Source organism: Vulpes vulpes, chromosome 13 (genome assembly GCF_048418805.1).
Source record: "Vulpes vulpes isolate BD-2025 chromosome 13, VulVul3, whole genome shotgun sequence".
NCBI lineage: Eukaryota > Metazoa > Chordata > Mammalia > Carnivora > Canidae > Vulpes > Vulpes vulpes.
This window is the reverse complement of record NC_132792.1, coordinates 69,878,526-70,166,883: the sequence shown is the minus strand read 5'-3', so window position 1 is coordinate 70,166,883 and position 288,358 is coordinate 69,878,526. Positions and strand designations below refer to the sequence as shown.

Below are 288,358 nucleotides of genomic sequence, written 5' to 3'. Positions count from 1 at the left end.
CAAACAGTGTATGCTCTCATTCATTTGGGGAATATAAATAATAGTGAAAGGGAATATAAAGGAAGGAAAAAGAAATGTTGGGAAATATCAGGAAGGGAGACAGAACATAAAGACTCCTAACTCTGGGAAACGAACTAGGGGTGGTGGAAGGAGAGGAGGGCGGGTGTTGGAGGGGAATGGGTGATGGGCACTGAGGCGGACACTTGACGGGAAGAGCACTGGGTGTTTTTCTGTATGTTGGTAAATTGAACACCAATAAAAATTAATTAAAAAAAAAAAAAGAATGACTGGCACAATGGGGTAGAATAGGGACTGTCCTACCAGATGTAAAGAGTTCTCATACAGCTGTAGTAACTATGAGATTACAATATTGGTGGTAGGATAAAAAACACAGAAGGAGCAGAACAGAAAGTCCCCAAAAGTGACACACAAGAGCCAAATTTAAATGTTATTTAAACTGAATAAAGATGGAGTCCACAACAAAGACCTGATGATGATTAGGACTCCCTATTTGCTAGATAACATAGCTTTAATATTAATAAAACTGAAAGAAAGCATGAAAAACAGGCAAAAACACAGTGGGAATTATTCAATTCCACTCATTTCATTTTTATCAGATATGTAAATCAAAGACGTATAAGACTTTAACATAATCCTGTAGATCATACATGTGTATGTTAAATGAAAGGAATTATAATTTCAGCATATATTATATACTGAAAAGAACTATTTTATATATTGAAAAGAGAATTTTCACTCATTTTAAGTACACATGATAATACAATAAAATCAAAGACAATTACAAAACCAGAAAACTAAACTCTACAACCCGGAAAGGATCATTTTCTGGGAAAAGATAATTTACTAAAATTGATCTCAGAATACAGCAAAAATACAAGCTCAATATTTTTCATCGAAGAATAAAGGAAATTGTCAAAGGATTCCTCCCCATCGAAAAGCATCAGGTCCAGATGTGTTCACAGGGGAATTCTACAAAACCATGTAGGTAATTCCAATGTGAGTTTAAACTGTTCCTGCATATAAAGAACAGCTACAAAGGGGACTTTCCCAATTATTATATGGAAAATATTTTGCTTAAATCTCAGTACCCAAACTCATAAGAGACAGTACTGGAAAAGAAATCTAGAGATCAATCTCACTTAAAATATTTATGAATGGGGCACCTGCGTGGCTTAGTGAAGTGTCTGCCCTTGGCCTAGGTCATGATCCCAGGCTCAGGGAATGGAGCCCCACATTGAGCCCCACTTTGGGATCCCTGTTGAGCGGAGAGTCTGCTTCACTCTCTCCGTCTGTCCCTCATGCCCTGCCTACCCCGAGGCTTGTGCTCTCTTGCATAGTCTCTCTTACAGATAAATAAATAAAATCTTTAAAAATATATGTTTATGAAAAATACTAATAAAATATGTTTTACCAAAAGAATCCATGAATACTATAAAATAATATTGCATCCGATTAAGCAGGGTTTATCCTAGTAATACAAAGTTGGTTTAATATTAGGAATCACCTCAAGAGTTGCTGCCTGTGAAAACATTTTCTAAAAATTAGCATCCATTTTGAATATTTTTTAAATCTTAAAGTAAGTGTATATTTACTTAAAACGAATAAATGACTTTTTTTTGACACACACACACATCACAAAAGACTTAGTGGAGAATAGTAGATACATTTCTATTACACTATTATTTAACAGGGCTAGTAGACACTAGCTAAAGCAATCAAAAAGAAAACAAATAAGATATATAAAACTGGAAAAGAATGAATAAAATTGTCATGATTTGTAGATAATTTGGTTGTGAAACTGAAAAATACTTGAGAATAATTTTTAAGTAATTATAAAAACAAAGTTTAGTAAGGTGTCAGGGTACAAAACTAGTACCCTGGAAATTGGTACAACCTCTGTACATAGAAGAAATTTGACAATAGCTTCTGAAATTTCAAATGTTGACCTTGGATCTAGAAATTTTACCTGTGGAAATTTGTCCCTTACATAGACGGGGCATGTATAAGATTATTCAATGACCCATCATTTATGATAGCAAAAGGTTGACAATAACAAACATTCGATAATATGGGCTATTGAAACAATCTTTGCATGGCTATAAAACACACTACTTTAACTGCTCAAAGGAGTGAAATAGCTTTATTTATATATTTTCGTAATGCAACAATCCTCAAGATACGTTGTTAAGTGAAAAAGCAAATACAAACCATTCATGTAAAGTTAAAAGAATACACTTGTACATGCTTGTATAAGCACTGATTATCTCTGAGTGATATGAAAGAAGTTGATAATCATGAATGTATCTAGAGAGGGGTCCTGGTGGTTGGCCTTATGAGAAAGACTTTCTACGGTATGAATTTTTAATGTCTGTCCTATGAACATGTTGATAAATGTGTTGGTGAAATAAAGGACCGCTTATCTCAGTGGTAATAACCACAGTTGTTATGGTAACTACTCTTGGTTCATCCAACTGGAAAACAGCAGAAAAAAAAAATCACTTAAACTGTGGTAGATAAAAAAAAAAAAAAAAACTGTGGTAGATAAAATTAAACTTCCCATGGGACTAATTTTATGCAAATTTATACTGTTTTATTTTTTTGAATATACTTTTTGAATTCTCTCACCAAACAAAAATATATTAAGAAAATATAAATCTTATCCAGAATAAATGTTAATGTGATGTTTATTTAGTGATAAATAGTTAATTTAATAAGAAGGATTTTTTTTAAGGAACTATATCCAATATCCAATACTTCAATATCCAATAAAATTAAGTACTGCTAGTAGGTACTTACCCGTGGCCTAAAGGCTTTATTTCCCAATCATACAGAAAAGTAGCATATCTCTCCAAGTAAAAACACAATCATGAAGAGATCACACAAACGAAGACTTTGGGCTTTGATACAGTCAAGTAAATATTCCCAGGTGTCTTATTAATCAATTTGAAATGGACAATCTATTTGTCTCTATGGCCAAATAAACCTAATGAAACTGTTGTATTACAACAGACTTTTACTAAGACTTCACATCGTACCATCTTATGCCCAGTTTATGAAACTTGTAGTGACTTATGCTAGGTAAACACTTATCTCCAAAACTTGGAGCCTCAGAGATAGAAAAGTGGGACAGAAAAAAAAAAAAGTTAACTTTTTTTGTCTTCATGAGCAAGAAATGGATCACAAATAATAATGTTCAGTTACAAAACTCAAGCTTTGTGTAAACTACTTCTTCCTCTGAGTCATCCCTCATTGGTGGTCTACTAATAACACATCATTCACAGCTAGATGTTGGTGTTTTTCCTTTGAACATAAACAACTTCACAGAACATTGACATCAGAGAAGGTCATTCTGTGACCATGATAAAGTAGTAAAAAAAAAAAAATACTTCATAATTTTATCTCAGAACAGATAAAAACAAGGCCATTATGCAAACCACAAAACTACCACCCTCTCCTAATATAAGTGAATGCCACTTCTTTCCTATTTAGAGCTTTGATCTTACTCTAGTCATCCTGCTCTGTTGATGTTTTATTAAGAAAATCAATCAGCATTGTCTCTGCTTCCAGACAGCTTCCAATCCAGGGCAAATATCCAGTTACTTAGACCTTCCCCAAATTACCAAACACTTTGCTGAAATGTCTACCATTCTCCATAGTGTGTGGTCTCCCTCACTGCAATGGGCAACAAACCCACCTTGCTCAACTACAATATATTCTTGGTGGCCTCTGGCTGGAGAAGCAAAAGAGTTGCCTATACCCAATGACACATTCTTCTTCAATTCTCTCTTAAGCACACACCAATCAGACTTTCAATCATACCAAGCCACTGAAACGGCTCTGCAGTGTCATCAGTGACTTCTAGGAGATTGATTCCAATGGTCAATCCCCAGTGCTCTTGTTACTTGACAAACAGTAGCATTTGCAGAGTACTGGTCATGTTCACTTGGCACCTACTACACTTGATTTTCCTCCTCCTTGGCCTGCCATTCTTCATTGCCTCCTTTCCAGATCCTGCCTCAACTCCTTAATTCCTAAGCATGGTATACCCAAGGGCTTAGGTCTCTGACTTCTATCTGTACTTACTCCCTTCACAACCTCCAGTCCCATACTTGTAAACATTTATGCTGATGACTTGTGTGTGTATGTTCCTTCACTCCATCCTAAAATATGTATATCTTGATATAAAGAAGTCTGACTAAACTGGAATAAATATGTATTCATTGCATATTCATCCCATTCAACTCCATTTACTCTGATCTCCACATAATGGCTGTTTGTATTCAGCATTTAAAAACATATGGCAGATATCTCAAACCCTGCAGTGGCTTACATCTCACTAGTACTAAAAGCCAGTCTATGCAAAATCTACATGATCCACTCCCCTCACACTCATACACAAACCTACCTCTGAAACACTGTTCAAGTTCTTCAAGGCAGAATTCAATTATTCAAATGCATTCAAAAGATTGGAACTCAAACACAAAGTTTTAGGACAAAAAAAATTGAATTCAAATCAATGAGCATGATGTGGGATTTTTTATTTAGATGTTTTTATAACAGACTAAGATGAATGAATGACTGCCGGATATACTGGTAACCTTGAAATGTGTCAGAGCTCTTGGGATAGTGGGTCCTTCCCACCCCAGATATTTGATGAATCATCTTCTCCCAGGATCCTGAGAGCCTCCCACAACCCACTCAGTCCCCCTCTTTTTCTTTTTAGCTACTCAGGGGTCATTCCATATACCTCTGCCACACCTTCCCAGAAACAGATCAGCAAACCCTATTAATGTCTAACCGCTGCTTTGCACCAAGACTTAATCTAGCAAACCTGAAATAGAATATGCCAAGCACAGCATTATCTTTATTCAACAAAAAATATGTTAGTTAAAGCAGCAAGAATAATAAAGGATCACAAAATGTTAGATTTACATTAGCTCTTAGATATGATCTAGCCCAGGGGTTTTGTCTGTAAAGGGCCAGATAATAAATATTTTAGGTTTTGTGGGTCATGCAGCCTCTGCTGTACTGACTCAGCACTGCTAGTGTAGAGCAAAAGCAGTCACAGAAAACATGTAAACAAACGGCTGTGGCTGTGTTCCAATAAAACTTTATTTACACAACTATGCCTCAGGCTGAATTTGGCCTATGGGATATACTTTGCGGACTCCTGATTTAAACCTACTCACACATTTCATAAATGTAAACAAAGTAATTTGACACAAAGAATAAGGGTGACCCCATGCTCCTATTGACCAGGATAATCTCAATATGTGCCTGTTTTCTCTATATAATTACTAATTATCCCCTTATTAACTTTCTCAAAAGCATCCTAGTTTGGATAACAAATTATACGGTCACCTTTTATAATGCCATGTCCTTCAACTTATGTAAATCCCCATATTTCTGATGTAGTAACAATACCCAAAAATAATTTAAAGCTGAGTAAACATGTAGCACAGATAACAGTAATGTTTAAAAACTACCAAAGTTAGTTGAAGAGGTCTATAAAATTGTTCAAAGTTTTAATAGACTGATGGTAAGCTATTTTCTAAAAATCAATAAGTAATGTTGGATAATGGAATAAAAGATTCAATATTTGTTATATGTTATTTAAAGATAATGTGATTATAACTATTCAAGAAAAACATTAGTTTTCTTGGAAATGTACAATCTTTCAAAACACTAATAGCATTAAATATTTAGAAAACTATAGGCCCAACATTTGCCAAGTTATCTTAAGTTACAACTTCAAATTCTACCCTTTGACATATTCTATGAGTTTACTTCTTCCAGTTGGATACTCTTCCTTGATGTTCTAACATGGCCTTAGGGTCAGGCATGGCCATGGTTGAAGCACTTTCTAGCTCTGAATGCTACAGCAAAGCAATCAGCTCTGAGGATTAAAGAGAAGAAGAGATTTCATGAGTTTGCATTTCTTTCCTGTGCCTCTGAGTCTTCCATCAGCTTGGTTCTGACTTTTAGATTGGGTCCAGAGTCTCAAAAACTCAACATAAGATGTGGTTAAAACACAATTATAGACTGAATGTTTGTATCTCCCCACCCCAAATTCATATGTTGAATCCTTAACCTCAAATGTGATCGTATGTGAAAATGGGGCCTTTGGGTAGTACTTTGTTCTAGAGAAGGTCATGAAGGTGGGTCCTCATGATGGGATTAGAGCCTTTTTTTTTTTTTAATTTTTTTTAAATTTATTTATGATAGGCACACAGTGAGAGAGAGAGAGAGAGAGGCAGAGACACAGGAAGAGGGAGAAGCAGGCTCCATGCACCGGGAGCCTGACGTGGGATTGGATCCCAGGTCTCCAGGATCGCGCCCTGGGCCAAAGGCAGGCGCTAAACCGCTGCGCCACCCAGGGATCCCGGATTAGAGCCTTTATAAGGAAATGCCAGCGAACTCTTTCTCTCCCCACTCCCGCTCTTCCTCCTTTCCATATGAAGATACAGCAAAAAGGAAGCCATCTACAAGCCAGAAGGAGGATTCTCACCAGAAACAGAATCTGCTGGCACTTTGATCCTGGACTTCCTAGCCTCCCAAACTGTAGGAATTAAATGTCTTCCAAGTCCCAAGTCTACAGTATTGTTATAGCAGCCTAAGCTAAAACATCCAGCTTCCCACAACAGCATCTGTGAATGAGCTTACCACAACGCATTCTCCAGCAGAAATAGAATTGGTCCTTACTGATACAGCATGAGGTTTGATTTGGGACATTCAGTGATAACATGCCCATAGGTATTTTTTAATGTCTTAGAGGAATTATAGTTTTAAATAGCTTTGAAAAGCATGCTATTAGATTTATGTTTTTAGAAGAAGTTGCATTTTAGAAAGTAATTTTACTCCTGGATAAAATATTTTATTTTCGTTACAAAGTTATATGGATTAAGCTTGGGGTATCATTCCAGATAAAAATGATAAAAGTTTATTTCACAGTTTAAGATATTGTCAACATTTTTAGCCTATCCTACTAAACTTGGGCCTGAGGCTTGCACATCATTCAGCTGTCATCTGCCCAAAATAAAATCTTATCTTTTGAGACATCTGTGTAAGTGGCTAAAATGCTGAAAGACATGTAGTTATTCATTGCTATTGTTTTCAAGTTTAAATACGAAAGTAGGAGAAAAATAGCCTCCTTTAAGATCATCAGGTAGGGGCAGATTGTGTACCGTGTAATTTATAAATCAGGCTGTTTTTTCACATTTTCCATAAACCACTCACTTAAATTTTGATGCTAACCTACTTGAGAGCAAGGATCATATTTTGGATTAAAAGTTTGTCAGTAGGGGCATGTGGGTGGCTCAGTTGGTTAAGCATCCGGTTCTTGGTTTTGGCTCATGTCATGATCTTGCTTTGTGAGATCGAGCCCCATATGGGGCTTTGTGCTCAGTGTGTAGTCTGCTTCAGATTCTTTCTCTCTCTCCCTCTGCCCTTCCCCTTTCGTGTGCGCTCTCTCTCTCTCTCTCTCTCAAATAAATAAATAAAATCTTTTTAAAAAAATTAAAGTAATAAAATAAGTAAAAATTTGTCAGTAACTCTCTAGTTATGCCAAGGATCCTAGTTGGAAAAAAAAAAAAAAAAAGAATCCTGGTTGACCATGACAACTCTTGGAAATTCTTAACTACCAAAGGCTTTATCTAAATTATCTATCAGTGAATCTTTTGGAGTGCATTGAAAGGTCAATGCACACTTCTCAGCTCCTTCAGGAATTTTGATACGTAACAATATGCCACAGCCTAATTGTGGGGGAATTGACTTTAGGCACTGGACAGGTCTCGACCATGTTCATGTGGGTTAAGGGGAAGAAAAACAAGAAAGGACTAGCAGGCCTATCAAATACAACCTTCACTTACTAACTCTAGAATGAAATAGGGCCATGATGTAGCAACAGCATCCTCTGGTTTACATCATCCACAACCTGGAAGCAGTATGGAAATTACCTAAGGTTCAAAGGGAGTAAAAGCAATCCTTTGTTTCTTCTCACTACATTTCTACTCTTGTATTTACTAAAGGGAAAATCAGAAGAATTAATCAATGCTTAGGAAGAAGGACAGTATCCAAGTTAGTGTTATGGAGTCAGTTGAGTGTCCACCAAAATCTGTCTTGCTTTGAGCACATTGCCAGGCTATATTATACAGTCTTCTTCTCAGTTATGTGTGTGACCATGTGACTAGGTTCTCAATGATTCAACTTGAAAAAGTGAGATATGCTATTTTTATAAAGTATGAACCTTATTTCTTTTCTCCTTTGTGAAAACTGGAACCTACTAGAAGAATTAGTGTAAGTATATTGGTAATCAACCCCCAACCCGGCCTGTAGACTTGGGACTTCTGCTTCTTCATGAGGTATTATAAAGGAAACATCCATTCTCTCTCTACTTCTCACAAGTTTTTTCCAAACAGAAGGGGATTGATTTATCTGGCTGGTGAAACTGAGCACAAGATTCACTCTTCCATGTCTGTCCTGGTCTCATGTCTCATCTTCTTCCTATTCTCAAAGTGTTCCTTTTCTTTTTAGTCCCTTCTGTTCCTAGCTAATAAATATACTTGGGAGGCTCCTTGGGAGGACCTAGAAGCCCATCTTTTTGGCTTTTTCTTTCATAGACTTAACAAGTACACTATAGGCTAGAATTTTCAGGGAAACTATCTGGATAAGTGCCCTTATAAGCCACATTCTTTAGATACAACCCTTTCCAATTGCAAGCCTCCAGTCCAGATCAGGAAAAGGGGAGATCATTGAAAGCTCCTTTTTTTTCTTCAGACCCAAGCATAGTCTCTGTTCAACCCAAGGTATTTACTATATTATGTTTGCCAACTGGATTTCTGGATGCATTTCTCAATTTGTTTCAGAATCTTCAGAGAAAAAAGGATGGAATTGTTTTGCACCTTTATACCTCAAATGAGAGGGCAGCACCTCAAAGAAATATTACAAGGCCCAATAATTATTTACTTCATTATATTGCCTCTGCTTTGAGAAATATGAATTTTGACTTATTAGGTATATGGACACAACCATTCTGGATGATTTTTTAGCATGACTATCAATAGTTTTAAAAATATGCTATGGCTAAGATAGCTACAGGTCCACCACAGATTTCTGTATCCCTTCACCTAGGGTGGAATGACTAAGTTAGGCAGGGTCATTTCCCATGCCATGTAAGTGATGCTATGTGACTCACTCTTACCAGGGGAACATAAATGGATGTGAGGAGCATCATGTATGTGCCACACAACATAAGGGGTATACTTTTGCCATCCTTTATTTCTCCCTCCACTGGCTGAAGCACACTTGTGTGATAGTCCTGGAGACCTTATTCAGAAGATGGTGGAACTCAGTACCACCAGAGAGAGAACCAGTAACACCTACTTTGAATTCCAAGTAATAAATAAACTGTATTTGAGCCATTACACATTTTTTAGTGTACCTGCTACCCCAGGCAGCCTACCATAATAATAGCCACCCAATAATAACCTTGGTCCAATGGCTACCTACAGCCATTGGACCAAAGAAATAATCACAGATAACACAAAAAAGTCATGTCCAACAATGCTGTTACGGCATTTTATGACAGCGAAGCCACTTGGAGGCAACCATAAGGTCAAACAAAAGTCAGTGACGTAAGTAAATTTATTTATGATAAGATATTCTTAAGCATTTAATGTATATTTTAATTTAGATCAAAGGATATAATAATAATTTTTAAAACAGCTAATTAATACCTACGGAAGTCTTTGCCACATTTCAGACACTGTTCTGAAATTTAATCTTTACAATAACCGTGCTATATGCTTTTTATGGATAAGAATGCCAAGGTGCAGAGGTAGAATAACTTACCTCAGGTCACACAGCCAATAAATGGGGGGGCTAAGAAATGCACATAAAATAATATGTGAAAATGCCTAATAGATAAGAAGACTAAGAAGCAGAGAACATAATAGATGTACATTCTTGTCTCTATTATTTCAAATGAGTGGATCAGGTCAGTTGGGGGTCATTCATGCATTCATCCATTTATTCATTCATCCATCCATTCAAAAATATTTCTTGAGTGCTTGCTACTTGTCAGGCACTGCTCATGAGCAGAACATGACATTGACTTCACAAGCCTTTCATTCAAGTAGGAGAAACATAAGAAACAAATTAATATGTAATAAAATGTTGGCTTGAGAATTGCTGTGAAGTGAAGCCAGGAAAGGGCAAACAGGACACTCGCTTAAGGAAGGATCATCAGAAAAGGTCTGAGAGAGAAGGAAGGAGGCCATTCAGAATCCCGAAGGACAATTTTGTTATTGGCAGAGGGAAATGCAAAAACCATAAGGAAGGAACAAACCTGCAGTGTCTGATGAAAACCAAGGTGACTGTAATGGAATGCATGGAGAGGACAGAGGGAGAGTGGAGTCAGGCAAGTCCAGTCTGCACATGGCTTTGCCAGGAAGGAATTTGGATCCATTTTGGGTGAAGTGAGAAGTGTGGCAGGTTGAGTTCCCTGAGACAGACTCCAAGGTGGAAATGCATGGGCAGGATGCTTCCGGGAAGGGATCTTAGGCCTCTATATCTACAGAAGAGTGAAAGAAGCAGGATTAGCGAGGGAGAAGTTGGACCATGATGTAGCCTGTCCCATCAGGGGCTCTGAAGCCAAAATGGCTAATACAATGCAGGCTCAATATTACTGTATCAACCATCAGTGGATGAAGGCAGTCTTGAGGGAGACCTTGATGAGGCAACATTCTTCAGCAGAGCAATTCCTAAAGAAACCCAGCTGAGGGCTGTCAGCTACCACCTATCCAGCATCTGAGGAAATTAGTGCTTTAGTCCTGGGGAGAGGTATCAAAAACATCCACTCCCAAAAGCCACTGGGAGGTTTTGAGCAAGGGACTGACATGATTGGAATCATCTTTCTAAGGGCCATTCAGGCTGCTGTGAGAAATTATTGTGGGAACAAGAGCAGAAGCATGGAGACCAGATAAAAGATGAGTGACCACTTTGGGTTTCTGGTCTTACATGTTCTAAAAAGTAAACCAGGAAGCAGCATGAAGCCTAATAGGCATCCGAAGACATTTATTTTCTTTTTTTTCAAAGAGCTAAAAAAAATTATTTCTTTATGAGAGAGAGAAAAAGCACACATACGCAAGCATAGGGAGAGGGCAGAAGGAGGGGGTGAGAAAGAATCCTCAAGCAAACTCCTTGCTAAGATGGAGAATGTGGGGCTCCATCCCAGGACACCCAAGATCCTGACCTGAGCTGAAGCCAAGAGTCAGCCCCTCAACTGACTGGGCCACCCAGGTGCCTGAGCAATCTCTTGATTAGTCATATCAGAGAATCAGAGCATCCTTTGGAGAATTCCACTTACACTTTTGAAATGAGCAACAAAGTCTGAAGAAAGTTACATCTATTAGAAGGCATCATCAGTCCCACTTCAAAGAGAGGCAATGCCATAATCACTTTCTACAAATGTAATAATAAATTGGTTCAGAAAATTGATATCATAAAAATAAAGATCTGAACCATAAGGGTGACTTTGCTAATATGCCATTAAGAAAGTTGTGACTGCAAACTGAAATTGCCAATATAGACAAAACAGGAAATGCAGATTTTCCTACCCTCTGGAGGAACCATCTTTTGTCCAAGCTACAGAAAACTTTACTGCAATAAACACAGAAATAGGTATGTATGTGCACAATTTTAGACCAAAAATCTATGCTAAATTATCTGCTATGTGAACTTAGCAGATCATAGATTTAACTAGTCAATATTTTTTCCAGTTTGGATCCTAAAATATCTCTCCTCAAGAAAGTGGTTCTGACTAGCCAATAGGATCCAACAGTACATTAAAAGGATCCCACCATGACCAAGTGGGATTTATTCCTGGGCTGCAATAGTGGTTCAACATCCACAAATCAATCAATGTTATACACTACATTAATAAAAGAATGGACAAGGACCATATAATCCTCTGAATAGGTGCAGACAAACCATTTAACCAAGTACAGCATCCTTTCTTGATTAAAACTCTTCACAGTGTAGGGATGGAGGGAACATAGCTCGATATCATAAAAGCCAGCTTCGAAAAGCTCACAGCAAAAATCATTCCCAATGGGAAAAATCTCAGGTGTCCACTATACAACATAGTACTAGAAGTCCTAGCCTCCATAATCAGACACCAAAAAGAAATAAAAGGCATCCAAATCAGCAAAGTCAAACTCTCACTCTGTGCAGATGACATGATATTCTTTATGGGAAACCCAGAAAGACTCAACCCCCAAATTGCTAGATTTCATACAGGAATTCAGCAAAGTGGCAGGATATAAAATCAATGCCCAGAAGTCAGTGGCATTTCTATACACTAACAATGAGACAGAAGAAAGAGAAATTAAGGAATCAATCCCATTGGCAACTGTACTTAAAACCATAAGATACCTAGGAAAAAACCTAACCGAAGAGGCAAAAGATCAGCACTCAGAAAACTATAGAACACTCATGAAAGAAATTGAATTCAGTTAAGTGGCAGAATATTGTTAAAATATCTGTGCTACCTAGAGCAGTCTATCCATTCCATGCAGTCCCTACCAAAATATCATCAACTTATCGCACGGAGTTGGAACAAATAACCCTAAAATTTGTGTGGAGCCAGAAGAGACCCTGAATAGCCAAAGGATTGCTGAAAAAGAAAAACCAAAATTGGTAGCATTACAGTTTTGGGCTTCAAGCTCTATTACAAAGCTGTGATCATCAAGACAGTGTGGTACTGGGACAAACACAGACACATAGATCAATGGAACAGAATAGAGAATCCAGAAGTGGACCCTCAACTCCATGGTCAACTAATATTCAACAAAACAGGAAAGACTATCCACTGGAAAAAAGACAGTCTCTTCAACAAATGGTGCTGGGAAAATTGGACAGCCACATGCAGAAGAATGAAACTAGACCATTTCCTCGCACTATACCAAAAAAATTTTAAGAACCCTAAAATGGATGAAAGGCCTAACTGTGAGATAGGAATCCATCAAAATCCTAGAGGAGAACACAGGCAGCAACCTCTTTGACCTCGGCTGCAGCAATCTCTTGCTAGACACATCTCCAAAGGCAAGGGAAACAAAGGCAAAACTGAACTATTGGGACTTTATTAAGGTAAAAATCTTTTGCACAGCAAAAAATCGACAAAACCAAAAGACACCCTACAGAATAGGAGAAGATATTTGCAAATAACATATCAGATAAAAGGCTAGTATTCAAGATCTATAAAGAACTTATCAAACTCAACACCCAAAGAACAAATAATCCAATCAAAAAATGGGCAGAAGATATGAACAGACATTTCTCCAGAGAAGACATACACATGGGCAAGAGACACATGAAAAGATGCTCAACATCTCTTGGCATCAGGGAAATACAAATCAAAAGCACAATTGAGATATCACCTCGCACCAGTCAGAATGGCTAAAATTAAGAAGTCAGGAAATGACAGATGTCGGCCAGGATGCAGAGAAAGGGGAATCCTCTTACACTATTGATGGGAATGCAAGCTGGCGCAGCCACTCTGAAAACCAGTGCAGGGGTTCCTCAAAAAGATGAAAATAGAGCTACCCTATGACCCAGCAATTGCACTACTGGGTTTTTACCCCAAAGATATACATTTAGTGATCCAAAGGGGCACCTGCATCCCAATGTTTATAGCAGCAAGTTCCACATTAGCTAAACTATAGAAAGAACCCAGATGTAAAATTGACAGATAAATGGATAAAGAAAATGTGGTGTATATATATATACAATGGACTACTTCTCAGCCACCAAAAAAAAAAAAAAAATGAAATCTTGCCATTTGCAATGATGTGGATGAAACTAGAGGGTATTATGCTAAGTGAATTAAGTCAATCGAAGTCAATCGAATTATCATATCATCTCACTCATATGTGGAATTTAAGAAACAAACCAGAGGATCATAGGGGAAGAGAGGGAAAAATAAAACAAGACGAAATCAGAGAGGGCGATAAACCATAAGACACTCTTAATCATAGGAAACAAACTGAGGCTTGCTGGAGAGGACAGGGTGTGGTGGGAGGATGGGGCATTAAGGAGGGCATGGGATGTAATGGGTACTGGGTGTTATATAAGACTGATGAATTACTGACCTCTACCTCTGAAACCAATAATGCAAATGTTAATTAATTGAATTTAAATAAAATTCAAAACAAACAACAGAGAAAGTGGTTCAGAAACATTGCTGTGCATGAGAGCCACCTCAGATGCTTGTTTAAAATGCAAGTCCCAGGCTCCAACCCTAAGATTTGATACAGGTCTAGGTGTGGCTCAAACACCCAGAATAATTCTGATAGAGGTGGTTGATGGGTAGTCTTCCAGAAACTAAGGGAACATTCCCGGGAAACAGAGGGCAACTAACTTTCTAATGTGGTCAGGTTATCTTGGTAAGTAGAGCAATGATATGCAATTGTGAATGGATTTATGGTCATTACCACCATAAATATACTCTGGCCAAATCAGTGGTATGTCACTCTTCAACATGCCTGAGTTTAAAATACCCTCAGCCACAAAATCCTGTAAAGCCAAGTTCATAATATTAGTGCCAGCAAAGAGCTCAGCTGAAAGCCATTAGCCAAAGGAAGTGCCACAGACAAAATCACAGGAAGACAGGTAATCACTTGTACTTATCACCACATCTACTACATTGCATAAGAAAGTTTTGGTTTCACACCCAAAGTGAAAGGAAAACTTAAAATCCCATAAATAATACATTGAAGAGAGCAAAGTTGTTTTAATGCAGTATCTGAAGAGGCCCTGCGAAGATAAAAGGCTCTTTTCAGTATTTATCTTGCTGGAAGAGAACAAGGCAGGCAGTGAGGCAGACTTGTAATTGACCCAAAAGTGTATATGAGAAATGAACCAAGGACAGTGTGGATTTAAAAGCTTCATAATAGAAAGAGCACAATAAGGTAAAAGTCCAGCAAATCTGCAATTCAAGTGATATGAAAACATGTTTGATTCCATATAGTGATGTACTGAATTTATATGAAATTCAACCTTTTGTTCTAGGGTATTTGGCAAGGTAAAAAATAAATTTGAGGTTATAGTTGTAGCATCCTCTCTCTCAGACATGCTAAAGGACAAAATTAATGAGGACAGCTAGTTACAAGCTTTATTGGACCTGCTAGGAAGCCAGTACATTCCACTGCTAAGCCTAGAAACCGAAATCTACATAAATATTGGATATGTAAGTCAAGGTGCTCGTTAATTCTGACCAATGAAGTCTTCTGATAAGAGCATACAGTTAGTGTTAGAGCATCTATTTGATGATTCTTATATGAACAGATATTTAAAACTGTCTTATGACCAAAGTTCTATTATTAAACATAAAGAGATCGTTATTTGATAAAAAGCCAGACACAGAAAACTACATTTGGAATAAAATAGTAGGGAAGCCTGGGTGGCTCAGTGGCTGAGTGTCTGCCTTTGGCTCAGGGTGTAATCCTGGAGTCTCAGGATCAAGTCCCACATCTGCTCCCTGCATGGAGCCTGCTTCTCCCTCTGCCTCTCTCTCTCTCTGTGTCTCTCATGAATAAATAAATAAAAACTTCAAAAAATAGAATAAAATAGTAAATTCTTAATTATCTATGAGAATCAAGAAATAAAGCAGAGCAAAAAGAGTTAACGCTTGACTTTAATATTTATAATATTTTACAGAGTTATTTTATCAACTGTTTTCTCTTAGAAAAAATAATTCATTTAAGATATGTTTTACTCTTATATCCTGAACACATTCACAATGAATAGGGATTGGCAAGGGAAGAAGGCATCAGGATAAATCATGCTGAGATTTAAAGCTTGATAATCTAGAATCAGAATACAAAAGTTAAATATAGAACTTGCACTTCCATCTTTGATAGAGTAACTAGGAGATTTGCCCTCCCACAAAAACAACCATAAAACTAGACAAAATATATGAGGCAGTTGCTTTTGGGCATGAAAAATAAGCAGCACAGAACTATGATCCTTGAGAGAAGGAAAACATACAAAATAAGCTCCCCAATAACCCAATTTTCTGCCTGGAGCAAATTCCTTTTGTGGTAGGGAGGTGGAACCCAGGCCAAGCAGCAGTCTCAATGAGCTGAGATGAGCAGAACAGACTAGACAGCTGAGGCAGCTGGAATATGCAGGGCCTGTTATTAGAGAAATGGGATAACCCCAGAGAGTCACTCCATACACCTGCATAAACCTGAGTCCTTGGCCAAGGGCTGTGCTATGCATACGCAGGGTATACCTATGAAGCAAGGCTCACCTGCCTTAGGGCTGAGACCTGTATGGTGACATCAGAGGTTCGGGGTACTGAGAAACACTGGGACTCCAGTCCAATCAGAGTACAGTTTGCTCACTAAACAGCCACACACTTAGGTAAGACATGTGCCTTAGAACAAAGTTTTTAAAAAAAGAGATTCTCCTAGTAAAAAATATAAAGAAGACACATAGGACAATAAGGACTTGCCTTAATTCAACTGGCTACCAAAACAAAATCCAATACCCTTTAAAAGAAAATAAGGTAATCCAGATGCTATAGAACATATCACCCACCCCATACAATATGCAATAAAAATTATAATAATAAAATAATAATAAATGCAATGGGCATTTGAATAAGAAGGACTGCAGAGCTCATAAGAAAAGGAAAAAAGAAACTCATAGTCAGTCATGATCCAGATGTAGAGAAAGATGAATGAATGTACAGATGGTGAAAACTAAAAAAATCAAATGGATAGACAGAAATGAGCTATAAAGGGTTGTATATCTCCTCTTGTGACACACTAGTGGGGGATGTGGCAAAGGCCAGAGGTTCAAGCCTCAATTTTCCATCCGAGGTATCTTCCCATGGCTCTTTTTCTCTTCCTAAAGCTGAGAAATGTCCCTCCTAAATCTTCCTTTAGAACACAGTCTACATTGAATTAGACTTGAGCAAACTAAAAAATGGTTACTTCCCCAAATTTTTTACCCCATTCTTGGAAGTCCAATTCCTCTCATTTTCCCCAGGGTCAGAGATTGACACCCCCCCCCCGCCCCCGCCCCAGAAATAATGACTAAGAATCAGGAGCAAAGTGAAGGGAAGAAACATAATTGATAGGATCTTTCAGGAGGGAAGCAACCACAGCTATTTACTCTGAGGCTTTTCATCCTTCAAAAGAATAAGTAAAGGCCTCATACTTTAATATCCACACTTTTATTTGCCATTAAATTATTATGATCCAATTATAAATCGTATTTTCTAAATTTAAGTCTTATTCAGAACAAATGTTAAAATTAATACTTATATACATCAAATGTTGTTGGAATGTAGGAATTTTATTGTTTTATTGATGACATAAAGGGTAACTGGTTGCTCATTTTGTCATTCACCTTTATAATTTCCCATCTGAAGCTCTTCAACCAGGCACAAGTTACGACAGAGTGGGAGGTCAAATGCAAGGCCACGTGCACACAAACACACACACAATCAAATGGAAATTATAAAATTGAAAAAATACAGGGCACCTGGGTGGCTCAGTGGTTGAGCATCTGCCTTTGGCTCAGGTCATGATCTCAGGCCCCAGGATCAAGTCCCACATCGGGGTGTCTGTGAGGAGCCTACTTCCCCCTCTGCCTATGTCTCTATCTCTCTCATGAATAAATAAATAAATAAATAAATAAATAAATAAATAAATAAATAAATAAAATCTTTAAAAAGTAATAGTAATGCAGTGGGATATATAACATTAGTATTGTAATGTATGACAAAAATAACAAAAAGCATACAATGGTAAAAAATATATAATCCATTCTAATGTATGACATTGTACGTGGCATGATATACTAAAAAAAGCTAGATGGTAATAAGTTAATGATATTTATTGTAAACCTTAGAGCAATGACTTAAAAATTAAAACAGAGAGGGGTGCCTGGGTGGCTCAGTCAGTTAAGCGTCCAACTCTTGACTTCAGCTCAGGTCATGTTCTTGGAGTCCTGACATCAAGTCTACTGTCAGGCTCTCTGCTCAACAGGGAGACTTCTAGCCTCTCTCACCCTCTGCCAATCCTCTCATTCACACATGTGCGTGTGTATTCTCTTTCTCTCTCTCAAATAAAAAAATCTATAAATAAATAAGTCAGAGATATATGGCTAATATGCCAATAGAGGAAATAAAATTCATTACTACAAACATTGAACCAATCCAAAAAAAAGATGAAACTAGAGAGAAAATTTCAAAGAACAAATGAGACAAATAGAAAATAAAATAGCAAAATAATAGACATAAGTCTATCCACATTAATAATTAAAAGAGTTTAACACTCCAGTAACAAGGCAGATTGTTAGATTTTCCTTACACCTCAAAAAAGGAAATTTGTCTATGTGGAAAAATAATATAATATAATTAGCCATATATATATATGGCTGAGGAAAGTGTTCTGCTAGTGCTTAATTATAATTTAGAAGGGCTGGAATCCTCACCTTCTCTTCAGGCTGTTAATCTATTTCATCATCACCAAAAGTGTGCTGTTAGACAGGTTTAGTCTTCTGATGTTATCATTAGTGCACTTGTTGATATAGTCATAAGACAGACAACTACTAATCCAACATTACCAATGAAGAAATTGGAACTTAAGAAAAATTTTGTACATTCCCAGTGACAGTTCTCAAAGTATCCACTCCAATTATTATATACATACAGCTAGCACATTAATCAAATTCCCAAAATTTGAGATGCAGTATCATGTAGGCATATCTTAAATAAAGTTAAGTAGAATGTCCTGCTCAATGCTTTAGTATATCAATTCTTTATCACTGTTCTTATGATTTTAAAGTTTGGTGAAGGAGATACTTGGCCTGAAAAAACTGTCATCATGGATTTAAAATATGAAAAAAAAATTAATCCTAATAACAGGTAACATTTACTGACCATTTACTATCTAGTAGGCCCTATGCTAAGCATTCTGCATATAATATCTTCTTTGTACTAAAAGATTTTTAAAAAAGTAACCAATCTCCATTTTAAAGATGAGTCTTAGAGAGATTTGTTGACTTGCCCATGATCACATGAGGTGATCACCAGAAGTGGAGCTTGAGTAGTTTTCCATGAAGAATATCTGACATGAGAGCTTGTGTGGTTTATAGCTTTATCTTCATTCTTACCTTTCCTCATGTGTCTTGTCCATCTTTGGAAAGGGTTCCTATGATTATGACCTGCCAAAATAAGCAGATTGTGAAACTAATCAGTTAAGTTTCAGCCAAAAGGGAAGACTGTCACTTGGAGATTGAAATCAAACTAAAAATTCGACTATGGAAGCACTCTGTGTCATTCTAATGAGGCCTCTCCTGCAAATTAAACCACAAGTGACCAGTCAAAACACCTTGGGAAGACATGAATCAGAGACACAGAAGTATAATTTGCTAGATTACTGAATATCAGTTTTGGCAACTCAATCTCTAATGTGAACTCTGTGAATCAAAGAAGTGAATTCACTGTGACAGAAGTATTTTCTGCACAGGCTGGCCAAGAAGAGTCCATCAACCCTGTATGCCAAACAGAATGCCTCTGACAAGGTCAACAACAAAGTCACCCTTAAGTGACTGAGCTCAGTTGATTATTACATAAGCACTCATGGCTGACTGTGGAAATGTTGAAGGCTGGTGTACACTAAACAATCTTAGAGACTAGAATTTCATGCTTATAAAGACAAAATAGTACCACATTTGTCCTTTTGAGCAATCATTTTATAGCTAAGGGGTATGGTTTATCACCAGCAGAATACAAAATATGCTTGGAAAAGACAACAATTGCATAATTTCTTGCTACTGACTAGACTTTGATGATTCCATCTCAAGGACCCAAACTAATGATCACACGACTGTCCTCTGAACTGATACAGGTACAAAATCATCACGTTTCCTTTAGAGTTACACAATTGCTGTGCAGGCAAGTGAGGCACAGATACCTGATGTAATTAATTTGTAAACAAATGTGATTCAAGTTGGAGAACAATTATTTGCTCATCATAAGAGAATTTGAGGTCTTTAGGCAAAAATAATCATTTGCATTATATCATTCACATATCACAAGTTGGAGAGATATGATGACACAGTGATTCCTCACAAGCACAAACTAGACTGTCCCTGGAAAAGAGGGGCATTTGATAGCCTTACCTTTAGGTCATCCTGTACCCTGCTCCACTATAGATTTCAGTGTTGAAGTGCCCTATGATTCAGTGCTTGGACCTCTCTTTTTTTTTTTTTTTTTTGACTCTTACATATTCCCTACAGCAGCACTGTCCAGTGGAATTATCTGCAGGGCTGGAAATGTTCTGTATCCGTGCTGTCCAATACAATAGCCACTAGTTAAGTGTAGCGGCTTGAAATGTATCTTGTGTAACTAAGGAGATACAATTTAAATTTTTATTTATTTATTTATTTATTTATTTATTTATTTATTTATTTATTTATTTATGAGAGAGAGAGAGAAAGAGAGAGAAAGAGAGTACAAGCAGGGGGAGGGGCAGAGGAAGAGGGAGAAGCAGACCCTCCGCTGAGCAGGGAGCCCGACATGGGGCTTCATCCCAGGACTCTGGGATCATGACCTGAGCTGAAAGCAGATGCTTAACAGACTGAGCCACCAAGGTGCCCCTACATTTTATTTAATTTTAATTAATTTAAATTTAAATGGCCACTGATGGCTAGGGGCTACTATATTGGACAGTGCAGACCTAGATGATTTTGCCAATCTCCCTAAGGTTCTGACTCCCAAATTTGTCCAAGTGCCCCAACCTTTCCACTAATATCCAGACCCATATATCCGAGTTGATGCATTTCCTTGCCTGTCTAATTAGGCATTTCAAACTTAACATAGACAAACCTAACCTTTCTGATAACAATATGGTACCACTTTTTTTTTAATTATTTATTTTTGATAGTCATACAGAGAGAGAGAGAGAGGCAGAGACACAGACAGAGGGAGAAGCAGGCTCAATGCACTGGGAGCCCGACGTGGGATTCGATCCCGGGTCTCCAGGATCGCGCCCTGGGCCAAAGGCAGGCGCCAAACCGCTGCGCCACCCAGGGATCCCAATATGGTACCACTTTGAACCCATTAGTGTGGCTATTAAAAAACAAACAGTGGGGATCCCTGGGTGGCTCAGCGATGTAGAGCCTGCCTTTGGCCCAGGGCGTGATCCTGGAGTCCCGGGATCAAGTCCCACATCGGGCTTCCTGCATGTGGCCTGCTTCTCCCTCTTCCTGTGTCTCTGCCTCTCTGTGTGTGTGTCTCTTGTGAATAAATAGAAATAAAATCTTCAAAAAAAACAAACAGAAAGTAGCAGGTGTTGGCAATGAGGTGGAGAAATTGGAACCCCATACACCTGCTATGGGAATGTAAAATGGTCCAGCTGCTGTGGAAAATGATAGGGCAGTTCTTCAAAAACTTAAACAGGATTACCATATAACTAAGGGATTCTACTCTCAGGTATTTATCCCAAAGAACTGAAAGTGGGGACTCAGAGAGACATTTGGACACCCATGTTCTTAGCGTATCATTCACGATGGTTGAGAGGTGACAGCAGCCCAAGTGTCCATCAACAGGTGAATGGATAAACAAGAGATGGCCCATGCATACATGGAATATTATTCAGCATTAAAAAAGAGAAGATTTTGACATGCTACCATGTGGATCAACCTTGAAGTTCCTCCATTATGCTAAGTGGAATAAGCCAGTTACAAAAGAACGAATGTTGTGAGCTTCCACTTATGTGAGGTTCCTAGAGTAGTCACGCCCTGGAGGCAGAGTAGGATGGTGATTGCCAGGAGCTGGGGGACAGCATCATGTTCAAGGAGCATGAGCTGGAGAAGATATTAAAGTTCCGCAGATAGATGGTGGTCATGATCTCAAGGTTGTGAGATTGAACTATATATTGGGGTCTGCACTGGGCATGAAGCCTGCTTAAGATTCTCTCTCCCTTTCCTGTTGTCCCTCACCTCCAACTCACGCTCTCTCTCTCTCTCTCTCTCTCTCTCTTAAAATCAATCAATACATACATACATACATACACACATACATACACACATACATACATATCAGTATACAAATCTTCTTAGCAAAATTTTTTGTAAATAGTCAAAAAATGAACACAAACAAAATGTCCTTTCACAGGTTATTGGTAGATACATACATTGAATACTACTAAGCAATAAAAATAAAAGAAAAATTCAGCAAAAAAAAAATGGAAAGGCTATTGATGCACTCAACAACTTAGACGAACCTCCAGAGAATAATGCCAACTAAAAAATCCAGTTTCAAAATGTCATATATATCATTTCACTTACATAGCATTTTTGAAATGACAAAATTATAGAAATGGAGAAGAGACTAGTCATTACCATAGGTCAAGAAGAGAAGTGTGTGGGACTGTAAAGGAAGCAAGAGGAATTTTTGTGGTGATGGAAATGTTCTCTATTTTAACTATATTAATGTTAGTATCCTGGTTATGATATTATACTATAGTTTTGCAAGATGTTATCATTGGGGAAACTGAGTAAAGAATACGTCAGATCTCACTACATTATGCATTACAACTACATGTGAAGCTACAATGATCGCAAAGTAAAAATGTTTAATTATAAAATATTAATGATTATTTCTAGAGTCTGAATTCTGCTTTATTGATTTACATATTTATCTTTATGTAAATTCCACACACTTTCGATTCTGTGACTCTATAATAAAATTTTAAATTTCCAGTGTACATGGTCTGTGTTCTTATTTTTCAAAAATGTCTTGGCAATTCAAGTTCCTTTGCATTTCCATGTAAATTTTAGTATCATATCATCAATTTCTCTTAGAAATCTGTTGATATTTTGATAAATATTCTATTGAATCTTAGATCAACTTGGGGAGAATTGACATCTTAACTATTTTTTCCAATCTATGAACATGCTATATCTCTCTATTTATATCTTTTTAGATTTATCCCAATAATATTTTGTAAACTTCAGTGTGCAGATCTTTTTTCTTTTTGTTCAATTTATGACTAAATATTTATTTTATTATGAATTAAATTGCTTTGATTTCATTTCTGGATTGTTTGCTGCTGATATTTTAAAATAGATTTTGGTATATTGATCTTGTATTCTGTATCCTTGCTAAGCTCATTTATTAGTTTTAGTAATTTTTGTTGATTGCTTAGGATTATCTACATACAAGATAATGTCACCTAACAACAAAAAAAATAAAACTATTTTTACTCTTCCTTTCAAACCTGGTTGACTTTCCTTCCAATCTTCCCTCTCGCTCTCTTCTCATCCCCTGTCCTGTTCTCCTGTCCTCCTTTTTTTCTCTGTTCCCTTTCTTCTTTCTTTCCGCTTTTTTTAATAATAAATTTATTTTTTATTGGTGTTCAATTTGCCAACATACAGAATAACACCCAGTGCTCATCCCGTCAAGTGTTCCCCTATCTTTCCGCTTTTTTATTATTACATGTTGAGTACAAAAGTCATAGTTAACGTCCTGTTTCTGATCTTAGACAAAAACATTCAGTCTTTCATGATGAAATATAATGTTAGCTATATGTCTTTCATAGATATCATTTATAGAATTAATCAAGTTCGTATGTCTCTTCATTTTCTGTTGAACTCTTGGATATTTGTCAACATATTTAGGATGTTTTAGCCATATTTCTTCAAATATTCTTTCTGCTTCTTTGTTTTCTCTCTCTCAGACTCCCATTATACATATGCTGGTAAACTTGATGTTGTCCTACTTACCTCTGAGGGTCTGTTATTTTTTTTTCTCTTTTCTTTGTCTTTAAATTGGATAAATTTAGTTGGTCTATCTGCGAGAGCAGTGATCTTTTGTTCTGCCATACTAATTTTGCTGTTGAATCTGTTTAGCGAATTTTTTTCATTTCAATTAATATCTTTTAACTTTAGTATTTTCATTTGTTTCTTTTTATTTATTTTTATTTTTTTGTTTTGTTTCTTTTTAAAAGTTTGTTGAGTCATTGTCAGATTTTCCTTTAATTCTTTAAACATAGTGTCCTTTAGTTCTTAGAACATATTTATAATAGCTGCTTTGATGTGTTGGTCTGCTAAATACAACATCTAGCCTACTATAAGCATTATAACTTTTAATGTTGACTTTCTTCTCTGAGTGTGGGGTCACACTTTCCTGCTTCTCTGCATGACTGCATAATATTTTGTTAAATACTAAGCATTTAGGTAATATATAGTAATAGGCCTAGAATCTGATTGTGTGTGTGTGTGTGTGTGTGTGTGTGTGTGTGTGTAAGAGAGTTGTTGCTAGAATTTTTTTAATCTGGTTTTGTTTTGGTTTTAGTAATTTTCTCTGGACTAAATCTGCCATATCTGTATCCCTCATGATGTACAGGCACTGATGTCTCTGATTATTTTTTATAGTCTTATTTTTACTTCCTAGCCTGACTTTCAAGAGTTGGCATATGTGTCTGCTTGGCTTAGTAATCAGCTGATGATTAGTTAAGACTGTGCTCAAACATCTTAGGACAATTAGGTTCAAACCTATGCAGATGGATCCATGCATGGTTTGGAAGCACATTTGAAGTTCAGATATTTTCAAGTCTGATGGCTTCCACTTTCTGCCAGGCCCTCTCACATCTTCCCTAACCAGGCATGTAGCCTTCCAATCAGTGTATGGAAGCTTGTACTCTCTTGGTCACTCTTTCACATGATGCAGCCTCCCAATCAGTCAGGAGGTAAGGAGAGCTTATCTAACTTCTTTGACTTTGTGAGTTTTAAGATTTCCTTTAAATTTCTGGACAGTCTATTAGTCTGCCACTCTCCCAACCAAGATTCCAAACTCAGGTCTGCCCTGTTCACATCTTTACGAGATTGCTACTTTTACTGGCAATGCCTCTGAGTGTGGATTTTTTCCCCTCCATTCTAAATCAGATCAGCCCCCACAGTAGAGCTGCTGGTTTTCATCCATGTAGAACTACTACACCTAACAAGGTGGGGGGAAGGCAACCTTCCTGGACAAGAACACCACAGACTTTTACTATTCAAACCTAAAATTCAGAAGTTTATCTATCAGTAAATGTGTCTCAATTTATTATTTGCTTTTGGTCAATTTTTAAAGCCAGAAATGTTTTTGACGGTTCTGTTCAATTTTATCATCAGTTTTGTAGAAAGAATTTGCCAACCTCTTCAGTCACATCTCTCACAAAAAATTTATTCTTTATTCTCTACTTTATTATCTCATTATACCTGCCCTTATCAACCTTCCTATTTCTCAGATTTTGTTTTCTTAGTCTCTTCTAGACTCTCAGTATCTATTTTCAACTTTTTACTGCATTCCACTGGAAAGACTGGAATGAAGAGAAGAGCATCATCTATGGATATTATACTATAATTATGATGATTTAAAATGCATATTAAGGTAGAAAGAGATGCACAAGATTGTGAGATTGTGGGTGATTTCTTCCTAATTTTATTAATGTCATTATATTACCATTCTTTATATATTGTGGCTACTGGGATACTATTTTCCTCCAAGAACTTGGAAATAAGGAGCATCAGGCCACCACTCAGGAATTAAGTTTATAATCAATGTGTAATGAATTAGAGCAAATATATGTAAAGGTAGCACAAATGAAAGGATGATTCTTAGGCCACCTAGTTTGATGGTAACTGAATGGATGTGCTAATGTCTCCAGGAGCAGTTCATAAGGTACCAGCCATGGAGGCACAGAAAGATAGTGCTAGCAGTATCAATCCAAGCTCTATTCCACAGAAGGTGTTCTGGTGCAAGGACATGATATATCTAGTCTGAGTGATACATTTATCTTTCTTGTGGAAGCCAATGTATCCTGCTTACTTCTCTTGATATCATTAGATAGCTCAATTCTATAATTAATTCCTCTGCCCTGATGCCATATACACCAATCATCCTTCTGATTACAATTTGGCTCCCCATATAGCTTGCCTTTAAGAAGCAAATGAGCTAGCCACAGCAGGAGTATCCCCTTGACAGATAGTTTTCTCCTTTTAAATTAGAATGTTGGCATCCTGGTGAAATGGAGCATTAGGACAGTATGGGACAAATTTAAGTCTCTGGAGAAGGTCTGAAATTAGGCAGACAGCTATGGCAGCAGTTGTGATATAAAGTAAAAAGGACCTTAGCAGAGACAATTTCAGTCAAATAGAAAGGAAGAAAGAAATACACAAGACACTATGCACACAGAATTGGCAGGAGAGTGTCCAGTTGATCATGAGATGGAAAAAAAGAATCAAGAGTAACTCTGAGATTTGAAGCCCTGCTAAATGAGAAGATGATAGGCATGAATAGAAACCAGAGACCCAAGAGGAGAAGCCAATCTGAGGATGAAGTAATTGATTAATTCATTTGGACATGTTGAACTTGAGTGATGGTGAATATGGAAGAAATATCCACTGGGTTGATGAAAAAGCAGAAGTGAGGTCTGAGGAATACAATAATTAGAAAGATTCAGGTTCTGGATATAGACCAGAGATTGGATCAAGAAGCAGGGACCTTATTATCTGGGTGGTTTTCAGGTGTTCTCTCCAGAAGAGAGAGGGAAAGAAGAGTAAAGAAAAGCTGGGAGGGGGATCCCTGGGTGGCGCAGCGGTTTGGCGCCTGCCTTTGGCCCAGGGCGCGATCCTGGAGACCCGGGATCGAATCCCACATCAGGCTCCCAGCGCATGGAGCCTGCTTCTCCCTCTGCCTGTGTCTCTGCCTCTCTCTTTCTCTCTGTATGACTATCATAAATAAATAAAATTTAAAAAAAAATTAAAAAAAAAAAAAAGAAAAGCTGGGAGGGGGTAATGTAAGGAGTATCTACATTAGGTAAAGGAGACAAATGGCAAAATATCAGGGTTGCAAGCCATGTACCCCAGTGTGACCTAACTTGCCTGATGTTCAGTGTCATCTATGTGGTTTATTAGAATTAGAGACTCCCTGGCCCCACTCAGACATTTTGTACCAGAAACCTCCAATGATGGGCTCAGGAATCGACACTGCAGCAGGTTCCCTTTTTTATTTTTTTTGAGCAGCCAAGCTTCATCAAAAAGTATCTAGCACTGGATCAGGCAAGTTTCTGAAAACCACAGAGAATGGAGTGAGGAGAGAGGAAGGAATGGAGTGAAGGAGATTGGAAGTGAAGGAAAGAAGAGGAAGAGAAATCAGGGCATCAGAAATAAATCAAAATAAACTTTTTAAAATTTAAATAGGAAAACATTTAAAGAAGAAGAGAAAGACTTAAAAAGGAAATAGAAATGGCAATGCTGGGCATAGGGGTGGGTGAATTTGGGAGAGTAATGTGCCAAGCAAAACTAGAAGCTCCATGTGAGCAGGACCAACCTGACTTGTTCACATTGGTCCCCAGCTCTATGGCAAATGCATAGAATATGCTGTAGGCTCTTTATAAATAACTAATGCAAAGATGATTCAGGCATGGGAGCCTGTTAACAGTCAGAAGGGTTAACCGCACCCAGGAAGATGATTTTGTCACTTTTATGCTACAGGAAAGGAAAAAGAGACACATACACATAGTTTAAGGGACAGGAACAAAACAAAGCTGATCTTTAATGGGAAAAATTTTACCAGTTAACTAAAAAGAGGGCCGTGCATTGAGAAAGACCTGGGGAAAACATGATAATACAACTGTAGAGAAATGTATACACACTTGTATTCCTTTTAAATGCTGCTTTCTCTTCTGCACCATTTATATTTCTTTTCTGGTGGTCTAAGTGGTCCCTATTTACAAACAAAAACATTGTCTAATCAGCAACAGATTTTAAAATCACAAATCAAAGATCAAGATATTTTAAACTCTGGTTCTCCTGAGAGACGGAAGAAGTAACAGTAACTTGGCTCAAAGCAATGGCATAGCTAAGTGCCATGGAAACAGTATCAAATTGTGGCAGGGATTAGGGGGAAGATATTATGGAGTTAGATCAGATTCTCCACATTCCTTTTTCTAACTAAAAAGAAAACCTAAGGGAAGTTGTCCTGGGTTTTGCCAGTTGTGGTATGAACAGAAGGCAGGACAGATAAGACTGCTACCTAATGGTGGGTTCATGCTGGCACTTACTTCAAGATACGATGCCCACAGGGAGCAGGAGCAGTGTGGTGTTTCATGAAAGATTGAGCAAACTTAGAAGGACAGTAAGCTGAGCAACTCAGGCTTCCAGAACACTGAGTTAAAACAGCCAGATGATCCCTGCTGACAAAGCTGCAGATGAAACTATGGCAGATGTGGACTCTGGGTACACATCCAAAAGCAGCCAGCAGCTCAGATCCTAGAGTACCACCTCAGCCTGACTACATCACAAGGGTGTTTGGACCTGGGAGATGACAGATGGAAAAAAAATACTAACATATAGGGATGGAAGTATATCAGAAGCTTAGCCTCATGGGTAAATGGGTTGCAATTTGAGATTACATACTTGTTACCAGTCCAAATGGGCAATCAATGGTTATATTATATGGTTATATTTAACATCAGATCTTTTTACTTGCTCATGACAGCAAAGTACCATTCATGAAAAGAGAAGCCAGTTGCAGTTGACTCATCTTCTGAGGAAACAAGGACATCAAGGCTTCCTTAAAACTGAAACAACTCAAAAGACAAACAGTAAAGTATATTCTAAATATGTCACTCATAAGCACTTTCAGATAATCTCAGATTATGTTACATTTAGGTATATTGTAATTAAGGATATTATGGGGGAATGAATGCCCATTAACACCCCAAACAATAGTGAACCTGTCTTGCAAGAGTATAATAAAAGAAGCATGTTGGATTAAAAAAAAAGTAGATCAGTACAAACTTTTTCACCACTGCTCTCTAAAACCCAAAGAATATGCCATCTTGTTTAGAGATCATTTTTTTAGCCCAAAAGACCATTTACATTTATTATCATTAATCATCCCCAAACTCTCTAAACTACTGGATATAATCTTCTACTTCATCCCAGAATTTTCCATTTTAGATGAGAGAAGAGAAAATGCATTTATTCTACAATTAATAAATAGCCAAGCATTCTGTTTAATGTAATACAGATTTAACCACACTATATATGTTAAGGTAGACACCATTCAACACTCAACCCAAATAATGCTGCTGTGGCTGCTGCTGATGACGATAATGATTTTTGAAGGATATGATAATGGAAGTGTACTATTTCCCACAGTGTATTGCTGAAAAGTTTTGTGTAAGTTAAATTCTTGTTAATCAAATTATGTTTAAATTGCATGATAAATTGGTACACTTATGATAAATTCTTTTATAAGTGAAAAATGCTTTTAAAGAAGAATAATTGTCTCATCTGTCTTTTATAAATTTGTAAATTGTATAGACATTGTCTTTATATCAGGGAAACATACACTTTGGCTTATATGATTTTATTTCCTGAAGCCTTATCCAGCACTAGCCCCCCACAGCCTCTCCCATAGGAGAGTGGTTTTCCTTGGCACTGATGAGGTGCTGAAATAAGAGGGCAAGTGTGAGACACAGTCAGATGGAAGGTAAGGACTTCAAGCATCAGGAATAAGAACAAGTACAAGGAGGAAAAAGGCAAAGATTTGGGATGGAAGGAGTCTTGAGGTGTTTGGGAATGAAAGTATAGATAAGACAAGCAAACAATTCTACATATGCAGTATCATCTACTGAGAGGTGTGTGTGTGTGTGTGTGTGTGCGTGTGTGTGTGCATGTGTCTGTCCATGTATGCATGCATATATGGTGGCCATTATGAAGAAAATAGTGTATATTTAAGTCAGGTATAAACTATAGGCCATAGGAGCAGAGTGGTTTATAACACACAAGCCTGAAACAGAGGCTGAACATTCTGATATGTTCCTGGGGGTTGAAAATGATCATTATAGACAGGTTTGACAGGTGTCTCATACCAAACACCCATGCCAGTGCTACACATCAGAGCCTGGTGTACTAAAGCATGAAAACCAAAAGTCTAGCACAACCCTAAAATATTTGATAGGAACATTACGATTATTTCCAGCCTATAGTTAGGGTGACTTTATCACCAATAAAAATTATGTCCATATAAAAATCTTGGAACACAGGGGAAATAAAAGTAACTTTCTAACTAGATAGAGCATGTTTGAAATAAAACCGAGAGCTGGAAAATTACAAAGCATCTCTGAACAAGGGAAGAGGATTTTAGTGAGATATGTGCTGTGGGACACAGGTACAGGAGCCCTAAATGGGGAGGAACAGTTTGGGAACAAGGTCTAGGGTTCTTGCAGGCTCCCTCCCAAGATGATGAAAGAATCTTGGAACACCCTTATCCTCCCCAAGAAAGCTGACACTGTGCACTGATGTGACTCTGCATCTACCCAGGACCAACTCACCCACTGGAGCCAAAAGGAATTACTTCTAATTTGGGGAAAATACATGGCAAGCATCTTTGGATTTGACCCCATCTTTGTCCCCACTCCATCACCTAACATATTTCCCTTTTTAATTATCTGTACTCCTAACCGAAAATATGGATCTGTTTTATAGGTTTATTACTTACATTCCAGTAGATGGTCTTTGTTTTGGAATGTCTTCACCATCTATACATTTAACATTTTCTCATAGTATTTACTTCAGATGCTGTTTCTGGGGGGCTCCCCACTTAATGAGAAGTCCTGTGAGGGTAGGGCTTTAGGACTTGTTCACTCCTGAAATCCTCAGCCTGGCATTTACTTGGTGCTCAACAAATATCCGACAGATGAATGGATTCTATCAGCATTTGACCGGGTTTCTCATAGTAGGATTCTATTTTTCTATGCCTTCTTTGAAAAGTTCAAAAGACTTTTTGTTTGTTTTGTTATTTTTTTCAAATAAAAGGAAAAGATCAAATAGAACAAGAATAAAAGCACTCTATTCTAGCAGAGTTAGAGGATGACATAATAGGAAATGATCAATAGTCATTTATTTTAGTAGGACCTATTACACTGTTGACTTCTTGTTTGAACAAAAGACTCAACAGTAGACAGACAAGTTCAGGGTCAGAAGAGATGTTTGAAGTGATACGATAGAGCAAAGGATTTGAAATTTCCTTGCATCTTGATAGAAAATGGGCTAAACTTTGAAACTTTATCCCACAAGTACAATATCCAAACTTCTTAAGCCATTCCATGCTTTCTAAAGCAAAATGGGGAGCTCTAGACAAAGCAAGTGGAGGAAACACAAATCAGTCACTGAGCAGAGCTCACTAGCCAGCTAGGTTCAACTTTTGAAAAACATGTTGCACATCCATTGACATCTGTCCTTCTCCCAAACCCACATATAAGGATAAGAAACTGTTAAATGTATATTGTATATAAGCTAGCATGATATTTTTCCTACAAAATACTTATTTGGGGGACACCTGGGTGGCTCAGTGGTTGAGTGTCTACTTTTGGCTCAAGTCATGATCCCAGGGTTCTGGGATCGAGTCTCCCATCAGGTTCCCCACAGGGAGCCTGCTTCTCCCTCTTCCTATATCTCTGCCTCTGTGTGTGTGTGTCTCTTATGTATAAATAAATAAAATCTTTTAAAAGGCTGACTTATTTGGTTATTTTATTATGGTCACATCATTGCTGAAATTGAGAAATGAAACTCATAGTTTACTGATTTGTGTTTCAACCCTGCCTCCAAATTAAAATCAACTCAGTTCTTTTTTTTTTTTTGATTGAAGTATAGTCGACATGCAATATTATATTAGTTTCAGGTGTAAAATTACTGAGTGATTCAGTAATTACATGCATTACAAAAACAATCGAGTCTTTTTCAGAATTGTACATCCCATGGCTCCACTTCAGAGATTCTAATTGTTCTGGGGTGGGGGTCAGCAACTGTGTTGTCAAGACTGAGACCCACTGCTCTCCACCATTACTAATTCCATCTAGGACACAGAAATTCTTCTGTCTCTGCTTGAACATCACTAACAATAGCAAGCTTACATGTTGCATTTATTCTATTTTTCAGACAACTTGTTCTTAGGAAACAGTCTTCTACAGAACCACAGTTGTCCTGCCTATGTGTGTACATTGGTTGGTCCAGTCCCACCTTTTGTTGTACACCCCTATTCTCCACATGAGGCAACAATTTATGCTTTGCTGACTCTGCAGAGCCTTTGTCCTTCCTGGGTATTTTTGCAATGATGAAGTTAATCAGGCCTTTCTCTGCTTCAGCACTTGTGCCCAATTCCTTGGAGTTCTCAGGCTTCAACACACTTTGCTTTCTAGCCTCATGGCCTGTAGTCACCTTCCTTCTTCCTAAATTCTCTTTTCTCTCCAGGCCTCTCAAGGATCACTGTCCTTTGTTTTGAAATATTTTTCTCCCACTGGCAAATTCCTACATATCCTTAAAGGACAATTAAAGGAAGGACAATTTCTCCCTCCCCCTCCTTCTCATTCTGGAGCTGACCTCCCCGGTCTGAGCACCACAGTACCATCTTCATATGTTTCAGAAGCAGTTACCAGGCTCATGTTCATTCTTATGTATCTGTCACTGCCTCCTCACTAGAATTTGACATCCTCACAGTAAAACATGTATCTTACTCACCATTCCATCTTGGACTCATGCCCAGAGCCCAGCTTATGTTAGAAACTTAAGAAATTCTGTAATTAAGAGATTATAGAGGGGCACTTGGGTGACTCAGTCAGTTAAGCATCTGACTCTTTGTTTCAGCTGAGGTTGTGATCTCAGAGTCCTGAGAGAAAGCCCTGCATCAGGCTCTGTGCTCAGCATGGAGTCTACTTGAGATTCTCTCTCTCCCTTTCCCTCTGTCTCTACCCTCACTTGTGCTCTCTCTCTCTCTAAAAAAATAAATCTTCAAAAAATGCTTGTAAAGTGAATGAAGAATGAATGAATGCTGTATATTTTCCAAAACAATCACATAACTTCCCAAGCTTCCATTTTCTAACCTAAACAGTATTTGTTCTTCAACTCTTCCCAAAGTGTCACAGTTTCCAGGCCATTAACCAATCTTCATTGCTCTTTTCTTAAAACTAAAACTAAACAATAAAAACAAACTAACAAACCAAAAAAAAAAAAAAAATCCCGCTGCTGAAATCCTTCTTAAAGTATAACATTCCAAACTGAACATAATAAACAATACATGATTTCATGACGTAGGACACAGAAGAAATAGTCCCTCTATTGCTGTCTAGAATTAGCCTACAAAGGAGACCTTATGTACTGGTGCCTTGTTTCTGGCAATCTAATCACCATCATATTGAGCCTACAGTCACCTGAAGAGTAAATCTCACATGTGCTGGTGCCTAGTTAACCACTGTGATGAATTTAGTTTGTTTTAATGGTTAAAGGAATGTTTTATTATGATAAAATATACATAATATAAAATTTACCATCTTAGCTATTTTTAAGTCTTCAGGTTAGTGTCATTAGGCATATTCATATGGTACTACTATCACCATCATCTTTCTCCAGAATCTGTTCATCTTTCCCAACTGAAACTCTGTACCCTTTAATAACTCCCCACTACCTGTTCCCAAAAGCCCCTTAAAAACACCATTCTACCTTCTGTGTATGAATTTGACTACTCTAAGTACTTCATATAAGTAGAATCATACAATATTTGTCCTTTTGTGATGGTCTTATTTCTCTTAACATAATGCCCTCATGGTTGATCCATGCTGTAAAATGCATTTGAATTTCCTTAATTTTTAAGGCTGAATAGTAGTCCAATGTATGTATACACCACATTTTGTTTACCCGTTCATCCACTGATGGACACTTGGGTTGCTTCCAATAACTTTTATTATATCAGGCCATTTATTTTACCCCCTAGATGTACATCTAAATCCTGACTCTACCCCAAAAATGTTGGTATCCCTGTGGCTTCCATTCACCTAGGAGGTGTACTCAACCCCTTTATCAAGTCACAGTGCTTCTCCTAGAGGACTCTGCAAGCCCTCAGCACACCACTTCCTTCCTGGCCTTGAATGTTGACCATGGCTTTGGTTACAGCAGTCTTTCTCACATTTAAGGATCCTATTCAAACATCAGCTTCTTGCTGAAACTCTCTCTCTTCCCAAGACTATCCTGAGGCTCCAGAAGCCCTTTCAGCTCTGCAACAGCCCCAGTTGTGATAAATTGCAAGTATTTTAATTATGTGTGCTTCTTCCTCTCATAGGCTCACATTAAATATATCTTTAAACCCCCAGGGCTTAGTTCAGTAGATGGTACATACTTGGTACTCGGTAAATGGGTTTTTCTTTTTTTAATGAATGAATAAAAACATGAATCCTCACTACTTTCCAAAATTGAAAACGTGAATTGAAAACCATATATTGTGTGAGTAATCTTCATCCTCTATCCTTGAAAATGGCCTGGTGTTATTGTTTTTATTTTTTTCCTCCTTTACAGTACAAAGCTGTCAGTTAACATGATACAGAATTCCAAGTAAAGATTAGATTACTTAACAAAAGACAGATTTGAAAGAGTTGTAAAAGGAGAAATAATGATGACAGTGACATAGCAACATTGTCCTCTCATAACACTATCTGCTTTCTTCTGTCATTTTACCAGGCACCTGGGTACAAGGCTTCAGCTTAGAGAACCTGTAATGATTAGATCTTTACGCATAGCTGGTCCGCCCTGAGAGTGTGTAGCTTACTTTGTTGACTTCCAACTCCCAGTGGCTTCAGATACAAATAAGATGGAGCTGACATGATAACACAGAGGAGCAGCCCATCAAGAAATGACTCTGTCAAGCAGCAAGTGAGTGCTGCACTTTCAACTGCATAAAAATCCAACAATTTTGGGGAGAGGCTACGGTAGTAACACATAATGAAGATTAAATAAACCTTCCAGCCTGTCTGTTACTGTAGATATTCCTTCGAAGTTTCTGCTACTATTTTAAAATATTGCCAATGTGGACACAATTTGCCGTAATTGGCAAGAACCTAACCATAGAAATGTTTAAATTACAAAAGAGATGCGCTAACACAAATGTATAGAGAAAGCACGTACACTGCCAGCTTTGCTATGCCTAGTTTTCAGGCAATGATTTTCATTTTCCTAAGTGACCAAATTTACTCAGATATTGAAAAAAAAAACTTTATCCATTAACCCTAAATTTCAAAATGTCCTTAAATATATGCATTAATATCTGTTACTATTAAAATTAAGACTACAGCTTATATGTGATTATGTGAGTTACATATAAGTGTCTTGGTTGCCACTAGCTGTGGGAGGAGAGGGTATGAGAGATTCCAACTTGTCAAAACTGACCCAGTATAGCAAGTCAGTTTTAGTTGCTCCACGCATTGCTTATCCACAAAAAAAGAGTCTATGACTTCAAAAAACCTGAAAATGGCTACACTAAAAACAAACAAACAAACAATAATCTAAGGCAGTAGAATCTTATGAAAAGGACCCAGGTTCAGATCTAGGAGAGCTTGGATCCAGCCCAAGCTGAGCACTAATCAGACCAATGCTAATTGGACAAACCATAAAAACCGGCTGGATCTCGATTTCCTCATCTGAAAACTGATGCAATGAATAAGAATCTATAGTCCATTTCAGCTCAAAGATTCTGAAATGCAAATGAAAATTTTTGAATGATATTAATGATCACTTGTGGGTAGGTAAACACAATCTCTGTCTCAGATGTTTTATTTTTTTTTCAGATGTTTTAAAAGAAATTTTATTTTTTAATGCAGTGACATTCCGTATAATAAATGTAACGTGTGGGAGTCATCTGTCTTTAGATGGTGTTTCTCATAATTGGTGCTTAATCTCAATGCTTCCTTAGAATTCTATCCCTGTTGTTTTTGGTTGCCTGATTGAAAACTGCAACCATATGAGCCAGGCCTCCTATTCAATTTGCTCACCTTATTAATTATTTAAATTATGTGGTTCAATTAAACCAAAATGAAGATCCCTAGCACCCCAATGTGATTAAGAGAATATGAGACTAATCCATAATTCAAAAATTATAAAGATATGATTGAGCTCAGGAGCTCAAGGCTGTTCCATATGTCACAGCAAGTATTTCTCTATGTTGCTAATAAAATCTTGAATATACTGCTAAGTAATAATATATTTGACCTCCTTGGGTATATCACCTAAGATAAGCAAGCATTAAAAACCATACACACACACATATGTATCCACAGATGTATACATATACATATGCCTGCAGGATTTTCAGGCATCTTATCTCTTTTAATTTTCACAACTCTATGAAATTGTATGTGCACACGCACATGCATGTGTGTGTGTGTGTGTGTGTGTGTGTGATTAAGAAATTACCAAAGAAATTAATTACACTGCCCATGGTCAAATCTAGTAGGGATCAGAGATCCAGAATTAAACATAGGTTTGGAGATCCCATTCATTGTTCTATGCACTTCATCATCATCTTGACAATTGAATTTTCTAGGGTAGTGGCAACTTTGAAGCATCTAGTAAGTGCAGTGCAAGGACATCATGGGAGATGTCCTTTCCCGTGGAGCTCTTGCCATCAGTTAACAGGCAAAGCACAGAAGAAGCACCATATGACAAAGGCAGCATTATTGAAATGCCCAATGAGCAGTATGATCCCATGGGGCTGTGAGAAGGGAAAGACAAATTATGGGCTGTGGTGAAGAAAAGCTTTATGTAGGAAGTAGGACCTGACCAAAGTTTTGAAGGGTAAAGTTCTGAGTACAGGAGGCATTCCAGGCAGGGACAGAGAACATGAGCAAAAAAGAGAATGAAAAAGCATCCCGTCACATCATAGGCAAACACAGTGGTAATGCCCTGACCCAAAGTTGGAGAAGAGGAGAAGAATCGTAGTGTTCATTTTATTTGCTATGCTTTGAAACATCCATACATATGCTATATATATTCTTTTGCAAACAATTGTTACACAATAAAACTTGAGCAGATTTAGCAAAGTATATTCAGGGAACAATTAATAGAACCTTCTGGGGGTACAGGGTGTATAATTTGAGGAGAGGAAAAGGAGATTTGACAGATGAATTGAGGTTAAAATGAGAACAGACTTGAATACAACAAGGAAACAATTAACAGTTAAGGACAATGAATTCCATTGGGAAGAATTAAAAGTTCCATGTAATGAAGTTATTATAATATCTTTGCAAATATGAAAAACTCTTTTGTTCACTGATTGCAGAAAATCACATTTAATTAATAATTTGGGATAATCTTATATATTTCCCTGGTTCTTGCCAGTGGTTGTTGGCAATGTCCATTAAATGGTGCTTCAAGTGGACACTCTGCTCATGTGCTGGGACATATTTATGTGCCATCAATCTTCTTATCTCCAGCATGCCAGTTACCTAAACCTTGTAGACACATAACCAATAAAAGTGATTTATGGGGTGCCTGCATGGCTCAGTCAGTTAAACATCCAACTCTTGGTTTCAGCTCAGGTCATGATCTTGGGGTCCTGAGACCAAGGCTCTGTTGGGCCCCCTGCTCAATGTGGAGTCTGCTTCAGATACTTTCTTTCTCTCCCTCCCCCTTAGGCCCTCCCCACTCTTTCTTTCTCAAATAAATAATTAAAATCTTTTTTTAAGTGATTTAAAGTAGTTGGTGTTCTAAAAGCCAGAGCTGTTTATCTACTTCACTATTATATCCCTAGAGCCTCAGAGTTGAACTCCTATAGTCTCTCACTTAATACTTATTGAATACACAGATGAAAAAGAGAAAAAGGAAGGGAAGGAAGGAAAGACCATTTACCCTCCATTTCCTTTTCCCAAGTACATATTTTCATTTTTCATTCAATTAGTGATTATTGAGTGCCTAGTATGTGCTAGTCACTGTTCTATGTGCTGGGGATATAGCAATGATCAAAATGAACAAAAACTGCTTGCCCTCAGGGAATGTTTTCTAATATTCAAACTCAAAAATAAGCTATTTTTCAACCCTGCAGAATGTGATTTCCTGTAATGAGGTTTTTTTAATTAAACAGTGAGTATGTGTGCACACGTGTAGCAGAGGATTTTACTAGTTTTCAGTTAAGAGATACAAAAACATTTTTTAGAGTTAATCAGATCTTCCTCAACTTTTGCGATTAAAAGCTGCCACAATAGATAATATTGCTCTGTTGTTAGAATGGTGTGTCAAAGGAAAGGAATAAATAAATTCATTTTGTTTTAATGGTTATTTTCACATTTTCTAAGGGTCTAGTACAGAAATGACAACATAACTCTTTTTAACAATTGGAAAGGAACTAAAATAGTTTCAACCTAACAAGGTCATATGAAAGCTAAGCTGCATTTCTGGATGTGGTACATCGCGCGGACCTCTGGTTTCTTTTCAGCAGAAATCAACTGTGAGGAAGCTACTGGAGATATACACAGTAGTGTGACTCAGATTTCCAGCAATCACAGGCAAACTTTCTTGTTTTATTGGTTTAAAAAAAAGATATTCTTGGATAGAGTGATTCATAGTTACATGCTAAGGTGAGCTGGACTCCCAAAGTATTGCTCATGAATATACCAAATGCTATTAAGAACTCTGGTTACAGATATATTTTACTTAACTCTAGTGCCAAGATATCCTCCTTAATCTTACTTCCCTCTCCACTCTAAGGGATCACTGTGCTGTGATGGAGGAAATCCCCATGCAAGATAAGCCTACCAAGCAGCGTAAATAACATTAGCATCCTATAACTTCCAAGCATCTCTTTATCCCACTAGAGCACACCTGGACACATATGCTTCACCTTTGGAGCCCCATAGCTTAAAACTAGGCCTTTTTAGTGAAATTGCTTTCTTTTCAATCATAACTGGATTTTCATTTCTGGCTTTGCTTTCCTTTTGCAAAATTACAAAGAAGAAAGCAATTTGCTACCATACTTGTCTTAATTCCTAAAATAACTTTATTAATAATATAATACATGATTTTCAGTTCAAACAAAAAGCACCCAAATAGGATCCCCATATGACTGCAAGATATTGACTTGTACTTAGAATTCCCACTGCCCGTATTAGAGATTTCTTCCTAGAGCCACAAAGGATGAATGTTTAAAAGCTCATTATCTGCTAGTCAAAATAAATCCTTAAAAAATGTATTTTAATCATATGGAAGGTCTAAATGCCTTTCGAACCAAAAATATCTTGAACTCCCCTCTCGTATTATTAATCACACATTAAAGTCTGTATATGGCCCGACGCCACTCCAGGAAGCTATGAATTCTATGACGGCAGGCAACATGCCTATGCTATCGCCATGCCCCCAAAGTTAGCCGTATAGTAGCTGCTGGATAAATTTATGCTCCAAGATTAACATTTTCCTAATGAATATTGAAAGCATAATTCTGAGTAAGGGATATATGAATACATAAATATAAATATATAGGCTACTTTATATATAAATGTAAATTTACACATATATTATGGAAGACAGAATGGCTGTAATTGTTCTGCTAAGAAATGCAAATGGCAATCTCAGACTTTTTGAAATATTTCACTGTTTGACAAGGTTGTGGAAGTTTCTTAGGCATCCAAAAAGGACAGATTATTTCATTAAAGGTAGAATGATTAGCAGAGAGAAATTCTGACATATCAGAGCAGGGAAGGAGCACAGAGCAGGCAAAAGCCAATGTTTTCTGGAATTCAGTTGGCACAAGAACTTTCTACATCAAAGGATGAAGAAGAAGACACAGATGGTTTTGTCCTTCCTACCATCTTTCATCAGGAGACTACAGGGATTTCTCTCGCAAGCCTCTTTATTTTGCCAATTAAGCATGCTACTGTTATTGTTGATGCTGTGAGAGGGGTACATCCCTAACTTAAGATACCCAGATTTGGCAAATAACAGTAGGAGATGCCTGAATAAATTTGAATTTCAAGGGATAATTTCAAAGTAAATGTCCCAACTGTTCTATTTGAGAGTCCTGTATTTTCTCCAGCAATCCTACCCCAATAGCAGATACATTTGAATTTTAGATAAACAAGGAATAGTTTTGAAATATATGTCCCAGCTGTTCCATTTAGGAATCTAGCAAGCCTACCTCAATCTTACCATGCTTCCCAAGAAGGAAATTTCAAATTGATTGTAGGCCTCCAAGAATTCCATTTCTTTCTTTTTTATGCTATACCTGTCACATTTTTCCTCTCTAAGGACTGAATGATTAACTACATTGGAGATTTTTAAAATTTTTCTCAGGATATTGTATTTTTATGTCATGATGACTTTCCAGTTTTTCCAGGCAGACTCCACTCACCAACCAGCATCCTGTTCCTGTGCACTCCCTATAGCAGTGTCAACTTCCCAAATATTGGCATAAAGGGAAACTCTGTTGACACATTTTTCAGACTTGATCAAACAGACTTCCTCTCCTAAAAGACGTCTACATACCTTTGTTGCCTTTTGACAGAGAGTAGCAAGAAGAAAGGCAGCTAGTCTTCAGGAAATATGGACTTCATTTCTGGCTCTTGCAGAGACTTTCCGTTAGCCATCAGGCAAGTCATCTCAAGATCATTTGGGGGCTACCTGAAAAAAGGATTACAAGACTAATATGAAAATTCTTTGAAGAAAGTGAAATTTTGTGGGGAAAATGTAACATCACCTGTTGAGAAAATGCCTACTTCTTGGAAGGTCTCGGGATGGCATAAAATATTTTAAAATATGACCTCTCTTTTAAAATAAAATGATGTCTCATTTCCCTGGCTTTTTCAGAGAGTGCTCCATAGTAAGCAAAGATTTTAGAAAAATATTTCTAAATCTTGCATCTGTGAGCATACTGGAAAAAATTTGCATTTTCTTGATGATTCTAGGGCAACATTAGAAACATTGGTAATTGTGCTGTGCTATGTGAAACAAGTAAGCAAGAAACAGACACATAAATAGATTTTGTACTTTTGAGAGTTTCCAGAGTCGTTATGCCATGGAGGATCTTTCGCCCTTGTGCTAAATAGCTCCGGCTGCTGGGTTTTACAGTGCTGTCTCCCAGCTGCTGTCATTTCTCATGGCTGTCACGGGCCATCATTGCTTCTCCCTTATTTTGCATGCAGTTTTATTGTAAGAGGCACACATCCTATAACGAAGCACGTGGGATTTGCCACTTGGAGGCATTTTTACTTACTCCTGTTTTGCTGCCTATAGTCCAAGTGGTTGAGATTGGCTGTTTCTGGAGGACTCTGTTATATATCTTCATGTCACCCCCAGGTCCCATGTACATACAAGATATTTAACAATCACTGATCTTTATCTCAAATGTAGAGTGGTTAACATACCTCCAGATTCGTTAACAACTACTGAATTGTTTTTTTGAAATCAACCTTTATCAAAAAGTAATGAAATTTTATGCCTGACAGCTGCTAAACCTGTCAGCTGAATTACCATATTCCTTCATTTTGAACATGCCTGAATAAACATTTTACTATTTCTTAAATTGAGATAAGTCTTAAAATTGACGTGTGTATTTAATCTGATAATGCCCCTTTGATTCCAGGAAAGCTGCTATTAAGAATGATACAGTTTCAACTAACGAAATTGTAGTTGAAGGAAATAGGAACATTTTGGTGGGGAGGGGAGGGGGTAATTGGGTGATGGACATTAAGGAGGGCACATGATGTGATGAGCACTAGGTGTTATATGCAACTGATAAATTATTTAACACCACATCTGTAACTAATGATGTATTATATGTTCAATAATTGAAGTGTTAAAAGTGGGAAAGAAAGAAAAAGAAAGAAAGAAAGAAAGAAAGAAAGAAAGAAAGAAAGAAAGAAAGAAGAAAGAAAGAAAGAAAGAAAGAAAGAAAGAAAGAAAGAAAGAAAGAAAGAAAAAGAATCTTTTTAGTGTTTTTCCACACAAAGTTCAGAGGCAAGTAAATACCATGAGAAAAGAAGTAATATTACAGATATTACTAGTACAGCTTTTAATCATCACATCTTATCCCTATACCATTATTTCCCCCCACAGCCCAAAGGCATGTATAATTTTGAAATCTAGGCTTCCATTACATTTTTTTATATGTATGTAGCCTCTCATTCCATATACAATTTAAAATATCTACTCTTACTGTAGGTGTTTTATATTATTCCCGAATGATATAATAACATTGTTGTGTAATTTGTTTGTATCATTCCACATTATGTTTTGAGAACTAATCAACATGCATACAGTTCTATAGGAATATATGCAGAAATAGTTCATCATTTTTAACTGAAGCATAGCCTTCATGTAACTTATCATGCTTTATAATCTCATCCTTCCATTGATTGATATTTAGTTAGCTTTATGTTTTTAGCACTACGATGAATCTTCAGGAAACATGCTTGCTCCTGTCTCTTGTGCTCTTGTGCCAGAATGTCTCACAGTGTGGAGGCAGACCCAGCTCAGGTAACCCATGAGAGCCAGAGACAGTGCACATCTCTTCCCCGTTCTGCCTGCAGTGACGTTACATTGGTAGCTTGAATATGACCATGGTGAGAGCATTTACACCATGAAAAACGGCAAACCTACAAACCAAACTCTCCAACTCCCAATCAGAAAGCCAGTTAAACATTTACCGGCAAACCACTGACAATTTTCCAGCCCAGCACTAGATGTATATTCTCTGAAACAGAATTGCTAAATATTAAACTTGTTTGCATTTTTTCCAGATGCAACCAAGTGTTTTCCACATTGCTCTCCCACCAGTGTATGAAAGTACTAGCTTTGACATATCTTTACAAAGGCCTGTTGTTGCAAGATTAATTTATGCCTACAAGATAGGTAGGAATTGGCATCCCATTACAGGCTGCATTTACAGTTTCCCACTAACCGATGAAATCAAGCATATTTTCACATGCATGGTAGATATTTGCATTTCCTTGACTTTAAATTGCTTTGCCCATCTTTAAATTGGCTAATCCTTTTCTTACTGAATTATCATTCTTTACATACCCTGGAAAATTAATCTTTTTCTGTTACACAACTTACAAATATCTTTTGCCATGTTTGTTGCTTGTCTTTAAACCTTGCTTATGTGCTTATTGGGTACTAGCTATGTGACTTTTAGAAAGTTACTTATAAGACTGATGAATCACTGACCTCTACCTCTGAAACTAATACAATATATGTTAATTAATTGAATTTATATTTAAAAATATGTAAAACAAACAAATCTATATATCTCATATTTTTCACCTATTTTCATAGGAAGCAATCATTGAACCCACCTTGTTGGTTGTGTGGATACATGTATTAGGTATATCATTGCCTAGTAATTCTTGTTACTGTTATTATATTGCTCTTTGGAAGTTCTTGATTTTGATGTAGGGTTTATTTTTTTATGGTTGTTTGTTGAAGGAGTATTTCCCAAATCCGAAAGGTGGGGAAATAGACAACTCTACTTTTTTTTTGTAGTTTTAGAATTTTTCACATTTAGACCGCTTATACCTTTGACTCTGCTTTTTTCTTCCCTTTATTCTGATTACCTAGCCAGAAGTCCTAGAGCCTGTAGGCACTCAATAAATGTTTACAGAAGGAAGCAATGAAGGGAGGGAAAGAAGAATTAGCATTAATTTTTATAAGTGGTCCTACTTAGAAACCCAAAGGGGGAAAGAGACGAAGGAAGAGCTGGCAGCATGAGTTACTGTTAACCATACTTAGAACCTATTACATGGAAATCCCTTATTCCTCATCATATTTATGTCAAATCTTCTAGAAGCTTTAAAAATTGATAACTTTTAAGACAACCAAAGACACTTGGCATTCTTGCCTTGAGATGTTTATCCTGTAGGTAATAAGTTCTTCCTTTATTCCCTCCCTAGATAATATCTAATTCTTGCACCCTAAACTATCTCTCCCTGAATCATAGTTTTCTGTATGTATTTGTGGGATTTGGGGGGAATCTAATTTAAATTTACAGTCAAAAAAAATTTACAGTCAAAAAGTAGGATGGAAGAATATGCTAACTGCCAGACCTCTCTTCCCCCATTGAGGCCCGACCCAAGGAGCCACAATCCGTGTGGATGAGCCATAGTACTAGTACGCAAAACCCTCAATTCTACTATATCTTGTACCAACTAGTATTTGTAGACTGAAAAGTTGAGGATATCATCATTAGCAGCTGGGAAGTCCTCATACTCAACACTTTGGGAACCACCAACTAAATGATAAGTACCAGGAAAGCTGGATTTTCAAATGCTTGCCTAGATTGGAAAATTTTAAATTCAAGCCGAATGGGAAATTCACAAAGTTCACTGTCAGGTGATTCTAGCTTATTGACACTTTATGCATGCACACCTACTTTTATCCTATCAACCAATTAAGTTACTCAAATGTCAAAATCTTTGGGATTGGGGATTTTATTATTTTTAAAATAACTCTCCCCATTCCCGTGAGTTAGGTACATTTCTAATGTCCAGCTTACCATGTTGTACCAAACTAAAATGATGTGGTTTATAGGTGGCCCTTGACTTAAAATTACTAGCCTTTCTTACAACAAGAATTTTTGTGATCAAACATTATTGCATCTAGGGCACTTTTTTGGCAGCAATGGGACTTTTCATACATTAGTTCCTAAATGTATATGTAATTCACAGTGCAGTGCATAGTGTCTCAGGCAGTATATGCACTTTTGCACGATTGCCACCTTTATCAATCAGCAGTGTGGGATGCAATTGCTAGAATCTCGCATTAAGGTTTACCAAAATAGGTGAAAGTGGAAAAAATGAGAGTGTTGATACTAAGGCAAAGATCACTGTGACAAGAGTGAAATTGCCATCATGCTAAAATTAAAATGTATAAGACTTCAATCAGATGCTCCTTTGTCTTTAAGAGGCCATTTACACATTCAGTTCTGAATGGAAAGACTAATACGAATGTGTAGAAAATGCTAGAAATACACATAGGGGAGGTGTCTAAGGAATGATCTGGAATTATAGATTTGAAAAAAGTATTGTGTATACAAATGGGAGATGTTGTTCTGACGACATTTGTCCCCTTAGGAGAAGAAGTCGGTTTAATTGGTCTTCAACCCCAGCACCAAGCACAGCACTATCTCTTGATAGGCACTTAAGAGAGCTGTGTTGGCTCAATTTGTTTAATTGCATACAAGCCTCTTTTTCTATTCACCCCAGATATCCAGGACCACTCTCATGAAATAAAAAAATTTTCTTTTTTTTTTTTAAGATTTTATTTATTTATTTGAGAGAGAGAATGAGAGGGCACAAATAGGGGGGAGGGGCCAAGGGGGAGGAAGAAGCAGGCTCCCCACTGAGCAGGGAGCCCCACACAGGGCTCTATCCCAGGACCCTGGGACCTGTGACCCCAGCCAAAGGCAGAGGCCTAACCAACTGAGCCACCCAGGCACCCCTCATTATATACAAATTTAAAATACTTCTTAGTGCCTAGATTTTTCTTTTGTTTCTGTTTACCCACAAGAAAGCATTTCCCTCTCGGCTCCATGGATAACTTATCCTCCCCAAGATTACGCTGCTCACAGAGTCTAAACAGACGCTGACTCCTAGGTAAGTGCCAAAATTCAGCTTCACAGGATTCCTACTTCTTATATCTCTACTATTTCACTCACCGGCCATCCTAGTGACAAAATTAATGGAAGCAATTTTTACATATGTACAAAACGACTCCATTTAAATGAATCCCAGTCCTTCTGCTTCTTTTGTGCAAGCTTTTCACTGGTGCCAGTGAGAGCTTGGCTAGAGAAAGCCTGAAGGGATTGGTCTGTTATTGGAGAAGGGAGAGGAAGGAGTGTTTTATGAAAGTAGGATCATTATAATGCTTCCCATTAAAACATTTTTAGTGCTCGCATTTCAAGCTTAACACAGTCGACCCTGTAAATTGGCAATAGCCCAGACCCAAGAACCAATAAGCTCCTCCGTGCTTCCTGAGGCTTCTTAAGCAGTGAAGCAGGCAGCTCTTTCTCTTTTCTGATCACCATCAAAAGAATAAATTACTAAACAATAGACAATCCTGCTTCATTTAAAACATATGAAGCACTTCACAGTAGTATTGCCATCTCTTTTTTTCTTTCTTTCTTTTTTTTTTTTTTTTGGTGTTGGGGGGGGTAAATGAAACAGCTGTTTTAAAGCCATAGCATTAGACCTTAAAAATTATTAATCCAATTTAGAATGATTTAATCCATTAAAATAACACTTCACACTAAGTGCAGGCTGTCAATTTCAATGAAGTTATAAAATTGCCGGACAAAAGTGGTCTTGGAAAACTCTATTTTTTTGAGATGTTGTGATAAGATCTTCCTTTCAGAGTGTCAAAGACCTTACTAAATAATTAGATTTTTTTTTTTAAGCAAACAGATCTTTACTTTTTAAATAACAATGGATAGAGACTCCTTATAAACATAACCCCGCTCTGGATGTTTATGGCCTTGGTTTGACCTGCAAAGTTTTTCTCTGCTGTGAAGTCATGAATTCAGTCATTGCCTTGATTAACCATCTTTATTACCTATGTATTTTGCTGCTATCATGGTGTTGCACAATTTCTGTCAGCGTAACATCAGCCAAATTGATCTTTTGTTCCTGAAGTTTCATTTATTCTGCAACCCCAAAAGACAAATGACAAATTTAGCTTTCCTCTTATGAGTAAGCGAGTGGTTAGCAATTTCTAACAACTTAAAAAGAGGTTGGAACCAATGGTTTCAAATTCAGATTAATATATGGCTGTTTAAACCGCAAAGGAAATAACGACAGCTCATCATGATATTCTCAAAGTCAGTAAAGCTGCCTGCTTCCAATCAGTAACCCTGGACGCCAAGACATTTTCTGAGAAGGATGTGTATAGACGTATTTTTGAACTTCCTGCGTGTCTTGCTATGAGAAGAAAAACATCCCTAAGTGTATAATCCTGCAAAACAGAAGAAAAGGCAAGAGGACTGACAGCCGATACATGCTATTCATGACCCTCTGAGACGTCCTTTTAGGTGGCAGTTAGCAATATTGTGTCACATGTTATCTAGCAAAATAGTCACAACATCTAATGTAGCAGCAAGGATGTCTGACAAGAAAACAAAAACAATTATGTGTGTGTATGTGTGTGTGTGCGAACATAATAAAAGAAAGTACAGTTTATTGATATTAATAAACTTTATATTAAGAAATTCTACTGTCAAAAGCTATTGACTAGGGGCACCTGGGTGACCAGTGATTGAGTATCTGCCTTTGATTCAGGGAGTGATCCTGAGGTCCTGGGATCAGGACCTGCATCAGGCTCTGGGCAGGGAGTCTGCTTCACCCTCTGCCTCTGTCTCTACCTCTCTCTCCATATCTCTCATGAATAAATAAATAAAATCTTTTTAAAAAGCTATTGACTAAATTTCAAACAATCCATATTTTTGAGCACCCTCTTCATGTGAAGAATTGGTCTAGGCACCATAAGACATGCAAGAGAAGACACTTAGAAGGGACCTACTTTCAAGATGCTTATCCCTTAGTTGGGCCCAAAAGACCAAGACCAACAGAAAGATGGTAACTCTAAGATGCAGAAGGTTAATAGCCAAGAAGTAACAGAGACAGTAAATGCTATGCATTGAGGGATTCCTTTGGGCCAGGGGGATCAGTAAATATTTCCCCCAAAAAGAGAGATAGAAGTAAACCAAGCCTTGTCAGTCAGAAGCTAATCCTTTACATTCTAGTATTTACCCTTTGGTGAATTCTTCGATCATGAATATATTTCTTTAAAAATCAATGAATACGTACTCAGATGACTTCAGTGCCCACCTTTTGCAAGGGCCAAGTGAGAACCTCATTCAAAAGAATACACTGTTGAAATAATCCTCATCATGCCTATTCTAGGCTACATCTAACAAAAAATATAATAAAAGTAAAAAATTTGAATTGAACAAAAAAACAAAACAAGATCTCATTAAAATGTTTGCCTCCCAGAGGTAAAGAGCAAAAGCTCAGAAAGTGAGTAAAGAAAGATACCCTTGTTGGTAGCGTGGTGCTTAAGATCTATTAGCATAACCAAGTTGACTTTCAGCTAAATTATAAGCTAGTGATGCCACATCTTGGTGTCAATGAGAGAGAGATTGAGAGAGGAAAATGGGCCAATCAACCACCAAATAATAGAAATACAAGAGAAATGAAACTAGCAATACTAAAATCATATTCAAAGAAATAAAGCGCAACTGGGTAGAAGGAGAATCCCAGTGTAGCAACCATAGAAGAACCACCAATTTTTACAATAGTTCAGGCCTTGAGAAAACAGATGACTTCAACAATTAGCAGCACATAATTCCAAAAACAAACAAATAAAGCAAGGCCAATGAGGAAAAAAGATTACTAGCAATGAAATGTCTAGAATATTTGATGCAAATGTGGCATCATAAACCATATTACATTCTAAATTAGTTAAAGTGTAAAACACACATTGAAAACTACTTGTGAGTCAGGAAAAAAATTTAAAAACACATTTATAAAATGACATGAATAAATATTTTAACAAGAAGGCAATGAAATTCCCAAACTGACAACATAATTTAGAAGTTTCATATTCTGACTAATAAAGAACTGATACAAATAACATCAATGGAGATAGGAAAGAAATATAAAATAAATTCCAGTAGCCATTACCTATCTATGAAACCAACCATAATAAACACAAATGATAGGAGTCAACATGAAAGACAAAAGCTGCAAGAAAACAAGGGTGCCTGGGTGGCTCAGTCAGTTAAGCATGTGACTCTTAGTTTCAGCTCAGGTTGTGATCTGAGGGTGGTAGATCGAACCTCCCCACGCTCAGTGGGGAGTCTGCTTGAGAATTTCTCTCCCTCTCTCTCTGCCCTCCCATTCTGCTCACATTCTCTCTCTCTCTCAAATAAATAAATCTTTAAAAAATTATTTTTAAAGCTGCAGGAAAGGAAAAGTATCCCCAGTGAACTGACACCATCAAACAATATTTACAAAGTCTATGACAACATGGTGTATCTACTGATATTGTCATGGGAGAATGTGCTGGGCCATTGTGAGGGGGTCAGAAAAAGCTTAGTGGTTGCAGTACTTCACTTCTAAAGTTTGTAACTAAAGACAAAGCAACTTAAATATTAAAACTAATAATAATATGGACTTAATTACTTGGTTATGCTAATAGAAACACAAAAAAAGTTGAAAGCCGTGGTTCTAGAGGCCAGACTTGTGAAATAGAAATAGTGAAGCAGAAGACTACTGTTTGTAGTAAGCCTTGGAATATTAGTCAGTTTTGTGATAATGTTTGCTCTGAATTTCTTTCCAGCATAATTAATTAATGTATTACTTTGAGAACAATTTGAGAATAATGCAAATTTTCCATTTCTTTATGTGCAAATGTGTCTGCACGAAACACTAGTAATATTGCACCCAGCTGGAACTCCTGGGAATACACAACACACACACACACACACACACACACACACACCCCAGATATGTACCAGCTGCCTCGATGCACCACGTGTATGAACCATCCACAGCTCCTATTATGCATCTGTATTACTCATAAAGATGAGCAGCAATAAACATGACTGTTTCTTTTTAGTCACACCAGCATTGATGATTTTTTTTTTTGCTAAATTTTGCAGTTAACCAAAGAATTTTTTAAGTATTATTTATTTTCTGATCACTTATGTGTCAGGTCATTTTATGTCATTGATGAAATGTTGGAGTGCCTTGCCCCTAACTCCGTTTTTGCCCTGTGGTCTCTGTTTTTTTGTTGTTTGGTTTATTTTGTTTAATTAATAGATTTTATTTTTTAGAGCAGTTTTAGGTTTACAGAAAAATTGAATGGGAAGCACAGAAGTTCCCAAAACATATCATTAACATCTTATATTAGTGCACTACACTTGCTACAATTGATGAGACATTATCATTTCTAAAGTCCATAGGTCAGTCTTTGTGTTCTACATTCCATGGGTTCTGACAAATGTATAATAAATAACATGTACCCAGCATGATAGCTTCCTATGCAATAACTTCCCTGTTCTTTTTTTAAATTTATTTATTTACTTATTTATTTATTCATGAGAGATACACAGAGAGAGAGAGGCAGAGACACAGGCAGAGGGAGAAGCAGGTTCCATGCAGGGAGCCCGATGTGGTACTTGATCCTGGGACTCCAGGACCATGCCCTAGGCCAAAGGCAGGCACCAAACTGCTGAGCCACCCAGGGATCCCCGTAATTTCCCTGTTCTAAAAATCCCTGTGTTTCACCTACTCATTCTTCCCACCCCACTAACACCTGGTAACTGCTAGTCTTTTTACTCTCCATGAGTTGCCTTTTACTGAATATCATATGATTGCAATCATACAGTATTTAGCTTTTTCACATTCATTTCTGTCATTTAGTAATAGGTATTTAAGACTCTAGCTCGTGTCTTTGTGGCTTGGTAGCTCATTTCGTTTTATTGCTGAATAATAATCCTTGTATGGATGTACCATAGTTTATTTATCCATTCATCTTCTGAAAGACACAGTGGTGGCTTCCAATTTTTGGCAATTATGAATAAAGTTACTAGAAATATTTGTGTGCAGTTTCTTGTGTGGAGATAAGTTTTCAAGTCATTTAAGGGCAATTAAGTTTTTAATTCTAGGAGCACAGTTGCTGGATTGTTATGGTAAGAATATGTTTAATTTTGTAAAAAGAAAAAAAAAACTACTCTCTTCCAAAGTGGCTGTAATAGTTTGCATTCCCTCCAGCAGTAAATGAGAACTCCGATTGCTCCACATCCTTGCCTGCATTGGATGTTGCAAGTGTTTTGGATTTGGGACATGGTAATAGGTGTGTAGTAGTTGTGGGGGTGGGGGGTTATTGTTGTTGTTGTTTTTGCAATTCCTTAATGACATATGATGTTGAGCATCTTTTCACATGCTTATTTTCCATCTGTATATTTTGTTTGGAAAGGTATCTCTTCAGATTGTTGCCCATTTTTTTTTGCCTTTTGTTTAATTGGGCTGTTTCTTCCCTTACTATTGAATTTTAAGAATTCCTTGTATATTTTGGATACCAATTCTTTATCAAATATGTGTTTCACAAAGATTTTCTCAAAATCTGGCTTGTCTTTCATTTTCTAAACAGAGCAGAAGTTTTTAATGTCAGTGAGGTCTAGCTTTATCATTTTTTCTTTTGTGGGTCAAGTTTTTTTATTGCACAATTTTGCACTACTCAGTGATTTTTAGGAATTTGTAGAGTATGTAATAGCCACTGACCACATTTATCCTTTTTCAACCATTCATTTCTTTGACCAAATAATTCCATTTTGAATGAAGTCCCCAGAACAATTGGTGGAGAGGTACAGCGTAGGACAACTTATGGCAAAAAATTGGAAACTTAATGTCAAACAGATGAGAATGACACATAATAATAGAGAATATTAAAATAAAATACTAGGGGTGCCTGGGTGGCTCAGTTGGCTAAGCAGCTGACTACTAATTTCAGCTCAGATCGTGATCTCAGGGTCATGGAATCACAAGCCTGGCATCGGGCTCTGTGCTGGCATGAAGCCTGCTTAGGATTCTCTCTCTCCCTCTCCCTCTGCATCTGCCCCCCCACACACTATCTTACTCATGCTTGCTCACTCTCTCAAAATAAATAAATAGATAAATAAATAAAAAGTAAAAAGTAAAATACTAATATGCCGTTAAAGATTGTTAGCATGTCAACATTCTTTGCATACAAATACATAAGTTCATGGAAATGTTAAGTGAAGAAGGTAGCACATAAAATACTACTTATACATAACTTCAACTAAGAATAAATGTAATTTGACAAATAGAAATTAAAATCCAGGATCATGTATTAGTTAGAATGAGTAGCACTAGTTGCTGTAAAGCAAATTCCAAAGTTTCATATTAAAAGTTTAAGTTTTATTCACGCAAAGCTAAGCAACCATTTCAGGTAAGCATCAGCTAAGGGACCCAGGCTCCTTCCATCCGTGGCTCTGCCATCCCCTGGGCTATGGAGCCCTTGGCCATTCCTTCTCCTGCATGTGGCTGGGAGATGGAGGAAGAGTTTGAGGGAACCACACAGGAGGTTTTTATGGGTTTGGTTTAGAAGAGTGAACTCACTTGAACAAATGTGGCAAAACCTACCTTGAAGACAGGCTGGTCTAGCTGTGTGCCCTAGAGACAGAGGAATGCTTTTGTGCCTACATAACACTACATTTGACAAAATTGACTGCTGATTTTCTTTGGTTCCTTTCTTTTTTCAATTTGCTTAACTCTATAGTAGTATATAAGTATCTCTTATTATCTTATTTAGTTCCCGAGTCCAGAGAATGAGGGTTGAGATACCACTTATGCCACTTATCCAAGTCTACTCTGCTCCTAAGTTCAAATAGGAAGAGTTTTGATAGTTAAGATGTATTCATTCTTTCCTTAAAAAAAGAAAATTGAAGTTTGCAGTCTCTCTGAATTCATCTCCTAGCCATCATTTCAGACAATCAACTAAATCAACTCAGATTATTGTCTGTCCTATTTAAAAATTTTACAGCAGATTATATGTCTTGCCAAGGGAGCAATATGTAAAAATCTTTTCTGTGATTCTTTATTCCTAACCTATATTTTTTTGTTTTTTAAGATAAAGCAAAATTGCTTTGATTTTCTTCTCTGCATATTAAGAAGTAGTGTTTGGTTATGCATCTTTGATAACATTCATCAGAGTCAATTCTTATTGAAATGTTTCATGTTAATGTAGATTTTTATATGATAAAAAGACCTGTAAACATGCTGTATTTGGGGAGTAGAAAATCTTTGTATAATAATCTGTTTCTAAAATTATTTTCTATTTCCATGATCACCTTCAACATTGTTCTCCATTATCTTTCAATTTTAACAAAAGTTTTTCAAAATGTCTGAAAATTATATAGAGTAAGTTGATATTATTAGTATCTTTAAAAATTATATGTACTTACTTCCTGGTTTTTGCAGATTTTTTTAAAAAGATTTATTTATTTATTTATTCATGAGAGATACAGAGAGAGAGGCAGAGACACAGGCAGAGGGAGAAACAGGCTCCCTGAAGGGAGCCAGATGCGGGAATGGATCCCAGAACCCCGGGATCACAACCTGAGCCAAAGGCAGACTTTCAACTGTTAAGCCACCCATGTGCCCTGGTTTTGCAGATTTTTACTATTAGCTTGCCAACTTGTGTAAAATGTTCCATACAGGCTCTTAACACATATTTACATTTTATCTATGTTTACTTTAAATAGTATTTTCACGTGCAGTGTATTTAATTCTGTAATTATGAATATCTTCTTTTATTTTTCCTACCAAAGTTTTCTTATATTCTGTGAATATATTTTATGTTCCAAGATAAATCACTATCACCTATGCAAGGCTTTTGCTAAGTTAGTACATTTATTTTTTATTTTATTTTCTAATTACATGTAATTAATATAAGTGTGCAATTGATTTTTTGAAGTTACACTAAAATCTTTCCATTTTGTGAACTAATCTTTTGGTTGATATACTTGATTTTTGATATAATTAATTATACAATTAGCAGAAGTTGACTTTCTCACTAGATATTCAGAGACATTATTTGAGGCTTTCCTCTACCTTTTTATGCAGTATTTTTAAAGTTCCTTTTTTTCTTAAGATTTTATTTATTTATTTATTTATCTATATATTTATTAGGAGGAAGGGGCAGAGGGAGAGACAAAGAATCTCAAATAGGCTCTGTGCTTAGCCCAGAGCCCAACAGGGGGCTCAATTCCATGACCCTGAGATCATGGCCCGACTCAAAGAGTCAGATGCTTAACTGAGACACCCAGGCACCCCCAAAGTTTCTTTAAGATATACAAAGCTTGGAGCACCTGGGTGGCTCAGTGGTTGAGCATCTGCCTTGGGCTCAGGCTGTGTACTCAGGGTCCTGGGATTGAGTCTTGCATCAGGCTCCCTACAGGGAGTCTGCTTCTCCCTCTGCCTGTGTCTCTGCCTCTCTCTCTCTCTCTCTCTCTCTTTCTCTCTCTCTCTGTCTCTAATAAATAAATAAAATCTTAAAAAAATAAAAGATATATAAAGCTCAATCTGTATCCACTCTTAGTCTTCTAATTAAGTAAATCTGTTAATTGAAACCAAAATATTTACAAAATTAACAGAATTAAAGAAATTGTGACAGATTGGAAATCACATCATCTGAAGTAATTGGATTTGGAATTCTATTTCTATACAGGAACAAATTAACAATTCATTGATATCCTAAGTGAATATATTAAGCATAACAAAAATTTTACACAAGCAATTTTTGTATAACATTGTGTAACATAATACATTTTATAAATGCACTTTTTGTGTAAAATCAGAATTCTACTACAATGACGAAGAATATTTCTGAAATGAATTCTGAGGCAATGGTAGTCAGTTATTAGATCAGTAACTGTTTTGAGTGTTGTGATATCACCACCTACTGGATAATTAGAATTGGAACATTTTCATTTTGGAAATCCTCGTCAAATGGCAATATTTATTGAATTTAGATCTTTCTAGATTTTCTTTTTTTATTTTTATTTTTTATAGATTTTATTTATTTATGAGAAAGAGAGAGAGAGAGGCAGAGACAGAGGCAGAGGGAGAATCAGGGTCCCTGCGGGGAGCCTGATGCAGGACTTGATCCCAGGACCCCCCAGATCACCCCTGAGCTGAAGGCAGATGCTCAACCATTGAGCCACCCAGGTGCCCCGACCTTTATAGATTTTCATAACATTTGTTAAGATACTGAGATCTTAGTCCCTTACTTTACACACATGTGAAAATAGACATGGAAGGGCTAAACATTCAATGATTTGCCTAAAATCACTACTAATTATGTGTAGTTGATCATATAAGATGAATTACATATAAGACTCTACTCCATTTCTACCAGTCCTCAGCCCCATTATCTGTGTTCTATAACTTGCCTGCTAATGCAACAGTTACCATGTTTGTTGTCAGTATCCATTATAATGAAGGCTAAAACCACTCTTGAAGTGAAAGCAAAGTTGGTTTTCTTACCAAAATTGTTTATCATCATTTCCCATTTTTATTTTACTGCCTCAGAATAATCAAGGGCTAAATTTTTACTAAATTCTTAGGTTTTCTCCCACAGATGACTACTGATCAAATTATTTAGGAGGAGCATCCAGGGATCCCTGGGTGGCGCAGCAGTTTGGCGCCTACCTTTGGCCCAGGGCGCGATCCTGGAGACCCAGGATCGAATCCCACATCGGGCTCCCGGTGCATGGAGCCTGCTTCTCCCTCTGCCTGTGTCTCTGCCTCTCTCTCTCTCTGTGACTATCATAAATAAAAATTAAAAAAAAAATTTAAAAAAAAAAAAGGAGGAGCATCCAGTTTCTCATTATCCTCCTTTTATTTTCTCACCCATAATTAGAGAAAAAAGGAAGATGGCACTTTCCAACTCTGACTACAAATTAAAAGACTGTTGGAAACTATGGGAAAACAGGCTCCCTCTCAAACTTAGAAAGAATAAATTGGTGTTCAAGTTTGTTAGTAAATTCACACTATCAAAAGTTTAAAAATCATGTCGCCTTTGACACCACAATTCCACTTCTAGAAATTTATTCCACAGATATTTTTGCCCAAACATCACAGTAATATCGCTGATAGCAAGAACAAAACAAATCTGGAAACAACCTAAATGTTCTAAAAGGATACTGATAAATTATAGAACATTGCTACAGCCATACTATATGGAGTAGTGTTCAGCCTGGGGGAAAAAATGGCATAGTTCTGTGCATACTTATAAGAAAAGAAGACTAAACTTTATATGTAAAGAGAAAGAGACAGTTTTTGCATTATATGTATATTATCATTCCACCTGGATAAAAATATAGAATTGTAGAGGCACCTGGGTGGCTCAGTCAGTTAAGGGTCTGAATCTTGATTTTGGCTCAGGTCACGATCTCAGGGTCCTGGGATAAAGCACCACATTGGGCTCTGCACTCAGCAGGGAGTCTGCTTGTCCCTTTCCCTCTGCCCCTTTCCCCACTCATGCACTGTCTTTCTTTTTCTCTCCCTCTCTCAAATAAATAAATAAAATATATTTTAAAAAAGCAAAACTTCCAGTATTGGGAAAAATATTAAATACTAAATTTAAGCTTCAAATATTATTTTCAGATGTTTCATGTACTTTTAAGTTTGCTATCATGAATATAACTTCTAATATATGATTTTTATGTTTGAGATGGCTACACCCAATTTTTGATCAAGACTTTTAACATATAATGTCGTCTAACTCTTGGCCACCTTGGATGAAAAATAATTATTTGCACTAGAAATAGAAAAAAATTATTTTGCAACCATGTGAAAATTTTCAAATAGCTGAGAGTCTATATGTTACGAGGAATGTCATCTCCTTTTCCTTCATCGATAAATGTAATGTTAAAATTTCTTTGGGGATGTGACTGGGTTTTCAAGTTAACCAAACATTACACAATCTAAATAATCTCTCATTTTCAAAAAGGCATGAGCCTTGTTAGAGCAGTCACCCTCAAAGTGGTTTAGATGGCCCTAAAAGGATGTGTCAGCCCCAAGTAGACAGAATTGTATGATATACATAGTGTACTGGGTTGAATAGTGCCCCCCACCACCACCAAAATTCATGTCCATTCAGAACCTCAGAATATGACTTGGTTTGAAATAAATGTCTTTGCACATGTAATCAAGGTAAGGTTCAAGATAGGATCATGGATCATGGTGGGCTCAAAATCCAGTGGGACTATCTTTAAAAGAGAAAAGGAAGACTCAAGGACTAGAGAAGAATGTGACATGAATATAGAGGGAGGGGGTTGAAGTGATGCATCCTCAAACCAAGGAATGCCAAGGACTGAATTCTATCACCAGAAGCTGGAAGAGAGAGTCAGGGAAGGGATCTCCCTCAGAGCTGCTGGAAGAAACCAACTCTGGTGACACCCTGACTTCAGACTTCTGGAATCCAGAACCATGAGAGAATGTATTTATGTTATTATAAAGTCACCAAGTTTGTGGTACTTTGTCATGGCAGTCCCCAGAAACTAATATTCATGGCTGACCTCTTGAGGTCCCGCCCTTGGGGTGCCTGGCATAAGGCCAGGGGCCTACGGGGTGGCCATGGAGTCTAGTAGAGCTCTCTCTCCAGGAGGTCAACCAAGCTTTCACTTTCAAGACAGAAAATCCAGCAGACTCAGCACTCCACAGCCTGCACCAATCCACCTCCCCCACGTACAAACCGTTCAAGGAAAACCCCGTGAGGGCGACACTTAGAGAACGACTCCGGAAAATCAGATGGTCATCTAATTCCTGTTACAGTGTGGTAGAATGTCATAAAGCAGAGGATGAAGGAAATGATCAGACCTCTCCAGAGAAAGCAGTATCTCCAACCAAAGAAAATGGTTGGAATATCAAGAAAATTTTAAACACATGAACAGTGAATCTGATGACAGGATGTAGTTGAAAAACACCTTCAAGCATATCAACGCACGTGAATCTCTGTCACTGGATACTAGGTGACGCAGTGGCCCCCCAAATGATATCACAAAGGAGAAGCTTCTCAAACAAGGATTCAATGAAGAAAAAAGGAAAATTAGTGAAGCCCATTCAGGAAAAAGAGGATCTTCTTCAGAGGTTAAAACTAGTCAAAATGTAGGACTCAGGCCATGACTGGGTTACAGCTGTTAAAGAAGTGGAGAAGGGGTGCCTGGGTGGCTCAGTGGGTTAAACGTCTGCCTTCAGCTGAAGTCATGATCTCAGGGGTCCTGGGATCGAGCCCCACACTGGGCTCCCTCCTCAGGGAGGAGTCTGCATCTCCCTCTCCCTCTTCCTCTGCTCATGCTCTCTCTCTCTCTCTCTCTCTCAAATAAATAAAGTCTTTAAAAATAGAAATAAAAAATAAATAAAAAGTAAATAGGGATGGAGAAGCTTTAGCCTGCTGTTGCTTTATGACATGCAGTCAGCTGTGTGTGAGAACAAGAAAGGCAGCCTTGCTCGGCTGACAGGCCACTGTAGGTTAGGTGGTAGGTGCCACACTATAACAGAAATGAAGAAGAAGGTATAGGTGTTTCATTCATAATTTTTTCTCCAGAATGTCTTCAAGAATGACAATTTAATTAAAAGATACTTATACATTTGGAAAGGAAGATACCAAACCAGTAGGGCATAGAGAAAGGTATCCTGGTGAACATAGTTTATTAAATATAAACCAAGCTCTAAAATGAAAATTTGGTATGTGGGGTAAATCTTGCAAAGAAAATTGGACCTCTTGGGTGCCTGGATGGCTCAGTCATTTAGGTGTCCGCCTTCGGCTCATGTCATGATCCTGGATCCTGGGATCAAGCCCCACATCAAGCTCCCTGCTCAGTGAGTCTGCTTCTCCCTCTCCTTCTGCCCCCCACCCCTCACTCATGTGTGCGCACTATCTCCCAGATAAATAAATAAAAATCTTTAAAAAAAAAAAAAAAGAAGAAGGAAAATTTGGCAGCTAAAGTAATGTGAAAAAAAATTAGATTGTGTTTAAAAAAATAATTTGGACAATTCCTGAAGCCAGTTTTAATATATAATTTGCTTACTGTAAAAAGTTTTATGTTGACTTTAAAAAAAAAAAAAAAAGTCCAATCTGGTGAATGTCTAAACCTAAGCTGGTCTAAAAATGCTTGCCTCTCTCCTAAGTTTGTGATCTTCATTTCTATCCATTTACTACACATTTCTGCCTCGATGGTCTAGCTGGTAATGAAGCTCCTATGTCCGAAATTTTAAAATAATTATAATATTATAATGGAGACAAAAATTGGGGGTCACTGCACAAGCTAGAAGCCTTTCTGTGTCCTGCAGCAGGTGCTTTGGGCATCTGGAATGGCAACTCCAGCAGAGCTCCCCCTCTGTGCCCAGCAGGGATTTCGTGGCCAACCTACAGGGACAGCCGGACAGCAGAGCCTCCACCACGCTGCCCCTCCTGCGGCCTCAGCAAGCTGGCCCGGGACCGCTTTGCTGGGCCTGCGTGAGGCCCCACCTTGATCAGGCCCCCTTGGAAAAGTGAGTTTGGAGAGCCCCGGGAGCCCCTCAGGCCGAGGGAGTAGTCCCCGCAGGCACATCTGTGACTCTTCTGGGCAGCTCAGAAGTTACCTCGGGGATGTGTGCTTGGGATGTCCCATATGGGGACGGAGAGTTCTCACATTTGCATTATACACTTCTATGCTCATTGAGTCATTTGAACCATCACTAAGCATTTTACAGTTTTTAAAACTAGCTTATATGTAGGGACACCTGGGTGGCTCTGTGGTTGAGCATCTGCCTTCGGCTCAGGGCATGATCCCTAAGTCCCGGGATCGAGTCCCCACATAGGGCTGCTCACAGGGAGCCCGCCTCTCCCTCTGCCTGCGTCTCTGCCTCCCTCTGTGTGTCTCTCATGAATAAATAAATAAGATCTTTAAAAAAATAACTAGCTTATATGGAAATGAAAACAATAGATGGCTCAAATAGGAGAGCATTTCGCCACCCTTCCTCTGTGTTCTCCCATCCCCCAGGCCCTGGCCGCCCTTCCTGGCCACATGTCCTGCCCCTCACCTGTCCTGCTCCTGGTCTCCTCTCCCGTCCACTCAGAGCCTGGCTGCGCTGCAGGGAAGCCAGCTCATCCTGACGAGGGCAGGCCGTGCCCTGTGGACGTGGTAGCACTACGTGGGCCTAGTGTCAGGGCCGGTGGACTCCTGCTCAGACTTGTCTCTTCCACATAACCGGCCGGGCAAACGTGGCCACATATTCCACCCACTCTGAGCACGTCCCTAGTGGGTGCCACCTCACAAGGGGCGGCGAGGATGATAATGTCCCCCTCGTAAGGCTGTGAGAACCTGATAGTGTGATAAATGCAGAAGTCCTGACGGGAAGCAGGGCAGTGACCAGCCAGTCAGAGGAGCAGGCAGTGACAGGTGACAGAAAGCCAGAAGGGGCTCCCACATCACCTCTGCTTCTCTGGGGAAGTTTGCTTTTTCCCTTGATTTCTCTCTGCCCAGCCATTCCTCCTGACTCCTTATCCCTCTCCTCTGTTAGAAAATCGCTGCCCCATGCTTCGTGCGTTTTGATTCCAGCCTATGGGGCGGTCTAACCTATAAACCAGAATCCAATTCCATATTCCAGGAAAGAGAACCAGATGGGCCATGCTTGGGTGACGACTGTCAATCCACTGACCAGTGTTCTGGGGTCAAAGTCAATACCTACCGTTCCTTGAATAACATTCAATCCATTCTGTGAGTAAAGTTGGTCTCCTTCTGGTCTCCTTCTAGAAGACAAACAAACTGGAGTACATTTGGTTAAGGATCCCAACTTTCTTGGGCATAGGATATGGCAGATAACGTATCCCCCAAGTCTGCAGTGTTTTGATGGCCAGGGCTGTGTCAATCAACCTAATATCCATGATGTATTCATGCAGGCTTAGAACAGAGCTAGATATATGGTTTAAAAGGAATATAATATTTATACTATAAAATATTTACACAGTATCACTGCTTTAGCTGCACCTAAATTCATTAAAAAGTGCATAAAGTTTTAGAAATGTAATTATATATAAAGATTCTATAAAGCGTTTTTATTTGTAAGACCCACAGAAAATACCCTTTTGGAAAGTGAAAGAACCTCCTGAAACAAGAGTAGTTGTTTCCATATTCTTCTCTTTAGTTTATAAGGTAGTCAGGTATCCTTAAGGTGAAGAGCTCTTAGAATTTGTTTTCTGACATGAATTTTTGTTTCTAAAGCTTCATTGAGATGTATTTGACAAAAAAAAAAAATTGTGAGATATTTAAAGCATACATGATGTATACAGTGAAAGGATACCACAATCAAGGTAACACACCCATCACCTCCCATATTTACATTTTAGGGGGACAGGAAGACACTTAAGACCTACTCTCTTAGCAAATTTCCGTTATACAGTGGAGTATTATCAGGCAGAGTTACCATGCAATGTGTTAGAGCCTCAGACCTTGTGCACCTAGCAACTCAAAGTCTGTACCTTTTTACAGCTCTACCTATTTCCTTTACTCCAGCACCTGGCATCTACTCTGTTCCTATGAGTCTGGCCTTTTTTTTTTTTTTTTTAAGATTCCATATATAAATGATACCATGCAGTATGTGTCTTTCTCTGGATTATTTTACTTAGCATAATGGCCTGATGTAATTATAAACCTCTGAGCTCCTTAGTGATGAAGAAGAAGGAATGACTGACCTATGGGGTTCTATGCAATGCATAGTCAACCACCAGGCTCACTCTTCTGTAACCAGGGAGGGACCCCTGGTGTCATAGGAATTTAGGGTGGAATTTTATTTATTGCATTCTTGTCCTTCACATTTACTGCCCAAACTCTGGTTCTTAATGCTGATAGTGGTGAGTTGGCATGTTTGTCTTGGGGCCAAGGAAGAGAGGTGAAGTGCAGGAGCTGGGAAGAGCTTGGGACCATGGGGAAGACAACCGTCAGATATGTGTTATATCTCTAGAGTACTTTCCACAAAAAGATGAAGGTTTAAGAAATAGCTTGGCCAAAGTTTACAATAAAATCAATTAAGAAAATTTGGTTACCCTAGATCCTTTAAATCATTTTTTCATTTTTTTTAGTTTGAGTATAATCGACACACTAGTTTCAAGTGTACAACATAGTGATTCAACTTCTCTACGTTATGCTATGCTCACAAGTGTAGCCACCATCTGTCACCACATGACACTATTACGGTATCATTTACTACATTCCCTATGCTGTGCCTTTTATTACCAGGACTTCTTCATTCCATAACTGGAAGGCTGTATCTCCCTCTCTCCTTCACTCATTTTGCCACTCCTACCCCCTCTGACAACCACTGGTCTGTTATTTGTATTTATGGGTCTTATTCTGCTTTTCATTTGTTGTTTATTCATTTGGTTTGTTTTTTAGATTCCACATATCAGTGGAGTCACATGGTATTTGTTTTTCTCTGATTTAATTCACTTAGGATAATACTATCTAGGTCCACCCATGTTGTCACAAATGTCAAAATCTCATCTTTCTAAAGAAAAAAGGGACCTCATCCTTTCTTGTGGCTGAGTAATATATATATATTATTATAATATATATTATCTTATATATAATAATATAATATTATATATATATAATATATATATTATCCCCATATCTTGGCTACTGTAAATAACACTGTAATAAATATAGGAATACATATCTTTTTAAAATTTGTGTTTTCATTTTCTTTGGGTAAATACCCAGTAGTAGAATTACTGGATCATATGGTATTTATTTAATTTTTTGAGGAATCTTCTAAATAATCTTTCTAACTTTCTTCCCCAAGCTATTTTGCAATGAATGGAAACAACCACTACAAATTTCACATCACCAGTTCAACCTCTCTCTCTCTTCCAAATTCAGCTTTACATTTCTACAGAATAACAATCACAGTAATATAATCTTCTCTTAATGTATATTTCATATAACACTGCCTCTCTGAGAATTTCACCTTCTCCATTCAGTCCAGATTACGAGGAACCAAACTGAAGTTAGTCTCAAATTACAGGCAAACCTGCAGGCTGGCGTTCCCTCTCGTGGACATTTTTTGCATTGCACATGCTTTTTCTGGGTTTGTTTTTTTTTTTTTTTTTTTTTTTTTTTTGTCCTTTTAAAGCAGGAGCACTTCTTCATAGGCCAAGAAACATCTCCTAAAGCCAAGAATAATCAGAGGATAATCTCAAAAGATCCCTGCTTGATCAAAAATGCATGAATCTAACAAGATTAAGTTGATTGTATTCGCCAGAATTTTCAGGGAACTTTTTAAGAAGTAATAGCTTTGTAAAACCTTGGAATGGCAGATAAAACCCCAAGAGAATGCTCATTAATAATTATTTTTCAAATGTTTGTTCTGATTGATAAAGGATGGGGAGTTTACATTTGGGAATAGGAAAGAAAGACATTTCATCCTCACCCTGAGGATGGTGTAGCTCAGTAAAGTAGGGACCACAGAAAATACATGCTAAGTGAAGTGTTCATTTGGAGCAATCTGAGATGCTGAACCCTTCCCTGGAGAGCTGATTTGTAGATCCTACTGCAGAAAATGGTGAAGTAGCTGAATTCTATGTGCTGGGTGATTTGAGGTTCCAAAGGTGACTGGCTGAAACCCAGACCAGAGTCTGAAGAGCTGAATGGAGGAGCCCAGCATTACCACCATGGTCCCTTGTTGCAGAGCTGCATAAATTCATCATGCTCGAAAGTCTCTGAGTCAATACTATTGAAGTGGTTAAAGGAGTCAAAAGCAATGCTGTAAGTCAGTGTTTCCCAGCACAGGAAATGTCAACATATATGTAGCTTGCTGACAGAGGTGACTGTCCAGGGCCTGTTCGGGATGACCTCAGACCCTGTGTTGCTTTCCAAGATGCAGGGGCACCAGCACTTTAGCACAATTGTAGCCTACTGAAGACAACTCCTTTAGCAGGTAGACTGCACACGAGGTGCTGAAATGTCAGGAGCTTGGTCAATAGGACTGACAGTAGACCTCTAGACAAGGCCAAGATCTGAGACCTGCGCTTGTCTTACACAACTCTAACACTGATCTCTCTGGGTCATCTTGTCATATTAGAATGGATTCCTTTATTAAATGCTACCTGCCTAATCAGGCATTTAAGTTCTTTGTGCATTTACTCAATAGCTCTATTTTTAGTCTCAAGTGGATAGAAATATGCTGCTACAATATTGGTGGCTGCTCCTCTTCCTTTCTCTTTATGCTTGCTCTATCTGGTCATTTTTCCCTGTAAACACTTTACTAACAAAGACAGTAACACATTACACAACTGAGAACAAGGAAGTAAGCAAAAAGGGGAGAAAACACCTCTGAATGGACAAAATAGATATTGCAAAGCCTATGTGTAAGACTGATGTCATGTTTGCATAATCCTGAAACCACTATCTGAGAACAGTTCTAACATCTCTTATGCTGTGATGAGGGAAAACCTCAGGGCTTTTCGAGGTAAAAGTGAACAGCTATCTGGGAAACTTGGAGTGATGATTTCCTCAATTTACTAAGTATCTTTTTCTTAGTTACACTTCCTAATCAACTCTTGCTGAGGAAGGTCATCAAAAAGACATGACCACTGGAAGATATTTGCAAATGATCCATCTGATAAAGGATTAGTATCCAAAATATATAAAGAACTTATACAACTCAACACACACAAACACAAAAATAATCCAATTAAAAAATGGGCAGAAGACATGAACAGATATTTCTCCAAAGAAGTCATCCAGATATCCAGCAGACCCATGAAAAGGTGTTTAACATCACTCATCATCAGGGAAACGCAAATCAAAACCATAATGAGATATCATCTCATACCTGTCAGAATGGCTAAAACCAAAAACACAAGAAACAACAAGTGTAGGACAGGATGTGGAGAAAAAAGAACCCTCTTGCACTGTTGGTGGGAATGCAAACTGGTGCAGCCACTCTGGGAAACAGTATGGGAGCTCATCAAAAAATTAAAAATAAACCACCCTAGGATTCAGCGATTGCACTACTGGGTATTTACCCAAAGAACACAGAAACATTAATTTAAAGGGAAACATGTACTCCTATATTTATTGCAGCCTTATTTACAATAGCCAAATTGTGGGGTGTCTGGGTGGCTCTGTTGACTAAGTGTCTACCTTCAGCTCAGGTCATGATCCCGGGGTCCTGGGATAGAGCACCACACTGGGCTCCCTACTCATCAGGGAGCCTGATTCTCCCTCTCCCTCTTCTCCTCCACCCCCGCTTGTGCTCTCTCTCTCTCAAATAAATAAATAAATAAATATCTCTACAATAGCCAAATTATGGAAGGAATCTGTGTCCATCAATAGATGAATAGAGATGTCCTAAATATAAGTGGCCATGTCCACAACAGTCAAACTATGGGAGGAGCCAAGATGTCCACTGATAGATGAATGGATAAAGATGTGGGGTGTGTGTGTGTGTGTGTGTGTGTGTGTGTGTGTGTATCTCCAATGGAATATTACTCAGCCATCAGAAAAGAAGGAATACTTACCATTTATATTGACATGGATGGAACTGGAGGGTATTGTGCTGAGTGAAATAAGTCAGAGAAAGATAATTACCATACGGTTTCATCCATACGTGTAATATAAAAAACAGCACAGAGGATCACAGGGGAGAGAGGGAAAACTGAATGGAAAGTAATCAGAGAGGGAGACAAACCATGAGAGACTCTTAACTACAGGAAACTAAAGGTTGCTGGAGGGGGAGTGGCTGGGGGGATGGAGTCAATGGGTGATGGGCATTTAGGAAGGTAGGTGATGGGGTGAGCACTGGGTGTTATACATAGCTGATGAATGATCGAACTTTACATCTGAAACCAATAGCGTACTATATATTGTCTGATTGAATGTAAACAGTCAGTCTACTCACTGAGATTTCCAGTTCTGCTCAGAGTACACCATAGGATTGCGCTCCCCAATTCCCTGAGTGTGGCACAACCATAGGATTTGCTTTGACTAAGGAAATATACCTACTCAAAGAAATAATGGTTCCTTGATGGGGACCTGTATAATACATATATTGGTCAGCAGGATGATGTCCCATAATTCCCTCAAGTTATTTTCATTCTTTTTATTTTTGTTCCCCTCATTGGATGTATTCTACTGCCCTGTCTTGGAGTTCATGGACCTTTCTTCACTCTTAAAAAGGAAGGAAATCCTGCCATTTGCAACAACATGGATGTACCTTGAGGGCATCATGCTAAGTAAAAAAAGTTGGGCAGAGGGATCCCTGGGTGGCTTAGCGGTTTAGCACCAGCCTTTAGCCCAGGATGTGATCCTGGAGTCCTGGGATCAGGTCCCGCATCGGGCTCCCTGCATGGTGCCTGCTTCTCCTTCTACCTGTGTCTCTGCTTCTCTCTCTCTCTCTCTCTCTCTCTCTGTGTCTCTCACGAATAAATAAATAAAATATTTTTTAAAAAGTTGGGCAGAAAAAGACAATATTGCATGCTATCACTTATATGTGGAATCTAAAAACAAAAGTCAAACTTACAGAAACAGACAGTAGACAAGTGGTTGCATGCGGAAGAGGGAGAGAGATTGGTAGAAAGTACAAACTTTCTTTTTTTATATATATATTTTATTTATCTATTTGAGAGAGAGACAGCCAGAGAGAGTACATGAGTAGTACTCATGTACTACTCAGAGGGAGAGGGAGAAGGCAGAGGGAGAAGCAGATGCCCTGCTGAGCAGGGAGCTCCACTTGGGGCTCAATCTCAGGACCCAGAGATCATGACCTGAGCCTAAGGCAGATGCTTCACTGACTGAGCCACCCAGGTGCCCCCAGGTTCAAACATCCAGGCATAAGATAAATAAGGTCTGAGCATCTAATGCATAACTTAGTGAATATTGTTGATAACAATGTATTGTATAATTGAAATTTGCTAAGAGAGTAGAATTTAAGAGGTGCCTGGGGATGGCTTAGTGGGTTAAGCATCTGCCTTCAGCTCAAGTCATGATCCCAGGATTGAGGCCCACATTGGGCTCCCTGTTCAGCAGAGACCCTACTTCTCCCTCTTCCCACTGCTCATGCTCTCACTATCTGTCTCTCTTAAATAAATAAGTAAAATCTTTTTTAAAAAAGTAGAACTTATATGTTCTTGCCATATATATATTTAAATATATGTAAATATGTGAGGAAATGGGTGTGTTAATTAACTCAATGAGGAGAATCTGCTTACAATGTATACATACATCAAATCATTACATTGTACACTTTAAATATCTTACAAGTTTATTTGTCAGTTATACCTCAATAAAAAGAAAAAATGGGAATCATGTCAGTAGAAGTAAGAGTGAAAAGGAGAAGACATGCTCCGGAGATTAAATCAAAAGATCTGGTAAACATGGGTACCATGTTTACCATGTACCAGCAAGATAGAAAAGAGGCCCATGAGGTGCTTATGTGGTGGAACCCGAGTCTGATTATAGCACATTATTGCTTCATTAGTCCTATTTTAAAAAATAATAAATTATTCCCAGGACACCCACCCTGCTAGGTGTTCTTCATACCTCGATGGTTCTGGGCTCCCTTATGGCAGGGGCCACCTGAGTGGCTCAGTGGTCGAGCATCTATCTGCCTTTGGCTCAGGTCATGATCCCGGATCCTAGGATCCAGTCCCACATCGGGCTTCCCACAGGGAGCCTGCTTCTCCCTCTGCCTATGTCTCTGCCTCTCTCTCTGTCTCTCATGAATAAATAAATAAAACCTTTAAAACAAAATCTGGTAAACAATAAATGGTGTGAGTAAAGCAAAGAGAGGAATTAAAACGACTCTGATTTGTAGCTTTTGCTAAATGGTGATGTAGTAAACGCTAAAATAGTAAGGAAGGTTTATAGGAGAAAAAAGGGACTGGTTTGAGACGTAATGTTTCTAAGACATCCAAATGAAAATTACAGTTGACAGCTAGAAATGCAGGTCTGGAGCAATGGAAAGAATAGGTATTGGAAAAATAGATTTCGAAATTTTAAATGCAGTCAACCCTCTATGCACATCTCCATATTTGTAAATTCACCTACTTGATAACATGTATCTGTAACCTCAAATCAATACACATGGGGCTTTTGTGGTCATTGGCAGATGTGCACACAGAAGCAAAATATTTGAATTACCCAATGAGCATGTTCCCAGCTGAGGACAAACAAGGCAGCACTCTACCTTCTCGTTTGAGCTCTTACATTGTAAACAAATATCTTTTGTGTGGCCTATTTCGTGCCACATTTTTTGCATTTTTGTGCATTTCATTGGTGATTTTGCTGTTGAAAAGGGCCCCACATGTAATGCATAACTGCTAATTCCTAAGTCCAAGTTCATAAGTAACAACAGCTTATGCTTATGGAGGAAATACATGAATTAGATGAGCTTCATTCAAGCGTGAGTTATGGTGCTATTGGCTATGAGTTCAGTGTTAAAGAATCAATGATATGTATTAAATAAGAGGTCTTTTAATAGGTTATATATTAATTGGTTGATGAAAATGTAATCAGAAGCTTACCTAACCTCGTATTTCCTCTAGAAGCAATGGTTCAGTATGCACCAATTTCATGTTCTTGGCAACACTAGAGAACATAACTGCTGCAAATAATGAGGATTTTCTCTGTATAATCTTAGGTGGTACAAGATTGTGACATTGAATAGTAAATGCATAGACAGCAAGAAAGTAAAAGCACTGAAGGCAGAACTCTAGGGAACACCAGTATTTAGATGGTGAACAGAAGATAAAACGTTAGAAGAAGCTCAAAAGGGATGATTAGATAGGTAAGCAGAGAGCACCAAGAAGAACCCTGACGAAATTTCAATAAGAGAATAATTCCTGGGATCAAGAGCTGCAAAACGACAAAACAAAACAAAACAAAAAAACAACATAAAACTCCCAGGAGACACACAGATGGTATAAAGGAGAAGCATACATGTTTAAGTCTAATGGACCTGAATTCAAAACTTAGTTCTGCTACCTTCTAGCTAAGTGATATAAAGAAACTCATTTTATTTCTCTGGTCCTTAATTCATTCTGTAGAATGAAAACAAGATGTAACACAGAAGGTCGTGGTAGATTGAAATATTCTACATTCTATAAACATTAAAAAGCCAAGATTAAATGTTTTAAAGAGTTATATACTACAGTGACCTCGGATCTCAGCCTCAGTTATGTTTCAGCATAAGTGAAAATTATACGAGTATACTGCTGCACGTTTCATTTAGGTTGGGAAGTTGTAGTTGGATACAGTATATTAGACCAAGATAGATAGGCCTGCATTTTATTCTGTCTCTCCTAACCATATATGACAATTTCTGTTGATATATCTTGTTATTTCTTGACTTTGCATGAATGGAAAATGGCCTTTGGAGATAGTCACACCTTAGCTATGAATCCCTACCTGCTTCCTCCTTCCTTCCTTCACTCACTTATACACTTTTTAAAGATACATATTGGGCCTCTGGGTGGCTCAATCAGTTAAGCATCTGCCTTTGACTCAGGTCATGATCTCGGGGACCTGGGATCGACTCCTGCATTGGGCTCCCTGCTCAGTGGAGAGCCTACTTCTCCCTCTCCTTCCATCCCTCCCCCTGCTCATTCTCTCTCTCTCTCTCTCTCTCTCTCCTTGTCTCTCTCTCTCCCTCAAATAAATAAAATGTTAACAAAATAAAGATACATACTATGTTACGAGTTCTATATTAAGGCACTAGAGATAAAGAGGCCTGGAGCCTCCATGATCTTCTAGCCTAATGGAAAGAAAAACTAAATATAACAAGGTATAAAATTACGTTTCCAGTTTAAGTACCTCAAGAAACAATACATATTCTATGCAGAAGCAAGTGTGAGACAGAAGCTCCTGGACTTTATACCCTATAGAATAAATGCTGTGATTCTTGAACCTCCTCAACCACTTTGAGAATATAAAATAGAGGATGGAGAGACAGTGAGGTATTTATAACCACATACCTTTGGAGAAGAATGGGAAGAGATATTATAGTTTTTATTACAAACTAAAAGAGAGGTGATTTCAAAGGGACCATGTGAATGTCAGTTGTTATTTTAATTCATGTTAACAAGATATGAGCAAAAACAACACAATCATACGAAGTAACTCAATGACATGCCATGAGCAACTTCTTTTCTGAATCAGCTAATAATTTTCAAATACTGCAATATGTCTTTTCTCTTTTTTTCTTTTTTTTTCTTTTTTCTTTTCATAATATAACAACAGCTTAGACACAGCATACTTTTAAGTCTTAACTAAACTAGGATACTTTCCCCACCACATTTTTTTAAAATTATTTTTATTTTTATTTATTTATGATAGTCACAGAGAGAGAGAGAGAGAGGCAGAGACACAGGCAGAGGGAGAAGCATGCTCCATGCACCGGGAGCCCGACGTGGGATTCGATCCCGGGTCTCCAGGATCGCGCCCTGGGCCAAAGGCAGGCGCTAAACCGCTGCACCACCCAGGGATCCCTCCCCACCACATTTTTAATTCTAGAGTAGACATTGAACAAAATAAATCAAATTTTTATTTGTGGTTGCCAATTTCTGAAGTGTAAATACTGCCATCCTGGCAAATTTTAAGCTACCACATACAGTTGCTGAATGCTTAAGGAGTTAGTTAGGAAGAGGTGTGCAGTAGCGTGTCGTTACATAGTATCTCTACCATATGGATACAAGAGATGTAAATAACCTCAATAGTGTAAGTAATAATAAAATGTATTTTAAAAATTAGGCAGTGATGATTTTTGAGTATTTATTACATTGGTTTTTGATATGATTTCATTGTAGGTTTATGTAATTTACTTTTTTTTTTTAAGATTTTATTTATTTATTCATGAGAGAAACAGAGAGAGAGGCAGAGACACAGGCAGAGGGAGAAGCAGGCTCCATGCAGGGAGCCCAATGTGGGACTCCATCCCAGAACTCTGGGATCACGCCCTGAGCCAAAGGCAGATGCTCAATCACTGAGCCACCCAGGCGTCCCTGTAATTTATATTTTTAAAAAAAGGATTTTTATTTATTTATTTGAGAGAGAGAGAGAGAGTGCCATTAAGAGAGAGCACAAGTCAGGGGAGGGGACAGAGAGAGAAAGCAGGCTCCTTCCCCACTGAGAAGAGAGCCTCACTTGGGGCTCAATCCCAGGACCCTAGGATCATGACCTGAGCCATTTAACTGACTGAGCCGCCCAGGCACCCCTGTAATTTACTTTTAATAATGGCTATGTTTAACAACTGCTTATAAAATTCCCGAAAACTTAACAATAGGCTCTCACAAGCCACTATAAGCCACCTCTTGCACACCACTGACTTTAAGTACATTGAAAATGTAGCCTTCACTGTCCTAGCTGTCACTCTCAAATTACTAAAATATGGGTTGTTCTCTGTGTGAAATTAGTAGTGACCTTTGGTACACTGATCTCCTCTCCCTTTAATCCAGTGGATACGTTCTGGTCCTAATCTTACTTGATTATCTGTAGGAAATGACTCTGTCAGTCCCTTGCTTGAAACTGCCTTGTCACTAGTTTTTTCAGTCTTTTGTCTTCATCCTACCTGTCTGGTGATTTCTTAGGTCTACTTTGAATGCTCTCCTTTCTCCATTGAACCCTTCAACATTAGTGTTTCTGTGTATTGTCAGTCCTTGTATCTTCTCACATTTCACACCGCCGCTGGAAGTCTGATCTACTTGCACTCAACACCGAATCTGTCTATCTCCACACCAAAATTCTCTCCTGATCTCCTAAAGTCCACACCCACATTTGCAATTGGTCTATGATGTATTTTTGCACTAGTGTTTCACATAAATTTCAAATTCAGACTGTCCATAATAGATTTGTTTCTTTCTTTGGAAGTTTATTTCTCCCTGTCAACTCAGTGACTTGTGAGTAGTGCCATTTACCAAACCACCTAACCAAAACCCTGAATGGCATTCTTTATTCCTCCTTTCATGTAGATTCCAGCACCTATTGGGTCTCACCCTAAAATCTCTACCAACTATTGCTTCTCTCTGTACTCACTGCCACTGATAAAACTTGAGTCCCAGTCACCTCTCATTGTTATAACCTTTTAATCTCCTAACAATGATTCATCCTACACACTGATGCCTCTGTGATCTTTCTAAATCACAAATCCTTTAATAACTCCCTGTTGCCTTAGGTCAGTGGTTCTCAACCATGGCTGCACAATAGAATTATCTGGGTAGATCTTTTTCAACCAACTTTATACATGTATAATTTATATATAATAAAGTATATCTATTATAAGTATATAGTTCAGTGTGTTTTAAACAAATGTATATACTCATGTAACTACCATAAAATATAAAACATTTCCATCATCTCAGAAAGATCCCATATGTCCTTTTCCAGACAAACTCCCCAAGCTTATCCTTTCTCAGAGAGACAACCTTAAGCAATCACCAGCTTTATGCCAGTAAAGATTAGTTTTGCCTATTCTAGAATTTCACTTACATTGAATCAAACGACATTTACTCTTTGTATCTGATTTCTTTTACTTAAGATGTCTTTGAGATTCAATCATGGTGTGTGAATCCATAATATCCTCGTTTTTTTCTGTTTTGTGCATTTATCAAAATGTTATCCATTCATTTGTTGATGAACATTCGGATTGTTTCCTATTTGGGGCTATTATGAATGAAGCTTCTATAACCATTTGGTGCAAATACTTTTGTAAACATGTTTTCATTCCTCTTGGACAAATCTTAGGAATGGAAATGCTAAGTCTTATAATAACTGAATATTCAACTTTAGAAGAAACTATCTTCCAAAGGTGGTGTGTCATTCTCCATTCCTACCAGCAGTGTGTGAATGAATGGTCAAGGCAGAAAACCAGAGCAAACACAATCTTGCCTGTTTCCCTTCTGTGGGCTATCACAGACTTGTACTGCCTGTTATTCAATATCCAAAAATAGCTGTTTCATGTACTTTGTCTAGCTTTTTAATTGTTGGGAGTGGGAGGGCAAGTCTAGTACACAGTCATGAGTAGAAGCAAAGTCCACTTGGGGAGCATCTTAAAAAATATGAGTTTGGGGACAGCCCCGGTGGCGCAGCGCTGCCTGCAGCCCAGGGCATGATCCTGGAGACTCTGGATCAAGTCCCACCTCAGGCTCCCTGCATGGAGCCTGCTTATCCCTCTGCCTGTGTCTCTGCCTCTCTCTCTCTCTCTCTCTCTCTCTCTCTGCATCTCTATGAATAAATAAATTTAAAAATCTTTTAAAAATATGAGTTTGAGTCCTACCTCACATGAATTAAATTTGGATATCTGGGATTAGGTAGGGAGGAGAGAGGGTTCTAATGTGGGCCCTAATATGCAGTAATATTTGAGAATCACTGGCTCAGAGGTAATGTTCCATCTCTTCACTAAGACAGGATCTTTCAGAATCTGTCCAAAGCCTGTATCTCCAATCTAGATCTGTATCCCCTAACCCCATTACTATCTTGTCATTTCCTCTATGCTTCAGCTATGTAGGACTTTATCAATGTGAACATGGTATCTCAAACCAATGCCATTCTTTGTGATCCCTTTTGATCCAAAGTCTATTGGAAACACTTATCTTTTAAGATTTCAGCCAAAATACCATTGGCTTTACGGGACATAAAGAAGAGCTGAGGATTTCCAGGCCAAAATGTTGTATTAAAATGAATATTGGGTCAACAAACGCCAGGTTTGGTATCTGATACTGCCATTGACAACAGGTGGATCTAGCTGCTATTTATAATCTGGATTCCTTGGCTATAACACGATAACAATGTTTAACTAACAGAGGTAGCCGAGATGACACACGGAACGCAGCTAGCACGGTGCACACAGCAGGCACCAACAGAATACTCTCCTGCACGCCCCATATCCCACTCACATTTAATGCAAAGCTCTATTGCACATTGCATTTTGTTACCTGCATTGCATTTTATACTATCGCATTTATTATCTCTCTTTTCCCCCCGCTAGATCTTGAATTTTATAATGACCGGGACTACTACTACTTTCTACCTTTGCATCCCAGGGACATATAAAAGTACCTGGAATTAAGACAGGAGCTTAAACAGATCTCAGAGGAATGAAGGGGGTTGAGCCGTCTCCAGCTCTGAGTGCAAAGGGCTTTCGTCCTCAACACCAATTCACGCATCGGGGACGACGTCCCACCCGGTCTTTGGTAGGGGAGATGAGAGAGTTTGATCAAGACTAGAAAGTAAGCTGCAATTTTTACTAGACAAAGCATCCAATCCAGCATCATTGTGCAGTTAGAAGAACCCGCAAGCGTATGCTGCCCTCTAGGGCGGCCTACAGCATCCTCAGGCGTGCTGCACAGACAACACGAGGCTTGCGTAGCCGCGTCCCTGCGGGGAAAGTCTCCGAGCCCGTTGCCTTTAAGAAAAAGCGGGGTGCAGACCCCGAGCCGCGGCGTGGGGGAAGCGAGGGCGTCCAGGCACCGCCCCTCCCGCGGTTGCCAGGCAACCGGCCCCGGAAGGCGCGTCGGCGCGTCGGTGCGTCGGCGCGTCAGCACGTCAGCGCAGGCGCCGGCGAGCCGGTGAAAGATGGCGGAAGGCGGCGGCGCCGACCCGGGCGAGCAGGAGAGGTCTTCTGGGCCGCGGCCCCCGAGCGCGCGGGATCTGCAGGTGCGGCGAGCGGCCGGGGGCGGGGCGCGGCGGCGGGCGACGGCGCGGAGGGGTGCGTGTGGGGGCCCCCGGCCTCCGCCGAGCCCCGGCCAGAGCCCCCCTGGGGGTGAAGTGGAACCCCGGCGGCGCGGCGGGCGGCGGTGTTCGTGGAAACCAGAGCCGGAGCCCAGCGCGGGCGCCCGGGCCTCGCTTCCCCTGCACCCGGCTTGCAGCTTAAGAAGCAGCTGTTCCGTTGGCTGTTCCGTTGGCGCTGCGTGGAGTCGGCCGCGGGGCTCCCTGGTCGGTGCTTCCCTCGCGTTGAACGGTGGAAGCTTTACTGCGGCGGTGGGAAGCCGGGAACTCTGGATAAGTAATAACGTGTGCCGGTTTGGTCTTTTTTTTTTTTTTGTCTAGAATGCCGTTTCTGTCTGGATTATATTTTACATAAAAAGGGTTCCTTTTTTTTTTTTTTAAATCAAATAGCTTTCCCCCTTTAAAAGTGTCAGCTCAAGTATTTCATCCTACGGCTGCACGTCCTAGTCGTAAAAGCCACCATCTGTGAAACATTTGCACATAAACAGCGAGATGCACCCTCATGATGACGTCAGGTAGCTATAGAGGAATGCAGCAAACTGCGCTTTCTCAGATGCTTCACGCTGCTTTGCTCATTTGGGGTTGGTAAGACCATTGATAAAATCAACACGTAATTCAAAGTAGAAGTGACACCCAGTCTACATGCCTTGGTAGAAAAGTTGTGTTACGGTTACACCTTTCAACAAGCGTTGACCACCTGCCATGCCACACATACTGCTACACCCCGCGGAGGGCAGGGATGACGAGGACGTGAAATCCGTGGCTGGTGCTGGACACTGTTGAAGGGGGTAGAAGTGGTAAAGGCTATTTTTTTTTTTTTTTTTGTAGTGGTAGTAGTAGTATTGAACATGACATTTTAAGGTGGAGTGTGATCGAATGCCAGAAAAGCAGTACACAAAATGAAGGATTTGAAGAATGGAGAGCTCAGTGTCCGGTTAGAAGATGAACTGAATATAGAATAATTCCAGTACTCCTAACAGTTCAGTAGTAGTAAATAGAATCAGCGATAGGAAGCTCTCCTCTGCCTCATCTTTTCTATGGTAGAGTACCATCACTAAGGCAACATGGGATGTTGGGAAAAGTGGAGTCTCTGGTTAGACCAATTTCTTTCTTTCTTTCTTTCTTTTTTTTTTTTTAAAGATTTTATTTATTTATTCATGAGAGACATGGAGAGAGAGAGAGATGCAGACACACAGGCAGGCTTTTCTGTTTGCATCTTGGTCCTGTCACTTAGTAGGCTTGTGAATGTAAAAGAAATGTCTTAATCTCTCTGATCCGTAGTGTCTTTATTTGTAAACTAGGGGTGATGGTGGTGGTGTCAAGGGGGAAATGTTTGTAAAGTGCCTGTGCACTCCCATATTATCCTGGATTGGTAAATGTTTGGTTTCTTTTTCTTTAAAGGTGGAAAATACTGTAACTTTAACTGGTTAGTCCATTCTAATGCCATTACAGTTAAAACTATGTAACTTAGTATCCTTTCTCTAATCTCATTGTTTCTTCTTTTCATGTGAAAAGTGTGAACAGCTTAGTTAATGACTGCTTAATACTTGGCAAATTCACACACTTAATCCAGTAGATTAATTTATGAATAATGAAAAAAATAGGAATAATGGTTGGAGATATTTTGGTAAATGTCAGTAATTGAGAGAATGCCTTCCTCTTCATCAGTTAGAGGATAGAGATTTTTTTTTTTAATTGTCTACTTTCTGGTAGGTAGGTTGGTAAGTAGATAACTAATTTTTTATAAATGCAATTTGGATATCAAATACATTAAATATTGATAATGTTTCTTTTAGAATTTAATACGAATCTGAAGAACTTGCCAAAAAACCTGAAAACAACCAAAGTGATGATGTACAAAGAAATAGAGTAGGTTTAAAAGAAATGAATAATGTTCTTCTCCCCAACTAGTTTTTTGAATAGAGATTATTGTTTGATTATCTTGCTGTTTAATCTAGCTGTGCTTAATTGTACTTTTCATACTTTCTAGACAGCTTGCTCTAAGATTATTCATAGTATTATAGAGGAAAAGGATGATGTATTACTAATTGGAACAAGCAAAAGATAGCCCTAAGTATGTATATCTTAACTGCCAGGAAGTGTAGGGTTTGTCAGCATCTAAATCAGGAGAGGTTTCCTCATTTAGCATAGGAGGAAACATGGATGGCTGTCTCCCAGAAAGCCTGCCAACACTGTGAGCCTTGGATTTAAAACTGCAGAAATCTGTGGATATCAAACCAAGAGCAGATCTTAGCTCTCTTCATCACCCCAAATCGGGAAACATTCAGTCGGAAGGTTTAGGATGGGGTTGTTACTGAGAGTCCTCACCCTAAAAACCTCAGTGTTCATTAGTATTTCTGAACATTTTCAGAGACCTTTATCTCTCCTGATTCCCCTCAGTCTGTCTACACACATGGGTTTAATTGTTGGCTAACATATTTAGTTGTATACTTCTGTCTCAGGTTTCCTGCAGAATAATATCAAAAGAAAAAAATTTCTGTTCTTAATTCTGTATTTCCGTATGTTAGAGTTGGAGGGTGATAGAGATCACTTCAGTACTTTATTAGGGTCAAGATGGAGTGGGATAGACCGTGGAGTTCTAACCGTGAGAAATGAGTAAGAATGTCTATGTTACAGTTTCAGCAAGTATCCTAATCCTGTTGGATATAATTATTTCATACTATTGGTTCTCAATTTCAGCGAGTATCAGAATCGTCTGGAAGGCTTGATATAGCACAGATTGCAGGGCCCCATCTGAGTTTTTCATTCATTAAGTCTAGGGTGGGGCTAGAGCATCTGCATTTTCAAAGGTTCCTGGGTGATGTTAATGTTGCTATTCTATATTCTTAAAAATCCGTATACCTTCTGGCAGTTGTCATTCTAAGACTGAGAATTTAATCTTTTGCTCTATACTTGATTTTCTGGTTCTTGATTACTTTGCTTTCAGGTTTCTTTTCATGTGCTTCACATTTCAAATTCCAGAGCAAAGATTATCAGTACTTATGTACTGTACTTTATTCCTTCTGTGTAGTTGAGGTGGCTTCGTGATCTAATTGCTTAGCCTGTGGAACACTCTGTCCTGGTTATTCAGTCTTCATTACTTCAGAGTGCACATATTCTTATCTCTTTATTTGACTGATACTTTGTTGTCATTGTTGTTTTATTTGTTTTGACTAGTGCTTTATTTTGATCAGTTTAAGTAATCACTTCCTTTTCTGGTGTGGTGTCATTTGCTTTGTCAACTAATACAAATTAAATTTCTTTATAATATTTACTAATGAATTTATACCATATGATACCACAGGGACATCATGAATCCCAGCATTAATTCCCTCTAAATATCATTCGTTTTCCTCTAAGTTAATAGTGTACCATTAATAACTAAGACCTTTCACCTAGGTGTACTCCCTGCTCTAATACAATTTACCCCATATTCCTATTTTGTCTATATATTCCACAGAGTCAAAACACATTTGCTTTATTTATTTTACAGAAGAAAATTAGTTGAGTGACAGGGTTTGTTCAAATCTTAAACAAAAGCAAATAAGGTACAAAACTACATAGAAAATGTAATCTGAATTTTAGACTTTATCTATATATATTATCTACATAATTCAAACATAAATTTGTTGGATGACCATGAAGTACTATATTAGAAACAATCTAGGAAACCTCAATTATAGCAGGAGAAATAAAATAGTAAGAAAAGTACACAAGTGATGACAATATGATGTTTAATATAAATGTTAATGGTAGGATAGCATATGCTATGAGTTACGAAAGAAATATCATTAAGGTAAAAGTAGAAATGGCTTTGTGAAGGATGGCTGAAGTAGACCTTTGAGATATAGGTAACATTTCCACTGATGGGATTAAAAATCACATAAAAGTAATTCATAGAGCTGAAATAATATAATTGGCTCAAGAGGAATTCTATAAAGGAATACTGTTTCGAACAGATTTTAGGGAAGTAAAATTCCTGAAAACATTGGACCCAAGGAGTCAGGCAGAGTGTCTGTCTCCATCTCTCTCATTTGTTTTGTTTTGTTTAGTTTCAGAGGGACTAGGGCGGGAAGAGACCATAGGAAATATATAGCTAACACTGAAGAAATAAATCTTGGGGAAAATGAAACACTGATATAATCACAGTTAAACGTTTTTTAATGTCTTGTAGTAATGAAGCACTTGCCTTATGCTTCACATGCATTCTGTGATCCTTAAAATGACTGTCCAAGGTAATTTTCTTTTAATAGACACTTAAAGGTGAGGGAACCATGGCTCAGAGAAGTTGAATAACATGCCCAAGGTCAAATCATGAGTCCAAGTTAGGATTTTAATTCAGTTATTTTAGATTACAAAGCCCTTTCATGATAAGGATTTCTAACAAAATTGCCATGTCAGAAATATGAAAGTTGTTGTAGCTGTATGTAGATGGGGTAGGGAGGAAAAATTGGGAAGGAAAATAAATCCTTTTGTTTTTGTTTTTTGTGTATGTATATATTATATATGTATAATATAATATATATGTATATATAATATATATTTTTTAATGTGTATGTATATTTTAAAATATATATAATTTATATATAAATTATATATATATAATGTCTTAAATCTTTGAAAGTTCATTTTCCTAAACTTGATAAACTTTATGTCAGGCAGACTTTTAAATAGAATAATTTTGAAATTATTTTATATGCTTGGATTTTGCAAACTTGAACAGCTAAATGAAATAACTTTATGAGATTTGATGACAGCAGGCTGATACTGGTGTGAAACATCTTCAAGCATTTTTTTTTTATTATTATAGGAAAATTGTAGGTCCAGATTTGAAAATGATCTATTCCCAGTTTTTGAAACAGTTGAATAGTTAATTGAAAATAATTAAGGGGTACCTGGGTGGCTCAGTCCATTAAGCATCTGCCTTCAGCTCAGGTCATGATCCCAGGGTCCTGGGATGGGTTACCACATCAGGCTCCCTGCTTTGTGTGTAGCCTGCTCTTCCCTCTCCCTCTGCCTGCCACTCCCCCTGCTTATGTGCGTATGCTTACACGCGCACGCTCTTTCTCTCTCTGTCAAATAAATCAGTGGAATCTTTAAAAAAATAATTATACTATTTAAGTAGTTGTGACTTTTATATGTGGCATTTTGATTAGTTTTAATCAAGTGAGAGATACATTGGTTTTACTGTGGAAGGGGGTCATCTGAAACAGCAGCCTTTATTTTTCATTAGAAATTTGTACTGCACAATCACATGTTCTACTCATAATTTCTACTTGTGTAGAAGAATTCATTTCTAGTGTTATACTTTGTAACAAATCTGTTATTTTATAGTTGGCTTTGGCAGAATTATATGAAGATGAAGTGAAATGCAAGTCTTCCAAATCTGATAGACCTAAAGCTACAGTCTTTAAAAGCCCACGAACACCACCTCAAAGGTAGGTTTTGTCTTCTTTTGGCTTTAAATGTTGTATTTCTTTTTAATTCACTAATCCTAAATTATTTTAGATGGCCTTGGGAATTTTCTTTAAAACTATGATTTCTAAAAAATATATTATTTAGGTAGTGTTCCTAAAATGGTAATAGAAAGCTAAAAGGAACAGAAAAATTATCTTAAATACCTAATACTTTGGCAGACGTCATAAGACATCCACTGAGGAGTATTTTTCTTAGACACACTGGTTTATAGGATGCATTGAGGATCTGACAATAGCTGTAGCCCCTCTCCCCGCAAAACTGCATTTATGCACAATTTTGTCGGTTGTCTTTAAGGATTTGTGTTTCTGGGGCAGCCTGGGTGGCTCAGTGGTTTAGCGCCGCCTTTGGTCCAGGGTGTGATCCTGGAGGCCCGGGATCGAGTCCCACATGAGGCAACCTGCTTGGAGCCTGCTTCTCCCTCTGCCTGTGTCTCTGCTCTCTCTCTGTCTGTGTCCCTCATGAATAAATAAATAAAATTAAAAAAAAAAAGGATTTGTGTTCCTGAAAACCCACTTGTGGAGCCCCTGTGTGCCTCTTGCCCCCAATTTGAGGATCTAGAACTTCCAGAACCTGTCTATACTTTCACTGAATGATGTGATCTCCTGGATAATATTTGCTGTTGTTAAAATTCCTGAACTAGAAAGAGAGCCAGCCATGAAGATTAAAAGATGAGAGCCAGGTATTCTTTATTACCATGAATTTTCTTATTTTTAGGAATATTTTCAGTAAGGTCTTTTTCTTTTTTTTTTCTTTTTTTAAGATTTTATTTATTCATTCATGATAAACACAGAGGAGGGGAGAGAGAGAGAGAGAGAGAGAGAGAGAGAGAGAAGCAGAGGCAGGCTACACGCAGGGAGCCCAATGCAGGACTCGATTCCAGTACTCCAGGATCACGCCCTGGGCCAAAGGCAGGCACTGAACCTCTGAGCCACCCAGGGATCCCCTAGTAAGGTCTTTTTAATACTGTGAATCTCCTTACTGGGGAGATACTTGGAATTTTTCCATTATATATCATTTACAGAAAGTCTATCACTTTATCAGAAGTTTAAAAATTCACTGGAAAGGGGCACCTGGGCGGCTCAGTCAGCTAAGCATCTGCATCAGCTCAGGTCATATCTCAGGGTCCTGGGATCAAACCCCGTTTTCAGGCTTTCCGCTCAGCGAGGAGTCTGCTTCTCTCTCTCTCCCCCTGATTGTGCTCTCTCTCTCTCAAATAAATTTTTAAAATAATAAATAACTAAAAATTCACTGGAAATTTTTCTTTTTTGTCTGTCATTTTCCACATCTTTTTTTCTGTAGGAGAGAGAAAAATGACATGTTTTTGGACCTGAATAAGAAGACAGAATATTAATTTTTCCCTAAACTTCTTATTTTAAAAATTTTCAGACCCATAAGTAATCAAAAGATTAGTACAATGAATATATGCTATATATGCTTCACCTATATTCACCAGTTGTTAATATGTTATAGCATAACATCATGCAAGCACTCTTAACTATTTGAAAGCAATTGCAATCGTCCTAACACTTCATCCCTAAATACTTCAGCATGTATCTCCTAGGAAGCATGTACTCCTTTATAACTCTTACAACATATCACACCTTAGAAAATAAATCATAATTTCATAAAATCATTTAATATGTAGTCCATAGTCAGACATGTCTTCAAGCCTTTTTTGGATTTAGGATTTAACCAAGGGCCATGCATTCTACTTGGCAAAAGACAAGGGAAACGATTCCAGAAACAAATAGGGACAGAAGAGAAAATAATAAATATGACAAGAGGAATCAGAAAAGGAGCCAGCAGAACTTTCATAGTCTAGTGGCAAATAAGGTTAGAGAGTGGAGTGCTGGCAGAGTGTGCTGCAGGGATGTGTAACCTGTGCATTCACATAGAGCTTCATGCTGAGAAAGGCTCCATGCTTGGGTTGATGTTTTGTTGTTCCTGTATTGAAATTCCTAATGAATTTTGAACAAGGAGACTCATTTTCACTTGGCATTGGGCCCCACAAATGTGTAGCCAGTCCTGAATAAAACCACATTATGGACCGCTTTGAAAGCCAAGGGGAATTGTATTTGTGTAGAAAGCAGTGGAAAGCCAGTATATGTTTTTTAATGTAAATTTTATGATAAAAACTATAATATATGTGATAAAAGCTTTGATTCTAGAGATGGATATACCTCAGTTTTAAGGTTTTTTTCTCTGTTCTAATAAGGTTTTGCCAAGTTTTTTAAATTCCCTAAGCTTTAGTTTTATCTGTAAATCAGGGATAATACCATTGTTATAATACCATTGTTAGGAGGATGAAGTGAACTAGCTGTTATTATATTTTTAGAAAAATAGGACAGAAATACAGTGCAAAATTAATAGTAACTAAGAGAACAAGATAAGAAAAATTAAGAAGAGAACAATTATGGTAATCCAAAGAATGTAGTAATAAAATTTTGGATTAAAGTGGCATCAGTGGAATGGAGGAGAAAGAGTGAAATCAGCGTGGGAGACTTTCAAAGAATTTATTGTAGACACTTGATGACATTGGATATAGGAAGCAAGTGAATGAGAAATTGAGACCTAAAGGTTCTTAATCTGGTGTACAGGAAAAAATGTGATTGTTAATGGGGAGATTTATGTGAGGAATACAGGTTTAGTTTTGGAAAAATGATGTACATTCAGTAGGTGCTTTTGAATTCAGCCCATCAGTGGGGCACTTGGGTGGCTCAGTCACTTAAGCTGCTAACTCTTGGTTTGGCTCAGATGATGATCTCAGAATCTTGAGATGGAGCCCAGCCTTGGGCATGTGTGCTCAGCAGGGAGCTTGCTTGAGATTCTATCTCCCCCTACCCCTCCCCTGCTCACTCTTGCATGCTCTCCCTCTCTCCCTAAAATAAATAAATACATCTTTAAAAAGAGTAAAAATGAATAAATAAATAAATTCAGCACTTGACCATAAGTCATTTGTAGAGGAGGCTGTTATCTGTAGAAGTGCACAAATATTTTGATGATCAAAGGAGTTTAAGTAGAGAATGAGAGTCAAGGATATAAGCATACTTAATTAGGAAGGAGGAGAAGTGGATGGATTGTGTATTTAAATACAAAAGGAAATATAAATAGAAAAATAATATATAATAAGGAAAGCAAATATAAAGATACAAAGAAAATGATAAAACTTCTGGAAGAAAATGGAGTATCAAAAAAAAAAAAAAGAAAGAAAAAGAAGAAAATGGAGTATCTCCATGACCTTCAGTAGGCAAAGATTTCTTAAACAGGAAATAAAATCATGAACCATTAAAGGAGCTAGTAAATCTTTTCCCATTTCAGACTTTTCCTGTAAGGTCTTTCTAAGCACAGCTGAGGTAGAAAGGAGCTATATAGCTGTACTTTCCAGGAAAAAGACACCGGACAGAGAAGGAAGGAGCTACAACAGAAGGCTTTTTCTTTTGTTTTCATTTCCCCCTCCCTCTTTCCCTCCTTTCTGGTAACTGCCTTAAGTCATCCTCCTCAAGCTCCTCCTCATATTACCAGCAAGGGTATTGTTTGGCCGTGCTACACCAGGTCCTCTGTGAAGGACCTCTGACTCTGCTCTGGGCAAACTCACTCTGTACTTGCTGGGTACACTAGCAGGATGGAGGTGAGCCCCCCCCCCCCCCCCCCAGCAGTTATGAGTTAGTCTTGTGTTCATAGGGTTCTGTTGTTGGATTTGTTTTCCAAGTGGATTTTTCCTTTACTTACAGTGATTTGAGAGCTACCCTCCCCTTCCCTCTTTCCTGTTCAGTTTTGCATGTACTAATTTTGCAGAAAGTCTTGAAGGTGACCTCTGTTCCTAGTCTCCAGCACTGATACAGTTTTCCCTTCTTTGTTTTATGAGACAGTTCAATGCAAATTTGGAACTGGATTGCAGGGTATGAGTAGTTAAACATATAGCAGTCTCCATGTCGATATTTCATTGGCTTTATTTTCTAATACTCCTCACTGAAAAACATCTTGAAAGATAAAATAGATAAAATCATATAAAAAATGAGGTGAATTTTTATGTTCCTGGGACCATTATGAAGTTGGAGTCAAATTAGAAATCAGTCACTGTGTAGTTAATACGCTGGAAACATTGTTTATGGTCTAAATTATTTACCTTTAACACAGGAAATTATAATCTCTGAGGAATAAACTCCCTGTGTGTAGCTCTTCACTAACTAGGTCCCTACTGAATGTGAATTCCTCAGGGGAAGAGACTTAATTCTGCTTGTCAACACTGCTTTACCCACCACACCAAAAGTGCCTAAATTGTGCAAGAGATGCATTTAATAAGCAGTTACAGAAGGGGGAGGGAGGAAGTGACAAGCCAGTTCTCATGTGGAATGCTGACCTTGACTGCCATAATCTCCACAAACTCCGTGAGGAAGTGTATGAACTGTTTCGTTCCTTAATCCCATTTTTAAAATTAAATATTTCCACAGAAGCCATAAAAATGGCTCTTTTTTAAATAAGTTACGGTGTAAGACTGTAGCTTTTTTACTTTAATGTAGTTTATGTTTGTTCTAAGTTTCTATTCATGAACTTTAATGTTTAAAGGTTCTATTCAAGTGAACATGAATACAGTGGATTACATATAGTTCGACCTTCAACTGGAAAAATTGTGAATGAACTTTTTAAAGAGGCAAGAGAACATGGGGCTGTCCCTCTAAATGAAGCCACAAGAGCTTCTGGTGATAACAAATCTAAGGTAAGTGATAAATTTAAAAACTAAATTTAATATATATATTTGGTCTCCTCTAACTACATATTTTGCTTTTCTAACTACATATTTCTATTTTTAGTATTCAGTCAGTTTTCATAAGATTACTACCTTTCTATTAATGATTGAAAGTTGCCTCAGTTTCTTACCTTTTTTTTTTTTTAACATAATTGTAGATTCATATGATTTTCAGAAAGAACACCAAGAGGTCCTGTGGTTATATCCACATAATGGTTATGATGTGGTTATAGCCTGTGGTTATATCTTACATAATTAGAGTGTAGTATCAAAGGTAAGATTTGACATTGGTACCATGTATGTATATAGTTCTGTCATTTTCTCTACATGAGTAAATTTGTGTAATTGTCAACTCAATCAAGATACTGTTCGGTTGTCATGAAGATCTCCCTCGGCCCCATTTTAGTCACGCCCTCTGCCCTTTCCCCCACCATCTCTGACCTCTTGCCACCCTAATCTGTTCTCCATCTCTATGATTTTGTAATATTGAGAATGTTATACAAACAGAATCATAGAGGATGTGAGCTTTTGGGATTAGCTTTTTTCACTCAGCTTAATGCCCTGAAGGTCATCGTAATTAACTATCTCGGTAGTTCATTCTTTTTATTCCTGATACTACCCCATGGTATGGATGTGCAGAGTTCGTTTAGGCGTTCGCTCATTGAGGGACAGTTGAGGTGTTTCCAGTTTGGAACTATTACAAATAAAGTTGTTGTGAACAATCACGTACAGGGTCTTATATAGATAACAGTTTTAATTTCTCTGGGATAAATGCCCAGGAGGACAATTGCTGGGTTGTATGATAAGTATATGTTAATTTCTTAGAAACTGCCAAACTCTTTTCCATAGTGAATGACAGATCCCATTTCTCCATTCTTGCCAGCATTTGGTATTGTCACTATTTTAAAATTTAGTTATGGTGGTAAGTGTATAGTTATAGCTCATTGTGTTTTTAATTTGCATTTTCCTCATGGCTAGTGATGTTAATTTACATATTCCTAATGGCTGGTGATATTGAACATCTTTTCATTTATTTACTTGCCATTATCTTTTTATCCCTTTCAGTAAAATGACTTTGGCCTATTTTCAAATAGCATTGTTACTGTTTGAGTTTTGAGAATTCTTTATATATTGTATTAGTTTTGAGGCTTTTATCAAATATATGGATTGCAGTTATTTTCTTCTAGATTGTAGCTTGTCTCTTCATCCTCTTACCAGGGTTTGTCACAGAGCAAAAGTTTTTATTTTAATAAAGTCCAATTTATCTTTTTTTTCTTTAGGTTATTCTTTTGGTCTCTTATCTGAGAACTCTTCCTCTAAATGTAGGCCTCTAAATGTCATCTAGAAAAGTTTTATAGTTTACATTTTACACTTAAACTTGTGACCCATTTTGAGTTAATTTTACATAAGGTTTACATCAAGGTTTGTTTTTCTGTTTATGGGTGTCCAGTTGCTACATCATTAGTTGAACAAGCTCACCTTTCTCCAGTTGCTTTTGTGCCTTCAGAAATTTGTATACATCTTTTACACAGCTTTTGTAATTATATCAGCTGACATAGTACTGGTATATTGAAGAAGACATGAAGACATCAAGTGTCTTTTTGTGTATAATTGTCATAATATTCTTAAAATTAGCATTTCTCAACCTGAGTTCCCTTGTCAGAATCACTTGGGGAGGATTTCTAAACTACCATATGGCCTCTGGTTCAGTAGGTTTCTGATATACCTAAGCATGTATCTTCTGAAAAAGCCTGTCTGATAATCCACTCTTGAGAACCATTGCTAAGAGTCACTGTTTTAAATGAAACATAAATCTTAGTTTTCATTTTGTTATTGACTAACCGCTTACAACTCTTTCAATTAAGTCTGGGGTGATTTGCGTTCTTGTAGCTTCTCTGATTCTGTAAGAAAAATGTGGAATTATGTAGTTAGTTGATATATTTAGTCTATAGAAAAGAAAGCAGTATGATCATTAAAAGCTCATTTATGATATGCACAGTGATTAAAAAGAATGGCATTTTTACCTCATAAGCTATCCTACACCTGAGAAATAGAAGACCTTGTGATCAATATGGTAAAACAAAAAGTACAATCATAGTTGATTATTACAGTTGAATAAAAGCAGCTTTAAAAAATAATTATGGAGCCTTTCCTCAGGGTAGTTTATACCCATTTATAAAATTCTTCCTTTTACATTGTGAAACTTTTATTTACTTTGTGAAATAAGATTTAAACATAATTTTTATTAGAAGACATCATAAAATACTAGTGGTAGCTTTTTAAAATCTGTTTATACTTGAAAATATATATTTCAGTACATAAATGTATTTTTTAAGTTAAGATTGGCCTAAGTTATTTCAACTTCTGAGTCACTAATGTTTTATGGGAAGAAATATAATTTCTTACTTAAGTATATACCTCTCAGTAACATAAAACCTTCATTTTAATATAAAATTTTCCTGGAAAGTATAAACTGGTTTGGCTAATTATAGCTGATCTAGTTTTGAAATATATATCACACATTACCATAACATTTTTCCTGATAAACCATAGTGAATTTTTAGCTCATTTGCTATGTATTTTAGTCATTTACAGGTGGAGGATACAGATTGGGTAATTCCTTTTGTAAGCGGTCTGAATACATCTATGGAGAAAATCAACTGCAAGATGTAGGTACAGTAACCAAAATGAAAAGTTGCAGATATTTGCCTCTAGTGACTACTGTTTTTAAAGTTAAAAATTGGTAATATGAATATAATTTCTGTTATTTTTGAAACCTGGATTTTAAGACTAATGTGTAAGCTTTTAGTCTCAAATTTTATATTGTGTCTCAATTGTGCCTTGTACTTAGATGGTAAATATTTTCTATATGTTGAAAAAAGATAGGATTCATTGTCAAAATGAGCTTTATATACATACAGTAATTATTGTAAATAGTATAATGTCATTAATAGAGAATTGGCTAGGTTATAAACAGGGAAATCCCTAAAGTCATTCTTTGGTTTTGGCTTTTAAAATTTGGAGTTATAATTTCATTTAAACATGTGAACTTTAGCCCTATAGGGTCACTGAAAGTTCTGTCTTGCCCCTTGACATAAATATCTAAGCCCTGTGCAGCAGACAAGAATATAGGTACAGATGAAGGAAAAAAGCGGATGTGGAGTGGCAGCTGGACACTCTAATCGCTTTCATTTTCTCAGTGACCCAGACTAATTGTACATCAAGGCAAGGATCTAGCTGTGGGACCTTTGGCATTTCAGCCATTGTCACTTTGTTAAGTTACATACAAATCTGCCAAGCAAATACTCATGCGTTCATTTACATCTTTAACAGTAACTAAAGAATAGAATGAATAACTCCATATTTGAAATAAAGTAGGTGGTTTAATATGTTGTGAAACCGCATTTGAAGGTTAAAATTATTTGATGCAAATGGATTCTTGTATTTCTTTTATCTTTTTTCCTATGTTCAAAAGGTTCAGATTTTGCTTAAACTATGGAGTAATGGTTTCAGTTTAGATGACGGAGAACTGAGACCTTATAATGACCCACCAAATGCTCAATTTCTGGAGTCTGTTAAAAGAGGGTAAGATATATTTACCTGTATTCTATTTGTTACTGAGGGTGGAACTTTTTTATTTTTAAGGTACTAGAATATATTCTGTAAGTTGGGGGAAGGGTATTTTTAAGTATCTAAAAGGATATATTGCTATCCATAAGTCTCTGGTTCTTAATTTGGTGGGAAGGGGCAGTAGACATTGGTCACTTTCAAGATCTGGTCAAGCTGTGGTCCCCGTTCCAAGAAGAAACATCTCAATATAATAAATCAGTACAATTGATTAGCCTGTAGCTGCCCATCTTACTAAGCCACTGTCCTGCTTATTACTCTTAACAGGATGGCTCTCATTGCATGTTTGCCTGAAATTCAGCAACTTATATTAGAAATCTTTTAAAGTGGCATTTTTGCTGGTAGAAGATTTAAAAAGTTAGTTTGAAGTTACAATTTGTGAAAGGAAACCAGATATACAGTGCTCTGACCAATCTAAAGAATATTATAGCTCACTAAGCTCTTGCTAAAGGATGAAGAATCAAGTGATTTTGCTATGATTATAAAAGCTTTTCTGCATCATTCTTTCACTGGCTGACAATGTGATCATTCCTAAGTAGAAATACAACCAAGCACAAAAGGTTGGTGATGAACTAGGAGATTTAAGTCACAGTGAAGAGACTAAGTAGGAGGTTATACTCCATTCAGGAATTAAAGGTGGGGCTTTTCCAAGTGATACAAATATGTCCAAGGAGAGTGGCTGAAGTGGAGTGGAGGTGAAACTCACTGGCATAAAGAGTCAAGGACCTCTAAAGGAACGATATCTTTAGAACACTAGCATGAAATTTGAATTTGAATTCTACAAAATAGGGATCCCTGGGTGGTGCAGCGGTTTAGCGCCTGCCTTCGGCCCAGGGCGCGATCCTGGAGACCCGGGATCGAATCCCACGTCGAGCTCCCGGTGCATGGAGCCTGCTTCTCCCTCTGCCTGTGTCTCTGCCTCTCTCTCTCTCTCTGTGTGACTATCATAAATAAATAAAAATTAAAAAATAAAAAAAAATTATTGAATTCTACAAAATAATGTCAGGACACCAAAAAATGGCAAGAAATACTGTAAACAGTATGCCGAAGTCGTTGAGAAAGGTGGGAAGCTGTCCAAGGAGGTAGTATATAGTGGTGATAAATACAAGGAAATAATAGTTTGAGTCAGTGCTGTGGACTTGGAAACCTGAAGTCACTGGAAAGAGGTAGGAACGTGTAAGTAAGGGAATGTTCATCTGCTAAGGGAAGATCAACATTGTTGTTGAAATTGATGCTTATTTCAAAGATGTTGGAAGATAACATACTGATGATGAATGTACTATAATGTAGATCAAAACTCATTTATTCTTAATTGAAAATAAGCCAAAAACTTCGTGGGCTAATGTTCAAGCAGTCATGATGTCCTAAAAGAGGGTTTGTTTTTTTTTTAATCATGTCCTGAAGTACAAATTATGATCAACAACAGTTTTAGAAAAGAGTCCTTGAAGACATGACTGATGTCAGATAGTGGTTGTCAACTGTTAAATCGCTGTCTTCTTTTTATAAGAACTATTTTGTAATACAGTCTTCATTGTCCTCAAAGAATGACTCCACAGGTAATATAATCTGTCCCTACATATTATTTCCCCCAAAAGATATAATATTTATCTTAAATATATTGAAATAAAATATCATAAAACTGTATATATTTCAGTTTATAAATGCTTTTGTTTGACCACATCAGAAGACATAATAAAAGTAGTCAGATAGTTTGTACCTATGTGCAGTCTAGCACTTCTCAAGAAAATGTGACAAACATAAAAACAGAATAATGAAGTATGTGCGGTTGGCAGCATAATTACTAGCAGTGGCATTGTAGTCAGGGACTTGATAAAGTTCCAAACAAAACACAGTCCTCTCTTGGTTTATATGGTACAGGTATTCCTGAAAATTTCAAAGTGTATTAATACAATGCTCCCCCCACCAAAAGAAAGTCCTTTTTTCTTCTTTGTAAGACAGACCTTAAGCTTTAAGTTTTAGGCTCAGACACTACAGTGTCCTCATCATGCAAATCTCTAGCAGGGCATTCAGTGGTTCTGTGGGACCCAAGACAAGACTTGATTCGGCAAGATGAATCCCTATAGAAGAGTGCATCTCGTATCTGGATCCTGACCCTGAACAACAACAGCAGTCATGAACCACATAACAATCAAATACATCAATTTTTAAAATTTCTTCCAAAGATTTTAGAAATAAATATCTTCATTAACTATTATGTCTTCATAGGAATTTTCTAGTGCTTATTTAGGTATAAATTACTGTCTCGCAATTTGGGTTTCTAAATGTTAGAAGCACTCCAAGATCACTGTGACAACAAAAAGTCCCTATATTGAGAATCACTGAGAATGAGGTGATGCAACTTGTTTTAAAATTTTAATTCCAGTATAGTTAACATACAGTGTTATATTCATTTCAGGTATACGATATAGTGATTCAATAATTCTGTATATCACCCAGGGCTCATCAGGACAACTATACTCCTTAATCCCCTCACCTTTTTAACCCATTCCCCCACTCCATCCCTGAAATAACCTTCAGTTTGTTTTCTATAGTTAAGAGTCTGTTTCTTGGTTTGTCCTTTTTTTTGTTCATTTGCTTTTATTTTGTTTCTCAAATTCTGCAGATGAGTAAAATCATATGGGACTTGTCTTTCTCTGACTGACTTATTTTGCTTAGTATTATACCCTCTGGCTCCATCCATGTCATTGCAAATGGCAAGACTTCATTTCTTTTTTATGGCTGAATAATATTCCTGTGTGTATGTGTGTGTGTGTGTGTGTGTGTGTTGTATCTCACATCTTCATCAGTCAGTGGACACTTGGGCTGCTTCCATATTTCAGCTATTGTAAATGATGCTGTGTATATCCTTTGCTTTAGTGTTCCTGTAGTCTTTGTGTAAATACTCAGTAGTGTAATTGCTGGATCATACGGTAGCTCTATTTTTAACTTTTTGAGGAACCTTCCTACTGTTTTCCTGAGTGGCTGCACTATTTTGCATTCCCACCAACAGTGCAAGAAGGTTCCGTTTTCTCCGGATCCTAACCAACATGTATCTGTTGTATTTTTTATTTTAGCCATTCTGACAAGGGTGAGGTAATAACTCAGATGACACAAAGAAATGGAAGGACATTCCATGCTCATGAATTGGAAGAACGAATATTGTTAAAATGTCTATACTACCCAGAACAATCAGTCTATAGATTTAATGCAATCCCTATCAAAGTACCAACAGCATTTTTCACAGAACTACAACAAACAACCCTAAAATTTATATAGAACCACAAAAGACCCTAAATAAACAAAACAATTTTGAAAAAGCAAAGCAAAGCTGAAGGTTCTATAATATGATGCAACTTGAAGAAGAAAATATTTCCAGGATAACTCACAACTTGATTATAGTAATGTTAGTGTGGATTAATTTTTTTTGAGTTAACTAAAACCTTTTTCCCTTTTTAAAAGAGAGATTCCCCTGGAACTTCAGCGACTGGTTCATGGTGGCCATGTGAATTTGGATATGGAGGACCACCAGGATCAAGAATACATAAAACCTAGATTGAGGTTCAAGGCTTTTAGTGGAGAAGGACAAAAACTTGGAAGGTAAAATGCTGAAAAATGAGAAAGATACTTGTTTTTGTTCAGTATGACTTTCCTTTGAGAATCAAAACAGCAAAATGATATAGAAAGTAAAAACTAAAGCATGAACTGTGAAGACCTTACTGATGGAATTAGGTACTAGTGATGATATTAGTAGCTAATGATTATATTAGTGATAGTCTAGTGATAATATTAGTAGCTAATACTTAGATGGCAATTACTACATTCCTGGCCCTTAAGCACTTTAATACATATTAACTCACTTAATCTTTACTACTCTTGGATGCAGATCCTGTGGTGACTTCATTTGCTTATGCAATAGTATGCCCAAGGAGATTGAGCTAGGAAGTGGTTACTTTCTGGGATTCAGACCCACACTATGACTCAAGTCTGCTTTTTACCATTGTACCATCCTACCTCATTCTGAGTACATGAACTCAAAAGAGGAAATTGTAAAGGGTTCTTGATTAGGTTGAACAGTCGGTATCTTATTAGATCACAGCTGTAAGCATGTCTGCCTTCAAGTTAGAGAAAACCAGCACATAAAACACTTAACAAAACTGGAGCTTCTATTGTAGAAGGAAGGAATTGCCTCAGAGATGTTTCTAAAAGATCCCCTAGGACTTTGCTGATTACAGTTCAGAAACCAATGTACATTGTATAATGTGAGTGGACTCCTGTATAAAAGCTGTACCTTCAAAGAATTTTCATAAATCTCATGAAATTTGTTGGGAAAAGTTACCCTGTATTATATGTCTGCATATTACTATAAGTGACGTGAAATTGGAGTATTGGCCATGTTTCTAGTATACCCTTCTGTGTATCCTTTGTTCTTTTTTGTGTGATTCCTTGCCTTCCAACTTCTCTTCACTTGGCTTGTGTACAGTGGTTCTCCATTCCCCTTGCATTTCTAAAAATAGGGAAGAATTCATGTCAGTTCTTTACACTTGTCTTTTATACCTCAAGTGTCCCTTTCTGTATCCTTTTCTCCTGATAGAGACTGATTTCTGAGGCATGTAGAGAATACAGGAATACGTGTCACCCTGGCTTTTCTTAGGACCCAAATCCTTCAGTGCCCACTCACAGGTCTACTTGGAAATTTTCTCCCTCATCTCTCCTTACTACCAACACAGGTCAGATTTGTCCTGATTGTTCTTTCTTCCTCTCTTTTGTTTTTATAACTATGACCTCCAGATATATTTTTAAAAATATTTTCTAGCACTTCTCATTTCTTTTTTTTTTTTTTTTTAAGATTTTATTTATTTGAGAGAGAGAGAGAGAGAGTACATGTACAAGCAGGGGGGGAAGGATAGATGGAGAGGGAAGAGCAGATTCCCTACAAGAGGCATCGAGGCTCAATTCCAGAACCCTGAGATCATGACCTGAGCTGAAGGCAGGCGCTTAACCAGCTGAGCCACTCAGACACACCCCTAGCACTTCTCATGTCTTAATGTTTATTGAGATTATGATTTTTAATTAGAACACAGGTAAAAGACACAGCCATGTCTCTGCTTTATACATATATTCCTTCTTATTTAAATTCATGACCAAGAATGAACGTTAGACTGTACATCTTGATTAGCAGAACAGTGAATCTAGAACTGAAATTGAAAAAAGTACCATAAAGGGAAAATAGCTGAAAAGAGCCAGTGATTACAGTTGACAATTTCAACTCCTGAAAATAAGGATATTATCTCATTTTCATATCTTACAAAGACTGGCCTTTCTCATAAGTCAAATAGCTAGAGAAAATTACTCCCATGAAAGAGGCAATGATGGAGGAGAGTGACAAAACTAAGTGGTGAGAATGCTGGGTTGTTAATCATTAGCTGTATTGGTCAGGGTTTTTGATTATAGAAAAACGAAATCTACTCAGTAATTTAATAAGGGGCTTCTAACAGAGCCCTGGATAGTTTATAGCATTTCTGGAGCTAGCAGATCAAACTTTCCTAGAAGAAACAAACAACAAAACTATCTAGAAAGAACATTTCCTGTGTCCCCATCAGCTGCTCAGTGCCCATGAAGCTGGGGACCAGACACTAGAACATTCCATCATGACCTCTGTAGAAGAATCAAATACCTCCAACACCTTGGTATCCAGAAGAGCTGCATAACTTTCACTTCACAGTGCTTACGTTTACCACACAAGTGTGTATTTGTTGCTCAGTAGAAGGTGGAATCATATAAAATCCTAGCTGCAAGGGAGTCTGAGAAATGTAGTCTTTAGAATTTTCAGCTTCTGTATAGGAAATTACACTAGATTAATGTGGTGTGAGCCTCTGTGGTGCACATGAATTGGAATGTTGAACAGTTGAATATATGTTCTAAGAAAGTGAAGAATTGTATAGAACATTTTAGAAGGCTTTCCATTAAGAAATCTGTTAAAATATAAAAGTTCTAACAGTTAACCTTCATGTATTCGGAAAATCACTTTCTGAGATGGTTCATTTCCCAAGAGTTCCAAGCAACTACCGAACAGAGAAATAATTAAAAAGAAGCAAACGAAACAAATGGAAATAATTCCATTGTCTTCCATAGTTGGCAGTCTTATTGCAAACATAACATAACATTACATAGATGAAAACTAACTTAATTTTTTTACTATGATATTATAAATTATTGTGGGGCAAACCTAAATGCAATAAAAATATTACCCAGTTCCTTCACGTAGTATCATAGGAGCAAGCAAATCATAGCTGTAACACTTGCAAATTTACCGTGACAGAATAAACTGTACAACTGCTTAAGAATCAGTTTAGTGAGCTGGAGCAGAGCCCAACAGACCTAGGATATCACAGAATCATTTTTGATAAGCAGAGCTAACAAGTAGATAGTTGCTGGAGGCTTTTGAGCTCGTGCATATGGTGACACAGATCGTGATTGGAAGCAAACCTCTCTGCCTACGCAGTTACTGTCTGTTTTTCATACTGTGCAATCTGAAAGATTCCATTTGCCACTCACCGATTCTGGCCTCTCAACCTGAGTTTTGACTTCATCTTGATCCCTGGACTCTTAGGAGCTCTCCGTTCTAAAGCCTAAAGACCCTTTCCTTCCTGCCTTTTCATTTTCTTATCCCAGCCTTCCTGTGCAACCATTGGATTTGTCTGCTCCTCTGCAGTTCAGTACTGGTGGGGATGTTCACACCCCCATGCTGGGCGGGCACCTCTCCCACTGTCCACTGATCCCAGATGTTCCCTGCTCTCATTTCAGTCATCTCAGTAGACTTTTTTTTCTTTCCTCTTTTTTTTTTTTTTTTTGCTTCCACAAGAAAAAGGAGCCTGACAATGAATGAGCTTAATATATTCCTTTTAGCTTCCAAGTTTATTAAATCCATCCTTATTGCCCTCTCTTAAGTTAGAGATGTTTCTTTTCCTGACCAAGGGACTCATTCCTCTTACAACCAACCTACATCCTTTCTTCCAGTTTGCCTAGAAAGTTTATTAGTTAACTTGCCTCTTTTTAATGTAATACTTGAATCATACAAACAATATACTGAAAATGTCATTATATTTTATCAGTTGAATGATAAGGAAAAACTGTTAAGTCATAAGCAGGTACAACTCTGAAGGCTAACTAGTAAAGTTACTGTAATTTTTTTAAATGTGTTTTTATACCTCACTGACCAGCTTGCTCAGCAGCCACTTCTGTGGCTGTGAGCATGTCTTTCAATCTCTCAGACTCTTTTTTTTTCCTATAAAATGATATGGTTGGCCTAAACTATCTTGAAAATCCATTCCTGTTCTCAAATATTATGATGCATATAATTTCATTTTGACATATACACATCTTATAAAGAAATGCATGAAGAACTTTCCTTACTTAGTTTTCCTACCTGGTATTTTCTTTTTGTATTTTGAGAAGCTTATCTGATCAGAATCTATTTTAAACAGAAAGCAGTAAAGCACATAAATAGGGGTCTGAGGCAACTTTTATCCTGGAAAGAACCAAAGATAAACGTGGCCTTTCTCATCTATCCACAAAGAAAACTTCCCTCCCTAGTTGTTAGGATAGGAATCATGATCCTAGTAGCTGCCTTTTAAGAAGTGTCAACTGTGTAAAAGCACTGTTAGAAATGCTTATATGTCCTCATTAACTTAATCTTTACTGCTGTGCTGCTGCTATCTGTTTTGCATGTGAGGAAACTATTTAGTGACTTGCCCAGGGTCACACATCTAATACGTTGTAGAATCAGAAAAATCCTGGAGTCAGGCTCCTGAATCCATGTTGTTAACTATTCAGCAATTGCTCCCTCCTTCACATCGTGACTTAAATGAACAAATGCAGTGATGGCTGTGATGGTGGTAGTGATAATAATAATAATAGTAATAATAATGTATATACCTAGTTATTGGTGAGGCAGAGGAAGAGAGGAGAAGCCCTTTGCATTCAGTGTACCATCCCTTTGGGTTTTGTACCTCTCAGTATATAAGGGACACTGGACTCTTGACACAGTGAACCAACTTGGTGGTGAAGTCCTCAGTTCCAAACTTGAAAGAAAATTCCTTAATAATACCTAATCAGTGATTACAAATTACCATTTTCTTTTTTTCATGTCTTTATCGTATATATTCTGAAATCAATTCTAAAATATGTCAGGAGGGGCGCTTGGATGGCTCAGTTAAGCATCTGCCTTCAGCTCAGGTCATGATCTTAAGGTTCCTTGGATGGAGCCCTGCATCAGGCTCCCTGCCCAGTGGTAAGCCTGCTTCTCCCTCTGCCTCCTGCTCCTTCCCCTGCTCATGTTTGCTTGTGTGCGCGCTCTTTCTCTCTCTCTCTCTCTCAAATAAGATCTTTTAAATAATGATATAAAATTTATGTCAGGAAATAGCTAAAGAAAGGGGAAGTGTTAGGAATAAGTACCATTTAATTTTACCACTTCACTGTATATTTTGAGAAACTTTGGATGGGAATAAGAATCAGGATGAGCTAAAGCAGAATCAAAATGCTCCTAGAACTTTTATACTAATAAATATATACTTATTTTTTTCAAAAGAAAATAATTTATGAGATACCATCTGAATCTTAGTACTTGAGAAGATAAACATTAAGACTATTAAATAATCTCTTTAGATAAAGAAGATTAAGAGTTGATATCTATAAAGAATTTGGCTAAATTTGTTTTAATTTCTTAACCAAAAGAACACTTTATTTTTGACATAAATGACTTTCAACTTAGAGTGATGGGTCATCCTGATAACATTAGAAGGCACTAAAAAAGCAGTATTAAGGTCCTTAGTAATCAAGTTCCAATGGTAAGATGTCCCATCAAATAAGTTTTATTATAAATCTATCACCATGGGGGCAGGGCACCTGGGTGTCTTAGTCAGTTGAGTGTGTGTCCGATTCTTGATTTCAGCTCAGGTCATGATCTCAAGGTCCTGGGGTCAAGCCCTGCATCGGGCTCTGCTCAGTGTAGAACTGGCTTGTCCCTTCCCACTCCGACTTGCACATAAACATTTTCTCTTTCTAAAAAAATAAATAAATAAAACCTTTTAAAAAATAAGTAACACAAGTAAATCTATCACCATATATAAAATTTCATTCCTCACTAGCACTTAGAAATTACTTCTCTTTCATAAAGGAGTAACTACTTAAATCACATGTTTCTAAGTAATATTAGATAAGTTTAAGCTAATAATTTAGTGCTGATGATATGTACAAAACTAGCTGGCACCTGTTGAAACACTGTTCTAGGCACTATGGGACTTACTGGTATAACAAACCTACATAACATTGTATAGTTGTCTCCCTCCACCCCCCATTTTATACATGATAAAACTGGGATTCGGAGAGATTAATTTACTTCCTCAAGTTTATGCAGTTGACATAGCTGGGATTTGAAATCGAGTCTGTCTGTACTCATTGTCATTCTTTGACATTAACTCAGAGTTGCTCAGTTTTTTGAGTGAAGACTTGTGCTAACAGCCTCATGGAATTTCAAAGGGAAAAGGGAGAAAAGAATACAAAGTTAGGCTTTTGAAAGAGATTGGATAAACAAAACTTGAATCATAGGATACAAAATAATTTTAATATATTGAAAGAAGTTGAAAGAAATATGGGAGACTCAAAAGAAGCCATGTTTCCTTTGAAAGAAGTAAGGAAGTCACAGGCAGGAACACTTGAGACTCAGCCATGGATGTCATGGTTATTCTTGTGTATTCAGATTCATGTTCTAATTTTTCAGTTCTTCTTTCTTAGCCTTACCCCTGAAATAGTCAGTACACCTTCATCTCCAGAAGAGGAGGATAAGTCAATATTTAATGCGGTTGTTCTTATTGATGATTCTGTGCCAACAACAAAAATTCAAATCAGATTAGCAGATGGGAGTCGTTTGATACAAAGATTCAATAGTACACACAGGTAAGCTCATTTGTGGTTTTTCACACATGGTTTCTTATCTTTATAAAACTATGTGACGTGCTGCTGGGGATTTTTTCTAGGTCATCTGCTGCTAAGATATTTTATACTCTGAAAAGAATAGGACCTGCACTTTTAATATAATGACATTGTTGACATCTATTTTATGCATAACTCACCTAAAGATTGTCTCTTTACAGAAAAGGTAAATATTAGCTACACTCCAGGAGTAATGCTCGATTGTATCTATAATCCAAGATAAATCCATCCATTGAAATAACGTAAATTTTTAAAAATTACAGTACATTTAAATAAGGATTAGAATTGTATGATTTATATCACTGTCTAATTTTAGCTAAAAGCTTACATGAAAATAAAATTTTTGTATCACAAATTATTTTCATCTTGTTTCTTTCAGGATCCTGGATGTCCGGAACTTTATTGTACAGTCCCGTCCTGAATTTGCGACTCTTGACTTTATTCTTGTGACTTCATTTCCAAATAAAGAGCTAACAGATGAAAGCCTGACACTACAAGAAGCAGATATTCTTAACACTGTGATACTTCAGCAACTAAAATAATACGGCTCCTATCCATGCAGTAGCATGTAGGAAAGATAATGTGCCATAATAATAAGGAAAATACTTATAGCATTAAGAAAACAAACTATTTTTTATTATTTATACAGATAAATTTCGGTTTTATTCTTATCCTGTCTTCCAGCCTTAGTATAGATGAATTTGGACCAGGAATAGATTTTGAGATAAATGTTTGAGTTTTTAGTTGCAGGGCTGGTTTATGTTGATAGCTTGTAAATATTCCGGCAAACCAATTTGTTACATGCTCTGGGTTAATGTAACAACATTTGTTTGCAGAGAAAATGAACAAAACCCCATTTTGATAAATGCATTTGGTAAAATTTGCACTAAAGTTTCTTGATGGTGCGTTGATCAACAGCTATCAAGAAATCCTCTGATCAAATTGAAATTTTTGCTGTGATTATATTGAAAAGTATCTGTATTCTGATTTTGAAATATGTTGATCGGATAATTTCCTTCTACTAAGATTGTATGCGTCCATCCGTACGTGTCCTTTATACTTACTGATTTAGCTCTATTACTAGTGTCAAAAAATACAGTTTGGCCTTGTATTTTATGGAACTATGACCATCATAAACCAGAAACACAGACAGAAAGGTCAGCAGTTCTTGAGAAGATCTCTTAAATAGCACTTTAAAATAGAGTAATTACAGTCTCTCCCAGAGTCTGCCTTGATCACATTCATTTATTTATTCAACACATTTTTCTAAGGGACCCACTGTATATACTGGACACTGTTCTAAGTGTTCAACGCAGAATGTATTCTACTCCAGGGCAAAATGAGTGTACAACTTCAGAAATGTAAATTCTGTCAACCAGACTGGGCCTAAAGGATTACCAGCAAAAATATTTGCATTTCTGCCAAAGCCAGGTATTTCCTAAATGAGGTAGGCTATATCAGGAATGATAGAAAGACTTTTTCTTCCTCCCAGATACCATTTCATCTTTGGTCAACACTCCTAGTTAGTTTTCTGTGGCTGCTGTAACAAATTACTACAAACTTAGTGGCTTAAAGTAGCACAAATTTATTCTTTTGTAATTCTATAGGTTGGAGGTCCAATATGGGTCTCACTGACTAAGATAAATATTGACAAGGCTCTGGTCCTTTTGAGAGGCTCTAGAGGGGAATCATTTCCTTGTGTGTCCAGCTCCTAGGGGCCCCCTTCTGCCATCCTCCAAGCCAGTACTCTTCTCTGCCATTACATCTCTTTGACAACAGCCAGGAAAAGTTCTCTGCTTTTAAGGACTCATGTGATTGGGCCCACCGGTAATTCAGGATTATCTCCACATCACAAGGTCTGTAGCAACCTTAGCTGCATCTTTAAAGTCCCCTTTACTAGGCAAAGTGACATATCACAGATTCCCTCTGGAGGCTGCAGAGGTGAGTCTGTTCTTTGCCTCTTCCAAGGCTGTTAACATCCCTTCACTCTAGCTGTATCTCTCCAATCTCTGCTTCTGTCTTGACATCTTTTACTACCAACTTTATTTCTCCTGCCTTCTTCTTACAAGGATCCTTGTGATTATATTTGGTTTACCTAGAATAATTACCAGAAAAATCTCATCTCTAAATACTTAATCACACTGGCAAATCCTTTTCTTGTTTACATAGGAAGCCATAACCATACCTACATTACCTAGGTATGGTAATGAGAACATGAATATTTTGGAGGTCATTCTGACTACCACAGTCCACACCTGCCCCAAGGATTCACATCGATTCTGCATAAAGCCACCCCATCTAAAAGTATCAACCAATTATAACATCAAAGTGCAACATCTTACCTGAAATTCACCAGCTCAAAAATCCTAAACCTCATTTAAATCATCTAAATCAAGTATAAGTGAGGGTCTTGGTATGATTCCTGGGACACCGTTTCTCTCCATCTGTGTACCTCTGAACCTAGAAAACCAGTTACCTGTTCCCAAATGTAGATAGGACATTCCTTTTCAAACAAAGCGGAATGAGAAGAGGAGCCACGTGTGCCAAGATCTGTATAGGAGCCACGCACACTCTATTAGATGTCAAATCCTGGGAACAGTCTGGCAGCACTATTCTAGGCTTTTGATGTCCTCTCAGAGTCCTCTTCCCTTTTTCATGAAAGGTAGCACCTGTTTGCAGCTGAGTAGTTTTCTCAGCTTGTTTCTTACCTGTGGAATTGTGGGAAGTCTGCCCATCTTTGGTTTCATACCACCACCATCTTTTTCAGTTTAGGGTAGCAGTGTGTGGCATAACATTCTCCAGAATTTTGTGGATCTTGTGTGCCTGTTGGGAGGATTCAGTTCTTTAGACTGGAGGCCCCTGCACAAAGCATTCCTAGGTAGTCCCATCTCTATTTTTGGCTTTTTCTGAGAAGGCTGAGAGGATCTATGAGTCCCACCCTTAATGCCTTCAAAGAACTTGTGGTGTGACGGGAAACCCAGGCCTTCCCCAGGTATTAGCAGAGGGTTGTACCCTACTCTTGAGCTGGTTCCCTGACAGTGAATTCCTTAATTGTAATATCCTCTGTCAGCTGGGTAGGCTAAGAATTTCCAAGTCATCGGGTCCTGTTTTCTTTATATTTAACAGTTCTTCACTCAATTTATGTATCTCCACTCACATTGTATTCTGACCAGCAAGAAGAGAGCAGGGCACACCTTGCACACTTTGCTTAGAAGTCGCTTCAACCCAATGTCTTAAATTTATCCCTTACAACTCTGTTTCCATGTAACTGCAGACACCACTATATAACCACAGTCTCTTTTCCTTCACTTTCCAAAGAATGTTACTCATTTCCTACCAAGCCCTCTTGGCAGCACCTTTAATGTCCTTTTTTCTTCTAACAGTCTGTTTAGGACAATTTACATCATCTCCATGGCAATTTAGGTGCTCTCTACCATGCTCTTTACCTTCCCTCAGCCCTCACCAGCATTAACATCCATAGATCTGCTAACAGTGTTCAAAGCAATCCTGCCTTTTTCTGTCATGCTCCTAAAAATTCTTCCAGCCGTCTACCCACTGTCTCATTCCAAAGCTAAGCCCTCCTTTTCAGGTGTTCAGCAGCGCCCCACATCCAGGTATCTGGGAAAGTCTACTATGCCTATTCACTGCCACTTAACTTGAATGTGCCAATAGGAGATTTGGAATTCAGCTTTCTCTGGGAGCTCCATTTATTTCAAGGAGGTGACCTGTGGTCAAGGTTTTCCTACTGTCAAGTGCTATCAGAACCACCACAGGATAGAAGTGTTGGATCTCACCACCATGGAGAAACTGGTTCTCAGTGTCACAATGCAGAGTGAGAAGATTATTCCTAAGTCTTAGAACAGGAAGCCATGCTCCTCTCCACCAGTCAGCAACTTGGAGAATATATAAATAGCAGTTCAGAATGTTACCAGGAATAAACTACATTTTCATAGGAGCAAAACCATCTTCCTTAGGAAATACTCTATCGAAACAAATGGACATTTTAAATAAGAGGGCACTGCCCTATTTTGAATTAACAAAACGGGGGTGAGGGGATTAACCAAACCCTGTCAAAGTGTTTGAAATGTTAATGCCTGTAGTTTCTTTTTATCATTTAGATGGAGTGCCCATAGATGCACGTACAAAAGCAACTGCCATTTTTGTATATGATAGTCTTCCAAAAGGTAGAGATTCAGATTAGGAGGGATAATTAAACATTCAGAACAATACTTTCACATGTACTACACAGTGTTTTGCTTCATTAGAGTTGTTTTCCTGAATTCTTTTTTACTATTGCAGTCACCGTAACTTATAAAGTTTATAGTCATCCCCAAGGAATTATGTCACAATGGGCAGGTAGAGAGCCATGTGTGAGGTCAGTTGTTTTGCATGACATATGTAATCAAAAAATTTCAAGTGTCTGGTTTACCAGTAAAGAATGTTTTCACTGAAAGTCATTGAAAATCCTTTTCAAAATTTCCTTAATTAGTTTTATTTGAGTGACTTAATGGATTATTGTAGAGCATGAATAACATTCCCTGTGGTTTAATTTCTTGTGGTGCATCTTTTTGATTGACAGAGAAGAACTGAATTGTAGCAATGTTTTCTCAATTTTCCGTTACTGTTTCTGTTTTCATTCCACCAAAATAAAGGTGCGAATTTTTCTTAACTTTTTGTCGCAGTGGATTTCTGAAAACCGTGTCACAACATGTGTTGTTGATAAAGTAAGTCATTGTTTTCCCCTTAGAGAGTTTTTCCCTCTGATCAATGATTCAAATTAATACATCTTATTTGTGTCCAATGTTGTAATAATGGCTAAGAAATACTTTCTGTAATCCTCTATACAGTTTTAAGGGAAAGGATCTTTTAACTCCAAGGAAATGATTTATAAAAGTAGCCCCAGTGCATATGTGTGTGAGAGAGAATGTGTGTGTCCACATAGCACGGTTATTACGTTGGGATGGATAGCAATATAATCATATTTAAGACAGTGACTTTTATTGCCTTAACCTGGGGAATAGAAGAGTATATAAAATGAGTGTATGTCCTTTGATTTTATGCCTTCATGTTTGCTTTTTGGTTCATATTTCCCTTATCTACATAGTGTACCATTCATGTACTTTTTAGAACATTGTTAATTATAAAGTGTCCCAGGTTGTAGTTTCCACATTTCACATCTTTCCCACTTCGGTCTTCATTTTTGTCTTTTTGGGAATAGCTTGTTCCTTCTCATGTAAACAGTTTTCATCATTTTTATCCTAGGACTGGGATTTGCAAAAAGTATAATTTTTAGTTTTCTATCAGAATCTGTGTTTCTTAAAAAGTAGCAACTATAAGTACTACAACTATTGAGAGCATCAGTAGGCTTGAGAGTGAAAGCATGAATGTAGTTGAGTACAAGCAGAGGTCCTGTTCCCACCAGCCTGGAGTTATCTAAGTCTGAGCTTCTGAGCGTAGAAGGAAGGAGGATGGAGCAGCACCTTTTAAAACGAAATGTTCAGGGGTGCCTGGGTGGCTCAGTGGTTGAGGGTCTGCCTTTGGCTCAGGGCATGATCTCAGGCTTCTGGGATTGAGTTCCGCATCAGGCTCCCCACAGGGAGCCTGCTTCTTATTCTGCCTGTGTCTCTGCCTGTCTCTCTGTATGTTTCTCATGAACAAATAAGTAAAATCTTTTTTAAAAAAAAAAAATGTTCATCCTCAGTATAATCAGATATAATATTCCCTGAGGTGAAGTTTATTTCATATTTTACTATATTAATAAAGTGTTTTATAAATATAGTATATTGATAAATATAAATTTAATATTTATATTAAATAAACTTATTTAATATAAAATTATAGTAAAATAAATTTTACTATATTAATAAAGTGTTTTGTTAATATAGTAAAATTTTATGCAAATAGATAGTTAACATATGCATATTATAAAATACATGATGACATGAAGTCTAGGTCTTTTTATCCCCTTGAAAACATTATAAAGGTCCATAATGTAAGTAGATGGTACTGTTCTGAAACATTGTGTACATGGTATGCTATGACAGCAAATGAATCTAACTTTATAGTCTTTAATTAAGCATATGTGTAAATCATTTGCAATAAGGACTTTGTGTCTTAGATAGTAACTACTCGGGTTGAACATTTATTGAGGGCTTACCAAGGGCAGGATCCTATTTTGATAGGCAGCATGTTACTCACGGTCAGTGCCACTCTGACAGTTTGTCACCCTGACCTCAGTATAAGTGTGACTTGAGAGAGGACTTTTGTGAGGCCTCTATCTAAAAATCGTGCTCTTGTCTCTTAGTCACATTACCCTGTTTACTAGCATTAGCAATACCTGATACTTTCTTGTTAATTTGTTTGGCTTTCGTCAACATCTTAGATGGAGACAGTCTTTCCTGTTCCCCCTATCAAATGATAAAAGTAAAACTATATAGTAACAGCTTGATGTTCCTTATCCAAGGAAATCAGTCCATGGATTGGGGGAGTATAGTGCCTCATAAGCGCTGGAGCACTGATCTCAGGGGTTTGAGGCAAGAGCAAGCTTTATAGCTGGTAAAAGAGGCAACTTGGAAATGCATGGTCAGCTGGGAGGTGGAGGATTTTCTTACAAGGCTAATGGCCTATTTTCCAGGGTAGGGTAAACTAGCTAAACCTGAGCTGGAGGATTGTGATTGGTATGTGTTTCCTTGACAGGCATTCCCCATAAAAGCAAGCTTAGGTTTAAAATTGTGACAGACCAAGGCACTGGGACATCCTATATTTTGTGAATCCTAATATATGAGTTAAATTTAATATCCCATATTCTCAGAATGTGCATTTGTGAGAGCAGAAATTTTTCTTATACTGTATCCTTGGAAATTAGAACAGTGTCTTAAATGTAAGAGTCACTCATAAATGATTAATAAATGATAAATCAGTGGATTAAGAATGGGACCCTCTGAATGTTGGAAGAATGAATGCATGCATTAATGTTTTAAAATCAAGAGCTTCAGAAATACCAACAGAGTCAATACTAGTGAGAGAAAACATTTGTATACTTGTTTGGGTTTTAAAGGAAGGAGAAGACAAAGTGTTCAGTAAGTGGCAGACTTGATTCATCTCCAGGAGTGGTAGCACCTATACCTATAAGTGAATGGTCCTGGTGGTTCCCATGGTAGAACTGGATAAAGAGAGCTAAAGAATGCCCTCCTGACAATATGAGAGATACCCAAGATTGTTTGAAGCCCAGCAGTAGGTGTTGTAATTCTGTAAGTTTAAGGATAAGGACGGACTTTGCTCCAGAGACGTGGAAGAGACCCTTCAACCCGTTATGTTCTATTCGGTTATTCAGAAAGGAACGCTGCTTTCTTGTCATGCGATCTGATGTTTAATATAATTTCTCTTATGGATTTTAACTTTATATCAGAGGTAAAATACTACTAGCCTCATAGTAGCTATCATTTATTATATCACTTTCACATAATTTATTTAAACATTTTAGTTTCAGGCCAGCCCAGATGGCTCAGCAGTTTAGCGCTGCCTTCAGCCCAGGGCCTGATCCTGGAGACCCAGGATGGAGTCCCATGGAGCCTGCTTCTCCCTCTGCCTGTGTCTCTGCCTCTCTCTCTCTCTCTCTCTCTTTCTCTCTCTCTCTGTCTCTCATGAATAAATAAAATCTTTTAAAAAAAACATTTTAGTTTTATTAATGTTTTATTTCAGAATGTGGCACCTTAATGTTTTTGTTTTAGAGTGTTTTATTAACGTTTTATTTTGGAATGTGACACTTCATCATAATTTATTTAGCACTTTAATACTGATATCTCAAAGACGTGGAAGTTGATTTAATCAGTTAATTGAGAGTGTGCTATAATAAATGTAAACTCTTGTTAACTGAAAAGCAACAGAAAGTCATATGATACTAGAGATTTTACTTACACGTCCCTCGTGCCTTTGAAATGAATCTAGTTTGAGGAACTGTTGACTTTGGCTTGACTCTCAATTTGGCTGAACTTGCAAAGAAAATTCTCACTAGTCACTTTATATTGTTCTTGTTCTCTAAATTAACTCCCATTACCCAATCTTCCACGCAAGCAAAGAAAGGAGAAATGACCTGGAGTTACAGATTTCCAAATAACCTTTTAAACAGACAAGTATACCAGCAAACGTGTAGGAGTTTCAATGTTCCTGAAATTATTTTTCAGAGAGAAAATGTTTAAAATTCTCTTATTGTTGATATGCTTTAATAGTGCTTTTTTATGTATAATAAAATAGCTAGTACTTATTTAATTTGCATAGATTTGTAAAAAATATTTATTTATTCATGACAGAGAGAGAGAGGAGGAGACACAGGCAGAGGGAGAAGCAGGCTCCATGCAGGGAGCCCAACGTGGGACTCGATCCCGGGTCTCCAGGATCACACCCCGGGCTGAAGGCGGTGCCAAACTGCTGAGCCACCCGGGCTGCCCCCTGCATAGATTTTTTGACATATTGTAAATACAGATCTTAAGTATGTTTGACATTTAAAATGGCACTGGAGCTCATAGTTGTAAGTGATCAAGGGTTCTTTATGTGCAGCCCTTGAAATAAATGACTTTTTTTTTAAGGATTTTATTTATTTATTTGTGAGAGGGGGTGAGAGGGAGAAGCAGGCTGCCCGTTGAGCAGAGAGCCCAATGTGGGGCTCAATCCCAGAACCCTGGGATCATGACCCAAACTAAACGCAGACGCTTAACTGACTTGAGCCACCCTGGTGCCCTGAAATAAGTGACTTTTAACATAGAATTGTATCCCTAGGCATCTTAATCATTTTGTTTTAGATGTAATAAAAATAGCAAAGAGGCTAGATTTGATTCCAAAACATGCACGTGACTCAGTGAGTGTGTGGCATATATTCATTTGATCTAATCTCCTCAGATGTGAAAGACCACTGGATGATTCACAAACTGTATGTCTTTTCCTTCTCTAAATTATTATTTTAAATAAGAGGATCTACCTTAAACTATTAGTGAAAAAATTATGAAAAATGTTTGCATTTTTAGAAGTTGTAATTTTATGATTTCAGCTTTTCACTGAAAAACTGCAATAAGTGCAGTAAGTCCCCTAATTCCACTTTTGGATGGTTCTCCAATCAAGGCTAGGATTTTCACTCAAACAGTTGCATGTAAGTGTATGCAAAAGCATATTTGATTATTTCCTTATCATTCTTCCTATTATAAACAATAGTGCTTAGTTTGACTCAGAGGAGCTACCAAAATATCTAAAAATCTTCATACTAAACATGTGGAGATTGGGAATAGTGCTGATGTGTGTTTTCCAGTCAACACACAAACTTTCACTTCCATTCTTATTTCTCCTCCTTTCTCTTGTCAGGTTAACTTTTTTCTTTTTTTCTCCACATACTTGTAAATACTACTTCCCAAACTTTCTGACTTACTGGAAGCTTTCTTTGGAGGAATAAGTTCTCTATCTTCAGATGTTAAGGAGAAGAGTCGAGTTTAGGGAAGATGAGGTGGGCAAGCCTTCATGAGAACTGTGGGAGATAAGCAGAATCAATGTTTTCACCATCATCTTCATTGGGAAAATCACACTAAACAGAGATGAAGTCAGCGTCTCCTTCTTGGTGTGCTTCCATTTCCAATGTCCATCAGTGTTGGGCAACAAACATTGTCTTCATTTCTTACTGATTATCTACAGTGTAGGTACAGAGATACCAGGACACTCATTTTATAGATCATTGATAAAAGATTAAGTTATTTTCTAAAGGATATTTAGCAAATGTGGCAAATATTCCCCACTTCAAGTAATTTTCAGCATGTTAAGTAATATCCTAAAAGATATTCAGCAAATATAGTAACTTCACCACCAAAACCATCCTCAGGTAAAATGTTAATCTATGATAATTTGGTAAATTTGGTGCTTATGTAACTTTCTGTGTGGAGTATTCAAATACAGTTAAAAGTTTTGTTATATCTTTCCTCAGTGTTTGCTGTCTCTCTAGCAATTTTGTTCATCAAGAATAATGCAGAGAAAGCAAAGTATTTGAAGGGAACTGACTTTCTATAGGAATATGTGGGGTTTTTATTAACTGGAGATACGAATATCAAATTCTTTTTTATATTGATCTAGCGGATGAATACTGGTGTTCTTACTAAACTCTAACCCAGAATATCTTGAAATCCAAAAAGTTGGTAATCTTAGAAATCTGAGAAGTTCTTCATATAGGCTTTTAAAAATCTTATATCATGGCAGGAGAGTGGGGAATGGGTGCTGTTAGGTGATTATCTTCAATGTAAGAAAATAATTGAGATTACTATAGCACCTAGCATTGCCTGGAAGCAATTAACAATATCAAAAATGCTATTGTTGATTACAGTTTTAACTTTCACAAAATGCTTCCAATTTTACAAAACAACCCAGCATGGAAGATGGAAGAACTGCATTCCTACCCACCGATACATATGTCTGGAGGAGGAGCCGTGTGAGGTAGAAAAGTGAGTGAAGAATTTTTTTTTCATATGTCATCGTCTGACAAGAAATATCTAAGGCCATGGGCCCCTTTGATCTCCACAATGATCAAAGTGCTGCTGTTAATAAAACAAAACGTTATAGTGCCTTTGACAAGTTAATACTACATCAGTATGTGGGAATTTGGTTACTTATTATCTCCACCAGAGGGTGTATAGGCCCTGGGAAGGAATTTACATCATTCTGTCTCACCAAGCTGTTTAAAAAAAGTGAAGGAGAGTCTAAAATTTACTTGTTAAAATAAGAACTGGTGGTTACCCAGACATCAATATCATTTAGCACTGCTTTTTCTGACCTGTAGTATATATAAGAAATATAAGCTAAATATAATTTGCATTTTCAAAAATGTAATAGTATTAAGTGAAAAATATCAATAGTATCAAGTACTAGGCCTTGGGATTTTTTAGTGTGATAGTGGCCAGATGTTTATCATTTTGTCATATGCCCACAGAAAATACTTTCTCCCTAGAAAGTATTTAAAATGCCCCAAATGTTTTAATTCCCTCAATAATGCATTTTTCATTTTGATGCACTGCCCTAAATGCTTTGTCTGTTTTGTTTTGTTTTTTTTCTTTCACCCATATCATATTCCCTCTTGTTTTCCTTGGCTAAATTCTGATTACTCAAATTTCAATTCTTAGTCACCAGTTCTTCCAGAGTTGTGTGTGCAACTTTATGATCACCAAGCCCACTAATGGAAAAAGAAGTGATAGAATTATAAAAATTAAAATGGAGAGGATTGGCATAAGAGCTGGAGGTCCTACTCTGCTCATCATGCCTCCGCCACCAACTTGGCAAGTCTCAATTTTCTTATCTCCAAAACAAGATTAGAACACAGTCCTTCAGTTTTCAATTCTGATTCTTTCCCCAAAATTAAGTGCCAACCAACATAACATGTCTAAAGATGGTGTGATGGAGGTAAAGAGGTCAAATGATACAATTCAGTGGCAATCAATAAATAAATCCATAGGAAATATAACTTGCATCGTTCATCCTCTTCCTTTTGGTTGGTTTTCTGGCACTATCTTCCTGGTAAAAGAATTTGAAAATTCTTTTTTTTTTTTAATTTTTTATTTATTTATGATAGTCACACAGAGAGAGAGAGAGGCAGAGACACAGGAGGAGGGAGAAGCAGCCTCCATGCCGGGAGCCCCACGTGGGACTCGATCCCGGGTCTCCAGAATCGCGCCCTGGGCCAACGGCAGGCGCTAAACCGCTGCACCACCCGGGGATCCCAGAATTTGAGAATTCTTATTAAAAGCATTTTTATTCTAGTAATATCTGTAAGATAACTGGTAAGGTATAGATTAGCAAATAGGTTAAAGATAATTTTACAGGTCAGTACAATTTTCCTAATTGTTTAATAGCTTCTTTAAAAAATTATGTTAGGGTCTAACTACAGATTTAATCAACAAAAACGATGGTGTATTCATATAACAGTATTTGGTCATTTTTTTAATGTAGAATATTTAATGATGTGAAAAAATTCATGATAAGAACAAAGTCAAGTTAGAAAAAATTTACCATAGGACAACAGTTTACTTAGGAAAAGCAAAATGAGCAAACAAGCTTTTCTAGCCCAAATTTTGGTCTCTAATATATTCCTCACTAAGGGTAGCCAGAGCCCCTTCAAAAAATGTCTGATTCCAAATTTAGGAAAGGGAAACACAGGTGACTAAAAGGTTATCTTGTGACTAAAAGTAAAGGTGCTTTCAATTACCAATGGAGTCAAGAGCCAGCTGATGTGATTCCCACTGGCACCATATCAGCATCTAGATTTTGGTTAACCAAAAGACATTGGGTCTACAAAAATCCCCTAAATCTTTATGACAATCAAATGAGCTATTAAAACTTCTTTGTCAAAAAAATAAAATAAAATAAAATAAAACTTCTTTGTCACCATGTGAGGAAGCCATTACCTTTGAAAACTGGTAAGTAAAGGGAAGCATTTACCCTGCCTTTCCCAAGACCTTCATTTCTAGTAACCAGTAGCCCTAGCAATAAGTGAAAGCTGTACTTTACAGAAGAACAGCAGCTAATAAATGTTGATGATACAGAAATATAAAATCACCATTTGAAGTCCCTAATGAAATTACTAACTCAGACGAGGATTATCAGCTGGTGTTAAAATTATCAAAGGATTGATTGGGGGAAATGAATTTTCTATGTAGTTTGCCCAAGGCACATAAAAAAATACTGTGGGAAGGGGGATCCCTGGGTGGCTCAGCAGTTTAGCGCCTGCCTTCGGCCCAGGGCACGATCCTGGAGTCCCGGGATCGAGTCCTAGGATCGAGTCTCACATCGGGCTCCCTACATGGAGCCTGCTTCTCCCTCTGCCCGTGTCTCTGCCTCTCTCTCTCTCTCTCTCTCTCTCTCTCTCTCTTTCTGTCTCTCATGAATAAATAAATAAAATCTTAAAAAAATATATTGTGGGAAGGGGGAACCATGACCGCACAATGAAAAATAAGGCCATTATCACCCTAATTCATTGACCTAACTTAGCAACCCCAGTGGCGGAACAACCAGAAACTCTGTATCTCCTCGTGGGTTACCTGTGGTGTATACATGTAACCCGATGTACTCTCAACTAAAATATTTGACTTGAATCCATCAAGCTTTTAGATGTAACTTCTACTTTATAGGAAAGATATAGAAGAATAAGTTAATAGTTGTCTGAAAAAGTAGTCAGACAAAGCCAGAAGATGAAAAGTTTTACAGGACAGATCCATGTCATGAAAAGAAGAGGCTTTTCTAGATTAAAGGAGGAGTAAGGAATACAGCTATAGTGTGCACTGGGCTAGATCCTGATCTAGCTCTAAATGGTATTTTGAAGGCAACTTGTGAAATGTGGACTGGGAATATTGAAAATTATGATTAGTTTTGTGAAGTGTGACTAATATTTTTAGGTATGAAGAAAAAAATTTAATGCATACTAAGGTATTCAAAAATGTTAATGCTCATTAATTACAAAAATGTTAATGGTTGTGGAATATTGGCTTTGGAGACAGGCCTCGGTTTGATCCCTAATTTCACCATTTACCAGCTGGTCAAGGCATGCAAACTCTATGCCTTAATTACCTCATTATAATATACTTACCTTACAGGCAATGGGAATTAGATGAGATGAGATGATGCATAGTGTAACAACTATCAACTGCAATTTTCCCATTAACCTCCTGATGGTTGATCTATTTTTCTGTCCTAAATTTTTTAAAAAAATCTCTTCTTTGTTCCTGTTTTAAGCTTTCACTTGATTTCATTCTGATTCCCACTCAAGATTCTTTTGTTCTCTCTGTGCTATGAGGACTGTGAAATTATCCTTTGTTATCTCTGTGCCATTGAATACTCTGATTACATAACTACTCACTTCTCTTGGTCTGTTTGTCACTAAAGAATTTAACAATCCCTGCTACTGTGTCACTTGGTGACTGTTCATTTAGGACAATATCTTTTTTCTTACTGACTCTTCATAATCTCCTTCAGCTGTTTATTTCCTAAAATAATCCTGCCTGGTTTATTCTCATTCATTCATTCATTCTCTCCCCTTCTTACCCTTCCACTATTCTGTCTCTTTCTGTCTCATGAAAGATATGTAAGGGAGTACAGTTTTTCTCCTTCAGCATCCCTATGCTTCTCCTGTCTTCATGATTCCTTTATTTTGCTCCTCAGTGGAGTCTGAATTAAGTGGGTTTTGTGTAAACCCTTGAACTGCCTCTGCGTCCACTCTCCAATTATCTCCCTACGTTGGGTACTAACCTTTGTTACCCTCAAGAAGCAACAGGATAAGGTCTTCCTTAACCTCTTCTTTCTCAAATAAATCCAAAATCCTCCTTGAGATCTCTAATTTTCAGATGTTTCAGTTGCCGATGATTGTGATGTATCAATCTTGATTTACATATAACTGGCTTTTTTTTTTCTTTTCCAGTAATGTATTAAACTCTCTCATTTGATTGCAGCCGCTCATCATCCTCTCCTACCTGTTGCTCATTCACACATAAGGAATTCTTTTCCATATTTCATCATACTTATTCAGTTCCTGCAATTTCTGTGGAAAGAACAGAAACATTCTATTCTCTGGAGCAAATTCACCCAAGAAAACTGACTCTGATAAAGAACGCATGTTGAGAGATTAAATGAAAATGATGATATGCCAAAAGTCATTCATTCCTTTAAAATCTTCTACTTTTTTCTTTAGGGATCTGAACATATAGATCAATATATAGTTAGAGTCACTAATACATGGCAAACTGAGCTGTTTAGATCACAAGCCATCAGATATCCTCCCCACCCCCAGTGTAAGGTAGTAAGCTGTTCAGTGACTCCAGGGACACCCATGTTATAGTCACTTCCCTGTGCCCTAACCATTACCCGTGGTGTCAGGTTTCAGCTTAATCCCTTGCTCTCCTGCTTTTCCTAAGTGGCCCTAGAAAAGAGACTCAGAGCTCTAGTATCTTCATCTGTAAAATCAAAATGAAGCAAAGACACGTTTGTTAAAAACCCCCTTCCAGAGAGAGAAAGAAAGAGAGAGCAAGAGACACATGCTAAGTACTTCTATCAGGAGTAGCCGTGATTTCCCATCCTTCTGACTTCTACATGAGATTGGCTCTGACTTCTATGTCCTATGGAAGTCAAAAGCCCTTCCCAACATGTCCCCCAACTCTAACTTCCTTCTTCTAATTAATTTGATTTATGAACAGCCATACCACCACTCCTCATATGCGGTTCCTATTCTACATGACATTGACACAGATGTCAAACTTGGACACTTCCCATTGTTTCATCACCCACTCTACTCTCACCCAAAACCTAAGCCCAGCAAAAACAGAACCTGGAAGACAAGGCCTTTCTTTTGGCAGCCAACTTGAATAAAAGGAGATTGCAGAGGAAGACGAGAAATATTACAGCAATACAATAACTTCAGTAGACCACTCAGCAAGTCCTACTACTTCCATTCCTAGGGATTATTCTTTCGCCATCTTGTTCTGTGCTGCACCTTCAAGCTTATGCCATTGTGCCAACTTTATGTTCCCTGTTAGGAAGTTAGTGCTCCCTAGGATTCCAAATTTTCTTTCCAAATAGAGCCAGTTCCCTCTTTTCTATCTCTAATCACAGACTTAGCCTCTTCACCAAACCAGCGATGTCCTCGGTAGAAAAGGACTTACCCTTTCCTATTCCATAGGATTATCTTCCTTAGAACTTGTAAATAGCATTTTCCCCATCCATTACATCATGGTTTGAGCTCTTAATGAAAGTTGTGACTATAGTATCAGTTTTTTTAAATACCATTTACCTAGAGATTATAGACCTAGTAATAGAGAACTACTTCAAAATAAACATAAGAAGTAAAACACACACAGGTTCAAGGTTACTTGCAAGTGCAGTTTGGTTTCAATGTTCCGAAATAGCTGTAGTGTAGCTTTGTTCCCAAAAAAAGGGAGAGAGAGAGACCTTGATAAATACTGTTCAAGGTCTACTCTTATCAGCAAATGGCCTTGATCTTGGCTATTTGGTCCAGAGTTGAACAGGCTATGTATATAACCTATTTGCTTATGTTGACTTTGGAAGCTTCATAGCTCTTTAGTGACAAAATATTTGCCATTTCCAAGCTTTCTAAAATACATACAAATGCACACTTCACTTCTACTGGTATTTCTTTGTCCCAAGAGATATGGTTATGAGTTTAACTACCTTTTTGTATAAGCCTTTTATTTGTAAGCTTTGAAAAGTATGCCATTTCAAGCTGAACAGAACAAGGAAAGAAAAATAACATCAATTCAAATAACATATCTCAATAAAACCAACTTTGGCTCCTCCTTTGAGAGATATTTTTTAAACACTTATAGCACCTAATAGGTGTGGCCAGTATTGGATGAACTCACGGTGAACTGGAGGCTGGAGTAGGGAGAAAGTTCTTGCTATCTTTCTTTGAACTTCAGTTAAGCAACCAACAAAAATAGCATGTCCCATGGCTTCAGATGCTTGAACCAGTTTTTCAGTTAAGTTTTGGTAAATTAACACCATGGCAATGAGCTCATTGGGTTACATGTTTAAAGTTGTCTATTTCTCAAATATTCACATCTTATATAGGTTTCTTCTATAGAAGCAATATGATATATAGACACAGCATGGCTTAGGGGAAAGAAATGAGAAATCCCATCTTTATTCCAACACTTACCAACAGTGGGACCTTAGGCAAATCACTTCACTCCTCTAAAGTATTAAACAAATGAGAAATGATTATGTATCATCTATTGATTTGAGGTCTTTCTTGCTTTGCTAACCTCTCCCTGCAAATTCTTTTTAGTTTTTCTAAAATGTATTTACATCTTAAGGGGTCCAATACTTCTTAAATAATTGGAATTCAATGAAAAATAAAGCTACTCTGTTGATAACTGTCATGATCATAGAGTCATCTCCCAAATCTCCTCTCAACATTTGACCATGATAATAACATGCTGACTTAGAAGCCTACTTATTTCTCCCCAAATACAAAATCAATGTAGACCAGTACTCCTGAAGATTCTTCCAACTTTGGGATGCTTTGATGATTTCTTGAGGATTGTGATCAGAATGGCAAGAGAGAAAACAAGTACAGAGACAACATATTAGTCATTTGTATTCTTAAGTATTATTTGAATTTTTCTTTGGATGAGTTATCTTAGTACTGTTTGGGCATATCTAAGCTCATAGATGGATGTAACCTGTTGTACACAGAAAGCAGGATTTCTGTGAGGGCAATGCTATTTCCAGCCTAGCATTTAATACCACAGCATCACTTCTGGCCAAACAAGTCATGGCCCACCCAGACTCAAGGGCAAGGGAATTGACCCCAACTCTCAAAGAGAAGAGGGTCACCTTTAGTCTGTCACAAGTTCATCTTCCAGAAACATCATTCTCAAACATTTTTACCCAAAATGACATTTCAGAAAGCCATGATGGATTCTATGAGTCACACAGGCAGGAGATGATCTAAGATACAGAGAAGTTCTTTCTTTGTTTTGGAGTTAAGTAAACTATAATGTAATATAATGTGTAATGATATAGCACAATGCAAATGCACTAATTTAGGGGATCCATTTTCCTTGTTAATGTGACTTTAGAAAATTCACACCCCAGGTTTGGATAAGTTATTTCATCAAAGTTGTGGGTGGTTGGATAGGGAGAAGAAATTATGCTTCCAAAAGGAATCAATATTTATGTCCGTATCCAAAAGTAACACTAAATGTGAAAAATAATGTCTCAGGGTCTGGTAGTTGTGCTTTATCCACTTTAATAAACAACTAATGCATATTCTTATTTTTAGTCTAGTGTAGCATCTGAGAACATTGCCTTGATCAAGGCTTTGCAGATAAAATCAGCAGGCTACAAAACAACAACAACCAGTGCAAAACTGTTCCATCTTTTCAGAGCTACAGGTTACACAAACTTGATTTGTCAGCTTTGGAATCTAGCCACTGACAGAGGTAATTGTCCTGTGACCAGACCCTGTAGATGGGAGCTTCCCATCTGTGGTGTGCATGTGCAGGTATGCATGAATAAGTGACTGGAGTGCAGAGACAGTCAGAGTTTGGCAAGCTGGTTGGGTGTTGGGACAACTAGAGCCCCCCAGTACCATCCCTGCTCCTGACCAATGACTTCCAGCTTCAAGCAGGCCCTTCCAGTTACACCCATGTGCCTAAAATAGAAAATTTTTCCTACGTGTACCATGTTAAGGGAAAAATTAAGAACCACCCACCTGGTAATAGCTACCATCAATTTTTTAAGCATCCAGGTTAGGAGGTCATCTAGTCTAGTATCTAGACAAATTTATCAACAAATGTATTTATTTTCTAACAACAGCAACATTGGAGAACATTGGTCTCACCAGTTGTTTGTTTGTTTTTTTTTTGTAATCGTGGTAAAATATACATAACATAAAATTTACAATCTTACCCATTTTTAAGTGCACAGTTCAGTAGTGTTAAGTACATTTCTATTTTTGGACAACCAATTTCCAGAACTCTTTTCATGTCACAAAACTAAAATTAGTACCCCTTAAACAACTTCCTATAGCCCCCTCCTCCCAGCCCCTAGCAACCACCATTCTCTTCTCTGCCTTTATGAATTTGACTACTCTAAGTACCTCATGTGAGTGGGATTGTACAGCATCTGTCTTCTTGTGACTGGCTCATTTCACTTAGCATAATGTCCTCAAAGTTCATGTACGTTGTAGCATACTTCAGAATTTCCTTTCTTTTAAAAGTTGAGTGATATTCCATTTTATGTGTCTACGGCAATTTATTCAACCCACCTATGTTTTATGCATATTTCTACTATTGAAACAAATTTACCTGATCTTCTGGAGCAAGATCTAGAGCCACTGCATTATGACTCATTGTCATTCATCCCTCTTAAGTAAATGCCTCTGCTTCTAAGTCAGCCTCAATATTTGTTTGTTTTGGTAGGGGTTGCTTATTTGTTTTTGCTTTTGCCTTGGTAATGTTAATGGATGTTATCTAATAAAAATGGGGCAAAAATTATTAGAACTCTAGTCCAGGCCAAAGAACTTGAGTATGTATGACACTCAATGGAATACCTTTGTTGGTTGGATTCATTATAGGATTGTATTAGTGAGGACTCTTGGTTGCTAAGGCCTCAGGGGCATCTCACAGAATCTAAAGAGAATCCAAGGAGTAGAAAGGGAAGGACTTATTTGAGGTGCAAGAAAAGCTGGACCAGGAACTCAAATGGTGTCAAGACTTTCTCTCTTATATCTACTTTTCTCTTGTCTGCCAGCCTTATCCTTCTCTTTCTCTCTCTGTATCCTGGCCTTCTCCACATGGCAAAAAATACAACCGCTTCAGGACCTAATTTAACTCAACAACCTTCAGCACCTGATTGACTTTAGCAGCCTTCAAGGAGCTCAGCCTACCCAGAGCCCACTTCAGATGTGACCATGGGGATTATGAACACTGTGCCAGAGGGAGGATCCCAGGACCTGGAGAACACAGACAAGGGATTCTTCACAGAGAATGTGATCAAGGTCTTTTGAGGGGCTACAGACACACTGCCAGACTCAGAATCCTTACAGCTCCTCCTACCCGGTGGGATTCTGTCTTTGTAGAGAAGGAGTGGCTGCTGGGTTTCCTCTTTTTCCAAATGGGGATATTTATTGCAGTTACCAAGCCTTGCTTTACCATGTTCTCAGCCAGAACATGATGTAAGCAGAGCCACTCTGTGGTCTCATTTCCTCCTGGTTTCTCTGATGATATAGCTCCATGTGTCTGACTCCTCTGTCCTAATCTCCTTCCCCTGTCCTGCTTCCCCACTTCTGCTCACAGAGGGCTGGGACAGCAGGAAAAGTGGTGCTCAGCCCTGTCTTCCCTTACCTGTTTTGTCAAACCCAGCTGGTATGCCTCAGTTCTTTCTTTCTTCACCATCTAATCAATGGCTAGCGAGCTGAAATGTAGCTAGCTAGGTTTCCCAACATCCTCAGCCTGTGAATGCTGGTCTATAATGATCCAGCCCTGCTAGGACATCCAAATTTAATAGTCCATCTTCAGCATACTCCCATCTCACACCAGCTGTTACTAAACACCTTCTGCCTTTCCCTTCTCACCAACAGTAGCAGAAGCTCTTCAGGGCTTTGCATTGGGGGGCTTCAGGGATCATTCCTAGCCATGAGTCACCTAGCTTTCTGAAATCTCAGTTTCCTCATCTAGAAAAAAAGATAATAGTATAAACCTCATAGGGTGATCAAGAGGGTTAAGTGAGACAATTCATGGGAGCCCTCAGCACAGTGCCCAACCCATACTAAGTGTGCAATACATTTACTATTAGTAACAGTCTCAGTCTGAAATATTGGTGAAATTAGACACTAAAGATCTCAATCTGATTCAATAAATCAAGAGGTCTGATCTATGAAAATCTCAACAGAATTCCTATGTCACTTTCCATTACTAAATGTCATTAATTACAATAACTTCTGTGTGATTTATATATCCATTCCCCTGAATATATCCATGGGGTGGGGGATGGAGTGAAGGGTTGGAAAATCTTTGGAATTCTCATCCTGCTATAATTTGAAAAAGATGTATTCTGGGAGATGTGCCTCTGTGCCTTATGTAATGATCCTTATTAAGTAAGAAGTTGGAGGTTGACCTCTGATTTCTTTTGTTCCTACACTTTCCAGCCTCACAGGTAAATCACAGAAGTGTTTTCTTTGCTGGCAATTGCATGGTTTTCAGGCCTGGTGGGGAGGCATAGCTGTACCCTAAAGTCAATAATGACTTGCAAAGATATGTTTACTTTGACTTTAGTTCTATTGGAATTCTGTAACCTTGGGCAGTTCTCAAATATATTTTTTCTGAAGGGCAAAGTCAAGAGGTTCCCCATCCCCTATCCTCTTCTTAGCAATAGAGATAAGGGACCATCAGAAACAGGACAAAGCTACTATTCTTCAGGTTCTGAGAATTGCAACTTGTGGGACTTCCATGGTGAGATTTTAGGTTCATCCTGTCAACATCTCTCTCTCCATCCAAGGCCCTTTGCCATGAGAGGGGAACTCTGGCAATGCTCTGCTTGCACAGCCATTTATAGCTCTGCCATTTTAGTTTTCCTTCAGTACCACTTCTCTGTGGATAATACACATAATAAATATATTACCTACTATGTAAACCAATACAGAAAGTTCTCATTTTATCCCAATAACATTCTAAAAGCTAGAGCATTAAGTAATTTTTGTAATAATAACCACAAGTTCGGGATCCCTGGGTGGCGCAGTGGTTTGGCGCCTGCCTTTGGCCCAGGGCGCGATCCTGGAGACCCAGGATCAAATCCCACATCAGGCTCCCGGTGCATGGAGCCTGCTTCTCCCTCTGCCTGTGTCTCTGCCTCTCTCTCTCTGTGACTATCATAAATAAATAAAAATTAAAAAAAAAAGAAAAAAAAATAACCACAAGCCTTCTGTAAGGCTTACTTAGTGCTATGCCATATTTTAAGTACTCACCAACTATTCATAACACCTCTCTGAGGTGGATGCTCTATTATACTCTTTTTAAAGGTAAGAAAATTGAGGCACAGAGAGATCAAAATTATGAGGCTAGAAAGTGGAAAAGCTGAGCAGTGAATGCAAATATCCTGGTTCTAGAATCAGACTTCTAGCCACTGTGTTAGCCCCCAAGATGGCCCCAGTGATCCCTGCCTTCTTGTATTCATGCCCTTGTGTGGGAGCTGGAAATGTGACTTGCTTCTAATAAATAGAACAGCAGGATATTACTTCTGCAGTTAGGATATTAAAAAACCTATAGGGTCCATTTTGGACACTCCCTCTCGCTATCTCTTGGGTGACTCACCCTGGGGAAAGCCAGCTGCCGTGGCATGAAGCAGCCCTGTGGAGAAGCCCACGCAAGTAAACTGAGTACAAATTTCTGAGTCTGTCAACAGCTATGTGAGTGAGCTTGGCAGCAGATTCCTCAGCCCCAATCTGCCCTTGAGATGACTGCAGTCTCAGGAAAGACTTTGAGCCACAGCTAAGAGGTGTGGACTCCTGGCTCACAGAAATGGTGAATTAATATTTGTTGTTTTAAGCTACTAAGTTTGGGGGTAATTCGCTATATAGCAACAATGCAACTGCTAAACAATACTGCTCAGTCTTTTGTTTATTTTATTTTTTATAATAAATTTATTTTTTATTGGTGTTCAATTTGCCAACATACAGAATAACACCCAGTGCTCATCCCGTCAAGTGTCCCCCTCAGTGCCCGTCACCCATTCACCCCCACCCCCCACCCTCCTCCCCTTCTACCACCCCTAGTTCGTTTCCCAGAGTCAGGAGTCTTTATGTTCTGTCTCCCTTCCTGATATTTCCCACACGTTTCTTCTCCCTTCCCTTATATTCCCTTTCACTATTATCTATATTCCCCAAATGAATGAGAACATACACTGTTTGTCCTTCTCCGATTGACTTACTTCGCTCAGCATAATACCCTCCAGTTCCATCCACGTTGAAGCAAATGGTGGGTATTTGTCGTTTCTAATGGCTGAGGAATATTCCATTGTATACATAAACCACATCTTCTTTATCCATTCATCTTTCGATGGACACCGAGGCTCCTTCCACAGTGTGGCTATTGTGGCCATTGCTGCTATAAACATCGGGGCGCAGGTGTCCCGGCGTTTCGTTGCATCTGTATCTTTGGGGTAAATCCCCAACAGTGCAATTGCTGGGTCGTAGGGCAGGTCTATTTTTAACTCTTTGAGGAACCTCCACACAGTTTTCCAGAGTGGCTGCACCAGTTCACATACAAGATATTACATTGAGAATTTGCATTCTTTCTTTTTTTAAAAAAAAGAATTTGCATTTCTCAATAAAGCCAGTGGTTAGTGAGGGCACTTAGCTATCTGTGGTGCTTATGTTGATGGTTTATTCCAAGCAAGTTTTTTATTCCTGTTAAAGCAGAATTATTTCTGTAAAAATTTCATGATTGATTTTTTTTGAAACTTATCAAATACTTTTTGAAATTCTAAATTTATTCACTGCTTCCTGTTATATAATTCCTCTCTCAAGGAAATCCATTTTGTCATGTCAATCCACCTCACTAGAATTCTGCAGACAACTTTTGGTTAATGAGGAGTGATCATTCTATATAGTACAGGTTCCATGAGCTTGAGCAGTATGGAGAATCACCCATAGGTGATGACCCAGCCTACCTTCTCCACCTGACACTTTCAGTGTTTTTTTTTTTTTTTCACTTTTTTTTTTCTTCTTTATCCCTGTGTGTGAAGTGTGAATGCATCTGTGTGTGTCTGTGTACAGGAAATCTATTTGTAATCTTCTCAGCTAGCACAATGAACACATTCTGACCAGAAACTTTCCCCTACATTCCTACAAAATGATCAAATTATTTTCATTCAGGTTTATTAAGGTTTTTTATATTTATCAATTCAGCTTAGAAGTGGTGAGATACTATAATATGGTTTTGTCCATCTAATTTGTACAAGTTACTCATGAATTTGAGCTAAGAACCTCTTTAACATATTTATCAATAGAAGTCAAGGATGTATGTGATCAGTGAGTCATCAGCCTCTGTTTCTTCATTCTTTGCCCCATAATCATGAGACAGTCCCTCCTTTGACAATTTGCCATCACAGCTTTGGACATCCAGGAGGATCCCTCCACCATTTATAACATTTAGTAATCTGCAGTTATGCCAACTGATATTTGTGTACAGGAGTGAGGTGCTTACCTTTGAGCAGACACAGGAACATCAGCCCAATATCAACATCTTAATGCTTTGTGGCAGATATATTTTACGGAGGGATCATATGTTGCAGTGCTATTTGTTTTTTTTTTTTTTTTGCAGTGCTATTTGTAAGTTTACATGATCTTAAAAACACAACTCTGAGTAGCAAGGGGCTACTTAATCTGTTTGTTTTTGCTGTTCTCTTATTTCTCCTCAAAGTCCTTTGGCTTGGATCATTTTTAAAGTTTGCCATCTAGTCAGGAGATGTTTCACTATTTGAAAATGCTTTTTTGGGAACCTGGGTGGCTCAGTGGTTGAGCGTCTACTTTTGGCTCAGTCCGTGATCCTGAGGTTCTGGGACTGAGTCCCACATTGGGTTCCCCGCAGGAAGCCTGCTTCTCCCTCTGTCTATGTCTCTGCCTCTCTCTCTGTGTGCGTCTCTGATGAATAAATAAATAAAATCTTAAAAAAAAGAACGAAAATATTTTTCTCTTTACATATAGATGTAAATGCTCTTTTTACATAGAAGATGTAAAAGATTACTTAAATTGTGTGTTTGTGTGTGTGCGCATGTGTGTTGCCCCATATGGCATGGCTTTAGTTTTTTTATATTCTTACCCATCAGCTTTGCCACTGCCATTAAGTGACTTTAGATTCCAAAGCTGATTTATCAGGAGTGCCTGAGTAGCTCAGTCAGTTAGGCATTCAACTCTTGGTCTCAGCTCAGGTCTTGATCTCAAGGTCCCGATCTTAAGGTCATGAATTCATGCCCAGCATGGAGCCTACTTAAAGAAAAAAAACTGATTTACCAAAGATAGAGTGATAGTTACATCATTTCACCAAGAGTAACCGAGGTGAATTCTTTGTAAACAACTAGTGACCCTGTATCTCCTGCCAAAATTCCAAACACCATGAGACAGCATTGGAAGACATCCAATGAGAGTTATTAGTTTAGAGCACTGAGGCCCAGGATTGCTTTGCAGGATTCATATGGCACATGATGGTTGATAAGGACAAAAAAAAATTTGATGAATAAGCAAAAAGCTTGTTTTGTAAGTGAGCAGTCAGATAGAAGAGGCAATCATCGTGTCCCTGAAACAGGGCCAGCCTGCAAAGAACATTTGTCTCCAGGCATGACTCAAGACCTTAGGAAGATAGCTTTATCCATCTGCTACTTGAAATCCTCTGATATAGGATGGGGTCTCTTTGATCTGAAATCAGAAGTTACATATTGAGGAGATGAAAAAAGTGTTATTTTAAATCTACTCTTAGGTAAACGTGGTGTTGGAGTTCTATCTTTCTGGGCTTCTGAAATGATTGAACTCAACTCAACCCTCAAGGGCAGGATTGGGTCTTTTCATCTCCATAAATTACTGTTCCTGGCACCATGTCTGGGCAGCCTGAGCACTTAACAACTCTTAAGTCTTTCATGAATGAAATATGGGTGGAGAAAAATGAGGAAGGAGCCACCAAAGATAAGCCTCACTTCATAATTTCACCTTGCCTTGTTCTCAAGTGTCAGGCTAAAAGCATGTTGGATTAGTCCAGGAGTTCCAAAGGGTCAATCTCATTGCAGGAATGCTATAGGCTCTGGGTAGTTACAATACTTGTTATCATTAGCTGCTAAAAGACCCACTGCCTATATGTAAATACTGGGTACCTGGTGAGACTGAGATTTGTTCTGTGGCTCTATTAGTCCTGCAATTACCTGCTTACCCACTGGGTAATAGGAGTGGGGAGAGGCCTCACTATGTGTAGATATTTATGCTATTCCTCTTACTTTTGGGTTGCAGTGAATGAAAGAATATGTTGACCACGAAGCAGAAAGGGTCAGGATCAGATCAAATCAAGCTGTTAATTATGTTCTCAGAGAGAGCTGAGTGCTAAATGGGGGAAGGGGCTGTTGCTGGTGGTTCTTAGCTTCTCCTTCCTCATCTTGAGCAATCAGCCAGTCTCAGGGTTGCACACCTCTTTCCTTCGAAAGCAATTGAGCAGATACTAGCCATTATAGGAATGTGCTCCTTGAGGGGGTTTCATTCCTACCCCTTGCCACAAACAACTGATTAAAGTATTCTGAGAGGAATTTTGGTAAATACAATTCTTTTCACTTTATTGCATGTCAGTGTTTTCCATTGGTCCTCATGGGTTGGCTATCAGAGCAGCTGCCCAGCTGATCCACCCTTTTACTTGACTTTGGTTCTGAGGGGAACTGGAGTGTAGCACAGAGGAGCAGTTTGAGAGCTGAGAAACAAAACCTCAGAACAGCATCTTGTGAAGTTGCCCTAAGCTTTTGGAGAACAAAGTATGTACGGGACTAATTGGAATGAGTTAGCATGTGAGACTGGCTGGAATTTAAGATCAGAAGTCTTTATGAAAGCAAATGTCAAAGGAGATTGGAAAGGAAGTACACAAGCAGGAAAACATCACAACAGAGATGCAGTTTCAGTATTAGGAAAGGCTGGGATAGGCCCATGTTTTGATGGCATACACAAAATGACGCAGATTTATTTCTCACTGATGGAACACCCCGTGTGGGTCAGGCAGCCCTCGTCCATCGCATGCTAGCCTCCAACGCATGATCTGCAGTCACCATGGCGAGGGAAAAGACAAGTGGCCAGTCTTGAAGAAGTTTCCTAAAGGTCAAGCTGGGAGTGACTTACAGTGCTAGAGACCTCATCCAGTTAGCCTTCTGCTAACTAACGCAGTCATGTGGCTCCAACCTCACTACAAGAGAAGTCAAGATAGGTAGGCACCCATGTACCTAGGAAGAGAGCAATGAGCAATATGCATGTACCTAGGAAGAGCAATGAGCAATATCAAATAATATGACCTCATTTAGCCTTAATTATCTCCTTAAAGTTGTATATCCAAACACAGTCACATTCTGAGGAACTGGGCTGCAAGATACAAATTTGCATTTGCAAATCACAGTCATGCATAGGATATTGCATGTACCTAGGAAGAGAGCAATGAGCAAATTCTAATTTGAAGACCCCATACCATTGTCTCTGCAGCAGTCCACCCTCTGTCCAGCTCTAACAATTCCATTGTTCTTCTCATTCATAAAGCACTACCAACCCCTTCCCAAGGGAGATTCCCTAGAAGACGATCAGTCCCATTCCAGCTGAAAGTCTAGGGTCTCTGGCATAGACTACATCAAGTCACAGATTCCTCCTCTTGATCTGGACATCTATGGACTAAAAAGACACACACTGGACTAATGAACCAGGGTGAAGCAGGAGTGGAGTAAATGCAAGAAAACCCTCCCATTTAGAGTAGGAAAGAGTGGAAGACATATGGGGGTCACTGCTTAGCAATCATTCTGAAATTCCCATGTGAGACATGGAAAAGACCTACGATTAGGTGGGGAAGCTCCTTGGTTAGCGTTGGATAACTGTCTGAGGAGGAATCCCTTGGCCATTGTTATCTGATTGCCATGCATGAAATGGGTACTGGGAAGTATGTCCTCATGGGTGGATGGGGGAGTGCCACAACCCTTTTGGATAGCTTCCTGTTCAAGGGGTTTAAGACAGGATAAAACTCTTCATGGAGCCTGTGTATGATGGTGTTGGCATTTTGGGCCCTTAAGGAAAAAGTAAAAGTCATGGGGGTGAGAATTGAGGTGTCTTAATTACACCCCCGCCATGCACACATTTGCACAGAAGGCTGGGTCAAGCTGATTCAGGAGCCCTGTACCCCACTCCATATCCCCATGCCAAAGTTCCCAGCCATCTTCTTCCCAACCACTGCTCTGTATGCCCTGTGCCCTGCCTTGTTCACTTGTCACATTGGCAGCACACAACCCTTTAACTTACTTCTTGCTTTCTCTCACTTTCCATGCTGGTATGGACTGAATTGTGTTCCCCGCCAAATTTGTATCTTGCAGCCCAGTTCCTCAGAATGTGACTGTGTTTGGATATACAACTTTAAGGAGATAATTAAGGCTAAATGAGGTCATATTGGTGGAGCCCTAATCCAACATGACCGATTCCTTATAAAAAGAGGAAGAGACACCAGGGATATGATATGCATGCACAGAAAAAAGACCGTGTGAGGACACAGGGTGAAGATGGTCATCTGCAAGCCAGGAAGAAAGATGTCTGAGATCATGGTGTTGGCAGGTTTGGTTCCTCCTTTGTGGTATTTTGTTATGGCAGCCCTTGAAAATGGATACACTGACCTGTCCAATTTTCTCACATTCTTCTTTACACACCATTAGCCTTCTCCCACCACCTTCTCAGCACTAGTGACATAGCTGAATAAAAGCAAATAAAATGGATGAACTTTGAGATAAAATGAGAAATAACTTTCTGTCTCTTGCTTTCCTCAGCTATAAAATAAGTGAGTATCCATAACTTGGAGACTGTGATTCTAAACCACCTCCTGTAAAAGCCTTTCCTTTGAAAGTGCCTAGATGACCTCTTCTGATGCTTCATATTCCATCTCCCATACGCTTAAGACATCTGTTTTCAGTTTAAAATATGCACATTTCAACAGCATTTCCCCCCTCTTTCCTTTTGCACTGCAAAATTATTCAAAACAGAATGACCATGTGCTGTTATAGATTAAATTAGCTTTTGTTCGTTTCTCTAAGAATTTAAATCCCATTTATAACATAGTTTTTTCAATAAAGTATGTTCTGGGTCCCAAATATCCTATTCACAGTGCATGCTTGGAACACACGATTTATGAATTGCAACTATCTGAACATGGTTGAATTGAAAGAAGTTATATATCTCGATGCTATTTCTTTGGCAATAAGCTTTAATTATTATGAGACAAGCAGCCTGACCTAATTATAACATGAGCAGAAATCTTAAGAAGTGGCAGGCCCTAGAAAACTGTACAATGACTGGGTTACTGCATTGTGCTATGAGCAAAGGCCTGATTATCACCAAAAATCGGCCTAGACCCTCAGCAGGGTGAGAATTTCTGAAACTTCAATTAACAAAATATAAATATAAAGTATACATATAAGGAATATGGTACATTATTGAATACTGAAGAGTTCAATTAGGTTTCCACCCAGCCTGTGCTCCACTTCCGATCTCTGACACCACTCGGAGGCCACCTTTCTGTCTCTGAGATCCATGGGCAGACTGCTCAGCTGTGCCCAGGTGAGACCCTCTCTGCCTCTGCTTTGTCTTAGCCAATACTGAACCTGCCTTATCACGCAATCTGGGCCTGAGCTCAGGCCAGCTGTGTTCTCAGTTCTGTGTGTAACTCTTTCCCAATATTTTAATAGAGTGAGAAATCAATAGAGAGAAGCAGAAAGGTCTGCTAGCAAAGCAACCAAATAAGGCATTTGCAACTTGTGAAGCCTGGACTAAGAAAAACAGGGACACCCCACCCACACACCGCCCAGAGAGCAAAGTGCCTCCACACACATTTACTTCGTTTATTCACTTCGCCACTGGCTTCAAACATTTGAGCTCCTACTATGTGTAAAACATCAGTCAGGAGCTTTGGTGAGCTATAGAGGAGAATAAAATAGTGCCCTTCTGGGGTGGCATTCCCTGGAATCACTCCAAAGAAGTGATGAAGTAAAGGCACGAAGGTCCAGATTTCTGAGAAACTGACTGCTGAGTCCGCCTGATTGTCCTGTGTCCTTGCCCGACCCCCGAGGACACCTGCCCTCCCTCCTCGGGGACGGCCCTCCACAGACGCACGTGACTTAGAGCACCAAATACCTCGCTAAAAAACTGGACCTTCCCCCTGACCATATTCTCATCAACCCACCCCAAGTAAACCCCAAGTAGCTGAAGAAAAATAGTTTCCTGTGCAGATTTCCCCACATGTATATATTTTTATGCTTAAAAAAATATTTCTGTTTCCAGGGGAGTTTAAGTGAATTTCACTTTTTTTTTTTCCTGACAGAAAAGTAAAACAAGATTATGTGTGGATGTAGTGCTAGTGGGAAGAGAATCAATAACTCTCAATGACTGCCTGGTTCCCGCATCCCTTTCTCCCCCCCAAAGGTCAGAGGAACCAGATATCAAACGCCAAAATTGGGAACTTAAAAAGGAAAATAATTATAGGGGCGCCTGGGTGGATGAGTGGGTAAAGCATCTGCCTTCCGCCCAGGTCATGATCCCAGGGTCCTGGGATCGAGCTCCTTGCTCAGTGGGGAACCTGCTTCTCCTTCTCCCTCTGCTCCTCCCCTGTTCATGCTCTCTCTCAAGTAAATAAATAAAATCTTTTTTAAAGAAGGAAAATAATTAGAAATGAAAACCCTACTCAAATCACTGTTCAAGGTAGCTTTCTTGGGAAAAGCAAATGCAGCAAAGTGAACAATTGGTGGATCTGGATGAAAGTGGAGGTTGTTCACTCTGTTCTCTAACCTTTTTCTTAGCGTTTGAAATTCTGCAGAATAGCACATCAGGGAGGGGATCATGATTTCTCCTCTAAGCTCTCCCTTCTCTTGGAAACTCGCTCACACAAACTTTCATTCTTAAAATTGTCCTTCTTTTAATCCATGATAAATTGGCTCCAGAGCTACCAAGTGGTGCATCTATATTCCAATTAACTTAACAGCAGATTGTTGCATAACTTTCACTGGGAAGTGGTTCTTTTGTAAACGGGGTTGAGGATACCAGACATTGTTGGTATATATTTTTTTCAAATAAAGGTGAGAATTATTTTTTTAAAGATTTTATTTATTTATTCATGAGAGACACAGAGAGGCAGAGACACAGGCAGAGTGAGAAGCAGGCTTCCTTTGGGGAGCCCGATGTGGGACTTGATCCCAGACCCCGGGATCATGACCTGAGACAAAGGCAGACACTCAACCACTGAGCCACCCAGGCATCCCTAAAGGTGGGAATTTTGTAAAAATATAGTAATGTTAAAGTTTATGAATATTTTAAATTTTTCTATTTTTGTTCATGGATATCCCTATAGATAAAGAAATGGACCTCATGGAATCTATGAAACCTAATCCATCTAGTTTGGAGAGCAGGGTCCATAATATTAAGTGTATACTGGTTAATTCAGTGACTACAGCATTTGCTGTGCAAACAGAAGATTTCCAGACCTTGGGCCTGCCCTGTAATTTGCTGTGCTACTTATTTAACACAATCATTCTCTTTTACCAGATGCCAGTTTGTTGCTAAAGTGAGAGCATGGACTAGAAGAATCGGAGCAGTTTTGACGCTCCATGAAACATCAATGCTGTTGTCTTGGTGTCCCTTTCTATGCCTAAGCCTCTGAACTGGGATAAGTCAAGATGATGTGGAGAAGGGACTGGTGAGTATGATACTGGCATTCAATTACCTACTAAATGAAATGAAGGCTGAAGTCTTAATCCCAACCACCTTAAAAATGTCTAAAACTAATCTTAGGAGGAACAGCCTGAAGTACCACAATGAATAAGTCCAAGCTATTGGGGAGGCAAAGGAATGCCTTCCAGTGTGGAGGAGAGCATAATCCAATATAGCAACATTGTATGTGATTACACAGTAGCTCCTCACAGGCTCACAGCTGAAGTCACTGCAAGGTGGGGTCCCAAGTATCCTGGTAACCCAGGACCAGCTGAGCATGGCCAGGTGATACTCCCGAAAGGTGGAGATTTTAGGACAGAAGTGACAACATGGATTTTGTTTACTGTGGCCTACCTTCAATGACCTGAGTTTAAAAAGACAGCCTGTCACTTGGACTTGACATAAGGTGAAAAACGCTGGCTCTGGAGTGGTAACAACTTGGATTCCAATGCTCTGCCATTTGCCAGCACTGTAACCTTGGGTCAGTGACTTAACCTTTCTCTCCTCTGTCATGTAGGGCTAATAGTAACAAGCACCTCACAGGACTGTTCTGAGGATAAAATGAGATTGTGCAAGTAGTGTTCAAGTTTGAATCTGGACTGCAGTAACCCTGAATACATTTAGCTACTAATATATCTGTTTTAGGCTTTACAACTTAATACATATTTGAAACTTTGCAACCACAGGGTCTGTTGCAAGTACTTTAGCTCTGCACCTGCATTGCAAGAGCAGCCCAAACAGGAACACAAATGGGCTGGGGCCCATGGTGCAGTAAAACTTCACTTGTGGACATGGAAATCTGAATTTCATGTAATTTTCATATGTCACAAAGTATTCTTTTGATTTTCTCACAACCATTTAAAGATGTAAAAAACCATTCTTAGCTTTCAACCCATTAAAAAAAAAAAAAAAAAGGTGGAGAGGCACTTTTGGCCTGTAGTTGTATCAATTGCCGACCCTTGCTCCATCAGAATAAAGGTGCAGTAATATGTATAGACACATCCACAATGCTTAGGGAACCACAATTAAAAATTTAGTTTAAAACAATTTGGTATAAAATGGAATTTTGTTCATCGTGCACCATATCTAAATAACTTTGATTTTCTTAGTATATAAAATAACCTACATAAGAGATAATTCCACGGTAATATTAAATAGCAAGATTAAGAATCTTCAATGACCTTTATGAAACATGGAGGAGATTTTTGAGTGAATGGATATTTTAATTTTTCTAAGAGATGAATAATGAACAAAATTGTTGCAACTGTCACTAGGTGAATACTTTAAACATTCTGAATATTTAAGAATTTAAAATACACAAATTTATATTTTTATTTCTGAAACGTGAATCATTTCAAAATTATCAAATGTTACAATATTTTCTTAGTATTTGTATACAAGGAAAAAGGGAAAAATAATTTACATATAAATACATACATAAGAGGTGCCTGGTGGCTCAGTCAACAGTTGGACTCTTGATTTCAGCTCAGGTTGTGATCTCAGGGTCATGAGATCAAGCCCCGTGTGAGGCTCCACACTGGGTGTGGAGGCTGCTTGAGATTCTTTCTTTCCCTTTCCCTCTACTCTTCCTCCCCACCCACAATGTGTGCTTGCTCTGTCCCTCTCTCTCTCAAAAAAAAAAAAAAAAAATATATATATATATATATATATATACATACAGAAATATCAATAAAAATAGTATAGCTGATAACTCCAATGTTTAAAATATTTTACCAAAGCACTGTTATGCATAGTGGTTAAACACTACTATATAGCCTTCAATTATATTTCCTTCATCTACAAGTCATTTAAAGATAAAAAGTATTTAAATAAGGCAATTCTAGCTCCATTTAACAAACTCTTTGTATGTTTTATATCCAAGGCTTTTAAATGGTCATTTTCATTTTAAAAGATATCACACAAGAGCTATGTTCTCTTTATTGATGCATGTTTCGTAGTACCAGAAAAAACTGCATTGTCTGAAAAAAATCTTCTCATTAATATAGAATCTTATGAAAATATAGACAAGATAGTTGCAACCTGGTGTAGACATTAGAGTTTCCAGCAAAAATACATTAAAGGATAAAGAGAATATATTAAAACCATCTTTAATATTTTCAGAACATAAATGTCACCATTTGAAAAGCCCTAAACACCACATATAGGGAAAGCTGAAAAACATTTTCTTTTTATTAAAAAGCATGATAAAAATCATTTAAAATATCCTTTATAATATATATCTACATTTGACTGATAGGGAGTATGTTGGGCGTGGGCTTGGTTGTACTAGTAGCACATTCCCAAGTGTTAAGAGAGTCACTGACTTCTGGGTGTGCCTACCCACTCCTTTTCCTTTGAAAGGGCTAATAGTGCTCTAAGCTTCCTGCTTTCTTTAGAGAGACATGAAACTGTCACAGGTGCTGGACAATATGAGGGCTATGTTCTAAAAAAGAAAAAAAAAAGATGTATCTATTCAAAAAACCTCATGGTTTCACTAAAACGTGAATTTTTGCCTTTTTCATAATTAATGGGTGGTTTTTATAAAAATAAAGCTGTTTCCTTAGGAAAAAAAAAAAAAAACTTTTGCCAATCAGAATATCTTCACTCTGGGGAAAAAAAAAAACAAAGAATTTTTCCTCTGAAAATAATGAACTTTGCTGCCTGGTTAGATGAACATTCATGGACTTATTCAAATGAAAAGAAATTATTGTGCTTCTAGAATCTAGGTTTTTTCACTAGCACAGTCTGAGATAGCATCTGGAAACAGTCACCAAAATGTTAAGATTCAGAAGCAAGCGTCCATGTATAGAGCTGGACCCCTGGTAACTCAGTGCCACCACCACCAAAGGCCACTGTCCAAAGGGACAGATACATGATGGTGTTCTGCAGACTGATAACATCATCTCATGTCCTCTGCTTCCAATTATATGTTCACAAATGTTTGAATTTATATTTAAACTCGATATCATTTAATGGTGGTAAAATGCCTAAGCCTGCACGGGACTGGTCCAAAGGGGGACATTTGACTTGGCTCTCCACAAGCTCTAGTTCAAAATAGGAAAGCATCAGAATCAAAAACTGCTTGATTTCCTGGACAGCAAATAATCTTCCAGGACACATTGTCGCTCCAGACCCAAAAGGCATGTAGTAATACTTTAACTTGATTCCGTTACTATAGAAGGTGGTCTTTGTCTTCCCATTTTCATCAAGATACCGATCATATTTAAAAGTCTGCAATAAAAATACAAAGAAAACAAATCTATAAGCTAGTTTTAAAATGAATTTATCTGTTTCTTGATCTGGATGCTCCAAAGAGTAATTTTCTTTTTTAATCCAATCTATTGGTAATTTAGAAAATTCCCCACCTTGACTCAGAAGATAATAAGGAATAGGAACTTGACAAGAATGGATGGGAACAGAAAATGCTTTATAATACCTTCCATCTGCATGGGTGACTAGTTCCTCCATTAGGCAGAACAAGAAGGAAGAGTTCAGATTAGAAACTAGAAGAGTCAGTATATTAGCCACTAATTTCCTGGATTTGGGAGCAGGCAGTTGTTAAGGAAAAAGAAAGGCTGCAGCTTTATTATCATGATTGTAAACATAATCTAGCAGAGATGATATGAAGACAAGTATCACGAATTTTCAAATTCAGGCCATCAGCCAGGCTTTCCAAAATACATGAATATTGGACATTATTAAGAAGACAATGCTTATGGCTTCAATGGTTAAATCAGTTCTGCAATGGTATATTTCCTCTGTATTTTGCTTAAAGATTGATGGATTGATTTATTAGAGAGAGAAAGTGCATTGTGGAGGAAGGGACAGAGGAAGAAAGAGAGACATAATCTTAAACGGACTTCCGGCAAAGCACAGCACCCAACCCATGGGGCTTGATCTCATGACCCATGAGGTCAGGAACTGAGCCAAAACCAAGAGCCCAACATCTAACCAACTGAGCCACTCAGGCGCGCCCTGGTAAATTTCCTCTTTATTTCCATCTGGGTAGACATCATCTGGATATTGAACTTTGATGAAAAGTCACTTACCAAAGGGTCTGGGTAGATTTCTGGATCTAAATGCACTAACTGCGGATAAAAAGCTATGATGTCATCTTTGCGGATGTTATAGGAACTGTCCTGGAGGTGCAAAGTAAAATCCTCTGTAGCAGTCCGGATGTTCAGGGAGGCACTGGAAAGCCTCAGAGACTCCTTGATGAGGCTATCTAGATATTTTTAAGGGAAGAAACAAGGGGAAGGAGGAAAGGAAGAACAAATCAATATTTAAAGGCTTCATAATATGGAGTCTGAAATACGACTAGCAGCCTATAACACAAGCTGGATAAACTAGGGGAAGCTGGCCTGATAAAACTTCCCCCAATATTTTTTATTGCCGCTATGATGTAATCAATGATTCAGTTGTGTCTGAAGGTAGCTTTTAATCTGATAATCTGAGTTTATAATAATCATTTGATAAAGATATAATCTTTTGGTCATCAACAGCAACTAGACTTTTAAAATTTTATGGAAAAATAATCTTATTTCTGCGTGACACTGGACATCTAATACAATTAGAAAAATCAGTAAATCACTTTTATGTGAATTATTCAAAGTTTATTACTTGTGAGATTTAATATACTGATAACATTTGCATATAGAAATATTTTTCCAGATGTTTAATGCCACTTCAGTGTTTCCAAGAACCCATTTTTTTTCCAAGAACCCATTTTTATAATTACACTAACTGATGTTGTATGATAATGCTCTGGTGCCTGGTAAAGATGTAAAGGGACAAAAAGAATCACCCTGCAAATAGCTAAAATAGGCAAATCCAATAAGAAGGTCTAGCCTGACCTTCTGGCCCCTGTCCTTTTAACTATCATGTTTTAGGTGTTCATCATGTGATTGTGTGTAAAATCAGAGCAAGTTAGCCCTTTATTTTACAAATGAGAACAGCAAGTCCCCCCCCCCCAAATGAAGTGATGTGTTTGGGGTCACCCATGGCAGGCAGAACCCAACATAGAACCTATGCTTCTTGCCTCATGATCCTTTCCAGTAAGATCTGCTACCCCTAACAACACATACTGGTTTTTTTCCTCAAGAGAAAAATAACAAAAACAAAAAGAATACTCTTTATCACTATAAAAATAAAGTACTTTTATATTTCTATAAAACACAGAGAAGCAGAAATAAGGAATGTAAAATAGCCTTCAATCCCATCACTCAACCCAGGCAGCTAATTGTAGTTTCTTTTTTTTTTTTAAGATTTTATTTATTTATTCATGAGAGACAGAGAGAGAAAGAGAGAGAGAGGCAGAGACACAGGCAGAGGGAGAAGCAGGCTACACGCAGGGAGCCCAACGTGGGACTCAATCCTGTGTTTCCAGGGTCACGCCCTGGACTGAAGGTAGCGCTAAACCACTGAGCCACCTGGGCTGCCCAAATTGTGGTTTCTTGATGGAACTTTTTCCTCCTTTATTTCATGAAAATGAGTAATATGCTCCCATTAATCATAACATTAGTGGTAAGAGTAATAAGAAATGAGATAGAGTAAGACAGGGCAGAGAAGCATTTGAGAATGTAGGGTCAGGAGTCCCACATTAACCCTGAATCTCATTCCACCATTCCAGCCCAGGTACAAACTTCACCTTTCAATGTCAATTTCCTGACCTATTCTATAGAAACTTGTCCCCAGTCATAGGATTACTGTGAGGATCAAACAGGACAACACATATGAAATACTTAGCTTAATGCTACCAGTAAGTGCATAATATAGATTGACGATTACTACTTGTGAGACACAGTAAATGAAATGGAACATAGTAAGCATACCTAGCACTGGCATGTCATTCAGTTGCGTTTGATTCAGACAAATAGGACTTCCATCAAGGCTGATTTTTTGGCCAGCATTCTCTAGTGTTTTATTCACTTCTTCAGTAGCTGCTTTCATTGCTTCAGGGCTCCTAACAAAGTGAGAAAAGAAAAGATATATATATATATATATATATATATATATATATATATATATATATATAAATCATAGCAAGTTAGCCCTTGAAAAGAAAAGAAAAAAAATATATATAAATGTTTTCTATATCAAAAGATCTGCAAACAGATAGAAGTTTTCCTCTCCTTTTAACTAGGGGTCAAGATACCAGAGAAGATGGGGGAAAAGGACATTCCCCAATCACCTTTTACGTGTTTTGTAATTGTGTTTAAGTCCTTGGATATTAGCGAGAATTGTTGCCTTCAAAGGCTTTGCCACACAAAAGTAAAACTTTGGCCGTACTTTTATAAATAAATGTTTCTAATAAGGATTAAATGGTCAAATTTGACATGTACATAGCAGTTGAAAAGGAAAATTGCATGTACATAAAGTATCAACTAAATTGCAAATGGGTATCAAATTTACTCTTAAAATCCCATGATTTCAGGTAGAACAACAGCTTTTCCATTCATATTATAATTTCCTATTCTAACACTTTAACTTGTAAAATGAATGCTACTTCATTTTAGTACATGGACATTTACTGGATTCCAGTGCCATGGGAACGTATCTATATAACATGATTGCAGTAAATTCTCAGCAATGTTTGACTGATAAGTATCTGTCTGATTGTCATAAAATGGCTACTATTACCCTTATAATATTACATTGATGTTGTAACCTTACTGTAAATATATGAATTTATTCTAGATGGAGGTCTTTCAAGTAAAAACTTTGGAAGACATTTAACATTTGAGACAGATTAGTAATGGGTTTTTATAACTGAAATTGTTAATACATTTTTTTTTGAGACAGAGAGGGAGAGCGCGTGCATGCATGGACATGTGCATGGGATGGGAGGGGCCGAGGAAGAGAGAATCTTGAGTAGCCTTCATGCCCGGGGCAGAGCCTGATGTGATCTCACAACCCTGAGATCATGACCTGAGCTGAAATCAAGAGTTGGACGCTTAACCAACTGGGTCATCCAGGTGCCCTTAAGTATTTTTTATATTAAAGACATACGGTTACCAGCCATCAGTGGAAATTTGGCATTCCCAATGCTACAAAACAGTAATTTTGTGTCCATGTGACACTAAACACCCAATTTAACTGGAATAATTAAACCATTTGAATGTCCAATTTCCAACAGACTAACAGTTTTAAACAAAATCATGTAAAGTATATGTTACATATAGTGTTTTTGTTACATACATTTTTAAAGGCGAAATCTAGCTAAAGCCCATCAATAATAATCAATATTAATAGGATTGGTCCATAGCTATCATAGTTGATCAAATAAACACTAAAACAGAAGTAACGAATGCAGTGGAAACAAACTGTTAATGCACAAAGGACTAAGGCATAAACTCCGCCCTCCCACTGTCTACAAATCAGAATCACTTAAATACATTTTTATGATTATGAAGACAGAATTCATCAACATAAGTAGGCATCATGAGGAACAGCCTGGGGTTGAAAGCAAGGGTTCTGGGCCCAGGCAGCCTGAACTGACCCTCCGCAGTGCATCCTTCACCCTGGAAAGTTCTCTGCTTCCACAAGATGTGTGTACTAGTCATAGTTGTTTATGCTTTTGTGAGGATTGGAAGAGCTGATACATATTAAACACTTATAAAGTCAATGTCACATTCTTGATTGATAGCATGAGAAAGTACCATGACTCTATTTTTTTTTGTTAAAATAGTAGCTTTTCTACTTTCCATTAAAATAAAAAAATAAATGGATAAATTGCTAGTTACCTAATCATTTGAAATAAGCTCCAGAAGGTCGCTGGAATGGTGTTTGCTTGTGATGCCCAGAGGATAGCGAGGTGCGTCTTAGCCTTATCCATGTCATCTAAGGTGGAAAGCATGTCATTCAGAAACCTGACCAGTTCTGAGATGTGGTCTCTCTTTCCAAGGTTCTCATGCCTCAAGCCCTCTGCCAGCTTTTCCCTAGCGTGGTGTGCCGTCTTGAACACATGAATGGGGAGGCCTGCTACCAGAGCAGGAAAGATTTTGTCAAATTCCTTGAAGTGGTCTAGGTTATTCAGAATAAGTCCTTTTTGTGCATCTTGCCCTGTAAGATCTTTGCCAAAGAGAGTTAAATACCCAGCTTCAAACATCACTCGGTAACAGAAGGAATACATCCCTTCCGTCACCCAGGCAGGAGTCTTTGATTTAGATACCAGGGGACATCTCATGACAAGTTGGAGGTTTTCCATCATGGCTTCTGTGAGGGAATTCAAGGCATCGCCCTGCAGGGTTTTGATGAAAGTTTTATTTATATTTTCAGTGGTATTTCCATCACTCGGGTCAATGCTTCTGTGCCCAAATGCCTGAGAATACATGAAATGTATGAAAAAAGAGATTAAACCTGTTACAGTGCTAGAAAATGGCTGAAAAACAGATTATATACTCTCAGGATTCTCTACTTGTTAAAAGCAAGGCAGGAAAACCTACAATTTCATAGCACTCTTCAAATTAAATGGCCAAATCCTACTCTTCCTGGAAGGCCAAGTTGAAATTCCAGCTCTTCGGTGAAACTTCCCTCAACCACACAAGTTGTCCATTTCTTACTTTTCTTATGCTACTGCATCTATTGGCATGTTAATTTGATACTAATCCAAATTTGTCTTAACCACCATGTCTTCCATATTTTTTGTAGATGAACTTTAACCAGGCTTTCATCTACTTAGAGCCGAGACCATGTCTAATATTTCCTTGCAGAGACTCACTAAATATAGAGTTGCTTACCAAAATAAACAATTTTGTGGCCTAGGTGTGGTAAAACAATGATTCAGTGATAAGTTTCCACCACATGTGCTCTGGGAGTTATGTAGATGTCACTGACATGAAGGAGTTTGTACCTATTTTACTGATGGGGTGCCATCTGGCTCAGTAAAATATTTCATTTTTATTGTACTCTATGTGATTAAGAAATAACAAATCTATACCTATTTTGACTTTTGAAACAATTAGTGCCAAGAGGTTATGTCTAATTGGATTTATTGTGTTTCTAAGGATCTCCATGGAAGGGTAACTCTATTCAACATCTCTATTTTTAACTCTAAGTACATCAAAATGCTAAGTAGACTGACATACTAAAAAGTAAAAAAACAAGAAGAATGCTGTATAAATGAGAAACTGGTTACCTTTGCAGAAGTAGTAAAGTGAAACTTTTTCCAATCCAAGTATTTTCCATGGCACAACACTTTCTGGTATGACAAGGGATTTGTGATGAAGTGGACATAGTTTCCCATCAATCTGCAGGTAAAAACATGACCATATTTCCTTTGATTTGCTCTCAGGAACTCAAGAGGATTGGCACCAAATTTCAAAGCACATCCCAGGTATGGAATCAACCCATTCTCCAGTGGTGGTTCACCCATTTGTCTGTAAGACATAAACATATGATAGATATAGGAAATTATACATTTTTTTATTTATACCTTTTAAACTTTTTAAAACTTTTACTACTGACTTCAAACTTCAAAACTCTACAGTTATAGTTTTTTTGTTGATGGGGCCCTGCTCTTTTCCTAAAATAATGAATTATATTAACCTAGTACGTTGATCAAAATAATTGCTAAATCCATCCATCCATCCATGCATTCCACAAACACTTATTGAATGTCAGCTGTGTGACCGTCCTTTTTCCCAATCATGAGGATAAAAAGGTCAAAAAGCCAACAAGATTCTTCCTCTCAGTACATTCTAGTGTTTATATTTTTCCCAGCCATCATTTGCCTATCTCAAAATGTTTTGATTATTTAAAGATCTAGAATACTGAATTGCAGGGAAGATGGCAAAATTGAAGTTTTCAAAATCTTCATAGTTTAAAGAATTTTTAAAAGATTTTATTTATCTGTTTGAGAGAGAGTGAGAGAGAGCATGGTTGGGGAGGGTAGTAGGCTCCCTACTGAGCAAGGAGCCTGCTGTGGGGCTGGATCCCATGACCCCAGGATCACAGCCTGAGCTGAAGGCAGGCAACTAACCACCACCCAGGTGCCCCAGTTTAATGCTATTATTATTCTATAATGATAGTTGAAAATAAGAATCTCATTTGAGAAATTAGCTTATTATAAAATGAAATTAAGTAAAGTAAGTATTGATAGGATCATCAACTGTGATTCAGCATTCATGCTACTTGTTGTCTCTTTTTTATTGAAGTATAGTTGACACACAGTCCTTCATGCCATTTTAAATGTTTTTATTGAATAACATAAGCGTTAATTTTCCAACATAAACTCCTTCCCTCTGGACAGAACTACTTAGCATAAAATAATTGTTTCACTTTATTAGTTCAATGATAAGTAAGGTTAACTAAGACTAGAAATTACCAGGCCTGAATTAAAATACCTTAGAGCGCGTGCGCATGCACACACACACACACACACACGGACACACAAACTTTTAAAAGAGAGTCAACACATAGCAATCTTCGTAACTAAAGATATGCTGTGGGTAAGTCTATTTTTTGGAGGTTGACAACAGAATACTTACAAGCCCATCTCCCAAATGCTCTTTGAGCTCATCAGAAGGTAAATAAGTATTGGCTATGTATGTGACTCTATTTGTATTTCTTGTATTCTTGAACCAGTTATAAATAAATGACATATAAATAAAAGTGATGCTACATACATTTAGCAGTTTCCCAATTTACCATGGTTGATTATCATTAATGAGAAGAAGGTAATAGAAGGATCAAAGCAGGCTCTGTGGCTCTTATCCAAACCTAGACTGAGTCTATACAACACATAAGAACTAGCTGAGAAGAGAACATTCATTTAGTCAGAGCATCTATTTAATCCTCGTGCTACAAAAAAAACCCTTTCCACTGCAGATCCCACTTACCACTTGTATCCTTACTCATCCAGACTTCATCTTTAAATCTACCCAGAAACATACAGAGAAACCTTATAAAATTTCTGTATAATTTTGTACATTTTCGCATGACCATGGGTATGTCAATACTAAAAGGGAATCACTATCATTCTGTCTTAGATATAATAAAATACCACTTTTATTTTTTTTAAGATTTTATTTATTCATGAGACACAAAGAGAGAAAGGCAGAGACATAGGCAGAGGGAGAAGTAGGCTCCTGTCAGGGAGCCCGATTCAGGACTCGATCTCAGGACCCTGGGATCATGACCTGAGTCAAAGGCAGATGCTCAATTTCTGAGCCACCCAGGCATCCCATAAACCACTTTAAATCTTTAAATTAGAGGCACCTGGGTAGCTCAGCAGTTGTGCATCTGCCTTTGACTCAGGTCATGATCCCGGGGTCCTGAGATTGAGTCCCACATCAGGCTTGGGGAGCCTGCTTTTCCCTCTGCCTATGTCTCTGCCTCTCTGTGTGTGTCTCTCATGAATAAATAAATAAACTATTTTTAAAAATACATCTCTAAATTACATTTTCAATTTAAAGCTTTTTAGGTTAAAAAAATGCTAGTGAGTGTTACAGAACACCAAATTTATTATATATAACAATGAAGGTAAAAGAACATTAAATGAATTAAAATGCAGTTTAAAGGTAAAACTTTCCTTACCTTCTCCTCATTCCAAAAATAAGCCATAAACAACAGCATACTGCTACAACAATCCCCCAGATCAAAGATATGGTCATCATTTTGCGAATCTAATGCAAAACTTTTAGAGAAGAGAATCTCTGAATAGAGAGGTAAAGATATCACTGAAGAGAGACTCCAGCTAGACTTTTATATAAGGTACGATCCTACTTTTGAGTGTCCAAAACAAACAATTAACCATTTGTTCATCCTATTAGAAAAAAAAATAACTGGCCTTGAACTAAGTCCACAGGTATCAGAAGAGGTTCCAAAACAATCAGACACCTGCAATACTTGATAAGTTGAAGGTCTCTCAAACATATGCTGACTTAGCATTCAGAACTGGTAACAACAGCTAATATCTCAAGTTTAGTATGCTTATAAAAAGGACAAAATATAAAAGTGTTCAGGATGAACATATCAAATAGCAATGTAAAATATAATAACTTAAAGAAAAATAAGCATACTTTATCATCAAGCTAATGGTTGGATCTTGTTACCTTTTGAAGAAGAAATCAATTTAAATGATTAACAAGAGACATGGTGGTTCAAGTTCAAAGTAAAGAGAACTAGGTGAAATGTTTCTGCTGCCTCATGTTTCAGTGCTTTTACAAAATCATAGATATTTTACTATATATAGTAACACATTACTTACCTAACATTCTCAAGAAAGTATCCACATAAGTTCCTCTTCCAATTAAACAGTTTAAGCATCCATTTATCCATTTTTGCTAATTGAAAATATGTTTATTAATTTTCTAATAGTTACAGTAATACAATTTCATTTCAAAAAATTTAAGACTAACTGAAACATGTCTCGGTAGAAAGTGAAAGTCAATTTATAATTAACTTCCCCTACTACTCGCCACTCAGAGTCGACAACTGTTAACTGTATGGTATGTATCCTTCTAAATTTTATTTCAATGTACGCATATACTTACTTGAGCATCTATTCTGTGCCAAGAATTCTTCAAAGGTATTTTTTAACAAAACGGACAAATTTCCTACTCTAATGGAGATTCTATTTCAGTAGATAGATACTAAAATATAGGTGCTATGAATAAAGTAAAACATGGTGTAGAGAGTATTGGGGATGAGAGCAACTTTAGAAATATGATATTCAGGGAAGAGCTCTTTGAGGAGGTGACATTTAAGATCTGAATGGCAAGAAGTGATTAAGTGAAAATCAGAAGGAAGAGAATTCTAGGAAGAGGAAACACCAAATGCAAAGGTCCTGAGTCAAGGATGAACTTGAAGTGTCTAAGAACCAGAAAAAAAGTAAGATAGATCAGAGCAGAGGCAGTAAGGGAAAACTTGGTTACAATATATAAGAGCTTGAGGTAGACAAGAGCTAGTTCATATACAGTGATGCTCTAGAGTAGGGAAAGACAGATTTTGGGGGGCAACAGGTCAAAATACAATCTTTAGCTCTGTAGATTGTTGTGTGTTGTCAAGTTGACAATTGAATGTAAAAGAATCTGAAGCTAGGAAAAAAAAAACCAGGTTGGAAATAGACTTAAGTCTTTAGCATTTGGTTGGTTTTTAAAGCCAAAAGACCTGAAAAGATCACCAAGGGAGACAACAAAGCTCAGGGAAATAGAATAGAGTCCAACACCAAGCCACAAAGCACTCCATTTATTGAGGTCAGTGGGGGAGCAGGAAAAGAGAAGCTAGGTAAGGAAGAACCAGAAAGAAAACCAAGAGAATATGGTGTCACAAAAAGCAAGAGGAGAATGCATTTGAAAATGAGTGATTAACTGTATCACATGCTTCTTTGAGGTCAAGAAAGATGACAAAGAAACCATGGATTTGACAACATAGATATAGTTGGTGAGTCATACTCAGAGATGGCTTATATTGAATACATTTTTTGTTCTATGGCATTAAAAAATGAATACCACATTATGGACATTTCCTGTGAGAGGGAAAGGGAGAAAGGAAGAGAAAAAAATTTTTTTTACATATTTTATATGTCTCTTTACTTTTAATGTGTGTATAGTCTTCCATTGACTAAATCAATTAACTGACTCCCTACTGATGGACATTTGGTTTTTTTCCAGATTTTGGCCATAGAACCCATAGAATTATCTCACTTTTTTTTTTGCCTCCTTAAACAGAGACCACAAATCTGTGTGTGTGTGGGTATGTGTGTGTGTGTGTGTATGATTTATGATCATAATTATCAATATCAACCACTGTACAGCAGTATATAGATTTCTTGATTGACTTAGGCTTTTTTGGGGGGCTTTGTGCATGTTAAATGCATTTAGAGTGATGTGCTTTTTTGAATTATTCTGTTTTCTCTATGACTCTGAAAGCTAAACCTTTATAGGCAGGATATCACAGTTAGAGGAAGCACCAACCTACTATCTGAACAATTTAACGCCTTAGAGTCACCTCTCAAGCAAACAAATGAAAACAAAATACCTAGAGGAAACGGGGCATGGGACCTCTAAGTATGATCTTGCAACTTCCTGTGAATCTATAATTATGTGAAAATTAAAGATTTCCAAACAGTGAAGGGGAACTATGTTTACAACCCTGGGAAAACTTTTATCTTCCCCACTACCTCTCAGAACCCTACAAACTCCTTTCAAATACAACTTAGTCAGTATTTATCTCAGTTTCCTTTACCCTGATCTATTCTTTTAACTCCTTCACTTACTATCCCTCTTCTATACAATACAAGCCCAGGAAATATACCCATACAATTTCTTTCAGTTGGCCGAGGGAAAGCAATGACTTGAATATCAGTACTCATATTTTTATTATATATGGTTTATGTGTTCCTTCTGAGGATGTCACTTCTTGTTGTTGTCACATGTCCACAAATGGCATCATTACACCCCTAAATTCTGCTTCTAATCTGATGAGTGGGAATGGAGATGCTTGTTGCAGTTGTCAAAACTCTCAGTAGGCTTCATGGAAATACCTAAAAGATTCCCTGATGAAACAAGGGTATAAAGTTTCATGCATGGATTTTAGGAAAATCCCAGTGTGTTCAGCATGGTGTTCAGAGTACCAGGCATTAAATAAATGCTAGCTGAGTCGGAAAGTCCTTTTTTTGCTTTTTTATTCTCCACTGTTTCAAAATGTGAAGTTTTGTTTTCTCCCGTTCCCCTTCTCTCTGTCTCCAAACTCATATACTCACACTCACTCATGCACACACATTCATACGCAACCACACTTACACTGACAATCTACTACTTGTGTCAGGCACTCAGCAAAACTGGGGATATAGTGGCAAACAAAGCAGCCATGAACCCTGATCCTGTGCGGTTTCCACTGCAGTGGGGGAAAGAGTAAGTGTCTTGATACACAAGGAAGGATGTTCTAGTTGCCAGTAGGCCCAGCATGATAAACTGGGTCTATCTAAAACTAGAGGTTATCTAAAACGTGAATCCCTCCATTGCCTGTCAATTTCCTCTTTCTTTGTAGAGTAGCATAAAGTACACGCTTACTGAGGTGCAGAGGAAACCCTTATTCTGTGCCTCAGAGAATATAGGGCTTGAGTCTAATACCCCATCGCCACAAAGAGATGTATACAAAACAAGGAAATTCAAACTAGAGGAACAGAAAGTAAAAAAGAACAACTAGCGCTATCAGCTTAGGTAAACAGATGACACATTTAAGTGGTTTCTATTAAGAAATGCAGTAAACATAGTTTACATAGAACTTGTGCATCAGTAGGATTGCTTTAAATAAAATGAACTGTGAATGTGGCCAATTGAATCACACAAGTTGTTTTCCATAATTTACAAGTCAGACCAGCTGTCTATGGTGGAACATAGATTGCCCAAATTAATGCAATGCTTTGCATTTTTTCAAGAGCATCTCAGTTCCCATGGATCAAGAATGCATATCCGATTCCTAATTCAGGGCAAGTCAGTGGGAAACCAAAGTAAAATGAGTTGGTGAAATTTTGTTATGATTAATTCAGGGCTTTTTCAATCGCAATTAGGAAATAAGTCTATTCACATTTGATTCATATAATCTATTTTTCTTAGAAAATAAAAATCCCACTTATGTTATGGGAGAGATATAGAGTAACTGATTCCCAAATACAGTTTTGAATCTTAAACAAAAGGTGTTGAGGTTGTAAATGCTTAGTATATGCCCATTGAACAAATATAATTTGACCAGACTAGAAAATAAGAAAGTGTTGATAAGTCCTGTTTCAGACAATCATAATCGTTTTTACATTAGTTTTGAAGTTTTCACTTTTTAAAAACTTCTAACATACATTTTCCTACTTGAATAATCAGCTCAGTTGTGCAGAGCAGGCATTTAGCTCTTTTAATGATGAGAAAAGGGGTGCCTGGGTGGCTCAATTGGTTAAGTGTCCAACTTGATTTTGGCTCAATTCATGATCTCAGGGGCAGGAGATTGGACTCCACACTCAGTTTAAGAGTCTTTCTTTCATCCTCTGCCTCTCCCTCATTCCCCCATGCTCTCTCTCTCTTTTTCTCTCCCTCTCTCTCAAATAAATGAATGGATCTTTTAAAAAATAAAAGAAATAAGAGGAAAAGGCTCCTGGGTGGCACAGTAGGTCAAAGGTCTGACTTTTGATTTTGGCGTAGGTCATGATCTTAGGTCATGATCTTAGGGTCGTGAGATCGAGCCCAGTTGGGGTCCCTGCTCAGTGGGGAATCTGCCTGAGATTCTCTCTCTCCCTCTGCCCCTCCCACAGAGCAAGTGCATTCATATGTACTCATGCTTTCTCTCTCTAAAATTAGTGAATAAATCTTTAAAAAGAACAGATAAGGAAATAGAAGTGTGAAGGTTTAGTGGCTAATGTTGCATAGCTTGTAATAGTTCAAATATTGGAGTGGTAGCTGGAATTAAATCCAAGTTTGCATTCTGACTCTGCCACCGATTAAGCATTTGTCTTTGAACAAGGTGCTCTCCTCTTCAAGCAAGAAAGCTCTTGCTTTCTTATCTGTAAAATAGGGATGATTATAGTACATGACTCATAATATAGATGTCAAAGTGAAATATGGCAATGTGCATACAATGTTTAGCCCAGGGCTTGGCACAATCTGTGCCCTCAAATGTTTGTTGTAATTATTAAGTGGCAAATTTAGGATTACCCCAGATTTTTCTGAAGCTCAGCATTCCTCCTTTACAGCTCAGAACCTCTCAAGAAGTTCATTGCAACCAGAGGGCACCTAACTACACATTTAGGAAAAAGTAAGCATGCCACCTACATATTCAGAAATAAGTTGATTCATCAAACATGTTTTGAACACTCAGTATGTAGAAGGTGCTATTAAGTAAGCAATGAGGGAAGGATGAACTGATCATTTAGCAAATACTTATTTCATGCATCCATTCATATTAACTTAGCACCTACTTTGTGCAAGGCACTTCTTAGGTGCTGAAGATACAAGGTAGATAAGACACTCAAAGTCTCTGGCCTCAGGGGGATGCTGCCAATCATCAGGAGAACAAAGCCACTGATTGATTTCTGATAAAGAAAGCATTATCTCTATTACCACAGAAGGTCAGGCCACGCATTAGTGTTCTTTGCCGAGAGATGTTCACAGGCTTGCCTCATTTGATCCACTTGCCAGAAACAGGAGATGGACACTGTTGTCTCCCTTTGTAGATGACTCTATGCTACAAAGCTCTGGCTCCATGCCCCTGTGCAATACCTGTTCTGCTGCACTGTATCATAGGGAGAAGTCCTTTCTCTTAAGTTAAAGGCAGGCCCAAGGACCTAGAATCAAAAAAGGCTAAGTGCTGCCTTGCTTTTTTCATGGGTCTCACCTTAATCAGAACTTTCTGGAGCTTAATCCAGGAAGAGCAACTGGACAGTGAAAGAAGAGAAGCAATGAGTCACTGGACTCATTGGGCCCAACCAACCTAGCCAGGGAGGTAAGAGAGCTCAGGAAGAGAGAGAAAGCAGAGTGCAGCCAGAGAAGGAGGAAACTGATGCTTTTCCCATTTCTTTCCCCCTACTTTTTACTTGTTATGATTAGTACTATTATGAATATTCATGTCAAGTTTTTGTATGAACTTGTTGGAAATTTCCTGGGTAGATAGCTAAGATTGGATTTCCTAGGTCATGTAGAACCTCCATATCTAACTTTTTGAACTACAAAACTGGCTTCCAAATGGCTGTATCATTTTACACTTCCAGTAGCAATGTACCAATTTTTCCTTGTCCTGGTCAATACTTATTATTGTCTGTCTTTTTTTGAGTATAGGGATCCTAGGGGGTGTGAAGTAATATCTCATTATGGTTTTGATTTGCATTTCCTTAGTAACTAATGATGTTGAGCATCTATTTTTTTTTGAGCATCTTTTTATGTGCTTATTGGCTCTTATTAATCTTCCTTGGAGAATGTCATTCAAATCCTTTGCTCATTTTTTAACTCAGTTATTTGTCTTTTTATTGTTAGCTATTAGAATTCCTGCCATAATCTGGATACTCTACCTTTATCAGATATTATTTTTAAATATTTCCTCCCATCGTATAGCTTGTCTTATCAGTTTCTTGATAAGGTCTTTGGGTGCACAAAGTTTTTAAATTCTTTTTTTATAGATCTTACCTATTTATTCATGAGAGACACAGAGAGAGAAGCAGAGACATAGGCAGGGGGAGAAGCCTGATGCGGGACTCGATCCCAGGACCCCAGGATCACAACCTAAGCCAAAGGTAGATGCTCAACTGCTGAGCCACCCAGATTCCCCCCAAGGTTTTTGTTTTTGATGAAGTCCAATTTATCTATTTTTGTGTTGGTTACTTATACTGCTGGTGTTGTATCTAAGAAACATGGCCTAATTTAAGCTCATGAGGACATAACACCAGTTTTCTCCTAAGGGTTTTATAATTCTATCTCTTATATTTGTATCTTTGATTCATTTTGTGTTAATTTTTGTATATGGTGTGAGGCACAGAGTCCAACTTTGCTCCTTTTTGCATGTGGACATCCAATTGTTCCAGCACAATTTATGGGAAAGAATGTTTATTTTCGTGGAAATCTCTGGGTACTCTTGTTGAAAACTCTTTAACCATACATATAAGGGTTTATTTCTGGACTCTCAACCCTATATTCCATTGATCTTTGTGTTTGTCTTGGTGCCAGAACCTTAGAGTCTTAATTATTTTAGGCAGATAGTAAGTTTTGAAATTGAGGAGAATGAATTATCCCACTTCACTCTTTTTCAAGATCGTTTTGGATATTCTGGATCTCTTACATTTCCACATGAATTTGAGAATAAGGTTGTAAATTTCTACAAAAAAATGTAGTTGGGATTTTAATAGGGATTCCATTTATTCTGTAAGAACAATTTGGAGAGTATTGTCATCTTAACAATATTAAAGTCTTTCAATCCATGAAATGGATAAAAGTGTCTTCCCACTTATTTAGGTTCCTAATTTCCTTTGATGATGTTTTGTAAATGTTAGTATATAAATCTTGCACACTTTTGTTGTTGTTAAATTTATTCTTGTTATTTTATTCTTACTGGTGCAGTTGTACAGGCGGTTGTTTTCTTAATTTCACTTACAGATTGTTCATTGCTAGTGTATGGAAATAAACTAATTTGGAGATGTTGATTTTGCATTCTATAACTTTGCTGAACTTGTTTATTCTAAAAAAAATTTATGGATTCTTTAGGATTTTCAATATAAAAGATCATGTCTTCTGAAAATGGAGGTAGTTTTTCTTTCAAATATGTATGTCTTTTATTTGCCCAAGTGCCCTGGATGTAATTTCTAATACAGTGTTGAATAGAAGTGGCAAGAGCAGATGTCCTTGTCTTGTTCCATATCTTTGAGGAAAAGCTTTGAGCTTTTCACCATTAAGTATGATATTAGCTGTGGTTTTTCATAGATACTTTTTATTGTGTTGAGGCAGTATCCTATTTCTAGGGGTTTTTAAAAATGATTTTATCATGAAAGGGTGTTAGACTTTTGTTAAACACTCTTTCTACATCTATTGAAATAATCACGTCATTTTTGTCCTTATTGCATTTATGGTATATTTCATTGATTAATTTTCATATGTTGAACCATCCTTGCATTGCTAGGATAAATCACATTTGTGAAAAATGTTTATGCTTTTTATATGTTGCTATATTCAGTTTGTTAGTATTTTGTTAAGGACTTTGCATCTATATTTTTAAAGAATACTGGCCTGTAGTTCATTTTACCTGTAATATCTTTATCTGATGTTGGGATCAGATAATACTGGATTCACAAAATGAACAAGGAAGTGATCCCTCCTCTTCTAATTGTTGGAGAATTTGTGAAGAGTTCATGTTATTTCTTGCTTAAATGTTTGGTAAAATGCACCAGTGAAGCTATCTGGTTTTGGGATTTTCTTTGTAGGAATTTAAAAAAAATTTTAATGTCAGTCTTTTTTCTTGTTATAGGTCTATTTAGACTTTTTTATTCTTCTTGGGTTACTTTTGATAATCTGTGTTTTTCTGGGAATATCCATTTAATTTGGGTTATCTAATTTGTTTGTATACAATTGCTCTTAGCATTCCCTTATTTCTTTTCTCCTTTTTATTTCTGTAATGTTGGTAGTAATGTCCCCTCATGTATTCTTCATTTTAGAATTTGAGTCTTCTCTCTTTTTTTGTAAAGCTAGATAAAGTTTTATCAATTTCATTAATCTTTTCAAAGAACTAACTTTTGGTTTTGTTGATGGTCTATTGTTTTTCCATTCTCTATGTTATTTATTTCTGCTCTGATTTTTAATATTTCCTTCCTGCTGCTTGCTTTGTGTTTATCCTGCTTTTACTTTTCTAAGTTCTTAAGCTGAGAGTTTAAGTTATTTATTTGAGACCTTTTTAAAAAAATGTAAGTTTCTAAGCACTGCTTTTAGTGCATTAATTTTTAACATATTGTGGTTTTAATTTCACTCATCTCAAAGTATTTTCTACTTTCCTTTGTGTTTTCTTCTTTGATCTATTGGTTATTTAGAAGCATATTATTTAATTTTTATACATTTGTGAAGTCCACAAATTTCTTTCAGTTATTGAATACTAATTTCATTCCATCATGAATAGAGAATATATGTTACATAATTTCAGTCTTTTAAATTTATTAAGACTTATTTTATGGTCTAATGCATATCTGTCAAAACAATGTTCCACTTATACTTAAGACTTTGTTTTCTGCTGTTATTGTGTGTATGTTCTGAATACGTCTATTGACTCTAGTTTGTTTATAATGTTGTTCAAGTTTTCTAGTTTCCTTTTGGCTTCTTATCTATTTGTTATTGGAAATTAAGTATTGAAGCCTCTATTACTGTTGAATTGGCTATTTCTCCCTTAAATTCTGTCAGTTTCACTTCATATATTTTAGAACTCTATTGTTAGGTGAGTATATATTTATAATTGTTATAATTTCTTGGTGAATTGATTCTTTTATCATTCTAGAATGTCTCTAGCAATAATGTCCTCTTACATTTGCTTGATTTTTCTCCTATTAATGTGCATTTTTAGGAAATATTAAACATGTTCCAACCATAGCACAAACCAGAAAGTAATATGAAAATAATTTAAATATTGTTTTAGAGTTCATTATTTTTTTCCTAGCGTAAAATACATTCCTGATAGAAATCTGGCTCAGTTCCATGTTCAAAGTAGTTAATGCTCATATTGCTCTCTAGTGGACAGCCACGTACACTGACACTTTCTCTGTAGTGAAGGAAACCAGAAGAACCATGGAACCATGGAACCATGGACTAGAGCTTAGAAAGTAATGTATAAATCCAACCTACAGAAATGCAGCCAGTCTCCCACCCCACATTTTTGAGCCAGCAAAACCTGGACTTGGGGAAGCCTCCATTTTGTTGTTATAAGCCAAGGCCCTTGGATTTACAAAAGAAAACAGTAAGACCACTAGGGGCAGTGTAACCAAAACAAGTTGAGTTCAGTCCTTTGATGAGTCACAGAAACTATACCAGGTGAGTTGTCACACAAAGGAAAATTTATTTGCAAAAAATAAAGACATCATGGGGAATAACTTCTAAAGCTGTGACTCTCCAAGCAATGGCAAATGGATTTCTTTTGTTTAGGTTTAGGATGAATATTTGTTTTTATTTTATCTATTTATGTTTTTGAGAGAGAACACACAGCTGTGCACAAATGAGAGCCGAGGGTGGTGGGGGGCAGAAGGAGAGGAAGAGAGAATTCTAAGCAGGCTCCATGCTCAGCAGGAGCCCAATGTGGAACTTGATCCCACAACCCTGAGTTCATGACCTGAGCTGAAACCCAGTCAGAATCCTAATGGGACATTCAGCGGCCGCCTGAGGAGATGGAACTACCATCCTGGAACCATGGCCCAGTTCATCTGTAACCTCGCCAAGAAAGCTCTGGCGCTGATGAACGCTGCTGTGACTTACTCAAAGCCTCCATTGGCCACATTTTGGCACTATGCCAGGGTTAAGCTGATTCCTCCAGCCCCTGCTGAGATCCCTACAGCTATTCAGAGATTGAAAAAAAATAGTCAAGAGTGCTCAAACTGGTAGCTTCAAACAGCTCACAGTTAAGGAAGCTCTGCTGAATGGTTTGGTGTCCACCAAGGTGTGGATGTGTTTTTACTTCAGCGAGATCATAGGCAAGCATGGCATCATTGGGTATAATGTTTGAAGACCAATCTTTCTATCAACATCTCTTTTCATGTGGCTTGTTATATGGGTGTTCTTGGACCATGTGTGATCAGACTGGTATTTGAATAAAATAAGATAATGTATCAAAATCAGTGTTTTCTCTGTCAGATACTACATGGAAGGATCACAGTTTCTCTTGATAATAAGATGGATTGTCTTTTTGCTATAATACATTGATACAGCTCTCAGAGCATATCTTTTGCATAGCCTAAAATCGGAAAGGATGTATATGAATATACCAACCTGGGAAATACATTTATAAGAATAACATTCTAATTTGAAAATTTGAAATATATGATAAATTTCTTTTATTTCAGGAATAGTCAGGGGAAAGGTCTTGGGAAAACTAGGATTTGCTACAGTAGGAAAACTAGCAATACCATGTGCCAAAGTGATATGGTTAAATCATGTCTGTGATATAAAGAATAAAATTTCAGTGCTTTCTTTTTGCTAGAATCAGAGATAGACCTTTTTGATAACACCCACATTTATAAATGTTAGAGTACTTGGTGGTATTCTAAGTAAGTATGACATCTTTAGCACCAGGACAGAGCTACTGAGAGCCACAGTAAATCTAATTTTGATCTGTGTTATATGATTAATCTATTCAGTTTTATGGTTTTTAGAACCCATCTTTGCAAAAATAAAATACCTTATGGATATGAAATAGTTATAAATTTAATATCCTCCATGGTTCTGAAGAGTACATTATACTCTGAAATAAATAGAAATGCTTGCTAAAAAAAAAAAGAAGAAGAAGAAGAAGAAGAAGCCTAATGGACTGAGCTACCTAGGCGCCCCTATGATGAATATTTAGATAGGGAAGTCTTGTCATCATATGTAGAGGTGGGCATAAGGTCATGCATATGCCTTAAAGGAACATGCCCATACATACATTATATGTTATGTAAATGAGGCCAGTGGTCCTCCTTGGGTGGAGGTACTAATATTATAATGAGGTAAAGGTAATTGTTGATCATTCCAGAGGTCATTCCAAGGCCCCTCTGTGGAGGCACAAGGGGTTTAGCTCAAACTGGTCTGGGCGGTCTGGGCTGGCTGGAGGTCTTGTCAGGGCAGTTGCTACCACCTGAGGAGTGGTTTTGCTTTCTGCTGGCCTGAGTTAAGAGATAAGCTGGAAAGAAAAGCTTAAGAAAAAACATAGGACAAAGGTCAGTGAGTATAAGCAAGTGGGCAGTAAAGGTCAGGTGTTGGGGTCTAGCTGATGACAGCAGGACCCTGGAGAAGTTCCAAACCCAGAGATCCTAGGGTAAGTCCATTTGAGTTTTCCTAACACGTGGACAATGAAGAGAAACCTAGCAGTGGGTCAGATAGCCAGTTGCAACTTCTGCTTGACTCATACTGACCAAATGGTTGTTTTGCCAGGCTATGGTATTAGGTCTATATATAATGCTTTTCCTCCTCTGATTGCCTTCAAGATTTCTTTGACTTTGGTTCTTAAGAGTCTGACAATGCTATTTTTAAGATTTTTGTTTTCATTAATATATTTTTGGCTTGTATTCCTTCGTTGACTTTGGAAAATTCTTGGCCTTGTCTCTTCAAATATTCTTTTCTCCCCTCTCACTCTCTTCTTCTGGGACTCCAATTACATGTGTGTTAGTTCATTATCACATAGTTGTTCCCTTCCTCTCCTCCTACTTCTCCTTCTTCTTTCTCCTTGTGTTTCAGTTGTATGATTCCAATGGACTTATTTTCAATTGCACTGAATCTTCTGTAGTTCATAGGCTGTTCATAAGCTTATTGAAGAAATTCTTCATCTCTGACCTCATGGTGGGTTTTTTTTTTAATTTCTAGCATTTCCACTTGATTATTTGATAGTTTTCATCTTTTTAAAATATAATACCCCATCTGTTATTGCCCACTGTCCATTTTTTTCATTAGATCTTTTAATATTTTAATCATAATTCTTTTCAATTCTCTCTGATTGTTCATCTCCTCTTAGTCTGAATCTGTTGAATTCTTTATTCCTTGAAGAGGGATTGACTTTTCTTACTTTTGTAGAAGCTATCTGTGATGAGATTTAAATTCATCTATGTTAGCTAGTGGGAAATAAAAACTCACCAGGAGAGCAGGGAGACTCTGTACTGGCAACTCTGATCTGATTGGATGTATCTGGTCAAGAGCCGAGTCTGTTAGAACATATGACTGAGGCAGAAAGGACATCTGAAACCAGGCCTCCGCATAAGGCAGCCAAGCTTTCACAAAAATAACTAAGTATGTGAATATAAAAATTCACATAAAAAGCCAGAAAATAAAATATCATCTAAGATACCCCAGCCTGCACAGGGATTCAAACAAGTAGCAACAGCACAGCAGGGATACATCTGACTCTATGGAACAATGTTTGTTTGTTTGTTTGCTTGCTTTTTAACTATAGATTTCAATTTTTAAGACAGGTTTAGATTTACCAAAGAAATGAGCAGAAAGTAAAGAGTTCATATATGCCCCCTCCCAGTTTCCCCTATTATTATTATTATCTTGCATTGATATGGTATATTTGTTATAATTTATAAACCAATAATTACATTATTAACTAAGTCCTTGGTTCACATTGGGATTCATCCCTTGTGCTGTACAGTTTTATGAGTTTTGATGAATGCATAATGTCATATAGCCACCATTACAACATCATATAGAATAATTTCCTGGCTCCACCTATTTATTCATTACTTCCTCCCTGACAAACCCCTCTCAACCACTGATCTTTTTACTGCCTCTACAGTTTGTCTTTTCCAGAATGTCATAGAGTTGGAATCATACAGCATGTAGTCTTTTGAGATTGGCTTCTTTCACTTACAATATATGTATAAGATTCCTCTGTGTCTTTGCTTGGCCTGATAGCTCATGTCTCTTTATATTGCCGAATGATATTCCAGTGTATGGTTGTTGTAATGGTTAGTTTTACATGTCAGTTTGACTGGGCCATGGAGGGGAGGTGGTGGAGAGGGTGGGGTAGATGTTAGGTTAAATATTATTCTGGGTATGTCAGTGAGGGTGTTTCTGGGTGAGATTAGCATTTGAATCAACAGACTGAGTAAAGCAGATGGCCTTCCCCAACGTGGGCAGTCCTCATCCAGTCCACTAAATGCCAGAATAGAACAAAAGGCTGAGCCAGAGAGAATTCACTCACTTTGCCTGAGGTTCTTCAAGCTGGGACTTCAGTCCTTCCTTGCCTTAGGACCAGGAATGGAACTTAAATCATCAGCTGTCCTCCTCCGGCCTTTGGACTACAGATCTTCAGACTTTTCAGTCCCAGACATATATTATATATTTAAGATAAGAACAAAGCAGCCCAAACAGAGAGCCAGACTAGCTCATACTTCTCCATATGGGGCAACCTGGAAACCAAATATTTATAAGGCCAGATGGGAGCAGGGCAAGAGCTAAGGGCAAATGACAAGCAGTGCCCCCTCCCTTGGGACTTGTAAAACATTACACCTGGGACGTGTTCTACTCTCATTTCCAGATACATAATCAATGTTTCTTCCAAAAGTCCAGCTTAGTGCCTAGAACACAGAAATGATAAAGCTGGGAAGAATTTGAGATGTGTGTGTGGAGCTGAGGTGCATGGTGTTGCAGAATGCAATGGGAGAACCCTTAATTCACAGGGTGAAATGTGAGCCAGAAACTTACTGTTTTATTATTGTTATTGTTTACTTACTGAATCCCTAGGCGAGTGTACTTGTAGAAACACAGATTATATGTAGAAATGTCAAGAACAATGAAGAAACACTGCATACCCATTATCCCACCACCCACACTTGACTATTCTTAGCTTGAAATTTAAATGTCATCATTAATTTACTCAATTTGTTGGAAATGTTATTTGAAAGTACTGAACATTGCTAAGGTAATTTTCTCCTCTTTTTTTTTTTTTTTTTAAATAAATGGGAAAGGGAGTTTTAAATCCCAGTTTAAAATTCTTATAAAACGTTAAGCTAAAACACCAAGGTCTTGGGTGAGTTTGTATTTATAAATAGTCATAAGCAGCTAAGAATTGGAGTTATGTAAAACATTTATACTTCTTTTTTTCTCACAGTGGTAGATAAAGGTGGAAGATAGAGAGCCAGAAGGCAAAAGAAAGATAATCATAGTTTTACTTGGCAATCAGATGACTAACCCTTCAGGTTTTAGTTAGGTTCTTAAAGAAGATTTTAAGTAGATGAAATATTTTCCAAGTACATGCCAGTGCTTTATAACACAGTACTCCCTTCCCTAGCTTGAGGTACAGTTATGCCAATAGCACTTTTGTGTCTCCAACTGATTGCTTAAGTACCCACCCATGTAAATTAGAAGGACATCTATTACCTCTTATAAACTCTTCTCATCAAGAAGACATAAGAACCCAAAGGGCCCACTTAATCCAAAGGGGTCAGTCTTGTTCCCAAACACTGCAAAGAGAGACAAGTACAAAATCCCATCTGTTCACCAGTAGATTCTAGTTTTAAAATATTGTTGCCACACATTATGGCACTATTAAAAATTGGCTCCTCCTGATAACACCAAATGCTGACAGCAATGTGGAGTAACAGGAACTCTTAATTCATCTCTGGTGGGAATGGTATAGTCATTTTGGAAGACCATTTGACAATTGATCACAAAATATAAACTACCATACAATCCAATAATGATGTTCCAGATGTTTTCTCAAATGAGTTGAAAACTTATGTCCATACGGAAACCTGCACACAAATATTTATAGCAGCTTTATTCATGATTACCAAAAATTGGGAACAACCAAGATGTCTTTCACTGAGTGAATAAATAAACCAACTGTGGTACATCTGTATTAGGGTTCTCTAGAAAAACATAAGTAATAGAATATATATATATATATATATTTATGACTTTTAATGTCAAATTCTTCAATCTTTTAAAAAATATGCTGTGCTATTTGCATCTTGGTTAAATGAATCTATCCTATCCCAATGCCATAAAGGTATGTCTATGTCGGTATTTCCTTTATATTTTCTTCTGAAAGTTTTAATATTTTGGGCAGCGAGTATTGTCTGCCTTAAATACTACTATATTCCAAATGTCTGGAAGAGCGCTGGCCCAACAAAGGTAGAAAATATTTGTTAAAAGAGTGAAAGGAGTGGCCCCACCTGAGTATCTCAGGGAGTTAAGCGTCTGCCTTTGGCTCAGGTTATGACCCCAGTGTGGTCTGCCCAATGTTGGGCTCCCTGCTCAGTGGGGAGTCTGCTTCTCCCTCTCCCTCTGACCCTCCCCCCACTTGTGGACTTGCTCTCTCTCTCAAATAAATAAACAAAATCTTTAGAAAAAAAAAAGAGTGAAAAGAGAGGAAATGTTCAGGAGAAAACAAAGTAAGAATGGAAAATCAGAATGGTGAAGAGGAAATGGAATTTGTTTGATTTGTGCAGGGTAGAGCACTGCCTCAAGGCACAACTTTCCACACTTATTGATCGGAAATCAATGAGTGTCTATTTAGGACATGATATCTGGATATTATCCAAGACAAAGTAAAGAAGATAGCTGCTGTCTGACTCAGCTGCAAGATCAAATCAGGAAATAATAGCATACAAAGGCGGGGCTGTCACGCACAGGGGGCTTCACCCAGCTGCTTAGACTTCACCAATTATGAGTTCTAAACTGGCCCCTAATTTGACAATGTGTCTACTCTGTTGTTAGGTGTGTTTAATGAATACCTTGTGGCCTCTTTATATTGCATTTTCTTATTGTACAGCGTTAGATAATACTTCTATTTTGGCTGTAAATTGATAAAGATAATCTAAGTTTTAAGCTAGTGGATGTTATTTCTGGCTCTCATAAATTTTAATCCAAACATCAAATTCTCCTCTTGAGGTACTCTATTTTCCTTCAGCTGATGAGGAGATACTTTCCATAGCCTCACAGGCTTTGGCCTTCGAAGTGGTATTGATTATGACATTAATTGCTTTGATTAAACCCACATACATTGTCCCTTGAACCAATGTAAGAATTGTCTAGTATTGTCCCAGAGAGTAACAGTACAGTATGGCACCCATGTACGTTGGGCTAAGAACAAAGACAGATATTTTTCAGAAGCTGCAGTGACAGAAACCAGGGTTCCAGGACTGAGCCAGTGAAATCTCCTGTAGGATTGGCGTTGTAGAAAGGGAGGATATGAATCACTGGGCTAAGTTGAAGGATGACATCTGGCTAGAAGAAAAATAAAGAACTGGTAGTTTTGTGGATGTGAAACTTCTGGGCAGAACTTACATGTTTGCATACTATGGGACTCTGATATATCCAAGAACTGAGGCATACTATTTTTTTTTAAGATTTTATTTGTTTATTCATGTGAGACATAGAGAGAGAGGCAGAAACATAGGCAGAGGGAGAAGCAGGCTCCCTGTGGGGAGCTCGATGTGGGACTCTATCCCAGGACTCTGGTATCACAACCTGAACCAAAGGCAGATAGATGTTCAACCACTGAGCCACCCAGGTGCCGCTGAGGCATACTTTTTATCTCTTATTAATTACCTTGCTTTTATCAAGTCTGCTTCCTGTATGACATATGTATTTCTCATATCATGACTCATTATAAGACATCACTTCCCAGTTGATCTGAACATGTTCCATCATGTCACTGGTTGTCTGTACCTGGTCCACGATAGCTTTTGGTTGGGTCCAAGTGTTATGTCACATAACCCCTAAGGATAGCTAAATATCAAGGGCTCCAACACATGCATGGTGAGCTGTACAGAGCTGCAATCCTGCCCTCAAATTCCCACAGTCCCCACCCCAGCCCACTGTTCACCCACATCTCCTCCCTCTGTTCTATCTGGATCCCAGCGCTTCTCCTGCCCTGTATCCAGGCCTACAGCCAGATCAGAGTTTATCATTCTCTGTGTTTTCTTATTCCAGTTTGCATGTTTCTGTAGTCCACAGAGCTTTTAACTATTGGAGGCATTGAAACCTCTCCACATGGTACTCCTATTACATCACACAAATATAAAGCTAAAAAAGGCAGAATTTCTTTACAGCCTCTATCACTTGAAGTAGTATCACTGACTGACCACCTAGTGAATATTTTGCCTTGTAGTTAGAAACATTTAACCTTTACTCGAATACTGTTGGGTGTATCCTGGTATACTTTCTCACTCCATCCACACAGCAGTCATCTAGGCATTGTTTTAAAGTCTAATATGTACACACCAATTCTCAATATTATTTGTTTCAATACATTGATTATTCTCATCAATTACTTCAAAGAGCTTGATTACTTCTCTAGTTTGGTTTGCTCCCAAATAGCTCAACACTTCCCACAAATACCTCCCAAACATATACTAGGCATTTTTATTTTTTTATATTTTTTAAAGATTTTATTTATTTATTCATGAGAGAGACACAGAGAGAGGCAGAGACATAGGCAGAGGGAGAAGCAGGCTTTCTGCAGGGAGCCTGATGTGGGACTCGATCCCAGGACTCTGGGATCAGGACCTGAGCCAAAGGCAGATGCTCAACCCCTGAGCCACCCAGGTGCCTCTACTAGGCATTTGTAATCATTGAAGTCCTTGTCTGATTCTCCGAATAGAGACCACTCCGCAAGAAGACACTGGTACACATTCAGTCTTTTAAACTTTTAACACTTTTAAAAGGGTTTATCAGATAGTTGTAAGTCATGCCACCTAGCAGTAGAGGGAAAAGTCACTTATTCTGGATACTATATGATCAAGGAACTCCAGGTCTGAAGAGTAGCTAGTATCATCAAGAGCAATAGGATTGGGGTGCCTAGGTGGCTTAGATGGTTAAGCATCTGCCTTTGGCTCAGGTCATGACCTCGGGGTCCTGGGATCGAGTCCCACATTGGGCTCCTAGCTCAGCAGGGAGTCAGCTTTTCTCTCTCCCTCTACCTCTCTCCCCTGCTTGTGTTCTCTCTCTCTCTCTCTCTGTGTGTCTCAAATGAATAAATTAAAAAAACCCTTTAAAATAAAAGAGCAACAAGATTAGGGAAAATGTACTGGAAAACAAGAATAAAATTAAAAGATCAACTTCAAAGACTGATGGACCTTAAGTTATATTGTATCTACTACATAACTTTTTATCAGCATTATTTGACCATTAGCTCTCCACTTTGTGGCTTGGTTCCTAGGTAGTTCATTTGGACAAAGTCAATATTCCTTTTTTACCTAAATCTTTTGTTACATTAATAAAGTTGTGAATCCTTATTTTGGTTTGTTCAATAGATTGCTATCAAATTTTTCCCCAGTTTATGTAAATAAGAATTTATAAAGACTAAGCAAACAAGTAAAGTTTGATTCTAATCCAAATAATAAATAATTAAAATAATGTCTATCAATTTTGTTAAAAATGGTTAGTAACTGTCAATATTGGTATGTGTTTTGTTTTTAACATTTAATTGATATAGGAAAAATTATACCCTAAGATAGCTAATTTAGATCCCTTGTTTCTATTTTTTCTTTGCCCAAGAATAATTTGTAGATTTAATTAATTAATTAATTTATAGCATGAGCAGTGGCAGAGGCAGAGGGAGGAGGAGAGAGAGAATCTCAAGCAGACTTCACACTCAATGTGGAGCCTGATGTGGGGCTCAATCTTATGACTGTAAAATCATGACCTAAGCTGAAATCAAGAGTCAGATACTTAACTCACTGAGCCACCCAGGCACCCCTGGCCAAGAATAACCTAAAAGGGTGATTATAAATTTCCAAATGGAACAAATGTATTTTGCTTTGATTTTTTTATTATCTTGTGCATTTCCACATTTTCTTTATTATGGTTGAGAAAGTGGTCTTATGTGAATTCAGATTTGGGGTCTCTAAAATTTTTCAGTGTGGCCTAATATTATCAATTTTGTAAATATTCCATGTGGATTTCACAATGAAGAGTATATTTTTACATGTTAAGTGTAGGGCTCTCTATCCTTTTATTAGTAAGAACTATTAATTACATTAAATTATTTAATTACATTAAATTTTTGAATTTTTACTATTCTCAGTTTGATATTTTTATTTCTGAATTATAATCAACTTTCCTACTCTGGTTGGGTATTTCTCATTTTCTCCTTGTCATTCTGTCAAGTTTTGCTTGCCATATACTTGAAGGTATATTGATAGGTACATTAGAAGTTCATGATTAAGGAATGACTTTCTCACTAATAAAGATTTTTTCATATAGTCTAGTTATTTTTATTTTTATATTGCTATACTATCTTTGTTATATTAGTGTTACATTGTATATCTTTCACATTCTTTCTGGTCACTTTTTAATGTATGATTTTTTAATATCAAAGAGTTGGAGTTTGTTTTTATCCCCCAGAGTAAAAGAGCTTCCGCTTTTCTTTTTTTTTAAGTAGACACCATCCCCAACCTGTGAGTCTCAAACTCACAACCCTGAGGTCAAAGGTCACATGCTCTAAGGACTGAGCCAGCCAGGCTCCCTGGAGAGCATCTGTCTTTTAATAGGATGAAACTATTTCATGTTTATTTTTGTTTCTCATATCTTCCTATCCTACTTTTTATTTGCCAATTATCACTCTTTCTTGTTCCTTATCCCCTTCCGACCATTGTTGGATTGGTTTTTCTTTTCTCTGTATACTTAATTTTCATTCTTTCTTGTAGTATATATATATATATATATGTATATATATATATATATAAAGAGAGAGATATATCTATATCTATTTTTTTTTAAGATTTTTATTTGTTTGTTCATGAGACACAGAGAGAGAGAGAGAGAGGCAGAGACACAGGCAGAGGGAGAAGCAGACTCCCTGTGGAGAGCCTGATGCGCTACTCGATCCCAGGACCCCAGGATCACAACCTGAGCCAAAGGCAGACACTCAACCCATGAGCCACCCAGGCGCCCCTCTATATCTATTAATATTATATATCTTCCCAACACCTAATATATATACATATATAATTTCAATGTTAATAGTGCTTCTCATATTTTTAACGCATGTATTTAATTTGTATTCTTCTAGTAACATCTAGAGATATTTGGTGTCTTTTTATGTTCTCAAACATAAGAAAAATTGAATGATTTGATTTCCTTCCTTCTAATGTCCCAGAATCTCCTACATGGAGATAGTTTTCATTAAGTTCCACTTTGTTGTTTTAAAGCTTTAGCTGTTTTCACATTATAAACCAATTATCAGACTTTATATGTTTTGTTGGTATTTCCACTATTTCTCATATCCCACATATATATCCCTCATTTTTAGAGTCATTGTTTCATTTACTAGAATATATCCTCAGACCCAACTTGCCATGACCCAGATGTGCCATCCCTTCACTTCTCTCTCTCTGCTTCAGTGGCAGGGCTAGTTCACCCTCATCTTTATAGTCACTCTATTTCGGGGGCCCCATTCCCTGTACCTAGCTTGGTTGATTCTGGAAGATGTCCATAACTTCAAATCTTAGAGAACAAGAATTAGAATAGAGCTTCCTTGGGGTTCTTGGGTGGCTCAGTTGGTTAAGCATCCGACTCTTGATTTTGGCTTAGGTCATGATCTTGGGGTCCTGGGATTCAGCTCTGCTTAGGGCTCTTGAGGATTTCTCTCCCTCTTCCTCTGCCCCTCCCCCCACTTGTGCTCTCATGCTCTCTCAAAAATAAATAAATAAATCTTAAAAAAAAAAAAGGAATACAGCTTTCTTTCCTCTAAAAAATCTCTGAATTCCTTAATTACCTCTTGCCCTTCCCCCATATAAGAAAAATCTGCTTCAAGGTGATTTTTCTGTCCTGGGAGGACCATGAAGCCAGTAGCAATTACAAAGAGAAAAGTTAAACAAATGTGAGTTTGGGTTATGTACTCTTTGGTAAGGCATGCTTCTATGACTGGGCTTGGGTTCTTGTTCTCTGACTTACCATGAATTCTTATGACTAACTACACCCATCATACTGTCATGTATCTTTAATGGTAGATATCAAGTGGCACAGTGTTTGGCATATTGAAAATGCTCAATATATATGAATTATTTTGAAGTAATACTGCATCAAAGAATCCTGATTGCCTTACATTACCCATTCTCCCTTCTTCCTTAATAAAAGAACCCTGGGAAATATGCTTGGCTATAAGATGATATTTCTTAGACCCTTTTATAATTAGATGTGGCCAGTGAGATATAATAGAAGTATTCTCTAAGGCTCCTAAGAAGGCGCTACAAAAGGAAGGGACCTGTGTCCTTTGGCACATTGGCTCTTCCTCTTTCCTGTGTTTGGAATGTAAATATGATGGGTGGAACGGAGCAGGAATTTTGCATCATTTTACTCTGGATTGTTTGTATGTAAGAAAAATTATATCCATATTGTTTAAGCCACTTTATTTTAGATTTCTGTATGTATATGAACATAATCCTAACAAAATCAGGGATAGTTTTCCTTGCTTGTAGAGAACAGAAGAAAAGAAACATGGAGAGAAGATTGAGGAAATGGGTAAACAAAACAAAACAGTGTTAAGATTCTAGAGTTGGTGTATTCCCTAAAGTCTTTTTTTAAAAACATTTTATTTATTTATTTATTTATTTGGGAGAGAGAGAGAGCATGAGCAGAGAAAAGAGGGAGAGGGAGAAGAGAAGGATGAAGGAGGAGAGGGAAAGCAGGGTCCCTGCTGAGCAGTGAGCCCAATATGGGGCTTCATCCCAGGAACCATCCCCAGGATCATGCCCTGAGCTGAAGGCAGACGCTTAACCGACTGAACCACTCAAGTGCCCTCCTAAAGTCTTTCAAAGAACAAAATGTACGATCTATTCTTCTATCAATGTGTTTTGGTGACACAAATTAGCTCATAGACAACTCATAAGTAGGGAAATGATATCAGTGTAATAATGCAGAAGTCACTTTGTTCATAAACAATTTTTCCCAGCATGTGATTTCCAAGAAATCCAGAGCAAACTTCCTCTACAATTAAAGAGCAAGCCTTAGCAACAACATATGAACACCTTAATAAAGAAATCCTACAGAGATAGCTTCCTTTAGTGAAAGCAAGAGCTGGCTGAGTAGTTCAAGAAATGCCACCCGTTTCCCTATATTAAGCTATTTGCTAAACCTGTGAAGACATAAGGAGGTTGCAACAATATTTCCTTCTGTATTTAAAAAAATGATGTAGCTTCCTGAATCATATTTTTAATTTTGATAAATATGGTCTCTTAGAAGCAAATGCCCCTGTATTTTTTTAAAGGTTTTATTTATTTACTCATGAGACACACACACACACACACACACACACAGAGGCAGAGACACAGGCAGAGGGAGAAGCAGGCTTCCTGCAGGGAGCCTGACATGGGACAGGATCCCAGGTCTCCAGGATCAGGCCCTGGGCTGAAGGCGGCACTAAACCACTGAGCCACCGGGGCTGCCCAATGCCCCTGTATTTTAAGGAAGAAAGTATAATCCCCCAAATTCAAAGACTACACAGGCCAGGTTGCTAGTGGAGACTAATTGAGCCATTTAAAAACAAATGGGGCACTTGGGTAGCTCATTTGATTAAGCATCTGACTCTTAGTTTTGGCTCAGGTCATGGCCTCAGGGTTGTGAGATGGAGGCCTCAGCACAGAGTCCGCTTGAGATGCTCTTTTTGCCCCCTCCCTTTTCCCCTCCCCATGTAAATGTGGACTCTCTCTCTCTAAATAGATGAATAAAATCTTTTGAAAACATAGATGTTTGGGGCACTTGAGTGGCTCAGTTGGTTAAGCATCTACCTTTGGCTCAGGTCATGATTTCAGGACCCTGAGATTGAGCCCTGCATTAAGCTCCTTACTCAGCAGGAAGCCTGCTTCTCCCTCTCCCTTTGCCTGGTGCTCCCCCTGCTCATATACTCTCTGTCAAATAAATAAATAAAAATTTTTTTAAAAATTTAAAAAAAGAAAAGAAATAGTTTTTTTGTTTTTTTTTTTTGTTAGCACTCCTATTGTAAAGTTGGAAAGTATGGTCTGCCTCAACCCTACTTATCCCATATATTCCTTTTGTTTTTAGCACATGTTTTTGTAGAATGCAAAGCTTTAAATGAATGCATACATGATTTTATTTTTTTAAACAGACTAGCTATACTAAGAAAGCAAGAAGAATAGTTCTACAGCAAACTATAACTAATACAATATTCTTCTTTCACAACTTAGCACTAGTTCTTCAGTCACAATTGGTTTTCCAACCTGCTAGCTTCTATAATTTCATTCTCCTTTATCATCTAGAAAAAAAGTCTTGAAAAATGCCATTTTACGTTTCATGTTTTTTTTTCTCAGGAGGCTACTAGAGGATATACTCTTGCAGAATGAAAGCATGAATGGCAGGATGCAGGAGTCAGGGGCTCAGGGTAGAGCCTGGGGTAGGGCTAGGGTGATAGTGTGATAGTGATCCCTAAGAAACCTCCCTCAACTGACAGAAGACAAATTGCACAGATGGGGTTCCTTGGACGTGCAAATGATGAGATATGCTTGAGCATAGAAAAATTAACATATAAAGGTATCTTGTAGCTCTACTGGGGACACTGGGAAGGATTAGCTGTAAGACCAAGAAAGCAAGTCCTAACTTTCTCTTTAAATGTTATTTCTTTATTCATGAGAGACACAGAGAAAGAGTCAGAGACACAGGCAGAGGGAGAAGCAGGCTGTGGGACTGCTTCTAGGACTCCAGGATCATGACCTGAGCTGAAGGCAGACCCTCAACCACTGAGCCACCCAGCCATCCCATGCTAGTCCTAACTTGATTTGAGAAATGAGAGATTAAGATAGTATTTGCACCTCCCACCATATAGTGTGGATCACACATCCTACACTGGCCATTAGGGCCAAAGAATAGAAAAATGGATGTCAGCCTGTTACATTTCAAGAGTTCCAGTAACAATCCTGCAGTTTTAATAGATTTACTTGTCCTAGGCACATGGAATACTTCATACTTCTGTGCCTGTGGCATAGCTCCTAGAGGGCTTCTTTACCTCCCCAAACCCTGGTCAAGAAGAGCCATCTCTGCACTTCTCCCAGAGGTGTAAAATTCTGATGATCTACTTGTTCTTTCTGAATATCCTTATCCAGACCTTTGGCTTCAAATAGCAACGGTATACCTACCTATTTCTCCCAGTTTCCTAGGCTCAGCCAAGATCTTGCTCCTAAAAGATTCCTTGCTTACCTTATATACCTCTTTGTCACATATTAGGTTAATTGCAATGTAGGCCTTCCTTGCAGAAGGTGGGACTTTATAGAAAGACAACCTTTTAAAATACTTGCGAGTTAATACCTATTCTTCTCAAACTATTCCATTAAATACAAGAGAAAGGAAAACTTCCAAATTCATTCTATGAGACTCGTATCATCCTGATACCAAAAACAAGAAAAGATACCACAAAAAAGGGAGAACTACAGGCCAATATCTCTCATGTATACAGATGTAAAAATTCTGAACAAAATATTAGCAAGCTGGATCCAACAATACATTTAAAAAATCATACACCATGATCAAGTGGTGCAAGGTGATTCAATATTCTCAAATCAGCGTGCCTGTGTTGAGCGTCTGCCTTTGGCTCAGGGTACAATACCAGCATCCCGGGATCGAGTCCCACATCGGGCTCCCTGCATGGAGCCTGCTTCTCCCTCTACCTGTGTCTCTGCCTCTCTCTGTCTCTCTCTCTGTCTCTCATGAATAAGTAAATAAAATCTTTTAAAAAAGATTCTCAAATCAATTGACACAATACATCACATCATCAAGAAAAAGGATAAAAGACATATGATCATTTCAGTAGATGCAAAAAAAAGCATTCGACAAAGTACAATGTCTCTTCATGATATATATATAAAAAAAACCTCTGCAAAGTAGGTCTAGAGGGAGTATATTTCAATATGACATGAAAAACCCACAACCAACATCATACACAATGGTGTAAAACTGAGAGCTTTCTCCCTAAGGTCAGGAACAAGACGAGGATGTCCACTCTTACCACTTTATTCAACACAGTACTGGAAGTCCTACCCACAGCCATTACACAAGATAAAGAAATGAAAGGCATTCAAATTGATAAGGAAGAATTAAATTCTCACTATTTGCAGATGACATGATGCTATGTATATAAAACAAAAGACTCCACCAAAAAACTACTAGAGTTGATAAATAAATTCAGTAAAGTCTATCATTGTACAGAAATCTGTTGCATTCCTATACACTAATAATAAAGCAGCAGAAAGTGAAAGTAATTAAATAATCCCATTTACAATTATATCGAAAACAATCAAAATATCTAGGCATAAACTTAAAGAGGTGAAAGGCTTGTATTCTGAAAACTAAAACATGTCCTGAAAGAAATTCAAAACAATGCAAAGAAATGGAAATGGAAAGACATTTCTTGCTCATGGATTGGAATAACAAATATTGTTAAAATATCTATACTAGGGATCCCTGGGTGGCGCAGTGGTTTGGCGCTTGCCTTTGGCCCAGGGCACGATCCTGGAGACTCGGGATCGAATCCCACATCAGGCTCCCGGTGCATGGAGCCTGCTTCTCCCTCTGCCTATGTCTCTGCCTCTCTCTCTCTCTCTCTCTGTGACTATCATAAATAAATAAATAAATAAAATTTAAAAAAAATTAAAAAAATATCTATACTATCCAAAGCAATCTACACATTTAATGCAATCTCTATCAAAATACCACCATTTTTCACAGAACTAGAAAAATCCAAAACTTCGATGGAGATGCAAAAGACCACAAGCAGACAAAGCAATCTTGAAAACGAAAAAGAAAAGCTGGAGGCATTACAATTTCAGACTTCAAGTTATAACACAAAGTGGTAGTAATTAAAATAGTATGACGCTGGCATAAAAATAGACACATAGACCAATAGAATAGAATAGAAAACCCTTAAACAAACCCATAATTTTATGGCCAATTAATCTTCGACAAAGGAGGAATGAATACACAATGGGAAAAAGTCTTTTCAACAAATGGTGTTGGGAAAACTGGACAGCTACATGCAAAAGAATGAAACAGGACCACTTTCTTTCACCATACACAAAAATAAACTCAAAATGAATTAAGAACTTAAATGTGAGAACTGAAACCATAAAAATCCTAGAAGATAGCCAGGCAGCAATGGCTCTGACATTGGCTTCAGCAACATTTTTCTAGATATGTCTCCCGAGGCAAAAGAAAAAATGAAAGCAAAAGTAAAAAACACATCAAAATAAAAAGCTTCTGCACAGCAAAAGAAACAATCAACAAAACCAAAAGGCAACTGACTGGAAGAAGATATTTGCAAATGACCTATCCAATAAAAAATTAGTATCCAAAATATATAAAGAACTTATACAACTCAAATCAAAAAAATAAACAATTCAATTAAAAAATGGGCAGAAGACACAAACAGACATTTCTCCAAAGAAGACATCCAGATGGCCAACAGACATGTGAAAAGATGTTTAACATCACTCATCATCAGGGAAATGCAAATCAAAACCACAATGAGATATCACCTCACACCTCTCAAAATGACTAAAATCAAAAACACAAGAAACAAGTGTTGGCAAGGATGTGGAGAAATAGGAACTCTCATGCACTGTTGGTGAGAATGCAAACTGGTGCAGCACTCTGGTAAACACTATGGAGTTTCCTCAAAAAATTAAAAATAGAACTACCTATGATCCAGTAACTGCCCTACTAGGCATTTACCAAAAAAATACAAAAACATGAGTTCAAAGGGATATATGCACCCCCATGTTTATTGCAGCATTATTTACAAAAGCCAAACTATAGAAGTAGACCAAAAGCCCATCTATTGATGAATGGATGAAGATGTTGTATATATATCATATATATATAATATGCATTATATATATACATAATACACACAATGGAATATTATAAATATTATAAAGAAATAAAATCTTGCCATTTGCAATGACATGGATAAAGCTAGAGAGTATAATGCTAAGTAAAATAAGTCAGACAGAGAAAGACAAATACCATATGATTTCACTCATATGTGGAATTTAAGAAACAAAATAAAAGAACAGGGCAGCCTGGGTGGCTCAGCGGTTTAGTGCCGCCTTCAGCCCAGGGCCTAATCCTGGGGACCAGGGATCGAGTCCCACATCGGGCTCCCTACATGGAGCCTGTTTCTCCCTCTGCCTGTGTCTCTGACTCTCTCTCTCTCTCTGTGTGTGTCTCATGAAAAAATAAATAAAATCTTAAAAAAATAAAAAATAAAAGAACAAAAGGGAAAAAAGAGAAAGAGAAATCAAGAAAATAGACTCTCAACTATAGAGAACAAACTGATGGTTATCAGAGGGGAGGTGGGTCGGGAGATGGTGAAATAGGTGATTGGGATGAAAGGGTACACTTATCATGATGAAAAAAATAATAAAATAATTTAAAATATACATGTAGGTGAGGTAATGAAATTCTCTTTCTGGCCTTATTTTGTTTTATTCATTCATTCATTCATTCATTCATTTATGAGAGTGAGAGCACACATGCCCAGAAGCACATGTGGGGTAGGGGGAGGAGCAGAGGGGGAGAGAAAGAATCTTAAGCTGACTTCATGCTCAGTGTGGAGCCGACCACAAGGCTTGATCCCATGACCCTAAGATCATGACCTGAGCTGAAATTAAGTCGGACACTCAACCAACTGAGCCACCTGGGCGCCTCAAGTTGCCTTTAATTGCATAGGCAATCTGCTGCTTATCTTGTGGTTTTTAGTTACTTCCCTGTGTAACCTTTTAAAGGCACTTTCCGTGACAACAAGGAATCCAGACTTTATGTTAAAAATTTAACAGCTGGAGTGGTAAGAATGCAAACAATGCAGCCAGGTGACAAAGCGTTCAAGGGTTACTTCTGGGCATGGCTACATGCGGAAGCCAAAAAAAAGTCTCAACTTACTCTCTTTGGCCTGGCAGCTGAAATAGTCCATTGACATTGATTATTACAGAAATCTTATGTCCTTAGTTGTTAAAATGTGAAAAATAATGTGGATCCTAGGAACAGAAAAATCCAGTAATTCTAGCATTATAGAAAAATTTCTGTTCCTCAGGCATTGTGCCAAGCATCAAAGACCATTTCAAGCGTCGCCCCAGCCCTCAGGAAGTTTCTATAAGATGAAGTAATGATTACACAGAAGAAACAACAGGGAAGAAAAGCAAAGACAAAACCACTTCTGATTACATGTAAAATTATATGGTAAGGACTATGGCAAGAGCTGAAGGATGAGGGTGCCATCCAAGGGTCAAATTAATACAATTGCCTCATTATCCACACACAAGAGACTAAATGTTTGAAACTATAGTAATTTTCCATATGAATACAGTTCAGAAATTAAGCATTTTCCTGGCTGTGTAAATGCAACTAATACGGTTGATTCTGAACATCTGGAACACTTTTGGCCAAGTGGAACTTGGAACAAAGCATTTGGCATCCTTTTTTAGGGTGTGTGCTTTCACAGTTTAGGGAGGAATCCCAGATAGAATTCCACAGTTAATAGCAAATACAATTTTTACTATACTGAAAGAGTACTGTCCTGTGTGGTAGAGGAACACCCAGCTAATAACTGATGGAGCCCAGGGTAACCCAAATGTTAATTTGGCACATCTCCTGTGGTCCATGGATGCATTTAGAGACTTTAATGATTTTACTTTCTTAATAGAACCCAGGTGCTCTTAAATAGTCCAGGTATTATTAAAAATTAAATCAAATATAAGTGGACTCAATGTATTATAGTGCTCCTTTAATGATTGTTTTGGACACTGATGAAGAAAAAGAGCTATGTCCTTTTACCAACATAGCTATTTCAAATGGGCTATAGCAAATTCTTGTATATTATTGGCCATTTCTATTTCTTTATATTTTCTGTGTAAGAATCCATAGATCAAGTGCGTATTAAAATATATTTAAATTTCGCTCCTTGTAAGAATTATTCATCATGGTTAGTGAAAGAATATCAAAAATAAAACCTTGAAATAAAGCAAATGACCCAGTTGACAACTGCAACTCCTTTTTTTAAGTCACATTTCACTTTAGTTTTGCTTGAAAATTTTTCAGCAGCCCCCTAGAATATTTGTTTTGTGGAGGAGAGAACTTTTTAAATATAGTAAAATTTAAATATTTTAGGGAAGCAGAATTCAACACACATCTTTGAAAGGAAAGTCAAATACCATACTGCAAGTTAATTTAATCATTTTTACAAGTTATGTTTAACATATTGGTATGTCATCCAACAATATTTTTATTACCTGTGAAAGGTGTGCCTCATGACTATGACAGAATTTTTAGTACTGATGACCACTTCACTCTGGCAAAATAATCTATGATGAAAGAATTTTAAAAATAGCTTTGAAAAGAATACAAGAACACTAATTCAAAGGGATACATGCACCCTTATGTTTATGGCAGCTTCATATACAATAGCTAAGATATGGAAGCAGCCCGTGTCCATCGATTGATGAATGGATATAGAAGATGTGGCATATACATACTATGTATATATACTATGGAAAATTATTCAGCCATAAGAAAGAATGAAATCTTGCCACATGCAATGACACGGATGGTACTAGAGTATAATGCTTAGTGAAATAAGTTAATCAGAGAAAGACAAATACCATGTGATTTCACTCATGTGGGAATTTAAGAAAGAAAACAAAGCAAATAAGCAAAAGGGAAAAAATAAGAGAGAGAGAGAGAAATCAAGAAACAGACTCTTAATTATACAGAACAAACTGGTGGATGGCGGGGGATGGGTGATATAGGAGATGGGGATGAAGGAGTGTATTTGTTGAGATGAACACAGGGTGATGTATGGACGTGTTGAATCACTATATTGTTCCCCTGAAACTAATATAACACAGTATGTTAATTAACTGGAATTAAGATAAAAACTTTTTAAAAAGTAGCTTTGTAAGAATTTTAAGTACCTGGGAAAATAGTAATTTAACAACAAAGACTATTCATATTTACACATGAATGTTATATTATAAAATAACCAGTTATACTAACTCCAAACTTAAAAAGTAATATTTACTAAGAAATAATTGCTTTTCACAAGTGTCTTTAATTCAATGTTCTTTTAAAATAGGGAGCACCCCATGTACATTGAAAAAGTGACTGACTTGACAAAATATAACTTATCTGTTTTCCAGAAAGATATTCTCTTTTAAGTGTGATTCTCTAAAATGTGCATAAACAAGTTTGTTTCAAGAAAGTCAGCTGAGGAGCTTTCTAGTGGTGGTTTAACTGTTCAATAAAACATTGTTCATAATCGTGTTGATGTAAAACCCTGAGGAAGGAAATGTGTTCCGGAATGAAAGCTAACATCATAAAGAGTTTAGGGGAGTCTGGTTTGTCATGTGGCTGGGATTTTAAAAAAAGAAGAGGAAGTTGCATAATTCAATAGAGCAAGTGACCTGTGAGTGATCAACTATTTTTGCTCTTTACGGTAAAATTAAATCTTTAGAAATAGCAACAATGCTAATTAGGATAGTACTATTCATTATTAGTATTTCAAGGACCTTAAAAAGACAAAGTTCTCAGTTCTGAAAATGGAATAAAAATGTATCATAATCATTCTTATCTTTACTCCTACCCATAAACAACATTATAAGCCAGGAAGAGATCCAAGAGGTTATTTTTAAAATAAGAATACTGAACTTTATAGCAAAGAATGTAAAGAAATTTTATTTTTTTTAGGAGTTTATTTATTCATGAGAGACAGAGAGAGAGAGAGAGAGAGAGAGAGAGGGCAGAGACACAGGCAGAGAGAGAAGCAGGCTCCTCACAGGAAGCGTGATGCAGGACTCTATCTCCAGATCCTGAGATCATGAGCTGAGCCAAGGGCAGATGTTCAACAACTGAGCCACCGAGGCGCCCCAAAGAGATTTAATACGTAGTAATATCTTTGGTTAGGCATACCCTACCATGGTAATTGTTAGAGTATATTCATATTTGTGGATCTGTTTTTGTATCAGACCACTCAAAGTCCAAAGAAAATAACATGTTCTGGAAAGTAACTACATTAATGTCTGCAGCTAACCTGCGATCATGGTTTGGGTCTAAACTAATAAATAATATGTTCATCTTACTGTATCTACATAAATATTCTTCAAAGATGAGTCATGTAAAGTAATACGATTTTATGTCTTTTCTTGGTTAATTTGCCTCATTTTTTCCCGCTGCTTTGTACTCTGATTTATTAATTCATCTCCCCTCTCCCAGAAGCAGGAATCTCTTGTTCAAATATGTTACTTTTCCTGGAGACATTCCTTCTAGAGCCCCCTGTCATCCAGCTTCAAATGGGATTGCTCCTTTTGCCTTTTGCATAGCTGTCATTTGAGGATCTCCCTTTGACGACATCCTTCAACTATGTTTGCCTTTCTGATGCTGAAGCCTCTGTGTTGTGGGGAACTCTTCACCCCCTTTTCCTTGCCCTTATCGTATTCTTTCATGCCACAAATGCACATTTACTTTGTCAGTTACCTTCTGATAAAGAGAACACAAGACATAGACTTTATGATTTTTAAAAAAGATTTTATTTATTTATTCATGAGAAACACAGACAGAAGCAGAGGCAGACAGAGGGAGAAGTAGCCTCCTCACAGGGAGCCTGATGTGGGACTCAATCCCTGGATCTCAAGGTCATGCTCTGAGCCGAAGGCAGATGCTCAACCGCTGAGCCATCCAGGCATCCCTGACTTTATGATACTTTGTAGTATTTATACAAAAGTCTTCATTTATCACTCTCAAATGATCTCATCTGCCGCAGTGTAGACTTCTAGGTTAGAAGTCACTGCCCTCTTTTTATTAAATATTTTATTTACTCATGAGAGAGACACACAGAAAGAGGCAGAGACATGGGCAGAGGGAGAAGCAGGCTTCCTGTGGGGAAACTGATGCAGGACTCGATCCCAGGACCCCCGGATCATGATCTGAGCCAAAGGCAGCCGCTCAACCACTGAGCCACCCAGGTGCTCCAGAAATCACTTTACCTTGTGATTTTGAAGGCATTGTTCCATTGTCTCCTGGCTTCAGGCATTTCTGTTGAGAAGTCCAATCCATTCTGATTCTCAGTCATGAGCACAGGACCTATTTCTTCTATCTGGAAACCTGTGTATGAACTCACTCTCCAGTGCACTCTCTTCCTTAAGTGTGGGGGGCTGGGGCTAAAAGTTCCAACTCTATTCAAATGGTTCATCTTCCTGGCAACCAGCCTCCATCCTGGAGTCATCTAGGGCTCCTTCCCCCTATAGCCATTAGCCACCTCATTAGGACACACCTATCACTCCTGAAACTCAAAAGCGTTTCTGAAGCATTGATTCAGGAACTGGAGACAAAGACTATATATATATATATATATATATATATATATATATATATATATATATACACACACACACACACACACACACACACACATGCACACCACATACTGTCGTATGGCTTTTGACAAATGCTAATGTTATTGTCTACCATTATGATATCATACAAAATAGCTTCACCGTCTTGTGTTTTACCTACTTATCTTTCTCCTTATTGCCCAAACTTCTGGCAATTATTTCTTTACTGCCTCTGTAATTTCACTTTTTCCATAATGTCATATAGTCAGAATCATGCAGTATGTAGCCTTTCTACACTGTCTGCTTTCACATAGCAATGTGCATTTAAAGTTCCTCCACATCCCTGCATGACTTGATAGCTCATTTCTTTTTGTTGCTTATTAATATTCCATAATATGGATGTACCACAGTTTATCCATTCACCTATTAAATGATACCATGTTTGCTTCCAGTTTGGGAGCAATTATGAATAAAGCAGCTATAAATATTCATGTGCAGAGTTTTTTCCATTTGTTTTTAAAGATTTATCTATGTACTTGAGAGAGAGCATGAGCAGGAGAGGCAGAGGGAGAGGGGGAGAGAGAAAGAATCCCAAGCAGACTCCATGCGGAGCATGGAGCCCACCATGGAGCTTGATCTCAAGACTCCAAAATCATGACCTGAGCAGAAACCAAGAGGCAGAAGCTTAACCTGCCTGCCACCCAGGGACCACCATGTGCAGAGTTTTCTGTGGACATAAGTTTTCCACTCATTTCAGCAAATATCCATGAGCATGATAACTGGTTCATATGGCAAGACTATGTTGATCTGTGTAAGAACTTTGAAATTACTTGCATAACCTAAAAACTAAATTAAAAAAAAAAAAGAACTTCCAAATTACCTTCCAAAGTGGGTGTACCATTTTACATTCCCACCAGCAATGAATAAATATTCTTGTTGCTCCATATCCTCACTCGACATTTGGTATTGTCAGTATTTTGGATTTTAGCCTTTCTAATAGGTATGCAGTGGTATTTCATTGTTTTTTTAAATTTGCATTTCTCGAATGTCCTCTCCATACACATACTTGCCATTTGTATATCTTATTTGGTGAGCTGTCTGTTCAGATCTTTTGCCCAGTTTTAAATAGGGTTGTTTTCCTGTTGTTGAGGTTCAGGTGCTCTTTGAATATTTTGAATACAATCCCCTTATCAGATATGTATTTTGCAAATATTTTCTCCTACTTTGTGGCTTGCCTTTTCCTTTTATAAACAGCATCTTCCACAGAGCCAAAGTTTTACATTTTAGTGAAGTCTAACTTGTAAATTTTTCTTTCATGGATTGTGTTTTTGTTGTATCTAAAAACTTGTGACCAAACCCAAGGTTACCTAGATTTTCTCCTATGTTATCTTTGAGAAGTTTAGTTTTGCATTTTACAATTAGGTAGGGCAGCCTGGGTGGCTCAGCGGTTTAGTGCCGCCTTCTGTGGGGGCGGGGGGATCCTGGAGACCTGGGATGGAGTCCCACATTGGGCTCCCTGCTTCTCCCTCTGCCTGTGTCTCTCTCTCTGAGTCTCTCATGAATAAATAAATAAAATCTAATAAATAAATAAATAAATAAATTTAAAAAAAATAAATAAAATTAGGTTAATGATCCATTTCAAAGTAAGTTTTGCAAAAGGTGCAAACTTTTTTTTTTTCTTTGCATGGGGCGTTCAGTTGTTTCAGCACCATTTGTTGAAAATACTATCCCCTTAGTGCCTTTGCCAAAGATGTACTGAATGTATTTGCATGAGTCTATTTTTGGGCTCTGTATTCTGTCCCACTGATCTATTTATCTAGTCTTTTGTCAATACCACAGTCTTGAATACTGTGGTTTTCTAGTAAGTCTTGGTACTTTGGCCTGTGACTTTGTTCCTCTTCTTCAGTGTTGATTGGCTCTTCTGGGACTTCTGCCTTTCCCATAAAAACTTTAGGATTACTTTGCTTACTTTGTTGATGTCCAAACAATAACTCGCTAGGATTCTAATTGAGATTGTGTCAAATCTATCAAGTAGGGAAGAACTGACATCTTGACAATATTCGATTTTCCTACTCATAAACATGGGCTATTTCTCCACTTATTTGGATCTTCTTTGAGGTCTTTCATCCCAATTTTATAATTCTCCTCCTATGGATTTTGTACACATTGTGTTAGATCTAGACCTAAGTATTTCATTTTATGTGCTCATGTAAGTGACATTATGTCTTTCACTTCAAATTCTAATTGCTGGAATATGTAAGTAATTGGCTTTTGCATATGTTAACTTGTTAACAAAGTTGTATCCTACAACTCTGCTATAATTGCTTATTAGTTTTGGGGGGGGTTTGGTTAACTTTTTTGGATTTTCTTCATAATCATGTCACATGTCTACTATTTAAAAACAGTGATCCCTGGGTGGCGCAGCGGTTTAGTTGCCTGCCTTTGGCCCAGGGCGCTGATCCTGGAGACCCGGGATCGAATCCCACGTCGGGCTCCCGGTGCATGGAGCCTGCTTCTCCCTCTGCCTGTGTCTCTGCCTCTCTCTCTGTGACTATCATAAATAAATAAAAATTAAAAAAAAATAAAAATAGGTATATTTCTTCGTTACCAATCTATTGTCTAATTAACTTTAAATGTCTTTTATCAGCTAGACCATAAACTCTCTAAGTTTCCATCTTGTCATCTCTTTCACGCTCAGATTTTTATTAGTTTTACCACGTTAAACGGTGGCGGCAGTAAATAACTAGAAATAAGATGCTTCTAAGTCAATGCTATTCCGTCAAGTACCGTTTGTCGCTCTTCGGCAGCTACGTGAACGGGTGACCTAGCGCCTGTCCGTGCGCTAACGGGGACGTTTCATCGGACTCTAGGCTGATGCCAGGACTAAAGGCCGCGGACACCGCGGTCAGGACAGTCCCTGGGGCAGACCCCGAAGAAGCAGTTTAGCGCCTGCCTGAGGACACGGGTCATACTTGTGCGCGGCCCACACATCACCCCGCACAGCCAGAGAACTTTCGCTCAGATGGACGAGGAGTAATAAAAGCCAAGGAAACAGTCGTACCAAGGGGCCGGGTTGAGGCGGGTCCGTGCAGGCCGGGTCTGTGGGCCGCGAGCGCAGACGTCAAGGGAGACGCCGAGGCTGGGACGGGCGGTGGGAGGAGGCCCCGGGGGCGAGCGTCCCGGGCTCCCCGCGGGCTGGAAGCGAAGGGAGCCAAAGGGCGTGGCCCCGAGGCCGGCGGGAAAGTGCGGAGCGGCGCCCGGGAGGGGAGCGGGCGGGCGGGGGGCCGGGCGGGCGGCTCTCGGCTCCCCAGCCCCCGCGCCCGCCGCCCCCGCCCCGCCCCCCGCTGCCCGTTACCATGGGGACCGGGTCACCTGACCGCGGCCGCGCGCCTGCGCGGGCGGAAGGCGGGGGCGGCGCCGTGACGCGCTGGGCGGGCGGTCCTCGGGCGCGCGCGGCTCTCCCCGCCTCGGGCTTCGGAGTCCGGGCCAGTTACCGGAGGCGGCGGCGGCGGCGGGTCCTGAGGCCGAGGTGAGCAGCCGTGGGCGGGCGAAGGGGGGCGAAGGGGGGCGAAGGGGCGCTCAGGCCGCGGCGGGGGCGGGGGCGGGGGCGCCACGGGGCGCTGGCGGAGGGCGTCTCGGCCGCGGCGGCGATCGGGGGCGGCGGCGACGCCCTGTGCTCGGGGGTCCCCGCCCCTGCCTGCGCCCGGAGCGGCCCGGGGCGAAAGTCGGCGCGAGCCGCTCGCTGTGCCTGCCCGGCAGCGCTGCGGGGTCGCGGTCCCGCCCGGGCCGGGGGGCGGCGGAGAGGCCCGGCCCGCGCCGCCCCCCCCGCCCCCCCGCCCCCGCTCCCCCCCCGCCCCCGGCCCCGCTCCCCGCCGCAGCTCGGGCGCCGGGTTCCGGGCCGCTCCGCCGTTTCTGTTGCCCTCGGCCGCGGGCCCCCGGGAGCGGCGGGGCCGGCCTTGCTCGGACGGCGCTGGGTCCGGTCCTGGGGGCGGGGCCCGCGGGGCCGGGGTGCGTGCGGGGCGCCGAGCCGACTGCCCGGCGGGCTGGGAGGGGAGTTCGCGGCGCCCTGGAGAAGCCGGCGCGCGGGGGCGCTCCCCCGGACCTGCGGTGACCCCGTCTCGTTGCAGGATCTCCTTGTAATAACGGGAAAGTGAGGGCACAGGGATGTGGAAAGTTTCCCTCTTTACCGAAGTGGAACTATTTGATCCCGGTCTCCAGCGTACCGGGCTCGGAGGCGGTTTCTGGGTTGTCTAGTCTGGATGTTATCCGTCTGCTCATTTACTGTCTTTTTTTCCCCTTTCTTCTCTATGCAACTACGTTCCTTGGAAAGGACCTTGGGGGACGCCTGCGTGGCTCAGCGGTTGAGCGTCCGCCTTTGGCTCGGGGCGTGACCCCGGGGTCCCGGGATCGAGTCCGCATCGGGCTCCCCGCGGGGAGCCTGCTTCTCCCTCTGCCTGTGTCTCTGCGTCTCTCTGTCTTTCTCCTGAATAAATAAATAAAATCTTAAAAAAAAAAGTACATTTGGTTTGCCAGACTTAACATCTACGTGTCTGAAAAAAAAAAAAAATTAAAAAGGAAAATTACATTGAAAACAGCTGCAGGCTGTTGGCTTTGTCTTCAATGTATGTAGGTGATTAAAATTCACATTTTACTTTTTTTTAAAAGTTTATTATTCATGAGAGACGCAGAGACACAGGCAGAGGGAGAAGCAGGCTCCGTGCAGGGAGCCCGACGTGGGACTCGATCCCGGGTCTCCAGGATCGCGGCCCGAACCCGAGGCACATGCTGAACCCCAGAGCCACCCAGGGGTCCAAATCTAGATTTTCCGATCTTTAGCTTTTCTATTTGAGGTTAAGGGCAAACAGTAAAAAAAAAAAAAAAAGAAACAAAAAGTTTTTTCATGTTTTCTGTTACCAGTTTAGTTCTATCATTTTTTGTTCCTTAGGTGGTACTAGGAGCGCCTGGGTGGCTCAGTCAAGTATCTTCCTTCTGCTTAGGTCATGATCCCGTGGTTCTGGGATGCAGCCCCTTGTCTGACTTCCTGCTCAGTGGGGAGCCTGCTTCTCCCTCTCCCTCTGTTGCCCCCCCCCCCGCTTGTGTTCTCTCTCTTGAATAAATAAATTTTAAAAAATCTTAAAAAATAAATTAAAAAAATAAATGGTGTGGAATATTACAGATCAAGTGGTTTGTGCCACAAAATGAAAATAAGGAAGTGGAATGTCTTTTAAAATGTTCAGGAAATAGTCCATTATAATCCAGATTTAACTCTGACAACACTAATTTTTGAGTGTTATAAGGACATGACCAGAAGAGGATGAATTTACAAACAGTTGGCAGGTGAATGTACTCTTTAATAAAACCATTACCTAAATTAAACATGACTCAACTTTTTTTTTTTTTCCTGTTTTTGTCAGATTTTGGTACTTTTTTAAGGTAGTGAATGCCAAGATTTTATATAAAAAAAGTTTTTTCAGAACAACTTTAAAATATGTCCTTTATCTAGTAATAGTTACATTAGCATTTATTAACTTCTTTTCCAGTGCTGCCAATATTATTTATACATTTAGGTTTTGAGGAGTTCAGTAGTAACATGGCTCAAAATGTAGTTTCCTTCCTTCTAAAGGTCCTCCAGTTGGAGATGCCTGGGTCGCTCAGCGGTTGGGTGTCTGCCTTTGGCTCAGGGGGTGATTCCGGAATGCCTGGATTGAGTCCCGCAATGGACTTCCTGCATGGAGCCTGCTTCTCCCTTTGTGTCTCTGCTTTTCTCTCTCTCTCTCTCTCTCTGTCTCTCATGAATAAATAAATAAAATCTTTAAAAATTTTAGGCACTGGGGTGTCTCATTTGGTTAAGTGTCGGCCTTTGGCTCAGGTCATGATCCCCAGGTCCTGGGATCTAGCCCTGAATTGGGCCCCCCACTCAGCCAGGAGCTTCCCGCTCTGGTCCTGCCTCTGCTCATGTCCGTGCTCTCTCTCTCTTAAATAAATAAAATTAAAAAAAAAAAAAAAAAGTCCTCCAGCCAACCACATTTCCTTTCTATAAGAGCCAACTGCTTTGTGTTTCTTAGGTATCCATCCAGGGATATCTTATAACTGTACAAACATAGAACTATATTCTCCTTCCTGTTTTTTTATTGTAATAAAATACACATAACAAAATTTATCATCTTAACCATTTTTAAGCATGTAGTTAAGAGGTATTAAAAACATTGACTATGTTGTACAATCATCACCACCATCTGTCCTTAAATAACTCAACTTGTACGGTGGGTACTCTGTAACCATTTAGCAATAACTCCACATTCTCTCCTTCCCCCAGCCCTTGGTCACCATCCTTATATCTTTACAATTTTGAGTAAGTACCTCATATAAATGGGATCATACAGTATTTGTCATTTTGTGATTGGTTCATTTCACCTAACAAAGTCTTCAAGATTCATCCAGCATGTTGCAGAAATTCCTTCCATTTTAAAGTTGAATAATGTTCCATTGTATGTGCATACCACATTTTGCTTGTCCATTTATCCATAGATAGATACTTGCATTACTTCCATGTTTGAACTTTTGTGGATATTGCTGTTATGAACATGGGTGTACAAATATCTCTTTAGATACAGATTTTAATTCTTTTGGATGTATACCCAGAAGTGGAATGCTGGATCATATGGTAATTAAAAAAATATATATATATATATATTTTTTTGTGGAACTACCACACTTTTTTATAGTGGGTATACCATTTTACATTCCCATCAACAGTGCACTGGGTTCCAGCTTCTCCACATCCCTAATTGATACTTTAAAAAAAAACCAATATAGTCAACAGTGTTGTACTAGTTCTGGATATACAGTATAGTGATTCAATGATACCATATATCACCCAGTGCAAATGCATTCCTTAATTCCCATCACCAGTTTTACCCATCTCCCACCCATTGCCTTTCTGATAACTGTCAGTTGTTCTCTATAGTTAAGAGTCTTGTTTTTTTGGTTTGCCTTTTTCCCCCTTTGTTCATTTATTTCTTAAATTCCACATATGAGTGGAATCATGGTATTTGCCTTTTTTCTTATTTTGCTTAGCATATTGTCTAGCTTTATCATTTGTAATGACATGGAATGACATGTTATTCTTTTTTATGGCTGATTAATCACTGTGTGTGTGTGTGTACATCCTTCATCTTCATTTGTCTGTTGATGGACACTTGGGTTGCTTTCATAATTTGGCTATTGTAAATAATACTGCAGCAAACACCGGGGTGCCAGTATCCCTTTAAACTCATTTTTGTATTTTTCTTAGGTAAATACCCAGAAGAGCAATTACTGGATAATAGGGTAGTTCTATTTTTAACTTTTTGAGGAACTTTCATAGTGTTTTCCAAAGTGGCTGTACCAGTTTGCATACCCACCAACAACGCAAGAGGGTTCCTTTTTCTTACATCCTGGCCAACACTTATTTTTTTTATTGTGTTTTTGATTTTAACCATTCTGATAGGTGTGAAGTGGCATCTCATTGTAGTTTTGATTTGCATTTCCCTGGTGATGAGTCATGTTAAACACCTTTTCACGTGTCTATTGGCCATCTGGATGTCTTTTTTAGAGAAATGTTTGTGTCTTCTACCCACTTTTAAAATGAATTATTTGTTCTTTGGTCTTTGAGTTATATACGTTCTTTATATATTTGAATACTAACCCAGTATGTTATTTGCAAATATCTTCTCCCATTCTGTAGGTTGCTGTTTATTTTTGTTGATTGTTCCTTTTGCTGTGCAGAAACCTTTTATTTTGAGGTAGTCCAGTAGTTTATTTTTGCTTTTGGTTCTCTTGCCTTAGGAAACTTATCTAGAAAAATGGTGCTACAGCCCATGCGAGAGCCGTTACTGCCTGTCCTCTTTTTTTGGATTTTATGGTTTCAGGATTCCCTTTTTAGGTCTTTTTTTTTTTAAATTTTTATTTATTTATGATAGTCATACAGAGAGAGAGAGAGAGAGAGAGAGGCAGAGACACAGGCAGAGGGAGAAGCAGGCTCCATGCACCGGGAGCCTGACGTGGGATTCGATCCCGGATCTCCAGGATCGCACCCTGGGCCAAAGGCAGGTGCTAAACCGCTGCGCCACCCAAGGATCCCCCTTTTTAGGTCTTTAATCCAATTTGAGTTTTTGTGTATGGTGTGAGAAATTGGTCCAGTTTCATTCTTCTGCTTGTATTTGACAAGTTTTCTCTCAATATGTTTTTTTTTTTTTTTGATAGTAGCCATCCTAATGGGGGTGAGGTATCTCCCAGTTTTGATTTGCATTTTTGTAATGCTTAATGGTGTTGAAGATTTTTTTTTCATGTATTTATGGCCATTCTTGTATCTTTTTTGGAGAAATGTCTATTCAAGTCCTTTACCAGTTTTTTTTTTTTTCTTGTTGAGTTTTAGTAGTTCTCTAAATATTCTAAGTATTAATCCTTTATTGGATAAGTGATTTGGAGATGTTTTCTCCCATTCTTTGGGTTGCTTTTTTGCTCTGTTGATGCTGTCTTTTGATCTACAAAATTTTAAATTTTTCATGCAGTCCAATGTATCTAGATTTTCTTTTGTTATCTGTGTCTTTGGTATCATGTCCAGAAAAATCACTGTTAAGTCCAAGGCTATGAATCTTCTTTCCTATGTTTTCTTCTAAGAGTTTTTATTGTTTTAGGTCTTAAATTTAGTTCCTTTATTTTGAGTTGAATTTGGAAATAGTATTATGTAAGGGTCATCTTCATGCTTTCGGACATGGATATCCAATTTTTCAGCACCAGTTGTTGAAAGACTTTTTTATTCATTGAATGGTCTTGGCCCTCTTGTCAAAAACCATTTGACCATATAGGTGAGAGTTTATTTCTAGGCTATTTTTTTCCCATTGATTTGTATACCATTATACTAAAAGATTAGTTTTGATTACTGTAGCTTTATAATAAGTTTTGAAATCAGGAAGTATGAGCCTTCTGATTTTATTCTTTTTCAAGATTATTTCGGATGTTTGAGTCCCTTGAGACTTCATATAAATTTTAGGATGAGTTTTTCTATTCCCTGATAAAAAAAATCACTGATTTTGATAAGGATTGCATTGAATCTTGAGGTCACTTTGGCTGATACATTTTAACAGTATTAAGTCTATCAATCCATGAACATGGGATGTGCTTCATCTTATTTATATCCTCTTTGATTTCTTTCAGCAGTGTTTTGTAATTTTTTTTAAATGATTTATTTTAGAGAGAGAGCATGGGCACGAGCACAGGCAGTGGGGTGGGGTAGGGTGGGGGCGAAGGGAGAGGAAGAGAATCTTTTTTTTTTTTTTAATTTTTTTTATTATTATTTATTTATGATAGTTACAGAGAGAGAGAGAGAGAGAGAGAGAGGCAGAGACACAGGCAGAGGGAGAAGCAGGCTCCATGCACCGGGAGCCCGATGTGGGATTCGATCCCGGGTCTCCAGGATCGCGCCCTGGGCCAAAGGCAGGCGCCGAACCGCTGCACCACCCAGGGATCCCAGAGGAAGAGAATCTGAAGCAGACTCCCTGCTGAGTGCAGAATCTGACCTGATCCAATCTCATAACCTTGAGATTAGGACCTGAACCAAAATCAAGATTGTATACTTAACTAACTGAGCCACCCAGTTACCCCTATAGTTGTCATTGTACAAGCCTTTCATTCACCTCCTTGATTAAATTAACAAACTTGTAAGTATTCTTTTTGAAGCTATTGTAAAATAGTAACAGATTATTTTTCATGTCTAGAAATAAACTGATTTTGTGCATTGATTATACCCTGCTACATTGCTGAATTTATTAGTTCTGACAGCTTTTTCTTTGTGACATCTTTATAGTTTTCTAAACCTTAAACATGTAAATCAAATAATCTGCACAGATCATTTTACTTATTTATTTTTCAATTTGGATGCTTTTTATTTCTTATTTTTGTCTAACTACTCTGGCTAGTACTTCCAGTAATATGTTGAATAGAAATGGTAAAAGTGGGTTTCTTTGCCTTGTTTCTGATCTTAGAGGAAAAACAGTCAGTCTTCATCATTGAGTTTTTGGTGTGGGTTTTTTTCATATGTGGCTTTTATTATGTAGATGTAATTATCTTCTATTTCTAATTTGTTGAGTGTTTTTTCATAAAAGGTTGTTGAATTTTATCAAATGTTTTTTTCTGCATCAATGGAGATGATCATGTGTTTTTATTTCCCTTTATTTTGTTGATGCAGCCTGTTATATTGATCAGTTATTTGTGTGTTGAATCATCCTTGTATTCCAGAAATAAATCCCACTGGTTAAAAGATGTATAATCCTTTAATGTGCTATTGAATTCCATTTGCAGTGTTCATAAGGGATATATTGGTCTGTAGTTTTATTTCTGGGAGTGACTGACTTGGATATCAGGTTAATGCTGTCTTCATAGAATAGGTTAGGAAATATTCCCTTCAGCTTTTGCCAAATTTTAAGAAGGATTGGTAATCTTTTTTAAATGTTTAGAAGAATTCACCAAGGAAGCTTAAGGTTTATGGCTTTTATTTGTTGGGAGATATTTGATTACTGATTCAGTCTTGTCAGTAGTTATAGGTATATTGAGATTTTTAATTTATTTGTGATTTCGTTTTGGTAGGCTTTATATTTCTTGGAATTTGTCCATTTAATCTAGGTTATACAATACTTTGGTGTACAGTCATTCATAGTACTGTCATAATTTCTGTAGAATCAATGTGCATATTCCCATTTCTCATTTTAGTATTTTGACTTTTCTCTTTCTGTCTTTGGCTAACAAAAGGTTTGTCGATTTTGTTTCTTTTTTTCTCAGATCATGTTTTGGTTTCATTGTTGTTGTTTTCCTCTATTTTCTAGTTCATTTATCTTCTAGTTCATTTATCTTTAGTCTCTATGATTTCCTTACTTCTGCTATTTAGGTTTAGTTTGTACTTTTTCTAGATCTTTAAGTTCCCTCTTGCTTGTAAGACAAATATTAGCATGTTTATATACTGCTCTCTAAAAACATGCTTTGTTTTTTAATGTTATTTTAGACCTTTTTATGTTAATGTATATAGAACTTCCTTCTTTGAAGTATTTTGCTATTGCAGTTGGTGCTTCAAGAATAAGCTTTTATGTATGTCACTTTTTATGTGCAAATATATTTGTGGACTGGAGGCTGCAGGGTTGGAGGGTATCTGTATTCATAATTTTGATAGATACTGCAAACTTACTTTGTATGGGAATTGTACTTCCATGAGTAATATATGAGTGTTTTATAAAACCTTACTATTGAAGTCTGTTGTCAAACTTTGGAGTTTTGCCAGTCCAATAGGTCAGAAATGGAACCTTATGGGTAAGAGGAGAGTATTCTGCTTAATAGTATATTTCATGTGGCCACATTTCACAATGGCTTATCATGAGAATTTCCCTGGCTAATTATTAAAGAGTTCCTAAGTCCTTCCATGAAATCTGTGTCAGCCTGGGAAGCTATTTTTAACTTGTGCCCAGGTAATTCTGATCTGATGATTAGCCAAATTTGAGAACCATTGCTATAGAGAGCTGTTGACTTTATCACAGTGAGTTCATCGACATCATTTATGAATCATCTAGAATGCTTAGTGTACCATAAAACATAGTCATCACCATTTACCATCTGAGCCCAATGGACACTTCTTTTTTTTATATATTTTAGTTCATCTTCAGAAAAATTTGCCAAAGTGATGGTAAAGGGACGGTTGAAGCACAGTTTTGCCAGAAATACAATTTAAGTAACAACTGGAACACAAGAAACCCATTGGTTTTTGTTGTTTTTCTATTTTTAAAGATTTTTAAATTTATTTATACCATGAGCTGGGTGGGCAGGAACAGAAGGAGGAGAAAAAGCATCTCAAGCAGACTCTGCGCTGAGTGCAAAGCCTAATGCAGGGCTCACTCTAATGACCCTGAGATAATGACCTGAGCTGAAATCAAGAGTTGCCTGCCTGCTTAACAGACTTAGCCATCCTAGTACCTCGAGAAACCCACATTTTTATTCTAAATTTCCTGGATGTGAAAGTATATATAGCTGAAATGGGCAACATCTTTTTGAGTACAACTAATTGCTCATCAGTTGTCACGTGTGAAATTAGCACATGTCCCTCTTTTATTGTTCCCAGGTCAAATACATCTCTGGTATGTTATAGTTTATCATTACATATGGTTCTCCTTCATGAACTTGGTTGTCAAACTACAATACTGATACTAGATTTCATATACATCTCTAATAGATTCTATTGTTACCATCTGGTACTTTGGACTTGTATTTCCAAAATGTAGTACTTTTACAAATTTTAATGGCTTATGATTTTATGGCAAGGTTGACCCTTTTTCTTCTATGTTTGCAGAGAATTCTCATCTATATATTATAAACACCAATTAGAATAACCAGTGTGATGACTTTAAAAAATTTTCGTTACAATACTGTTTTTTTCCAGTCATCTTTGTTTAAACACCAACCTTCATTTGGCCACTTAAAATCCATTATCAAGTAAATTTTGGTCTACAAATATAAGAGAATAAAAGATGGTAATATTTTATTTAGTAAAAAGGATCGAGGGACTTGTTTCAAAATGTTGCATGATAATGTTCTTTTGAATGAGTGAAAAATTTTATTTCTTTTATTAATTACAGGTATGTTTACTTATTAAACTTGAAAAATTTTAATTAGGAGATCATCATGGTCTGAAAATTCATAGTCTGTGATTTGCGTATATGATCAGTTTCCTCATTATCTTAAGAATCTAGCATACAGTTAACTTGTATTCTGATTTGTCTCATAAATGTCTTCCTCCTTCAGTTTCCTATTCTCTGCCATCATGGGTGAAAAATGGAAAAATTCCAAGTGTTTAAGGAACACTTTGGGAAACAAGCTACAGATATAGTGTCTTCAGAGTTTATATGTTCTTGAAAGAAGATGCAGTACTTTGGGTAGTACAAACTGAAGGATGAAAGAATGCAGTATTTCACTGTTGCATCATTCTGGGTGATCTTATTTTTTTTGTTATTTTAGTTTCTTAGCATAGTTGCAAATAACTGATGAATTCTTTTTTTTTTTAAGATTTTATTTATTTATTCATGAAAGAGAGGGAGAGACAGATAAACAGCCAGAGGGAGAAGCAGGCTCCATACAGGGAGCCCGATGTGTGGGACTCTATCCCGGAAATACAGGACTACGCCCTGGGCTAAACCGCCGAGCCCGGGCTAAACCCAGGGATCCCTACTGATGAATTCTGATATAATTCTGAATTGATGAAATAGAAAGATATTTCAAGGTGGAGGAAAATAAGTTCACTAAAATCCTATAACAGATGTTAGGTTTATGAAAAAGTCCAGTTGAACCCTTATATGATCGAGTGATTTTACTACATTTAAAGGTTTTTCTTTTTTTTTTTCTTTGGAAAGATCTATAAGAAAGAATAAAAGTCACTAAATAGAATGCTAAAAAAAAGGAACTCAAAAATTAAAATGGGTCCATTGGACCCTGATAGTATACAAAGGGTTGAGGACAGATTTCTGAACCTTGGTCTAGACTTGATTGTTTTAGTTTCTGGGCTAGGACTCCAGAATCTTTATTAACATTTCTGGTTTATACTTAACGGACTTTAAACTTGAAGAAATCCTATTTTAGGACCTTAATGTGATTTTTAATTTGCTATTATATGTTAGTATAGTAGTTCCCCCTTATCTGCATGGTCAGCTGTGGTCTGGAAGCTGATGATCCCCTTTCTGATGTATCATCAGAAGGTCAGTAGTAGCCTAACACTAGGTCACAATGCCTATGTCATTTACTTCACTTCATCTCATCATTGTATCTCTAATATCATCATAAGAAGAGCAGGTACAGTATAGTAAGATATTTAGAGAACACATTCATACAAGTTTCGCAGTATTTGTTTTATTGTTAGCTATTGTTATTAATTTCTTACTCTATCTAACTGTAACTTAAACTTTATCATATGTATATATGTGCAGGAAAAAGCCTAATTGCTCTGGGTAGAACTTCCAATCCTGTATTGAGTAAAAGTGGCAAGAGTGAGCATCCTTATCTCTACATTTTTATTCTTTTCTCCTTTTATATTTTTAATGTCATAATTTACATAATTTTTATCTTCTGTATTCCTCAGCAAATTATTACACTTAAAGTTTTGTGTTGGGGATCGCTGGGTGGCTCAGCAGTTTAGAGCTTGCCTTTAGCCTAGGGTATGATCCTGAAGTCCTGGGATCAAGTCCCACATCAGGCTCCCTGCATGGAGCCTGCTTCTCTCTCTGCCTGTGTCTTTGCTCCCCCCCCCCCCGCCCCCATGTCTTTCATGAATAAATAAATAAAATCTTAAAAAATAAGTTTTTTTTTTTTTTTAAGATTTTATTCATCCATCTGACAGAGCATGACAGTGGACAGAGGGAGAGGGAGAAGCAGGGGTTCCTCACACAGCAGGGAAGTCCGACGCAGGACTTGATCCCAGGACCCCGGATCATGACCGAAGCTGAAGGCAGACAAATAACTGACTGAGCCACCCAGGCACCCCTCTGTACTTAAAGTTATTTTTATTTTTGTTTTTTAGCATTCATACTAGCTTTGTAAGTGATTGCCTCTTTATGGAACTAGATTATTCTGAATTTTACAATATATTTATTTTTACCAGTGAGATTTATATTTTCTTATGCTTTCCTGTAATTAGCTTCCTTTGGTTTCTTGTCAGTCTCATCTAGCTTTTGCTTGTCTGGAAAACTTATCTCTCCTTCAATTCTAAAGGACAATTTTTACTGAGTAGAGTATGCTTAGTGGCAGTTTTTTTCTTTGTATTATGCGACTTCTTCTGGGCTGCAAGGTTTCTGCTAAAAAGTGTGCGTAGAGTCTTATGGAGGTTCCTTTGTACATAACAAGTTGTACCTAACAAGCTTTTCCTGCTTTTAAGATTCTTTCTCTCTTTTAACTTTTGACATTTAATTATAATGTGTTTTGATGTGGGTCTCTTTGGGTTCATTTTATTCGGAACTTTATGGACTTCCTGGACTTGGATATCTGTTTCCTTCTCCAATTTAGATAATTTTTTTAGCCATTATTTTGTCAAATTTAAAATTTCTGCCCCTTTTCCTCTTCTCCCTTTGGGACCTTTATAATGGGGATGTTTGTTTGCTTGATGTCCTGTTAGTCTCTTATGCTACCTTTGCTTTTTCTCTCCTTTCTTTTCCTTTTCCTTTTCTTTTTCTTTTTCTTTTTTTTTCTTTTTTTGTTCTACTTCATTTAGTCTGTTCTTGAATCCTTCTATTATATTTCTCAGTTAAATTATTGTATTTTTCAGTTCTGTGATATTTGCTTGGTATTTTCATGTATTTTCTTTTGAAATTTTCACTTTTTTCATCATTTGTTCTCTGAGCCAAGTGAGCATATATATTGACTGCTATTTGGAACTGTCAGGTGAATTGTTTATCTCCATATCACTAAGGTCTTTTACTCAGGTTTTATTTTGTTCTTACTTGAAATATTCCTTTGTTTCTTTATTTTACTTGACTTTCTATTGATTTCAGTGATTAGATTAAGTCATCTATCTGTCTTGAGTGACACACCTCACTTAAGAGATGAACTTCATCATCTAACTGAGTTCTTGGTTGTCTCATACTTTTTTAATTGTCCAAACAGCCTGTTTATTCTTAGTTGCTCCCAGTAGTTGAAGGTGTGCCAAGATCTGTCAGTGTTCCAAAGGGGAGGATCTTAGTCAACACATAGATTCAGGGACCTCAGGCAGCAGCTTTTAATGTATGCAAAATACCTCTTTGAGGGAAAGACTTCTGTGGGTCCATTCTGTGTTGTGCCCTAGGGTGATAGTTCACTTGGTTTTGTTTTGTTTTGTTATAGTGTTTTGTTATAGTTATACTGTGGAACCTGTGAATACAGGCTTCCTCACTACCAAAGCCTGTTTATCCAGGGATGTGCCCTATGGGAAACAGTCTGTGTGCCAGGCCTGTACACTAACTTCTGTCTTGGAGACACCAAAGACTTGGTAGGGGGCAAAGGAGAGGCACCCACTGGCCTTCTCAGTCTTTGGAGAGTATTGTAGTCAGCTCTTAGATGTGTGTTTAATTAGAAGCCTATTCGTCAGGCTACAGCTATGAGGATAAGCTAATAGACTTCTTTCATAGAAAAACTGGAGGTGCATTTATTTCAGTCTGCTGTCTCTGTGTTGTGCCTTGGGGAAGATAGCCTGTTAACAACTGTTTCTGTTTCTTATAGTCTTATGGGATTGATGAATTTAAGCCTTACTGGCCACCAGAGCCAGGCAGTCAAGGAGTTATCTTTGGGCAGCAGCTACAAAAGCTAGAGTACCAGATGTGTTGTATTGCACTTTAAGATTACTGATTCTGCAGTCCCGAATTTTTATTCTATGATTTTTTTTAACAGCTGGGATTAAACAAATACTATTTTAACTTAAACAATCACATGTCATTTTAAAAAATGAAGACCAGTTTTCGTAGTTGGTTTGATTGAGGGAATGCGGTCAGCAACTCAGAAAATGATATGCATTGCCATTCCAGGTGATATTATCTGGAAAGCTTTACTAGTATGTTTCTTACCTCATTTACCAGAGTATAGCATCTAAGAAGCAAATTAACTAGATGTTCCAAAATACCACATATGGTATTTGAGTTATGGAGGCTTTTAGTCTGCACATATGTAAAGACTCTAAGGAAGCTACCCTGACATTGCCCTGAGGATATGGGAGAGCCAAATGGGAAAGTTGATACTCAGAATAGTCAGGTATTTTTTTATTTTTAGATGTTCTAAACAAACCCTGAAAGTGTTCCAAGCTCTGAGAAACCTTTTAGTAGAAACTAATTTAGGGGTTATTTCCTAAGGCCTCATGGTGCACTGGCTGCAGAGGTTTTTCATTACGCATGGAGAGAGTTTAGAATGGGCCAAACCTAGTCTAGGGGTAAGTGGAGACCAGTTCTTTCCAGGAATTAGACCAGTGAAACAAAGCTTTACAGTCAGGAATGTGCTCAAACTCTGGTAGAGTAGATGGCAAGATGTTTGCCTACTAATTTCAGGGTCACTGGGATCTATGCCTTATTATTGATTCTCAGTCAGCTGAAGGGGGGGAGGCCTAGGAGCAAAATTCTGTAGTCAGTACAATAATGGTGTGTGAGAGGAGTTTTAAGTGAAAGTAAAATGCGAGTTCACATACTGATATAATAGAATTATTTTCACAATCTCTTTGAATCTCATTATTGGTCATTCTGAAATTCCAACCGTACTTGAAAGGATTTTTCAAAGGTAGTTTGGTAATTCTTAAAAAAGGGCTAATTGTTTTTGACATTAGATCAAAGATGAACTCACTCCTACTTAATGGAACCCTTAAGAAAAATAATACAAGAATTTATTATTCTCCCAGAAAGCTTTTAACAGTTTGTATTCAAAGATGTAGACTGGAAAGATAAGAAAATTTGAACTTTTCAATGAATGTTTGAAAGATATCTTGTTTACTGCTGTTTTGGCAATATTGATCAAAATTTAGTAAATATTTGACTTGTTTTAGGATAAGGAATTATGCTAGGGAAATAAATTAAAGGCCTTGATTTCAAGAACCAGAGAAACATAAACTTAGCTGTATAACAGGGAGAGTGAAACTGCTGAAGTTAGAGAAACCTGTTAGGTTGAGGTCATCAAAGGTGTCCTCACAGAAGTAGCTCTTGACTGGGGTTTTGAAAGAGAAGTCCTCAAAAGGGATTTTGGGAAGAGGAAGCAGCTTTTGCAAAGATAGGGGGCACAGAAGCACTTGACCAGGATGGGAAGTAGCTGGGAAACAAAGGGTTGTGGGAGGGGAGGTGGGGGGGGGGGGGTAACTGGGTGAGGGTCACTAAGGAGGGCACTTGATGGGATGAGCACTGGGTGTTATATGTTGGCAAATTGAATTTAAATTAATTTAGAAAAAAAAGAAATAGAAGGCTGTTGCAGCTAGAACGTTGTAATGTTTAGAAAGAAATTATGTGAAATGAAGCCACAAAAATAGTTTGTGAAGTAAAATAGTTGAGGAATCCTTCGTACTTTAGAAAAATGATGAGAGTTGATTAAGGTCACATACTTCGAACAATCCTGAAACTAAAATTTTAAAAAAGTGTAAGTTGTGATGATACTTTTTATTTAAAAAATGTCTGAAAAGCCCATTTCTTTTCTGGGATTGAGTTTGAATATTTGTATGAGCATGAAGTGATTTTTAGGAAATGAGTGACCTCAGGGTTGTTCAGACAACTTCAGTTAATATTTGTTTAAGGAAAAGCTTTATGAGGGAAGTGTTTGAGAAAACTCACTGAATTTTGAAATTTACCACTCATCCAATTCACTTTTCATGAGGAAAAGGGGATCTTGTATGTGACCAGTGGCAGAAGTAAAAGTAGAAATCTAAAATAGAAATAGTACTACATTAAAAGCCGACATTTGTTCCAGTGAATTTAAAATAATTTTATGATACTGATAAAATGGTTGGAAATGTAAATAAAACATGTTTACAGGGGGAAGCTTAATGATTTTTTGAGACACAGAAAGGTTACTGCAATTTGTTTCCCTGAATTAATAGAATTAAACCATTTCTTACTGTGTTTTCTCACGAATTTGCATTTTATTCACATATGTAAGCCCTGTTTTCCCCTTAAAAACTGTATCAGGCCATTTTTTTTAAGTTTATTTTTATTTTTATTTATATATTTTTTTAATTAATTTTTATTGGTGTTCAATTTACCAACATACAGAAAAACACCCAGTGCTCATCCCGTCAAGTGTCCCCCTCAGTGCCCGTCACCCATTCCCCTCCAACACCCGCCCTCCTCCCCTTCCACCACCCCTAGTTCGTTTCCCAGAGTTAGGAGTCTTTATGTTCTGTCTCCCTTCCTGATATTTCCCAACATTTCTTCTCCCTTCCCTTATATTCCCTTTCACTATTATTCATATTCCCCAAATGAATGAGAACATACACTGTTTGTCCTTCTCCGATTGACTTACTTCACTCAGCATAATACCCTCCAGTTCCATCCACGTTGAAGCAAATGGTGGGTATTTGTCGTTTCTAATTGCCGAGTAATATTCCATTGTATACATAAACCACATCTTCTTTATCCATTCATCTTTCGATGGACACCGAGGCTCCTTCCACAGTTTGGCTATTGTGGCCATTGCTGCTAGAAACATCGGGGTGCAGGTGTCCATCAGGCCATTTTTTAAAAAAAGATTTTATTTATTTGAGAAAGAGGGGAGAGCACGAGCACGGAGAAGAGGGAGAGGGGGGAGCAGACTCCTCACTGAGCAGGGAAGCCTGATGCAGGGCTTGATCCCAGGATTCCAGGATCATGACCTGAGCAAGATCATGACCTGAGTGGAAGGCAGACATTTAACTGCTTAACTGACTGAGCTGTCCAGGTGCCCCTGTATCAGGTCATTGTTTATTTAGCATTTTATTGGAGGTTCTAGCCCAGGAAAATTAGGCAAGAAAGAAAGAAGGGAAGGAGGGAAGAGCAGACAAAGGATTTGAATTGATATTTTTCCAAAGATATACAAATGGACAATAAGCAAATGAAATAATGCTGAACATCATTGATTATTAGAGAAGTACAAATCAAAACTACAGTGGGATGCTATTTCATATCTACTAGGATGGCGGTAATAAAAAAGACAATAGCAAGTATGGCAAAGATACAGAGAAATTGGAACTCTCCCTTATATGTTGCTGATGGGAATGTAAAATGGTACAGTCACTTTGGAAACCAGTTGGCATTTTTTCAAAAAGTAAAATAGTTACCATGTGACCCAGCAACTCTACTCTTAGTTATAAACCAAGAGAATTAAATATATATATGTCTACACAAACACTGGTTGTAAATGTTCATTAGCGTCATTAGAAGAATTATTCATGATAGTCAAAGGCTGTAAAAATCCAAAATGTTACTGACTGATCAGTGGGTACCCAAAATTTAGCAAGTCCCTATAGTCGGATGTTATTCCGTCATAAAAAGGGGTGAAGTATTGGTATGCACTATAGCATGGATGAATTTTGAAAGCATTATACTAGGTGAAAAAAGAGACACAAAAGTCCACATATACTGTAATTCCAGATTAAATGTTCAGAATAGGCAAATCAAGAAGCAGAAAAATTTTTAGTTGCCTGGACCTGGAGGGAGGGGAGAATGGATAGGCATAGAGTTTTTTTTTTTTTTTTTTTTTTTTTTTTGGAGGGGGGCAGTGATGGAAATATTCTAATACCAGATGGTAGGGATGAGTGCACAACTGTAGATATATTAAAACTGAAGAATTGTATACTCTAAAACTGTGAATTTTATGGTATGTGAAGTATATACTTTTTTTTAAAAGATTTATTTATTTTGGAGTGCACGAGTGGGAGGAGCAGAGGGAGAAGGAAAGAGAATCTCAAGCAGGCTCTGCACTGAATGTGGAACTGGATGTAGGGCTCAATCTCAGGACCCTGAGTCATGACCTGGGCCAATACCAAGAGTTGGCTGCTTAACTGACTGTGCCACCCAGGTGCCCCCAAAGTACGTAGATTTCTTAAAAAGTGGTGGTATTCAGCATCCAGCTAAGAGACAGAAACTATAGTAACTTGAACAGTGAAAGTTCAGTGTACAGAATTATTAACTGTAACATGAACCGGAATTGGTTAGTAAAAAGTAAAGAGAACTTTAATGAATACAGGACAGATTTAATAAGTATCTACTAACTCCCGGGCTGAGTTAGAGTGCCCCAGGAAGAGACTGCCCTCTTCTGTGCCTGAAAGCCAGGCCTTGTTGGAAAGTGCAGCTGTTGGTCAGTGGATGATGAAGTTGGCTTTCAAAACCAGTTTACTGGAAAGTCTCCCTTTGGAGTGCTGGTGGAGGTCAGCTACAGGAAGGGTGCTGCACCTTGGAACTTGGTGCACATGAGAGGAGTGTTAGGGAAAGCTACTTATGGGGAGATGCCTTGCAGGTGGCACCATGCTAGTAAGCTGCTCAACAGATGTGGGGGTCAGTGTTGGTTCTGTGCACTGCAGGAGTTGAGTGCTTAAAAAGCTGTTTCCTGCCAGGGGCAAGATGCTAGAGAAGCAGGTACTGCAGCAGCCTACCTGGAGTGGTATCCCAGAACCTTTAAGGAAAAACCTTTTCTCCTCCAGTGTATCTCCAGCTCCTTGCACTGACGAAGCGCATCCTCAGGCTAGCTGGCCACAAAGCAATATTTAAGGGGACTGGCTCCATTTGCAGAGCCCCCAGTAATGTGTGGATTTGGGAGGTGGGAGGTAATACATTGATAGCCAGCTCAAGAACCTCTGACACACCCTATGCCAATTAGAGATAAATTCTATTTTGTTGGGTTTAAAGGAAGTACCAGATCTCATAGTTATGACTAAACAAAATTTTCAAGTACATAGCCTTGTAATACTTTGAGAACTTTGTTGTAAATTATTACAAAAAGCAATTTATGGTTGCTAAAAAACATTGAGCAGTATAGAAATGTTTAAAATGTAAAAATTTCTCTTATTTCTCAGTCCCTTAATATCTGTATCATTTGTCTCATAAAATTAAAACTATTGCTAACGATTGCTGTTAAAACAGTTGTTTTTTCTAAGTACATATATAATAATAGATGTGTGCATACATATATTCCCCCCCCCCAGTGATAGAGATTTCATAGATAATTGTATAAGAGCTCTTCTAGGTTTTTGTTTGGATATAGTCTTTTTTCATTTGCCAAGCACTTGTGTAAGCTAGGGTAAGTCAGATAACCATTCTCTTTGATTTTTTAAACTTTTGAAATGAAGGGACTTTTACTTGAAGGGAAATTTAAAATCTGCAGTGGATATAGTTTGATAGTAGTAACGGAGGATGAAGTAGTTTAGTAACCAGTAATCAGTTTTTAGTGTAGGCTGGATGTTCATATTTTTCCATGTGTTCTACAATTTAAATGTTTCTTATTGTGTTAAAAATTTGCATATGTTTATATGTATTGCTGGTTTATGTATACTATTTAAATTTCAATGAAATTTGAAAGTTACAGAAATTTGTTTTTTTCTTTAGAAAAATCCTGCAAAAATGTCTCTCTACCCATCTCTTGAAGACCTGAAGGTAGACAAAGTTCTTCAGGTATGTCTAAGTTGTTTATGTGCTTTTCTTTAATATATACATTGTCACACATTCTACTTATAGGTGAAGTGAAGCAAAAAACTAAATAGTGGATGTATTCATTTTTACATTAAACTTTTCAGTTTATTAATTGCAGACTAAAAAGTTATTAATTGCAGACTGAAAAGTTACAGAAAAGCTACCAATTCTTTTTCATTTCACTATGAATTAATAGATATGGGATATTATTACTTTAAAACTGGACTTAAACTCAAGATAGCTTGATTTTAAGACTCAAGTTTAAATTAAATACCATATATTTATGTTGGTAAAATACACTTCAACTTTTTAGATGCTCATAATTTTATTTAAAATTAGTATGTAGTTCTTTGGATCTTCAGATAGGACCTATCTTTAAAAATAATTCTTTGCCTTTACTGAGAAGTTAAAAATTATAAAATTGGTGAATGCTATTAGAAGTAATGTAAAGCACAATGAAAGTGATTTCCTTTAAGTGGCAGACGTTTCATGTGAATATCCTCTAAATGTCTGAGTGTTAGAGATTATAGTATTTCTAATTTTATGAAGTCAAAAACTTTTTGTAGTTCTTCAAGTAAGTATTAGCTTTCAAGATAGATGCTTCTGCTTAAGAAAGTTTGAAATAGGGGTCAAGTCTTGCTGTTTTGTAAGTTTTTATTCTTTTTAGCTGGGGATAATTTGTAGTACTTCAAAGCTTCTTATTCTGAGGATCCTTTTACTTGAGGCCTTGGCCAGTTTACTCTAAATAAGATTTACTTCCTCATAATTATTTAATGGGCATAAAAATCAATTATAAACTTGTGAGAAGTCTTTTTTTTTTTTTTTAAGGATTTTATTTATTAGAGAGATAGAGAACAAGATAGTGGTAGAGAGCTCAAGGAGGGAGGAGAGGGAGAAGTAGGCTCCCCGCTGAGCAGGGAGGCTGATATGTGATCCCAGGATCCTGGGATCAGGACCTGAGCCGAAGGCAGTCAATTAATGGACTGAGACACGCAGGCGCCCCTAAACTTGTGAGAAATCTAGACTTAAGCAACATCAAGTATAAAAGTGTCTTTATGGCAAAATTGGCCTTTCTAAGGTATAAACCCCCAGCAATAATAGGGGCAGTTCTATGGTTGGAATTGTTACCTTGTAACAGTGATTGGGTAAACATGTTCATCAACACATATTTTCCATCATAAATCCACTGAGAACATTAAAATGTGGTTTGTAAAACCTGAAATCTGTTCAGCTGCTAAAGGCTTTGAAGCTTCAATTTTTAGAGATTTGTCATCTTAAATGCTCTATTCTTTCTTCAGTATTTTGTCAGTATTTTTCTCATGGCATTTCTCATTCTGCAAAGTTCATCCTAACAAGCATACTTTGTTTTTAAAAAGCTTTTATCTGAAATACGTAGCCTTCAAGAATAACAAGACATTAATATGACATTAGAGCATTGAGTGATAAGGATCTGCAGACAAATCTAAAAGAATGACTAATCTGTTTTTGTTCTTTTTTGGTTTTTATAAAATTGAATTCTAATCATAGTTGACTTTGACAGAAATTTTTGGTTTTTAAAACTTAAAAAAGAAAGCTGATTTTTTTTTTTTTAAAGATTTTTATTCATTGATGAGAGATGCAGAGAGAGGCGAAGACATAGGCAGAGGGAGAAGCCGGCTCCCTGTTTGATACGGGACTCAATCCCAGGACCCCGGGATTTGACCACAACCAAAGGCAGACGCTCAACCACTGAGCCACTCAGTGCCCCAGGAAAGTTGATTTTGACATATGTTTGGAAAATAAAGAGAGCTACAAACACAGCATACTGACCTCTTTAAGGAGAAGCAAGTTATATAGATGTTCTGAGCAGGAAGACTTAGCTGCTTGGAGATATTACCATGAGTAAGGAGGGGGAAACATCAGTTTTTATTCTTTCGGTGTTTGAAAATATTCTTCCTCAACCACTATAGTCTTGGGCTGGTTTTTCTTGTTGTTGTTTCATTTTAGGTTTATTTTTGTTCTTGAGGTGTCCTGCACAGGTAGCATTTATTTTCTAATCTTCTGACCTTGTACACCACAGCAAAGCTAAATTGCAGCAGTGAATTGGCAGTTCCTATATTTTATAAACTACTTTACAAAAGCTGTTGCTTTTAGCATCATAAAATCCCTGAATCTCTCTCTATTGTGAATCCTTCACCTAAACCTGTGGTGGTTACACCTATATAAAATAAGCTTTTAGAAACAGTGTTGTAACAGAGACTCAGTCTTCTAAGACAGTGAGCAGAAGTCAACACTATTAACTCCACATGCAGCCCTTGGTGGTAACTGCGTGCTCCTTGGGAGACCCCATTCCTTTTCTTTAAAAATTGTTTGAGATTTCACGTAAGTCTGAAATAATTTACCACATTTAATGGCATAAAGTCCTTATGCCCTTGTTGTACCATCTTTCTTCTGGTTTTGTTTTTACTATAGATTACATAATACATATATAACTGTAAGCTTTCTATATATATTCTCACTTCAGTATTCCTTGGATAAGAACAAAAGCAACGAGTAAGCAACGAGTAAAAGAATAGAAAATAATAACCAATGGAAAAAGGAACAATTTTTTTAAATGAATACATTTGATTACTATTTTTTATTTTAGGAGACTGAGCAGGGGAGAGGCAGAGGGAGAGGGAGACATGGAAGGAGAGAGAATCTTAAACAGACTCCACATTGAGTGCTTGGGGCTTGATCTCACCATCCTGATGTCACATGACCCGAGATGAAACACACGCTTAACCAACTGCACCGTCTGGGTGCCTCAGTACATTCTATTTTTTAAAGCAGTTTTAGGTTCACAGCAAAATTGAATGGAAGATACAAAGACTTTCCATCTTAGTTGCCCCTCCCCCCAACACACACACTTAGCATGTCTTTCCCTACTATTAATATTCTCACTTGAGTGGTTCATTTTTTACAATTGATTAACAATGTGATAACATTGACACATTTTTACCACTCAAAGTCCATAGTTTACATTAGGGTTCAGGCTTGCTGTTATATATTTGGCGGTGTTTTGACAAATGTGTAATGTCCTATCGCTACCATTGTAGTATTGTATAGAGTCTAGTATCGTATAGAGGTCCATACTGTAGACTACTGCTCTAAAAATTCTTGTCCATTCTTCCCTCCTTCCCCACTCATCTCTGGCAACTGCTGATCTTTTTACTGTCTCTGTAGTTTGCCTTTTCCAAAATGTCATAGAGTTGGAATTATACGGTGTTCAGGCTTTTCAGATTGGTTTCTTTCACTTAAATAATGTGCATTTAGGGGATCCCTGGGTGGCTCAGCAGTTTACACCTGCCTTCGGCCTAGGGTGTGATCCTGGAGACCCAGGATCGAGTCCCACATCAGGCTCCCTGCATGGAGCCTGCTTCTCCCTCTGCCTGTGTCTCTGCCTCTCTCTGTCTCTCTGTGTTTCTCATAAATAAATAAATAAAATCTTTTTTAAAAAAAGGTGCATTTAAATTTTCTCTATGCCTTTTCATGGTTTGATAGTTCATTTTCTTTGAGTGAACCGTGTTTCTTTTTTCCTTAAAGATTATCCAAGAAGTAATCCACTGGCTCCTAGCTCACTTTTAGCTGATAGCTGGTGATAGAACTTTGAAAATTCAATATACTTTGAGTCTGTGGACTATTATTTAAAATTATAGAGATTTTTATTGCATTTTATTTCAGTTTAGAATGTGACAGATTGTAAAACAATAAATACTAAAGTATGACGTAGTAACAGTGTCAGAACATTTACAACCCAAAGGAGTGAAGTAGCTAGCATCTAATGCTTTTATAGGCTGTACTTATTTAAATTAAGCATCAATCACTCCAGGCATTTTGGGACTACTCTTGGCATTAATTTCAGGGCTATAAACATAATAGTATAATTCACATTTTTTTCCAATTAAGTAAGAAGTGATATTAAAGATTGGCCATACAGCTTTAGCAATCTTGTCTCTAAATGATACATGGCTATTTTAGAAAGTCAGATCTATCTATATAGGAAAAACGATTTCATCTTGGAATACTTAATGTGACATGGGCTGTGAAGGGCAGCCTGAGAGGAGTTCCTGGCATACTTGAGCGTGAGTAGCATTTTGATAAATATATACGCTGCAAAATGATTTTAACAAGTTTGTTTAAGTTACAAATTAATTATTTTAGTGTTCTTTAATGTCAGTGATAAAGTATGCATTTGCATACTTTGTAATTTTTTTGTATTTAGTATAGTGTATTCCTTTCTTATAGTTGCTAAAATGAAGATGAAAATTATATCAGTGGGATATGTCAAAATGGCAAAATACTAACAACTTAGTATTTAAATTTTTAGGTGTTTTTCTGATATGTGACTTGTATGAATATGGTTGAGCTTTTTCCTTAGGCAAATATTATTAGAGTAGTTAGTAAAAAATAATGAAAATTTAAGATATGCAGCCATACATTTTGTAATGCATTTTGAAAATGCTACTTTGTAATTTGCAGCACTATGAAATATTGGTTATATGGTACTTAGTCAAATTTTATATCACAGTGTTAAAATATTTGGAATATGAAATGTATTTTAGATTTGCAGATTTCCTTTTTTTTTTTTTTTTTAAAGATTTTGCTTATTTATTCATGAGAGACACAGAGAGGCAGACACACAACACAGGCAGAGGGAGAAGCAGGCTCCTCACAGGGAGCCCTATCTGAGACTCTATCCCTGGACTCCAGGATCACACCCTGAGCTGAAGGCAGGTGCTCAACTGCTGAGCCACCCAGGTGTCCCTGCAGATTTCTTTTGAAAAACTTGTTGAAGTGTTTAAAATTAAACTATTTTAGAGAAAGAGTGAGCATGAGCAGTGGGGGTAGGGAGGAGCAGAGGGAGAGGGAGAGAAAAAACCTCCAGTAGACTCCACCCTGAGCATGGAGCACACATGGGCCTTGATCTCACAACCTTGAGATCATGACCTGAATTGAAATCAGAAGTCGGGATACTCAACTGACTGAGCCACCCAGGTGCCCCCAAATTAAACTTTATTAAATAAGACTTTAAGTTTTAGTTTCTTTTTGGAAATACTGAATTTAACTTATAAATTATATAAGACTTTTAAGCAAGTGTATATATAGCATTGTTAGAATTTTCTTTTCTTTTTCAGGCTCAAACTGCCTTTTCTGCAAACCCTGCCAACCCAGCAATTTTGTCTGAAGCTTCTGCTCCCATCTCTCAAGATGGAAGTAGGTTTATACTTTGGGTTTATTCTTCTTGAACTGAAATATGTTTAAGCCTTCTCTTACTGAAATAGGGAATCCAAGATTTCTTTTTTTAATCTACAGCATAAAATATGTGGCTAAAGTTCTTGTAATAGTAAAAAAATGTTTACTTCAAAAAATAATCTTTAACCAAGAAAGTGAACTATGAACATGAAGGATAGATTTTATAGCTTAGTCAGAATTAAGTGAATTAAGTTAAATCTCAACTCTCATAAGTCCCTAACTTATGACTGATTCATTTATGAAGAAAACCTATATGTGCACTGTGCCCATACCGCTGCTCTTGAACTTGCTAAACTGTCCTCCGTCTGTGTGGAATGAGGGTGGGTTTTGAAATTTCCAGCCACCTCCTTTTGGGGGAGCTTCCCAAATTCTGGGATTTCTGCTAGGTCTCCATATATTTTTCTTTGGTTCCTTTTCCTTCTAAGTTTATAGAGACTTAGGACAGAGCCCCTAAATAATATGATTTAAAATAAGAGTATTAAATAGGTTTTTGTAGCCAGTCATAACTATTTATAACATTCTTTTAGACAGTTCATTTTAAGTCACAGATTATATAAAAAAACTTTTGGAAATACTAATTTTGCTACTAAGTTAATTACTGTTAATATTTGAATATATTGTTTCTAAGATTTCATTAGAATGTGTTTAATGTTTTTTTAAATAAGACACTAAATACACTTATAAGCTTTGCTTTTTTTATTGTTCAGAAGAATCATTTAGTAGCAATCAGTGTTTGTTAATTGAGTTGTAAAGTAGCTGGTTGACAATAAACATTATAGTCAGTTCAGCGGTGGAGAATCAGTGGTATGCTTATGAAATTCCTAACCAAATAGATTTATTTTAAGAAAGTAGGAAGATGATTTATTTGGGAAAATTATTTTTATCTTGACTATTTAAACCTTTTCTATATTTCTCATTTCTAATTGTCATTATAGACATAAGGAGATGATTTTCCAAGTTACTGATATAGATTCATTCTAGATTTTATAAAATACATGTAATTTCTTAACACAAATAGAAGCCCATAATAACAACAGTTTTCATTTTAAATATTCTGATTTTTTTTTCTTTATTCATTTATTCATTTTAGATCTCTATCCTAAACTATATCCGGAGCTGTCCCAGTACATGGGCCTGAGTTTAAACGATGAAGAAATCCGTGCAAATATGGCCTTGGCCCCTGGAGCATCAGTTCAGGGGGTATGTATACTGTACTTAATTTTGAATTGTATATAATATTTGAGACAGAGATAAAAGCTCTCCTCTTCATGGGCAACTCACAAATTTATAACTTTAGCATTGACCTCTCTTCAATTTTAGATTGCCTTCTCGGTATCACTTCTTAAATGATTTACTCTCTCCTAACCTTTTACCACTTTTCTAATTTATTAGGAGTTACAGATCCAGATGCTTTTGAGTAGTCTATTCTCCTTAGTCTTCTGCATTTAGTCATTTATTAAGACTTAGTGGTTCTGTCCTCCTCATGTTTCTTGTATTCACTTTTTCCATTCCGGCCCTATAATAACTGTTTCAGGGTTTCTGTACTTCTAACGTAGATTATTGCAGTCATCTCTTAAATTTTCTCTGGTAACTTCTTATATTAAACAGTGCTAACCTGCTGCTAGATTCATCTTTCTGAAGTACAAGTCTGTCATATCTTTTTTTGGTCATAATATTTTAACATTCTGAAGTTTAAAGCTTTCTATAAGACCTCCCAATTCCAGGCTTTTAAATATAATGTTTTTTTGTAGCTTCTTACTAAGGTCCTTGCTGTAAGGCCATAGCACTTTATAGTACTTACTATAATTGTAGTTAAGTCATTAAGACAAGGTCCATATCTGTCTCGTTGCCATAACCCCAGTGCTTAACATAGTACCTGGCATTTATTAATTAACTGTTTATTGAAAACTTGTTTGTATTATTCAAGGCCCATTTGATAGACAATAGGTATGTCAACAGAAATGATTTAAGAAATTAGAAACGTTAAAGAATTGAAAAACCAGACATTGAAGAAAGATGTAATAGCAGAAAGTTGCTGCTCCTTCTAGGACTGGGGTGACACAGGGAAGGGTTTTGAGTTTGGAGTTTTCAGAATGTAGAAGCTTGTGGGAGGGGACCACTGCTGTCAATACTGATGCCTCTGAGGGGTTGCAAGTGAGACAGGTGCTGAAAGTGGCAGTAGAAGCTGGAGAATGGAATCAACTGCTGCCACTAGGGGTTAAGGGCACAGCTCATGCAGTTGGATAGAAGCTGGAAACAGAAAGAAACAAGGCACTTGTCTTCTTCCAGCCTCCTGCAGTGGATGCTTACCAGAAATCAGGAATATGTATTTTGCACAGTTTAAGCTCTACCCTCACCAAGTAGAGTCTAGAAGCATGGGTTTGGAGCTGACAAATAGTAGCTTAATACCCAGCACTACCTACTCCTTTGACTACATATATCCACATACTTTTTAACTTCAAATGACAGCAATAACTGCAGGGTTGCCCTTTAAAAGATGCAATTCTTGGTAAAATTGAGGTTCAGCCTACTTTCTTCTGTTATGGGGGACCCGGTGGTAAGCATTTTAAGCTTTGCTACCCACGCGTGGTTTCTCTGGTATTCTTATTTGTTTGCTTACAACCTTTTAGAAGTACAAAAGTAATTTTTAATGCAGGGGGTACAAAACCTAGCCAGTTACTATCTCTGATATAACGAAGTACCTCCTACCCTTAACCCCAAAATGGGACAATGCCAGTTATATAATCATCTCTGGGCAGTGGCCTGTGATATCAGTTACTGTGCAGTATTAATTAGCCCTTAGTAGTCACATTTCCAGCTGAGTATTTTTGACCTAAAGACAGAAGTATAAAGTTCACTGTTATAAAGAAGTCATCTATTAAGGTAAAGGAGGTAGGGGGAAAACAAAAAGTTGTCATATATATGTATGTGTGATATATATATATATATATATATAAAATTTATGGGTATAATCAAAGAAGGTAGTCATAGCTACTGGGATCCAAAAATTGGTGATCTGATCACGAGGCTGTAGTTAGTATTATACTTCCTTTGTCTGCTACACATTCTTTACACCATTGCCCTTGAGCTGGTCTTTTCTTAGTATATACTGGGGTGACCTAAACCATTTTTGAAGTGTCAACCCCCTTTAAGTATCTTGTTTTTTCTTTTCATTTTTGTTTTATTTTATTGCTGGCAGTTTCTATTAACTGTTTCCACCTAGTGAATTTTTCATGTGTGTATTTTTCTTCGCTAGATGTTCCATGTGGTTTTAAGTCCTTGAGTGTACTGAACAAATTTATAGTAGCTATTTTAAAATCCAGTCTGCTAATTTTGATGTTATTTCCGAGTTTCTATTAACTGATTTCCCTCCTGATTATAGATTACATTTTCCTGCTTGTTCACATGGCACCTGTTTTTTTGTTTGTTTTTTTGTTTTTCTTTATCAGAACAGGACATTGTGAATTTTTTTACATTTTTAGGTGCTGAATTATGTTGTACTTCTTTAAAGAGTGTCAGCACTTGTTCTGGCAAGCAATGTAACTACATGTGCATCAGTTTGGTCCTTCTGAGGCTTGATCTTACATGTTGTTAGGGTAGTTATTGTAGGGTTATTGTAGCCTTATAACTGCAGCTGTGTGTCCCTTCTGGTTCTTTGCTGAAGGCCTTGGGTATTCAGTGAGCACACCACTTTTGCTGGTAGGATCTTAGATGTCTCCCAACCCTGTATGATAATGCAGGAAGGCTCAGCTTTCAGCTCCCTGCATGACATCTGGAGCTTTACCTCACAGATACGGAGATTAACATTTAGCAGAGGGTTCAAAGCGATAGATCTCTGGAGATTTTTTCTCTGTGTAGCTCCTTCCTCTTTGGGAATCAGCCCTGAAAGTTCTGGCTGTTTTACTAGCTGCTTCAGTCTTCCTGATTTTTGTCTCCTCAACTTACAGGAACACATTGCTCTGCTTGAGATTTGTACTTCTGCGTTCCAGTCCAGATAGTGGTCTGGGTAGAAAGGCGATGAAAGGGCTCACTTCATGTGTTTCCTTTCTGTCGGGGTTTACTGCCCTATACTGCTTATTGCCCAGTGTTTAAAAATTGTTGCTTCCTATTTTTCCAAAATTTTTAGTTATTTATAGCAGGAGAGTAAGCCTGGCTCCATATGACTGCAAGCAGAAGTCTGTTTTTCTATTAATTTTACTGTTGTACATGGCAGACCTAAAAGGCATCTCAAAGAACCTCCTGGATTCCACACATAGTCTAGCATCCATTATCTAGCAGCAACCCAATTTCTTCTTGGTAACTAGAACTAATCACACTAGCCAGTTCAGTAATCTCTTCTTGCCTTTGTGTGAGTGGCATATAAATCCCAAACAACAATTAGGTGATGACCCTTCTTATTCAGGGGGAAATATTGTATTCCCCAGTGGAGGCATTCCTCCCTCATAAATAAGACCTTCACACTGTAGAGCTCAAGATGTGGGGACAGGACGCAAAAGTTTTGTATATGGTTAGGTATAAAAATGAGAGGAACCATTCCCAGGCCACACCTTGGTTTACAGACTTTTATTTGGGCCTTGGAAGAAACTGCATCATGCATTTGGTTGCTCATTCAAAGCATATGTTGTATCCTATAAGGTAGAACCCCTTTCAGTGTGTTGTCTCCCACTGGCACCTTAAATGGGTGGAGATAGGAGCCAGTAGCTTAAGAACCCACATGTTCCAGGCACTCTGCCAGGTGTGGTAGATGTAGTAGTAAACCACAGCAGTGCCCCCCTCCCTTCCACACACAGTACTGGAAGTCACATTGTAGACTGATAAACTGGTGCGTATAACATGAAACAAATGGAAGGAGAGTTAAGTGAATAGTGTTAGGGCTCCATTTCCACATAGTGAGCATATATGTTCTCTCTGAGGGGTTGACCCATGAGCAGAGAACTGAAATGAGGGAGTAAGGCATGTGAGTATCAGGTGGGAGAACATTTCTATACAGTATAGACAGAACCTGAAGGCTTTCAGGCAGAAATGAACCAGGTGGACTTGAGAGACAAGAGTTGTGTGGTGAGCAGTGGAGGCAAGGCAGGACATGGCAGCAGATGGCATTGGAGGGGTAGGGAGGACCAGGTGCTCTGTGGTCTTGTAAACCATGGTAAGGGATTGGGATCATAGTTGTGGGAGTGGTGTCATCATTTGGTTTCTTTTTTCTTTTTTTTTTTTCTTTTTCTTTTTCTTTTTCTTTTTCTTTTTCTTTTTTTTTTCTTTTTCTTTTTCTTTTTCTTTTTCTTCTTTCTCTTTCTTCTTTCTCTTTCTCTTTCTCTTTCTCTCTATTCTAGATTTCTGTGCTTACTCTGTGGAGAATCAGGAAGATGATCTAAGTTATTACAGTCCTTGCCAGAAATGGTTGCTTGCTTACAACAGGGTAAAGGGACAGAGATAACATGGTCATAATAAGTAAGAACACCTAGTAAGTCAAGTACTTTAAAATACTTGCTGGAAAAAAATAAAGATTTTTCCAAAAGTAAAACCCATTCCAAAGCTCTCTCAACCCTTTTTCTATATGCCAGCTAAACTAAATAATTCATTTGCTTAAGTTTTCATGTTTGTATCCCATTTCCTGATTTTCCTTTGTTTTTTGTAGCTGTAGTCATTTCTTTTAAATCTTTGTAATCTCGCAACTAATATTTTCTGGCATTACGTGTTCTGATTTCTAGCCTAATTGTGTACATTACTCCTGTTAGACTGTCAGCTTTAGAATATGCTATCATAATTACCATGAATTCTGAACAAAAAATTTGCCATCCATGGGGATTATGTAGTTGAGGTTCCTCTTTCCCTATTATTACTGCTCCAAGCATTACAGTTATTAAGTAGGTCAGAGGGGTTTTTTTGACAGATTCCAACTAAGAAGACTTTGATTAGCTCTTCCCTCACTATCTTTTTAGTCTATTCAGGCTCTCTCAAATAAAATCTTAAAAAAAATTAGTAAATAAAAACTAGGGTGATTTTTGCATAAAACAAACTTTATTTGAAGGAAACAGAATGCATATCACTTTTTGGGAAACCACAACTGAGTATATTCAAGTCAATTATCATTTTAGGTTTTTTTTTTTTCATGGAGAATGTTTCTACGTATTGACATATTGTGTTTTTATCAGCAGTTGGTAGCAAGACCTTCCAGTATGAACTATATGGTAGCTCCTGTAACTGGTAACGATGTTGGAATTCGTAGAGCAGAAATTAAGCAAGGGATTCGTGAAGTCATTTTGTGTAAGGATCAAGATGGAAAAATTGGACTCAGGCTTAAATCAATAGATAATGTAAGTATTTTTAATTCTATTTCAGTTTGTCCAATAGCTTATGAGATACTAAGTGATCAATATTAGAAGAATTTACAGTGGAAATGTTTTAATTAATTGTAATATTTGATTTATAATGAAGATCATTTTAAAATTGTTAATTTTTTCCACTTGGAGATGCCTTATTTTGAAGAGTCAGAGTTGGTAATTTATTACTTTAAATGAATTTTGTTTTTGATCTTCTTTCTGTAATAAAGATCACTGGTCTTCATATATTATAACTTGGTTGTATAAATAAAATGGCATTCAAAAAGGGCATTATATGTGATGTTTAAGAAACTGAGAACGAGGGGGGCGCCTGGGTGGCTCAGTGGTTGAGCATCTATCTGCCTTTGGCTCAGGGAGTGATCCTGGAGTCCTGGCATCAAGTCCTGCATTGGGCTCCCCACAGAGAGCCTGCTTCTCCCTCTACCTATGTCTCTGCCTCTCTCTCTGTGTGTCTCTCATGAATAAATAAAATTAAAAAGACTGACAGGTGAGAATTGGTAGCCATTATAGTATGTATTTTTAAATTAAATAATGATCATTTAACTTGTGAAGTGGGTTTGCACGTTTGTTATTTCCATCCTTCATTTTGAATTTAATAGGTCATTTTTTGAGCAAAAGTGATTTTCTAATTAGGGCAGCCATTCCTTTACCTTTGTAATTTCCCAGGGTTACTCTCTGAGGAGGCATTTAGGATTGTTAAGGATATGCTGAGTCTTTATCCCGGTTTGTGGTTTCAGGCATTATGTCTTAGATTCCTTATTAGTCTTAAGTCTTATTAGCTCAGTGTGTCCAACCTTTTCACACAGGAAGTGATAATGAGTGTCACACACTGTGGTAAATGACTGAGGCTGATCTTGGCAGGCAGGCCCGACCTTGCCTGCCTGCCTAGAGAGCTGAGGTCATCTATGGCTCTGCACATGCATAACTTAGGACACATCAGCATGCTTCTTCAGGAAGCCCTAATGTTACTGCTCTCCCTTCGTTTTCAGTAAATAGTATATGTTGCACCCCCCCCCTTTAAGAGTTTATTCCTGAGAGACACAGAGAGGGGGGCAGACATAGACAGGGATAAGCAGGCTCCTTGCAGGGAGCCCAATGCGGTACTCGATCCCAGATCTGGGGTCACAACCTGAGCCAAAGGCAGATGCTCAACCACTGAGCCACCCAGGCGTCCCATATGCTGCCCCTTCTGTCAGGATTTCTTCTCTGCTTCTTCCTCTGTCCTAAAAGACAGGACACTCTTCATAGGCCCCTATCTCCATTGCAGTTATCCCTGCAGTAGATTTCTCCATTTGGCCAGTACTCATTGCTCTGAGCATTTTATAGGGTCCTGCCTAATTTTCAGTACTGCTCTAAAGCAAACTGTAAGACACAGAAGTTGTATCTGACCCAGCCTAGGAGGATAGAAAGGGTCCAACTTTGTAGATGCTTTCATTTTTTACCAACTTTACTCTTCTATACTTACTTATATTTTTTTCAATATCTAAGATTGGGAGTTTATAGAAGTATAAATACCATGTAGGTTTAGTTCTTTGTCGACTAAACTTTTCTGTATTTCATAGGGGATTCCTTGTACAAAAGAATTGGAGTGGATCCCTGGGTGGCTCAGCGGTTTCGCGCCTGCCTTTTGGCCCAGGGCATGATCCTGGAGTCCGGGATCGAGTCCCGCATCGGGCTCCTGGCATGGAGCCTGCTTCTCCCTCTGCCTGTGTCTCTGCCTCTCTCTCTCTCTCTCTCTCTCTCTCTCTCTCTCTCTCTCTGTGTCTATCATAAATAAATAAAAATAAATCTTAAAAAAAAAAAATTGGGAGTAGTATTGAATGTACTCACCTTTTTAGGCTATTAAATAAACTCTAATATTATTTATTTTTAATTTAGCAAATGGGTTAAGGAGTCCTTCAGCTGTAAGGAGAGCTATGACCTTACACTAAACTATCATTTTTTTAAACTGTAAATGAAATCATAAAATTTCTAACAGTTGACTTCCTTTTCCCTAAACAAAGACCCTGTTGCCAGGACCTATTTTGTATTCTACCAAACTCATAGAAGCTTAGATATATTATGGAAACCTTACTTTTTCTTTTCTTTTTTTTTTTTTTTAAAGACTTTATTCATTCATGAGAGACACAGAGAGAGGCAGAGACACAGGCAGAGGGAGAAGCAGGCTCCATGCAGGGAGCCTAATGTGGGACTAGATCCTGGGACTCTAGAATTCATGCCCTGGGCCAAAGGCAGACACTCAACCACTGAGCCACCCAGGTGTCCCCCCTACTTTATTTTCTTTAGACTTTTTATTCCAAGACAAAGGATGATTGAAGTTGGTCAGATGGGTGGTGGTGGGTCATGATTCGAGGTAGAAATTACTAGTGAGATCTCACATTTTTGCCTTATTTCTTGGGGTCACTGCCTTAATAAATTTTCAGTTTTATTTACGTAGTTTTTTTTTTTTTTTTTTAACTAGGGCAGATTTCTAATATGAACAGTTGATTCCTAATTTTCCAGTGTTTTTAAACCATATTCTAACAGTGGTAAATGACTGTTATTTTATTATTTTCTAGGGTATATTTGTTCAGCTGGTCCAGGCAAATTCTCCAGCCTCGTTGGTGGGTCTGAGATTTGGGGACCAAGTACTCCAGATCAATGGGGAAAACTGTGCAGGCTGGAGCTCTGATAAAGCTCACAAGGTGCTCAAACAGGCTTTTGGAGAGAAGATTACTATGACTGTTCGTGACAGGTAAGTTGACTAGACAGTTCAGATGGAAATTCAAGACTAGTTTTCCATTTTCTTGGGCTTCTGAAGATTCTGTGGGTATTATATTGTGTTTCAGAAGATTTCATGTTATTGATTAGCCTTATACTCTGGCAATTGGCAGTTGTATTGCAGATTCTTCTTACATAGTTTTTTTATTTTTTTTATTTTTTTATTTTTTTATTTTTTTTCATAGTTTTCTTTTTAATAAAGCATTCTGGTTTTGTGTGCATCTTATTTCAAAGTTTATGAAAATCATCTTCTAAGAAGTTACTTTCCTGTTTCTATAGATCATAGAAAATGAATGTTGGAAAGGTAAGCAGTATGGCATCTCTGGCCATGCTTTCTAGTTTGCTTAGATATCCAGCATAGGATGGATAAGTGCCAGGGGCTCTGCAGAACTCTCAAGTGGTATAGGAGTTCATGAAACCAAATCTGGCCTTTTGAGGTGGTTATGATGTTCTAGTTCTCAAGATAGAATATTTTATTTAGCAATCAGTTAATAACCTAAACAGCCCATGAAGTAAGGGCCTCTGTTTATTTTCTTGCCTCTTACTAACAAGTGTTTAGGGTGGACCTATCTCACATTGTTAACAGTTAGCTTCTGGATTTTTATTCTTCTCATTTAAACTTAGGTTTTATCTAACCTTGTTTACAGTTTCTCACACTGGTAGGTATTTAGTAAGCAAGATTTCAAAGAATAAGTTGGACCAATAGGCAGAATGAAATTTTTAATTTTACTCATTATGTATATAGGCCCTTTGAACGGACAGTTACCATGCATAAGGATAGTACTGGACATGTTGGCTTTATCTTTAAAAATGGAAAGATAACATCCATAGTGAAAGATAGTTCTGCAGCCAGAAATGGTCTTCTCACAGAACATAACATCTGTGAAGTCAATGGGCAGAATGTCATTGGGCTGAAGGTAAGGAACAGAATTTTTGTCTTACCCCTGCAGTTTTATTTTAGCAGATGTCTTTTTCCATTTGTCTGTTGAGGTTGTGTTTTCATGTTGACCTCCAAAATAAATAGAAACTCCGTGGGGGGAGATGGGTAATGTGGCACGTGGGGGCTTGGGCTGTGCTCTCAGGCCAAAGGAAATTGCCTGGGTAATTTGGAATTAACATTCCTAGAGCAGAGGGCTTGACTCTTTGATCTCAGCAGTCCCTTGAACTAGAATTCTGTGGAGATGTGGGCATTGGAGATTTTGATGACCTTCTGAAAGGATGATTGCTGAGCTTTTTCAACCCAGGAATAGTAGGAAATGAGTAATAGTTGCTGTTTATATTAGTACCTTTGTTTCCCTCTACAGATTCCTATGTGTGGCTATTTTAAGGTGTAAATGTTTCCATTAAGATCTATTCATTTCATAAACTTGGTTAAGGATGCACTATTAACTGGGGGGATAGGATAGTGTATGTAAGGAAAATTATTTCCTCTTAAGTAATGAAAAGATGATTTTTTAGCTAAAATATTTACTCAGCTTACTTAGTAATTTTGTTACCATCTATACAATTGTGATACTATAGAATTAAACTTGGTAAGGGAAACTGGAAAAAATTATAAATAAGAGTCAGATTTTAGAGATCTTAGCAAAACATAAAAGAGGACATAGATATTTTTACCAAGAATAACATAGTTTCATAATGAAATAAAGCCTTAGTATTAATTTTCATTATGTATTTTCAACAGGACTCTCAAATTGCAGACATACTGTCAACATCTGAGACTGTAGTTACTATTACAATCATGCCTGCTTTTATCTTTGAACATATTATTAAACGGTAAGTAGATGGTACTTCAATTTGATGCTTCTGGTCCTGTGAGTTACAAGAAAGTACAGTGCTTATATTAAGTCCCAAGTCTTTGGTTCTTTTACTTTAGGCATGACATGGTATTTATATCTAGAAAAATCATAGAAATTGGTAGGTAAGGATGATCCCTAACAACTTCCCAAGTACTGCATAAAGTTCACCACACACTTCGGAAGTTTTGACATTTTCTAGTAGAAAAGAGGTAAGATGAGCACAAGTGGGCAGGCTTTCATCTCAGCTTTCAGTAAAATGGACTGTGGTTGCACTCTGCCTACAGCTTCTCTGCTCAATAGAAATCTACTGTGGTGGCTCATGATGGAGAATTCCTGCCTATGGGATGTTAGGAGTAATGGTTTTTGTTCTGAGAGCATTTGAGGAGACAGGTAGAGGCGTGTAGGAGTGTGGAGTGTGGTGCTACCATGGTCCTCAGAAATGAGGATTAGGCAGCTGAGTAGGGAAAGGAGGGAGAGGCAGCCAGCGTTGCTACCTCCCCTAGAACTTTTAAAATCCTGGCTTCTATCAGAGCTGCTTTTGCCAAGCCAACCTAGGTCCTTCTTTCAGAATCTGTCTTGCCTGTGGAAATAAAACATAATACCTTAATAAAATTTTTCAGTTCCTTGGTAGAAAAAAAAGGGAAGTGTTGTTATAGTCAGGACTCATTGTTTTCAAGTTCTCTTAAACAGTGCTAGGTTCCCCCCTCCCAGTTCATAACAGTGTTGTCATTTTCCTTGTTTTTCGTCATGAGCTTGAATATACAAAGACTTATTTGTGTCTTATCTAACTTTTCTAGCCAAGGTTCAGGAGTCATTCACACTAGATGGCAAACAACTAGATTCCCCGAGACTTCTAGATCTGAACTCATTAAAGAGACTTTCCCTCTTTCCACAATCCCACTTGATGCTCATGAGTGCTAAGTTTGAATGGGAGTTTTCCTGGATTAGCATAGCCTTTCTGAAAAAAGAAACCCAAACCTCACTTTCATAAAGTGACTCTCTTGTAGGATGGCACCAAGCATTATGAAGAGCCTGATGGATCACACCATTCCTGAGGTTTAAAAGTCATGGCACAATGGAAACTTCACCGAACTTCTCCAGTTTACTTCTTGGGCAACTTAACTTTATATTATGCACATGAAGCTTTCCAGGAGCCAGAGCGCATATGCGGCATGACGACGACCTTTCTATCTTACATTATGGCTGGGAATCTCACTCACTGTTTTGATTGGATATCTTGTTCACACTTCAAGATTGTTGTAGCCTTATCCTGGTTTTACAGATGTGAAACTTTGGACAGATTTACTGATTTTCCTAGAGTAGTTTCTCTACTGGAAACCTGATGCTTTTATAAGCCATTATGATTAGAGTGACTGATACAGTCTTGGCTCTGTGTTAGAACCAATCACCTTTATCTTACATATCAAGTAGTGCTGTTCATATTACTTTAGTTCTATGGCATAATTGCGTTTTTAATGTGTTGCCATAGTACATGTAGAATGACTGCTTTTGATGCTTTTTTAGTTCTGTGGGTGTGCGTGTGCGCGCGCGTGTAAAACACCGAGGACACTGGTTTCATTCCATGTAAGCATTATACAGTGTATGTAGGTTGTAAGAGATTGTGTTGGTCATCATTAAATTGTAACTACCTTCACTTAATATGCTTGAACTGTCGCCTTAACTGTGTTAAACATCTAGAATAAAAGCCAAAATAGAACTATTGCTGCCTTTCTAAAACCCAAAATGCAGTTCTATGTTAAACTGAAATGTACACTAGCCCAGAACAATGTAATGATACATACTGAGCTATATATATAGCATAGCTGCTTAGTTGCATTTGAGATTTTTCTAGTCATTGTGTAATGGAAATTTCTTTCTTCTATCGGTATTAGTTTCTGAGAAATGAATCACTATGTATTAAATGTAAAAATTCTTGTACCAAATAGGATAACTATTTTGACTTCCTTTATTCACTTGTAGGTTAAGTGGAATAATACCTAATTTTGTCATTTACTCTTAAATTCTGTAACCTACCCTCTTTGAGATCGTCTTAGGATGTTTCCCAGGTAATCTGTTCCATTTCCTGACCCATCCCTACAAACAAAATGGCAATGACACTTTATCCTGATTTTTTTTCTTTTTGGTTTATGTCTATTCCATTTTAATTAAACACATATAAATAAAGTTGACTTTTAGTCTGTTATTGTGTCACTTGGAAACTTTCCGTGCCTTTCACCAAACTTGCACAGGACTTAGAAAACAGGCATGTGAAGTTCCCACCTTGGGCCCGTGGGAGTGGTCTCCCAGAGCAGCTGACACCCAGAATCCCTGAGGAAAGCCCTCTGTGCTGAGAGGGCGGGGGTGTCATGAAGAGTGTTTCTACCTGCGACCGGTACACTGCGGCCTGCACACTTCAGGCTGTGCAGCAGAACTCACGGAGGCCGCTGGTGCCGCTCCCTGCAACAACTGACACCAAGTCATGTTTAATGATACTTAAAACCAACTTTGAAAACTGGTACCCTGACTCAAGTTTTCCCCCATGTCATACAGCCTACAAAATAAAACTTCTATTGTCTTTAAAAACATTGTCATAGTAGAAAGGGAAGTCAGTAGAGTTGTTTTAGAGCTTACCCTTGTTGAAATTTAGAAAAGCGAGCTGAACAATGCTTCCTGGTTTACCTTGTTAACTGGATTTGGGTCTGTGTATAGTTCCAGAAATGTAGAAGTGAGTGACACATCACTCAGTACAGTTTTCAAGGATCTATACTTGCAGTTCTTTAAAGGTACTAGTCTTGGCAATGAAATATTTAAATAAGAAAATGAAAACAGCTTTCATTACAGAAAAATATTTTTAATGTAGAAAAGGTGAGCATTTAATAGCTATAATGAAATAAACCGTTCTATACACAGTAAATATACTGTTACAAGAATTGCTGATCTTTCCCCAGGTTCTTAGAATCTGAGGTCAGTAGGTTATACAAAGTAACCTTTCATGAAAAACACAGGTATCCAAAACCCCAATGGGCAGCAATTCTATGGGTCAGGAAGACAGAGCGACTCAGAAGTAGGAGAGAATACTGCAAGTTTTCTTGGAAAATTCAAAATTGTGTTTTCTGAAAGTTTTCTCATCTCAGTTTATTTAGTATCTCCCGGCTACTTAGCCACCCAAACCTGCCTTCTGCCCATCAGCATACTGGGATGGTTATTGGCCTCACACATGTAATGTTTTCTCCCTAACACTGCCATATCCTTGCCTTGGGAGGCTGGCAACTAGTGGCCTTCAGTGAAGTCGCCATGATTTAGGAAGTTTAAAACCACAAATGTCTCATGTGGTAAAACTTCTAATTACTATCATTGCACATTCACCAGTTCATTTGAAAGTTTGGTTTAAAAATAAATAGAGTTCGACTTAACATTCAAGAGAGGAAAAGGCACTTAATACTGCAATTTCCAGAACATAATTTGTCTGTCTTCCCCTCCCGTGATGATGCTGCTACACTGTTCGTTCATCCATATGCATGTCACAGCACCTAAAAGAAAGAGACCTTGTGGTTAGGTAGTAAGTTGACCGGGGGCCCCCAAGATATACTCTAAGTACTATGTTGTCTTCTCATCTTGTAATTGGTGTATAAATTAAAAATAACTGCTTGGCACAGGAACTTATGGGGAATAAGGAGACACTTAAATGTAAAGCTAAAATAATGGGTTGCAAATAGATATTCCTAGCCGTAGTCAGCATGGGTGAGAGGAGAAGGTAGGGAACCAGTGTAAATTTGCTCATTCCATTTCTACTGGAAGGAGTCCAATGTTTAAAGCCAGTAAGTTGAGAATGACCTAAACAGATCACTTAATATAAATGTTAAGAAATAACCACATAACTGGATGATAGAGGGAAAGGAATGAAGGTGGCGGTTACTGGTCACAGTGAAAGGTAAATAGAGGCTTATAATCAGAGATAGTAAAAGAATAAAAAACCATAAATCTTCCAGAAGGTCAAGAGGTAACCATGCAAGTGTAAGCAAATAGAGTGGAAAAAAACCAAAAGAACAGAATAATCAATATGCCTACAATGTGCCCTCTCAATAATGAGGGCACACCTCCCAGGATACAAACTGGAACCCGACCTTCGAGGAGGAGACTGGGGGTGGGGGTGCGGGAGTCAGTGGCAGGAGGAAGATTGTTCACATTATTATTTTTGTGTTGTTTCGGGGTTTCTTTAAAAACCATGTGCATATATTTTTAAAACCAGGATTACAGCTTATACTATGGTTTTGAGTTCTCCACGTGGAACTTAATGTACAAACTTCCTTTTTGGAGTCAAATGTCTGTTAACCTAAATCTCAGTCCCCAAGGACCCAAGAGATGCAGCTGGCCTGGCCAACCAAGGTGCTGGAGGGGAACAGCTACGGCACGGGGAGGAACGGTGTGTTCTCTGCCTGGGAAGAGTATGTTTCCTGATGGGAAAAGTAGGTCTGAGTTCAGCATTTTAGGAAGAAAGGTCAAGTCAACTGCGTAACTGCTCACCTGTGTGGCCCTGGATTCTCTCACTGATTTTTCCTCCGAGGAGGTCCCAAACAAGCAGTTCACCAGACTGACTTCCAGATAAAACAGAATTTCCATCCCAGATAAAGCATCTGCAAAAAAGGTGCAGAGATCATCATCTGATCATTCGTCATGACGGAGGGGCTCTCTCTTACCCTGGCCAGAGCAAACCCAAATGACATGATCACGAACTTGTCTGTAAATGTTTTCACACACTAGTAACTCACAAAATATATTACCTCTGGGGCTCGTCTGAAGTCATAGAGGAGATGAGCATTCCTGTCTGCACATCTATGACGTTCAGACAGCCGTCTTCCCCTGTGCTGAGGACGTGGCGACTGTCTGCAACACGAGGAGACACGGCTTCAGAAGTGTGTTGTAAAGGATTCTGACATGTTACCTCTGGCATAATGTTCACTTTGCTTCTCCTTGAGCTACCTGTATGATTGCCGGATGATTCTCCTCTCCTTGAAATGCTTCTAAGACACCGGGCTGCTGACCCTTGGGTGTGAGTGCATTTGCATCTTATACATTAGTTTCTCTAATATATAGAGAGCTGACGAACTAAGAACCATTTCCGCTACAGCTTTCCTGCAGGTGCCGATGGCCCGAGTATACGCTATGGGGCCGGGACGCAGCCTCACATCCAGGCAACACTTTGATCAGCACTGCTTTTCTCTTTACGTTCTTCTTATTTAAAATCATTCCGATTCCCCCAGTTATCATCTGTATTACAAAGGATAATACTACCTGGGCTAAACGCAGTATCACACACGGTCCCCGAGTGACACGGGATCTGGTGCAACATGGTGGCCGTGGTGAGGTCCCAAATATTCACTGTGCCTTCTTTGGTGCCTGAAACCAACAGTGTACTCGCAGCGTTTAAACTAATTGTATCTACCTAAGGAAGAAAACAGAGTAGTCCGCTTAGAGTTACGGTCATGAGCTGTTCCCCTGGCTGGCCGAGCAAGGTTCTGCTCCGCCGTACGGTGTGCTGACGTGGCTCATGCAGATGGCTTTCACCATTGCTTAGTGAATTATTTAAAGATTAAATTCTTCATATGCTAGTGAATAAAATGAAATACTGGTAGGGTAAATGGAATGCTTTTTTTTTTTTTTTAAGATTTATGATTTATTTTGAGAGAGAGCACATGCGAGAGTGAGTGGGAGGAGTGGCAGAGGGAGACAATTTTCAAGCAGACTCCCCACTGAGTGTGGAGCCCAACTCTGGGCTCGATCCCGTGATTCACAAGATCACGACCTGAGCCCGACACCAAGAGTCAGATGGTTAGCCGACTGAGCCACCCGGGTGCCCGATTTGCTGTCTCAAAATACCCTAAAATTGACAGTTTCAGAATGATACCTCCATGAGTTACACATCGTACACGGTGCCAAACGGTCTGAAGCACAGCTGGCCCATGGTTACCTGAGGGATTTGGGAGAAGCCGGGGTCTCTCAGGGTTATGTTTCCAGGCCCACCCGGAGTTACATACTACGTAAATATTTCTCAACCTCAGCTCAACTGTCGACCATGAAAATCAGGCACCAATTCACCACCTCAGAGCAAAGGCAGTATTGTCAGCTCTAGTGGGAGATGCAGCAGTGGGACCCAGGGGGACTGGAGGGGACGGGACAAGTGACAAAGCGCTAGCTTCAGTCCTGCCCCGGCTCGGGTGCACTTCCCTGGGCCACCCCAACATCAGGTCCGTGTCTTCACCTGTCGGAGGGCGTCATGCTAGAACAGACGGCCCCTTCCACCTTCTGTGTCAGAAAACACGAAAGCCGAGGAGGCACACTGTGTTGCCCCAAATAGTTTGAGGGTGTCCAAATATTCAATGTCTTGGAAATCTGATGGGACCATAGCTAGTTGTTGGGAACCAGCAAATTGGAGGAAAAAAAAGACAAAGCAGACTTGCAAACCCAAAGAGTCCATGCTCTCTTCCAATAAGCATAATAAAATGAGAAAAATGGACACACAGCTAAAACCAACCCCTGCCCCCTCCTCTGGCCTCAGGCTCAGCGGGGAGCAGCGCTGTTGCTGGCACTCACACTGACGTCGTGTTCCAGCTCGGCCAGCATGTCAAACCGCTGTCTCCTGGTGCATGTCATTTCTGCAGGAACACCAGACCACACCTAAGGTGGAATATATTGCAGAAGGTATTTGTTGAGCACGAAAAGCATTTCTAACACATTCGAGAAAAATGCTTGACTGACCAACTTCCAGTTAACGTACTTGCCAAGAAAATAACGCTGTTTTTCTCTTTACATGAGAAATGCTTCTGGTTCCTCTCCTGCAGTGCTCAGGCTTTTATTCCGGCCACAGGCACTCCCGACTGCTCGTGCCTGTGTCTGTTTCTACCCTTTGCGCTTGTGGCTGTGATTTTTATGCGGACTAAGGAAACCTGAGTGCAAGCGCGTTGTAGTGTGTCTGTTCGTGTTTTGAGAAGACCCAAAAAGGCAAGTCACCCAAAAAAAAATTAACAGAATTTGGTGTAGGCAAGGGAATTTATAAGAATGGGGGGAAATCCTGAAAAACCCTTGAAGGAATTCTAACAGTTTTCGGTTCTTGCTTTCTTTTTACATAAATGCAAACTGGAAACTGAATATGATGAATACTGGTGGGGTGTTTGCCAGATAGTTGTGGAGGGTTCCAAAGAAGGGGCTGAGGATGGCCCCGCATCAACAGAATGGTGAATGAATGTGTGTCCGCCTGTGCTAACTTGAAATAAAATGTGTCCTCTTTCCAGGATTCCCCACTTTAACCTGACATTTTCTAATTAACTGGTTAACTGTTAGTCCTAACTGTGTGAGATCAGATGGGCTGCTACTGTCTACAGCTGGGCCTTGAACAATGCTGGGGTGGTTGGGGGTGGGGGGCGACACCCCACCGCATGCAGGCGAAATCTACTTCTAACTCTGACTCCCGCAAAGCTTAACTGCTAATAGCCTACTGCTGACTGGAAGTCTTACCAGTAACATAAACAGCTAACACAGTTCGTGTGGCACGTATCACAGACTGTAGTCTTACAATAAAGCTAGAGCAAATGTTAAGCAAATCATAAAGTGAATTTACAGTACTGTACAGATTCATCGACAAAAATCCACTTATCCACTTATAAGGGGACCTCTGTAGTTCAAACCTGTGGTGTTCAACGGTCAACTGTATTTCTCTGTTAACTCTGTCTTGTGAATTCCACATCGTTCCAACCCCCCGGTTGAGCGCACATGGCACAAAAAAATCATGAAGACTTCCCGTTGAAAAGTACGCAGGTTAAAAAAACACAGGTAATAACATTCAGCATCTTTCTATGTCACTTACACACTTTGTGAAAAATAGTGAAGTGACTGAGCACATTAACAACGGGTAGTAGAATGGTTTATAATACTTGTATTAACCAAACATTTGAAAAAATATTCTATTTACTTATTCACGAGAGACACACAGAGAGAGGCAGAGACATAGGCGGAGGGAGAGGCAGGCTCCTCACAGGGAACCTGATGTGGGATTCGATCCCGGTACCCCGGGATCACGACCTGAGCCAAAGGCAGACGCTCAACCAATGGGCCACCCAGGCATCCCTTACCCAAACATTTTCAGTTAGAAAATATATACAGACCTTCACTGTGGAGTCCCACGATGCAGAGTACAGTCGGTTGTCATGCCAACAGATCTTACTAACGGCATCATCGTGTCCCATTAACGTGTCCTGGCGTCTTGCAAATGCTATAGAATAAAAATAGCTGACATAAAAGATAATGAGAACTATTAAAAAGCATTCCAAAAAAAAAAGCATTCCAGCTTCATTCTGAGACTCTTAAACACATATTATGTTGTTTAATTCTAATCTTACTGAGACTCCCTAGAATTACAAATTACTTGTTCTCATCTTACTAAACCAAAATACTCAATATCTGAACTTAAAACTAGAAGTCTCCAGGTCTGGCTCATTTGTGTTTTTACCTCAGTTTAAAGCACAGAGCGAGAGAGTCCTGCTGGAGAAATTATTAGGTTCAATAATCATAGTGAAAGCCACCAGTACTATTTTTAGCTAATATTTGTTCCTTTTTGGAAACAACACAGTAGAAGACCTGTGCCACCAGCAGAAGACCTGTCCTTCCTGCTTTTCGTCCCCAGAGATCGCTAGGCCGAGTGAGGAATTACACCGGGAGCCCAGATACATACACGTTATTATCCCATGAAGAACTTATGACAGTGGCATCTCCTGGCAAAAGTAAACAAGATGATAAAGCCTGAAATGTAAATGGTTTAGCATTAATTATTTACAATAATTAGTAAATCCCTAACACGGTAAAACTAGCTGGTAAGCTGCCCCCAAAATTCATGCTCAAATTCTATTTACTTTTGTCCTCCTCACGTCCCTCAATGGGACTTTTTTTTCCCATTGGCTAATTCCAGATGCTTAGTTTCCTCCCAAACGTAAGAAAGAAAGTCAAAGCGTGTCCAGTGCATGTGGATCTAGCCTGAGGATTTTTAGGGGCCCTGGTGGCCCTCAGGGCGCTGGGCTGGAGGAGCTCCTAGCCTGGGTAAATCGTGAGGGGAGGGTGGGCTGCGTATTATCCTTAAGAAGTCTCTGGACTACAGACTTGCACAGGTAGGGAGAACTTCCAAAAATCTGTAGGGAACTTCAAAACCTTTTGGGTGGTTTACATTAACCATAAGATGCATTTTTCTTTTTTTTTTTTTCAGAAGAATTGGTTTTCAAGTATTTGGTGTCCTGCCAACTCAGAAATGCATACATTATTTAAAAGACATAGACATGTTTAGTTTACCAGTTCCAGAAAAGGAAAGATTTACTATGGCACTTCTAGTTTTCCAGACTACAAACCAAATCACGGTATTATGAGAAAAAGGCACCCTGAAAAATTTTTAATTGAATTGAGAAGTAATCTCACTGAGGCATTCTGTAGACACCCCATGGGAATAAACCCAATTGCTTGGGGAGAAACGAAACGCCAGTATAGGTGCGTATAACACAAACTGCCGCATGAACTTCCATCATACCACTGGTTTAAAATTAAAGTGAACTCACCATATTTGAAAATGATATGCTTCTTTGTAGCATTTTGGATTCCTTAGAGAACATCTTCAAGGTGGAATCTGATTTAACAATGAGAAGGGAAACGTAATGAGAAAGATTTCCTGACCCTTCCAGAGGTCAAACGCCAGCCAGAGACCAGCAGGCAGTGGGGGTGGCAGGTGGGGCCCCCTCTGGGGACCTGTCGGCCCATGACAAGGACACTGTTGCATCCCCAGGGCAGGACCAGCACCCTGCTCACATTTCAGCAGGACTGAACGTGGAGCGGGCCTTGTCACGGACAGAAGCTAAGAGTTCGAGAGGAATAAAGTAGCAATTTTATAAAGACCACAAAAATTATAGTAATATATGTTTTGTTTTGTTTTTTAACAGATGGCCTAATTATGGTGTGATGCCCCTGTAGAGAATTAGCATTTCTGGAGGAACCAGATTTCCTAAAGAATAATAAAGTAGGGATTAAAGTTTCCTCTCCTAACAGAAGCTTTAGAAAGTGTAGCAGAATAATCTCTTGGAAATCGAGACTTGCAAAAATGACACTGAGCTCCAAACATCCCCTATTTGAAGCAAGTAACACATTGCCTAACTTGTAAACACACAACATGACAGCTAAAAGGTCAGAGTGAGCCTTAAACAATTTCTTCTATATAGTAAAATGTAACGTTTCCTTTTTTTTTTTTTTTTTTTAAGATTTTACTTATTTATACCTGAGAGACGCAGAGAGAAACAGAGAGAGAGAGAGGCAGAGGCACAGGCAGAGGGAGAAGCAGGCTCCATGTGGGAGCCTGATGTGGGACTCGATCACGGGACTCCAGGATCAGGCCCCGGGGCTGAAGGCAGGCGCTCAACTGCTGAGCCACCCGGGGATCCCCAAATCTAACGCTTTGACCTAATTTTCTCAACACCGACATACCAAGTCCTGAGACTTCATTAAGTGGAAAACATTTCCAGCGTCAGCTTGGAAGCAAAGTCCAAAGGGTGAACACAGCATTCCCTGAACTTGGCCCTGTGGGGCCTTCCTGAGACTCTCCCGACACACCTGCCTTTGATCCTGCAGTTCCGAGCATTCGCCTCAAGGTCAGCAGCAGCTTATTACCCTGGGGCAGCCTCAGGGAACCGAAGCCCACCGGGCTGCGTGTAGCCCCACGGGTAAGGATGCTGTTCTCCCAGACTCCCTCCCCGTGCCAGAGGTGACCCCGACAAAGGCTGCCGAAGAGCCAGGCTCCCAGCTGAGGGGCACGCAGGTGCCCAGGCAGCGAGGTGTACACCCCGGTTGTGAGCAACACGGGTCCCTTCGGGGTGACCATCAGGATATGTATAAATCAATAATACGAGTCATTAACAGAAGAAACAAACAGAAGAAAAAAAAAAAACTCTTGACTTAAAACAAAAAAAAGGACCCGCTTTCCCCTTTATTTGGTAAATGTACAAAGAAGTGATAATCAGGCTTAATGAGCCTCCGGGCTTTCCGGCCTGGACGCTCCCCAGACTCGTGGTTTACAAGGTCATCCAAGTACAACAGACTGAAGGACTGGATGGAGCACATCAGGCAAATCCAGCTAAGAACGCAGGCTCTGCTTAAAGATGAAGCTTGACGGAGACCTGCTTTCCAGAGGCCTGCGGTCTCGTGTTACGAGGCTGGCACCCTGTGCGGGCAGGATCCTGGGGAAACGCAGACGGCATCGCCGTGTGACCCCAACGGGGCCCAGTCGTGTCCTGCACGGTCGCTTCCTCTGGCCCACAGCAGAATCATCACCTACGCTTTGGGGAACATTCTGCTTTACGCATCCTGGGATTGCACTTGAGAGAGAGAGGAATGACGTGCTACAGGTCATAAGCCATTACAGAACCTGAGTGTGGTGACTGATTGCTCTGGAAGCGTTCAGCTGCAGAGCGCCACTGCCAAGCTTAATCAATGAAAAACATAATTTCGTATGATAAAGAAAGGCTAAGGAACAAGTGCCCTGCAGGCAGCCAGCTACTAACTCTGCCAGAACAAGCTTCTTAAAAAACAGAAGCAGGATGGCCAAGAATTTGATGATGTATAAGGACATTAACAACAAATGAGTAAGATTTCCAGGGCAATTCTATAACACACACCCTGAAGTACGCACCAACTGACAAAAGGGAAAACCTTAACAGCGAACGAACGCACACTTGCAGGCGCTCCAGCACACCATGCCCTGGGGCATCCTGCGCTGGACCGACCCTCCACTGTCAGGCCTGTTCCTGGCTCAGGCGGAGCCGTGGCGAATGTGCAAGGGTCCTGCGGCAACGGCAAAAGCCCCCGCTGAGCAAGAAGATGGGAAATAAGCTCCTTCTGCCCTGTCCCTTAAATTTCCAGAAACAGAAAGGCATTTTCACGATTGTCTTGGCAAACTGCAAAGACATGTTATGTTAAATGCCACGAACTGCTCAAAATTCACTTTACGTGGAGGCAGCACATTCCAGCGCAAATCCTTGACCGAGAGCTAAGAAACCTGGATACTGCACGGTTCCAGTAAGCCGTTTTCAGGCAGGAACATACCTTGTGAGGTGGTAAAGACAGAGGACCCGTTGCAAGACACCGCTATCCCAGTAACTGCCCTGTTGAAAGACAGAGTGTTAGAAGTTACCAAACACCGGGTGCTGGGACGCTAGTCTCTTTCAAGTCCTCGATTTCATTTTACCAAGTTTCTGTATTTTCTTTTGTCAGAGCTCGTCTGCTGGATCTGCCCCCCCACCCCACCCCCACATTACACCCCCACTACCAATCTGAATTTAGTTTTGGCAACACCCGTGGCTAGAAACCACTCCCAGTCTCAGCTTTCCTGGCTGCCCGATTCAAAGTTGAATACGTTCCTGATGCCGGGAAATCTGCTTCTTTTTCGATTCCACCTTATGTGACTATCCCCGAAATTACTGAAAGTCTTCTCTACAAGCACTTCACTAGCTTGACTTCTGAATCGAATTTACCAGAGCATCTGTACGGAAATGATACCGCTGTCTGGTTCAACCATTTCCTCTTACAGGTTCATCATGTCTTCACTGCCTTGGACAATACGGCCTCTTTCTATGTGTCACTTAGAGAAGTTGAGGAAAGGAAAGCCACTGTTATCATCAATAAGGTGGAACTATGTGTATCTTTGCAGGAGGCTGTGCTCTGATCTGGAGCCATCGATCTGAAGCCGACGGGGACCTTCAGTCCCATCCACAACAAATGGTGTCTGTGATACCAACATATCAGACACGATGTCTACGGCCAAGGTGCAGGCCAATGGGCTCGTCTCTGAGCCTGGGTTTTCTCATCTGTAACAGGATGTGGCTGAGGGGAGGCCAGTGTATCTCAAGCCTTTCTGTCAAGATGTGTAAATATCTGTAATGGTAGAAGTCTGAACCCTCACCACCCCCCCGGGTCTGACAGGAAGTCCTTTTTTTGAAGTATAGGCATTATTTTTAAAACTTCTGGGAACTTAGCCCTTTGATCTAGAAAACCCTAGAAAGACCAGGGGGTAGAAATGACAGCATGGAAGGCTGACATAAATCTATTTCTTTTTAAAGACTTTATTTACTTCTTTGACAGAGAGAAAGAGAGAACAAGCAGAAAGAGCGGCAGAGAGAGAGAGAGAGGGACAAGCAGGCTCCATGCAGGGAGCCAACGTGGGGCTCGATCCCGGCACCCTGGGATCATGACCTGAGCCGGGGGCAGACGCTTCACCGACTGGGCCCCCCCGGCGTCCCCAGAAATCCATTTTGTGCCAAACCTCCCCTTGCCACATTGAGCTCAGGTGGCTGATCACTATAGATGTTTCAGGGGGATAAGAACCCTCAAGACCAATCAAAGTAACGCGGAGAGGGACTCCCACCCCCCGACTCCACAGACAACAGCGTCTCTGCAGGCCGAGGCCCGGGTTCTGCAGGGGCGGCACGGGGGGGGGGGGGGGGACCTTCTTATTCTTACTCTTTGTGGATCTTATGCTGGTCGTGTAACTGCAGCTTGGCGATGTTATTCCAGGCCAGGGTTTTGCTTTCTTCCGTCAGGTCTTCGAAGGACTCCTCACCTGGAGAGACCACAGGGAGCTGTGGCTGAGGGAGGCACCTCACTGAGCACCGCGCCGAGCAGCCCCAACCCGAGACCCGACTACGCTGAACGTGCCTGCTACGCAGCTCCCTGTTTGTCAAGGGAAGTGAAAAAATGTGTAATCTAAGAAAGGAAAAAAAAAATCCTTTGGAGAAAGGTGACAGAGTTTTCTTCGCGGTACAGCGGTCTCTGTACTCCCTGAGCAGTGTTTGCCAACGTGTCGCTCGGCCGCGGACGTAGGGGCTTCAGGAAGTACGAGGCTGAGTAACCATTTCCCCGTCAGGAATCGCTGCAGAAGCCAGTTTGTTCCCCAAAAACGCTACGGGTTCACCCTGGTGCTGACGGGGGAGAAAGCTGCCTGGCGCCCGGGCCTGCACAGGTGACGCCGCCCCGCCCGTGCCACGAGGGCCTGGAACAATCCCCCTCCGGTGCAATCACAGGGCAGTGGGATGAGCCTGGTGACTGCGCGGGCCCGGGCTTGAGAGGCGTCACGAGACCATCCCATGGTCTCCCGGACTTAAGCCCGGGGGCATCTCCCAGAGGCCTGCTGGCTAGCCCTGGGTCCCCGCCGCCAGCACCCTCCACGCCTGGCGCCCCCGGCCCCAGAGCAGACGCGCCTGCAGGGGCTGAGCACTCAGGTGACCCCGCGCCCCGCTTACACAGAGGGCGGGACCCCGGGAGCCTGCGGCCTTGAGGCTGTGCTCTGTGAAATGTCCGACAAGGAAGCTGGGTGGAGGTGAGTAGCCTTTCCTCCTCCTCCACATATAGATGTGACACGAGGGTCACGTTCACTTTAGCACCCAGCACACAATGGGGGGGACTGTGTGTCTGTTCCAAGACTGAGTAGGAAAAAAGAAAGACAACAAAGCACCCTGAATTCGAGATCTGCGGGGAAGGAGGAGGAGAATTAGGGACAGAGGGAGGAAGTCCTTTCTGGGAGAGCCCAGGCGACACAGCGGGGCCAGCAGCCGGGTGCCAAAGTGACGGGCTAAGCAGCCAACGCTGCCTCGGAGAACCAGACAAACGAAGGAGAACCCGAGCCACAACGACAACAAAGCACCGCCAAGTCTCATGTAAAATGAGTAATACCACCGGGAAGTAAAAGGAACTTGATTTTCTTTCAAATCAGCAGTTAAACACAAATGAAACAACAACAAAAACAGGCTTGTCGGAGCTGTTTTTCGGGAGAACTGCAGCAGGACGCCCGCACGCAACCTCTGTCTGCCACACGACAGTTCAGGTTTCCCCTGGCCTTCGGAATCTTCAGGAACATCTCAATCAGAAAAGAGAAACAAAGGGTGCTCACATTTATTCTCTTTACAGAACTCACCTGGAGAATCTGCCATCGGAGCATTATGACTATAGGTTTGGGAGAAATTTTTAAACTTTGGGGTGATCCGTCGTGGATGCGGTGTCACGAAGAGTTGTTTCGGCGTCTGGCCAAACTCCAAGATTTGGGTCAGCATGGCTACTTTCTCATCAGGGTCCTCGATGCTTTAGGACAGAACACAAATAATGCAGTGAACCACGAGGTTCAAGTTCTTTGAAAGCATAAATGTCAAATAACGCAAATTAACAGGAGACAGATTTAACCCTCAAAGAGTAATAGAGACTACATGCCAGGACTGTCTAAGCCTCATCACACATCTTTAGAGAATTTTCAGAGGCTCGGTACCTTACCGAGGGGGGAAGGATATCTTCCTTCCTTTACGGGGGAAGCAAAATATGATTCACTGTAAAATTTCCACACCTTAATATGATCAAAGAGCTGCATTAATCGTTTAGACAAAAAGATATTTCGCGACTCAAGTAGAAACTCCTAGACATACAGGTACCTGTTAAGGTCTACGCCTCCTTCATAGGTCAGGGGATGAAATACTGGAGAAAAAAAAAGAGAGATGAAAAACACTCTTGAAAGAGGTGCTGTTTGGTTTATAATAGGCGCGCTCTTGTACAGAATCTTAAAAACTCAACAACTTGAAACTTCTATTCAAAGAAACTGATGGTCACTTTGCACAAACAGACTGGTAACATCCAACAGCAACAAATATCAACTTGAGTTATTATCTTTTGCTGAGCAGAAAGTCATCAGGCAGGTGAGACAGTCTGTTATCTCCAGATATTTGCCAATTAGCACTTCTGTCCCCAGGGGAAGCACATATCACCCTGCACTGCCCAGCGAGCGAGGTCAGGCCGGAACTTCCAGCTCCTCTGACCTGCTAGCACCACCCAGCAACCTGGCGGCAGGTAAGAAGGAACCTGAGCAGGACGTGTATCACGCTGGCTTCTTTCTGATGAATTAGTAAGAAGCCCTGGGGCCCTTCAGAGGAACTAGGGGTGCCCTTCTATCATATTCTGATTTAGTTTAAGATTTTATTTATTTGAGAGAGAGAGAGAGGGAGGGAGGTAGGACGGGGCAGGGGTGGGGGGAGCAGAGGGAGAAGGATAAGCGGATTCCCCGCTGAGCAGGGAGCCCGATGTGGGCATCCAGGACTTAATGACCTGAGCTGAAGGCCGACAGACGCTTAAAATCCACCAGCTGAGCCACCCAGGCGCGCCAAGATTGAGTTTTAATTGGAATTAGTGAGTGGGACGGAGAGTACATGCTCAAATTGGAAGACTGGAAAAACCCCTCTCAGAATCATGGTGGGGTTGGGGTTCTTTAGGCAAAAGTGCTTCCTCCTCTGTTACTCAGTATCTGATCCAGGGCCACTGAGCTGGGAACCTCTGTTTGCCGATAGAAGATGCTTCTGCTCAACACATGAGCCTTATTGGTCTGGCCTTGATTTTTACTTTTTTGCTTTTGTTTTCATCTAATGTGCTATGAAATTTCCGAGACTCTCACACACCATTATGGGCCCCAACGGCATCGCTCCCTTTTTGCTTGTAGCCAAATATCAGATCGATCCACTCGTGGAGGTGCTCGGACACATAATTGCTTTCCAACGCGTCTTTGCTCTTCTGGAGAAAATCCTCGGGACCTATTAGATTAGACTCGATCAAAACATCAGTGTCTTGGTTTACTGTCTCCCATTTCTTCTGTCTATCCATATGCAGCTAAAGCTTCTAGGAGAGGGTAGAGGTACATATTTCTTAATGAGGGTTTTCTCTGCCTCCATCATACAAAATATAAATTTTGGCAGGGAGAGGGGAGTGGTGAAAATCATCTTTACAACATTTAGGTCTTCCACGTTTTTACATTGTAGACTCACAGACTATTTCTGATTTGGAACAGGACTGACAGCGCCTCATTTACATAGAGAATTATACTACTAGTTTTTAAAAATCCAGGCAACTAAATCATAATACTGAAATGGTCCCCCCAGGTGAAACATTGCTCTAAGTCAATACTTCCAAGGTGGTACTCACTCCGTGCCCAGGGGGGAAGTTCCACATCATCAACCATCTGTCCTCCTTGTCTCTTTCCCAGATCCAACTTCAGATTATTGACTAAAAAGCTGACATCATCACCATAGAATTCTGGAATCAACTGAAAGTTTCGCGGGGGTGGGGGAGAGAACAGCAATGAACATTTTTTTAAAGCAGTTAGAAACCACAAGTCCAGTGAATTATTAGCTTTATTAACTGCTTACCTCTTTAAAATCTGTTGCACCATCCAAACAGTTTTTCCAAGTTTCTCCAATACTAGATAAAAAAAAGTAAAAAAAAATTAACTGATCTGAAGTCTTGGGTCTGGAAATAGCAACCACAGCACTGTCTATACACCTAAGTGTTGTCCTACACTTCACCTGTATTAACCTGTTTCTCTAACTCATTATTCTCAACAACTGTGTCAGGATCCCCCTTTGACAGACGAGATGAGACGGCTCCTCTGAGCTCATGCAGGGAGTGGACATAGATGCAGACAGGGCATCTCCAAGCCTACACCATGAGCCTCCGTGCATGCACACTGCCTCATTGACAGGCCAACACAGGGTGGTACATAAACACGGATAATCTAGCACGGCTGTTTCAATAGCTCATTTCAAAAAGAATTCAAAATAAACATGCATACAGTTTAGAAAAAGACTGGAGAGACATAGACCAAAAGATTAACAATGAATATTATCTAAGTGTGGTTGGGAGGTCAAGTGAACTTAATTTTCTTCTTTGTATTTTCTAACTTTTTGGCAAGGAAATATTCCTTTTATAATTAAAAAAAGTCATTTAAATACTTATAGGAAATTATATTCAATTCACAGCAGAATTATTTAGAATAATGAGATACTGGAAACGGTCTAAATGTCCAACAATGCAGAGACAGTGAAAATACTTAAATTATGGCATATATTAGGATGTGACACAATAATTTAAAAGTCACTGAAGAACATTTGATAACATGGGGAAAACTTCAACATCTAATACAAGGCTAGGACAGGCAGGACAAAAGCTGTATTTAAAAGAAGTTCTTACACACACACATACACACACACACACACACACTTATGACTAGGAAAAGCCTGAAAGGAATAGATGTACCCATTAGTGATTCTTTACACTTCTTGACATTTTTGTATCCAGGTTTTTTGAGCAAACATATTGTATGTTTATAATTAGAAAGTTTAAAAACTGGTAGGTGAAGCATTGGGTCAAACCTGTTGAACATTCGGTCTGCATTATCAAATCTTCCATTCTGCAGGCACAGCATGTACTCGGGTGCTAGAGGGGAAATCAGAGTTAAGTGAGAGAACAGAATCCCTGAAGAATCCACATGAATTGGGAGGGTTGATAAAGAATCTTACCGATCCTAACAAGATAAAATAGCACATAACCCGGGGAAGAGTAGTGACTGCCGTACATGAACTTTGGCTCTGGCATTTCCTGGTAGCGTGCCTACAACAGATGGAGAGAGATCCTGCTTAGATGTTGGCCATGAAGATAGTGACTGACTCAACTGGTCAAAGCCTAAAATTGGGGCATGGATACAGATCCCTTAGTTTCTCTCTTAAAGGGGAAAAGGAGAAAAGAAGAGCGGGGGGGAAAACTGTGAACATACACAGTATTCCTGTGACAAGTATTTTGCTTTTCTTGGCTCAGTGGGAACAACATTGGGCTGGATTGAACAGAAAGGATTTTATGTGTCTCTTATGTGATTTACCAGAGAGCACCTTCATGCAAATAAATCAGTAAACTGATTTGTGATCAAGCCACAGTCTCCTATGTCCTGAATTGTAGACAGAAGAAGCAAACGGTGGGTGGGTGAGCAGCTAATAAACTTACCGGGGAAGGCAGAGGGCAGAGAGGAAAGTAAGAAAAAATAGGATGTAGATCCTCTAGTCACTCATCATAGACCTCCCCTAAGTCTTGGAGAAAGGAGTTTCCCTTACCACAAAAACAGAGGCCATGGCTCATGGAGCCGCTTAGAAGCCAGGCATCCCCAAAACCACGTACCAGGAGTCTCTCCAGCCGTTCCTTGTTTAGGGCCCCTACTGGCCTGCTAAGATCCCGGAAGGTTCCTGGATTTGACAAATCTATAGAAATAAATACATTTTAAAAAATGAATTAAAATAAAGCAGGGAAGCTTATCCTTAATAACATTATCTCCTCCCCACAATAGATACATAGGCACACACATTTCTTTCCACAAATAATTCTTTTTTTTTTTTTTTTAAGATTTATTCATGAGAGAGAGAGAGAGAGAGAGAGAGAGGGGCAGACACAGGCAGAGGGAGAAGCAGGCTCCATGCAGGGAGCCCAACGTGGGACTCGATCCCGGGTCTCCAGGATCACACCCTGGGCTGAAGGCAGTGCCAAACCACTGAGCCACCCGGGCTGCCCTTAAAGATTGAGACAGACCCATCAGAATTATAGTATTTCTGATAGTCACTTACATAGCTGTAAAGGTTAGGGCTTGAGTTCTGAGTTAGCAAGTCACTCAAGAGTAGCAGCTCTTAATTGAAAACGCCCTGATTACTGATTTTTTTTTTTTTTTTTTTTTTACTGGTTTCAAAAAGAACTATGTTCCAAGGAAAAAAACAAAAAATAATTACATTTTAAAAGTCAGTATTCTTCTACCAAGATTTATGGTCGATTAGAGTGAATATTATTATTCTCTGATAATAACATAATACGAGAATTGGGGATGGAATATTTATCAGAGGAATAAATTATCATATTCCCAGAAAGTCTCTTATTTCTTTCAAGTGAAAGGGTTTGATTAGTGAACTATCAGAAGGAATTCACTGCTCACAATATATAATTTAGACTATTACAAAATCAAATTATAATACAGTCACATTTTTGTTACAATAATTTGAGAGAAATACATATACCCCAGGGTTAACATGGTTCTCTCTCATTTATGTAATTATTGATTTTTGTTTCCTCCTTTAAATATTCCAGTACTTCCTAAATGTTCTGTAATGCATGATTACTACTTTTGGCAACCACATGCTTGAGTGTTAATTTTATCTTATTTTACTTTTTAAAGATGTTATTTACTCATGAGAGACACACAGAGAGAGGCAGAGACATAGGCAGAGGGAGAAGCAGGCTGGAGAGCCTGACGTGGGACTCGACCGCAGGACCTGGGATCATGACCTGAGCCAAAGGCAGACGCTCAACCACTTAGCCACCCAGGCGCCCCTTGAGTGTGAATTTTAAAACAACAGGACAATCTGAGACAAATTTTCAAAGTGAAAAACTTAAAAGTATCTCAAGTGTGGTCGTTACAGGTAATAACGCCAACATCGGCTTAAAATTATAGGCATACTTTCTGGGCGGGTCTTTCCAGAAGTCTGCGAGTCCTCTTTTCAGGATTATAAGACTTTAAGGGAGAGTGGAGAAAACACATAAAGAACCCCCAGAATTTAGGTAACGCTGATCCAGTACATCAGAATGGAAGCTAGCAACCTTTGGTACAAGAATCCAGATGGGTTCTAATCTGTTTACACATACAGCACGGCTGGCAATCGGAACACCCCCTTTCCTCCAGAAACTCCGCCCTGTGGCATTTACCAAGCTCGGCACTGCAGTAGTCGCTGATGATCCAGGGGAACACGGGGTACTGCGACAGGTCGTTGCAGCTGCGGTCCGCCAGGTTGTTGAGGTGGAGCAGGTACTGGTAGTTGGAGAGGTGGCCGCGCTGCCACTGCAGCATGTAGCTCTCGGCCGTGCGCTCGGCCACGTGGTGCTCTGAGGGGAACAGGGCCCGCAGGGTCACCGCTGAACTTGGCCAACCCTGGCTACATTATACTGAGCCTAAGAAACTAGAGGCTTTACATATAGATTCTTCGATGCATTTTTTGGAAAATGCATTTTAAGAAAGCGGAGTAGGCCGTGGTTGGTTTTCACCAAACACCTGTTGCACTGAGCTGGCGGATCTCCCAAAGATATTCGCCAGGAGGGAATAGTATTACATATATGATATAAAATATATCATATATATTAAATATTTGTTGTAAAACAAATATGAAGGTATGGAGCAAATACGTACGTATTACGTGGTGACGGATGACGTTCACTAGATTATATACAGGCCGCCATATATACAAAATGCTTGAGTTTCAATGCCTTTAAGAAGCTGTGACCATTCGTAAAAGTTTATTGCCCCCAATATTTATGAAATTAAAACAAAAACAGTCTTTTAAGTTTTCTTTTAGATCAGGAGGAGGCGTACAACCACAGGTTTGCCAATGCCTGTGTATTATGTATGCGGTGAGGAGTGAGAAAGGAACCCACTGAAGGAGCAAAGGTCTCTGGCGGGAAAGCATTTCTCAAAGACCAGAGCCCGACAGCTCCCCCTCCCGCCCTGAGACTACCTCAGGAAACATAGGGTCAGTCAGCAGCCATAGGGGGGTAAGGACAGCTTTCCTCTCAGGGAGCCAAGTGACTCTACTGTTTTATTTTGTTCAGAAGATTCTGCCTGAAGTGTTTTGTTGGCTGGACCAAGCAAATTATCGAACTCATCTGTCGATTCAATATTTATTCCTCTGATTTTTACCAAGTTTCTTCTCTAACCAGCTATGAGGAAAGGGCCTAAAAAATCAAAATGCTTATTCTCATTTCCCACACTCACACCTCAGAAAAAGTCTGGCCAACCCGAGGAATCAGATCAGAGAGAGTAAGGAAGCTTTATAGAAGACAGGTTTTTAGGTCATGGCAAGTGTTTTGACTTGAGATTTTAGGACTCACCATGAAAGCTGAGTTTTTTGTTGTAATCTTGTTATACAATTAGAGGAATAAAATGAAAAAAAAATTTAATCAGGAGGCAGGAAGTAACAGTCAACTTGTACCAGAGCTATACTCCGGCATTAAAATAAACATAATAGCCTAATGTGAGAAGAAAAAAATATAAACTCTAAATCAACTATAAAATAAAACATATTCCTTATTGAAAATAAACTATTCTTCTGAGGGAAAATTCTATTACTAAGGGAGTAAGAACAGCAAAGAAGATAAGATGGCATTAATAAAATCCTAACATCTATTTTTGAAAATCAACCTATTTTAGTTTTCTAACAACTTGTAAACAAAAATGATTTACTTCAACCATACAATTTCATATGTTTATGCCTAAAAAGAAAAATCAGGTGCTCTTTCCAATAAAGGTGGGAAAATTCACATTTTTTCCAGGAGACTTAGAAACTATGAAAAGCAAATCAAGTCTCATGGTACTATACTGAGTACAGAAGGCTCATGTGCTCCTTTTATGTTGTTTTCCAGCTTTGTGATTAAGACCACAGCTAACGATCACAAGCACATGACCAGATAACTCACTGCTTCACATTAAGAAACCAAGTCTCCATTTCCATAAACGAACATAGATATAACTGAACAGAAAAATAGTGAGGTCAATTCTTTATACTCCATTCAACCTGGGGGTTGTTAAAATACAAAAAACATTTAAAAATATCAAGAGTTTTTCAAACACACAACTGGAACGAACTATTACCAAGTATCATTTATATTTCCCTTAGTTTTTAGAATTCCATTTTGCCAACCTTGTCCCTGATGAGAGGACGACCCAGAGAGGTGATTCTAGATAGCACTTCTCTTATTTCCTAACTCAGTGCTTAAAAGTTGAACTACCTTCATATGAACAGATACAGTGAAGGCTGAGCACCATACCTAGATACGTGGCAATATAAAAATAGAGGTCATCTCTATCTTGAGGTTCATAGAACTTTAAGTAGATGTCAGAACAGAGATCATCTTCTGTGCAAAACACTTCCAAGCCCTATAAATTCAGAAAGAAAACAGTAAAATAAATAGCACTGGATTTACCTTGCAATCTCAAAACAAGCTACGGAAGCACAAAAGAAAGACTTGGAGTCAACGTGCTTAATACAACATACTTGCACTTTTCAAACATGCCTTGAGTGTTTACAAGTCAATACACCATTGGCCGAACTGAAGGTATGACAATCATCCACCCAGAAGTGACGTTGCACATGAACTCACCAAAGGCATGAGGCCGTGCCTCCTTTTGTAAATGCGGCGGACGTCTTGGAGTGTTATCTGGACCACAGGTTTCTTTAAAAGTAGAAAGACCATCTCAAAAATCAACATTCAGACACAATTAGAAGCTGTCCTTTGGTACCAGAAACGTGAAAAAGTGGCCAAATCTTGCCTTCCCAATGTGTTACATGTGAACAGTTGGAAAGGGAGCTTTTAGAACAGGCATTTCTGGTTTTACGTCCTGGTCTGCCCTACCCCCACTCAGGGCCTGCCAAATGATAATGCACTGATGGATCATTCAGGGTTCTGCAAGGCTGCTGAGTGATAAGGGATGTTCAAGTGCTGCTACAGATAACCTCTCAGGAATTTTGCTATCTTTTTATAGATCAATGGTTTTTTTTTTTTTTTTTAGAACTGACACAGTACATCTTTTTTTAGAATCTCGTTCTTTATCTCCGTAAAAACTATATTGTATTAAGGCTCATAAACAACAATAGTAGCAAGCAGGGCCACTAAATTTTTCTTTTGTTATGAGGAGGAAATTTTTCTTGCTTCTTTAGAGGCTTAAAACACTAGTCATAGGAGAATGAAAAGCCACTGAGATTGGCTAAACGGTGACATATCCACCTTTCTCCTAAGTGAGAGGGAGGAAGAGCCCACATGTGGAAACTGCCTGAAGACTGGTCAAGGATCCTAGCCCAGAGAAGTGGGAGGGGATACATGCTCACCCCATCGATCGTGGAGCTACAGCACATACTCAGATAGTATCCCACAAGCCACAGTAACAGCAGTGGCCAAGCAACCATCACACCAGGGGACAATGCCCTTCAGCACTGTGAGCATCTATGGGAGGGCTGGGTGAGGGTGCCGCGCCACCTTCTGGACAGGATTGTCACAGCACCATTGTTCACGTAGAAAAGTATTAGATGCTTCAGGGACCTAATGACTGGCCAGCCTGGAGAACTTCCAGGACGGAGCTTCCTATGACAGAAAACACGTTCTTTAAGCTGCCCTGCCAAATGGTCCAACGCACTATCAGAGTGTATTAGCGTTTCTATTCTTCTGATGAACCAGTCCAAAGAGTATTCACATCTAAATAAAGTGACAAATCTCTACAAATTTTACTGTGGAAATCCGAGTTTACCTTTACAATCTGGCCCAGCAAATCTAAAGTCATTGTGAAAGAGGACACTGTTTCCACCATCACGGTAGAAACACTACAGCTGCTCAGTTAGAGCATCTCCACATGTGCCTGTGTACCACCTGGCAGAAGATATTGCTTGTGACAGCTTCACATCTACTGATTTTGCTCCTAAAGAAAAACAGGAAATACCCACTTATTTGTACACATAAGCAGATATACAGAAAATACCCATTTCTCTTTAATTTTAGTATATTTCATTGGTCTCTTCCAGAAGTGCTTCCAAGTAGAATGGTAGAAACCTCTAACAACCCTTTACTAAAACTGGGGGGGATCAGGGCAGGGTTACTTTTCACAGCAGAAGCAAGTGACCCAGGAATTACTGAAAAGAGTTCAGAATTGCTGGAATCCGATCAGCAGGCATCAGGATGACACAGGGAGGCCTGTTAAACACAGAGCTGCTGGAGGGAAGAGGGCGATTTTCGATCCTTGACAAAATAGGAGAACACTGTAACTGTGAAGTCAAGTTCACAGGAAAGATGAAGACCCCAGAGCTAAAGTGGCTCTCGTCTGACTCTGTGTCTCTACTTACCGGGTACCCATTGAGAGGCTGAAAATACAGGTTTGTGTCAGTGATGCACACATGCCCTGGATTCGTCACCAGCGGTGTCACCATTTCTGCTTTGCATTCCATGTGCAGCTTTTCAGAAACACTTTGGAATCTGACAATACGGTTTTCAGCAACAATGAAAAAAATCACAAATCAATGTACTTTCTAGGTTTAGCTTTCTCTAAGGGAGCTACAATGTGACTACACATGACATCTGTCTAAACACTATACTTAATACAAGAAAAATGGTAATATAAATCCATTGATTAAGTAAAACTGATGTTCTTCACTTATTTAATTTCTTAAAAAAGATTTTATTTATTCATGAGAGACACACAGAGAGAGGCAGAGGGAGAAGCAGGCTCCCCGCAGGGAGTCTGATGTGAGACTCGATCCCAGGACCCCAGGATCATAACCTGAGCCAAAGTCAGATGCTCAATCACTGAGCCACCCAGTTGCCCCAAAACTGATGTTCTTTAAGATACAAAAACCTGACATTCTTTTAAATGGTGTAGTGAGAACTCAAACAACAACGAAAAATGGGTTTATGTGCCACAGAAGAGAAGACAGGCAAATAAGTAATACCAAAAAACCCTTTATAGCTGAACCCTTCTTCCAAAATAAACTGGTCTCGAAACTATTCCTATATATTTTTTTTAAATTTTATTTATTTATTTATGATAGTCACAGAGAGAGAGAGAGAGGCAGAGACATAGGCAGAGGGAGAAGCAGGCTCCATGCACCGGGAGCCCGACGTGGGATTCGATCCCGGGTCTCCAGGATCGCACCCTGGGCCAAAGGCAGGCGCCAAACCGCTGCGCCACCCAGGGATCCCGAAACTATTCCTATATTAACATATTTTTCTATTGTTGCATCTCTAAGCCCCATTTTTATAGTCACAGGTGCCATTTGTTTCACACAGCACTTGTAAGGCTATGAGTCCATAATTACAATTACTTGAATGTCAGTTCCAAGGTATGTTCTTTTGTGGCTTTACTACAGTATAACCAGTCAAATGTGATTTTTCTACCTCCCCCTCCTAAATTACTTAACTAGTTGAGGGATCCCTGGGTGGCGCAGCGGTTTGGTGCCTGCCTTTGGCCCAGGGCGCAATCCTGGAGACCCGGGATCGAATCCCACGTCGGGCTCCCGGTGCATGGAAAATGCTTCTCCCTCTGCCTGTGTCTCTGCCTCTCTCTCTCTCTCTCTCTCTCTCTCTCTCTGTGTGTGTGTGTGACTATCATAAATAAATAAAAATTTTAAAAAACCTAGTTGAAAAAGTCCTTTTTATTTTTGCTTACTAATTAGTAAAAAAAATAGAGGGGAAACAACCAAGTTATCAGTATTTGAAGGCAATTCTTTAGTTACATAACTGGGTTAAAAATAAATCTCCCCATTGTTATAAGTAACAACGGGACAAAAGCCCACGGAATAGACTTCTACTTCCTTAGGAAGTGAAGGGGACCTTAGAGCTGTCACCCTAACCACACACACCAGCTAGAAGAGCTACACAAGCCTTTTTAAAAGCCATCAGAAAGCTCAAGATGCAAAGAAACCTAATTGAAGAGAGCCACGATTGGGTGTTGGGTGGCAGGAAGTAGAGCCACCTGTCACAGATAAGGAGGACTGCAGGATGGAGAGGGGTTTAGAGGGAAGCAGAAAGCAGAGTCGGGACTGGAGAGCAGAGGGGCAAAAATGCTGCCAGCTGGGTGGAGAGCAGGGGGAAATCTTCCAGGGTTCAGAAAGCTAGTGGCTCAGCTGGAAGGTGCAAAGATATTTCCAGGGTCCTTAGAGTGCTCAGATCCCAAGCTCCACTGGAAGAAAGTCCTGACCCCTCCTCCCAAAGAACAGTGGGTGGCAGAGACAGGGACATAACCATGGCTGCCACAAAGCCCTAACCCCACTAGATCATAGATGGTGCTGCCAGAGCCCCCAGGACAAGATCGGGAACAGACAGAGGGGTGGGCGCAAGCAACCACTTCTGGAGGTAACATAAAGCAGCACTCAGTTAGGTCTCTAAGGGTTCCTTTGAACACATGGTACCCAGCATGCAACAGAAAATTACAAGAACCTCACAAAGCAACAAGGAAATATGACCCATGCTCAGGAGAGAAAAGATTCAACAGAAGATGACTCGAGGTGGGACCCACTGGAGGGAGACTTCAAGATAAGAAATATGCTAAAGATCCAGAAGAGGAGCAACCTGTGTGAAGAGAAGGAGCTTTCTCTCTAAAAAGTAAATTTAAAAAAATGAATTAAACATCCTCATTAAAAAGGGAGGTTGTCAGACTATAAAAAGCAAGACTCAACTATATAAAGTGTGTGTTTTTCAGAAATAAGGACACAGGTTAAAAGTAGAGGGATAGAAAAAGATATACCATGCAATCATACCACATGAAAAACTGGTATAACTAGATTAAAAGAGGACAAAGCTGACTTCAAGACAAATGGAAAAGGAGGGATATTTCATAATGATGAAGTGTTCAACCCATCAAGCAGACATCACACATGTTAATGTTTGTGAACCTAACAATACAGCTTCACAATACACAAGGCATAAATTTGACAAAAATGGGAATAATTTCACAATCATTACTGGCAATTTTAACATCCGTCTCTCAGTAACTGATAGAACAAATTGACAAAAAACCCCAACAAAGTATAGATGATCTGAACAACCTCAACCAGGTGGACCTGAATGACAATATTCAGTAACTTCAGGTACACATTCCTTCCAGCGAAAGAGGATGCATTCACCATGACAGACCATATGCTGAGCCCAGAACCAATCTCAACAGTAGCAAAATACTGAAATCATATAGAATATATTTTCTGAACCAAGATGGTATTTAATTAAAAATCCATAATGACAAAGTAATAGTAAAATCCCCAAATATGCAGAAGTTAACACACTTCTAAATAACCCACGAGTCAAAGAAGAAATAACACAGGAAATCACAAAATATTTTTACAGTAATGACAGCGAAGACATATCAAAATGTGTGGGATGCAGCTGAAGCAGTGCTTAGAGGTCAAGTTACATTAAGTACCAATTATGTTACAAGAAGGTCTAAAGTTAATGATCTGATCTTTGTAACATGTTAGAAAAAGAACAATTAAACCCAAACTAAGCCAAAGGAAGGAATCACAAGAGGGCAAATCATTTTTATATAAAATGGAAAAGTAGAGAAAAATCAATAAAGCCAAAAGTTGGTTCTTTGAAAATAATAAAATTGGCAAATCCCTGGCAAAACTGATAAAGAAAAAAAAGAGAAAATACAAAGCCGTGGTATAAGGAATGAAAGAGGGACCATCACTATAGATCCTACTGACATTAAAAGGACTTTAACAGCTTCATACCAATAAGCCTGGTATGAAGTGGACACATTTTTTGAAAACCACAACTTACCAAAACAGGCACAAGAAACAAAACCAACACAGTCTCATAGTAAGTAAAATAAATAAGAACACTCAGGCCTATAGGACTTTACCAATAAATCTGATTAAAATTTTTATGAAGAAATACAATCCAGCACACACTCTTTCAGAAAACAGAGAACAAAGGAACATTGCTACACTGATTTGATGATGCAGACATAACTCTGATAGCAAATTCTGACAGATACATTAAAGATTTATAGAGCAATATCCCTCATGAACACAGATGTAAAAATCCTTTACAGAACACAGGCAAAGCAAATCAAGTAATAACAAATTATACAAAAAGAATACATCATGAGCAAGTTGGATTTAGCCCATGAAAAAGGCTGGCTTAAGACTGACAAAAATCAATCAATGTAATTCACAATATTAACAGAATAAAGTAGAAAAGATATGATCATTTCAGTAAGTACAGAAAAAAATATTTAACAAAACTCTAAACCTATTACTGAAAATACTCTCAGCAAACCAGAATAAAATGGAGCTTCTTCATTCTGATAAAGGGCATCCAAGAAACACCTACAGCTAACCTCATTCTTTAGTTGTGAAACAAACCCTGTTCCTGTAAGATCAAGAACAAGGCAAGAATGTGCTCCTGCCACATCTATTAATTAAACAGTACAACGAGGCAAGGCATAGAAATAAAAGCCATAAGGATTTCTGTGAAACTGTCATTATTCACAGATTAAACAATTACGTATACAGAAAACGCTATGCAATCTATAAACAACCCACCAGGACTAATGGGTAAATCTGGAAATGTCACAGAATACAAGGTGAATATAAAAACAAAACTAAACAACAACACTGTATATACCAGTAACAAATAACTGGAAAACAAAACTTGAATAGCATCAAAAGTCACCAATCGGGATACCTGGGTGGTTCAGTTGGTTGGGCATCTGCCTTCAGCTCAGGTCCTGATCTCAGGGTCCTGGGATCAAGCCCCATAGGGGCTCGATCAGGCTTTCTGATCAGCAGGGAGTCTGTTTCTCCCTCTCCCTCTAGTCTATCTCACCCTCTCTCTCAAATAAATAGATAAAATAATTTTTTTAAAAATCACCAATCTAGGAATCCATTCGACCAAATATGGCCACATGGACAGACTGAACATATAACACTGGGGGAAAGAGGGTAAGGTGTAAAAGACCTCTGTGTATCTTTACGCCTTTACTTATCTTTACCTTATCTTTACCATCTTTACACCTTTTTTTTAGATCTAAAATTAGCCTCAAGTAAAGGGGGATATTTTGGGGTACAAATGGGGGAAACTTGAATATGAAACTATAAATTACATGGTGTTAGAGAATTATCGTTATTTGGGTATTGTCATAGTATGGATGAGCGCCAGAGGATACCCTTTGAAGAGACACATGTTGAAGTAGTTATGGGTGAAGTGTCATGATGTCTTGCAATGTAATTTCAAGTGATTCTGCAAAAAGTATGTATTTTATACACAATGCAAATGTACATACACGTACACATGACCTATATGTACAGACACATATAACACATATATATCAGACACACACACATTACATATACCTGCGCACACACGTGCGCTCACAGACCATGTGAGAACTAAAGCAAATCTGACAAAATGTTCACAAACGAACACCTGGTGACTTGTCGGGTATCTGTGTTCATGTTATTCCTCCAACTTTGTGAGGAAAATTTTCTAAATGAACAATAGGGAAAAATAAATATAGTTATCACCTCATTTCTTCAATTAGAAAGTATCTTCTCAGAACTATGATGAAAGCTCACTTTGGCAAAAGTTTCCTTTTTTTCTTTGAGAGGATGTATACAACACAGAGTATCTTATCTTCTACTGCAAGTTTCTTCCCCAGATTCTTCAGCCTAACATTTTAGAGACTGGATTAAATTAAGACTTCCAGAGTGAGCCATTTTTTAAATTAATGTCACACTGAAATCCAGGATTGAAAAAATCACTACTCAGAAGAATTATGCATTCTAAGTAGGTCAAAAGAAACTAATTATTCTTATTCCTTTTCCTTGCTGAACTGGAAGCTATTCTTCCCCTCAGCAATCCATTTACTTAGCATATCCTGCAAGTATTAAAATAGAAAGAAAATTAATGCTATGTAGGTGAAACAGAAAAAGCAGCAATCAAATATAAACACAGAAACATTGCTGGCCAGATGGCTTTACTGGCAAGTTCTTCAACACTTTCAAATGAAGTGAAGGGTCACAAATCTCACAACGATCACAATAAAACAGAATATTACAAACTAATCTCATATATAAACATAATCTTCTAGCAAAAGCCTAGCACATCATAATCCATAAATGAATCTACTCAACCAATACTTTCTATGTTGTCCTTAAGCTGTAGTGATTACAAATGCAGAAATCTAAAATAAGAATCTAAAAAATATATATATATTTATAGTGAATAGGCCCTGCAATAATTTGTCCATAAGATTTTGTCCACGTTACAGAGTTTATACATAAAGTCAATGGAACTGATCAGAAAGTTTAGCAGGGTTGCTGACAACAAAATGAATACACAAAAACCCACTGTGTTGTATATATCAATAATAAATAGAAAGTGAGTTTTTTAGGACACCATTTACAACACCATCAAAAAATATGAAGTACTTGGGATAAATCTAACACAAGAGAGGAAAGACCTTTATGGAAAAAAAACCTTAAGGAAGACATTACAGAAGGCCTACATAAATGGGTGATTCATTGCAATCACAATCAAAATCTCGGGGAGCTTTCTTTTCTGGAACTCAACAAGCAGTTTCTAAATTTATATAAAGTGTGGCATAAGGCCAAGAACAATGATGACATAAATTAAAAAGGAAAATAAGATGGGAGGCCCTGAACTTGCAGATACCACAAGCTACTTCATATAAAGCTATGTGACTGCTACAGTGGGGATACAGATGAGATGCAAATCTACTTCGTAGAAGGCAAGAAAGAAATAAGAGAACAGATTCATATAAAAGCATAATTATTTGCATGAGATATCATATACTTAGAAAATCCAAGAAAATCAATGAAAAATAAACACTGGACCAGTGGAATGTGTCTCCTGGCCCCTGCAGGACACCTTAGCAAGGTACCTTAGCAAGGGTCAGGAAAGACTTTCCATAACAACCGACAGCTAAGCTGAAATCAAATAAGAGTCAGCCTGGTGCAAAAGAGGAAGGAGGCTGAGCACTCTAAGCAGAGGCAAGCATACAAAGGTCGCAGGGAAGAGACCTTGGGACATGTGCGGGATCCACATAAATGTGGATAGCAAGCACATAGAATTAAGTCACGTCACCAGCGACCAGGGTTGTGCACAAGGGCTGGAACCTAAGCCATGGAAGGTTAAGACTATCCTGAAGGGAATGGGAGATCTTGAAGAGCTTTAAACAGACAAGTGACATAATTAAGCAAGTACTTTAGAAAACTTGCATTTTCAAAGTACACTCAGGACAGTAGGGAAAACAGGACAGGAGAAGGGAAGACAGGGGTCCGGTGGGCAAGCTAACAGCTGTCACAGTGTTCCAAGTGAAGGTGATGGTGGCCTCAATGACAGTGGGAAAGGATGGTAACAGACTAGAAAGATCCTAGAGAATACTGGTCAATGGGCCTGGCACAATGGCCATACTCAGGATAGAGAAGCCACAACGCGCAGGTCAGGGTGACACAGATGGTAACGCAGCTGGTTCAGGACAAGCAGAAGGAGGCCTCCAGGTGGAAGACATCCACTCCTTTTAGAATCAGGGAGTGAGGGGTGCCTCAGGAGTCAGTTGGTTAAGCATCTGACTCTTGATTTGGGTTCAGGTCATGATCTCAGGCTCAGTGGTGAGTCTGCTTAAGACTCTCTCCCCACTCCCACCCCCGCCCCGCCATACTCACATGTACTCTCTTTCTCTCTCTTTCAAATACATAAATATATCTTTAGAAAAAAAAAAGATTCAGGGAATGAAATCATTAACTTACCTGTTTTTGTCAAATGATGTCCTAGCCAAACGTGACTGCAAAATAGCTGTTATCTATGAAAATAGAACCATGTAAAAGTATTTATGAGAAAACCATCAGTACGATTTAATTCACAAGAAAGACACAGATCTTTAGAAACTCTTACCATAGCAGTCTGGTCTCCTAGTTTGTCGAGGCAGGATGCTCTGTGAAGCTAAAATATTGCAAATATACAAGAATTTATTTTTTTCTCTAAAACAACATATAGGTATTTCCTTAGAACTAGAAATGAAACACAGCAATCATTCTGTTACTTGGTAACGGTTAAGATCACTTCTCATAAATCTATGACTTCTTCCCAATATACAGTTTTCAAATTCAACATATTCAAGTAAACTGCTTCATATTTATAAAAGAAATTATAGTTTCAGTGAGATGTGTAAATATGATTTTTTTTTTAAATGTTCTGCTGAAGTTTGCTTTGAATTCTCTGCCCGATGAATGCCTGAGCACAGTGCTGGCTTACCTGAAGCAACGTCTCCACCACATCTTCCACTTTCCCTGAAACGTCCAATTCAAAGACATACTCCATTTTGCCCTGACAAAAAAGGGAAACAAATCAAATCAAAGAGAAGCGGCATGTCAAGCCGTATTCCTTTAAGAACACCTGCAACCCCCCCACCCCCGCTGACCTGTGCATGTCTGCCTGCACCCCACCCTGGAAGGTGAGCTCCAGGTGAGCAGACACTGTCAGATTTACTGCTACATTTATTATTTCTTCCCTTCTGCTAACTTGGGCTCAGTTTGCAGTTCTTGCTCTAGTTTCTTGAGGTGTATAGTTGGGTTTCTAAATCTGAGAAGTTTCTTTTCCTTAATGTAGGCACATATCACTACAAACTTCCCCCTTAGTATGTACATTTGTGGCATCTCTCAGTTTAGGTGTGTTCTGGTTTCGATTTTGTTTCAAGATATTCTTCAATTTCCCTTTTTATTTCTTCTTCGACCCACTGGTTGTTCAAGGGCGTTGTCCAACTTCCACACAGCTGTGAATATTCATTCCGCCATGTATTTCTAGTTTTATTCCATGGTGGTCAGAAGGGATGTTTGGTAGGATTTCAATCTTCTTGAATTTGTTTTGATTCATTTTTTGACCTAACATTTGATGTCCTAGAGAATGTTCTGTGCACACTTGAGAAGACTGTGGATTCTGTGCTGTTAGGTAGAGTGTTCTCTATGTGTTCCTTAGGTCCATCTGGTCTACAGTGTTGTTTAGATCCTCTGTTTCCTAAATGACCTTCTGTACAGATGTTCTATCCATTAATTAAAGTGGGGAATTGAGGTCTCCTATTATTATTAGGTTGCTGTCAATTTCTCCTTCCAATTCTGTCAATGTACGCTTCAAATATTTTGGTGCTGGGAAGATGGGTGACTACATATTGTGAAGGTTAATGGCATGTGTCACATGCTCTCCTCTTCTCTTTGTCCTAAGGGAGAGTCTGCCAGGAGAGTCCTGCACTGTCCTCCGTCTGCTAGACCACTGGTCCCCTGGAGCAGCAGCCTGATGTCCAGCTCTTATTTTCAGTGGGCCCAGGCATCTAGGGCATATGCCAGGTCCTGTCCCCACTCCAAGACAGGCAAGACAGAAGCCAGTCCCTTGGGCAACCACCCCAACAGAACACTGGACACACGGCCCAGTCTTGTCTTTCCCTCCAGGCAGAAGTTGGGAGCTGGGAGTTCTCTCCCATCACGTGGTACTGTGTCACGGGAGGGCCTACAGTGAAAGGCTATTGCAAATGCCCCTATCAGCTTCAATGAGGCTGAGTTCATGCTAACCTGGGGAGCAGGGCCTCTCAGTTGGTTTCCAGGTTTGTTGCAAAAGGCATCATCCATGTACTGTCGATTGAATCAGTGTCTTCATGAGAGGAGCAAGGGCTTCCTAATCTGCCATCTCTCATGGTCACCATCGGTGTCACCATCACCCTCTTTCTGAAATCTGAAAATCTTTGGGTGTTCTAATTCCTACTGGAACAAAAGAGCTTTTCTTTGCCTCAGACAACCTCCCTAATCTCCTTTTACAGAAATTTTCAAAGAGCCAAGAAGAGCTTGGCACTTCCAGTGGATATGAGGAGGGCCTTAGGAGGGAGAGCCCCAATCCCCCCTGGCAGTGGTTCTCAACTTGGGGGGGCGGGTAACCCACCACCCCCATGAGGCTTCTGTCAATGTAGGAGATACTATCCAACAGTAGGGGTAATGGCGAAGAGGGGGTGTTTAGTGGCTAGGAGCAGGCTGCACTGTAAGGGATGGCCCCACAAAATTAAGAACTATCCTTCCCCAAATGCCAACAGCACCACCTGGGAGTAATTAAATCTCATATTTACAGTTTCTGACTAGCACATATAAGTGTTTCTTGTGCATAAACCCCCAAGGCCACAGCATGTAACTAACCCACGTGTTCCCTAAGTGCTGGCTGAGAAGCTGCGGAGACAGATTCAGCCTGTGAGGCTCTTCCTTATTTATAGAGGTGTCCCTATACAGGGCACTGATGTAGGTCCTATAGCCTGATGTAGGTCCTATAAAGACTCTTTTTTGGTAAAAGTTATCCCTTTGATATATATTAAGCTGAAGCAAAAGAATTCAATAAAGCATAGTATGGTTAAATGTAACATTTATGCTTATGTGACAGGTCCTGGAAAACCAAACATGGTAGTCAAACCTACTCACAGCTTCTCCCAATTAAGACAATTTACAAATTATAACTGAGCTCTCAAGAGTATTTTATAACCTATAAATATTTCTCAACATTTTAAAAACTATATTCTCAGTAATTTCCAGCAAATAATCTTACAAATGATACATATTCTGATTTCAATTTCTCATCTAATGATTTAAGTCCCCCCCCCCCCCCGCCCCCGTTAGACACATTTGTTTTTAGGCCAACAAGTTAATTGAAATGTCTTGGACTAAAGTCTGGTTCCCTTGGGTAATTTTGTTATAACTGCTGGTAACAAGCTTTAAAATACTATACTCATTATTAGTATGTTTGATTAAAGATGCTATGAATAAAGTCACAGAATCTTATTGCTTAAAAAACGATATGAATTGCTAGGAATAAATGAAAAGTGGTACTTACCCTTTCTATTTTATATGGTGCAACAATGTTGTGTTCTTTAATGAAATACACCTGAGAAAGACAAATCGATACTTGTAAAATAAAAATTTTCATAGTAATGAGTTGCTATAAATTAGGATATTGTGAATCAAATTTAGATCACTGTTACATAATCTCTATTTCCAAAAGCACTTGCGTTAATATTAGTATGACTTTAAAGTTCCGATGTTAGAATAACAAACACTACATTAAAAAGAGATTCATCAAGGGGCAGCCCAGTGGCTCAGCGGTTTAGCGCCTGCCTTCGGCCCGGGGCCTGATCCTGGGGACCCGGGATTGAGTCCCATGTCGGGGTCCTGCATGGAACCTGCTTCTCCCTCTACCTGTGTCTCTGCCTTTCTCTCTCTGTGTCTCTCATGAATAAATAAATAAAATCTTAAAAAAAGAGAGATTCATCAAGGCAACAAGGTAGCAACCATTACTGGGTAAATAAAATACTTAGGATGTTTTATGAATGCCAGTACTTGTACCAGGTAACCAAGTACACCAGTGAAGGAAGCTAGCTAATTTAAGTGCAAATTTTGTAAGAAAAGGGTAAAACAAACTCACTGTCGTATGAAATACTTTTTAAAAAAGATTTTATTTATTTATTCATGAGAGACAAAGAGAGGCAGAGATATAGGCAGAGGGAGAAGCAGGCTCCTGACAGGAATCACAATGCGGGATTCAATCCCCCGACCCCAGGATCACGGGGCAGATGCTCAACCATTGAACTACCCAGGCGCCCCTACATTTTTTAACATAAAGAAATTCCTCTTCTCTAGAGGTGATCTGGGCACATGGTGTTTCATGGCCACCTGCTGACACTATGTATTAGTAACCATGTCCAACAAGCAACGCCACTGCCCCCTGTGCCCCCTAGAGCTGTCAACATGGAGCAAGAACCCTTCGCCCTGCTTTCCCTCCTGTTTTGAAGGACCTGCCTGGGCCATCAGAGCCAGTCACTTGACTAGGATATTCGAAAGCTTATCGAACATGCTTCCTGCATTTTCTCCCATTTGAGACAAACCATAGATAAAAACCCTCCCTTGGTCTTATATCCTCCTTTTGTCATTTCTATTCCTTTGTGTGGCAAAACTCTTTGCAAGAGCTGACTGTACTTTCTCTTGGATTCTGCAATGTGTTGTGGAATCCCCTCCTGAGAAGGTCATAAAAGGTTCAGAGGAACCTCCATGTCACCAAACCCAAGAGTCTATTCTAAGGACGTCCTCCATTCTGTTTCTCAGAGTACATGACAGAGCTGATGGTTCTTCTCGAAGCAGCTTTCCAGTTGGCTTCCAGCCATCAGCTCCTGGCCCTTTGCAGCCTCACCCGCTACTCCTTCTGCCTTCCTTTGGACCCTCTCTCTTCCCAACCTCCCCCTAGTAGAGTCCTCAGACCTCTCTGTGTACACTCAGCCCCAAGGCTTCACCCAGTTTATCTTTCTCGCCTTGACCTCCTCCCTGAAGCCCAGAGCAATGCTCCCAAATGCCCATCAGCCTCCAGGAGGCCACATTCTAAACAAAGCCTGCTCTTCCCCAGGCTTCTTTACAGCAATAAAGCCACTGCTGCTCACCCTGTTGGAGTCATTCCTGTTTCCCTTTGAACCCTGCAGCTAGCCCATCAGCACATCCATCAGGTTTTTATTCAGGATATATCCAAACACTGACCACCTCTCACCCTCCCATTGCTACCACCCTGGTCTGAAACCTCTAGGTTCTCAGTACCCCTAAAGGCTCTCCTTGCTGCTGCTCATGCCCTCTACAGCATATTCTCTATCTGCCTCCAAGAGATTCACAAATACATACAAATCAGATCGTACCCCTCCTCTTTTCAGCTCTCCGGGGGTGGGGGTTCTCTTTTGTGCTTTATTGGGACTCCCTACTGTGGCCCGAGAACCCTCCATGACCCAGACCCTGACACTGTGTCAACCAACCTTCCCAGCTGCCCTTTGTCCCTTGCCTCAGGCACATTCACCCCCACCGGGCCTGCCACCAGCCAGGCTATTGCCTCTCAGCGCCTCCACTGCTCAGGATCCTGCCTGGCTAATTCCCTCAGGCCTTAGGAGTGGTGTGCCTTCATACATACCTACTTGGGGACGTGCCCTCGGCCGTTCTGCCTACAACTGCACATGCCCTCCTCATCATTCTCTACCCTTACATCCTGTATGCATTTCCTTCATTATAGAAGACGTCTGCTTACTGTCTGTTGCCCTAATCTCAAGGTAAAGTCCATGGGGAGAGGGACTTGGGATATTTTGTTCTTCCCTGTATCTTCATAGCCTTGAATATACTTACTGAATATATAAATGCATGAATACAAACTATAATTTACACACATACACCTCTTTTTATTCTACAAAAGAAAATCTGGAAGCAAAACTCTCTAAAGCCTAAAGGACCCTAACATATTTCTGAAACAGTGTGACCACTTAAGGAAATCAACCCACAAAAGTTGAGTATTTTTGATTGTATACTTAATCCAGGAAGCTCAAAATAATTCTAGAAAGAAAGAGTAACTAACTGCTGGCTAGTCACCCGAGGATGTTAAGCTGATTTTGAGTTTACCTGGCATGAGGCCTCTTCTAAGAAGTTCTAATAAGTAAATATACTAAAATGGATTGTTTTTATAATGGAAACCACCCTTCTGACTGAAAAAGTACCTCTTCCTTTCAAGATATGGACTTTCTAGCATAAGGCCATGATGCAGAATGATACTTCAGAGATAATGAGAGCACAGGTGCAGGCCAGAATTAATAATGGTGTCCCCTACCATCCAGAGTAAGATGGCTACAACCCTTTGCACATATGCCAGTTAAAACAACATAAGGTCAAAATATAGGCTGTGAAATGTTTTCTTCCTTAAGATTCATCAACTCATGGAAGGCAGACACAGAAAAGTACCTAAGCTGATATCTCCTAGCTTTCATAAAATACTCTTCCATGTAATTGAAAAGTGTTCCATGAACAGAAGAGGCAAGTGATCCAAATATCACTGGGAACACCCTCTGCTCCCAACCATCGCCTCTTGAGACCTTTGAGGCATTTCCGTGTGCTAAGGTTTTGGGTCGAGTCCTGAAGGAAAGAAAGCTGTGTCTTTGCTCCTCACAGCTTTTCCTACATTTACTTGACGAAGGAAGGATGTTCCTTTGAATGTGTCATGAAACTAGAACTCTGCATATATCTGGGACAACATGATCTTGAACCCTCCCATTTTAGCAATGAAAAAAGGTAAAAACCAGAGCAAAAAGCAAGTGGGAGAGGCCCTGTAGTCCCTTCTTATTTATAAGTTTAAAAAAAAAATCTATAGATGAACTAAATGTATGATTGGAGAAAAGCTGTGTTTTAATTTTTCTCTGTGTTGCCAATATCAAGCACAGTACTAGGTACATAAATGTGTGCCGAATAAATTTAGGATGAAAAAGGTCAGGACCCCAAGCCTCATAACTTTACGAGACGGCATGTCCTGAGTTGGTGCCTTGGCTGCACCATGAGTCACCCTGAGATCCACCTCAATGCTGTGCGGCCTGTCTCCCACCTTCTAATTGGCCAGGAAGCTGCAGGAGGGACTGCAGGGCTTTTGGCTGAACCCCCACATGACTGGGGGATTGTCAGGATTCCCAAGGATTAAACCACAGGCCTGTGGTATCACACAACTTTATAAACATTAAGGATCTCATGAGGGACCACAGCTTTTAAGAAATATAGTTCTTAATGGTTCAATTTTAAAAACATGTGTACACATCTATTCCAACAGTCTTCATCTGAGATTTCTACAAATAATTTTACCGTGCTAAAAAAAGAAAAAGTGTGCATATGTATGTTCATTCAGGTTAGTAAAAAATAATTACTGTGTGCTGCTTACCTGACTGAAAATGAGTGAGATCTCCCCGGATTTTGTCCTACAATGCAGACAAAAGTCATTAAAAAATTATAATTTTTTGGTAGAGGTAAAATTAAGCACGTAGTGACAATGACATACTTTGCAAAGTGTCTGTTGGATCCATTTTCTCCATGTTTTCCTATTTTTATACAATCTCTCAAAGGAATCTGGATAAAATCAAGAAGGAAATATTACAAAAATATCCAGGGGTAACATATACACAAACAGTAGGAATGTCTCTGTTCACATTTAGGATGCACTTACCTTAATGATGGGCTGAGATATGGCATCTGGTTCAAAAATAACTGATTTTGAACATATTTTTAAGGAGCCTCTGATTTTCCTAGGAATCAAAATATAAAGGATTATTATCTATGAACATAAAGTCACAAAAAATCATAATACAACTTTTAACTAGAAAGTAGATGCTAAAGCATTAACTAAAAGAACAGCAGTGTAATTAAAGATTAGTGACAGGCCAGATTTTAACCTCAGGGAAAGAGTTTGCCAACCTGATCCCATTATTCATTAGGGGCTGAAATTTTTATGACTCCTGGGTTTATTACCTAGAATTAATCCACAAAGAACAACTTTCCAGTACTTATCTATGATTTGGTTACCCTGAGTACAATCTGTACAAAGAAAGCAGAAAAAATGCTAGATTCTTTACTTTTATTGATCAAGTTTCAGAAAAGTGAGTTGGTGTCCTAGGATCCCTGCCAGGTAACATACGTATCTTGTGAACTTGTGGGTTTTAACGATTCTGATACATCTCCCACCACTGCAGGCATTATTCTCTTTTGATGTGTAGTTTGTCCCATTTGTTGCCCAATTCTTCAAGTTGACCCTTATGTCCTTTTAATTGAATGTACAGATTTCTGGTACCTCCCTTACTGCCAGCAGGACAAGATCTCCCAGGTTCATCTCGTACCCTTCCTGCCCCAGACTTAGACTCAGCCACTTCTCACAAAGCCTTCATTCCTGTTAGTGGGACAAAGTATTTAGACAGCATAATCTGGGGGATCATTGCTATAGGGTTGTTTCTAGGCCTTTTCAGAGGGGAGTGCTAGAAAATACTTTCTTCTAAAAGGAAAGTATATACATCCGTATAAACATTCCCAATTCTAATGTAAGATTAGGCTTTGAATTTAACTCCTTTACTGTTAGATTTGTATCTTTCATCCTGCAAGTCTTGGTCTTGGCCTCAACACATACTCATTTGCTCCCTCTAACTATATAAATCTATGTGCACGTGTGACTAAACCACAGTTTCAAACTAATAATATCAAAAATTACAGCAGTATTACTACTAAAACATTTACATCATTTTTTGTGATTCTTTTTCTACTGTGGCTATACCACATCAGAGACAAAAATTACTATGCTGTGAAGCTGATTAAAACAATTCTTCTCTGTGGTTAACCCTCTAACTTACATATATAGTTAAGTTAATTTGTTTCATTTTCTTTTTGAGTTTTAAGGTTCAGTGTTTCTTCTGAAATTTAATTCTGTATTAAAGTATATGTAAAATATTTCTACAGTTCCAAAAACAAAGCTATAAAATAAGGGATATTCAGAGTAGTCTAATTGCCATTTTATATCACACCCCCATTGCTCCTTCTTCTGTGTAGATGATTGTTCTCGTTAGCTTTTAGTTTATGCTTTTTAAAATGTATAATGGAAAAAAAAAAAAAAATAAATAAAATGTATAATGGGCAGACTGGGTGGCTCAGTGGTTTAGCGCCACCTTCGACCCAGGGCGTGATCCTGGAGACCCAGGATCGAGTTCCACGTTGGAGTTCCTGCACGGAGCCTGATTCTCCCTCTGCCTGTGTCTCTGCCTCTCTCTGTGTGTGTGTGTGTGTGTCTCTCTCATGAAAAAATAAAATTTTAAAAATTAAAATGTATAATAAAAATTATTTTAATTTAAAAAATATTTTTAAAAATACCAAAAATTATTCTTCTCCTTTCATAATGATATGAAAGACAGCATACAATATACAGTATTCTTCCCCTTACTGTTTGCACTAAATATACATTAGGGCTCACTCCACAGCACTATACAGAACTTCTCCACTCTGTTGTAACAGCTGCAGAGTACTCCGTTGTGAGGACATGCCCTGTTTATTCAATCAGTCTCCTACTAGATTGTTTCTAGCACTTTGCTATTACAAGTAGCGTTATGATAAATAACCTTTTACATATGTCCCTTTGTGTATTTCCCAGGGTACCTTCTTGAAATAGCCTTCCTAGAGCAATAGGTTAATGTTGCGAGATACCACTGAATTCATTTCCACGGGTTGTCCCACTGAACTCTAATAATAACTTAAAAATTACAAAAGCAGGTCTCAGTTTGCAAGCTTATATTTACGTCTTAATAATAAATATACTGAACTTTAAGCAAGACATTGTTATGATATAGGGAAGAGGAGCACTGGGAGGAAAAACAAAGTTACAGAATTAGGGAGAAGAATATGGGCAAAATTGCAGAAGAAAGCAAGGTGCTGGTTTCAATGAAAATAACTGTCTAATCTGAATGCTATGGAACAGACACGTCAGAAGCTCCCAAACAAAAAGCTAAGTGATTTTCACTTTAGGTTGTTTTTTAAACAAATACCACATGGCTCTAACGGTCCTTTCAAGATAAAACCTGAAGAGCACTAACAATTAAAAAGTTTATCTGATATCAAAACATGTTCAAGCTGTGGCCTGTAGTTGTTGAGGGACATCCCCAAAGAAAATAAGTAGCAGATACAATTTTGCAGGAACAACTCTGATCTTAGTTAACTCCCCAAGTTGGCACTTTTAAACCAAAAAAACTTCACTATACATGTTTGTACACAGCTTTCAAAATGTATGGTCAAAGAAACTGAATCTGTTTTTATAGCAATAAGCAGTAATTATTACAACATAGAGAAAACTGATTTTGCTTCCAGTTCAAATCCAATTATTCCTTTTGAAAGTACTGGTTTTTCTGCCACTCTGGTATTTTATGATTATTACTTTATAATACCATAACCCAAATAATTGAGAGCATTAAGTACAAAAGTGATACAAGAAAAAAGAGCTAGAATGAATCAATCCTGTCCAGTTGAGACACTCACATTAGAGGAATTCATACAAACTGCTTCCCAGCTTTAGAAAACATCTGAAGTTATGACAGTAACTTTGAAGTCCTCCTTTCTCATTAATTCCCAGTACAAAAGAGGGAGGGAATCTACATGACCATACATTTAATTTTTAAAGTATCAGACAAACGAAAGGTCTCACAGAGATCCAAAAATCTTCCTTACCTTTCATTCTGACCACCCTTGTTCTGAATATGATTAGCGGTATGTTGTTCAAAGTAGTATTCCTCCAAGTTAAGCAGGAGCAAGGAAAATCTGAATTTGGAAAAACCAGAACAAACAAAAACATTTATTTTTTAAGTATCACGAAAGAGTATTTAAAGCATTTGTTCCCAAAGTGTTTGTCCATTCATTAATTTAACAGGTACCTATGAAGTGTATATTATGTACCAGATGCTCCTCTCTACTCAGCAGGAAAAAGCAACAGATAGTCCTGCCCAGCCAAAGCAAAGATAAAATAAATAAAAAATAATTACAGATGGGTTTTTTCAATTCCTTTAGGAGAAACCCCAAATTTCTGAAATAAAACGTATTCTTGTCTGAACAAAACCTGGGGCTCTCTCACCTACAGAGTTTTCATCCTTTGCTCCTGCTGACTGACCACCAGGCTTCCCCACCGCCCCTTCCAGGCTGCACAGCCCCTCTGCTCTCACGTCCTTCCTCATGGTTAGTGGCATTCATCCTACTTCCATAAGATCATATGCCTGTGAGAGGCCCGTCTCTAGATATTTCCCTACAATAATCAGTCTAATGCTTTGGTATTGAAGAAATACGTAAACCAAACCGAATAGGATTAAAATATAGTTCTTTTTAAAGTTTTACGTGTTTTAAACCTTTAAAAACAAAATAAGGAAATAAGAAGAAGTATTAATTTAGTTGTCCGGCCACAGAAACAAATACATGGCAAATAACTGAAAACAAGTGTTTTTTGTTCAGGAAATATCAGTGGCATCTAGATTTAACAGTAAAAACTCTTGTGGGGATGGGATACTGGAGTTCTGGTGTGCTGGAGGATGCTATCTCCAATAAATATAGCAGATCAAGCATGTATGTCTATTTCTGCTCCCTCTAGAAACACCACTAAAATTCTGGTGACTTAAAATATTTTTTTAAGGGGCACCTGGGTGGCTCAGTGTTTGAGCATCTGCCTTCAGCTCAGGTCGTGATTCTGGGGTCCTGGGATCAAGCCCCACATCAGGCTCCCCACAGGGAGCCTGCTTCTTCCTCTGCCTATGTTTCTGCCTTTCTATGTCTCTCATGAATAAATAAATAAAATCTTTAAAAAATTAAAATATTTTTTAAGTGGCAAGACCACAGACCAAAGAAAACTGAAGAGTCTCAAACAAAGATGAGAGCAACAAATCCGTGAGAAACAGCAAGTGGATGGGAGGAATCGGCAGTGATCAAAAGCCAGAATGGCAGACACCTCCAGGAGAAGTCACCAATCAGGAGAAAACCAACTCAAGTCATACGACTTCCAGAAAGTCCCAAAATCACAGGTGTCAGGTACGAAGAAAGTAGGGAGAAAGCCTGGGGGGGTCGGTGGGTCTGAATGAGTCAGTAGTCCACACCCCTCCCCTGATGCATACCCTACCTCACTCTGGCACAGCTTTTTCTAGACAAAAACTGAACACGAGGCTCCAAACTAGACATCAAACATAGTAGAAAGCAGGGCTGTGGTGTAAAAAGTAGGAAGACATAACCATTTCAGAAAGAGTTTGGTAGATTATTTTTAGAAAAAACTAAACAACAACAACAACAACAAAAACTAAACAGCTATGGAGAAAAGACCTATGGTATGGATAGGAGTATCTGAAAGAGCCAGGTCTTTACAATATCATCCCATACTGAAGCCCAACAGAAAAGGCCCACCCACAGTGACACAGAACAACACGATTCACACTTAGATATGAATGGATAGCCTAAGACCACCAACCTCTAATATGAAAGAACTACACCAAAGCAAGTGGAAGAACACAACTTGAAGTTCTAGGCACAATACAGAAAACAGGAGGTCAGAAGCCTATACTAAATATATTTACAAAGAAGAAATTATATTCATGGGACAAGAAGACATTGCCCATTACAAAGAAAATCTGAGCCAAAAGGAAAATAACTCATAAATTAAGAATAATGACAGCAGGAACCAGCTTTATCATTCTACTAGGTAACTTTTTTATTAGCCTATTAATGTCTTTAAACCCGTGAATAACAATTAATCATGAGCTACAATGCCAGGGCTCAAAGTAAAATGCTCACTATTAATACTTACTCTGAATTTCAATGCAATCACAAGAGTTAGGATTGCTAGAACAATCCTTTGATGCATCAGATAATTTCCACAAATGTTTAAATCAGAGAGATACTTACTAGTTACCTTGCCTCTTAATTTAGCTTGTTCTAATGACCTGAAACCCTTTGCTTGGGCTGGAGCTATATAACCCTTCCTTCCTATTCTTAATCTCCCCACTCCTCCTCTTAGAGAGAAGGTAAAGTAAGTTTCTTTAATAAGACAATGGCATACAAAGCACAAGTAGCCTTCATAGACAACCAGTTCTTCCACATGATTGTTAAAATATAGTCCTATTCCTTGCAACAGCATGAATGGATCTAGAGGATATTAAGCTAAGTGAGATAAATCAGAGAAAGATAAATACCACGTGATTCACTCATATATGGAATTTAAGAAACAAAACAAATGAATAAAAAAGGAGACAAAGAAAAAAACAGACTCATATACAGAAAACGTGGTTGCAAGGGAAGGTGGGTGGAGGGATGGCTAAAATAAGTGAAGGGTTTTAAGAGCATACTTGTGATGGGCACTGAGCAATATATAGGATTGCTGAATCATTATATTATACACTGAAACTAATATAACACTGTATGTTAATTATACTTGAATCCAAAATAGAACTTTTTTAAAGAAAAATAAAAAACATATGTAATCCTAACCTTAATAATCATTAAAATGTCCATACTATCCAAATGATTTGTACATTCGATGGAATCCCTATCAAAGTCTCAGTGGCATCTATTACAGAAATAGAAAAAAAAAATCCTAAAATTCATATGGAATTTAATAGCCAAAATAATCAAGAAAGAAAAACAAAGCTGGTAGCCTCACAGTTCCTGATTTCAAAAACATATTACAAAGCTATGGTAATCAAAACAAACTCAAAATCAGCAGAAAGACATATACACCAATGGAATAGAATAGAGAGTTCAGAAATAAGCCCTCACTTATGTGCTCAAATATGGGTTCCAAGGCCATACAATGAGAAAAGGACAATCTCTTCAATGAATGGTGTTGGGAAGACTGGATTTCCACATGCAAAAGAATGAAGTTGGGCCATTACTTCAACATCACATACAAAAATTAATTCAAAATGGATTAAAGACCTACATGCAAGACTTAAAAGTATGAAACTCCTAAACAAAGACTTGGCAGAAAGCTTCATGATGTTGGATTTGGCAATGATTTCTTGGATATGACACCAAAAGCACAGGCAACAAAAGCAAAAATAAATGTGACCACATCAAACCTAAAAACTGTGCAGCAAAGAAAACAATCAACAGAATGAGAAGGCAACCCAAACAACTGGAAACAAGATTTGTAAACCATATATCTGGTAAGGAATTAGTACCCAGAATACATAAAGAACTCCCACTGATCAACAACAATAAAATGCAACCCAATTAAAAAATGGGCAAAAGATTTAAAGAAGATATACAAGTGGCCAAAGAGTATATGAAAAGATACTCAGTATCACTAATCATCAGGAAAATGTAAAACCAAAACTACAAATGAGCAATTACGTCACACACTACTAAAACAACACCTGAAAATAACAAATGTTGGTGAGGATGTGGAGAAATTGGGACCCTTGCCCACTGTTGGTAGGACTGTAAAATGGGGCAACTGCTATGGAAAAGAGCACGGAGGTTCTTTCAAAAATTAAAAATACAACTACCACACAATCCACAGTTCCACTTCTGGGTATTTATCCAAAAGAACTGAAAACAGGATCTCAAAGAGATATTTGCATAACCATGCTCACTGCAGCATTATTTACAAGAGCCAGGAGGTGGAAGCAACCGAAATGTGCATCAACAATGAATGGATAAGGCAGGAAACAACAAATGTTGGAGAGGATGTGGAGAAAAGGGAACCCTCTTACACTGTTGGTGGGAATGTGAACTGGTGCAGCCACTCTGGAAAACTGTGTGGGGGTTCCTCAAAGAGTTAAAAATAGACCTGCCCTACGACCCAGCAATTGCACTGTTGGGGATTTACCCCAAAGATTCAGATGCAATGAAACGTCGGGACACCTGCACCCCGATGTTTCTATCAGCAATGGCCACAATAGCCAAACTGTGGAAGGAGCCTCAGTGTCCATCGAAAGATGATGGATAAAGAAGATGTGGTTTATGTATACAATGGAATATTCCTCAGCCATTAGAAACGACAAATACCCACCATTTGCTTCAACATGGATGGAACTGGAGGGTATTATGCTGAGTGAAATAAGTCAATCGGAGAAGGACAAACAGTGTATGTTCTCATTCATTTGGGGAATATGAATAATAGTGAAAGGGAATATAAAGGAAGGGAGAAGAAATGTTGGGAAATATCAGGAAGGGAGACAGAACATAAAGACTCCTAACTCGGGGAAACGAACTAGGGGTGGTGGAAGGGGAGGAGGGCGGGTGTTGGAGGGGAATGGGTGACGGGCACTGAGGGGGACACTTGACGGGATGAGCACTGGGTGTTTTTCTGTATGTTGGTAAATTGAACACCAATAAAAATTAATTAAAAAAATAATTTAAAAAATGAAAAAAAAAACAAAAAAAAACAATGAATGGATAAAGATAATGTGGTATATATATACAATGGAATATTATTCAGCTTTAACAAAGAAGGAAGTCTTGTCTTATGCTACCTCATGGATGAACCATTATGCTAGTGAAACAAGCTAGCGGCACAGGCAAATACTACATAATTCCACTCATGTCAAGTACCTGAATTAGTCAAACTCTTACCAAGAGAAAATAGAATGGTGGTTGCTAGGAGCTGGTAGTAGGGGGAAGAGTGGAGCTCCTTTTAGGGAGTTGCTTTTCAGGGCGTAGAGAGCTCCAGTTTTGCAAGATGAAAAGGTTCCAGAGATCTGTTGCACAACAGTGTGAACATACTAAACACCACTGTACTATACATGTAAAAGTGGCTAAGACAGTCAACTCATGTTACGTGCTTTTTACCACAATTAAAAAAAATTAATATCAACTATTATAGAACTAGAGTCATTATCTTGACCAGTAACTTACATCCTCCTTAATTCACCAATATGCATATTTTGTAAGAAATGCAAAACACATGGCAAAGGGATAGAATCGAATCATGTTATTTAAAGTGAAAGGATTAAGGAATTTTTCTGAGTCTGCATTTTCCTTCCGCTGATGTGTTCAGTTTTACCTGCTTTAAGATTTTTGTATGTAAAAATTATTCCAGTAAAGTTTCGTGGCATTTTGAATGGTGATTTTCAAACCACATCCTTGGGAGGAAAAGGTTCTGTGAGGTCACTTTTATTATTTTAAATGTTTTCTTTAGGAGACCCTTGGCCCTGCCCCTGGGGATTCCTTAGTTTAATTCACCTTTACAAAGGTGTGGGCGGCTCTTTGGATTCTCTTTGATAAATGTACTCATTTAGCTACTTAATTTCCTAAAAGAGAGGCTGTCCCATTCACATCACCTAAATTTTAAAGCATCCTATTCATTGAATAAGTTCACTTTAGGCAGCCCCTTGTGTTTGTGCCCACCCAACCACTCGACTGTCTACGGAGGAGCAGTAGTTATAATGCAAGGGCATCATTTCTCTAGATTGCAGCTGCAGGGCGGGTTTCGCTGTGTTGAGAACTGCTACGTGCTCCGTGAGAGAAAGCGGCCTAACGCCTGAGAGATGTGTGCACACGCACGGGAGAGGGCACGAGAGGCCCGTACTTGCCCTCTCTACTCTGGGTACCCTAACGCTGTCCTTGGCTCAAAGTGGACACGAGGTTCCCTACCACTCAGAGAGTCGGTGCAACTACGTGGGGCATTTTTGTGAGCTTTTTAGAGTGGCTCTGAAATGAGGCCATGAAGAAAAATGCTGAACAGACAAGGGCGAGAACAGTCCTGTGACTCACCATGAAAACGTTCCTCCTGGAATACATCGGACAGTAGCCTCTGAACAGTCATTCAGAGACACATCATTCCGCCAATCTATACTGACATTAGTTTCTCCTTTCTCGATTCCGCTATTAAGACATCAAAACCAAAACAAAACTCAAAACCCTTATCCTCTGTCAAAGTTCCCATGAGCTAAGCTACTGCATGTCCCTGACCCACCAGTCAAACTCTGTCGAAAGAGTTGAGCATTGATGTGACTTTATAGTGGATTCATTCTGGAGACTGGTGGCAACAACTTTCTCTTCGAGCGTTTTATAAATAATCTGAATGATCCAGAATTAGCACTAAACTTACTTAGGCACATATGTTCCTTCGGCACCTTTCAAAGTTCCTAGATCACTGAAACGGTTCTGGGGTTCCAAGCTCGAAACTCTCCCAGCAGCTCCCAGCAGATGTAGCACACATCCCCGTCCATCCTTGGAAGGCTTATCCTGTCACTTCCCATCTGAAGGTCAGTTTATTAACACAAATAAGAGCCACTTTCTCTCTTATCAATCAATTTCCCACTATCAGCCAAGGCCTTGCGCGGCAGCAGCCTGCTTTTAAATTCAACTTTAGGAAACTGTGAAAATGTTTTTAATCTGCAGCATTGTTTAAAGCCACCACTCAGTTGGGGCTTTAACTTTCCTGATGCTAATTGTGCAGGTCTGTGACATCCTCTTAATCTGTCCCTGGTTGTTGTCCTTCTTGTTTTACATTTTTTAAAAAAATTATAAGCTCAGAGGAACACCACCGGTGCAACTATCCTATGTTTAACTGCTTGTCTGATTTTCTGTAACTCTTCACCAAAGACCATTTGGCTTGAATGTTCTGAATTTTATTTTTGACAGTTTCAAAACTTTCTGGATCAACAGCCATTCCAGAACTGTCTGGTAATAATAGCTATCTCCCACCCCCCCCCCCCCCCGCCCTCTTGAAACTTTTAATATCTGCCTTCTAAAAAATCTACTTCTATGTTATGAGTCCATCTTGATTTCCTCTGGGCTTCAGCAATAAATAACTTGACAGGGACTGCTTTTTCTGAAGGTTTCCAGCACTGCTACTTAATTAATTTCTATTTAATACTCAGAATTTTACAAAGTTCTCAAGTTCTCTGCTTTCAAATAGATTGACATTTCAACAAATGAACTTAAACTAATTCTATCTCACTAAACATTGACTAAGTCAGGTCTCCTGTCATTATCTGTGTTGCTATTTCCCGTTTTTCATCTACATCAGGTACATATCCACCATTCTTTCTACTCACTTAGGTGGCCTGTAACAAAGGAATGCAATTATCTCTGTTCCTCTTTTTAGTAAGATCCCAGGTTCTTCCCCTCTGTTAATGGATTCCTCTGCACTTGTGCTTCTTGACATTCAGGGCCCACTGCCTCACCTCCTGACAAGTCTTCCCTTCTGAACAGATCTGTAGCCTTTCAGCACTAGAGTCTAATCTTTTTTTAAAGATTTTATTTATTTATTTTATTTATTTATTTATTTATTCATTCATTCATTCATTCATGAGAGAGAGAGAGAAAGAGGGAGCGTGCACACAAGCAGTGGGGAGAGGGAGAAGGAGAAGCAGACACCCCCTTAGCAGGGAGCCTGAAACAGGACTTGATCCCAAGATCCCGGGATCACGACCTGAGCTGAAGGCAGATGCTTAACCAACTAAGCCATCCAGGTGCCCCTAGATTCCATTCTTGAGTCCTCATCCTAATAAGCTTCAATAACACCTAAGACACATTAATTCTCTTTTGTAATAAAATTTATTTTAGTATTCATATTCTACACATTTACATAAAGACACCTGAGTGACTAAATGTTATTTCTAGGTCCTAAACGGATTGTTTTTTCAAGCAAATTACTGCCCCCCCTTCCCTTACTGTAGCATTCCATCTCCTACCTGCTCTCGTCCAGTGTAATCAATGTCACCATTTCATCTGGCTTTGTGATCCTTTCCCTTGGGGATAAGTTTAAAACTCTACTACTTGGCCAGACTGTAGGAAATTACATTCTCCTCTGACTCTACTTTGCAGTTACTTCCTGGACTAGATGGTTCAGATATCAAAATCCCTTTCATTGACACCATTCATAAGACCAGTCATTTCTACTTTCAAGTCTCAACTATCTTGAGAACAAATGGCAAAAATATCATCCATGCTTTCAAAATCTTTCAATTTCCTCATTGGGGTCATAGCCTGAAGGAGGATATTCCATGAGCCTTCTCCAAACTATGGAGAAGATCAATGTGGAAGCATAGTTCAATGGCACAAAATTAAAAAAAAAAAAAAGAGGAATGCTTAATTACTGTTATCTAGAAAGTGCTTCTCAAACATAAACATGTGTATGAGTGTACGATCATGTAGGGGTCACATTAAAATGCAGATTCTGATGTGGCACATCTGGGGTGCAGCTTAAGATTGTGCATTTTCTATCAAGCTCTGAGGCAATGCAGAGGCTGCCAGCCATTGTATTACACTGAGAATAACAAGGTTTCCATTATTCCTAAACATTCTAAATTTCTGAGGTACCATAAAAATAAGCATCGGCCTCATATTTAAAACAGAAGCAGCATGTTATGGTGGCAAAGGTGATGGCCTTGGATCAGATAACATCTGTTCCAGCTTAGGTCAGCCATGACTTGGCCATTAGACTTTTAGTCCAATCACTTTATTTAGGACTCAACTATAAAATTGAGGGGAGGGAGACAAATTAGATTACCTCAAAAGTCTCTTGTTAACCAGTGGGTTTATAGATTTATGAAATAAACCCAGGCTTAAACAAACCAGCAGGAATTCCAATTCAGACATTATGGCAGATTATGTGTCCAGAAAAACAATCTCACTATACAGCATCTAAAATTGCTGGATAAATTAATACAATCCTTTTTTCAAATGCTTGGCTGAGGTGATACAAAGGTGAGGAAAGCCTCAGTAGAGAAAACTTAGCAGGCGTTGGAGCAGTCTTTTCCTCTGGGGGCTTTGCCCAAATCTGAGCAGTAGCGAGCCTGCTTTCATAGGGCCCGGTGCCCTGAGAAGACAGCAGAGGGCAAAGAGGACAAAGAGGACAGGTAGGGGCAGAAAGAGCTAGGATCCCTAAAGTTAACCCTTGGAGGATGGAAATAAAAACCACCTATCCCCCTTTCCTAGAGGGAGATGGTAGGACCCGGGTGCTGGACGAGGAGCAAAGTCAGTCTCCCTTGAGAAGATAAAACCACCAGCCTGCCCTGACATACATTTGGGACTAGAACTCACTACTTATTTAGCCCAATAAAACTCAAGACAAGCTAGTGTGGTCTCTCCCAGCACCCCAGGCAGAAATGAATGCAAACACTTTCTGGAAAAATCCACCTGAAACCCAGGCCTGCAAGAACTCCCAAAGATAAGTTTCCAAAGAAGAAGTGACAAGCAACTAGAGAAAAAAATTTGTAAATTCTAAGATAGATTTTTTTTTTAATTTTTTTAAATTTTATTTATTTATGATAGGCACACAGTGAGAGAGAGAGAAGCAGAGACATAGGCAGAGGGAGAAGCAGGCTCCATGCACCGGGAGCCCGAAGTGGGATTCGATCCCGGGTCTCCAGGATCGCGCCCCGGGCCAAAGGCAGGCACCAAACCGCTGCGCCACCCAGGGATCCCTCTAAGATGGATTTAAATACCCACAATGCAGATTAATAGGAAAGAGCCTTTAGGAGACATAAAAACAATATTCTAAGAGCTGAAGGCTTGGCTCCAAATTTCCTAAGAGTGTTTCAGCTTTAGGAATCCCAATTAGTCCAGGTGAATAAAAAGAAATTTCTAGATAAACAGTGAAACACTAAAAAGAGGAGATCTTAAAAGCAGCCAGAAAAAAGACAGAGTCCTTAAAAGAACAGCTGGACTTAAATGCTAGGGGTTTGTTGCAGGCTGGTCTCCCCCAGAATAAAGTGGCCTCCTGCGAAGCTCCCCAGAAACTTACTGTGCCCTGGGGCCAAAGTCAAATGGTCCTTGCTGAATGCAAGGCTTGGACCCCAGTGTCTTCATTATGCCAGAAAGATTCTGGTGGTTCCCTAACCACGAACACAGATACAACAAATCCTGCTCCCATCCTGCCACATCACACAGACTCAAGTGCAAGGCTTAATAGCCCCAGTCAGGCCATGGTGAGCTAAGGTTGCATCACAGCATAGCTCTACTGCATCCTGGCTCCTGCTCACTCCAAGGATCCAAGTTTCTCCTGGAGTCTGAAGCTTGACCTGGCCAGGTAGCTAAGAGCTGTGTCATGGAAGGCACAGCACACCTGTTATTGACAGGTGTTATTGTTCTTTAAGTTTGAGAGCTGAGTTTCCTCCCACCAAAAACTGCTCTAGCAGCTTGGGTGCATATTCCCTGGCTATCTGTCTTTATCTGCACAATCTTCAAAATGCTGAGAAAATTACAGCTGACTCCTGAACAACGTGGGTTTGAACTGTGCTGATCCACTTATAGGCGGATTTTTTTTTTCCCAATACACTACAGTACTGAAAATGTATTTTGTCTTCCTTAAGGAGACTTTCTAAGTAACATTTTTTCTTTTTTTTTTTTTAAGATTTTATTTATTTATTCATGAGAGACACAGACAACGAGGCACAGACACAGGCAGAGGAAGAAGCAGGCTCCCTGCAGAGCCCAATGTGGGACTTGATCCCAGGACCCTGGGATCACAACATGAGCCGAAGGCAGACGCTCAACCACTGAGCCACCCAGACGTTCCTCTAAATAACATTTTCTTTTCTCTAGCTTACTTTAAGAATACTTTAATAATACTTTTCTTTTCTCTAGCTTACTTTAAGTACATAATGTATATAGCATACAAAATAGGTTTTAATTGGCTGTTATTGGAAGGCTTCTGGTAAACAGCAGGCTACTAGTAGTTCAAGTTTTGGTAGGAGTTAAAGTTATACACAGATTTTTAACTGTGCAGGGATTGGTGTCTCTAACCCCCTGTTGTTCATGGGCCAAAAATTATACATCTAGCCAAACCGATCTCCAATACAAAACACAAGCACATGCTCAGACAGACAAAAGCAGCTTACTACCATTAGGGGAACTTCTAAGGATATTCTTCAGGAAAGAGAAAATTATGCCATAGAGAAGGTATGATAGGTGAGAAGGAATGCTGGACTAAGACAATGGTAAATATGCATGTAAAACTATATAAGCATAAACATTAACTAGACAATTGTAATGTCTGATTTGTAGGTTTAAAATCTAGATTGAAAATACTAGACAATAGAGACTATAAGTTAGGATGGGTCAATGGAAGCCCTCCAAGGTCCTTGTATTGTTAGGGACCAAGGTTAAGAGAACGATTAGTTTCAGATCTTAAGCTAAATATAAATGCTAAACTTTCAAGGTAAGCTCTAGAAAAACAGAAACAGTATATAAGTACCATACTCTTCAGGAAAAATGAAAGAGAACAAGAGGGTCTTAATTAATCCAAATGAAGGAAAAAAAAATAAGATAAAACTAAGGAAATAAGAAAATAAAGTCCAAATATATTTGTAAAATAATAAATGTAAATGGACTAAATCTATCAAGACAAAAATTATTGGAAAATTATTTATTAAAATATCCAACTATTAAGCTATTAATGAAAAATATGCTTATAACCTAAGGACAAAGTCAAAATGTAAAAAAAATGAAAAATTCCATATAATGCAAATACTTCAAAGAAATTTAATATATTAATATCAGAAAAAAAAAAGAAAAAATCATTACTAGAATCCTTGATAAAAGATTCAATTTCCTAAGAAGATAGCAATTTAAACTTACATAGACTCAATAACAACCCCTGAAAATATGATAGCAAAAATTGACAGAAATATAATTCAGGGACACCTGGGTGGCTCGTGGTTCAGCATCTGCCTTTGGCCCGGGGCGTGGTCCCCAAGTCCCAGTATCGAGTCCCACATCAGGCTCCCTGCATGGAGCCTGTTTCTCCTCCCTCTGCCTATGTCTCTGCCTCTCTGTTTCTCATGAATAAATAAAATCTTAAAAAAAAAAAAAGAGAAATAGAAGTCAAAGTTTATATCACGAAGCATCTCCCAGTAACTGATAAGTCACTCAGAAAAAAATGCATTAAGAAAAATGAAAGATCTAAACCCAACTGACAAGCTTAAAGTAACAGATATATAGATATTATGCCAATATTAATATACATGTTTTCAACCTCACATCAATGTGTAAAAAATGACTACCATCTACGTCACAATAATTTCAAATAATTAGTATTAAATAGAATTTGACTAAACACAAATTTAAAAATAAAAAACAGGGGCACTTGGATGGCTCAGTCAGTTAAGCATCTGACTCTTGATCTCAGCTCAGATCTTGATCTCAGGGTCCTGAGTTCAAGCCCTATGCTGGGTTTATTAAGTGGAGTCCACTTAATAAAACAAAAAACAAAGAGATAATTTTCAAAATCACTGAGTCATAAATGTGCAGTCACAATTCTACATGTCTGATGAGTAAAAGATGAAATTGCAATGGTATTTAGAAAAATAAGCAATGTTTTCATTAAATGGCCAGACCCACTTTACATCACGTTAAAAAAATTTTAAATAAAAACCATAGAGCAAACCCACTCAAAGTTTGTGGTTATTTTCTTGTGTCTTCTTAAATCGTAGCAATTTTGGAAGAAGCTAATTTCAGACAGCAATAGGGCATAAGGTAAAGGCCTAAATAATGCAGTTTGGGTAAAGCCAATATAAATTCTAAGTTAATCAAAATATCGGCAACACTTATTTCTTCTCCCACTCTTTCTTGTTTTGTTTTTTTGTTTTTATGTGAGAAAAATAAACCCTACTTCTGAGTCACAGGTAGATTTCCTTCAACTCTTCAGCATTCCTGTGGTTCTGCAGTTTATATTCATTTTCAACACCTGGCATATACCAATGAGACATTATAAGAATAGGATGGTCAGTCTTAGAAATAAAAGAATAAACAGGAGTATAGCAAAGCACTTTGCCCTCTCAACCAGTACTTTTAGTATGATAAATACAGAATCGATCGATAAAATATTAAATAAAAGATATTTAGTATCAGCCAAAAAATTTAGTATCAGCATAACCAAGAGAATCATATACACATGGAATGTCTGAAAGCAAAGTTGAATTCTAAGAAGTGCCTGTAAATCATTAATGAAATATGTGTGCTCAACATAGAATTCATGATTACTACTGTTCTATTCTGGGATGATAGCGTAAAAGCTACACCTAAGTAATTTGTTGTACAACATTACAGAGAGGAAAACTGGACTCTCTCCTGGAGGAGCATGCCTCAAGTATCTAAATTTCCAATCACTTAAGAAAAAAATAGCTATTTGTCCATCACACCACTCCTAGATGTGAAGACGAAAATTATTTAACAATTAGCCTACTCTTGAAATAGAAAGGTCTTTTTTTAAAGATTTTATTTATTTATTTGACAGAGAGAGCACAAACAGGGGGAGCAGGAGAGGGAGAAGCAGGCTTCCCACTTAGCAGGGACACCCCCTCCCTCCTGCAGTGATGTGGGGCTCCACCCCAGGAGCCTGGGATCATGAGCCAAGCTGGAGGCACACACTTAACCAACTGAGCCACCCAGATGCCATGAAAATAGAAATATCTTAAATAGCAGCAGTTTGTAAAATATCCTTATCTGCAAACGCACTGTACACATTTGTTATTTCCAACATCATTCCTAAGATATGTGAGTTGTCTTTTAAACTTCTTCCCATTTATTTTCATTAACACCTACACAGTACTTTTTTTTTTCTTTTTTTACACAGTAGATTTTTAAAAGCCAGTAAAATCAATATAGTTTCTGGAATCTAAATCTTAACCAAGATACAACTATACTTAACTTTAATGACCAAGCATCCCTTTGTTTTCGAATACTGAAAATTACCAAAGCATTTCTTTATAAACTGAAATATTACTAATAAGTGGTACCACCATACAGTTGTTCAAGCCAGAAACCTGAGAGGGCTGCCATTTTGCGCAAGTAAAAAATACAGAACACCTACTTAAATCTGAATTTCAGATAAGTTACCAAAAAATTTAGTATTAAAAAAACTTAGTGTAAGTATGTACCAAATACTGCATGGGACATACTTATACTAAAAGTTTTTCACTATTCATCTGAAAATCAAATTTAACTAGGCATCCTATATTTTCTCTGACAAGTCTAGCTGGGATTCTCTCTATGATATCTTCTATATGAAATCCACCACACCAAGACCTGTCCATTCTACTTCCTAAAAACATCTAAAACCCATCCACCTTTCTTCATTTCTTCTGCCCCCATCTTGGTCTAAGCCACCAACCCAAAAACTCCCAATCAGACTCTCTGCTTCTTCTACCTTTATAGAAATATCATTTACACTAAATGCAGTAGTATCAGTTTAATACTAAAAGAAATAAAAGCTAACTTCAGGTTTCTCCTTTCCTGGAGCCATTATCTGGTAGTGGCAGAAATCTAAAATCTTGAAAACAGCATGAAACCAATGAACTCACAATTCTGAGGAGGTGAGGCCTTTTGTTGGGTCACCTCCGAGGCAGTCCCAAAGAAAGTAACAGTTCTCTTAGGTATGCGTGAGCCAATGATCTACATCAATCATTGTGCTAAATAGGTGTTTATTGCCACAAAGGGATGAGCCAGGAAAAATCTGTGCAGAAATAAAGCTGGTTTAAAATATTCTCGTCTTTCAGAGTGCATTCATTCTAAGATTTACAGAGACTGATTGGTTCTAGCCCACACCTGATTGTGAGACAGATTCCTTTCATCCAACTAGTACTCTTTAGACATCTTTTGGGTTAAAGTCGGCTTATCGGTCCAAGATTGCAAAGCCAGGGAGCAGAGCATTAAAAAATTGGGGCAGTGAGCAAGTAAGATTCAAATATATCCAAGATATGCGGCACCAACTTCTTCTGATTACTGATGCTCAGAACAGTTGCTGCCTCCTGACAGATGAATAAATGTTTTGGTTGTGAGAGCTACAGTTATCTCCGTGCACTGCCAGCCTGTCACACTGATCAATAGATACCAACAAAGCAGATTATATGCTGAAACCTCAGTGCAGACTTCAAGATCTGTGTGACACTGCAGAGCTGCATAAACTAACCAAATGAAACAAAAATTACAGCTATCAAATTAACTGGCAGGTCTAAAGAAAACAGGTTTTCCTCTATATCAAAGAGGCCACAGAATTGTTACAAATGATTCTTTGAGCACAGAACATGATGGCAATTCAAGTGTTTCTAAGTTCTCACAATGCAAACTTGCACATCCATCTATTTAGTACAGAATACCCCCAATTCTTAATGATGCTGGTACAGAACAAAGAAACTCAAGCTCCTTCATATGAAACAAGCCCTATAAATGAAGTAGGAAGAGCCTCTACAAGTGAGTTACTTTATTTAGGGTCCAGTTATTATTTATTATTAAAAGATAAACGTTTCGGGATCCCTGGGCAGCTCAGCAGTTGAGCTGCTGCCTTTGGCTCAGGGAGTGATCTCGAAGTTCAGGGATCGAATCTCACATCGGGCTCCCTGCAAGGAGCCTGCTTCTCCCTCTGCCTGTGTCTCTGTCTCTGCCTCTCTCTCTGCGTCTCTCATGAATAAATAAAATCTTAAAAAAAAAAAAAAAAGATAAGCCTTTCTGGGGATAAAACATAATCACAAAACCAAAAATGTTTTTGGAAGCCATATCCAAGACATGCTTTTTTTTTTTTTTTGGATACATCTTGTCATCTTCTCTATGGTGGGGAATGAAATTTTAAACCATGGATAGGGGATCCCTGGGTGGCGCAGCGGTTTGGCGCCTGCCTTTGGCCCGGGGCGCGATCCTGGAGACCCGGTATCGAGTCCCACGTCGGGCTCCCGGTGCATGGAGCCTGCTTCTCCCTCTGTCTATGTCTCTGCCTCTCTCTCTCTCTCACTGTGTGCCTATCATAAATAAATAAGGGAAATTTAAAAAAAATTATAAACCATGGATAGCCTGACCAGGCCAACATTAGAGATCAGAAAAGGACATGAATGTCTGGATGAAAGCAGTCAAGTCACACGTACAAAACAAGTGTGGATGCTGCAAGACCACACACAAGCCTTAAAGTCTCCAGCCTGTACTTCCCTGTATAATCTGCTTTGCTGGTGTCCACTGTAGGGGCCAAGGGCAGGCTGCCCCAAAATGTGCCCCTTTGGCATATTATTTCAAATAAAAGTTACTTAATAGCCAGTGCAAGGTCACTCAGACCCTCCTCTGTCCTCCTAAAAGCAGGAAACAAATGTCCCATGTGAGAAATACCCTCCCTGTGCTAAAAAAAAAAAAAAAAAAAAAAAGAGAGACATCTTTACCACCTGAGATAAGGACTTTAGAGCCAAGAAGGATAAACAAACCTTGTTTTCTAATCCACTCCCTCAGCCTAAATTCCCCTACTAATGAAGGCTCCCAAACACCTGTTTTCTTTATCCTGCTGATTCCTCACAAACATACTGTCTCCTGGTCCCAGAAATGTCCCAAAATAAAAACTGCCTGCCTCGGTCAATATTGTCTCCTTGTCCCAAAATGCATAAAAACTGCCTGCCTCGGTCATTTCTGCAGGTCTCTACTTCAATGCTGGGCCTCTGCACTCGGGCAATAGAACTTGGGTTTTCTCCTCCTGTTAATCTATGTGAATTCAGTCCAGCTATTGGGCCTTCAGGGGGGAGGAAGATGTTTCTCCTCCTTCCCCGCAGCGCTGGTCGCGCAACAAGGTGACCCGCTGGCGGCCTCCCGGGTACCCTGCTCTCTCGGGATCGGAATCACCGTAAACGACGCATTCGCAGCCCCTCTTGGCACCCGGCGAGGCGGTCGGTTCCGGGGAATGTGCTCGGCGCGGGCGGCGGCTCCGGGGCGGGCTGAGTCAGGAAGTGGGAGCGGGGCGGGGCGGCCCGTCCGGGCGTCGGCCTCGCGGGACCCCAAACCCGGGGGGCTGCGGGCGGCGGGGGGCGGGGGGCGGGCTGCGGGGCCTCCCCGCGGGCGGGACCCGGCTTCCGGCAGAGCAAGGCCTCGGCGGCGGCGCGGCCCGGTCCGGCCCGGCCCGACCCGGCCCCGCGGGGAGCCGCGCGCCCGCGGCCTTGGTCTGCACAGGTCGGCGCAAAGGGCGCCGGGGAGCGAGGCCGGGGCCGGGGCAGGCGCGGGGAGGCCGCCGGCCCGCGCACCCCGCCCGCACCCCCCGCACAACGCCGAGTCCGCCCGCGCCCGGCTCGCCCCGGGACCGGAACGCGCCCCCGCCCCGCGCCCCCGCCGCCCCCCGCGCCCCCGCCCCCGCCCCCCGCGGCCCGCCGGCGCCCACCTCTCCCGCGAGTACAGCTGCAGCTGCTGCTCGCGCCGCGTCTTCCGGGTGAACGCCATGGAGCGAGGGCAGCGCGGGCGCCGGGCCGGCGGGACTGGGGACGCGGCCGGGGGCGGGCCCGGGAGCCGGCGGCGAGGTCCGCGCCGCGAGGGGGGCGCGGCCGCGGCGGCCCGACCGCCCCACGCTGCGCCCCGGGCCCGGCGTCGGCGCGCGCTCAGCCGAGCGGGCGGGCGCGGGGCCTCGGGCGGCGCCGTGACTCAGGCGGGCCTGGGCCCTGCAGCCCTGCGGAGCGCGAGCCCGGGGCGCAGGGCTCCTTTCTCTCTCCAAGGGCTTCCTTGAGGCAGAACCCGCACAGCAAGCAGCCCCCACCTAGGGTGCACCTGGGGGGGGGGGTCCGGGCCCGCACACGCTCCCCCTCGGGGGTCACCCCCGCCCCGCCCCGCCCCCGCGGCCAGCGCCGCTGACCTCCCGCCCCAGGACGCGCCCCTCCCTGACATTCCACCCAGATGCGGCCACACGCGGCGCAGCCCTTTATGTTTGGCTTCTTTCATGTGGCGTAAATGACTTTCAGGCCCATTCGTGCATCGCTATTCCATCCTTTTTTTTATCGCCGGAGACTACTCCAGCGTGTGGATATACCGCATTTTGGGGATCCGTTCGCCGCGGGGCTCACATGGACTAGGCCGCCGGGAACACTGTTGCACAAGCCTTTGCAGGCTCCGAGGTTTCCATTCCCACCGACCACGTACCTAGGAGTGGAGCTGCTGGGTCACGTGGGAGCTCGGTGTGTGAATGTTGAGAAACTGCCAAACTGTCCCCCAGAGCGGCTGCACCATTTCACGTTCCCAGCAGCTGTGTGTGAGGCTCCCGCCAACACTTACTGTCTGACTTTCCATGCTAGCTCTCCTAGTGGGTGTGAGTGGTATCCCGCTGCCTTATGACCCCTTAATATATCCTGAATCTGAGCCTGTGGTTGCAAAGGGGTTCTTCAGTAATAAACTTCTAAATTAACATATATGGTGACGTTCATCTAATTTTGCCTTACAGATCAGGTTTTGCAGACTAAGATTTTTAAAAGCGTCTATGGAAATGTGCATTTCAGCTCACTAAGATGCCGCAGGACCCTTGAAGGGAAGATGGAAACAGCCAAGTTGGATCTTACTGAGTTTGATCCTAGCAGCATTGGAAAAATGATACCCAGAAAGTGGGCACCTGTCAGAACTGTTTTTGAACGAGCGAAGCTGCATAAATACCCTGTAACTTGTCTTAAGTCCCTTCCACGTGATTCTCCTGTGCTGCACAGAACCTGTCACTGTAAAAACACATCAGAGACGTTAGCTCAGTGTTTTCACCGATAGGAGATTGTGCTTCATCGGAGTGCCAGGACAAGTGCACCAACACATATATGGTGAGACAGGATAAGGAAAGTCGCAAGAGGTACAACACGATCGCTTTTTTTTTTTTTAATTTTTTTAAAATTTTTTTTTACACGATCGCTTTCTATATGAGAAATAATACAACACATGTTATGAATTCAGAAGAGAGGTATCACTTCGGCTGGAATAAGGCAAGAAAACAGCACTCGAGTTTTCTCCTTTTAAACGTTAAAGGGTAATGTGATTCTTTTTGGGTGGAGACTGACAGTTTCTCCTTGACCAAACTTTAGCCGGGCTTCTTCGAACCTTCTTCTCAGCTAGGCCTCAACCGTGGCCTATAAAAACTACAGACTCCCAGCACAAATGATTTTGTCCACACTCTCCCCCGCATTAAAAGACTTAAATCAACACTGGCATCGTTTCTAACAGCTCAAGGCCTCATGCTCGGGATGACCCTAGCCTCCTTTAAAGTCCCTGTCTGAGAAAACTCAAGGTTGCCCAAAGAATCTACTGTTTGTTGTAGCCAACACCTAACATAAGCCCCTGACTGCTGTTTCTTAAGCATTTACTAAGAGGGGTTTACAATGGTGAATTCTTTCTCTGGACCTTTGAGGCAGGCATATGTGTACCTCCTACAGCTCAGGAGGGCCTTTCTCCAGGACTTGAAAGCCATTCCCTTGAAATGTAATCATCAGGAAGGATCGGCTTCTGTCTCCCAGGCCCCAAGATAATTGCCAGCTAGCAGATAGGATACAGCTCACACTGATTAATTACACTTTGTAATTTTTAACTTCCCCGGCTTTGTCTTTGGCAAGAGGAGGGGAAGAAACTTGCTCAAAAGGATCCTCTTGAACTATAGCTCAGAAGATCGACGCTTCTGCTGTCACAGAGTTTGTGTTTGTGGAGAATTAAGCCAGAATTGACTTGATGGGATGAGCCCTGGGTGTCATACCAAATGTTGGCAAATTGAATTTAAATTTAAAAAATAATTAAAAAAAAAAAAACAAAACAAAATGGAATTTCCTCAGTCACCACCCTCCGCCTCCAAATCATCCAGCCTACTAGCATCTGCTCCCTTGCCTTCATTACTGCTATTTTGAGATATATTTGCTCCTACAAAAGGCCAACTTCTTTCTCAACAATGTAGCCTTTATAATTATGTTCTTGTCTCTTTTCCCTTTCTCTCTCTTGCTTTGTCAATTTCTCCCTCACTTTTGAATCATTTCCATCCAAATATATAGTTTTTTTTTTTTAAATGTTGCTTTAATTCCCTCTGGCTCCCCATGCTTAGCAAAACTTTTTGAGACACCTGTCAGAATAGGTTGTCTGCATTTTCTCTCTCTTCAATATATTCTAACCAGGCTTCTGTTTCCATCACTCGTCTGAAATGTTGCCAAGTCACCACATTTACCAGTCACTTTTCTCCTTTCAACTTCCCTGAACTCTCAGCAGAACTCGGTATAGGTGGACATTGCATTTCTCATAGTTCCTTGTGGAAGCGCCTTCCTCCATGGCTTCCAAGGTCCCACAGTTTCTTTGCTTTTTTTTTTTTTTTTTTTCCTTCCCTGGGTCTTTCCTCTTTCTCAGTATCCTTGGTTGGTTTCTCTCCTGCCTAACTTCCCCAGGTTGATTCTCTGCACTCACTGTCCAGGTCATTGTAACCTGTGCTGTGACTGGGTGGGGGAGAGGAAGGAGGAACCAGGATAATGTGTTAGGTTCAGGTGTGTGAGAATGAAATTGAGTAGCAAATTTCCAAGGCTCTACTATGTGGGTACCTACCAGGGAAGACGGAAGGGAAAATTTCAGGACATGGAGCAAAGTAAAAGACCGCAGTGGAGGATGAGAGACAGATGGCTTTGAAATGTACAGTCCCTCAAGAAATGGGAATTTTGGACAGAACACCGAACTCCCATAAGACCACTTAAAGCCCTAAGCCCATCTGATCTTTAGTTGTTTACAAATATGGCTTGTGGTAATATTGCCTACCTCAAGTGAAGGTGACTGCGCATCCGGGAAATATGGTGAAGCTCTGGGAGGGACCTTATCTCTTTACCCCTTCCCCCGTCATCATCCTCATAAAACTCAGAGCTTTATTCTTTTAAAACAGTTTCCATTCAAAGCTATTTTGCGATCACCAAAAAAAATTTTATTTTGAACTCTCAGTAGTATATTTGTTTTTATTTTACAGACTCTGAAAACCTCAAAAGGGCTGTACTCCTTAATTTTTTAAAAATTGTGTTTATTGCAGATGACGGTAAGTACATTTATGTACCTCCCATTTGCAAGAAATTCATCAGCAGAGTAAACAAGAACGTTGTCTTTATCTGTAAGATAAATATCTTTCAGTAATGCATATTTCTGAAGAATGTCTACTTATTTTTAAAAATCTTATGAAGGCATACATATGTAATTACCACCCTTTCTTAAGTTAGAAGTGGTAGCATACTTTTTTTTTTTTTACCTAGACAAAATGGTTAATCATCATTCTCTTATATATGTTACGTCTTGCTACCATTATGTCTTGAAGCTTCCTGTTCTCTGCTTGATATGCCATTTTGCCTTTCACCCAACATTTCTCCCTGTTGAAATCCTACCTAAGTTTCCACTCAAGACTTTGAGGCCTTCTCCAATGCACCCAGGTGGAATTCATCTACCGCCCATTCACTCAGTGCATATTTATTTCATACCAGCATACATCAGACATAGTCGTGGGCACCGGATAGTGACTTCACAAAGCTCACCGTCAGATGGGGATTTTAACAGTGATCCCAGTCTATGTTATATTATTGAGGCCTTTCTCTCTATTTAGGTTAGAAGCTCCTTGGAAATGGGAACGGTGACTTGTTGGTCTTTGTATCCACATTACCATTCACCACAGTGTCTTGCACTTAGTGGTTGTTCAGTAAATATTTTTGTCACCACTGTGTCTGTTATGATTTGTTGCGCTATAGGTAATAGAAAACTCAGTCAACAGTTGAAGTTCTTTTTCTCATTACTAGTTTTGTTTGAATAGTTCAGTGATATGACATGACTTTTCTCTTAGACTTATAGCCAGCCATGTGGTCCACGGATCACTGCTGGATCGCCACGATCATACCTGGCTTCTGAACAGAAATAAGGAGGAAAGAGAGTCAGACTTGCTTGTCTCTTTTACGAGGCAACCCAAAGCACTTCCAGAGACACACTCCAGATTTCCACTTCCATCCCATTGGCCAGAACTGTTATAACAAGTTTGTGGCAGCAATAGAAGCTAAGAAAACAAGTATTTGAATCTTGAAGGCAGGATAGTGGAAAGAGCCAGGCAGGAGGGTTCTCAAATCACCCTATCAGCAGTATGTACCCTATTACTAAAATAAAAAATGGTCAAGGACTATACTTTGGTAGTTCTTAAGGACCATCACTCTTTGAGACTACTATTGTCTTCTTTATTTTTTTCCTACAATAAATATGTACCAACTGTTTGCTGCATGCCAGGAAATGCTCCAGGTGCTGGAGACACAGTTGTAAATAAAACAAAGTCCTTGCCCTTATGGAACTTACATTTTGCTGAGATGGACAGAATTAAAGGGAATAATCTGAATTCAGGGAGGAATAAGTGCTATGAAGACAAATTAGAGCAGAACAAGGGATAGAGTGTGAAGGGGGTAGGTACTGCTTTCAGTTAGGGGGTCCTGGAAGCCCCCTCTGATGATTGATACTTGAGCTAGTGAATGATTGAATTTAGACATAATTGTGAAGATCCCAGAAAAGGCATTCCAGACAGAAAGGGACAATAAGCATAGCGGCACTGAGACATGAGGTGAAGTAGCTAAGCGTGCTCCAGGAGGGGTGCTAAGGTATCTGTGGCCAGGGCCATGGAGCCAGGGAGGGCACTGGACTATTCATCAGTATTGTTATTGTCATTGTTAACAATGTATGACAGAAGCCACTGGGGGATTAAAGAGCAGGGGAGTGGTCTGATCTGATTGTTTTTTAAAGATTTTATTTATTTATTCATGAGAGACGCACAGAGAGAGAGAGAGGCAGAGACATAGACAGAAGGAGAAGCAGGCTCCCCACCATGAGCCCGATGCAGGACTCGATCCCAAGACTCCAGAATCACCACCTGAGCTGAAGACGGTCAGCCACTGAGCCACCCAGGTGCCCTCACTGGATCTGATTTAAATGTTTAAAAGTTCCTATGTTGTAACTAGCCTGACAGAAGCCCAGAACCTACACAGACAGCTTTGAAAGTCAGATGGGAACAGTTATTGGCCATTTCCCTTTCACTTCTTGCTTAAGTAACAAGGAGAATTTTTGGCCCAGGTACCTGGAAATCCGAGGTAGAGTGGGCCTCAGGGTTTATTGAGCCAGTCTCAATATTTTCATCAAAGACACAGCTACTCTACTGCTAGGCCCTCAGCGTCATTAGCTGATTGTAAGTTTGGTCCCCCTCTCTACAGGGCTCACAGGCAGTTTAGGTTTTCTCCTTCAGGGTGAGAGACCACATCTAGCCCAGTATCTTAGCAAGGATCCAGAGATTCACCTCGTTCAGACCTCCTAGGTCACACGACTACTCTGAATCAAAGACTTTAGAAAAAAAGAATGTTCTATGGGCCGTAGACCACAGCCATCTCTAAAATTAAAGTAGGAATGAGTTTTTCCCAAAGCACATGGCTCAGTGAAGAAGGGGAGGAAACAAGTGAAAAGTATGTGAGAAGGACCAGATTGTGGGGCAGCAATGAGATGTTAACTCTGCCACTCCCAGTAGACACTACGCATAACCCTTTGCATTTTTCCACGTTGGCAATGTGGGCTTGTACCTGTTCTTTTCCCTTTTGTGCCTATTCAGGCTTTTGAGTTAGTGTTGAGGTCAGTAGACCTCACAGTTTTGCCAGGCAATTCTTATAAGCTAGATTTTGAAAACTTTTAAATTTAGTATTGTTTCTGAAATTCAGATTTCTATGGCCAGTCGCAAAATCCTAATGTGCCTCAGGAAGTATATACACCCACAATTGCATCAAGTTTTTTCTCCTCAGGTAACATGCATTTGTCCAAAGTCACTCATAATCTGTTATCCGCAGAGTATCTTGCCTGCAGGAGTGAGGACTTTATAAACCCAGGAACTTTTCTATCCTCATTGTCCGTTAGAGATTAGAATTGATTAGATTAGAAGGTAAGGGGTGCCTGGCTCAGTGGTTGAGCATCTACCTTCGGCTCAGGGCTTGATCCTCGGTCTGGGGATCGAGTCCCACATCAGGTTCCCTGCGTGGAGCCCGCTTCTCTCTCTGCCTGTGTCTCTGCCTCTCTCTCTGTGTCTCTCATTAATAAATAAATAAAATATTTTAAAAAAAGATTAGAAGTTAAGCAGCAAATGAGAAATGAAGCAGTGACTTTAAGATATATTTTATATCCTTCAGAATGCAGAAATGTCAACTTCATTGGTAAAAAAATAAAAAGTAGGGGTACCTGTTTGGCTCAGTTGGCTAAGTCTTGACTTGGAATTTTGGCTCAGGCCATGATCTGCTTGAGATTATATCTCTCTCTCTCCCATTGCCCCTCCGCCTTCTTACATGTTCCCTCTAAATAAATAAGTAAATAAAATCTTTTAAAAAATAAATAAAAAGTAAAACACAATGAGATGCCATTTTCATATATAAAATTACCAAATAATCAGTGCTGTTAATGGTAGCAGTGGGCACATGTGAGAAGAGTATTGGGTACTGCTTTAACACAACAAATAGTAAAATTCAGTACCTGTTTCAGGTGTCTGCTGGTACAGGTTTAGCAACTAGCAAGCTGGGAGAAAACAGACTGATTTGGAGTCCTGGCCAATAGCTGTGGTATAAATACTCCAGTCATGGCCAATTTCAAGCTACCAACATGATGTCACTGAAAACAGAGGTGAGAAGGGATAGGCAAGTGAGCTAGCTCTTCTGGAGGGCAATTTAAATAGGTGGCAATGGCGCAGCAGTTTGGCGCCTGCCTTTGGCCCAGGGCGCGATCCTGGAGACCTGGGATCGAATCCCACATCGGGCTCCCGGTGCATGGAGCCTGCTTCTCCCTCTGCCTGTGTCTCTGCCTCTCTCTCTCTCTCTCTCTCTCTCTCTCTGTGACTATCATAAATAAATAAAAAAAATTTTTTTAAATAGAAATAAATAAATAAATAAATAGGTGGCAAGACTCATTGAATTCACATCTAGGAATTTTTTCCTAAGGAATTACTCAGCGGCACAAAGACACTTATTTCTTGATCCAAAGGTACTTGGGGTATAAGAACTTTAACACAGCAGGAAAGTTTAAGAGTTTGGGGAGATAAAGGAGATGAGAGATGGGATCAGATTTGGAATGTGTGTCCGGTGTCAGTCAATGGCCTGAGAAATTTGGCTTCTCATTATAACAGAAGTGAAGAGATGAGAAGTGGGAGGAGGGGTGGGAAAAATATAGCCTTTTGTCCTGACTACATGGCTCTTTGACTTCTGGCCCATGTTCACTTCTGCATCTCCCCAAGCTTCAGAAGCCCGGGAAGGATGCGTACTTACACACCCAAGTGTTTGCAAAGTTGCTTTGAACTCACTAACTTCCTTGTCCTCCCACTTCTCATTCATGACTCAAGCCAAATTTCACTTCCTCCTTGAGCCATCCCCAGTTGCCATTTTACCTAGCCAGACCCTGACTAAGACACAGTAGATACTGAATGCCAAGCATTTTCAGTGTTTCTTGTTTCTAGTCTAATTTTCTTTTCCTTTCCTTTCCTTCTTTTTTCTTTTCTTTTCTAAGATTTATTTATTTATTCATGAGACAGAGAGGCAGAGACACAGGCCAAGGCAGAAGCTGGCTCCCTGCGGGGAGCCCAAGGTGGGACTCGATCCTGGGGATCCCAACCTAAGCCAAAGGTAGACACTCAACCACTGAGCCACCCAGGTGCCCCCACAGTTTAATTTTAGATCATACTATAATGTAACTATTTGTTCCCATGCCTATTTACCTTCCTCTAGTAACATCTCTTCAAGGGCCAGAGCTCATGTCACTCATTTCTGATCCATTGTGATTAGCAGAGTTATCTGTCCAGTGCATATCTCATCAATGAAAGTTGATGAAAAAGGAAAGATTCAGCTCCATTAGTCTATTACCTACTTTGTGATGTGGTATTTCCTCTTACTTACTGTACTCTCTTGTTCAATTTTCAGAGTGCCCCTTATAGTAGTGTTTTGAACTTAGCTAACAAATCTATCTTACCTCACTCACATGGTTTAGATGTGTGTGCCATGTGTCTTTATAGTCTGTATCCTGGCAAATTCAAATTCAAAAGTCCACACTTTGTCCTTTCAATGGAGTTTCTCTTTTTCCACTGTTCCAATCCCTTCGATTCCCTTCTCCAAATAATGAGGTAGAGTCTCCCTTTGTGCTGTTGTTCAAAAAGTAGTAACTGCTTCACTCTATCTTTATTTTTTATTTTCTTCACTGGGGCTTAAGATTGACTTAGAGGGACACCTGGGTGGCTCAATGGTTGAACGTCTGCCTTTGGCTCAGGATGTGACCCCGGGGTCCTGGGATCTAGTCCCACATCGGGCTCCCCATGGGGAGCCTGCTTCTCCCTCTGCCTATGTCTCTGCCTCTCTCTCTGTGTCTCTTACGAATAAATAAATAAAATCTTAAAAAAAAAAAAAAGGCCAACTTGGAAAGCTTACAGTAAAACAGGTCCCTGTTGTCCTTGTGAAAGAGATGCAAAATATCACTCTACACATGGCCTTGACATTCAAGAGATTTTGTTTATGAAACAGACCACTTTTTTTTTTTATCACTGAGGATTGTGTTGGTTGCCAGATTTAATGTAATCATTTATAAAGGGAATTGGCAAATGGCAGGTGGAAGATGAAGTTGAAGGGTGTATTATCTGTCTCTAGATACAAAAAGAGTCTGGAAATTAGAACTTAAGCCCTAAAATAGTCATAGTTAGAACAAAACAAAACCTGCAAGTCTACTTCAGCACAGATTTATGAATAAGATAGCCAGTGAAGTCTATGCAAGTAGAACATATTACTTTTTAAATGCTATAAATTGCTTTTAAAAATAATGAAGCCTCCTCAGATGCCGCCAATAATCGTGGAAGGCAGAATAATAGCTCCCTGAAGATCTTAATTCTTAAAACCTGTGAATATATACCATCCATGGAAAAAGAGATTTTGACGATGGAATAAATTAAGGAGCCTGAAAATGGCAATATTATCCTAGATAATCTGGCTGTGTCCCCAGTCTAATCACATGAGTCCTTTCCTAGTTGTGTTTAGGGAGAGACATGCTTATGGAAAAAAGAGTCAGACAGCAGTGTGAGAAGGACTCAAGCCATCCTTGTTGGCTTTGAGGACAGTAAGGACGCCATGAGCCAAGGAATGTAGGTGGCCCCTATAAATCAGAAAAGACAAAGGGACAGATTTTCCCCTAGAGCCTCCAGAAAGGAAAGTCGCTTTCCTGACACCTCGATTTTAGCTCAGTGAGACCCTACACAACAGTAAGATAATAAATTGTGGTGGCTTAAGTCACTAAGTTATGGTAATTTTATATAGCAGCCATAAGAAAATTACATGTGACTTTTTTTTGAAAAAGTAATGGAACTGTTTACCAGAAAGAAAAACAAAAAAACCCCAAAAAAACCTGGCAAAGCATTGTATCTAATTTAGATGGAAATGGGGAAAATAACTTTAGGGCATGAATTATCTTTGATTATTCTTTTCCTAGATAGGTCTAATGACTAAGACAAATTAGAGAGAAACAGATATATCATGTACATTAAATATTTACAGCATTATCATTATTAGTGGAATTATACTTTATTTTTCTATTTTCCTATTTAATTTTTTAAAAAAAGATTTATTTATTTATGAGAGACAGAATGAACAGGGGGAGGGGCAAAGGGAGAGGGAGACAAGCAGGCTCTCCACTCAGTGAGGAGCCTAACACGGGGCTTGATCCCAGGACCCTGAGATCATGACCTGAGCTGAAATCAAGAGCTGGATGCTTAACTGATTGAGCCACCCAGGGGCCCCTGTTAGGTGTGGAGCCCAGCATGTGGTGTGAACTCATGACCTTGAGATCAAGACCTGAGCTGACATCAAAAGTCAGATGCCTAACCAACTGAGCCACCCAGGTGCCCCTTGCTTAATTAAAAAATTTTCTATAATAAATGTACGCCATTTTGTATATTACAAAATATTTGCCAAAAAGTGGAGGTTGACAGAAGAAGAAATGATTTGTCTATAGAAAGATCTAGTTCAGGGATCCCTGGGTGGCTTAGCGGTTTAGCGTCTGCCTTTGGCCCAGGGCACGGTCCTGGAGTCCCGGGATCGAGTCCTGCGTTGGGCTCCCTGCATGGAGCTTGCTTCTTGTTCCTCCTGTGTCTCTGCCTCTCTCTCTCTCTCTCTCTCTCTGTCTATCATAAATAAATAAATAAATCTTTAAAAAAAGAAAGAAAGATCTAGTTCAAAGGTCATTCATGACAGAAATTATGACCCATGAGTAAGTTTTCCAGTCAGTAAGAAATTCTCTTTCTTTTTCTTTTTTTTTGAAATATGTTATTTATTTATTCATAAGAGACACACAGAGAGAGGCAGAGACAGGCAGAGGGAGAAGCAGGCTCCATGCACAAGCCAGACGTGGGACTCGATCCTGGGTCTCCTGGATCAGGCCCTGGAATGAAGGCAGCGCTCAACTGCTGAGCCACTGGGGCTGCCCAAGAAATTCTCTAAGTACTGTGCAACACACGCAGACACACACACATCTTTGAAGCAAAAATTAGAACTTTTGTATAAAAACGTGTATAAAACCATGAGCTTGATAGTTTCCTAATATTTGAAAGAATGTTCTTGATGAAATCAGTGAGGATATTAGCAAGTGTGACTTTTTTTTGACATTGCAATAATGAAATCTGTCGGCATTTGGAAGTTACACAAACACATGTTTAAAAGAACCATTCAGAATGGGAGATAGACTAATGGATTTTCACGTAACAGAGGAAGAGAAACTCACTTTGGTTCACTTATGGTTTTGGTTTCCACATCCAACCATTCTTTTATTTTTATTTTTTAAAATATTTTATTCATGGGAGATCCAGAGAGAGAGAGAAGCAGAGACACAGGCAGAGGGAGAAGCAGGCTCCATCCAGGGAGCCCCATGCAAGACTAGATCCTGGGACTCCAGGATCACGCCCTGGGCCCAAGGCAGGCGCTAAACCACCGGGCCACTGGGGCTGCCCCAACCATTCTTTAAAAGGCTGCCACTTGATGGGTTCCAGCATAGTACCAACGAAGAATATTCAATTATACAAGAAACCTATTAAATTGTCTTCCCTTTTCTAACCACATATCCCTGTGAGATGAGATTTTCTTCATATACTTCAACCAAACAACATTATCATATGAACTAAATGCACAAGCAGATTGTGGAAATCCAATTTTATTCTATGAAAGCCAGATATTAAAGGAATAGCCAAAATGCAAAACAAAACCGAGTCTTATAATTTATTCTATTTTAAAAACATGTTTTTTTGGTGAATGCATTATTTATGTTTACAGATAATGGGTTTATCATTTTCATTTTAAGATATTTTTAAAACTTCTCACTATTTCTAATATGGTAAATATCAATAGCTATAATCCACATAAACAAAAGTTTTCAATAGTTTTTAAAAGTATAATGGGGGCAGCCCGGGTGGCTCAGCGGTTTAGCGCCACCTTCAGTCCAGGGTGTGATCCTGGAGACCCGGGATAGAGTCCACGTCGGGCTCCCTGTATGGAGCCTGCTTCTCCCTCTGCCTCTGTCTCTCCCTCTCTCTCTGTGTGTGTCTCTAAGAATAAATGAATTTTAAAAATCTAAAAATAAAAAAATCAAAAAAATAAAAGCATAATGGGTTTGGTAGACCAAAAACTTTGAAAACTACTAAATAAACAAAACCATCAGAAAGTTCTAGAATCTAGCAGCTTCTGACAGAGAGATTGCAAACATTGTTAGCTAGAGATGTCTTACTTGTTTGACACACTTGTCATTTCAGGAAAGGTTAAAAACATCACAGCTCTAAGGTTTCAGTCACCCACATGACTGCTAAGATTTCTGGTTGGTGTGATAAACTGAATTATAAATGATTTACATTAATATAAAAGAGATTTTCTTACCTTATAAGTAATAAAAAATGCAAAGTAATAAAAATGCAAGTATGTAATACTTGTAATAAAAAATGCAAAGTATGAAAGACATTTTGGTCCTTCGCTATCAGAGAAAATGGTACTTTATTAAAAAGAACAGGGGGGGAAAATGAATGGAAATTGACATAAGAAGGTTAAGACTTTGGGAATCACTTAACGAGAAAATAGCCACTGAGAAACTTGGTGATAAACCGGATTATAGATTATAGCAAGACTGGAATTTCTAACAGGGTTGAAGGGATATTTGAAACAAGAAGAGTAATCTGGCAGTTTAAATAAAACCTCAAGTTTAAGGTTTTATTCCTTTATTCCTTTAGTTTTTATAAAGTATACTGTCATTGCAGATAACCAGAGAAAACATATTTCTGATCCATATAATTTCTCAGCTGCATGTCAGAGCCCAGCTGGGTCATGGTCACGGCCATGGTGACAAATCGCAGCTCTTGAACTGGCAATCTGTAACATGGAGAGTTCACATATGGAGAACTGGGAGTTTATTTCATGTAATTTAATTTTCCCTCTCTACCCAGCAGGGAAAACGTTTCAGATATTTTTGGGAGTCAATGATCATGTTCTCCTGATTATGATTCTAGAGGTACAGTACTTTAATGCCAGTTAATTGAGCCGATGACTCCCTCAACAAAGAGACTCCACTAGTTCCACACAGGAGCTAAATGGGCTGTAACATAGCACTGGCCCGGGAGGGCTGTTGAAGTATTCCGTGGCGACACATGGTTCTGCCACAACGATAACGGTTTGATGGCGATCCAGATGGATGATGATGACTAGAACTTACTGATGTTGCCATACCACCGACCATTTTTTTTTACTACTCACTCACTTACATCCTATCACAGCACATCCAGTGTCTCATAAGTTAGTAGTTTAGAGGAGATACAAAAGCTGTTTTAGAATTGGATTAAGGGTCTATTTTTTCTTAGTGAAAGGCTATAGATGAAAAGTAATATGGTTTTATAATGATCGTATTGCAACAATTGTTACAGTGTTTGCACTGAAGTTAATTTTAGGACCCGAGTGTAGAACACGGGTGATGGCTTTTTGGCAACCTGCACCCCCTGCCTCTTTCTCATAGACCATGTTTAATTTCCTTTTGAGGATTATTTTATCTCCTGTTAAATTTAGTCTGGTGGAATTTTTTGTTAGTCAAATGTTCTTTCCTCACCCAGCTAATGGCTGGGCACAGAACCCAAACTCATGCACCTTCCGTGAAATTTAAATCCCAAGTAGAATACAGACTAAGGATGACCGAATGATTTATTCTAGTGGAGCTACCTAGGAAAAACTGGTCTTGTTGCCGCTTCGTTCCTGCTGCTCTTGTTCACTAGTCCCTGGAGCTACCTGGGTTCCTGCCCATGAAAACCCTGCTGCTTCAGCCTGCCCATTGATTCTCAGTATTCCTAATTGCTTTCCAGAAAACTTTCTTTTTTATTTAAGGTAACCAGAGCCCAAACATCCAGTTTCTGGCTTGCAACCAAAGAACCTCAATGTGAAAAAGCGTCCAAGCACATATTATGACACGAAACCTGTAATTTAAACATGCATTTGTAATTTAATGCTGCCCGCAAAGCACTAGCCTTAGCCGTGTGCAAGAGAGTGTTGGCATAAATACCATAGGCCTCTGTCAATTCCAACATCTTGCGTATCCGTAAGCACAAAGGACTTAATTCAGGAATCACTATAGTTTACTTTGCATCACACAGTGTTCTAAACCCTAAAGCCAGGTATTGGTAATGCAGAGACAAGAATAAAACGGTGGCTCATTTTCAAAGAACTTATAACCTAGCAGAGCAAATAGACATGCACACAATTAAACAGAACCAGCATTAGAAAGTATGGGCAAACCAGAAGCAGGGCCCCAGAAACAGCAGCAATTTCCTGCTGCCAACTAGTTTCAGAAGGGGTTTCTGGAGCTCAGGAGGGAGAGGAAGGCATTTCAGTCAAAGGCAACACAGAGGGAGATTAAAAAGAAAGACCATGAAAGATTGTGGCTGGTTTGGGCAACAGCAGGAAGTTCAGAGTGGATAACAAGAATACGGGAGGTGTAAAGGCCTTTACAAGGAGGCAGGAGGAGCTTGTGGACGTCAATGCAGGGGTGATGATGAGTTTAGGTTTTGAGCAGTTGGCTGCAGAGAGCCAGGACATAACTTTGGATTGGAAAAGAGAGTCAAGAGAATGACCAATCCTATGTTTTACGAAGGCAACTCAGGGGCAATGCAGACTAGCTAGCAAAGAGACAAAATCACTACAGAATGTACTGGAGTGGGTGGTGATACCGCCAAATAAGATAACAAACAGGATAGTGTGCAAGTTTGGGGGAAGGAGATTAGGATTCTGCTGAGGATAGGAAAAGATTGCTACCATAGCAAACTTCTGAGCTACCCATGATGTAGGGAGAGGAAAGGAGCGAGTTGGGGTGACCTGATTCTCCTGAGTGGCAGCTAGGAAACAGCTCTGTGATGGCTCCAGGGACTCTCTGGACCCTTCCGCTGTGGCATGTGGTCTGCAGCAGTAGGGACAGGTTTTCACTGCCATGCCTACGATAGTGCCCACCATGTAGTGGCCTCAGAGTCAACATTTGTTGAATGGATGAGTTGGCCACATCTTGAATCCTTCCTTCTGTCCTCCTTTCTTTAAGCTAGTTGGAGATAATTCTGCCAAAGGGGACAGATTATCTCTTTTTTCTTATGTTGCTATACCCCAGTTTCTAGACTTCAAATTTTAGTAGAATTAAATTTGAAAACAGTTGAAAATTGTGGAATTATCTGCTTCCGTTATGGTCTTTAATTGATACTCATTCACACAGCAACTGGTGCAGAATGGGGGTGGCCACTTATTTGGGCCCTATGGGGCTCCCCATTCATCGGTGTGAGCTAGCTGGGTTTAAAGAAGAATGTGGAGGACATGTCCTGCCTACTCTGAGAACCAGAGTAAAACACTGTTCTTTGGCGATTGTGTTTATAGCACCTTTGGTGTTTGTTTCTTTATTGATAAATACATTTTTTCCATAAAAAATGGACATATAGATATATATCTTCCTGATGCTCAAGTTTATCACTGTGAAAATGAAGCCATCAAAAGCATACAGTACCAGGAGCATGTTTTCATGTTTTCATCAACAGATTTCATCATCCAACAGATGCTAAAAGATGACATTCTTTGAATGGTATAATTTCCAGAAGGCTTTATCATTAACGACTACCAAGTCACACCATCTGTATTATCAGTGATATTTTATCCCTCTCTCCATTCATCACAACTGCCTGTTCTTACAGGAAATGATATATGGGGATAAATATACACAATGAGGATATTTCAAACCTTGGAGTTTTACAGGAATGGTTATTGAATACATGGAGGTAGATTTGGCTTGGCATTTGTAATTGAGAATGTCAAAATGGTCTGTAAAGAGAGGATCGGGTCCTGAAAGCTACATTCACCTTAAATTCACCTATTGATTGACTCAGGTATAGTAAGTGGGATTATGTGTAGGCAAGGCCCTTCCTTGGACTCTGGGGATAGACAGTTGAACAAGACAGATGAAGTTCCAATTTTCAGGCCGCCTACATCCTAGCAGGAGAGACAGAGATTAAACAACCAATTATGGAGTGAATCATTTCATTACAATTGTGGTCACTGCTAAAAAGATTAAGTACAGAGGCCCTGTGAGATCAGGTGGCCTGACTGAAATTGGGTGTGTGACACACTGACATACCGAGGAAATGGCTGGAGGCATAGAGGAAGCCTTTCTTCGAGAAATGCTGTTAGTCTCTATCTGAGAGCTCAGTTGTCCAGGGTGGTGAGGAAAGTGCCTGGAGCAGACAGGAGCCTGGCAAAATGAAGTGAAAGAAGCCAGAGCTGCAGGAGCGCAGACTCTATGAGATGCCTGGACATGTGGTAAAAGTTCCTAACAGCCTCCACTTTAGATTCTTGGTCTCATCTCCAGTTGAGGTTGTGTAGACAATCATACTGTTTGTGAATGTTTAAATTGGTTTATTAAATAAATATTGAAAAACACACCGTGGTTTTTGATTCCTTGTTTTTATCATTTGGAAGGGGTGGTTCTTTTCTGTCAGGGGCATGGAAAA

The 288,358-nt window shown here is 38.9% G+C and overlaps 4 protein-coding genes, 1 long non-coding RNA gene and 1 pseudogene across 16 annotated transcripts; 4 read left to right on the top strand and 2 right to left on the bottom strand.

Moving 5' to 3' along the window:
- Positions 1-73,941: 73,941 nt before the first annotated feature.
- On the top strand, positions 73,942-102,693 carry UBXN2B (UBX domain protein 2B). Of its 2 annotated transcripts, XM_026011733.2 has the most exons (8): positions 73,942-74,110; positions 79,517-79,620; positions 84,227-84,377; positions 86,993-87,076; positions 87,883-87,992; positions 91,494-91,631; positions 97,827-97,988; positions 98,404-102,693. In XM_026011733.2, exons 1-8 carry the CDS (start codon positions 74,030-74,032, stop codon positions 98,564-98,566), a joined length of 993 nt encoding a protein of 330 aa, XP_025867518.1. In that variant the 5' UTR covers positions 73,942-74,029; the 3' UTR covers positions 98,567-102,693. The 2 variants fall into 2 exon arrangements, with proteins under 2 accessions (XP_025867518.1, XP_072590797.1); XM_072734696.1 differs by lacking the exon at positions 91,494-91,631 and having other exon boundaries at positions 73,994-74,110.
- Positions 102,694-130,909: 28,216 nt separating this feature from the next.
- Positions 130,910-176,692, bottom strand: CYP7A1 (cytochrome P450 family 7 subfamily A member 1). 2 transcript variants are annotated; one of them, XM_026011757.2, is made up of 6 exons: positions 176,541-176,692; positions 138,149-138,389; positions 136,755-137,332; positions 134,844-134,974; positions 133,062-133,237; positions 130,910-132,243 (listed from the first exon to the last, which is right to left on the bottom strand). In XM_026011757.2, exons 2-6 carry the CDS (start codon positions 138,383-138,385, stop codon positions 131,944-131,946), a joined length of 1,422 nt encoding a protein of 473 aa, XP_025867542.1. In that variant the 5' UTR covers positions 138,386-138,389; positions 176,541-176,692; the 3' UTR covers positions 130,910-131,943. The 2 variants fall into 2 exon arrangements, with proteins under 2 accessions (XP_025867542.1, XP_025867532.1); XM_026011747.2 differs by lacking the exon at positions 176,541-176,692 and adding an exon at positions 140,548-140,745.
- On the top strand, positions 150,849-151,191 carry LOC112929618 (ATP synthase subunit g, mitochondrial pseudogene; annotated as a pseudogene).
- SDCBP (syndecan binding protein) lies at positions 176,236-213,997 on the top strand. Of its 4 annotated transcripts, none has more exons than XM_072734691.1 (9): positions 176,236-176,561; positions 195,556-195,621; positions 200,796-200,874; positions 202,004-202,113; positions 207,066-207,227; positions 209,813-209,988; positions 210,760-210,931; positions 211,699-211,790; positions 212,821-213,997. In XM_072734691.1, exons 2-9 carry the CDS (start codon positions 195,571-195,573, stop codon positions 212,873-212,875), a joined length of 897 nt encoding a protein of 298 aa, XP_072590792.1. In that variant the 5' UTR covers positions 176,236-176,561; positions 195,556-195,570; the 3' UTR covers positions 212,876-213,997. The 4 variants fall into 4 exon arrangements, with proteins under 4 accessions (XP_072590792.1, XP_072590795.1, XP_072590793.1 ...); XM_072734694.1 differs by having other exon boundaries at positions 176,297-176,561; positions 207,069-207,227; XM_072734692.1 differs by lacking the exon at positions 176,236-176,561 and adding an exon at positions 176,866-177,008 and having other exon boundaries at positions 207,069-207,227.
- A 646-nt stretch (positions 213,998-214,643) lies between these two features.
- NSMAF (neutral sphingomyelinase activation associated factor) lies at positions 214,644-272,616 on the bottom strand. Of its 7 annotated transcripts, XM_072734689.1 has the most exons (32): positions 271,171-271,314; positions 268,881-269,032; positions 254,326-254,415; positions 251,297-251,375; positions 251,132-251,199; positions 251,015-251,051; positions 247,133-247,183; positions 244,529-244,600; positions 244,169-244,216; positions 244,024-244,076; positions 236,602-236,731; positions 234,872-234,943; positions 234,539-234,647; positions 232,427-232,603; positions 230,861-230,940; positions 230,212-230,302; positions 230,065-230,128; positions 229,063-229,114; positions 228,839-228,959; positions 228,319-228,450; positions 227,305-227,347; positions 226,800-226,963; positions 225,350-225,449; positions 223,937-223,995; positions 221,407-221,474; positions 220,539-220,606; positions 219,973-220,096; positions 218,405-218,488; positions 217,106-217,256; positions 216,595-216,697; positions 216,338-216,447; positions 214,644-215,343 (listed from the first exon to the last, which is right to left on the bottom strand). In XM_072734689.1, the coding sequence occupies exons 8-32, from the start codon at positions 244,592-244,594 to the stop codon at positions 215,249-215,251; spliced, it is 2,364 nt and encodes a 787-aa protein (XP_072590790.1). In that variant the 5' UTR covers positions 244,595-244,600; positions 247,133-247,183; positions 251,015-251,051; positions 251,132-251,199; positions 251,297-251,375; positions 254,326-254,415; positions 268,881-269,032; positions 271,171-271,314; the 3' UTR covers positions 214,644-215,248. The 7 variants fall into 7 exon arrangements, with proteins under 7 accessions (XP_072590790.1, XP_072590788.1, XP_072590786.1 ...); XM_072734687.1 differs by lacking the exons at positions 268,881-269,032; positions 271,171-271,314 and adding an exon at positions 272,449-272,616; XM_072734685.1 differs by lacking the exons at positions 268,881-269,032; positions 271,171-271,314 and adding an exon at positions 272,339-272,462.
- Positions 271,080-276,487, top strand: LOC140595196 (uncharacterized). The gene is made up of 2 exons (XR_011996648.1): positions 271,080-271,214; positions 272,747-276,487. It is a non-coding gene; the product is annotated as an uncharacterized lncRNA (long non-coding RNA).
- Positions 276,488-288,358: the final 11,871 nt, after the last annotated feature.

Coding starts and splice junctions, on each gene's coding strand:
- UBXN2B (XM_026011733.2), top strand. CDS start 74,030: ATGGCGGAAGGCGGCGGCGCCGACCCGGGCGAGCAGGAGAGGTCTTCT. Junction 79,621..84,226: donor CCACGAACACCACCTCAAAG/GTAGGTTTTGTC, acceptor TAATGTTTAAAG/GTTCTATTCAAGTGAACATG. Junction 97,989..98,403: donor AGATTCAATAGTACACACAG/GTAAGCTCATTT, acceptor TGTTTCTTTCAG/GATCCTGGATGTCCGGAACT.
- CYP7A1 (XM_026011747.2), bottom strand. CDS start 140,627: ATGATGACCATATCTTTGATCTGGGGGATTGTTGTAGCAGTATGCTGT. Junction 134,975..136,754: donor AGCTTATTTCAAATGATTAG/GTAACTAGCAAT, acceptor TCACTTTGTTAG/GAGCCCTGAAGCAATGAAAG. Junction 133,238..134,843: donor GAATGACATGCCAGTGCTAG/GTATGCTTACTA, acceptor AAAAATATCTAG/ATAGCCTCATCAAGGAGTCT.
- SDCBP (XM_072734691.1), top strand. CDS start 195,571: ATGTCTCTCTACCCATCTCTTGAAGACCTGAAGGTAGACAAAGTTCTT. Junction 202,114..207,065: donor CTGGAGCATCAGTTCAGGGG/GTATGTATACTG, acceptor TGTTTTTATCAG/CAGTTGGTAGCAAGACCTTC. Junction 210,932..211,698: donor AGAATGTCATTGGGCTGAAG/GTAAGGAACAGA, acceptor TATTTTCAACAG/GACTCTCAAATTGCAGACAT.
- NSMAF (XM_072734684.1), bottom strand. CDS start 271,758: ATGGCGTTCACCCGGAAGACGCGGCGCGAGCAGCAGCTGCAGCTGTAC. Junction 229,115..230,064: donor GCAGACCGAATGTTCAACAG/GTTTGACCCAAT, acceptor TTTTTTATCTAG/TATTGGAGAAACTTGGAAAA. Junction 216,448..216,594: donor ACTTCAGACGAGCCCCAGAG/GTAATATATTTT, acceptor CCTTTTTTGCAG/ATGCTTTATCTGGGATGGAA.